The following is a 288,358-nucleotide window of genomic DNA, read 5'->3' as shown; positions in this document are numbered from 1 at the left end:
TCGAAACAGAAGGCTTTTTACCACAGGACAAGCAATCAGCCCTAAACAACATCACTGGCAGAAAAAGATTTTTTTGAAAAAATCCCTAAGCCCTGGGGTCACAATTTCAGCAAAAATCTGACTTTCGGCCATTCACTCAAAAATGTTGCCAAATGGTTGCAAATGCTCCCCTGAGAGGTTTGGCGGTCGAAACAGAAGGCTTTTTATCACAGGACAAGAAATCAGCCCTCAACAACGTCACCGGCAGAAAAAGATTTTTTTGAAAAAATCCCTAAGCCCCGGGGTCACAATGTCAGCAAAAATCTGACTTTCGGCCATTCACTCAAAAATGTTTCCAAATGGTTGCAAATGCTCCCCTGAGAGGTTTGGCGGTCGAAACAGAAGGCTTTTTATCACAGGACAAGAAATCAGCCCTCAACAACGTCACCGGCAGAAAAAGATTTTTTTGAAAAAATCCCTAAGCCCCGGGGTCACAATTTCATCAAAATTTTGACTTTCGGCAATTCACTCAAAAATATTGCCAAACGGATGCAAATACTCCCCTGAGAGGTTTGGCGGTCGAAACAGAAGGCTTTTTACCACAGGACAAGAAATCAGCCCTAAACAACGTCACTGGGAGAAAAAGATTTTTTTGAAAAAATCCCTAAGCCCCGGGGTCACAATTTCAGCAAAAATCTGACTTTCGGCAATTTGCTCAAAAATGGTGCCAAACGGTTGCAAATGTTCCCGTGAGAGGTTTGGCGGTCGAAACAGAAGGCTTTTTATCATAGGACAATAAATCAGCCCTCAACAACGTCACCGGCAGAAAAAGATTTTTTTGAAAAAATCCCTAAGCCCCGGGGTCACAATTTCATCAAAATTTTGACTTTCGGCCATTCACTCAAAAAAGTTGCCAAACGGTTCCAAATGTTCCCGTGAGAGGTTTGGCGGTCGAAACAGAAGGCTTTTTATCACAGGACAAGAAATCAGCCCTCAACAACGTCACCGGCAGAAAAAGATTTTTTTGAAAAAATCCCTAAGCCCCGGGGTCACAATTTCATCAAAATTTTGACTTTCGGCCATTCACTCAAAAATGTTGCCAAACGGTTGCAAATGCTCCCCTGAGAGGTTTGGCGGTCGAAACAGAAGGCTTTTTACCACAGGACAAGAAATCAGCCCTAAACAAATTCACCGGAAGAAAAAGATTTTTTTGAAAAAATCCCTAAGCCCCGGGGTCACAATTTCAGCAAAAATCTGACTTTCGGCAATTTGCTCAAAAATGGTGCCAAACGGTTGCAAATGCTCCCCTGAGAGGTTTGGCGGTCGAAACAGAAGGCTTTTTATCACAGGACAAGAAATCAGCCCTCAACAACGTCACCGGCAGAAAAAGATTTTTTTGAAAAAATCCCTATGCCCCGGGGTCACAATTTCAGCAAAAATCTGACTTTCGGCAATTTACTCAAAAATGGTGCCAAACGGTTGCAAATGCTCCCCTGAGAGGTTTGGCGGTCGAAACAGAAGGCTTTTTACCACAGGACAAGCAATCAGCCCTAAACAACATCACTGGCAGAAAAAGATTTTTTTGAAAAAATCCCTAAGCCCTGGGGTCACAATTTCAGCAAAAATCTGACTTTCGGCCATTCACTCAAAAATGTTGCCAAATGGTTGCAAATGCTCCCCTGAGAGGTTTGGCGGTCGAAACAGAAGGCTTTTTATCACAGGACAAGAAATCAGCCCTCAACAACGTCACCGGCAGAAAAAGATTTTTTTGAAAAAATCCCTAAGCCCCGGGGTCACAATGTCAGCAAAAATCTGACTTTCGGCCATTCACTCAAAAATGTTTCCAAATGGTTGCAAATGCTCCCCTGAGAGGTTTGGCGGTCGAAACAGAAGGCTTTTTATCACAGGACAAGAAATCAGCCCTCAACAACGTCACCGGCAGAAAAAGATTTTTTTGAAAAAATCCCTAAGCCCCGGGGTCACAATTTCATCAAAATTTTGACTTTCGGCAATTCACTCAAAAATATTGCCAAACGGATGCAAATGCTCCCCTGAGAGGTTTGGCGGTCGAAACAGAAGGCTTTTTAACACAGGACAAGAAATCAGCCCTAAACAACGTCACTGGGAGAAAAAGATTTTTTTGAAAAAATCCCTAAGCCCCGGGGTCACAATTTCAGCAAAAATCTGACTTTCGGCAATTTGCTCAAAAATGGTGCCAAACGGTTGCAAATGCTCCCCTGAGAGGTTTGGCGGTCGAAACAGAAGGCTTTTTACCACAGGACAAGAAATCAGCCCTAAACAAATTCACCGGAAGAAAAAGATTTTTTTTAAAAAATCCCTAAGCCCCGGGGTCACAATTTCAGCAAAAATCTGACTTTCGGCAATTTACTCAAAAATGGTGCCAAACGGTTGCAAATGCTCCCCAGAGAGGTTTGGCGGTCAAAACAGAAGGCTTTTTATCAAAGGACAAGAAATCAGCCCTCAACAACGTCACCGGCAGAAAAAGATTTTTTTGAAAAAATCCCTAAGCCCCGGGGTCACAATTTCATCAAAATTTTGACTTTCGGCCATTCACTCAAAATTGTTGCCAAACGGTTGCAAATGCTCCCCTGAGAGGTTTGGCGGTCGAAACAGAAGGCTTTTTACCACAGGACAAGCAATCAGCCCTAAACGACGTCACTGGCAGACAAAGGTTTTTTTGAAAAAATCCCTAAGCCCCGGGGTCACAATGTCAGCAAAAATCTGACTTTCGGCAATTTACTCAAAAATGGTGCCAAACGGTTGCAAATGCTCCCCTGAGAGGTTTGGCGGTCGAAACAGAAGGCTTTTTATCACAGGAGAAGAAATCAGCCCTCAACAACGTCACCGGCAGAAAAAGATTTTTTTGAAAAAATCCCTAAGCCCCGGGGTCACAATTTCATCAAAATTTTGACTTTCGGCCATTCACTCAAAAATGTTGCCAAACGGTTGCAAATGCTCCCCTGAGAGGTTTGGCGGTCGAAACAGAAGGCTTTTTACCACAGGACAAGCAATCAGCCCTAAACAACGTCACTGGCAGACAAAGGTTTTTTTGAAAAAATCCCTAAGCCCCGGGGTCACAATTTCATCAAAAATCTGACTTTCGGCAATTCACTCAAAAATGGTGCGAAACGGTTGCAAATGTTCCCGTGAGAGGTTTGGCGGTCGAAACAGAAGGCTTTTTATCACAGGACAAGCAATCAGCCCTCAACAACGTCACTGGCAGAAAAAGATTTTTTTGAAAAAATCCCTAAGCCCCGGGGTCACAATTTCATCAAAATTTTGACTTTCGGCCACTCAGTCAAAAATGTTGCCAAATGGTTGCAAATGCTCCCCTGAGAGGTTTGGCGGTCGAAACAGAAGGCTTTTTACCACAGGACAAGCAATCAGCCCTAAACAACATCACTGGCAGAAAAAGATTTTTTTGAAAAAATCCCTAAGCCCTGGGGTCACAATTTCAGCAAAAATCTGACTTTCGGCCATTCACTCAAAAATGTTGCCAAATGGTTGCAAATGCTCCCCTGAGAGGTTTGGCGGTCGAAACAGAAGGCTTTTTACCACAGGACAAGCAATCAGCCCTAAACAACGTCACTGGCAGACAAAGGTTTTTTTGAAAAAATCCCAAAGCCCCGGGGTCACAATTTCATCAAAAATCTGACTTTCGGCAATTCACTCAAAAATGGTGCGAAACGGTTGCAAATGTTCCCGTGAGAGGTTTGGCGGTCGAAACAGAAGGCTTTTTATCACAGGACAAGAAATCAGCCCTCAACAACGTCACTGGCAGAAAAAGATTTTTTTGAAAAAATCCCTAAGCCCCGGGGTCACAATTTCATCAAAATTTTGACTTTTGGCCACTCAGTCAAAAATGTTGCCAAATGGTTGCAAATGCTCCCCTGAGAGGTTTGGCGGTCGAAACAGAAGGCTTTTTACCACAGGACAAGCAATCAGCCCTAAACAACATCACTGGCAGAAAAAGATTTTTTTGAAAAAATCCCTAAGCCCTGGGGTCACAATTTCAGCAAAAATCTGACTTTCGGCCATTCACTCAAAAATGTTGCCAAATGGTTGCAAATGCTCCCCTGAGAGGTTTGGCGGTCGAAACAGAAGGCTTTTTATCACAGGACAAGAAATCAGCCCTCAACAACGTCACCGGCAGAAAAAGATTTTTTTGAAAAAATCCCTAAGCCCCGGGGTCACAATGTCAGCAAAAATCTGACTTTCGGCCATTCACTCAAAAATGTTTCCAAACGGTTGCAAATGCTCCCCTGAGAGGTTTGGCGGTCGAAACAGAAGGCTTTTTATCACAGGACAAGAAATCAGCCCTCAACAACGTCACCGGCAGAAAAAGATTTTTTTGAAAAAATCCCTAAGCCCCGGGGTCAAAATTTCAGCAAAAATCTGACTTTCGGCAATTTACTCAAAAATGGTGCCAAACGGTTGCAAATGCTCCCCTGAGAGGTTTGGCGGTCGAAACAGAAGGCTTTTTATCAAAGGACAAGAAATCAGCCCTCAACAACGTCACCGGCAGAAAAAGATTTTTTTGAAAAAATCCCTAAGCCCCGGGGTCACAATTTCATCAAAATTTTGACTTTCGGCAATTCACTCAAAAATGTTGCCAAACGGATGCAAATGCTCCCCTGAGAGGTTTGGCGGTCGAAACAGAAGGCTTTTTACCACAGGACAAGAAATCAGCCCTAAACAACGTCACTGGGAGAAAAAGATTTTTTTGAAAAAATCCCTAAGCCCCGGGGTCACAATTTCAGCAAAAATCTGACTTTCGGCAATTTGCTCAAAAATGGTGCCAAACGGTTGCAAATGCTCCCCTGAGAGGTTTGGCGGTCGAAACAGAAGGCTTTTTATCAAAGGACAAGAAATCAGCCCTAAACAAATTCACCGGCAGAAAAAGATTTTTTTGAAAAAATCCCTAAGCCCCGGGGTCACAATTTCAGCAAAAATCTGACTTTCGGCAATTTGCTCAAAAATGGCGCCAAACGGTTGCAAATGTTCCCCTGAGACGTTTGGCGGTCGAAACAGAAGGCTTTTTACCACAGGACAAGCAATCAGCCCTAAACAACGTCACTGGCAGACAAAGGTTTTTTTGAAAAAATCCCTAAGCCCCGGGGTCACAATTTCATCAAAATTTTGACTTTCGGACATTCACTCAAAAACGTTGCCAAACGGTTGCAAATGCTCCCCTGAGAGGTTTGGCGGTCGAAACAGAAGGCTTTTTACCACAGGACAAGCAATCAGCCCTAAACAACGTCACTGGCAGACAAAGGTTTTTTTGAAAAAATCCCTAAGCCCCGGGGTCACAATTTCAGCAAAAATCTGACTTTCGGCCATTCACTCAAAAATGTTGCCAAACGGTTGCAAATGTTCCCGTGAGAGGTTTGGCGGTCGAAACAGAAGGCTTTTTATCACAGGACAAGAATTCAGCCCTAAACAACTTCACCGGCAGAAAAAGATTTTTTTGAAAAAATCCCTAAGCCCCGGGGTCACAATTTCATCAAAATTTTGACTTTCGGCCATTCACTCAAAAATGTTGCCAAACGGCTGCAAATGCTCCCCTGAGAGGTTTGGCGGTCGAAACAGAAGTTTTTTTATCACAGGACAAGAAATCAGCCCTCAACAACGTCACCGGCAGAAAAAGATTTTTTTGAAAAAATCCCTAAGCCCTGGGGTCACAATGTCAGCAAAAATCTGACTTTCGGCCATTCACTCAAAAATGTTGCCAAACGGTTGCAAATGCTCCCCTGAGAGGTTTGGCGGTCGAAACAGAAGGCTTTTTATCACAGGACTAGAAATCAGCCCTAAACAACTTCACCGGCAGAAAAAGATTTTTTTGAAAAAATCCCTAAGCCCCGGGGTCACAATTTCAGCAACAATCTGACTTTCGGCAATTTACTCAAAAATGGTGCCAAACGGTTGCAAATGCTCCCCTGAGAGGTTTGGCGGTCGAAACAGAAGGCTTTTTATCAAAGGACAAGAAATCAGCCCTCAACAACGTCACCGGCAGAAAAAGATTTTTTTGAAAAAATCCCTAAGCCCCGGGGTCACAATTTCATCAAAATTTTGACTTTCGGCCATTCACTCAAAAATGTTGCCAAACGGTTGCAAATGCTCCCCTGAGAGGTTTGGCGGTCGAAACAGAAGGCTTTTTACCACAGGACAAGCAATCAGCCCTAAACAACGTCACTGGCAGAAAAAGATCTTTTTGAAAAAATCCCTAAGCCCCCGGGGTCACAATTTCATCAAAATTTTGACTTTCGGCCATTCACTCAAAAATGTTGCCAAACGGTTGCAAATGCTCCCCTGAGAGATTTGGCGGTCGAAACAGAAGGCTTTTTACCACAGGACAAGCAATCAGCCCTAAACAACGTCACTGGCAGACAAAGGTTTTTTTTAAAAAATCCCTAAGCCCCGGGGTCACAATTTCAGCAAAAATCTGACTTTCGGCAATTTACTCAAAAATGGTGCCAAACGGTTGCAAATGTTCCCCTAATAGGTTTGGCGGTCGAAACCGAAGGCTTTTTATCACAGGACAATAAATCAGCCCTAAACAACATCACTGGCAGAAAAATATTTTTTTGAAAAAATGCCTTAGCCCCGGGGTCACAATTTCAGCAAAAATCTGACTTTCGGCAATTCACTCGAAAATGTTGCCAAACGGATGCAAATGCTCCCCTGAGAGGTTTGGCGGTCGAAACAGAAGGCTTTTTACCACAGGACAAGAAATCAGCCCTAAACAACGTCACTGGCAGAAAAAGATTTTTTTGAAAAAATCCCTAAGCCCCGGGGTCACAATTTCATCAAAATTTTGACTTTCGGCCATTCACTCAAAAATGTTGCCAAATGGTTACAAATGCTCCCCTGAGAGGTTTGGCGGTCGAAACAGAAGGCTTTTTACCACAGGACAAGAAATCAGCCCTAAACAAAGTCACCGGCAGAAAAAGATTTTTTTGAAAAAATCCCTAAGCCCCGGGGTCACAATTTCAGCAAAAATCTGACTTTCGGCAATTTGCTCAAAAATGGTGCCAAACGGTTGCAAATGCTCCCCTGAGAGGTTTGGCGGTCGAAACAGAAGGCTTTTTATCACAGCACAAGAAATCAGCCCTCAACAACGTCACCGGCAGAAAAAGATTTTTTTGAAAAAATCCCTAAGCCCCGGGGTCACAATTTCATCAAAATTTTGACTTTCGGCAATTCACTCAAAAATGTTGCCAAACGGATGCAAATGCTCCCCTGAGAGGTTTGGCGGTCGAAACAGAAGGCTTTTTACCACAGGACAAGAAATCAGCCCTAAACAACGTCACTGGCAGAAAAAGATTTTTTTGAAAAAATCCCTAAGCCCCGGGGTCACAATTTCAGCAAAAATCTGACTTTCGGCAATTCACTCAAAAATGTTGCCAAATGGTTACAAATGCTCCCCTGAGAGGTTTGGCGGTCGAAACAGAAGGCTTTTTACCACAGGACAAGAAATCAGCCCTAAACAAATTCACCGGCAGAAAAAGATTTTTTTGAAAAAATCCCTAAGCCCCGGGGTCACAATTTCAGCAAAAATCTGACTTTCGGCAATTTGCTCAAAAATGGTGCCAAACGGTTGCAAATGCTCCCCTGGGAGGTTTGGCGGTCGAAACAGAAGGCTTTTTATCACAGCACAAGAAATCAGCCCTCAACAACGTCACCGGCAGAAAAAGATTTTTTTGAAAAAATCCCTAAGCCCCGGGGTCACAATGTCAGCAAAAATCTGACTTTCGGCCATTCACTCAAAAATGTTGCCAAACGGTTGCAAATGCTCTCCTGAGAGGTTTGGCAGTCGAAACAGAAGGCTTTTTATCAAAGGACAAGAAATCAGCCCTCAACAACGTCACCGGCAGAAAAAGATTTTTTTGAAAAAATCCCTAAGCCCCGGGGTCACAATTTCATCAAAATTTTGACTTTCGGCCATTCACTCAAAAATGTTGCCAAACGGTTGCAAATGCTCCCCTGAGAGGTTTGGCGGTCGAAACAGAAGGCTTTTTACCACAGGACAAGCAATCAGCCCTAAACAACGTCACTGGCAGACAAAGGTTTTTTTGAAAAAATCCCTAAGCCCCGGGGTCACAATTTCATCAAAAATCTGACTTTCGGCAATTCACTCAAAAATGGTGCGAAACGGTTGCAAATGTTCCCGTGAGAGGTTTGGCGGTCGAAACAGAAGGCTTTTTACCACAGGACAAGAAATCAGCCCTAAACAAATTCACCGGCAGAAAAAGATTTTTTTGAAAAAATCCCTAAGCCCCGGGGTCACAATTTCATCAAAATTTTGACTTTCGGCCATTCACTCAAAAATGTTGCCAAACGGTTGCAAATGCTCCCCTGAGAGGTTTGGCGGTCGAAACAGAAGGCTTTTTACCACAGGACAAGCAATCAGCCCTAAACAACGTCACTGGCAGAAAAAGATCTTTTTGAAAAAATCCCTAAGCCCCCGGGGTCACAATTTCATCAAAATTTTGACTTTCGGCCATTCACTCAAAAATGTTGCCAAACGGTTGCAAATGCTCCCCTGAGAGATTTGGCGGTCGAAACAGAAGGCTTTTTACCACAGGACAAGCAATCAGCCCTAAACAACGTCACTGGCAGACAAAGGTTTTTTTTAAAAAATCCCTAAGCCCCGGGGTCACAATTTCAGCAAAAATCTGACTTTCGGCAATTTACTCAAAAATGGTGCCAAACGGTTGCAAATGTTCCCCTAATAGGTTTGGCGGTCGAAACCGAAGGCTTTTTATCACAGGACAATAAATCAGCCCTAAACAACATCACTGGCAGAAAAATATTTTTTTGAAAAAATGCCTTAGCCCCGGGGTCACAATTTCAGCAAAAATCTGACTTTCGGCAATTCACTCGAAAATGTTGCCAAACGGATGCAAATGCTCCCCTGAGAGGTTTGGCGGTCGAAACAGAAGGCTTTTTACCACAGGACAAGAAATCAGCCCTAAACAACGTCACTGGCAGAAAAAGATTTTTTTGAAAAAATCCCTAAGCCCCGGGGTCACAATTTCATCAAAATTTTGACTTTCGGCCATTCACTCAAAAATGTTGCCAAATGGTTACAAATGCTCCCCTGAGAGGTTTGGCGGTCGAAACGGAAGGCTTTTTACCACAGGACAAGAAATCAGCCCTAAACAAAGTCACCGGCAGAAAAAGATTTTTTTGAAAAAATCCCTAAGCCCCGGGGTCACAATTTCAGCAAAAATCTGACTTTCGGCAATTTGCTCAAAAATGGTGCCAAACGGTTGCAAATGCTCCCCTGAGAGGTTTGGCGGTCGAAACAGAAGGCTTTTTATCACAGCACAAGAAATCAGCCCTCAACAACGTCACCGGCAGAAAAAGATTTTTTTGAAAAAATCCCTAAGCCCCGGGGTCACAATTTCATCAAAATTTTGACTTTCGGCAATTCACTCAAAAATGTTGCCAAACGGATGCAAATGCTCCCCTGAGAGGTTTGGCGGTCGAAACAGAAGGCTTTTTACCACAGGACAAGAAATCAGCCCTAAACAACGTCACTGGCAGAAAAAGATTTTTTTGAAAAAATCCCTAAGCCCCGGGGTCACAATTTCAGCAAAAATCTGACTTTCGGCAATTCACTCAAAAATGTTGCCAAATGGTTACAAATGCTCCCCTGAGAGGTTTGGCGGTCGAAACAGAAGGCTTTTTACCACAGGACAAGAAATCAGCCCTAAACAAATTCACCGGCAGAAAAAGATTTTTTTGAAAAAATCCCTAAGCCCCGGGGTCACAATTTCAGCAAAAATCTGACTTTCGGCAATTTGCTCAAAAATGGTGCCAAACGGTTGCAAATGCTCCCCTGGGAGGTTTGGCGGTCGAAACAGAAGGCTTTTTATCACAGCACAAGAAATCAGCCCTCAACAACGTCACCGGCAGAAAAAGATTTTTTTGAAAAAATCCCTATGCCCCGGTGTCACAATTTCAGCAAAAATCTGACTTTCGGCAATTTACTCAAAAATGGTGCCAAACGGTTGCAAACGCTCCCCTGAGAGGTTTGGCGGTCGAAACAGAAGTCTTTTTATCACAGGACAAGAAATCAGCCCTCAACAACGTCACCGGCAGAAAAAGATTTTTTTGAAAAAATCCCTAAGCCCCGGGGTCACAATGTCAGCAAAAATCTGACTTTCGGCCATTCACTCAAAAATGTTGCCAAACGGTTGCAAATGCTCTCCTGAGAGGTTTGGCAGTCGAAACAGAAGGCTTTTTATCAAAGGACAAGAAATCAGCCCTCAAAAACGTCACCGGCAGAAAAAGATTTTTTTGAAAAAATCCCTAAGCCCCGGGGTCACAATTTCATCAAAATTTTGACTTTCGGCCATTCACTCAAAAATGTTGCCAAACGGTTGCAAATGCTCCCCTGAGAGGTTTGGCGGTCGAAACAGAAGGCTTTTTACCACAGGACAAGAAATCAGCCCTCAACAACGTCACCGGCAGAAAAAGATTTTTTTGAAAAAATCCCTAAGCCCCGGGGTCACAATTTCATCAAAATTTTGCCTTTCGGCCATTCACTCAAAAATGTTGCCAAACGGTTGCAAATGCTTCCCTGAGAGGTTTGGCGGTCGAAACAGAAGGCTTTTTACCACAGGACAAGCAATCAGCCCTAAACAACGTCACTGGCAGAAAAAGATTTTTTTGAAAAAATCCCTAAGCCCCGGGGTCACAATTTCAGCAAAAATCTGACTTTCGGCAATTTACTCAAAAATGGTGCCAAACGGTTGCAAATGTTCCCCTAATAGGTTTGGCGGTCGAAACCGAAGGCTTTTTATCACAGGACAAGAAATCAGCCCTCAACAACGTCACCGGAAGAAAAAGATTTTTTTGAAAAAATCCCTAAGCCCTGGGGTCACAATTTCATCAAAATTTTGACTTTCGGCCATTCACTCAAAAATGTTGCCAAACGGTTGCAAATGCTCCCCTGAGAGGTTTGGCGGTCGAAACAGAAGGCTTTTTACCACAGGACAAGAAATCAGCCCTCAACAACGTCACCGGCAGAAAAAGATTTTTTTGAAAAAATCCCTAAGCCCCGGGGTCACAATTTCATCAAAATTTTGACTTTCTGCCACTCACTCAAAAATGTTGCCAAATGGTTGCAAATGCTCCCCTGAGAGGTTTGGCGGTCGAAACAGAAGGCTTTTTATCACAGGACAAGAAATCAGCCCTCAACAACGTCACCGGCAGAAAAAGATTTTTTTGAAAAAATCCCTAAGCCCCGGGGTCACAATTTCATCAAAATTTTGACTTTCGGCCATTCACTCAAAAATGTTGCCAAACGGTTGCAAATGCTCCCCTGAGAGGTTTGGCGGTCGAAACAGAAGGCTTTTTACCACAGGACAAGCAATCAGCCCTAAACAACGTCACTGGCAGACAAAGGTTTTTTTAAAAAAATCCCTAAGCCCCGGGGTCACAATTTCAGCAAAAATCTGACTTTCGGCAATTTGCTCAAAAATGGTGCCAAACGGTTGCAAATGTTCCCCTGAGACGTTTGGCGGTCGAAACAGAAGGCTTTTTATCACAGGAGAAGAAATCAGCCCTAAACAACTTCACCGGCAGAAAACGATTTTTTTGAAAAAATCCCTAAGCCCCGGGGTCACAATGTCAGCAAAAATCTGACTTTCGGCCATTCACTCAAAACTGTTGCCAAACGGTTGCAAATGCTCCCCTGAGAGGTTTGGCGGTCGAAACAGAAGGCTTTTTATCACAGGACAAGAAATCAGCCCTAAACAACTTTACCGGCAGAAAAAGATTTTTTTGAAAAAATCCCTAAGGCCCGGGGTCACAATTTCAGCAAAAATCTGACTTTCGGCAATTTGCTCAAAAATGGTGCCAAACGGTTGCAAATGTTCCCCTGAGACGTTTGGCGGTCGAAACAGAAGGCTTTTTATCACAGGAGAAGAAATCAGCCCTAAACAACTTCACCGGCAGAAAACGATTTTTTTGAAAAAATCCCTAAGCCCCGGGGTCACAATTTCAGCAAAAATCTGACTTTCGGCAATTCACTCAAAAATGGTGCCAAACGGTTGCAAATGTTCCCGTGAGAGGTTTGGCGGTCGAAACAGAAGGCTTTTTATCACAGGACAAGAAATCAGCCCTCAACAACGTCACCGGCAGAAAAAGATTTTTTTGAAAAAATCCCTAAGCCCCGGGGTCACAATTTCATCAAAATTTTGACTTTCGGCAATTCACTCAAAAATGTTGCCAAACGGATGCAAATGCTCCCCTAAGAGGTTTGGCGGTCGAAACAGAAGGCTTTTTACCAAAGGAAAAGAAATCAGCCCTAAACAACGTCACCGGCAGAAAAAGATTTTTTTGAAAAAATCCCTAAGGCCCGGGGTCACAATTTCAGCAAAAATCTGACTTTCGGCAATTCACTCAAAAATGGTGCCTAACGGTTGCAAATGTTCCCGTGAGAGGTTTGGCGGTCGAAACAGAAGGCTTTTTATCACAGGACAAGAAATCAGCCCTCAACAACTTCACCGGCAGAAAACGATTTTTTTGAAAAAATCCCTAAGCCCCGGGGTCACAATTTCAGCAAAAATCTGACTTTCGGCAATTTACTCAAAAATGGTGCCAAACGGTTGCAAATGTTCCCCTGAGACGTTTGGCGGTCGAAACAGAAGGCTTTTTATCACAGGACAAGAAATCAGCCCTCAACAACGTCACCGGCAGAAAAAGATTTTTTTGAAAAAATCCCTAAGCCCCGGGGTCACAATTTCAGCAAGATTTTGACTTTCGGCAATTTGCTCAAAAATGCTGCCAAACGGTTGCAAATGTTCCCCTGAGACGTTTGGCGGTCGAAACAGAAGGCTTTTTATCACAGGAGAAGAAATCAGCCCTAAACAACTTCACCGGCAGAAAACGATTTTTTTGAAAAAACCCCTAAGCCCCGGGGTCACAATTTCAGCAAAAATCTGACTTTCGGCAATTCACTCAAAAATGGTGCCAAACGGTTGCAAATGTTCCCGTGAGAGGTTTGGCGGTCGAAACAGAAGGCTTTTTACCACAGGACAAGAAATCAGCCCTCAACAACGTCACCGGCAGAAAAAGATTTTTTTGAAAAAATCCCTAAGCCCCGGGGTCACAATTTCATCAAAATTTTGACTTTCGGCAATTCACTCAAAAATGTTGCCAAACGGATGCAAATGCTCCCCTAAGAGGTTTGGCGGTCGAAACAGAAGGCTTTTTACCACAGGACAAGAAATCAGCCCTAAACAACGTCACCGGCAGAAAAAGATTTTTTTGAAAAAATCCCTAAGCCCCGGGGTCACAATTTCAGCAAAAATCTGACTTTCGGCAATTTGCTCAAAAATGGTGCCAAACGGTTCCAAATGTTCCCCTGAGACGTTTGGCGGTCGAAACAGAAGGCTTTTTATCACAGGAGAAGAAATCAGCCCTAAACAACTTCACCGGCAGAAAACGATTTTTTTGAAAAAATCCCTAAGCCCCGGGGTCACAATTTCAGCAAAAATCTGACTTTCGGCAATTCACTCAAAAATGGTGCCAAACGGTTGCAAATGTTCCCGTGAGAGGTTTGGCGGTCGAAACAGAAGGCTTTTTACCACAGGACAAGAAATCAGCCCTAAACAACGTCACCGGCAGAAAACGATTTTTTTGAAAAAATCCCTAAGCCCCGGGGTCACAATTTCAGCAAAAATCTGACTTTCGGCAATTCACTCAAAAATGGTGCCAAACGGTTGCAAATGTTCCCGTGAGAGGTTTGGCGGTCGAAACATAAGGCTTTTTATCACAGGACAAGAAATCAGCCCTCAACAACGTCACCGGCAGAAAAAGATTTTTTTGAAAAAATCCCTAAGCCCCGAGGTCACAATTTCAGCAAAATTTTGACTTTCGGCCATTCACTCAAAAATGTTGCCAAACGGATGCAAATGCTCCCCTAAGAGGTTTGGCGGTCGAAACAGAAGGCTTTTTACCACAGGACAAGAAATCAGCCCTAAACAACGTCACCGGCAGAAAAAGATTTTTTTGAAAAAATCCCTAAGCCCCGGGGTCACAATTTCAGCAAAAATCTGACTTTCGGCAATTTACTCAAAAATGGTGCCAAACGGTTGCAAATGTTCCCCTGAGACGTTTGGCGGTCGAAACAGAAGGCTTTTTATCACAGGACAAGAAATCAGCCCTCAACAACGTCACCGGCAGAAAAAGATTTTTTTGAAAAAATCCCTAAGCCCCGGGGTCACAATTTCATCAAAATTTTGACTTTCGGCAATTGACTCAAAAATGTTGCCAAACGGATGCAAATGCTCCCCTAAGAGGTTTGGCGGTCGAAACAGAAGGCTTTTTACCACAGGACAAGAAATCAGCCCTAAACAACGTCACCGGCAGAAAAAGATTTTTTTGAAAAAATCCCTAAGGCCCGGGGTCACAATTTCAGCAAAAATCTGACTTTCGACAATTTGCTCAAAAATGGTGCCAAACGGTTGCAAATGTTCCCCTGAGACGTTTGGCGGTCGAAACAGAAGGCTTTTTATCACAGGAGAAGAAATCAGCCCTAAACAACTTCACCGGCAGAAAACGATTTTTTTGAAAAAATCCCTAAGCCCCGGGGTCACAATTTCAGCAAAAATCTGACTTTCGGCAATTCACTCAAAAATGGTGCCAAACGGTTGCAAATGTTCCCGTGAGAGGTTTGGCGGTCGAAACAGAAGGCTTTTTATCACAGGACAAGAAATCAGCCCTCAACAACGTCACCGGCAGAAAAAGATTTTTTTGAAAAAATCCCTAAGCCCCGGGGTCACAATTTCAGCAAAATTTTGACTTTCGGCCATTCACTCAAAAATGTTGCCAAACGGATGCAAATGCTCCCCTAAGAGGTTTGGCGGTCGAAACAGAAGGCTTTTTACCACAGGACAAGAAATCAGCCCTAAACAACGTCACCGGCAGAAAAAGATTTTTTTGAAAAAATCCCTAAGCCCCGGGGTCACAATTTCAGCAAAAATCTGACTTTCGGCAATTTACTCAAAAATGGTGCCAAACGGTTGCAAATGTTCCCCTGAGACGTTTGGCGGTCGAAACAGAAGGCTTTTTATCACAGGACAAGAAATCAGCCCTCAACAACGTCACCGGCAGAAAAAGATTTTTTTGAAAAAATCCCTAAGCCCCGGGGTCACAATTTCAGCAAGATTTTGACTTTCGGCAATTTGCTCAAAAATGGTGCCAAACGGTTGCAAATGTTCCCCTGAGACGTTTGGCGGTCGAAACAGAAGGCTTTTTATCACAGGAGAAGAAATCAGCCCTAAACAACTTCACCGGCAGAAAACGATTTTTTTGAAAAAATCCCTAAGCCCTGGGGTCACAATTTCAGCAAAAATCTGACTTTCGGCAATTCACTCAAAAATGGTGCCAAACGGTTGCAAATGTTCCCGTGAGAGGTTTGGCGGTCGAAACAGAAGGCTTTTTATCACAGGACAAGAAATCAGCCCTCAACAACGTCACCGGCAGAAAAAGATTTTTTTGAAAAAATCCCTAAGCCCCGGGGTCACAATTTCATCAAAATTTTGACTTTCGGCCATTCACTCAAAAATGTTGCCAAACGGATGCAAATGCTCCCCTAAGAGGTTTGGCGGTCGAAACAGAAGGCTTTTTACCACAGGACAAGAAATCAGCCCTAAACAACGTCACCGGCAGAAAAAGATTTTTTTGAAAAAATCCCTAAGCCCCGGGGTCACAATTTCAGCAAAAATCTGACTTTCGGCAATTTGCTCAAAAATGGTGCCAAACGGTTCCAAATGTTCCCCTGAGACGTTTGGCGGTCGAAACAGAAGGCTTTTTATCACAGGAGAAGAAATCAGCCCTAAACAACTTCACCGGCAGAAAACGATTTTTTTGAAAAAATCCCTAAGCCCCGGGGTCACAATTTCAGCAAAAATCTGACTTTCGGCAATTCACTCAAAAATGGTGCCAAATGGTTGCAAATGTTCCCGTGAGAGGTTTGGCGGTCGAAACAGAAGGCTTTTTACCACAGGACAAGAAATCAGCCCTAAACAACGTCACCGGCAGAAAAAGATTTTTTTGAAAAAATCCCTAAGCCCCGGGGTCACAATTTCAGCAAAAATCTGACTTTCGGCAATTTACTCAAAAATGGTGCCAAACGGTTGCAAATGTTCCCCTGAGACGTTTGGCGGTCGAAACAGAAGGCTTTTTATCACAGGACAAGAAATCAGCCCTCAACAACGTCACCGGCAGAAAAAGATTTTTTTGAAAAAATCCCTAAGCCCCGGGGTCACAATTTCATCAAAATTTTGACTTTCGGCAATTCACTCAAAAATGTTGCCAAACGGATGCAAATGCTCCCCTAAGAGGTTTGGCGGTCGAAACAGAAGGCTTTTTACCACAGGACAAGAAATCAGCCCTAAACAACGTCACCGGCAGAAAAAGATTTTTTTGAAAAAATCCCTAAGGCCCGGGGTCACAATTTCAGCAAAAATCTGACTTTCGGCAATTTGCTCAAAAATGGTGCCAAACGGTTGCAAATGTTCCCCTGAGACGTTTGGCGGTCGAAACAGAAGGCTTTTTATCACAGGAGAAGAAATCAGCCCTAAACAACTTCACCGGCAGAAAACGATTTTTTTGAAAAAATCCCTAAGCCCCGGGGTCACAATTTCAGCAAAAATCTGACTTTCGGCAATTCACTCAAAAATGGTGCCAAACGGTTGCAAATGTTCCCGTGAGAGGTTTGGCGGTCGAAACAGAAGGCTTTTTATCACAGGACAAGAAATCAGCCCTCAACAACGTCACCGGCAGAAAAAGATTTTTTTGAAAAAATCCCTAAGCCCCGGGGTCACAATTTCAGCAAAATTTTGACTTTCGGCCATTCACTCAAAAATGTTGCCAAACGGATGCAAATGCTCCCCTAAGAGGTTTGGCGGTCGAAACAGAAGGCTTTTTACCACAGGACAAGAAATCAGCCCTAAACAACGTCACCGGCAGAAAAAGATTTTTTTGAAAAAATCCCTAAGCCCTGGGGTCACAATTTCAGCAAAAATCTGACTTTCGGCAATTCACTCAAAAATGGTGCCAAACGGTTGCAAATGTTCCCGTGAGAGGTTTGGCGGTCGAAACAGAAGGCTTTTTATCACAGGACAAGAAATCAGCCCTCAACAACGTCACCGGCAGAAAAAGATTTTTTTGAAAAAATCCCTAAGCCCCGGGGTCACAATTTCATCAAGATTTTGACTTTCGGCAATTTGCTCAAAAATGGTGCCAAACGGTTGCAAATGTTCCCCTGAGACGTTTGGCGGTCGAAACAGAAGGCTTTTTATCACAGGAGAAGAAATCAGCCCTAAACAACTTCACCGGCAGAAAACGATTTTTTTGAAAAAATCCCTAAGCCCCGGGGTCACAATTTCAGCAAAAATCTGACTTTCGGCAATTTGCTCAAAAATGGCGCCAAACGGTTGCAAATGTTCCCCTGAGAGGTTTGGCGGTCGAAACAGAAGGCTTTTTACCACAGGACAAGAAATCAGCCCTAAACAACGTCACCGGCAGAAAAAGATTTTTTTGAAAAAATCCCTAAGCCCCGGGGTCACAATTTCAGCAAAAATCTGACTTTCGGCAATTTGCTCAAAAATGGTGCCAAACGGTTGCAAATGTTCCCCTGAGACGTTTGGCGGTCGAAACAGAAGGCTTTTTATCACAGGAGAAGAAATCAGCCCTAAACAACTTCACCGGCAGAAAACGATTTTTTTGAAAAAATCCCTAAGCCCCGGGGTCACAATTTCAGCAAAAATCTGACTTTCGGCAATTCACTCAAAAATGGTGCCAAACGGTTGCAAATGTTCCCCTGAGACGTTTGGCGGTCGAAACAGAAGGCTTTTTATCACAGGACAAGAAATCAGCCCTCAACAACGTCACCGGCAGAACAAGATTTTTTTGAAAAAATCCCTAAGCCCCGGGGTCACAATTTCATCAAAATTTTGACTTTCGGCCATTCACTCAAAAATGTTGCCAAACGGATGCAAATGCACCCCTAAGAGGTTTGGCGGTCGAAACAGAAGGCTTTTTACCACAGGACAAGAAATCAGCCCTAAACAACGTCACCGGCAGAAAAAGATTTTTTTGAAAAAATCCCTAAGCCCCGGGGTCACAATTTCAGCAAAAATCTGACTTTCGGCAATTCACTCAAAAATGGTGCCAAACGGTTGCAAATGTTCCCGTGAGAGGTTTGGCGGTCGAAACAGAAGGCTTTTTATCACAGGACAAGAAATCAGTCCTCAACAACGTCACCGGCAGAAAAAGATTTTTTTGAAAAAATCCCTAAGCCTCGGGGTCACAATTTCATCAAGATTTTGACTTTCGGCAATTTGCTCAAAAATGGTGCCAAACGGTTGCAAATGTTCTCCTGAGACGTTTGGCGGTCGAAACAGAAGGCTTTTTATCACAGGAGAAGAAATCAGCCCTAAACAACTTCACCGGCAGAAAACGATTTTTTTGAAAAAATCCCTAAGCCCCGGGGTCACAATTTCAGCAAAAATCTGACTTTCGGCAATTTGCTCAAAAATGGCGCCAAACGGTTGCAAATGTTCCCCTGAGAGGTTTGGCGGTCGAAACAGAAGTCTTTTTACCACAGGACAAGAAATCAGCCCTAAACAACGTCACCGGCAGAAAAAGATTTTTTTGAAAAAATCCCTAAGCCCCGGGGTCACAATTTCAGCAAAAATCTGACTTTCGGCAATTTGCTCAAAAATGGTGCCAAACGGTTGCAAATGTTCCCCTGAGACGTTTGGCGGTCGAAACAGAAGGCTTTTTATCACAGGAGAAGAAATCAGCCCTAAACAACTTCACCGGCAGAAAACGATTTTTTTGAAAAAATCCCTAAGCCCCGGGGTCACAATTTCAGCAAAAATCTGACTTTCGGCAATTCACTCAAAAATGGTGCCAAACGGTTGCAAATGTTCCCCTGAGACGTTTGGCGGTCGAAACAGAAGGCTTTTTATCACAGGACAAGAAATCAGCCCTCAACAACGTCACCGGCAGAACAAGATTTTTTTGAAAAAATCCCTAAGCCCCGGGGTCACAATTTCATCAAAATTTTGACTTTCGGCCATTCACTCAAAAATGTTGCCAAACGGATGCAAATGCACCCCTAAGAGGTTTGGCGGTCGAAACAGAAGGCTTTTTACCACAGGACAAGAAATCAGCCCTAAACAACGTCACCGGCAGAAAAAGATTTTTTTAAAAAAATCCCTAAGCCCCGGGGTCACAATTTCAGCAAAAATCTGACTTTCGGCAATTTACTCAAAAATGGTGCCAAACGGTTGCAAATGTTCCCCTGAGAGGTTTGGCGGTCGAAACAGAAGGCTTTTTATCACAGGACAAGAAATCAGCCCTCAACAACGTCACCGGCAGAAAAAGATTTTTTTGAAAAAATCCCTAAGCCCCGGGGTCACAATTTCATCAAGATTTTGACTTTCGGCCATTCACTCAAAAATGTTGCCAAATGGTTGCAAATGCTCCCCTGAGAGGTTTGGCGGTCGAAACAGAAGGCTTTTTACCACAGGACAAGAAATCAGCCCTAAACAACGTCACTGGCAGACAAAGGTTTTTTTGAAAAAATCCCCAAGCCCCGGGGTCACAATTTCAGCAAAAATCTGACTTTCGGCAATTCACTCAAAAATGGTGCCAAACGGTTGCAAATGTTCCCGTGAGAGGTTTGGCGGTCGAAACAGAAGGCTTTTTACCACAGGACAAGAAATCAGCCCTAAACAACGTCACCGGCAGAAAAAGATTTTTTTGAAAAAATCCCTAAGCCCCGGGGTCACAATTTCAGCAAAAATCTGACTTTCGGCAATTTACTCAAAAATGGTGCCAAACGGTTGCAAATGTTCCCCTGAGACGTTTGGCGGTCGAAACAGAAGGCTTTTTATCACAGGACAAGAAATCAGCCCTCAACAACGTCACCGGCAGAAAAAGATTTTTTTGAAAAAATCCCTAAGCCCCGGGGTCACAATTTCATCAAAATTTTGACTTTCGGCAATTCACTCAAAAATGTTGCCAAACGGATGCAAATGCTCCCCTAAGAGGTTTGGCGGTCGAAACAGAAGGCTTTTTACCACAGGACAAGAAATCAGCCCTAAACAACGTCACCGGCAGAAAAAGATTTTTTTGAAAAAATCCCTAAGGCCCGGGGTCACAATTTCAGCAAAAATCTGACTTTCGGCAATTTGCTCAAAAATGGTGCCAAACGGTTGCAAATGTTCCCCTGAGACGTTTGGCGGTCGAAACAGAAGGCTTTTTATCACAGGAGAAGAAATCAGCCCTAAACAACTTCACCGGCAGAAAACGATTTTTTTGAAAAAATCCCTAAGCCCCGGGGTCACAATTTCAGCAAAAATCTCACTTTCGGCAATTCACTCAAAAATGGTGCCAAACGGTTGCAAATGTTCCCCTGAGACGTTTGGCGGTCGAAACAGAAGGCTTTTTATCACAGGACAAGAAATCAGCCCTCAACAACGTCACCGGCAGAAAAAGATTTTTTTGAAAAAATCCCTAAGCCCCGGGGTCACAATTTCAGCAAAATTTTGACTTTCGGCCATTCACTCAAAAATGTTGCCAAACGGATGCAAATGCTCCCCTAAGAGGTTTGGCGGTCGAAACAGAAGGCTTTTTACCACAGGACAAGAAATCAGCCCTAAACAACGTCACCGGCAGAAAAAGATTTTTTTGAAAAAATCCCTAAGCCCCGGGGTCACAATTTCAGCAAAAATCTGACTTTCGGCAATTTGCTCAAAAATGGTGCCAAACGGTTGCAAATGTTCCCCTGAGACGTTTGGCGGTCGAAACAGAAGGCTTTTTATCACAGGAGAAGAAATCAGCCCTAAACAACTTCACCGGCAGAAAACGATTTTTTTGAAAAAATCCCTAAGCCCCGGGGTCACAATTTCAGCAAAAATCTGACTTTCGGCAATTTGCTCAAAAATGGCGCCAAACGGTTGCAAATGTTCCCCTGAGAGGTTTGGCGGTCGAAACAGAAGGCTTTTTACCACAGGACAAGAAATCAGCCCTAAACAACGTCACCGGCAGAAAAAGATTTTTTTGAAAAAATCCCTAAGCCCCGGGGTCACAATTTCAGCAAAAATCTGACTTTCGGCAATTTGCTCAAAAATGGTGCCAAACGGTTGCAAATGTTCCCCTGAGACGTTTGGCGGTCGAAACAGAAGGCTTTTTATCACAGGAGAAGAAATCAGCCCTAAACAACTTCACCGGCAGAAAACGATTTTTTTGAAAAAATCCCTAAGCCCCGGGGTCACAATTTCAGCAAAAATCTGACTTTCGGCAATTCACTCAAAAATGGTGCCAAACGGTTGCAAATGTTCCCCTGAGACGTTTCGCGGTCGAAACAGAAGGCTTTTTATCACAGGACAAGAAATCAGCCCTCAACAACGTCACCGGCAGAACAAGATTTTTTTGAAAAAATCCCTAAGCCCCGGGGTCACAATTTCATCAAAATTTTGACTTTCGGCCATTCACTCAAAAATGTTGCCAAACGGATGCAAATGCACCCCTAAGAGGTTTGGCGGTCGAAACAGAAGGCTTTTTACCACAGGACAAGAAATCAGCCCTAAACAACGTCACCGGCAGAAAAAGATTTTTTTGAAAAAATCCCTAAGCCCCGGGGTCACAATTTCAGCAAAAATCTGACTTTCGGCAATTCACTCAAAAATGGTGCCAAACGGTTGCAAATGTTCCCGTGAGAGGTTTGGCGGTCGAAACAGAAGGCTTTTTATCACAGGACAAGAAATCAGTCCTCAACAACGTCACCGGCAGAAAAAGATTTTTTTGAAAAAATCCCTAAGCCCCAGGTCACAATTTCATCAAGATTTTGACTTTCGGCAATTTGCTCAAAAATGGTGCCAAACGGTTGCAAATGTTCCCCTGAGACGTTTGGCGGTCGAAACAGAAGGCTTTTTATCACAGGAGAAGAAATCAGCCCTAAACAACTTCACCGGCAGAAAACGATTTTTTTGAAAAAATCCCTAAGCCCCGGGGTCACAATTTCAGCAAAAATCTGACTTTCGGCAATTTGCTCAAAAATGGCGCCAAACGGTTGCAAATGTTCCCCTGAGAGGTTTGGCGGTCGAAACAGAAGGCTTTTTACCACAGGACAAGAAATCAGCCCTAAACAACGTCACCGGCAGAAAAAGATTTTTTTGAAAAAATCCCTAAGCCCCGGGGTCACAATTTCAGCAAAAATCTGACTTTCGGCAATTTGCTCAAAAATGGTGCCAAACGGTTGCAAATGTTCCCCTGAGACGTTTGGCGGTCGAAACAGAAGGCTTTTTATCACAGGAGAAGAAATCAGCCCTAAACAACTTCACCGGCAGAAAACGATTTTTTTGAAAAAATCCCTAAGCCCCGGGGTCACAATTTCAGCAAAAATCTGACTTTCGGCAATTCACTCAAAAATGGTGCCAAACGGTTGCAAATGTTCCCCTGAGACGTTTGGCGGTCGAAACAGAAGGCTTTTTATCACAGGACAAGAAATCAGCCCTCAACAACGTCACCGGCAGAACAAGATTTTTTTGAAAAAATCCCTAAGCCCCGGGGTCACAATTTCATCAAAATTTTGACTTTCGGCCATTCACTCAAAAATGTTGCCAAACGGATGCAAATGCACCCCTAAGAGGTTTGGCGGTCGAAACAGAAGGCTTTTTACCACAGGACAAGAAATCAGCCCTAAACAACGTCACCGGCAGAAAAAGATTTTTTTGAAAAAATCCCTAAGCCCCGGGGTCACAATTTCAGCAAAAATCTGACTTTCGGCAATTTACTCAAAAATGGTGCCAAACGGTTGCAAATGTTCCCCTGAGAGGTTTGGCGGTCGAAACAGAAGGCTTTTTATCACAGGACAAGAAATCAGCCCTCAACAACGTCACCGGCAGAAAAAGATTTTTTTGAAAAAATCCCTAAGCCCCGGGGTCACAATTTCATCAAGATTTTGACTTTCGGCCATTCACTCAAAAATGTTGCCAAATGGTTGCAAATGCTCCCCTGAGAGGTTTGGCGGTCGAAACAGAAGGCTTTTTACCACAGGACAAGAAATCAGCCCTAAACAACGTCACTGGCAGACAAAGGTTTTTTTGAAAAAATCCCCAAGCCCCGGGGTCACAATGTCAGCAAAAATCTGACTTTCGGCCATTCACTCAAAAATGTTGCCAAACGGTTGCAAATGCTCCCCTGAGAGGTTTGGCGGTCGAAACAGAAGGCTTTTTATCACAGGACAAGAAATCAGCCCTAAACAACTTCACCGGCAGAAAAAGATTTTTTTGAAAAAATCCCTAAGGCCCGGGGTCACAATTTCAGCAAAAATCTGACTTTCGGCAATTTGCTCAAAAATGGTGCCAAACGGTTGCAAATGTTCCCCTGAGACGTTTGGCGGTCGAAACAGAAGGCTTTTTATCACAGGAGAAGAAATCAGCCCTAAACAACTTCACCGGCAGAAAACGATTTTCTGAAAAAATCCCTAAGCCCCGGGGTCACAATTTCAGCAAAAATCTGACTTTCGGTAATTCACTCAAAAATGGTGCCAAACGGTTGCAAATGTTCCCGTGAGAGGTTTGGCGGTCGAAACAGAAGGCTTTTTATCACAGGACAAGAAATCAGCCCTCAACAACGTCACCGGCAGAAAAAGATTTTTTTGAAAAAATCCCTAAGCCCCGGGGTCACAATTTCAGCAAAAATCTGACTTTCGGCAATTCACTCAAAAATGGTGCCAAACGGTTGCAAATGTTCCCGTGAGAGGTTTGGCGGTCGAAACAGAAGGCTTTTTATCACAGGACAAGAAATCAGCCCTCAACAACGTCACCGGCAGAAAAAGATTTTTTTGAAAAAATCCCTAAGCCCCGGGGTCACAATTTCATCAAAATTTTGACTTTCGGCAATTCACTCAAAAATGTTGCCAAACGGATGCAAATGCTCCCCTAAGAGGTTTGGCGGTCGAAACAGAAGGCTTTTTACCACAGGACAAGAAATCAGCCCTAAACAAATTCACCGGCAGAAAAAGATTTTTTTGAAAAAATCCCTAAGCCCCGGGGTCACAATTTCAGCAAAAATCTGACTTTCGGCAATTTGCTCAAAAATGGTGCCAAACGGTTGCAAATGCTCCCCTGGGAGGTTTGGCGGTCGAAACAGAAGGCTTTTTATCACAGCACAAGAAATCAGCCCTCAACAACGTCACCGGCAGAAAAAGATTTTTTTGAAAAAATCCCTATGCCCCGGTGTCACAATTTCAGCAAAAATCTGACTTTCGGCAATTTACTCAAAAATGGTGCCAAACGGTTGCAAACGCTCCCCTGAGAGGTTTGGCGGTCGAAACAGAAGTCTTTTTATCACAGGACAAGAAATCAGCCCTCAACAACGTCACCGGCAGAAAAAGATTTTTTTGAAAAAATCCCTAAGCCCCGGGGTCACAATGTCAGCAAAAATCTGACTTTCGGCCATTCACTCAAAAATGTTGCCAAACGGTTGCAAATGCTCTCCTGAGAGGTTTGGCAGTCGAAACAGAAGGCTTTTTATCAAAGGACAAGAAATCAGCCCTCAAAAACGTCACCGGCAGAAAAAGATTTTTTTGAAAAAATCCCTAAGCCCCGGGGTCACAATTTCATCAAAATTTTGACTTTCGGCCATTCACTCAAAAATGTTGCCAAACGGTTGCAAATGCTCCCCTGAGAGGTTTGGCGGTCGAAACAGAAGGCTTTTTACCACAGGACAAGCAATCAGCCCTAAACAACGTCACTGGCAGACAAAGGTTTTTTTGAAAAAATCCCTAAGCCCCGGGGTCACAATTTCATCAAAAATCTGACTTTCGGCAATTCACTCAAAAATGGTGCGAAACGGTTGCAAATGTTCCCGTGAGAGGTTTGGCGGTCGAAACAGAAGGCTTTTTACCACAGGACAAGAAATCAGCCCTAAACAAATTCACCGGCAGAAAAAGATTTTTTTGAAAAAATCCCTAAGCCCCGGGGTCACAATTTCAGCAAAAATCTGACTTTCGGCAATTTGCTCAAAAATAGTGCCAAACGGTTGCAAATGCTCCCCTGGGAGGTTTGGCGGTCGAAACAGAAGGATTTTTATCACAGCACAAGAAATCAGCCCTCAACAACGTCACCGGCAGAAAAAGATTTTTTTGAAAAAATCCCTATGCCCCGGTGTCACAATTTCAGCAAAAATCTGACTTTCGGCAATTTACTCAAAAATGGTGCCAAACGGTTGCAAACGCTCCCCTGAGAGGTTTGGCGGTCGAAACAGAAGTCTTTTTATCACAGGACAAGAAATCAGCCCTCAACAACGTCACCGGCAGAAAAAGATTTTTTTGAAAAAATCCCTAAGCCCCGGGGTCACAATGTCAGCAAAAATCTGACTTTCGGCCATTCACTCAAAAATGTTGCCAAACGGTTGCAAATGCTCTCCTGAGAGGTTTGGCAGTCGAAACAGAAGGCTTTTTATCACAGGACAAGAAATCAGCCCTAAACAACTTCACCGGCAGAAAAAGATTTTTTTGAAAAAATCCCTAAGCCCCGGGGTCACAATTTCATCAAGATTTTGACTTTCGGCCATTCACTCAAAAATGTTGCCAAATGGTTGCAAATGCTCCCCTGAGAGGTTTGGCGGTCGAAACAGAAGGCTTTTTACCACAGGACAAGAAATCAGCCCTAAACAACGTCACTGGCAGACAAAGGTTTTTTTGAAAAAATCCCCAAGCCCCGGGGTCACAATGTCAGCAAAAATCTGACTTTCGGCCATTCACTCAAAAATGTTGCCAAACGGTTGCAAATGCTCCCCTGAGAGGTTTGGCGGTCGAAACAGAAGGCTTTTTATCACAGGACAAGAAATCAGCCCTAAACAACTTCACCGGCAGAAAAAGATTTTTTTGAAAAAATCCCTAAGGCCCGGGGTCACAATTTCAGCAAAAATCTGACTTTCGGCAATTTGCTCAAAAATGGTGCCAAACGGTTGCAAATGTTCCCCTGAGACGTTTGGCGGTCGAAACAGAAGGCTTTTTATCACAGGAGAAGAAATCAGCCCTAAACAACTTCACCGGCAGAAAACGATTTTCTGAAAAAATCCCTAAGCCCCGGGGTCACAATTTCAGCAAAAATCTGACTTTCGGTAATTCACTCAAAAATGGTGCCAAACGGTTGCAAATGTTCCCGTGAGAGGTTTGGCGGTCGAAACAGAAGGCTTTTTATCACAGGACAAGAAATCAGCCCTCAACAACGTCACCGGCAGAAAAAGATTTTTTTGAAAAAATCCCTAAGCCCCGGGGTCACAATTTCATCAAAATTTTGACTTTCGGCAATTCACTCAAAAATGTTGCCAAACGGATGCAAATGCTCCCCTAAGAGGTTTGGCGGTCGAAACAGAAGGCTTTTTACCACAGGACAAGAAATCAGCCCTAAACAAATTCACCGGCAGAAAAAGATTTTTTTGAAAAAATCCCTAAGCCCCGGGGTCACAATTTCAGCAAAAATCTGACTTTCGGCAATTTGCTCAAAAATGGTGCCAAACGGTTGCAAATGCTCCCCTGGGAGGTTTGGCGGTCGAAACAGAAGGCTTTTTATCACAGCACAAGAAATCAGCCCTCAACAACGTCACCGGCAGAAAAAGATTTTTTTGAAAAAATCCCTATGCCCCGGTGTCACAATTTCAGCAAAAATCTGACTTTCGGCAATTTACTCAAAAATGGTGCCAAACGGTTGCAAACGCTCCCCTGAGAGGTTTGGCGGTCGAAACAGAAGTCTTTTTATCACAGGACAAGAAATCAGCCCTCAACAACGTCACCGGCAGAAAAAGATTTTTTTGAAAAAATCCCTAAGCCCCGGGGTCACAATGTCAGCAAAAATCTGACTTTCGGCAATTTACTCAAAAATGGTGCCAAACGGTTGCAAATGCTCTCCTGAGAGGTTTGGCGGTCGAAACAGAAGGCTTTTTATCAAAGGACAAGAAATCAGCCCTCAACAACGTCACCGGCAGAAAAAGATTTTTTTGAAAAAATCCCTAAGCCCCGGGGTCACAATGTCAGCAAAAATCTGACTTTCGGCCATTCACTCAAAAATGTTGCCAAACGGTTGCAAATGCTCTCCTGAGAGGTTTGGCAGTCGAAACAGAAGGCTTTTTATCACAGGACAAGAAATCAGCCCTAAACAACTTCACCGGCAGAAAAAGATTTTTTTGAAAAAATCCCTAAGCCCCGGGGTCACAATTTCAGCAAAAATCTGACTTTCGGCAATTTACTCAAAAATGGGGCCAAACGGTTGCAAATGCTCCCCTGAGAGGTTTGGCGGTCGAAACAGAAGGCTTTTTATCAAAGGACAAGAAATCAGCCCTCAACAACGTCACCGGCAGAAAAAGATTTTTTTGAAAAAATCCCTAAGCCCCGGGGTCACAATTTCATCAAAATTTTGCCTTTCGGCCATTCACTCAAAAATGTTGCCAAACGGTTGCAAATGCTTCCCTGAGAGGTTTGGCGGTCGAAACAGAAGGCTTTTTACCACAGGACAAGCAATCAGCCCTAAACAACGTCACTGGCAGAAAAAGATTTTTTTGAAAAAATCCCTAAGCCCCGGGGTCACAATTTCAGCAAAAATCTGACTTTCGGCAATTTACTCAAAAATGGTGCCAAACGGTTGCAAATGTTCCCCTAATAGGTTTGGCGGTCGAAACCGAAGGCTTTTTATCACAGGACAAGAAATCAGCCCTCAACAACGTCACCGGCAGAAAAAGATTTTTTTGAAAAAATCCCTAAGCCCTGGGGTCACAATTTCATCAAAATTTTGACTTTCGGCAATTCACTCAAAAATGTTGCCAAACGGATGCAAATGCTACCCTGAGAGGTTTGGCGGTCGAAACAGAAGGCTTTTTACCACAGGACAAGAAATCAGCCCTAAACAACGTCACTGGCAGAAAAAGATTTTTTTGAAAAAATCCCTAAGCCCCGGGGTCACAATTTCATCAAAATTTTGACTTTCTGCCACTCACTCAAAAATGTTGCCAAATGGTTGGAAATGCTCCCCTGAGAGGTTTGGCGGTCGAAACAGAAGGCTTTTTATCACAGGACAAGAAATCAGCCCTCAACAACGTCACCGGCAGAAAAAGATTTTTTTGAAAAAATCCCTAAGCCCCGGGGTCACAATTTCATCAAAATTTTGACTTTCGGCCATTCACTCAAAAATGTTGCCAAACGGTTGCAAATGCTCCCCTGAGAGGTTTGGCGGTCGAAACAGAAGGCTTTTTACCACAGGACAAGCAATCAGCCCTAAACAACGTCACTGGCAGACAAAGGTTTTTTTAAAAAAATCCCTAAGCCCCGGGGTCACAATTTCAGCAAAAATCTGACTTTCGGCAATTTGCTCAAAAATGGTGCCAAACGGTTGCAAATGTTCCCCTGAGACGTTTGGCGGTCGAAACAGAAGGCTTTTTATCACAGGAGAAGAAATCAGCCCTAAACAACTTCACCGGCAGAAAACGATTTTTTTGAAAAAATCCCTAAGCCCCGGGGTCACAATGTCAGCAAAAATCTGACTTTCGGCCATTCACTCAAAACTGTTGCCAAACGGTTGCAAATGCTCCCCTGAGAGGTTTGGCGGTCGAAACAGAAGGCTTTTTATCACAGGACAAGAAATCAGCCCTAAACAACTTTACCGGCAGAAAAAGATTTTTTTGAAAAAATCCCTAAGGCCCGGGGTCACAATTTCAGCAAAAATCTGACTTTCGGCAATTTGCTCAAAAATGGTGCCAAACGGTTGCAAATGTTCCCCTGAGACGTTTGGCGGTCGAAACAGAAGGCTTTTTATCACAGGAGAAGAAATCAGCCCTAAACAACTTCACCGGCAGAAAACGATTTTTTTGAAAAAATCCCTAAGCCCCGGGGTCACAATTTCAGCAAAAATCTGACTTTCGGCAATTCACTCAAAAATGGTGCCAAACGGTTGCAAATGTTCCCGTGAGAGGTTTGGCGGTCGAAACAGAAGGCTTTTTATCACAGGACAAGAAATCAGCCCTCAACAACGTCACCGGCAGAAAAAGATTTTTTTGAAAAAATCCCTAAGCCCCGGGGTCACAATTTCATCAAAATTTTGACTTTCGGCAATTCACTCAAAAATGTTGCCAAACGGATGCAAATGCTCCCCTAAGAGGTTTGGCGGTCGAAACAGAAGGCTTTTTACCAAAGGACAAGAAATCAGCCCTAAACAACGTCACCGGCAGAAAAAGATTTTTTTGAAAAAATCCCTAAGGCCCGGGGTCACAATTTCAGCAAAAATCTGACTTTCGGCAATTTGCTCAAAAATGGTGCCAAACGGTTGCAAATGTTCCCCTGAGACGTTTGGCGGTCGAAACAGAAGGCTTTTTATCACAGGAGAAGAAATCAGCCCTAAACAACTTCACCGGCAGAAAACGATTTTTTTGAAAAAATCCCTAAGCCCCGGGGTCACAATTTCAGCAAAAATCTGACTTTCGGCAATTCACTCAAAAATGGTGCCAAACGGTTGCAAATGTTCCCGTGAGAGGTTTGGCGGTCGAAACAGAAGGCTTTTTATCACAGGACAAGAAATCAGCCCTCAACAACTTCACCGGCAGAAAACGATTTTTTTGAAAAAATCCCTAAGCCCCGGGGTCACAATTTCAGCAAAAATCTGACTTTCGGCAATTTACTCAAAAATGGTGCCAAACGGTTGCAAATGTTCCCCTGAGACGTTTGGCGGTCGAAACAGAAGGCTTTTTATCACAGGACAAGAAATCAGCCCTCAACAACGTCACCGGCAGAAAAAGATTTTTTTGAAAAAATCCCTAAGCCCCGGGGTCACAATTTCAGCAAGATTTTGACTTTCGGCAATTTGCTCAAAAATGCTGCCAAACGGTTGCAAATGTTCCCCTGAGACGTTTGGCGGTCGAAACAGAAGGCTTTTTATCACAGGAGAAGAAATCAGCCCTAAACAACTTCACCGGCAGAAAACGATTTTTTTGAAAAAACCCCTAAGCCCCGGGGTCACAATTTCAGCAAAAATCTGACTTTCGGCAATTCACTCAAAAATGGTGCCAAACGGTTGCAAATGTTCCCGTGAGAGGTTTGGCGGTCGAAACAGAAGGCTTTTTACCACAGGACAAGAAATCAGCCCTCAACAACGTCACCGGCAGAAAAAGATTTTTTTGAAAAAATCCCTAAGCCCCGGGGTCACAATTTCATCAAAATTTTGACTTTCGGCAATTCACTCAAAAATGTTGCCAAACGGATGCAAATGCTCCCCTAAGAGGTTTGGCGGTCGAAACAGAAGGCTTTTTACCACAGGACAAGAAATCAGCCCTAAACAACGTCACCGGCAGAAAAAGATTTTTTTGAAAAAATCCCTAAGCCCCGGGGTCACAATTTCAGCAAAAATCTGACTTTCGGCAATTCACTCAAAAATGGTGCCAAACGGTTGCAAATGTTCCCGTGAGAGGTTTGGCGGTCGAAACAGAAGGCTTTTTACCACAGGACAAGAAATCAGCCCTAAACAACGTCACCGGCAGAAAACGATTTTTTTGAAAAAATCCCTAAGCCCCGGGGTCACAATTTCAGCAAAAATCTGACTTTCGGCAATTCACTCAAAAATGGTGCCAAACGGTTGCAAATGTTCCCGTGAGAGGTTTGGCGGTCGAAACATAAGGCTTTTTATCACAGGACAAGAAATCAGCCCTCAACAACGTCACCGGCAGAAAAAGATTTTTTTGAAAAAATCCCTAAGCCCCGGGGTCACAATTTCAGCAAAATTTTGACTTTCGGCCATTCACTCAAAAATGTTGCCAAACGGATGCAAATGCTCCCCTAAGAGGTTTGGCGGTCGAAACAGAAGGCTTTTTACCACAGGACAAGAAATCAGCCCTAAACAACGTCACCGGCAGAAAAAGATTTTTTTGAAAAAATCCCTAAGCCCCGGGGTCACAATTTCAGCAAAAATCTGACTTTCGGCAATTTACTCAAAAATGGTGCCAAACGGTTGCAAATGTTCCCCTGAGACGTTTGGCGGTCGAAACAGAAGGCTTTTTATCACAGGACAAGAAATCAGCCCTCAACAACGTCACCGGCAGAAAAAGATTTTTTTGAAAAAATCCCTAAGCCCCGGGGTCACAATTTCATCAAAATTTTGACTTTCGGCAATTCACTCAAAAATGTTGCCAAACGGATGCAAATGCTCCCCTAAGAGGTTTGGCGGTCGAAACAGAAGGCTTTTTACCACAGGACAAGAAATCAGCCCTAAACAACGTCACCGGCAGAAAAAGATTTTTTTGAAAAAATCCCTAAGGCCCGGGGTCACAATTTCAGCAAAAATCTGACTTTCGACAATTTGCTCAAAAATGGTGCCAAACGGTTGCAAATGTTCCCCTGAGACGTTTGGCGGTCGAAACAGAAGGCTTTTTATCACAGGAGAAGAAATCAGCCCTAAACAACTTCACCGGCAGAAAACTATTTTTTTGAAAAAACCCCTAAGCCCCGGGGTCACAATTTCAGCAAAAATCTGACTTTCGGCAATTCACTCAAAAATGGTGCCAAACGGTTGCAAATGTTCCCGTGAGAGGTTTGGCGGTCGAAACAGAAGGCTTTTTACCACAGGACAAGAAATCAGCCCTCAACAACGTCACCGGCAGAAAAAGATTTTTTTGAAAAAATCCCTAAGCCCCGGGGTCACAATTTCATCAAAATTTTGACTTTCGGCAATTCACTCAAAAATGTTGCCAAACGGATGCAAATGCTCCCCTAAGAGGTTTGGCGGTCGAAACAGAAGGCTTTTTACCACAGGACAAGAAATTTTGACTTTCGGCCATTCACTCAAAAATGTTGCCAAACGGATGCAAATGCTCCCCTAAGAGGTTTGGCGGTCGAAACAGAAGGCTTTTTACCACAGGACAAGAAATCAGCCCTAAACAACGTCACCGGCAGAAAAAGATTTTTTTGAAAAAATCCCTAAGCCCCGGGGTCACAATTTCAGCAAAATTTTGACTTTCGGCCATTCACTCAAAAATGTTGCCAAACGGATGCAAATGCTCCCCTAAGAGGTTTGGCGGTCGAAACAGAAGGCTTTTTACCACAGGACAAGAAATCAGCCCTAAACAACGTCACCGGCAGAAAAAGATTTTTTTGAAAAAATCCCTAAGCCCCGGGGTCACAATTTCAGCAAAAATCTGACTTTCGGCAATTTACTCAAAAATGGTGCCAAACGGTTGCAAATGTTCCCCTGAGACGTTTGGCGGTCGAAACAGAAGGCTTTTTATCACAGGACAAGAAATCAGCCCTAAACAACGTCACCGGCAGAAAAAGATTTTTTTGAAAAAATCCCTAAGCCCCGGGGTCACAATTTCAGCAAAAATCTGACTTTCGGCAATTTACTCAAAAATGGTGCCAAACGGTTGCAAATGTTCCCCTGAGACGTTTGGCGGTCGAAACAGAAGGCTTTTTATCACAGGACAAGAAATCAGCCCTCAACAACGTCACCGGCAGAAAAAGATTTTTTTGAAAAAATCCCTAAGCCCCGGGGTCACAATTTCAGCAAGATTTTGACTTTCGGCAATTTGCTCAAAAATGGTGCCAAACGGTTGCAAATGTTCCCCTGAGACGTTTGGCGGTCGAAACAGAAGGCTTTTTATCACAGGAGAAGAAATCAGCCCTAAACAACTTCACCGGCAGAAAACGATTTTTTTGAAAAAATCCCTAAGCCCTGGGGTCACAATTTCAGCAAAAATCTGACTTTCGGCAATTCACTCAAAAATGGTGCCAAACGGTTGCAAATGTTCCCGTGAGAGGTTTGGCGGTCGAAACAGAAGGCTTTTTATCACAGGACAAGAAATCAGCCCTCAACAACGTCACCGGCAGAAAAAGATTTTTTTGAAAAAATCCCTAAGCCCCGGGGTCACAATTTCATCAAAATTTTGACTTTCGGCCATTCACTCAAAAATGTTGCCAAACGGATGCAAATGCTCCCCTAAGAGGTTTGGCGGTCGAAACAGAAGGCTTTTTACCACAGGACAAGAAATCAGCCCTAAACAACGTCACCGGCAGAAAAAGATTTTTTTGAAAAAATCCCTAAGCCCCGGGGTCACAATTTCAGCAAAAATCTGACTTTCGGCAATTTGCTCAAAAATGGTGCCAAACGGTTCCAAATGTTCCCCTGAGACGTTTGGCGGTCGAAACAGAAGGCTTTTTATCACAGGAGAAGAAATCAGCCCTAAACAACTTCACCGGCAGAAAACGATTTTTTTGAAAAAATCCCTAAGCCCCGGGGTCACAATTTCAGCAAAAATCTGACTTTCGGCAATTCACTCAAAAATGGTGCCAAACGGTTGCAAATGTTCCCGTGAGAGGTTTGGCGGTCGAAACAGAAGGCTTTTTACCACAGGACAAGAAATCAGCCCTAAACAACGTCACCGGCAGAAAAAGATTTTTTTGAAAAAATCCCTAAGCCCCGGGGTCACAATTTCAGCAAAAATCTGACTTTCGGCAATTTACTCAAAAATGGTGCCAAACGGTTGCAAATGTTCCCCTGAGACGTTTGGCGGTCGAAACAGAAGGCTTTTTATCACAGGACAAGAAATCAGCCCTCAACAACGTCACCGGCAGAAAAAGATTTTTTTGAAAAAATCCCTAAGCCCCGGGGTCACAATTTCATCAAAATTTTGACTTTCGGCAATTCACTCAAAAATGTTGCCAAACGGATGCAAATGCTCCCCTAAGAGGTTTGGCGGTCGAAACAGAAGGCTTTTTACCACAGGACAAGAAATCAGCCCTAAACAACGTCACCGGCAGAAAAAGATTTTTTTGAAAAAATCCCTAAGCCCCGGGGTCACAATTTCAGCAAAAATCTGACTTTCGACAATTTGCTCAAAAATGGTGCCAAACGGTTGCAAATGTTCCCCTGAGACGTTTGGCGGTCGAAACAGAAGGCTTTTTATCACAGGAGAAGAAATCAGCCCTAAACAACTTCACCGGCAGAAAACGATTTTTTTGAAAAAATCCCTAAGCCCCGGGGTCACAATTTCAGCAAAAATCTGACTTTCGGCAATTCACTCAAAAATGGTGCCAAACGGTTGCAAATGTTCCCGTGAGAGGTTTGGCGGTCGAAACAGAAGGCTTTTTATCACAGGACAAGAAATCAGCCCTCAACAACGTCACCGGCAGAAAAAGATTTTTTTGAAAAAATCCCTAAGCCCCGGGGTCACAATTTCAGCAAAATTTTGACTTTTGGCCATTCACTCAAAAATGTTGCCAAACGGATGCAAATGCTCCCCTAAGAGGTTTGGCGGTCGAAACAGAAGGCTTTTTACCACAGGACAAGAAATCACCCCTAAACAACGTCACCGGCAGAAAAAGATTTTTTTGAAAAAATCCCTAAGCCCCGGGGTCACAATTTCAGCAAAAATCTGACTTTCGGCAATTTACTCAAAAATGGTGCCAAACGGTTGCAAATGTTCCCGTGAGAGGTTTGGCGGTCGAAACAGAAGGCTTTTTATCACAGGACAAGAAATCAGCCCTCAACAACGTCACCGGCAGAAAAAGATTTTTTTGAAAAAATCCCTAAGCCCCGGGGTCACAATTTCAGCAAGATTTTGACTTTCGGCAATTTGCTCAAAAATGGTGCCAAACGGTTGCAAATGTTCCCCTGAGACGTTTGGCGGTCGAAACAGAAGGCTTTTTATCACAGGAGAAGAAATCAGCCCTAAACAACTTCACCGGCAGAAAACGATTTTTTTGAAAAAATCCCTAAGCCCTGGGGTCACAATTTCAGCAAAAATCTGACTTTCGGCAATTCACTCAAAAATGGTGCCAAACGGTTGCAAATGTTCCCGTGAGAGGTTTGGCGGTCGAAACAGAAGGCTTTTTATCACAGGACAAGAAATCAGTCCTCAACAACGTCACCGGCAGAAAAAGATTTTTTTGAAAAAATCCCTAAGCCCCGGGGTCACAATTTCATCAAGATTTTGACTTTCGGCAATTTGCTCAAAAATGGTGCCAAACGGTTGCAAATGTTCCCCTGAGACGTTTGGCGGTCGAAACAGAAGGCTTTTTATCACAGGAGAAGAAATCAGCCCTAAACAACTTCACCGGCAGAAAACGATTTTTTTGAAAAAATCCCTAAGCCCCGGGGTCACAATTTCAGCAAAAATCTGACTTTCGGCAATTTGCTCAAAAATGGCGCCAAACGGTTGCAAATGTTCCCCTGAGAGGTTTGGCGGTCGAAACAGAAGGCTTTTTACCACAGGACAAGAAATCAGCCCTAAACAACGTCACCGGCAGAAAAAGATTTTTTTGAAAAAATCCCTAAGCCCCGGGGTCACAATTTCAGCAAAAATCTGACTTTCGGCAATTTGCTCAAAAATGGTGCCAAACGGTTGCAAATGTTCCCCTGAGACGTTTGGCGGTCGAAACAGAAGGCTTTTTATCACAGGAGAAGAAATCAGCCCTAAACAACTTCACCGGCAGAAAACGATTTTTTTGAAAAAATCCCTAAGCCCCGGGGTCACAATTTCAGCAAAAATCTGACTTTCGGCAATTCACTCAAAAATGGTGCCAAACGGTTGCAAATGTTCCCCTGAGACGTTTGGCGGTCGAAACAGAAGGCTTTTTATCACAGGACAAGAAATCAGCCCTCAACAACGTCACCGGCAGAACAAGATTTTTTTGAAAAAATCCCTAAGCCCCGGGGTCACAATTTCATCAAAATTTTGACTTTCGGCCATTCACTCAAAAATGTTGCCAAACGGATGCAAATGCACCCCTAAGAGGTTTGGCGGTCGAAACAGAAGGCTTTTTACCACAGGACAAGAAATCAGCCCTAAACAACGTCACCGGCAGAAAAAGATTTTTTTGAAAAAATCCCTAAGCCCCGGGGTCACAATTTCAGCAAAAATCTGACTTTCGGCAATTCACTCAAAAATGGTGCCAAACGGTTGCAAATGTTCCCGTGAGAGGTTTGGCGGTCGAAACAGAAGGCTTTTTATCACAGGACAAGAAATCAGTCCTCAACAACGTCACCGGCAGAAAAAGATTTTTTTGAAAAAATCCCTAAGCCCCGGGGTCACAGTTTCATCAAGATTTTGACTTTCGGCAATTTGCTCAAAAATGGTGCCAAACGGTTGCAAATGTTCCCCTGAGACGTTTGGCGGTCGAAACAGAAGGCTTTTTATCACAGGAGAAGAAATCAGCCCTAAACAACTTCACCGGCAGAAAACGATTTTTTTGAAAAAATCCCTAAGCCCCGGGGTCACAATTTCAGCAAAAATCTGACTTTCGGCAATTTGCTCAAAAATGGCGCCAAACGGTTGCAAATGTTCCCCTGAGAGGTTTGGCGGTCGAAACAGAAGGCTTTTTACCACAGGACAAGAAATCAGCCCTAAACAACGTCACCGGCAGAAAAAGATTTTTTTGAAAAAATCCCTAAGCCCCGGGGTCACAATTTCAGCAAAAATCTGACTTTCGGCAATTTGCTCAAAAATGGTGCCAAACGGTTGCAAATGTTCCCCTGAGACGTTTGGCGGTCGAAACAGAAGGCTTTTTATCACAGGAGAAGAAATCAGCCCTAAACAACTTCACCGGCAGAAAACGATTTTTTTGAAAAAATCCCTAAGCCCCGGGGTCACAATTTCAGCAAAAATCTGACTTTCGGCAATTCACTCAAAAATGGTGCCAAACGGTTGCAAATGTTCCCCTGAGACGTTTGGCGGTCGAAACAGAAGGCTTTTTATCACAGGACAAGAAATCAGCCCTCAACAACGTCACCGGCAGAACAAGATTTTTTTGAAAAAATCCCTAAGCCCCGGGGTCACAATTTCATCAAAATTTTGACTTTCGGCCATTCGCTCAAAAATGTTGCCAAACGGATGCAAATGCACCCCTAAGAGGTTTGGCGGTCGAAACAGAAGGCTTTTTACCACAGGACAAGAAATCAGCCCTAAACAACGTCACCGGCAGAAAAAGATTTTTTTGAAAAAATCCCTAAGCCCCGGGGTCACAATTTCAGCAAAAATCTGACTTTCGGCAATTTACTCAAAAATGGTGCCAAACGGTTGCAAATGTTCCCCTGAGAGGTTTGGCGGTCGAAACAGAAGGCTTTTTATCACAGGACAAGAAATCAGCCCTCAACAACGTCACCGGCAGAAAAAGATTTTTTTGAAAAAATCCCTAAGCCCCGGGGTCACAATTTCATCAAGATTTTGACTTTCGGCCATTCACTCAAAAATGTTGCCAAATGGTTGCAAATGCTCCCCTGAGAGGTTTGGCGGTCGAAACAGAAGGCTTTTTACCACAGGACAAGAAATCAGCCCTAAACAACGTCACTGGCAGACAAAGGTTTTTTTGAAAAAATCCCCAAGCCCCGGGGTCACAATGTCAGCAAAAATCTGACTTTCGGCCATTCACTCAAAAATGTTGCCAAACGGTTGCAAATGCTCCCCTGAGAGGTTTGGCGGTCGAAACAGAAGGCTTTTTATCACAGGACAAGAAATCAGCCCTAAACAACTTCACCGGCAGAAAAAGATTTTTTTGAAAAAATCCCTAAGGCCCGGGGTCACAATTTCAGCAAAAATCTGACTTTCGGCAATTTGCTCAAAAATGGTGCCAAACGGTTGCAAATGTTCCCCTGAGACGTTTGGCGGTCGAAACAGAAGGCTTTTTATCACAGGAGAAGAAATCAGCCCTAAACAACTTCACCGGCAGAAAACGATTTTCTGAAAAAATCCCTAAGCCCCGGGGTCACAATTTCAGCAAAAATCTGACTTTCGGTAATTCACTCAAAAATGGTGCCAAACGGTTGCAAATGTTCCCGTGAGAGGTTTGGCGGTCGAAACAGAAGGCTTTTTATCACAGGACAAGAAATCAGCCCTCAACAACGTCACCGGCAGAAAAAGATTTTTTTGAAAAAATCCCTAAGCCCCGGGGTCACAATTTCAGCAAAATTTTGACTTTCGGCCATTCACTCAAAAATGTTGCCAAACGGATGCAAATGCTCCCCTAAGAGGTTTGGCGGTCGAAACAGAAGGCTTTTTACCACAGGACAAGAAATCAGCCCTAAACAACGTCACCGGCAGAAAAAGATTTTTTTGAAAAAATCCCTAAGCCCCGGGGTCACAATTTCAGCAAAAATCTGACTTTCGGCAATTTACTCAAAAATGGTGCCAAACGGTTGCAAATGTTCCCCTGAGACGTTTGGCGGTCGAAACAGAAGGCTTTTTATCACAGGACAAGAAATCAGCCCTCAACAACGTCACCGGCAGGAAAAGATTTTTTTGAAAAAATCCCTAAGCCCCGGGGTCACAATTTCAGCAAGATTTTGACTTTCGGCAATTTGCTCAAAAATGGTGCCAAACGGTTGCAAATGTTCCCCTGAGACGTTTGGCGGTCGAAACAGAAGGCTTTTTATCACAGGAGAAGAAATCAGCCCTAAACAACTTCACCGGCAGAAAACGATTTTTTTGAAAAAATCCCTAAGCCCTGGGGTCACAATTTCAGCAAAAATCTGACTTTCGGCAATTCACTCAAAAATGGTGCCAAACGGTTGCAAATGTTCCCGTGAGAGGTTTGGCGGTCGAAACAGAAGGCTTTTTATCACAGGACAAGAAATCAGTCCTCAACAACGTCACCGGCAGAAAAAGATTTTTTTGAAAAAATCCCTAAGCCCCGGGGTCACAATTTCATCAAGATTTTGACTTTCGGCAATTTGCTCAAAAATGGTGCCAAACGGTTGCAAATGTTCCCCTGAGACGTTTGGCGGTCGAAACAGAAGGCTTTTTATCACAGGAGAAGAAATCAGCCCTAAACAACTTCACCGGCAGAAAACGATTTTTTTGAAAAAATCCCTAAGCCCCGGGGTCAGAATTTCAGCAAAAATCTGACTTTCGGCAATTTGCTCAAAAATGGCGCCAAACGGTTGCAAATGTTCCCCTGAGAGGTTTGGCGGTCGAAACAGAAGGCTTTTTACCACAGGACAAGAAATCAGCCCTAAACAACGTCACCGGCAGAAAAAGATTTTTTTGAAAAAATCCCTAAGCCCCGGGGTCACAATTTCAGCAAAAATCTGACTTTCGGCAATTTACTCAAAAATGGTGCCAAACGGTTGCAAATGTTCCCCTGAGACGTTTGGCGGTCGAAACAGAAGGCTTTTTATCACAGGAGAAGAAATCAGCCCTAAACAACTTCACCGGCAGAAAACGATTTTTTTGAAAAAATCCCTAAGCCCCGGGGTCACAATTTCAGCAAAAATCTGACTTTCGGCAATTCACTCAAAAATGGTGCCAAACGGTTGCAAATGTTCCCCTGAGACGTTTGGCGGTCGAAACAGAAGGCTTTTTATCACAGGACAAGAAATCAGCCCTCAACAACGTCACCGGCAGAACAAGATTTTTTTGAAAAAATCCCTAAGCCCCGGGGTCACAATTTCATCAAAATTTTGACTTTCGGCCATTCACTCAAAAATGTTGCCAAACGGATGCAAATGCACCCCTAAGAGGTTTGGCGGTCGAAACAGAAGGCTTTTTACCACAGGACAAGAAATCAGCCCTAAACAACGTCACCGGCAGAAAAAGATTTTTTTGAAAAAATCCCTAAGCCCCGGGGTCACAATTTCAGCAAAAATCTGACTTTCGGCAATTCACTCAAAAATGGTGCCAAACGGTTGCAAATGTTCCCGTGAGAGGTTTGGCGGTCGAAACAGAAGGCTTTTTATCACAGGACAAGAAATCAGTCCTCAACAACGTCACCGGCAGAAAAAGATTTTTTTGAAAAAATCCCTAAGCCCCGGGGTCACAATTTCATCAAGATTTTGACTTTCGGCAATTTGCTCAAAAATGGTGCCAAACGGTTGCAAATGTTCCCCTGAGACGTTTGGCGGTCGAAACAGAAGGCTTTTTATCACAGGAGAAGAAATCAGCCCTAAACAACTTCACCGGCAGAAAACGATTTTTTTGAAAAAATCCCTAAGCCCCGGGGTCACAATTTCAGCAAAAATCTGACTTTCGGCAATTTGCTCAAAAATGGCGCCAAACGGTTGCAAATGTTCCCCTGAGAGGTTTGGCGGTCGAAACAGAAGGCTTTTTACCACAGGACAAGAAATCAGCCCTAAACAACGTCACCGGCAGAACAAGATTTTTTTGAAAAAATCCCTAAGCCCCGGGGTCACAATTTCAGCAAAAATCTGACTTTCGGCAATTTGCTCAAAAATGGTGCCAAACGGTTGCAAATGTTCCCCTGAGACGTTTGGCGGTCGAAACAGAAGGCTTTTTATCACAGGAGAAGAAATCAGCCCTAAACAACTTCACCGGCAGAAAACGATTTTTTTGAAAAAATCCCTAAGCCCCGGGGTCACAATTTCAGCAAAAATCTGACTTTCGGCAATTCACTCAAAAATGGTGCCAAACGGTTGCAAATGTTCCCGTGAGAGGTTTGGCGGTCGAAACAGAAGGCTTTTTATCACAGGACAAGAAATCAGTCCTCAACAACGTCACCGGCAGAAAAAGATTTTTTTGAAAAAATCCCTAAGCCCCGGGGTCACAATTTCATCAAGATTTTGACTTTCGGCAATTTGCTCAAAAATGGTGCCAAACGGTTGCAAATGTTCCCCTGAGACGTTTGGCGGTCGAAACAGAAGGCTTTTTATCACAGGAGAAGAAATCAGCCCTAAACAACTTCACCGGCAGAAAACGATTTTTTTGAAAAAATCCCTAAGCCCCGGGGTCACAATTTCAGCAAAAATCTGACTTTCGGCAATTTGCTCAAAAATGGCGCCAAACGGTTGCAAATGTTCCCCTGAGAGGTTTGGCGGTCGAAACAGAAGGCTTTTTACCACAGGACAAGAAATCAGCCCTAAACAACGTCACCGGCAGAAAAAGATTTTTTTGAAAAAATCCCTAAGCCCCGGGGTCACAATTTCAGCAAAAATCTGACTTTCGGCAATTTGCTCAAAAATGGTGCCAAACGGTTGCAAATGTTCCCCTGAGACGTTTGGCGGTCGAAACAGAAGGCTTTTTATCACAGGAGAAGAAATCAGCCCTAAACAACTTCACCGGCAGAAAACGATTTTTTTGAAAAAATCCCTAAGCCCCGGGGTCACAATTTCAGCAAAAATCTGACTTTCGGCAATTCACTCAAAAATGGTGCCAAACGGTTGCAAATGTTCCCCTGAGACGTTTGGCGGTCGAAACAGAAGGCTTTTTATCACAGGACAAGAAATCAGCCCTCAACAACGTCACCGGCAGAACAAGATTTTTTTGAAAAAATCCCTAAGCCCCGGGGTCACAATTTCATCAAAATTTTGACTTTCGGCCATTCGCTCAAAAATGTTGCCAAACGGATGCAAATGCACCCCTAAGAGGTTTGGCGGTCGAAACAGAAGGCTTTTTACCACAGGACAAGAAATCAGCCCTAAACAACGTCACCGGCAGAAAAAGATTTTTTTGAAAAAATCCCTAAGCCCCGGGGTCACAATTTCAGCAAAAATCTGACTTTCGGCAATTTACTCAAAAATGGTGCCAAACGGTTGCAAATGTTCCCCTGAGAGGTTTGGCGGTCGAAACAGAAGGCTTTTTATCACAGGACAAGAAATCAGCCCTCAACAACGTCACCGGCAGAAAAAGATTTTTTTGAAAAAATCCCTAAGCCCCGGGGTCACAATTTCATCAAGATTTTGACTTTCGGCCATTCACTCAAAAATGTTGCCAAATGGTTGCAAATGCTCCCCTGAGAGGTTTGGCGGTCGAAACAGAAGGCTTTTTACCACAGGACAAGAAATCAGCCCTAAACAACGTCACTGGCAGACAAAGGTTTTTTTGAAAAAATCCCCAAGCCCCGGGGTCACAATGTCAGCAAAAATCTGACTTTCGGCCATTCACTCAAAAATGGTGCCAAACGGTTGCAAATGCTCCCCTGAGAGGTTTGGCGGTCGAAACAGAAGGCTTTTTACCACAGGACAAGAAATCAGCCCTAAACAACGTCACCGGCAGAAAAAGATTTTTTTGAAAAAATCCCTAAGCCCCGGGGTCACAATTTCAGCAAAAATCTGACTTTCGGCAATTTACTCAAAAATGGTGCCAAACGGTTGCAAATGTTCCCCTGAGAGGTTTGGCGGTCGAAACAGAAGGCTTTTTATCACAGGACAAGAAATCAGCCCTCAACAACGTCACCGGCAGAAAAAGATTTTTTTGAAAAAATCCCTAAGCCCCGGGGTCACAATTTCATCAAGATTTTGACTTTCGGCCATTCACTCAAAAATGTTGCCAAATGGTTGCAAATGCTCCCCTGAGAGGTTTGGCGGTCGAAACAGAAGGCTTTTTACCACAGGACAAGAAATCAGCCCTAAACAACGTCACTGGCAGACAAAGGTTTTTTTGAAAAAATCCCCAAGCCCCGGGGTCACAATGTCAGCAAAAATCTGACTTTCGGCCATTCACTCAAAAATGTTGCCAAACGGTTGCAAATGCTCCCCTGAGAGGTTTGGCGGTCGAAACAGAAGGCTTTTTATCACAGGACAAGAAATCAGCCCTAAACAACTTCACCGGCAGAAAAAGATTTTTTTGAAAAAATCCCTAAGGCCCGGGGTCACAATTTCAGCAAAAATCTGACTTTCGGCAATTTGCTCAAAAATGGTGCCAAACGGTTGCAAATGTTCCCCTGAGACGTTTGGCGGTCGAAACAGAAGGCTTTTTATCACAGGAGAAGAAATCAGCCCTAAACAACTTCACCGGCAGAAAACGATTTTCTGAAAAAATCCCTAAGCCCCGGGGTCACAATTTCAGCAAAAATCTGACTTTCGGTAATTCACTCAAAAATGGTGCCAAACGGTTGCAAATGTTCCCGTGAGAGGTTTGGCGGTCGAAACAGAAGGCTTTTTATCACAGGACAAGAAATCAGCCCTCAACAACGTCACCGGCAGAAAAAGATTTTTTTGAAAAAATCCCTAAGCCCCGGGGTCACAATTTCAGCAAAATTTTGACTTTCGGCCATTCACTCAAAAATGTTGCCAAACGGATGCAAATGCTCCCCTAAGAGGTTTGGCGGTCGAAACAGAAGGCTTTTTACCACAGGACAAGAAATCAGCCCTAAACAACGTCACCGGCAGAAAAAGATTTTTTTGAAAAAATCCCTAAGCCCCGGGGTCACAATTTCAGCAAAAATCTGACTTTCGGCAATTTACTCAAAAATGGTGCCAAACGGTTGCAAATGTTCCCCTGAGACGTTTGGCGGTCGAAACAGAAGGCTTTTTATCACAGGACAAGAAATCAGCCCTCAACAACGTCACCGGCAGGAAAAGATTTTTTTGAAAAAATCCCTAAGCCCCGGGGTCACAATTTCAGCAAGATTTTGACTTTCGGCAATTTGCTCAAAAATGGTGCCAAACGGTTGCAAATGTTCCCCTGAGACGTTTGGCGGTCGAAACAGAAGGCTTTTTATCACAGGAGAAGAAATCAGCCCTAAACAACTTCACCGGCAGAAAACGATTTTTTTGAAAAAATCCCTAAGCCCTGGGGTCACAATTTCAGCAAAAATCTGACTTTCGGCAATTCACTCAAAAATGGTGCCAAACGGTTGCAAATGTTCCCGTGAGAGGTTTGGCGGTCGAAACAGAAGGCTTTTTATCACAGGACAAGAAATCAGTCCTCAACAACGTCACCGGCAGAAAAAGATTTTTTTGAAAAAATCCCTAAGCCCCGGGGTCACAATTTCATCAAGATTTTGACTTTCGGCAATTTGCTCAAAAATGGTGCCAAACGGTTGCAAATGTTCCCCTGAGACGTTTGGCGGTCGAAACAGAAGGCTTTTTATCACAGGAGAAGAAATCAGCCCTAAACAACTTCACCGGCAGAAAACGATTTTTTTGAAAAAATCCCTAAGCCCCGGGGTCAGAATTTCAGCAAAAATCTGACTTTCGGCAATTTGCTCAAAAATGGCGCCAAACGGTTGCAAATGTTCCCCTGAGAGGTTTGGCGGTCGAAACAGAAGGCTTTTTACCACAGGACAAGAAATCAGCCCTAAACAACGTCACCGGCAGAAAAAGATTTTTTTGAAAAAATCCCTAAGCCCCGGGGTCACAATTTCAGCAAAAATCTGACTTTCGGCAATTTGCTCAAAAATGGTGCCAAACGGTTGCAAATGTTCCCCTGAGACGTTTGGCGGTCGAAACAGAAGGCTTTTTATCACAGGAGAAGAAATCAGCCCTAAACAACTTCACCGGCAGAAAACGATTTTTTTGAAAAAATCCCTAAGCCCCGGGGTCACAATTTCAGCAAAAATCTGACTTTCGGCAATTCACTCAAAAATGGTGCCAAACGGTTGCAAATGTTCCCCTTAGACGTTTGGCGGTCGAAACAGAAGGCTTTTTATCACAGGACAAGAAATCAGCCCTCAACAACGTCACCGGCAGAACAAGATTTTTTTGAAAAAATCCCTAAGCCCCGGGGTCACAATTTCATCAAAATTTTGACTTTCGGCCATTCACTCAAAAATGTTGCCAAACGGATGCAAATGCACCCCTAAGAGGTTTGGCGGTCGAAACAGAAGGCTTTTTACCACAGGACAAGAAATCAGCCCTAAACAACGTCACCGGCAGAAAAAGATTTTTTTGAAAAAATCCCTAAGCCCCGGGGTCACAATTTCAGCAAAAATCTGACTTTCGGCAATTCACTCAAAAATGGTGCCAAACGGTTGCAAATGTTCCCGTGAGAGGTTTGGCGGTCGAAACAGAAGGCTTTTTATCACAGGACAAGAAATCAGTCCTCAACAACGTCACCGGCAGAAAAAGATTTTTTTGAAAAAATCCCTAAGCCCCGGGGTCACAATTTCATCAAGATTTTGACTTTCGGCAATTTGCTCAAAAATGGTGCCAAACGGTTGCAAATGTTCCCCTGAGACGTTTGGCGGTCGAAACAGAAGGCTTTTTATCACAGGAGAAGAAATCAGCCCTAAACAACTTCACCGGCAGAAAACGATTTTTTTGAAAAAATCCCTAAGCCCCGGGGTCACAATTTCAGCAAAAATCTGACTTTCGGCAATTTGCTCAAAAATGGCGCCAAACGGTTGCAAATGTTCCCCTGAGAGGTTTGGCGGTCGAAACAGAAGGCTTTTTACCACAGGACAAGAAATCAGCCCTAAACAACGTCACCGGCAGAACAAGATTTTTTTGAAAAAATCCCTAAGCCCCGGGGTCACAATTTCAGCAAAAATCTGACTTTCGGCAATTTGCTCAAAAATGGTGCCAAACGGTTGCAAATGTTCCCCTGAGACGTTTGGCGGTCGAAACAGAAGGCTTTTTATCACAGGAGAAGAAATCAGCCCTAAACAACTTCACCGGCAGAAAACGATTTTTTTGAAAAAATCCCTAAGCCCCGGGGTCACAATTTCAGCAAAAATCTGACTTTCGGCAATTCACTCAAAAATGGTGCCAAACGGTTGCAAATGTTCCCGTGAGAGGTTTGGCGGTCGAAACAGAAGGCTTTTTATCACAGGACAAGAAATCAGTCCTCAACAACGTCACCGGCAGAAAAAGATTTTTTTGAAAAAATCCCTAAGCCCCGGGGTCACAATTTCATCAAGATTTTGACTTTCGGCAATTTGCTCAAAAATGGTGCCAAACGGTTGCAAATGTTCCCCTGAGACGTTTGGCGGTCGAAACAGAAGGCTTTTTATCACAGGAGAAGAAATCAGCCCTAAACAACTTCACCGGCAGAAAACGATTTTTTTGAAAAAATCCCTAAGCCCCGGGGTCACAATTTCAGCAAAAATCTGACTTTCGGCAATTTGCTCAAAAATGGCGCCAAACGGTTGCAAATGTTCCCCTGAGAGGTTTGGCGGTCGAAACAGAAGGCTTTTTACCACAGGACAAGAAATCAGCCCTAAACAACGTCACCGGCAGAAAAAGATTTTTTTGAAAAAATCCCTAAGCCCCGGGGTCACAATTTCAGCAAAAATCTGACTTTCGGCAATTTGCTCAAAAATGGTGCCAAACGGTTGCAAATGTTCCCCTGAGACGTTTGGCGGTCGAAACAGAAGGCTTTTTATCACAGGAGAAGAAATCAGCCCTAAACAACTTCACCGGCAGAAAACGATTTTTTTGAAAAAATCCCTAAGCCCCGGGGTCACAATTTCAGCAAAAATCTGACTTTCGGCAATTCACTCAAAAATGGTGCCAAACGGTTGCAAATGTTCCCCTGAGACGTTTGGCGGTCGAAACAGAAGGCTTTTTATCACAGGACAAGAAATCAGCCCTCAACAACGTCACCGGCAGAACAAGATTTTTTTGAAAAAATCCCTAAGCCCCGGGGTCACAATTTCATCAAAATTTTGACTTTCGGCCATTCGCTCAAAAATGTTGCCAAACGGATGCAAATGCACCCCTAAGAGGTTTGGCGGTCGAAACAGAAGGCTTTTTACCACAGGACAAGAAATCAGCCCTAAACAACGTCACCGGCAGAAAAAGATTTTTTTGAAAAAATCCCTAAGCCCCGGGGTCACAATTTCAGCAAAAATCTGACTTTCGACAATTTACTCAAAAATGGTGCCAAACGGTTGCAAATGTTCCCCTGAGAGGTTTGGCGGTCGAAACAGAAGGCTTTTTATCACAGGACAAGAAATCAGCCCTCAACAACGTCACCGGCAGAAAAAGATTTTTTTGAAAAAATCCCTAAGCCCCGGGGTCACAATTTCATCAAGATTTTGACTTTCGGCCATTCACTCAAAAATGTTGCCAAATGGTTGCAAATGCTCCCCTGAGAGGTTTGGCGGTCGAAACAGAAGGCTTTTTACCACAGGACAAGAAATCAGCCCTAAACAACGTCACTGGCAGACAAAGGTTTTTTTGAAAAAATCCCCAAGCCCCGGGGTCACAATGTCAGCAAAAATCTGACTTTCGGCCATTCACTCAAAAATGTTGCCAAACGGTTGCAAATGCTCCCCTGAGAGGTTTGGCGGTCGAAACAGAAGGCTTTTTATCACAGGACAAGAAATCAGCCCTAAACAACTTCACCGGCAGAAAAAGATTTTTTTGAAAAAATCCCTAAGGCCCGGGGTCACAATTTCAGCAAAAATCTGACTTTCGGCAATTTGCTCAAAAATGGTGCCAAACGGTTGCAAATGTTCCCCTGAGACGTTTGGCGGTCGAAACAGAAGGCTTTTTATCACAGGAGAAGAAATCAGCCCTAAACAACTTCACCGGCAGAAAACGATTTTCTGAAAAAATCCCTAAGCCCCGGGGTCACAATTTCATCAAAATTTTGACTTTCGGCAATTCACTCAAAAATGTTGCCAAACGGATGCAAATGCTCCCCTAAGAGGTTTGGCGGTCGAAACAGAAGGCTTTTTACGACAGGACAAGCAATCAGCCCTAAACAACGTCACTGGCAGAAAAAGATTTTTTTGAAAAAATCCCTAAGCCCCGGGGACACAATTTCAGCAAAAATCTGACTTTCGGCCATTCACTCAAAAATGTTGCCAAATGGTTGCAAATGCTCCCCTAATAGGTTTGGCGGTCGAAACCGAAGGCTTTTTATCACAGGACAAGAAATCAGCCCTCAACAACGTCACCGGCAGAAAAAGATTTTTTTGAAAAAATCCCTAAGCCCCGGGGTCACAATTTCATCAAAATTTTGACTTTCGGCAATTCACTCAAAAATGTTGCCAAACGGATGCAAATGCTCCCCTAAGAGGTTTGGCGGTCGAAACAGAAGGCTTTTTACCACAGGACAAGAAATCAGCCCTAAACAACGTCACCGGCAGAAAAAGATTTTTTTGAAAAAAATCCCTAAGGCCCGGGGTCACAATTTCAGCAAAAATCTGACTTTCGGCAATTTGCTCAAAAATGGTGCCAAACGGTTGCAAATGTTCCCCTGAGATGTTTGGCGGTCGAAACAGAAGGCTTTTTATCACAGGAGAAGAAATCAGCCCTAAACAACTTCACCGGCAGAAAACGATTTTTTTGAAAAAAAACCCTAAGCCCCGGGGTCACAATTTCAGTAAAAATCTGACTTTCGGCAATTCACTCAAAAATGGTGCCAAGCGGTTGCAAATGTTCCCCTGAGAGGTTTGGCGGTCGAAACAGAAGGCTTTTTATCACAGGACAAGAAATCAGCCCTCAACAACGTCACCGGCAGAACAAGATTTTTTTGAAAAAATCCCTAAGCCCCGGGGTCACAATTTCATCAAGATTTTGACTTTCGGCCATTCACTCAAAAATGTTGCCAAATGGTTGCAAATGCTCCCCTGAGAGGTTTGGCGGTCGAAACAGAAGGCTTTTTACCACAGGACAAGAAATCAGCCCTAAACAACGTCACTGGCAGACAAAGGTTTTTTTGAAAAAATCCCTAAGCCCCGGGGTCACAATGTCAGCAAAAATCTGACTTTCGGCCATTCACTCAAAAATGTTGCCAAACGGTTGCAAATGCTCCCCTGAGAGGTTTGGCGGTCGAAACAGAAGGCTTTTTATCACAGGACAAGAAATCAGCCCTAAACAACTTCACCGGCAGAAAAAGATTTTTTTGAAAAAATCCCTAAGGCCCGGGGTCACAATTTCAGCAAAAATCTGACTTTCGGCAATTTGCTCAAAAATGGTGCCAAACGGTTGCAAATGTTCCCCTGAGACGTTTGGCGGTCGAAACAGAAGGCTTTTTATCACAGGAGAAGAAATCAGCCCTAAACAACTTCACCGGCAGAAAACGATTTTTTTGAAAAAATCCCTAAGCCCCGGGGTCACAATTTCAGCAAAAATCTGACTTTAGGCAATTCACTCAAAAATGGTGCCAAACGGTTGCAAATGTTCCCGTGAGAGGTTTGGCGGTCGAAACAGAAGGCTTTTTATCACAGGACAAGAAATCAGCCCTCAACAACGTCACCGGCAGAAAAAGATTTTTTTGAAAAAATCCCTAAGCCCCGGGGTCACAATTTCATCAAAATTTTGACTTTCGGCCATTCACTCAAAAATGTTGCCAAACAGATGCAAATGCTCCCCTAAGAGGTTTGGCGGTCGAAACAGAAGGCTTTTTACCACAGGACAAGAAATCAGCCCTAAACAACGTCACCGGCAGAAAAAGATTTTTTTGAAAAAATCCCTAAGCCCCGGGGTCACAATTTCAGCAAAAATCTGACTTTCGGCAATTTACTCAAAAATGGTGCCAAACGGTTGCAAATGTTCCCCTGAGACGTTTGGCGCTCGAAACAGAAGGCTTTTTATCACAGGACAAGAAATCAGCCCTCAACAACGTCACCGGCAGAAAAAGATTTTTTTGAAAAAATCCTTAAGCCCCGGGGTCACAATTTCATCAAGATTTTGACTTTCGGCCATTCACTCAAAAATGTTGCCAAATGGTTGCAAATGCTCCCCTGAGAGGTTTGGCGGTCGAAACAGAAGGCTTTTTACCACAGGACAAGAAATCAGCCCTAAACAACGTCACGGGCAGAAAAAGATTTTTTTGAAAAAATCCCTAAGCCCCGGGGTCACAATTTCAGCAAAAATCTGACTTTCGGCAATTCACTCAAAAATGGTGCCAAACGGTTGCAAATGTTCCCCTGAGACATTTGGCGGTCGAAACAGAAGGCTTTTTATCACAGGACAAGAAATCAGCCCTCAACAACGTCACCGGCAGAAAAAGATTTTTTTGAAAAAATCCCTAATCCCCGGGGTCACAATTTCATCAAAATTGTGACTTTCGGCCATTCACTCAAAAATGTTGCCAAACGGTTGCAAATGCTCCCCTAAGAGGTTTGGCGGTCGAAACAGAAGGCTTTTTACCACAGGACAAGCAATCAGCCCTAAACAACGTCACTGGCAGACAAAGGTTTTTTTGAAAAAATCCCTAAGCCCCGGGGTCACAATTTCAGCAAAAATCTGACTTTCGGCAATTTACTCAAAAATGGTGCCAAACGGTTGCAAATGTTCCCCTAATAGGTTTGGCGGTCGAAACCGAAGGCTTTTTATCACAGGACAAGAAATCAGCCCTCAACAACGTCACCGGCAGAAAAAGATTTTTTTGAAAAAATCCCTAAGCCCCGGGGTCACAATTTCATCAAAATTTTGACTTTCGGCCATTCACTCAAAAATGTTGCCAAATGGATGCAAATGCTCCCCTGAGAGGTTTGGCGGTCGAAACAGAAGGCTTTTTACCACAGGACAAGAAATCAGCCCTAAACAACGTCACTGGCAGACAAAGATTTTTTTGAAAAAATCCCTAAGCCCCGGGGTCACAATTTCATCAAAATTTTGACTTTCGGCCATTCACTCAAAAATTTTGCCAAATGGTTGCAAATGCTCCCCTGAGAGGTTTGGCGGTCGAAACAGAAGGCTTTTTTTCCACAGGACAAGAAATCAGCCCTCAACAACGTCACTGGCAGAAAAAGATTATTTTGAAAAAATCCCCAAGCCCCGGGGTCACAATTTCATCAAAATTTTGACTTTCGGCCATTCACTCAAAAATGATGCCAAATGGTTGCAAATGCTCCCCTGAGAGGTTTGGCGGTCGAAACAGAAGGCTTTTTTTCCACAGGAAGGGAAATCAGCCCTAAACAACGTCACTGGCAGAAAAAGATTTTTTTGAAAAAATCCCCAAGCCCCGGGGTCACAATTTCATCAAAAATCTGACTTTCGGCAATTTGCTCAAAAATGGTGCCAAACGGTTGCAAATGCTCCCCTGAGAGGTTTGGCGGTCGAAACGGAAGTCTTTTTATCACAGGACAAGAAATCAGCCCTCAACAACGTCACCGGCAGAAAAAGATTTTTTTGAAAAAATCCCTAAGCCCCGGGGTCACAATTTCATCAAAATTTTGACTTTCGGCAATTCACTCAAAAATGTTGCCAAACCGTTGCAAATGCTCCCCTGAGAGGTTTGGCGGTCGAAACAGAAGGCTTTTTATCACAGGACAAGAAATCAGCCCTAAACAACTTCACCGGCAGAAAAAGATTTTTTTGAAAAAATCCCTAAGCCCCGGGGTCACAATTTCAGCAAAAATCTGACTTTCGGCAATTTACTCAAAAATGGTGCCAAACGGTTGCAAATGCTCCCCTGAGAGGTTTGGCGGTCGAAACAGAAGGCTTTTTATCAAAGGACAAGAAATCAGCCTTCAACAACGTCACCGGCAGAAAAAGATTTTTTTGAAAAAATCCCTAAGCCCCGGGGTCACAATTTCATCAAAATTTTGACTTTCGGCAATTCACTCAAAAATGTTGCCAAACGGATGCAAATGCTCCCCTAAGAGGTTTGGCGGTCGAAACAGAAGGCTTTTTACCACAGGACAAGAAATCAGCCCTAAACAACGTCACCGGCAGAAAAAGATTTTTTTGAAAAAATCCCTAAGGCCCGGGGTCACAATTTCAGCAAAAATCTGACTTTCGGCAATTTGCTCAAAAATGGTGCCAAACGGTTGCAAATGTTCCCCTGAGACGTTTGGCGGTCGAAACAGAAGGCTTTTTATCACAGGAGAAGAAATCAGCCCTAAACAACTTCACCGGCAGAAAACGATTTTTTTGAAAAAATCCCTAAGCCCCGGGGTCACAATTTCAGCAAAAATCTGACTTTAGGCAATTCACTCAAAAATGGTGCCAAACGGTTGCAAATGTTCCCGTGAGAGGTTTGGCGGTCGAAACAGAAGGCTTTTTATCACAGGACAAGAAATCAGCCCTCAACAACGTCACCGGCAGAAAAAGATTTTTTTGAAAAAATCCCTAAGCCCCGGGGTCACAATTTCATCAAAATTTTGACTTTCGGCCATTCACTCAAAAATGTTGCCAAACAGATGCAAATGCTCCCCTAAGAGGTTTGGCGGTCGAAACAGAAGGCTTTTTACCACAGGACAAGAAATCAGCCCTAAACAACGTCACCGGCAGAAAAAGATTTTTTTGAAAAAATCCCTAAGCCCCGGGGTCACAATTTCAGCAAAAATCTGACTTTCGGCAATTTACTCAAAAATGGTGCCAAACGGTTGCAAATGTTCCCCTGAGACGTTTGGCGGTCGAAACAGAAGGCTTTTTATCACAGGACAAGAAATCAGCCCTCAACAACGTCACCGGCAGAAAAAGATTTTTTTGAAAAAATCCTTAAGCCCCGGGGTCACAATTTCATCAAGATTTTGACTTTCGGCCATTCACTCAAAAATGTTGCCAAATGGTTGCAAATGCTCCCCTGAGAGGTTTGGCGGTCGAAACAGAAGGCTTTTTACCACAGGACAAGAAATCAGCCCTAAACAACGTCACGGGCAGAAAAAGATTTTTTTGAAAAAATCCCTAAGCCCCGGGGTCACAATTTCAGCAAAAATCTGACTTTCGGCAATTCACTCAAAAATGGTGCCAAACGGTTGCAAATGTTCCCCTGAGACATTTGGCGGTCGAAACAGAAGGCTTTTTATCACAGGACAAGAAATCAGCCCTCAACAACGTCACCGGCAGAAAAAGATTTTTTTGAAAAAATCCCTAATCCCCGGGGTCACAATTTCATCAAAATTGTGACTTTCGGCCATTCACTCAAAAATGTTGCCAAACGGTTGCAAATGCTCCCCTAAGAGGTTTGGCGGTCGAAACAGAAGGCTTTTTACCACAGGACAAGCAATCAGCCCTAAACAACGTCACTGGCAGACAAAGGTTTTTTTGAAAAAATCCCTAAGCCCCGGGGTCACAATTTCAGCAAAAATCTGACTTTCGGCAATTTACTCAAAAATGGTGCCAAACGGTTGCAAATGTTCCCCTAATAGGTTTGGCGGTCGAAACCGAAGGCTTTTTATCACAGGACAAGAAATCAGCCCTCAACAACGTCACCGGCAGAAAAAGATTTTTTTGAAAAAATCCCTAAGCCCCGGGGTCACAATTTCATCAAAATTTTGACTTTCGGCCATTCACTCAAAAATGTTGCCAAATGGATGCAAATGCTCCCCTGAGAGGTTTGGCGGTCGAAACAGAAGGCTTTTTACCACAGGACAAGAAATCAGCCCTAAACAACGTCACTGGCAGACAAAGATTTTTTTGAAAAAATCCCTAAGCCCCGGGGTCACAATTTCATCAAAATTTTGACTTTCGGCCATTCACTCAAAAATTTCGCCAAATGGTTGCAAATGCTCCCCTGAGAGGTTTGGCGGTCGAAACAGAAGGCTTTTTTTCCACAGGACAAGAAATCAGCCCTCAACAACGTCACTGGCAGAAAAAGATTATTTTGAAAAAATCCCCAAGCCCCGGGGTCACAATTTCATCAAAATTTTGACTTTCGGCCATTCACTCAAAAATGATGCCAAATGGTTGCAAATGCTCCCCTGAGAGGTTTGGCGGTCGAAACAGAAGGCTTTTTTTCCACAGGAAGGGAAATCAGCCCTAAACAACGTCACTGGCAGAAAAAGATTTTTTTGAAAAAATCCCCAAGCCCCGGGGTCACAATTTCATCAAAAATCTGACTTTCGGCAATTTGCTCAAAAATGGTGCCAAACGGTTGCAAATGCTCCCCTGAGAGGTTTGGCGGTCGAAACAGAAGGCTTTTTACCACAGGACAAGAAATCAGCCCTAAACAACGTCACCGGCAGAAAAAGATTTTTTTGAAAAAATCCCTAAGCCCCGGGGTCACAATTTCAGCAAAAATCTGACTTTCGGCAATTTACTCAAAAATGGTGCCAAACGGTTGCAAATGTTCCCCTGAGACGTTTGGCGGTCGAAACAGAAGGCTTTTTATCACAGGACAAGAAATCAGCCCTCAACAACGTCACCGGCAGAAAAAGATTTTTTTGAAAAAATCCTTAAGCCCCGGGGTCACAATTTCATCAAGATTTTGACTTTCGGCCATTCACTCAAAAATGTTGCCAAATGGTTGCAAATGCTCCCCTGAGAGGTTTGGCGGTCGAAACAGAAGGCTTTTTACCACAGGACAAGAAATCAGCCCTAAACAACGTCACGGGCAGAAAAAGATTTTTTTGAAAAAATCCCTAAGCCCCGGGGTCACAATTTCAGCAAAAATCTGACTTTCGGCAATTCACTCAAAAATGGTGCCAAACGGTTGCAAATGTTCCCCTGAGACATTTGGCGGTCGAAACAGAAGGCTTTTTATCACAGGACAAGAAATCAGCCCTCAACAACGTCACCGGCAGAAAAAGATTTTTTTGAAAAAATCCCTAATCCCCGGGGTCACAATTTCATCAAAATTGTGACTTTCGGCCATTCACTCAAAAATGTTGCCAAACGGTTGCAAATGCTCCCCTAAGAGGTTTGGCGGTCGAAACAGAAGGCTTTTTACCACAGGACAAGCAATCAGCCCTAAACAACGTCACTGGCAGACAAAGGTTTTTTTGAAAAAATCCCTAAGCCCCGGGGTCACAATTTCAGCAAAAATCTGACTTTCGGCAATTTACTCAAAAATGGTGCCAAACGGTTGCAAATGTTCCCCTAATAGGTTTGGCGGTCGAAACCGAAGGCTTTTTATCACAGGACAAGAAATCAGCCCTCAACAACGTCACCGGCAGAAAAAGATTTTTTTGAAAAAATCCCTAAGCCCCGGGGTCACAATTTCATCAAAATTTTGACTTTCGGCCATTCACTCAAAAATGTTGCCAAATGGATGCAAATGCTCCCCTGAGAGGTTTGGCGGTCGAAACAGAAGGCTTTTTACCACAGGACAAGAAATCAGCCCTAAACAACGTCACTGGCAGACAAAGATTTTTTTGAAAAAATCCCTAAGCCCCGGGGTCACAATTTCATCAAAATTTTGACTTTCGGCCATTCACTCAAAAATTTCGCCAAATGGTTGCAAATGCTCCCCTGAGAGGTTTGGCGGTCGAAACAGAAGGCTTTTTTTCCACAGGACAAGAAATCAGCCCTCAACAACGTCACTGGCAGAAAAAGATTATTTTGAAAAAATCCCCAAGCCCCGGGGTCACAATTTCATCAAAATTTTGACTTTCGGCCATTCACTCAAAAATGATGCCAAATGGTTGCAAATGCTCCCCTGAGAGGTTTGGCGGTCGAAACAGAAGGCTTTTTTTCCACAGGAAGGGAAATCAGCCCTAAACAACGTCACTGGCAGAAAAAGATTTTTTTGAAAAAATCCCCAAGCCCCGGGGTCACAATTTCATCAAAAATCTGACTTTCGGCAATTTGCTCAAAAATGGTGCCAAACGGTTGCAAATGCTCCCCTGAGAGGTTTGGCGGTCGAAACGGAAGTCTTTTTATCACAGGACAAGAAATCAGCCCTCAACAACGTCACCGGCAGAAAAAGATTTTTTTGAAAAAATCCCTAAGCCCCGGGGTCACAATTTCATCAAAATTTTGACTTTCGGCAATTCACTCAAAAATGTTGCCAAACCGTTGCAAATGCTCCCCTGAGAGGTTTGGCGGTCGAAACAGAAGGCTTTTTATCACAGGACAAGAAATCAGCCCTAAACAACTTCACCGGCAGAAAAAGATTTTTTTTAAAAAATCCCTAAGCCCCGGGGTCACAATTTCATCAAAATTTTGACTTTCGGCCATTCACTCAAAAATGTTGCCAAACGGATGCAAATGCTCCCCTAAGAGATTTGGCGGTCGAAACAGAAGGCTTTTTACCACAGGACAAGAAATCAGCCCTAAACAACGTCACCGGCAGAAAAAGATTTTTTTTAAAAAATCCCTAAGCCCCGGGGTCACAATTTCAGCAAAAATCTGACTTTTGGCAATTTACTCAAAAATGGTGCCAAACGGTTGCAAATGTTCCCCTGAGACGTTTGGCGGTCGAAACAGAAGGCTTTTTATCACAGGACAAGAAATCAGCCCTAAACAACTTCACCGGCAGAAAACGATTTTTTTGAAAAAAAATCCCTAAGCCCCGGGGTCACAATTTCAGCAAAAATCTGACTTTCGGCAATTCACTCAAAAATGGTGCCAAACGGTTGCAAATGTTCCCGTGAGAGGTTTGGCGGTCGAAACAGAAGGCTTTTTATCACAGGACAAGAAATCAGCCCTCAACAACGTCACCGGCAGAAAAAGATTTTTTTGAAAAAATCCCTAAGCCCCGGGGTCACAATTTCAGCAAAAATCTGACTTTCGGCAATTTACTCAAAAATGGTGCCAAACGGTTGCAAATGCTCCCCTGAGAGGTTTGGCGGTCGAAACAGAAGGCTTTTTATCAAAGGACAAGAAATCAGCCCTCAACAACGTCACCGGCAGAAAAAGATTTTTTTGAAAAAATCCCTAAGCCCCGGGGTCACAATTTCATCAAAATTGTGACTTTCGGCCATTCACTCAAAAATGTTGCCAAACGGTTGCAAATGCTCCCCTGAGAGGTTTGGCGGTCGAAACAGAAGGCTTTTTACCACAGGACAAGCAATCAGCCCTAAACAACGTCACTGGCAGACAAAGGTTTTTTTGAAAAAATCCCTAAGCCCCGGGGTCACAATTTCAGCAAAAATCTGACTTTCGGCAATTTACTCAAAAATGGTGCCAAACGGTTGCAAATGTTCCCCTAATAGGTTTGGCGGTCGAAACCGAAGGCTTTTTATCACAGGACAAGAAATCAGCCCTCAACAACGTCACTGGCAGAAAAAGATTATTTTGAAAAAATCCCCAAGCCCCGGGGTCACAATTTCATCAAAATTTTGACTTTCGGCCATTCACTCAAAAATGTTGCCAAATGGTTGCAAATGCTCCCCTGAGAGGTTTGGCGGTCGAAACAGAAGGCTTTTTTTCCACAGGACAAGAAATCAGCCCTAAACAACGTCACTGGCAGAAAAAGATTTTTTTGAAAAAATCCCCAAGCCCCGGGGTCACAATTTCAGCAAAAATCTGACTTTCGGCAATTTACTCAAAAATGGTGCCAAACGGTTGCAAATGTTCCCCTAATAGGTTTGGCGGTCGAAACAGAAGGCTTTTTATTACAGGACAGGAAATCAGCCCTAAACAACGTCACTGGCAGAAAAAGATTTTTTTGAAAAAATCCCCAAGCCCCGGGGTCACAATTTCAGCAAAAATCTGACTTTCGGCAATTTGCTCAAAAATGGTGCCAAACGGTTGCAAATGTTCCCGTGAGAGGTTTGGCGGTCGAAACAGAAGGCTTTTTATCACAGGACAAGAAATCAGCCCTCAACAACGTCACCGGCAGAAAAAGATTTTTTTGAAAAAATCCCTAAGCCCCGGGGTCACAATTTCAGCAAAAATCTGACTTTCGGCCATTCACTCAAAAATGTTGCCAAATGGTTGCAAATGCTCCCCTGAGAGGTTTGGCGCTCGAAACAGAAGGCTTTTTATCACAGGACAAGAAATCAGCCCGAAACAACGTCACTGGCAGACAAAGGTTTTTTTGAAAATATCCCTAAGCCCCGGGGTCACAATTTCAGCAAAAATCTGACTTTCGGCAATTTACTCAAAAATGGTGCCAAACGGTTGCAAATGTTCCCCTAATAGGTTTGGCGGTCGAAACCGAAGGCTTTTTATCACAGGAGAAGAAATCAGCCCTAAACAACATCACTGGCAGAAAAATATTTTTTTGAAAAAATCCCTAAGCCCCGGGGTCACAATTTCAGCAAAAATCTGACTGTCGGCAATTCACTCAAAAATGGTGCCAAACGGTTGCAAATGTTCCCCTGAGACGTTTGGCGGTCGAAACAGAAGGCTTTTTATCACAGGAGAAGAAATCAGCCCTAAACAACTTCACCGGCAGAAAACGATTTTTTTGAAAAAATCCCTAAGCCCCGGGGTCACAATTTCAGCAAAAATCTGACTTTCGGCTATTTACTCAAAAATGTTGCCAAACGGTTGCAAATGCTCCCCTGAGAGGTTTGGCGGTCGAAACAGAAGGCTTTTTATCACAGGACAAGAAATCAGCCCTAAACAAATTCACCGGCAGAAAAAGATTTTTTTGAAAAAATCCCTAAGCCCCGGGGTCACAATTTCAGCAAAAATCTGACTTTCGGCAATTCACTCAAAAATGGTGCCAAACGGTTGCAAATGTTCCCGTGAGAGGTTTGGCGGTTGAAACAGAAGGCTTTTTATCACAGGACAAAAAATCAGCCCTCAACAACGTCACCGGCAGAAAAAGATTTTTTTGAAAAAATCCCTAAGCCCCGGGGTCACAATTTCATCAAAGTTTTGACTTTCGGCCATTCACTCAAAAATGTTGCCAAACGGATGCAAATGCTCCCCTGAGAGGTTTGGCGGTTGAAACAGAAGGCTTTTTACCACAAGACAAGAAATCAGCCCTGAACAACGTCACTGGCAGAAAAAGATTTTTTTGAAAAAATCCCTAAGCCCCGGGGTCACAATTTCAGCAAAAATCTGACTTTCGGTAATTTACTCAAAAATGTTGCCAAACGGATGCAAATGCTCCCCTGAGAGGTTTGGCGGTCGAAACAGAAGGCTTTTTACCACAGGACAAGAAATCAGCCATAAACAACATCACTGGCAGACAAAGATTTTTTTGAAAAAATCCCTAAGCCCCGGGGTCACAATTTCATCAAAATTTTGACTTTCGGCCATTCACTCAAAAATGTTGCCAAACGGTTGCAAATGCTCCCCTGAGAGGTTTGGCGGTCGAAACAGAAGGCTTTTTACCACAGGACAAGAAATCAGCCCTAAACAACTTCACCGGCAGAAAAAGATTTTTTTCAAGAAATCCCTAAGCCTAAAGTCACAATTTCAGCAAAAATCTGACTTTCGGCAATTTACTCAAAAATGCTGCCAAACGGTTGAAAATGTTCCCCTGAGAGGTGTGGCCGTCCAAACAGAAGGCTTTTTATCACAGGAGAAGAAATCGGCCCTCAACAACGTCACCGGCAGAAAAAGATTTTTTTGAAAAAATCCCTAAGCCCCGGGGTCACAATTTCAGCAAAAATCTGACTTTCGGCAATTCACTCAAAAATGGTGCCAAAGAGTTGCAAATGCTCCCCGGAGAGGTTTGGCGGTCGAAACAGAAGGCTTTTTAACACAGGACAAGAAATCAGCCCTCAACAACTTCACCGGCAGCAAAAGATTTTTTTGAAAAAATGCCTAAGCCCCGGGGGTCACAATTTCATCAAAAATCTGACTTTCGGCAATTTACTCAAAAATGGTGCCAAACGGTTGCAGATGTTCCCCTGAGAGGGTTGGCGGTCGAAACAGAAGGCTTTTTATCACAGGACAAGAAATCAGCCCTCGACAGCTTCAACGGCAGAAAAAGATTTTTTTGAAAAAATCCCTAAGCCCCGGGGTCACAATTTCAGCAAAAATCTGACTTTCGGCAATTTACTCAAAAATGTTGCCAAACGGTTGCAGATGTTCCCCTGAGAGGGTTGGCGGTCGAAACAGAAGGCTTTTTATCACAGGAGAAGAAATCAGCCCTAATCAACTTCACCGGCAGAAAAAGATTTTTTTGAAAAAATCCCTAAGGTAACAATTTCAGCAAAAATCTGACTTTCGGCAATTCACTCAAAAATGGTGCCAAACGGTTGCAAATGTTCCCCTGTGAGGTTTGGCGGTCAAAACAGAAGGCTTTTTATCACAGGACAAGAAATCAGCCCTAAACAACTTCACCGGCAGAAAAAGATTTTTTTGAAAAAATCCCTAAGCCCCGGGGTCACAATGTCAGCAAAAATCTGACTTTCGGCCATTCACTCAAAAATGTTGCCAAACGGTTGCAAATGTTCCCGTGAGAGGTTTGGCGGTCGAAACAGAAGGCTTTTTATCACAGGACAAGAAATCAGCCCTAAACAACTTCACCGGCAGAAAAAGATTTTTTTGAAAAAACCCCTAAGCCCCGGGGTCACAATTTCAGCAAAAATCTGACTTTCAGCAATTTACTATAAAATGGTGCCAAACGGTTGCAAATGTTCCCCTGAGAGGTTTGGCGGTCGAAACAGAAGGCTTTTTATCACAGGACAAGAAATCAGCCCTCAACAACTTCACCGGCAGAAAAAGATTTTTTTGAAAAAATCCCTAAGCCCCGGGGTCACAATTTCAGCAAAAATCTGACTTTCGGCAATTTACTCAAAAATGGTGCCAAACGGTTGCAAATGTTCCCCTGAGAGGTTTGGCGGTCGAAACAGAAGGCTTTTTATCACAGGAGAAGAAATCAGCCCTCAACAACGTCACCGGCAGAAAAAGATTTTTTTGAAAAAAATCCCCAAGCCCCGGGGTCACAATTTCAGCAAAAATCTGACTTTCGGCAATTAAATTAAAAACGATGCCAAACGGATGCAAATGTTCCCCTGAGAGGTTTGGCGGTCGAAACAGAAGGCTTTTTATCACAGGACAAGAAATCAGCCCTAATCAACTTCACCGGCGGAAAAAGATTTTTTTTGAAAAAATCCCTAAGGACCGGGGTCACAATTTCAGCAAAAATCTGACTTTCGGCAATTTACTCAAAAATGGTGCCAAACGGTTGCAAATGTTCCCCTGAGAGGTTTGGCGGTCGAAACAGAAGGCTTTTTATCACAGGACAAGAAATCAGCCCTAAACAACTTCAGAGGCAGAAAAAGATTTTTTTCAAGAAATCCCTAAGCCTAAAGTCACAATTTCAGGAAAAATCTGACTTTCGGCAATTTACTCAAATATGGTGCGAAACGGTTGCAAATGATCTCCTGAGAGGTTTGTCGGTCGAAACAGAAGACTTGTTACCACAGGACAAGAAATCAGCCCTAAACAACGTCACTGGCAGAAAAAGATTTTTTTGAAAAAATTCCTAAGCCCCAGGGTCACAATTTCAGCAAAAATCTGACTTTCGGCAATTTACTAGAAAATGGTGCCAAACGGTTGCAAATGTCCCCCTGAGAGGTTTGGCGGTCGAAACAGAAGGCTTTTTATCACAGGACAAGAAATCAGCCCTCAACAACGTCACCGGCAGAAAAAGATTTTTTTGAAAAAATCCCTAAACCCCGGGGTCACAATTTCAGCAAAAATCTGACTTTCGGCAATTTACCGTATTTCTCTCTCTATTACACGCAGATTTTTTCTCTTAAAAAGGAAGGGGAAATGTCTGTGCGTGTTATGGAGCGAATGGGAGGGGGGTCCCTGGAGCCGATTAGGGGAGCGCAGGAACAAAAATCAGCAAAAATCAAATCGTGCGTTGCGTCGGAGAGGGAAACCTGAAAAGAGGAAGTGGCTGCTTTCCTGCATTCTGGCTCAGGGTCTTACTGCCCACTCGCTTGTGTTTCATTGCTGTGTTTGCTCAAACGGAACAAAGAGCAGGCAAATCCCCTCCCCTCCAGGCAAGCAGAGGGGAAAGCAGAGGTCTTTCCTTCTAATTCCTCTCCGTGCTCCTCACAGGCAGCCAGAAAACATGCAGGAGAGAGAGAGCTGGCTTCGGTTTGGGGAAACTTTTACCTTTCTTTTCTCCCTCCCGTTAAATCCCTCTCCTGCATTCAATTTACTCAAAAATGGGGCCAAACGGTTGCAAATGTTCCCCTGAGAGGTTTGGCGGTCGAAACAGAAGGCTTTTTATCACAGGACAAGAAATCAGCCCTCAACAACGTCACCGGCAGAAAACGATTTTTTTGAAAAAATCCCTAAGCCCCGGGGTCACAATTTCATCAAAATTTTGACTTTCGGACATTCACTCAAAAATGTTGCCAAACGGTTGCAAATGCTCCCCTGAGAGGTTTGGTGGTCGAAACAGAAGGCTTTTTATCACATGACAAGAAATCAGCCCTAAACAACTTCACCGGCAGAAAAAGATTTTTTTCAAGAAATCCCTAAGCCCCGGGGGTCACAATTTCAGCAAAAATCTGACTTTTGGCAATTTACTCAAAAATGGGGCCAAACGGTTGCAAATGCTCCCCTGAGAGGTTTGGCGGTCGAAACAGAAGGCTTTTTATCACAGGACAAGAAATCAGCCCTAAACAACTTCACCGGCAGAAAAAGATTTTTTTCAAGAAATCCCTAAGCCCCGGGGTCACAATTTCAGCAAAAATCTGACTTTCGGCAATTCACTCAAATATGGTGCCAAACGGTTGCAAATGATCTCCTGAGAGGTTTGTCGGTCGAAACAGAAGACTTGTTACCACAGGACAAGAAATCAGCCCTAAACAACGTCACTGGCAGAAAAAGATTTTTTTGAAAAAATTCCTAAGCCCCAGGGTCACAATTTCAGCAAAAATCTGACTTTCGGCAATTTACTAGAAAATGGTGCCAAACGGTTGCAAATGTCCCCCTGAGAGGTTTGGCGGTCGAAACAGAAGGCTTTTTATCACAGGACAAGAAATCAGCCCTCAACAACGTCACCGGCAGAAAAAGATTTTTTTGAAAAAATCCCTTAACCCCGGGGTCACAATTTCAGCAAAAATCTGACTTTCGGCAATTTACCGTATTTCTCTCTCTATTACACGCAGATTTTTTCTCTTAAAAAGGAAGGGGAAATGTCTGTGCGTGTTATGGAGCGAATGGGAGGGGGGTCCCTGGAGCCGATTAGGGGAGCGCAGGAACAAAAATCAGCAAAAATCAAATCGTGCGTTGCGTCGGAGAGGGAAACCTGAAAAGAGGAAGTGGCTGCTTTCCTGCATTCTGGCTCAGGGTCTTACTGCCCACTCGCTTGTGTTTCATTGCTGTGTTTGCTCAAACGGAACAAAGAGCAGGCAAATCCCCTCCCCTCCAGGCAAGCAGAGGGGAAAGCAGAGGTCTTTCCTTCTAATTCCTCTCCGTGCTCCTCACAGGCAGCCAGAAAACATGCAGGAGAGAGAGAGCTGGCTTCGGTTTGGGGAAACTTTTACCTTTCTTTTCTCCCTCCCGTTAAATCCCTCTCCTGCATTCAATTTACTCAAAAATGGGGCCAAACGGTTGCAAATGTTCCCCTGAGAGGTTTGGCGGTCGAAACAGAAGGCTTTTTATCACAGGACAAGAAATCAGCCCTCAACAACGTCACCGGCAGAAAACGATTTTTTTGAAAAAATCCCTAAGCCCCGGGGTCACAATTTCATCAAAATTTTGACTTTCGGACATTCACTCAAAAATGTTGCCAAACGGTTGCAAATGCTCCCCTGAGAGGTTTAGCGGTCGAAACAGAAGGTTTTTTATCACAGGACAAGAAATCAGCCCTAAACAACTTCACCGGCAGAAAAAGTTTTTTTTTTTTCAAAAAATCCGTAAACCCCGGGGTCACAATTTCATCACTGCGGTGGGAAGGTAAATGGTGTTTCCATGCACTCTGGTTTCCGTCACGGTGTTCTGTTGTGACAGAAGTGTTTTAGTCATGCTGGCCACGACCTGGAAAGCTGTCTGTGGACAAACGCTGGCTCCCTCAGCCTGAAAGTGAATGAGCGCTGCAACCCCATAGTCACCTTTGACTGGACTTAACCATCCAGGGGGCTTTTACAATTTACCTTTTATAGTGACCTGAGATATTCTTACTGCTGTTTCTATAATTGTGATTATGTTGCTCATATTTGATATGGTTTAATATTGTTTCAGTTGTCATGAACCTTGATGGGAGAATATTGTGTTTTGAAGAGCAGGGAATAATGTCAACTATAAGAACAAAGTAACAATGGTTTGAATTCATTAAGTCATTTTCATTTGATTCTAGTACTAACAGATTTATCCAGCTTGCATGGTAGTCAGCTCAAATGCCATGTAACAGGGCGTTCAAATAAACAGAAGGACTATTTACATAAGATTACATTTTGGGCCCTAAGCAACACATTTAAATAATTATTGATATTAGATGAGATTTTCACTGTATCTCAGAAAAGCCCAAATTACTGTGTTGTTAAATGCATGAACGAAGAAATTAAATTTTCCATAATTTTGTTAGGCGGTGTGTCAAAACGCTACAGCAAATAACAAGATGAGTTAATCATTTTTACTTAATAGCTATTTTCTATCGTTTTAAAAAGGAAAGATTTGCTATTTTTGCAACAAAAACATGGTTCTTTGGATATAGCTGTTTTTTGTAATTTAAAATATAAAGCTGGAAGATCTGCATAATTACCCATTCAACGTGTGCCTTTTAATTCATACCATTTAGCTGAGTGAATTCTTTGCTGAGACCCAGGAGCAATTATGTGAATCAAAGGAACTTTTAAGCTGTGATCCTAAGCATGTCAAGTAGAAGGAAATTTCACTGAAAACTATGGAATGTTTTCCTCAGACAGTCTCCTAAGAAATCGATAAAATATACATACAGAAAGAGGTTTATACACCCATACTGGCTTAAAGGTAAAGGGACCCCTGACATTGAGGTCCAGTCGTGGACGACTCTGGGGTTGTGGCGCTCATCTCGCTTTATTGCCTGAGGGAGCCGGCGTACAACTTCCCGCCTACTATAGGTTAAATCAGCCTCATATAACCTGCTTGTTTGAGTCTAATTAATGCATGAAGGGGTTAATGCCATAGAGTAAGCTATCCTGCCAGGCTTAGCCTATGCCACTTCTTCTCAGCTTGGGAGGAAATAAGTAACCAAGCCTTTGTTTCCTCAATTTACATGTGAACTTTTGTGTGTGAGGAGCTTTGAACTGCTCCCTCCCGCCACATGAGTTTAACTAGCCTCTTTTGCTATAGACAAGAATGAAGTCTGAAACTAATGTTTACCTATACCAATAGTTTAGGAACTTTTACCATTTTGCAACCAAGCTATGCCTGTGCAACTTTTTTGACTGCTGTATGGAAAGGCACATGACTCTGACCTTTGGAGAGTTTGTAAGTAAACCATTTTATAACTTACCAAGTATGTAACTACCAAACTTTTAGAAGACATCTAAAGGCAGCCCTGTTTAGGGAAGCTTTTAATGTTTACTAGGTTATTGTATTTTAGTGTTTTGTTGGAAGCCGCCCAGAGTGGCTGGGGAAACCAGCCAGATGGGCGGGGTATGTATGTATGTATGTATGTATGTATAAATAAATAAATAAATAAATAATAATTATTATTATTATTATTATTATTATTATTATTATTATTATTATTATTATTATCATCATCATTTGTGGCCTTTTTCTATGCTAAGAAAAGTGGGAAACTTTCGAAAGAGATGTTAAAGTGAGGTACTTTAGAATTCACTGGAGCAGGCATATTTTAAAGGTTTTACAATTGTTAGGGGAAACAGGCTGCTTGTGGGGGAAGAACCTCAGTTAGCTATGTATTTTTTTGTATTTTTATTGATGGGGGGGCAGCTGCTACAACCAGGGAACAGGAGGCAAACAATGGAGAAAGTTGGGGCCCACCAACCGTTTCGCTGATAGCTCCTCCTTTGGGCTCCATCTATCCAAAGCATAAAAGTGGTCATTGGAATTGCACTGACGGTGAGAAAAAGCAACAGCATACCAGGCTTTTAAGATGGGGAGGCAATATTTTGGCAACAATATCGTCTGGAGTTTCCGTTCACTGAGTCAATGAATTTTGGAAGAGACAGCTTGTGTGGAATCAGCCAGAGATTTCTCTCCTGCTTTTTCTGACCTTGGTGTTCTGTGCAAAAATGCCTTTGGGACTGGAGGCCCTTTCTTGGACTTGGGATCTTAGCAAATGCCCAGCCTCACAACGCAGCAGAGCCAGTCCTGCCAACTAATAACCAGTAGATGGAGGAAATGGAAAGTGTTTCGGTGGTGCAGTTGCAGACATATACCAAAGTGCAGTGGGATAGTTTGAGAAGAGGTAGAAACTTCAGCTAAGGAGAAAGTTTTCTTCCCCAGTGTAAGTCAGGCCTGGCCTTCACAACATAAAACTGATTGCAGACTTGCACACATGGCTATTTTTGTATCAAAAAATGCATGTGGGATCAGGCCAGCTTCACCACATTTGTATTCATTCTCCCCTTTCTGGATTCAGAAGTGTATGACAGAGTTGGCACCAGCTTTTCCAGGCAGCTGTGTGATTTGCCTGCATCTGAGAGTGCTACCAGTCTGCTACTATTTTGGGGTGGAACTCAATCACATCCTGGCAAATTGTTCAATTAAAGTTTTGTGGGGGGTGGGTTGCAAGCAATTTTCACACAATTTTTAATTTATTTATTTTTTGCAAGCATGTCCCCATTGTGGAATGCATTTTTGTCTGTTGCTTTCAACTAATATATTCACTTTTATGCAGCTTCCCCTAATAGGATTTCTTATTGTTTGGTTGGAGAACTGCATTGCGAAATTCAGAGAAGGATGGCTGTGTTTTGGTTCTGATGCTATTTCAGGCAGTGGTAACTGGGTAGTTTGCCTTCCAACGAGAACTGAATCAAATTCCTCCTTCAACCGTAGTGGCAGAGAGATGTGTAGGGTGAGGAGAAAATTATGAAGTATCGCAGAAAAATATGAATATGGGAACAGAAAGAGGAAGGGTTGAGCATATTACACTGATCCTGGCCCAACTGCACTGGCTACCAATTAGTTTCAGGGCCCAATTCAAAGTGCTGGTTTGGACCCATAAAGCCTTAAATGGCTCAGGACCGCAATACCTCAAGAACCGCCTCTTTTCATATGAACCTACCTGGACCCTGAGATCACCTTCTGAGGCCCTTCTTCATGTGCCTCCTCCTCAAGAGGTCCGGAGGGTGGCAACACAAGAACAGGCCTTCTCTGCAGTGGCTCCCTCTGTGGAATGCTCTCCCCAGGGAAGTTCGCCTGGCGCCTTCATGATGCACCTTTAGGCGCCAGGGGAAAATGTTCATGTTTAACCAGGCCTTTGGTTGATCCGATTTACATCCTATGCCCTTTTAAAATATTGGGGGGGGGGGGCTATTAGGTTGTTTACTAGGTTGTTGTTTTTATTATGTATTTTGTGGTTTTATATCTTGATTTTATTCTGTGAACCGCCCTGAGACCCCCAGGTATAGGGCGGTATATAAATTCTAATACTACTACTACTAATAAATAATAATAATAATAATAAATGGGGAATTGAGAATGCAAAGAAATATTGTAAAATTAATGAATGTTAAAATGATGTTGGATTGAAATGAAACGGCTTTAGCAATAAGGTTAAAAAGAATATGTAAAAATGGATTGATAATTAGATGAAAATATGAAGTTATAATATGTTAAGATATAGAATTAAGATAAAAACAAAGAGGGAAAGGATTTGCTGAATTAACCATGTGAACTGGAATACAAAAAAGGGAGGTGTGAGGAGGTCAGGAAACAAGTAAATGAAATATAAGTTATGAAAATACTGATTTGTTTTTAATTGTTTTTTCACTTCCTATGTATTTTGTATTTTTTCTGTTGCATTTTTGTACTTTTTCTTTTTTTTTCCTTGTTACTTTGTTATTTGCTCCTTTTTAATTTTGTAACTCTTTTTTGTCTGTAAAATCTTAATAAATATCATTTTTTTAAAAAAAGAGAGAGAATGCAAAGAAACCTGTGAGTAGGGGGAAAGGAATGGTTAACTGAGAGGAAGATGAAGAGAGAGACAAATGAGGCTTGACTGTTAGAAAGAAAGAAAGGTAGCAGATTTTGATTAACCCAAACAGATTTTAAGCAAGTTTGAATTTGCTAAAATGATGTTGTGATTTTAAACAACCCCACTAGGGCTGGCCCAATTCCACCCCCCACCCCACCCCCCAATTATTCTCTAGGTACTGTTACTTGCTCATCCAGCCATTTGCATGATGGCTTGCAAGTCTTTGGCTGGCTGAATGAAAGCTTGAGCATGACAGAGTCTCTCATAATGGGATTCTATGAGTTGAAGCCAAATGAATCGTCCGTAAGCGCACAGATTCACTTCCAGCAAATGTGTGTCAAACCTGTTCAGGGTTACCTGATGTCGTTGTCAGGAGGTAGGATGTGTGTTGTAGAGTACTTTAGCTAAAATGCTGGAGATAGTTGGGCTTCCCACCCACCCTCTTTCCAGCTACTCAGTCAGTAGATGGATATAAAATATATACTTGAAAAACTCTACCCATTCATTACAGTGACCTCAATCTCTTTGCAAGCACTTCAGTGGGCGGAGAGGGAACCCTATTTGGGATGCAAAGGTAGTAAAAATGTATATCGCTTGTTTCAGTTTTGCATTAAAGATGAAATTTAAACATTCTCTAAGGACTCGTCCACACTTGTCTTATGCCCAGAAATCACAGGTCCAAGCAGTTTTCCATTTGCCCCACCATTTTTCCTGGTAAAGCCCCTCTCTTCAGCGCAAACATCAGTCTGCTGAAAACCCAGTTGCCATTTGCTCCAATTCAGCAGTAAAGATGAGTTTTCCCTGGGGGGAAGCAGCAGGACAAACGGAAATCCTAAAGACATCAATGAGTGTTTCCCAACATACTCCTTGAGATACAACATGAACTGGTCTCATTCCATTCAAAATTTAGGTGCCTGGATGAGAGACCACCAGGGAACCATATCTATATTATATGCTGCTTTGTACTCCAGTGATGGTACTCGATGATACAGAGAACAACCACCTCTTTTTATGCCGCCATTGGTAGCCATTTTGTGCTGGTACCTGCAACACCTTTATCAAGACAGGAGTAAAGGTAAAGGGACCCCTGACCATTAGGTCCAGTCGTGGCTGACTCTGGGGTTGTGGCGCTCATCTCACTTTATTGGCCAAGGGAGCTGGCGTACAGCTTCCAAGTCATGTGGCCAGCATAACTAAACCACTTCTGGCGGACCAGAGCAGCGCACAGAAACGCCGTTTACCTTCCCGCCGGAGCGGTACCTATTTATCTACTTGCACTTTGATGTGCTTTCGAACTGCTAGGTTGGCAGGAGCAGGGACCGAACAACGGGAGCTCACCCCGTCACGGGGATTCGAACCGCCGACCTTCTGATCAGCAAGTCCTAGGCTCTGTGTTTTGTTTGAGCCTTAATTATTTTCTGCCTGCTCCTCACTTACTAATACAGTGGTACCTCGGGTTAAGTACTTAATTCGTTCCGGAGGTCCGTTCTTAACCTGAAACTGTTCTTAACCTGAAGCACCACTTTAGCTAATGGGGCCTCCTGCTGCCGCTGTGCCGCCGGAGCCCGATTTCTGTTCTCATCCTGAAGCAAAGTTCTTAACCTGAAGCACTATTTCTGGGTTAGCGGAGTCTGTAACCTGAAGCGTATGTAACCCGAGGTACCACTGTAACGCTATAAAGTTCTATTGATTTTAATATTTCAACTTCCTTTGTTTTATTGAAAGCCACCCTGAATGTTCTAGAATGTTCTAGACAAATGAAATAAAAAGCTTTCCTTGTATCATTTCCGAAAGGAGTGCTACCAACACTTACCTCTCCTCACGTTTCAGGCAGCATGGAATCCACGTTTGGCTTAGTTAGGTGCCAAGAACTTTGCTGCTACCGAACATGCACATGACGTGCTAGACTTAAGCAGATGGCCCTTATTCCTGACATTATCTAGAGAGAGCTTGATATTAGCAAAGCCTTTCCTCAACAATCCATTGAACGGATGCAGTTTTGAAAGCCAGAAATTGCAGGATCATTCTCCTCAGTCATTGCTTTGCAAGCCACTGCCAATGGGCCCCCATGTCATTTGGCCACCAGTCGTTCTAGTAATCTTCTTCTCCCCATTCCCTTCCTGACTTAAAACTCTGTGAAGTTTCCTCAGCGCCACTTTTCTGGTTAGCTCCTTGGGAAGGGCCACACCTTAGTGGCAGACCCGCTGCGTTTAATCATGTTTAATCCTGAGCATCTCCAGGCAGGGCCAGCCCAAGACATTATAGCTCCTGAGGTAAACCACAAAATGGCGCCCTCCTCCATCAGGGAAGAAGGAGTGAGTGAAGATCTACATTGGGAATGGAGGTGGGTACAAACCACCTTACCCAACAGGTGAAGTGGGAATCAAAGTCCCTCACAGGGTGTGGAGGGAATGACCCTCACACTGGGTGGGTGCAGAGCCTAGAAGACCTCAGAGGCCAGCCACAGTGGGAGAAGACCAGCGCCCCCTATTTCCCGAAAGACCACTGTAGAGGTGATGGAGATGGAAATCCAGACAGGAGCAGGCTATCACTGCCACTGCATTCCTTGGTGGCTGGACTTGCTGGCCCTGTGGATCCTGCCGCCTGAGGCGGTTGCCTCACCTTGCCTCATGAGTGGGCCAGCCCTGTTTCCAGGGAGGGCTGGGAAAGACCTTCCTGAGGGGTTCGGAAACCCTGAAGTCGATGTGTAAGCATTATTGAGACTGACTGAATCCTATATTCCTACATTTGGGTCACCAATGAGACCAACAAACTATGCAAGGATATTTGTACTGGAATAACCGGTGAGGGAGCAGGTGTGTTCCTGTCTGTGGCATTTTGCCTTTTTATTTCTATTTTTTCTTGAAGGACTGTTTGAGTAGGCAGAAAAGCGGAATGGCTGCAGTGTTACGGACCTCCTCCTCACAGCAGGAACCAGCTTGCACGGGACTGTACTGTTGCAATGTAAAGCCATTGGCAGCAGGTGGCAGCCATCCTATAAGCTAAGTAACCAACCAACCAGATGACTTTAATTTCCGTCTAGCAAAGGGAGGGGTGTGTTAGCTGATTTAAAAGAAGAGAGAGGTGTGAATTTCTATTTTGGAGAATAAACCGTTTCGCATGTAGGTGACCCATACTGCTTTCTTGGAAAGAAACCACCATGATCTCAAGTAGACTTACATCTATGGACACATACAGTATAGGATCACACTTAGGCTATGAATGGCGTATACTGAGGAAGGCAGAGCAAAAAGCGTATCTGTAAATAGAGTAGCAGACTTTTGACCAGGCAGCTTACGGATTGTAACAATACAACCAGTCACAATCAGTGTTCAAAACTCCCATTGTTTTAGGCGCATTTTGCGACAGGGAATTTCATTAGCCCGATCAGTTTCTGAGCTCTGGGCGCAGTACTGCGCCTAAGATTTCAGATTAAAATTGCAGAGTGGAAGGAAAGGAGGACCTTTTTCTGCCTCCCCACTTCCAGATACTCTCTGAAGACTGGAGAAGAGACGCTCTTAAGAATATTAGGGGAGTGGGCAGTGGAAGGACTAGACCATGTGGAAAATGAACATAATATTTTAGCTGCAGTTCATTCATTTTCAGCTTTGTATTCTTTGTTATTTAAAAAAGCGTGCCTAGGCATTCCGTTGTTGCGCCCATAATCTTGGTTTAAGGTGCCATTTAGCTCCTAGCTTTCATATCTCAGTTTCTAACACTGGTCACAATGGAGTTATCACTATTACCAATAAAGGGGACTGCTGCAACAGAATGTTGCATTGTGGGTATCCTCCTGTTCAGGGTTCTAGCTGCCTGCCTCCATTCCCCATATCTCCTGGGTACCCCCCTCCACATTACCCTTGCTCAGTTTTCAATTTGCTGGGTTGGTATTGAGGTCCCCCTTAGCGTCCTGCTCCCCAAAGTTTGTTGTTGTTGTTGCTTGTTGTTGGCAGCTGTCGCTGCTGCAAACCTCAGGGTTTTCCCAAGCCCGATGCTGCTGCCCTCTGTTGCTTCCTTTATTCAGCACAATCCCACAGATGGCAGAAGTAAATGTCACTGTCTTTGGGGCGTCTTGCTAGCAGTGGCTATGGGACTGCAGCCCAAGGCCACCCCAGCATATTTTAAGCCCTATGATACTACTTTAAACCGTCATGACTTCCCCCAAAGAATTTTGGGATCTGTAAATTGATGCTTTTGAATTATGGTGCTGGAGAAGACTCTTGAGAGTCCCATGGACTGCAAGAAGATCAAACGCATCCATTCTTAAGGAAATCAGCCCTGAGTGCTCACTGGAAGCACAGATCGTGAAGCTGAGGCTCCAGTACTTTGGCCACCTCATGAGAAGAGAAGACTCCCTGGAGAAGACACTGATGCTGGGAAAGATGGAGGGCACAAGGAGAAGGGGGCGACAGAGGATGAGATGGTTGGATAGTGTTTTCGAGGTTACCAGTGTTGAATGGTTTCTTTAAATGTAAAGGTTCATCATTGTTCCACTCGATGTGTATATCTTAAAGGGGCCAGAGCAAGGGCCAGAGCAAGATAACGAGACCCAACTTTAAAGCTGTGAAACATAGCAGGTGCTGCTGAGTTGTATTTGATTAAGGTGTGTCAGCATTTGGGTTTAGTATATAAGGAGCAGCACCTAGCTCTCCCATTACCCTGGGGGTTGGGTTGGTGGTTGGGTCTGGTTTGGTTGTTAATGTATTTAGTGTAAATGGAGTTTTTGCTTTTCTTATTAAAACCTTGTTTAAGTTATTTTTGAGTCCTTTTCATTTTTAATGCATGATCTCCCCAGCAAGCTATCTGCAGCGCTACCATACTGCAAATAGCCAACATCTTTGGTTATGGGCCCAGCTGCTGAGTGGATGACTGCATATTTTTGGACTCTGAGAAAGGTTTGAAAACTCCTTCTCCTGTTAGTGTAATTTTTTGTGGGTCTGGAAGAGTTCCAGAATGGTTGACCGGGTTCCTGAAGCTGAGAAGGCTCTGGTCTTCCCACAGCTAACAGATGAGAACTATAGTTTATGGTCTTTTCGGGTGGAGGCGCTTTTGACCTCTAAAGAAGTATGGACCTATGTAACTGATGACCCTCCTGACCCTGTAACTAATGCTTGGTCGAAAGGAGATGCAAAAGCCAGGGCGATAATTAATTTGGCAGTCAGCGACCAGCAAGTAGTCTATATAAGAAATAAGAAAACTGCCAAAGAAATGTGGGACAGTCTTGCAGCAGTGCATGTTAGAAAAGAGTCAGCATCTGCATTGACGTTTTTCAAGCAGTTGTACCAGACGAAGTTGCAGCCTGGTGGTGATTTGGCAGCACACTTGAGACGTCTGGAGGCAATACGCGGCGAATTAATTCGAAGGGACATGGTGATACCTGATATTCAGTATGTTTTTATCATCCTTTGTTCCCTTAATGAGGACTTTGATGGTATAGCTAGCCAGATATCTGCTGTTCCACCAGCACAATTAACTGTGGAAGGGGTAACGGCAAGATTAATGGGCGAGTTGGATAGAAGGGAGGCTTGTGCCATAAGCACTCCTATTTCCAGAAAGAATGAGGAACGCCATATGCAAACCTGTGGTGATACAACTGCATTTAAAGCTGCAAAGCGTTGTTGGTTCTGCAATAAGCAAGGACATTTTGCAAAGGACTGCAGAGCCAAAAGAAAGCAAAGTACTCCCAAGTCTGTTTCTGTTCGTCAGTCACGGTTGTCAGCCCAACAGCAGACATCGTATAGTAAAGACAGAAACGAGCCGCGAGCTTTTCATGCTTGGACTACAAATCGTAAAAGAATTAAAGATGCCAAGTGGAAGTCTTTTATTATAGACTCTGGAGCATCTCAGCACATCTGCAATGATCGAAGCTTGTTTATTTCTTTCGAAGAGGAAATTGGAAATGTACATTTAGCCAATTCACAAGTCTTGCAGTCGCTTGGCAGAGGTACTGTTAAACTTGACTCTTTAAACATTACAATAGCAAACTGCATTTACTGCCCGTCAGTGGACAATTTATTGTCAGTAAGGTGCTTTGCTCGTCAAGGCATAACTGTGCGTTTCTTAAAATCAATGTGTGAGTTTTTTGATGGGAACAAACGTTTATTGTATGCCCGGGACTCTGATGGTTTATATAGACTGTATTTTCGCACCTACTCCCAATCGCCTATAAATTGCAGAGCAGCACAGTCAAGCCAGGGGTTGAGGAATGTAAGGCCTCATTCCGGGTGTGTCCATGAGGCGCACAGAATTCTGGGACACCTGAATTTTGCTGATGTAATTAAGACAAAGAATATTGTTAATGGCCTCAACTTAAAACCATGTAAATTCTTTATGCAATGTCTATCCTGTTGCAAGAATAAGATTAAGGTTGCACGCAAGGGTAGGTGCTCAGATAGGAAAGTAACTGAACCATTTGAGCGTGTACATTGTGATTTAGTTGGGCCACTCCCACCATCATTAGGAGGTTCTAAGTACTGGCTTACTCTGATAGACCAGTATAGTAGATACTGTTGGACTTATGCAATAGCTGAGAAGTCCCAAGCATTTGAAAAGTATAAAGTTTTTTGCAACTGGGTAAAAACGCACTTTAACAAACCAATTAAGAACCTGTTTTCTGACCGGGGCGGGGAATTTGTTTCTGAGGATTTTGAGAAATTCCTGGAAGCGCAGGGGACTACTCATGAGTTATCTTGCCCCCGAAGTCCCTGGCAAAATGGGCTTGTTGAAGTTGTGCAGCGTGACCTACAGGCAGGGGTTAAAACGTATCTGCATGATGCTAATCTGCCCAAAGACTTTTGGGCTGAAGCACTTAATGCATTTTGTTACGTTAGAAATCGCAGTTATCATACTGGTTTAGATGTCACCCCCTATGAGAAACTGTTTAAAAAACGCCCTAATCTGAAATACCTCCGCATTTGGGGTTCAGATGTAATTATGCATTATCCTGCTAAGCAAAAATTGGGTGAACGTAGTGTCCAGGGAAAATTAATGGGCTACCAGCAGGGGGCGTACAGAATTTACATACCAGCAACTGGCAAATTTCATATTACCAGAAGCATGATACAAACTGTAAATTGGAATGGAGTTGCTGTCTTCCAAGATACTGATGGTATAGATAATACTGAGGAAGAAGAGGAAGAAACAGCAGAAGAAGCAGCAGGAAATAGTGCTTCTGAATTAATGGGAAAAGACAAAAAGCCTGTTGAGTCTGATAAATTGTTTGATGATTTAAAGTCACAGGCACCCGAGGGGAGGTTAGATTCTCTTGATTTTTCTGACCGAGAGCTTAGCCTACAGGCACCTCTTCAATCTGACAATGATTTACAACCTGAAACTAGTGGTTTACTTAGTCCCATTAAGTCTGAGAAGTCTGACTCTCCTTCTGGACTGAGACGTTCAGATAGAAAGAGACAGAAGCCACAACGATTTGCAGATGAACATTTTAATACTGTGTATGCCAATAAGGTAGTTTTTGAGCCAAAAAGCTACAGTGATGTTCAGAAATTACCTAAGCAACAAGCTGCAAATTGGTATAAAGCTATGAACTCCGAGATAGCTTCTTTAAAAGAGCATAACACTTGGTCTCTTGTACCACAAACCCCAGATATGAGACTTATTGATTCGAAATGGGTTTATAGAGTTAAAACGAATGACAAAAATGAAGTTGTAAGGTACAAAGCAAGATTAGTTGCTAGGGGTTTTCAACAAATTCCAGGCGAAGATTATGATTTGTGTTATTCACCAAGCGTAAAATATGAAACAGTTAAGCTTTTGTTAAAAGATGCATCACAGCGTGGACATTCCGTTTATCACCTAGATATAAAAACTGCATATTTGTTTGCAGATTTAAAAGAACAAATTTTTATGCGTGTTCCTGAAGGCATAGACGCCGCTGAAGGTTTGGTATGCAAATTAAACAAATCCCTTTATGGTCTGCACCAAAGTGGAAGGAATTGGCACCAAACTTTAGCAAAAGAATTGCTGGATATTGGTTTTTCACAAGGAAAGGCAGACAATTGTGTGTTCATAAAGGAAAGGGCAAACTCTGTAACAAAAATATGTGTGTATGTAGATGACGTATTAATTTCTACAAAAACTAAACTGGAATATGAACAGGTGGTATCACAGTTACAGAAGAAATTTGATGTAGTGGAATTAGGCATAGCTAAAAATTACTTATCCATGCAAATTGAGAAAGGCAAAAATGGATCTTTTCTGGTTCATCAAACTGCAAAAATTGATAATCTTGTTGAAATGCTATGTTTAGAAAATGCAAATGGGAAGGAAACACCTATGGTGTGTGGTTTCACCTTTACAGGTGAAGACAAGCCATTTCCTAACAAAACTTTGTATCGTTCTGCTATAGGCAAGCTAAATTTCATTCAAAGAATCTCAAGACCAGATATAACTTATGCTTTTCACTTTCTGGCAAAATTTGTGGAAAAGCCTACTACACAATGTTTCTCTGCTCTTAAGAGAGTGGTAATGTACCTTAAACATACCAAACATTATAGGTTGCAGTTTACAACATGTATTGACAAAGGTTTTGAAATTTTCTGCGATGCATCTCATGCAATGGAACAAAATAATTGCAGGGGTGTGTCTGGTATGGTGTTTTGTTATAACGGTTGTCCATTTGAATGGAAGTCCCAAACACAAACCATTATTTGTCTCTCCACAACAGAAAGTGAATTATGTGCATGCGTTCAGGCCACTCGTGATGTAGAATGGTATCTGCAAGTGTTTGCAGACCTACAGATGCAAGTAACACTACCAGTAAAAGTTTACCTTGATTCCCAGAGTGGACTTGCTATCCTGTGCTCAGAGACCAATACGCAGCGCACTAGAGTCTTAAGGTTACGTTTAGAATTTGTAAAGCAACTAATTGCTGATGAAATGGTTGTATTTGAATATGTTCCTGGTGACAGTCAAATTGCGGACATTTTTACAAAAGCACTTCCAAAGGTTACACATGAAAAACATGTACAAAGTATGCTTTCTGTTTTTGTTCCACAATGATGAACCGCAGGGGAAATGTTGAATGGTTTCTTTAAATGTAAAGGTTCATCATTGTTCCACTCGATGTGTATATCTTAAAGGGGCCAGAGCAAGGGCCAGAGCAAGATAACGAGACCCAACTTTAAAGCTGTGAAACATAGCAGGTGCTGCTGAGTTGTATTTGATTAAGGTGTGTCAGCATTTGGGTTTAGTATATAAGGAGCAGCACCTAGCTCTCCCATTACCCTGGGGGTTGGGTTGGTGGTTGGGTCTGGTTTGGTTGTTAATGTATTTAGTGTAAATGGAGTTTTTGCTTTTCTTATTAAAACCTTGTTTAAGTTATTTTTGAGTCCTTTTCATTTTTAATGCATGATCTCCCCAGCAAGCTATCTGCAGCGCTACCATACTGCAAATAGCCAACAACCAGCATGAGTTTGACCAAACTGCGGGAAGTAGTGGAGGACAGAGGTGCCTGGCGTGCTCTGGTCCATGGGGTCACGAAGAGTCGGACACGACTAAACGACTAAACAACAACAACAAAATTTGTTAGGGGTGTTGAGAGTTGCTAAAAAACCCATATTTCCCTCCCAGAGCTCCTTGTGAAGAAAGATTGTTAAACCACCCTGAGAATCATAGCTCTGGGAGGGGAATAGGGGTCTGCTAGCATGCTTAACAAACTACAGCTCCTAGGATTCTTTCAGAGAAGCCATACAGTAAATGTTTAAAGTAGTACATTAGTGCTTGACATGCATAGTGTGAATGTAGCCTAAGTTTCATGAAAGCTCTGATGGGTGGATCTTAGGTTTAAATGCTCTGCTTACTCCGCAATACAGAGAAATCAGAGTATTGCATAATATTACGGTGAAGAGTGTGAATAAGTTTGATTAAAATTGCAGTTCACCAAGATCTGGAGTGCCAAAGGTTGCCCACACAAGCCATATACTAATTTATTTTTTACATTTGTAGCATTAAAAAGAATGACATCTGTATTTTAAAATCATACAGAAATGTCAGCATATTATGCTAACACCTTTATTTTTAGGGTATTTAACTGACCTGGATGGTGCCAAAATATATTTTTATCAGGCCATCTTGTGTTATGTTACTTCCCAAGGCTGGTTGCCATGAAACGACAATGATTTCTCTTCAACAAAAATAAACCTACAGTAACAGTGTGTTATTAAGGAGAGAAATATCGCCAGATCAGTCACAGGCACCTTCCTGTTGCATCCTGCTCTGCTGTGTCAAGCCTCTTCAGTCTAGTTGCAGTGCCCACATATTGCACGATCCCTTCTGTTTATTTCACAATAGTAGCCCCGGGAATCTCTCACCTGTGTTGGTGGGTTTCAGAGGATTGTCAGGGAGAAGGATGGAGCTGTGTAGATCTCCTACAGTAAAAGTTGCTGGCACCAATATTCCTGGCATATTTTGTACCTTTGTGTTAGTAAGGAGTTATGGAAACCAGCTATGCCCCTTCACACCTATGTTTCAAGAATTAATCATGGATCTGTTACAAAACCAGCACTTAACAGACATGGGCAAAGGCTGAGTCATATGATCCTTCAACATTCTTCTGGTAAAATATTGTTGTGAAAGCAACATCCATGTGCTAAAGTTGCAAATGCTGTTGTTCTTTTCCAGGATGTGTCTTGCCCAGGGGGAACTCACAGGAACTCAGTTCCGGCACCTCTCAGGTAGGCTCCGTTGCCATTCTAAGAGAACGAGGGAGGTGTTCATGGTGAGTTCCGGCACCTCTTTTTCTAGAAAAATAGCACTGCTTATAGGTAAAGTAGGGGTTCTAGCTTATTTATCCAGTTTATTTAATTGCTGTGAGCCTAGAATGTTATGTACTGAAGTTCTCACCCTGGGCCAGCAGGGGGATACTGTAGATAGTTATGCAAATAAGGGATCGAAAGTGACGTTCAGTGATTGGATAGTTTTAGAAAGTTGTTACAGTTACGCTGTACTGGAGCTCTATATAAGCAGGCTGACTGAACCCTTCAGTTCAGTTCTGTCCTGGCCGGTGAATAAACAAGAGCTGTTTGAAGAATCGCTGTGTCGTCTGATATGTTCACCCACAGCTTAACATAGAACCCTTGGTTGGTAGTTATTCTAGCCTCATTATGCAAAGTACAACATGGTGATGCTCTATGCTGTGTGGCCACAGTAAGAACAGGGTGGTCTTCTAATCCATTTTCCAGTATTTGTCAGGATGAGAGCACAGCCCTCAGATCAGCACTGCTAAGTTCCAGCAGTTTCGTAGGACTTGAATTTAGCTTACACACAGGCTACTTTGGGCACCTTAATTTCAGGGACACAGAAAATAGGCTCAAATCTACAACCTGAAAAACCATCTAGGATGCTCATTATTTATATTGCATTGCATCAATCTAAATTTCTGCACCAGCTCCTTCCAGAAAAATTAGCAATTAATAAATAGTTCCTGGTTTACCGCAGGAGCGTCTCGGGTTCAGTTGCTTTTCCAACAGCAACACTCACCTAATTAACTCACACACCCATTTAAAAATGTTGAGAACATCAAAAGCAGTTCTTGTAGACATATTCAGTTGTGTTTATGCTTTAATAACAACTTCCTATCTTTGGAGCTCAAATCAGAGTGTCAGCAGTGGCAAATCTTTAAGGAAAGTGTTTGTGAACATTGTTTATATTCAACATGTTCCAGACCCTCCAAGTGTTCCTACTTTCCTAAATCAGTGTTCCTAAATAAAGGACATCTCTGATTTAGAGAAGCCGTCCTGGTTTCTGATTTGATCCCAGAATGTCCCACTTTTCCTTAGGATGTCCCTATTTTCATTGGAAAAATACTGGAGGGTATAGAGTTATCCGACCCCAAGCCGTCTGAAGGCAATAGGGAAGGTTTTTTAAAATGTTTAATGTTTTATTGTGTTTTTATATATGTTGGAAGCCACTCAGAGTGGCTGGGGCAACCCAGTAAGATGTGTGGGGTATAAATAGTAAAATTATCATTATGGAATGGGACGTCCCTATTTTCACAGGAGAAATGTTGGAGGGCATGATGTTCAAACTCCTTTGACTTTCAGAATATCTGAATTATGGTTGTAAAACAAATTTTGATGACCAAATTTAACAGCCCTCACTGTAATTAATTCTCAGCCCCTCAAATTTGAATGGCCGGATTATGTGTTCATTAATGCTAATAAATTTCAGAGTTTCACTTTCCAAATTTGAGTCTTGTATTTGAAATTCATGTTAAAACCATTGCAGATCTGTCTAACATTTCATTTTTACTAACTGCAGTTGTTGAAATTGTAGTTCTAGATATCAGGGTCTCATTCACAAGGGAGTCTAATGTGGATTTGAAGCTACATGTCCCTTGATTTTGGGGGAGCATCATCCACATGATATTCACCCCAACCAACTGGCAGCCCACAGTTTTCCCAATGGTAACTTTGGATGTTCCTGATCAGCAGAGAATCTGAAAAGGGGAAATAAATCCAATATACTTGTTACCCGACTGTGGATGCACTGGAGTCCATTGTTTGAGCAAGTTCTGGTGACCTTTTTGCGATGCAAACTCTGCCAGCCATTAGGAAAGCATGCAGGCTCCTGATATTTTAAGAAAAATATGCTCTTTTACACAGGTACGTGAGGTAAGGGAGGGGAAGGGGAGGAAAAGAAGCAGCCTTTCATGCCAGTGACTCCAAATCATTGCCTGATTGGGAGTGACACACTTTTCTTTCTTGTTCTTACTGTTTCTTGTTTTTGTGCAAATCTGGAATATTAGAAACCTTTAAAAATTTTCTTTATTTTTGAAGTTATGTGTGCCAGAACAGGTAAAGAAATACTTGTGCACATGTCCACAACAGACTTCAGACTGGCTTGGAGCAATGCACTCGTAATGTATTTATACACATACTATGATGTACTGTTTTACTGAAGTTTTGTGCAAATCTGCAAACGTTGTATTTCAAAAATTAAAAGATGCTTGCCACAGAAACAACTCGCAAGCATGCCTATAATGGTACCCACGATTCCTTGCTGAAGTCTGACTCCATAGGTATTAAGACCAACACATGTCATTCTTTCAGAGTTGCTGTCCCAAAATGCCAAAAGGCAACTGCGTTTATATACACAGTATGTAATTTACATGCCACCCATATCATCTCTATTCAAAATGCTCCTCTGTCTGGATATGTTCTAAATTTTTAATCACAGAGTTGTAATGTGTAAGAATATCCGCTCAGAGAAATAATACCCATTGATGTACTCTGAGGTAACGTTCAATGGCATGCCACACAATCTAAGTTTTTGTTTGCTTTTATGAACAGAGTTCAGAAATATAATGCCTCCCCCGTCCCCCTCTGCCCAATTAATCTCATCTTGACGCTACTTGATCTAGTGACATGCCAGTGAATTAATTTATTTGATATTACAAAGTAAATACGGGAGAAAACCTAGAGCATCAGGGAAAATAAGTGTCTGTGATTTCGTCTTTGTGCAAAATATGCACAGGGAAGAGAAAAACAGAAATACGCAGGGAGATTCCAGATGGCCTGTTTATTGAGCGTTCTTCTTGATTTGTTTCTGGGGAGATCAGATAATAATGGCTGTTTAATGAACATTTGTCCTGATTTGTTTGTGGGGAGGTTACATGACATTCCTCCAAAGCAAGTGTTATTCCACATTTTCCAATGCCTGTCCCCATCACCTTCCTTACTGCAAGTAGCCCGATCTTCTGGGAAAGTAGTTACGGAAAGATCTCCCAATCAACCTGAATTTGCTGATATGTGATTGAATCACACCTGAAAATAGCAACAGTATGGAAGCTGCCAGAGACTGTGTTCTTCTTGCATTTCAGAAAACAGGTTCACCTCGGAGCAGATGAGTTAAGCAGCTACTTTATTTTTTGAAAAAGACCCCCTTACAATATGGTTACCAAGCACCTTTCCACTGTGTGCAAGAGGTACTGGAGTAAGGAACTCAAACTCTAACTTATGGCAATGCTTGTCCAGTTGGTGGGAAAGGACTACAGCATATTGTTATGTATTGAAGTTCTCACCCTGGCCACCAGGAGTATTGTGTATGTAGTTTTCACTCAGGTCCACGTCAGTTATTTTAGGCGGGAAACCCTGGGTTGTTGTTGCTACAATGTTGACAGCCGGCTGCCTATAAAAGCAGGCCGGCTGAGCTGTTTGCTGTTCAGTTCTGGCCTCAGAATAAAGAAGAGCTGTTTGAAGAATCGCTGTGTCGTCTGCTATGTCTACCCACTATTCAACACATATGATGGTGTACACAGTCCTTACACATGGTTTGTCCTCCTCCCCTTATTTGTCCACTACCCAAAACCATCCTAGTGGTGGATAGATCATGTGAATGAGGCACACAAGTGCAGGTATATACACATCCAATCAGGTGACTAGGAGAGGATCCACAGCATACCTTTAAAACACTCTTATGCCACTTCAACAGTCATGGCTGCCTCCCCGCAAAGAATTCTGGGAGCTGTGGTTCGCAAAGGATGCTGGGAATAAACAGCTCTGTGTGAGGTCTCCTAACAACACTCTGCACCCTTAGACGTCTGCGTCCAGGTCAGCTGTCTACCAACTCCATCTAGTATTCTGGCTGAGACCCTACCTGCCTGCAGACTGTCTCTCCAGAGTGGTGCATGCTCTGGTTATCTATCACTTGGACTACTGCAATGCGCTCTATGTGGGGCCACCTTTGAAGGTGACTTGGAAGCTACAACTAATCCAGAATGCGGCAGCTAGACTAGTGACTGGGAGTGACCGCTGGGACCATATAACACCAGTCCTAAAGGATCTTCATTGGTTCCCAGTGCACTTCCGAGCACAATTCAAAGTGTTGGTGAGGACCTTTAAAGCTGAGTATACCTGAAGGAGTGTCTCCACTCCCATCACTCAGCCTGGACACTGAGGTCCTCCTCCCAGGGTCTTCTGCTGGTTCCCTCACTATGAGAAGTGAGGTTACAGGGAGCCAGGCAAAGGGCCTTCTTGGTAGTGGGGCCTTCCCTGTGGAACACCCTCCTGTCAGATGTCAAGGAGAGAAAGCACTGCACAACTTTTAGAAGACATCTGAAGGCAGCCCTGTATCAGGAAGCTTTTGATGTTTGATGCTTCATTATGTTTTGATATATGCTGTAAGCCACCCAGAGTGGCTGTGGAAACCCAGCCAGATGGGCAGGGTATAAATAATAAAATTAGTAGTAGTAGTGGCAGTAGTAGTAGTAGTAGAAGTAGACTACAGTTACTAGGCTCCTTTGGGGGCAGCCATAACTGGTATAAGAGGGCTTTAAACAAATGGTATGGCTGTGACCCTCTTCTACCTGTGGGGAGGATAGCATAATGGCTTTTTCAACAATGGCATTCCACCACATGGGATGTCAACAGTATGTGAACCATCCCTCAGATACAGTAATACTTTTTCATTTCTCATCTATTTGCTCTTTATGAATTTCTCTCTCTTCTCAACATGGGACTCTGGTGCTCCTATAACTAAAAGCAGATGGGGTGTACATACTTTCTCAGTTGTCTGTCTCACAAGGAGATATCCTGCAAAATATGGCACAGCTGCCAAGCTTAGGGCTTTCCTTGTGGAGAATATATTTTTTTACAGATTCAAGAATTCGAAAGATAGAAAAAAGCAACATCGGGGTCACTTTCTGTCAGAAGCACGGCTCCCTTGACAAATGATTATGTTCCAAAGAGATTCATAAATGGTGACTCCCCCTCCCCTCGGATGAAATGCCGAAGCCAAAATCTACTTTCATTGCCTAGGGATATGCAGGCAGAGTGACAGAGCACACATCGTTCCCCAAATAGAAGCGAACACTGAAGAACTCGTCTCTAGTGGAGAATCCGCCTTTTCCCAAGGAAAGGATTGTAAAGGTTTCAGCATTAATGGTTTCTAGCCCTTAAGAAAATATCACCGTTTTCAGTCTCTTTGTGTTTAATGGGACTTACTCCCATGTAAGTGGGTACAGGATTGCAGCCTTGGCAGTGGAGGGTTCTTGTGCCTTTTAACAGCTGGCTGGCTGGACAAAACCTTAACAGGTTAAGCCTTTTCTAGTATGCAGATGCAATTATGGGAATACCTTTAGCTTTTTCACATTCTGTCTGTAAGGTGTTTTATTACGTGTGTGACCACTGATCTATTTTTGGGTCCCCTGCACCGCCTGCAATAGAGGGCAGAAATCTGCACACGTCACAAACAGATGCAAATCTCTTCCCTCTTTTGTGAGCAAGCTGGAAGTCACAGTGTACTGGGCCCAGAAAGTCCTGTTGGCACCCCTGGGAGCAGCAGATGGTGGAAAAGTTGGCAAGTCTGTCTCTTGTACAACCAGTTGAACAAGCTGTGGTGTCCTCAAAGAGAAGGGAAAGGGCCTCTCCTCAGGTTTTATCAATGATCTGCAGTAGTGAAGATGGGGGTTTGATTTAGGAACATCGTAGAGGTAGCATTTGAGGGCTGTCAGTTTCAAACGCCCTTTCTAGAGCTGGAGTTTTAACTTTGGCAGACACTATACCAAGTGCAGCCTCAGCCAATAGCTAATGTAATTGCTGTGTATTTAAAGATGCCATTTAATTCACTGTTCTCCAGTACAAACACACTTTGGCTCGGTTCTGTCATCTTCATCAGAACTGTCTGTGTATCACTCAGGCAAGGCAAATACTAATAATAATAATGCTATTTAGAAGCGGGGGAAAGCAGAGCAGAAACATCTGCCTTGGTTATGAAAAGAGTTGCCAAGCCCAAGTATTCAGCTTTTAATAGCTGGGTGTTTCGGGCCCTTGAGAACAATATCAAGTGTATCATTAGAGCTACAAAGGCTGGTTTTGTTACGAGGGCTCCATCTGAGTTGCCTAAACGGTTAACGAAAGAACAAGAAAATTCCACGCACGTTAAGAAATCTTGGCAGATTAGCAGAGAAGGAATCTGGGCCAAAGGAACTGGCTTGCAGTGGACCCGTAATGCAGAGTTGTATCTAACGTGGTGCTACGTGAATGTTCTGTTAGCACTATTGTTTCTGCTTGCACATTGAAATGTTCTCCCCCTTGCCTTTCCAGGCACGTCCCCTAAATCTGTGCCAGGGGTTCCCCCAATCCTCTGGTGCAGATTTGGGGGGGGGAGTGCAGTGCACACAGGAAGAAGATGGGGTGAAAGTGCCATTGTGCAAGCAGAAATCCTCATGCGGATCATAGAGCTGTAGAGTTGGGAGGGACCCCAGGGTCATCTAGTCCAACCTCTCTTTGCCCAACGCGGGGCTCGAACCCTTGACCCTAAGAGTCTCATGCTCTACCGACTGAGCAATCAGTCAAGATGGGATGTGTATGCTGAACACTGCCCCATTTCCATGAATCAGGAGGTTCTAGGTACAGGCAATTGCAGCTGTGTTCATTATATGTTTGAACCATCACAAGGCTCCTTGGAGTTAAAACACATTTTTGGATAAGGTTTGGAGCCCTCACAGCTGTCTCTAAAACCAGAGGCTCCTTGTACCTCTTTGCTGCATTCTTCTGGGCTGGCTGTTTAACCCCACTTGCACTCAGCGCTCATTTCTCCTGGAGCTCAGCACTGGGAAATGCTGACCTTGGATGCTGAGATGGCGCTTGGTCTTTGCCAGATACTGATGAGCTGGTATATTTTAAATTGCACAGTCTAACTATTTAAACTGTCACCTCCAGTAGTAAAGAACAGCCGGTCGAGCAGGCAGCAATATTAAGGTACACACATAACACACACACAGCTCTGACTGGAACAAGACAAGAGACTTGCTTCTTATCATATCAGGAACAATATTACCCCCTTTTTATTCCTTATTCTTTGGCAATGACTTGGACTCTAGCTTTGTGGAAGGGAGTAACTCTCGGGGGCAGAGGCAAGAGACATGGGTTTTGCTACAGCTTATGAGATTTTTCACTTGCGGTATCAGAGGTAGGGAACTTTTTTCCAGCCTGTGGGTCATATTTCCCTCTGAGGAGGGCAAGCAAAAACAAGCCAGTAGGTTTGCAATGTTTACCTTTGTGAAGTAAGCTACTAGGCTCTGAGGTTCCCTACCCCTGATCTACATGAACATCACTATTTAGAGCTTATCGTTGTCATATAAGGTACCCCTGCCCGTACGGGCCAGTCTTGACAGACTCTGGGGTTGTGCGCCCATCTCACTCAAGAGGCCGGGGGCCAGCGCTGTCCGGAGACACTTCCGGGTCACGTGGCCAGCGTGACAAAGCTGCATCTGGCGAGCCAGCGCAGCACACGGAAACGCCGTTTACCTTCCCGCTAGTAAGCGGTCCCTATTTATGTACTTGTGTGTGTGTACACACACACACACACACACACACACACACACAAATATATATATATATATATATATTCTATTACATCAGAAAAATTCAGGCAAAGTTTCAAGGGTAATTCATTTGAATGGCATTTATGGCTGCCGAATGCAATGTTGTAACTTTATGTTCATAACTGAGCTAATAAAGATTGGTAGCTTCCCTGTGTTTCTACAACTAACCTAATTTTCAGCAATATGTGTGTAGACGTGACATTTGTTCTAAAGGTTGTTTGCTGCAACTTAAGGGTCTCGGATTGTATTACCCAATAAACTGATTATATTTTTGAAATCCTCCATCTTTTATGACCCTCATCCAAATACATTCAATTGCCAATAGCTTTTCCACCTCTCCTTTTCTAGCTAAACAAGAAACGTTGGTCCTAGCTGGCAGCTGTGTCTTCTAATGCTATGCATCTTTTGCCACACACAAAAGCTGATCAACTAATCCTATTCCCTCCCCCCCCCCCCCCGTTTTAATTTGACAATCGCAAACATCCTTTGGCAGCTGCCTCCTGTTCAGGACAGGCAGGGTGTCTTTTCTTACGCAGACAGTTTTGACACCACGTTGTGTTTGACAGCGCTAAGTAGATCATCCGTTCAGAAGGTGTTTTGTTTTCTGCTGCCATCACAGAATCAGAAAAGAAAACAAGACAAGTATCTGATCTAATTTATTGGCTTGTCAGGAAGACCACTGATCTCTCACCCAAAAACCTTAAGATGAAAAAAAATGAACCTGACTTGCTTGCATTCATGTCACACCAACATGTTCTGCCTAAAATTACTTGTTGGGCAGACTGTAGGGGAAACCACTACAGTACAAATATTTGGCAATGGCTACTAAGCAATTTTTTTAAAAAAATCCTGTTTGATCAGACCAAGATCCACCAAACCTGTCATCCTCTTACCAGCAGCGACCCGTAAGATGTCTTTGCAAAGTGAGCATGTGATAAAGCATGGCAGTGGCTGATCTAGACGCCTTCCTCTCACTGATGTGATGTAACAGCTGCCACATCTAAAAGAGCAGAAAAAGAAATAAAGCCATAATCTGGCTTTGTCTGTTTCTCTGACATAGGCGCCAACTCCTAGGGGCCAAGTTCCCTTTGACCCCCACATAAAATATTTGAGCCCCCCCTCCAGTTGATGGGCATTGCCATTCAAATGGTGTGCATGTGCTACATCATGTGATTGATTATACGCGGTTGGGGTTTACTTGCCCCCCCCAATATTTTATTCAAGTTGACACCCCTGTTCTCTGATATGGCAGCTGTTGTGCCACACCCCCACTGCAGCCATTTTGTGTTAAGCCATGCCCCCATGACTGCCATTTTGTTTTACGCTACATCCTTATGGCAGCTCACGGACTGACTACTTAAATTCCTCAGCGGCTCTTGAAAACAGCAACACAAGTTTTTCTTTGAATGAAATCTGCACACTGGCAGTTGCATTTTTTTGCTTCTTCCACAGGTATGCAAGTTCCTTGTGTTGCATAAGAGCAGCCTTTCTCAGACTGGTACCCTACAGGCATTACTGGATCCCAATTCCCATAAGCCTCAGGGTTTCGGGGGACTTACCCAGTTTCAGTTCAGCCAGCTTCAGCTGAGCCAAGATGGAGGTTGGACACTGGCATTATCTTGAGTTGAGCTGAGATGGTGGACTTTCAGTCGGCTGAGACCAAGGTCATCTGGAGATCCACCTATTCCAAAGTCCACTCGTTTCAGGAGACCTTTGGTTTGGATTGCTCCGTCTCCAGATTCACCACCACCACCAATATGCAGAAGAGAAGAGCCAACATTTGCCTAATTTCAGTAGCCTAGGTCTGATGTCTTTGAGTATTGGGCAGCAACTAATAGGACACCCAAGCAACCCCCAGCTCAGTTCTCACCTATCTCAGTCCAGTTATTTCCCCTGAAGACAGGTATCAGAATGAAATTTGGTATGTATGTTGTTTGTTTTTTAATTTTTTATTAAATTTTCCAACATACATTTATAGTATCCAATCTAAATTTATCACATATTTTCTCTTTTAGACTTCCTTCAACCTCTCTGACAATCATCCATTATTCAAATTTTTAAATACGCATTTCCTAATTTTATATTGCATTTTATAAACCTTCACACACTTAGTTTCCATCAATACAATAGTCCTCTATCATTTACAGAACTTCTTGAAATCCCACTAGCGTTATTTGCTCATCACATACACATTTCAGATAGTCTGAAAATTTTCCCCAGTCTTCAATGAACTTTTGATCTCGTATATATCTGATCTTTCCTGTTAGTTTGTCCAGTTCAGCATACTCCATCAGTTTCATTCTCCATTCTTCGGGCATTGGCAGTTGTTCCTGTTTCCATTTTTGGGCCAATAATATTCTCGCTGCTGTTACTGCATATTGGAAAAGTTTACAGTCCATTCTATTTATTTCATTTCCTACTATTCCTAGAAGAAAAGCCTCTGGTTTCTTAACAAACGTATATTTCAACATGTTTTTCATCTCATTATATCATTTCCCAGAAGCCCTTCACCTCCTTACAGTCCCACCACATATGATAAAATGTTCCTTCTTTTTCTTTACATTTCCAACACTTATTACATGTTTTATACATTTTTGCCAGTTTCACGGGTGTGATGTACCATCTATAAATCATTTTCGTAACATTTTCCTTTAACGCAGTACATGCCGTAAATTTTATATTTTCATTCCACAGTTTTATCCAATCGTTAAACTGTATATTATAACCCAAATCTCTGGCCCAGTGTATCATGACCGATTTAACTTCCTCATCTTTTGTATACCATTCTAGCAAGATTTTATATATCTTGGACAAAATTTTATTTTCATGAAATTTGGTATGTATGTTTTGGCATGATTTTCCAGCTGAAATTTGAACACCTGTTCTAGCCCTATTCTGATTTCCAGGAGGATGCAAAATAACTTGCATTGTGGTATCCAGTAGGAGGGATTTCCGCCTCAGTGTGTGACTGCTTATTTATTGCATTTGAATTTGGCTCTCTGCTCAAGTGTTCAAGGACGCGTCCAAGGAGCTGCTCCTTTTCCGCCCCTCCCTTCCTGGTCCTATCATTAGGCAGAGAGACAGGTGACTACCTCAAGCAGCTGCTTAATTTATTGTTCCATTTTTTACTGCCAGGGAAGGGAGAGGTGTTGGATTTTCTGACCCAGGTGCCAAAATAACTGAGTGCGCCTTGGGTACTACTGCACACCTTGACTTGGGTGGGTGGAGGACATCATTTGAGGATATCCCTTAGGCAGCAAAATCCTCCACGTTGGCTCTGCCCCCTCCCCATCTTGCAAGGTTTTAGTGGCCAGGGCTGGGCAATATCTGATTTTCAACATCATCATATATTACCAGCTAAACATCACGAAATACTGATATAGCACGATGTCTGAAATACGTAAGGATGGAACAATGTAGAGGCATTGGCTGGCTTCATGGTTTTCCCCACACTGTGATTTTTGCATAGCACACACACATACGCATCATGATTCACAATATATGGCCAGGTCAAAAATTATGAAAATTATAATGATATGGGCTTAAAACCAGTTTTGGACAATAGATCAGCCACACATCATGATTTGTGATACATTGCCAGGTCAATAACTATAAAACTGATAATGGACTTCAAGCTCATTTTGGACAATATATTGATATATCGCCCAGCCCTATTAGTGACTGATTAAAGCAAGCTTGATGACTGAGTGGGGATGTGAACCTAGGTCCTTCCAGTCCAATTCTTAATACATGAAGAAGCGCATTTTGTTGCTGCCATCAGACTGGAGGCAGTATTCCAATGAAACTGTTAGACCCAGAAACTGAGATATGAAAGCTAGGAGCTAAATGGCACCTTAAATGGCACCGTTATGGACGCAACAACAGAATGTCTGGACAGACATTTTTATAACAAGGATATAAAGCTGAAAATGAATGAACTGCAGCTAAAAATATTATGTTAATTTTCCACATGGTCTAGTCCTTCTCCTGCCCACTTCCCTAATATTCTTAAGAGGGTCTCTTCTCCAGTCTTCAGAGAGTAGCTGGAAATGAGGAGGCAGAAAAAGGTCCTCCTTTCCTTCCACCTTGCAGTTTTAATCTGAAATCTTAGGCGCAGTACTGCGCCCAGAGCTCAGAAACTGATCGTGCTAATGAAATTCCCTGTCGCAAAATGCGCCTGGAACAATGGGAGTGTCGAACGCTGGTTAGAACAGAAGGTAGGAAAACCAGCAGAAGGTGGAGCCAGAACCGATGACAGGCAGTGTCTCACTTCTAATTCTATTTTTTTATATATATATAAATTTTTATTCAGAATTTTCAAAACATTTATCCTCCAACACATAATCCCCTCCCCGACAATACAGTAAACAAACAAAAAGGGAAAAAAACAGAGAACATACAGAAGAAAAAAGAAAAGGTTATTACATCATCATTAAATTCTTATTTTCATCACCTTTGGACTTCCTCTCGTCTTTCGTTCCTGCTTTCCAAATTCATAAAATTCTAGTCAGCAAATTATCACCTTGTTTCAATTCCTTAGTTATATTTTTCCCATATTATGTCTTCCAATTTTAAGTTTATTTTCCAAAATCTTAAATACTTAAATAGACATAATATTAACCAAAAAAATTAACTTTTTCTCGAATCTCATCTATTCTCAAACTCTTATCAACTAACTTACTGATGCCACCTTTATTCTTACTCTTACATCATCTTAACATTCATACAGTTTACAATATTTTTGTAGATAATCCTTAAATTTCTTCCAATCCTCTTCCACCTTTTCTTCTCCCAGGTCACGGATTCTGCCAGTCATTTCTGCTAATTCCATATAGTCTATCATAATTCTAGTTTTGTCCCCCTCCTCCTTCCTGCTGAGTTCTACCTCTATGGTGTAGTGGTTAAGAGCGGTAGACTCGTAATCTGGTGAACTGAGTTCGATTCCCCGCTCCTCCACATGCAGCTGCTGGGTGACCTTGGGCTTGTCACACTTCTCTGAAGTCTCTCAGCCTCACAGAGTGTTAGTTGTGGGGGAGAAGGGGAAAGGAGATTGTTAGCCACTTTGAGACTCCTTTGGGTAGTGATAAAGTGGGATATCAAATCCAAAGTCTTCTATGAGAGCAATACTGAGACAGAGGATGCTGCTGTTGAAAAGCAGTGCCACCTCCCTAGACAAGTTGTTAAGAGGTAGGCAGGCAAGTTGGGGGCAGACTTAGTGGTGCAGTGCCCCATTAGTCTCCACTGAGTGCTCCCCATGAATAGTGGAACTGGATCTACTTGGCATAAGCTGGTCTTCACAGGCCATAGCCTGAAAAGATAACCACTACTATTTAATAGTAATAATAGGTTTCAGTGAATGAAATGATTATCGGGGTGTGACTATTGAAAATCATTTCCTCCCTCAGTTGATATATTTATCTTGCTCTGAATGACAAGGCACACAGAATACGCAATGTAGAAATCCAATTATGATTATCTAACGTGATTGCTACGGTTCACACCACGGAGCTGGAAAGGCGGTAGCGCCACCGGTGGAAAAGATTTAACTACTTGAGGCTGCAGCCGTGCAAAGGCTAACGCCACAAGCTTTGCTCACCCCAGAATGATTTGCAGCGGCTTATGCACGCCATGTAGAGGGGCATCCTGTTTCTTTTAGAAAGACCATGCAACTAAACTTTCTATTCCCTGTCTCACCAATTGCCAGAAGAGAAGGCTAATAGCCATGTGAATGCAGACCGAGATGAAGAAAGAAGCATTTCAACGTTTGAATGACTTTGTGTCTGTATTTCTAGCTATCAGTTGCTTCATAATATAGATTCGATAAGTCACTGTAGTTCCAGGGCACAGTCCAGCCAGGCAAAACCACTCAAGGCAGGAACAAGGGAGGGCCTCCATCCCTGGGCTTGAGAGTCTCTGTCTCCGGTACACAGAGTTATCAACTGGTACGCTATCTCCTCCTGTCATTGGCCCTTTCCAATTTTGTTGGCCTCAGTCTGTCTCAAAAGACACAGGAGTGTGCCTCCAGAGGTGAAGTCAAACTGCTGCGTTGGCAGCACCAAAGTGGAGGTCCTGGGCTGCCCCGATGAGAAGACCCCCCCCCCCCAGCCTCACTGATGTGGTCCAAAGGAAAACAGAGCAATAAGTTGGGTACCAACTTGGCTACAGGAGTTGCTGGAAGGAGGCATACAACATGCCATGCAACCATCTTAGGGACTCCACTATGGATTTGTGTAGGGTCTATGCCTTAGCCTTTTTGTCTCCCAAAAATATCCTGCAAGGTTTAGGATCAGTTTTCCTTCTCCTAGGTGGGCTACCTTCCCAAGGCTGATGAGCCCCTTCTGCCTTTCACTTCCTGCTACAACATATGTGGGAAATTGCCTTCTTGAACACTGGAACAACTGTTGGTCTTAGCCGCTCAATCTGCTGGAGCCAGTCCTGCAGAGAAAAAGGACTTCCGGTTTTCTGCAATATTTTCCCAGTCTTCAGAACCAAATAGATTAATTCATTTCCCTTCATTTTGATATGCTTTCTGAGTTGGAAACTGTGTCGCAAAATTTGAAAAAGTGTGGAAGACAAATGAAAACTCTGTTCCAACCCAGGAACTGCAAATCAGGTTCATTTCAATAAAAAAATTTGGACCATCCGAAATCCACAAGCATCCTTCCAAGGTTGTATAGTTTGTTCCAATTACACACTGTGAAGTTTTTTTGGGGTGTGGCATTCAGGAGAAGAGTAGTTAACTGAATTATTCATTAACTGATAATTAATGAGAACTGTTAAATATTGGTAAAAATTAGCCATTACAGTGGTACCTCGGGCTACAGACACTTCAGCTTACAGATACTTTAGGTTACAGACTCCGCTAACCCAGAAATAGTACCTCGGGTTAAGAACTTTGCTTCAGGATGAGAACAGAAATCGTGTGTCGGCAGCAGGAGGCCCCATTAGCTAAAGTGATGCTTCAGGTTAAGAACAGTTTCAGGTTAAGAACAGACCTCCAAAACAAATTAAGTTCTTGACCTGAGGTACCACTGTACTTAATTAATTGTTAGCGAACATGCTCAGAACATCCAGGATCCTAGTAGTTAGCAAAAAAGACAGATTGCTAATTATTCTTAATTATCAGAATTTAGGCAAAGCTGAAGAAACAAAAAAGGAAGTTTGGGACATTTTTACAAGAGGTCGAGGGGTACAGTGCCATGTAATTAATTAATCCATCTGAAAACATTCTTGCAATTAGATAATACAAGACAAAACAAGATGATGCTCAAAAAGATGTATCAAATATTACTTCTTCAAGGAAAACAATTTGTCTTTTAGTAGCTTTAAGAGTTAGGTTTTTACAGAAGTACTCTCATTCAAAGGACTTGTCATACAGGTTCAACACTTCCAAGATGTACAAAGAATAGTCTTCAGTTTGTGCATTAATTATTTTAATGAAAAATGTTGACAACATACTAATTGCCCTCTGTTTGCAAGGTCCTAAAATATTTTTAAAATAACTCCTTTGAGTAGCCTCATCAACACTGTGTGTGTTTTTCTGCAGAAGCTACTAAGCGCAGGATCCAAAACGATCTCCTGCCAGCTGAGTCGCAGCTTCATAACAGGACAGAGAGGAGGGAGGGGAGGAGGCCATGAGGTCAGCACAGTGCAAATGTGCTGGTGGAGCCAATCTGGTTTTCCTGCTGGCATGTTTGCGCTGCACCAACCTTGTGGCCTCTTCGTCCTTCTTCCTCTGTCCCAGTATGCAGTAGTGGCTTAGCTGGTGGAAAGATGGGTGAGTGGTTGAGCCCCACCATGTCACCTGCTGTTGAATGGACCACTCTCTTAAAGGAGATACTAAGAAGTGGATGAGAAATCTGGGCTCTCTAGCTGTTGCTGGAGCCCCCAACATCTCTGACCATGTGAGCTGGAACTGATGGGACTGGGGTTCAACAGCATCTAAGGTACCGCATGTTCCCCAATCATTAATCAGACCAAGAACTGACAGTAGCTGATAAATGAACCAGAGGACCTCAGTTAATCGGTGTTGTAAGGCTCTTTAAGGTGAGTTGAAAGAAGAATGCCTGGCTAATTTGCCTGGGTTAAAATGAAGCTTTTGTTGTTACAACACACCCTGTTTTGGGTGCAGCGGTTAAAAACTCATCAAGCAATAGGACTGGGTTGTCAGTTTTCTTTGCCTCTTCATGATTTGTGTATGATTTGTTATGGTCAAGCTGAACAGAGAACGAGTTTCTTTGATCCAGGTTACATGCCACCATGGTATCAGAGACTGTATTTAAGAAATCTTAATCACATGAATTGGAATTAATCAGTGGATAAATGTGCATAAAATTAAAAGGCATATTTTAACTTTTTAAAACGTTTTAAAAAGCATTAAATGTTTTAATTTAAAAAAATGTTTTTATGTGATATTTGTTTCCCAGATCCTGTCTTAGAAGAAGCATCTTTCCTGTGTGAGAGAAGGGAGGGTACTCTTCTAAATCATGTTGCCTGATTATTTGGGGTCACAATTTTAGTTTTACCAAACTAATTTAAGCACAGATATCTTTTCCATGTAAAGAGATATGCTAGAAATGGACTGTGTTTTGGCTTTGGAACAGAGTTTGCAAGTTAAGACTTTGATTTCCCAGCTGACACCTTACAAGTGCTCCACCTTGACAAAACAGGTTTCAGGAGCATCATTGCCACACAATGTCTTTCTACTTGCGTAACTGGCTAAACAGCACCAGCATAGTCCCGTGTGCCTGTAAAATAACATTAAATATTACTTTTGAGGACGCATATGTTAAAGCTTCCACGAACAAATCTAGACTTGTGGCTGCTGGTAGCTTCTACGGTTGACCTCAATAACCCAAAGCGTGAAAATCAAAGCAGAGCCCAACCCAATGCACCTCAATTACATTTCCAGGAGCCTTGTTTATTCTTCTCCACCTTCCACTCTCCCCCATCCGATTACTATTGGGCAAGGGGAAAGAGTGGGGATGAATCTGCCTGCACATCCCTGTTGCTGTTGCTTCTGCACCCACCCATGTGTTGGGTGCTGAATGCCTACAGCAGGGAACCTGCTGGATGTCAGTAGGCAGTCTGCACCATTTAGAAGCCTGATTTTCCAGAGTTGTAGATCATGCATGGAAAACGTATGCAAGAGAAAAGGCTTCGTGCTGCAGAAGTTCAACCGCCAACAGGCGGAAGTCTTACAAAATGGTGGGGGATAAGGGGCCAACTCTCCCACTTGCCCAATGGACATTTTGAGGACGGGAGAATGAGTTAATAGCACTTAGGTGGTTCCAGGTACTGTGATCCACAAGGTTGTGGCATGTCAACTAAGTCCTCACCCTCTCCCTGCAGCCTCAGTCATCAAAATGCATAATGTCAAGGGATGATGATGATGATAATAATAATAATAATAATAATAATAATAATAATAATAATAATAATAATTTATTATTTATACCCCGCCCACCTGGCTGGTCCTCCCCAGCCACTCTGGGCGGTTTCCATAGAAACAAAAAATACACTAAAATATCACACGTTAAAAACTTCCCTGAACAGGGCTGCCTTAAGATGTCTTCTCAATGTCAGGTAGTGGTTTATCACTTTGACATCTGGTGGGAGGGCGTTCCACAGGGCGGGCGCCACTACCGAGAAGGCCCTTTGCCTGGTTCCCTGTAGCTTTGCTTCTCGTAATGAGGGAACCGCCAGAAGGCCCTCAGTGCTGGACCTCAGCGTCTGGGCAGAACGATGGGGGTGGAGACGCTCCTTCAGGTATACTGGACCAAGGCCGTTTAGGGCTTTAAAGGTCAGCACCAACACTTTGAATTGTGCTGGGAAACATATTGGGAGCCAATGTAGGTCTTTCAAGACCGGTGTTATATGGTCTCGGCGGCCGCCCCCAGTCACCAGTCTAGCTGCCGCATTCTGGATTAGTTGTAGTTTCTGGGTCACCTTCAAAGGTAGCCCCACGTAGAGCGCATTGCAGTAGTCCAAGCGGGAGATAACCAGAGCATGCACCACTCTGGCGAGACAGTCCACAGGCAGATAGGGTCTCAGCCTGCATACCAGATGGAGCTGGTAAACAGCTGCCCTGGACACAGATTTGACCTGTGCCTCCATGGACAGCTGTGAGTCCAAAATGACTCCCAGGCTGCGCACCTGGTCCTTCAGGGGCACAGTTACCCCATTCAGGACCAGGGAGTCCTCCACACCCGCCCGCCTCCTGTCCCCCAAAAACAGTACTTCTGTCTTGTCAGGATTCAACCTCAATCTGTTAGCCGCCATCCATCCTCCAACCGCCTCCAGACACTCACACAGGACCTTCACCGCCTTCACTGGTTCTGATTTAAAAGAGAGGTAGAGCTGGGTATCATCTGCATATTGATGAACACCCAGCCCAAACCTCCTGATGATCTCTCCCAAGGATAACCTTGGCAAGGTCAGCCCAGCATTAGGCAACTGGTTCAGGCAGCTGATTTTGGTCATCATGAAAGAGCAGCAAAATTGTTCAATTGATTATTATTCTTATTTCCAGAGGGGAGGAGTGCTTGAGGGGATTTTCTGGCCCAGGTGCCAAAATAACTTGAGCGTCTTTGGGTACTTGGATTCAGAAAAGGCCAACTAAAATTATCTACTTGTACAAGAGGTTACTATCCTGTCACTAGCTTTCGTGTGTCTTCTACACTGGTACCTCAGGTTACAGACGCTTCAGGTTACAGACTCCACTAACCCAGAAATGGTACCTCAGGTTAAGAACTTTGCTTCAGGATGAGAACAGAATTTGCACGACGGCAGCAGGCGGCCCCATGAGCTAAAGTGGTGCTTCAGGTTAAGAACAGTTTCAGGTTAAGAATGGACCTCCAGAACGAATTAAGTTCTTAACCCGAGGTACCACTGTATATGCAAAATGGAGAGAGGGCACCGTTTTGCCCTTGGGCCAGCCCTGTGCTTGAAAGACCCATGTAGCTCAGAAATTCCAACACTGATACATCAAACCTAGGCAGCCAGATTCCTTGAAGATTTGATTTCCATGCACAACAATGAAACAGTCAAAACCAGTTTCCTACTGAGCGGCTGGGAAACTAAAATGATACCCAGGGATCCCTTTGCAAGACATTGGACTTTTTAATGTTACAATTTCATTGTTAGACGATGCTGTCTCCGTATTAAAGTTGATTTATACTCTCTTCGAATATTCAAATTTTATGAAGTATTTTTTTTATACTATTTTATTGGATTTTTCAAAAAAAAAAGGAAAAAGATTACACTAAAACAAGTTTTTCTTTCTATGAAAAACTTCTTTTTTAATTTTTTTTAGGTTTGTAATATTTTTCTCTTTTTTGTTTTCTGGCTGTGTTTTGATTGTTTGTTCTTGTTGCTAATTTTATGAAGTATTGATAATATACCCATTTATCATGTTCTGTTTTATTTCTTGTATTAGATTTCCTTGAGGCTCTCAAGTATGACACAGATACGCAGGGAGCCTGTTCTAGTAGCTTAGAGACTGACCGTTCATCAGTTATATCTGCCTAGTATTGCTGAAAAGCTTGGGTCCAATATTTTCTTTTTACTTGCAATCTAATTATTTACTTTTGTTTTAGGACCACTTAGGTAGATGGCTTAAAGGAATGGAAAATCTAATAAAAATGCTAGCATAGCAGCAGAATCCTGCACACAATTGTTTGGATCCAAATCAACACATTATTACTGGGTGACCTCCACAAGGCAGATGATGTAGGGTAGCAAGCACAGTATTCAAGGGATCTGTTCAGAACCAAGATAGGGATGAAACGCCATACTGAATAAACAAACTAAATGTTAAAGATGTTATTGTTGTGAAAGCATCAATGCAAAAAAAACAAACCAACCACCAGCCCCTCCAAGACACATCCTCCCTAAAACGCAGAACTGTCACATCTTGTTTTAGTTTACCTTCTCCTAACTGGAAACAGTCGCCATCCAGGGTTTTGCATTTCCATCTCCAAGATAAAGTCCTTCTCTGACAGTCTCAATGGTAATTTACCTTCAGAGTGGGGCTGTCACCCAATTAAAGAGATAATGAATTAGCTGGTCGTGACTTTTAATCGAATTAAATGTGAACACATTTGCATATGAATAAAACAAGACCTTGAATTGAAGAAAGCATATTTTAGATAACACACATTTGGCAGCAGGCTTAGAAGAAGTATCCACTCCTGAGTGCAAGAAGGTAGAAGCACTCAGTGACGACTGTGCCTGACATTTGAAGTTTTTATTAGAACTGTCCCCAAAATTTCTTTTTTGACTATTTGTTAAGGTGGATGGATGAACTCCCCCTGCAAAATCATGAGGGGAGGGAAATAAATGTCTTACAATTTTTCAGGAGGGGGTTTGGCATTCCTGGCTCATTGCTTTTTTCACAGGGTCACCATGCCACATTGCAGAATGCCGCTCCCAAGCCATTCCACGTTTGGCAGTAGGAAGTGGCACGCGACTTTCTCCATAGCTTCCTGTTACCCACACTTCACGGGGACAACCAGTAAGGACAGTGGCAACACCCTAAAAAATACATAAATTTATCCTGTTCCCCAAACAGCAGAAACTTGGCTGCTTTCATAAGAATATATTCAACACCTGGGAAGGGGAGATTTCAACCCAGCCTTCGATTTCATAAGCGTTTAGAAATTTTGATAAATAGCAGAATATAAATTTAGGGTGTAAACACACCCCAGTCAACTAAATGCATAAACCATTGTTTAATTTTTATAACTGTAAAGTTTGCAACACTATAAAAACAGATACAAAATAATTAGCAAACAGATCAAAATTCAGTCCTGAATAGAGAAATAGGTTTTCAGTAACAATGATCACTAAGGAATCTTAAAATCATGGCGTTATAAGGGACCTTAGAAGTCATCCAGCCAACTCTCCGCTCAGTAGAGAATGCAACATAATTATTTGAATAGCACCATTGTGATGCCCCAAAGCAGCAATGCAACAATTAGCGTGTGAGTATCATGATGTAAAATACCAAACCAGTAATTCAGCTTAACACATTGCAACTTACTGATTGTAATTGGCACAACTCTATCAGAAAGGAAGTCCTATAAGCAAGCAATCCATTGAGTTCTCTGTAGATGCCTGTGCAATATTTACAGGTGCATCAATTAGAAGGCAACAAATAGGTCATTTGCTGGATTGGTTGATGCACTATGAAGCTTGAAAGGGGGGTTTAAAATTTTATTTTCTGGAATACATGGGAAAATATTAAAATCAAATGTCAATAATCCCTTGATTTACAAATCAGTAGAAAATCAAACAGCTATAGAGATTTTATTTTGACATTTTTCATTGAAGAAAACACTTTAACAGTAATATGCAGTTTCATTATGCATTTTTTTTTAAATTGCTGTAAACTAACGTGTACCATTTAATTTTTTTGTTGAAAAAGCATTCTTGGAGACTTTATAAAAATGTTAAACCTCATGGTCAGGGGGAGGATGAGAGGAGACAAGAACTCATAGTCTGCAGGACCCTATATAGTGGCTCTCATTTGCAAAACACACACATATATTGCTAAATGGGTGGAATGCTACCAGAGGCCTCCGAAAGGACTTGGGCCAAAACTGCAGTGGAAATGGGCCTATACTGTAGAATGAATGGGCCAGTTATCAGTAGCAAGACCAGCTGACGGCTGTGTACAATTAGCAGCATTTGTCAATCTCCACAGCCCTAGCCATGGAATACATCGTTCTCACATTGTGTGCCAGCCTCTAGTGTTTGGCACCTGAGTGCCCGCATGGCTTCGAAACAAAAACCACCCAATACTCATTGCTATCTTACACAATGAGGTATTTCATCCATACTGGCATGACTACAATGCAACTGCTAATCAATGTCAGTTGGCTGGAACAATCGTGTTAACATTAGCACTACCACTGTCGAAACTGTACTGTCAGGTCCAAGCTAACTGTACCATTGCGCAGTGAAACAGAAGCTCCCCAAAAGGTAACCATCTAGAAATAGTGGATTTGATGCGCATCATTTCTTTTTAAATCAAGGCTTGGCTGATATCAGTATGTGGACTGTTTTATTACCCTTTGTGCACTGGTGATATTTTAGTTCAACCTTTTGTGCTTGGAAATATGATGCCTTACAAAAGCATTACCAAAATGATCTACTTTGAATTCCACTCACCAAAAATATAGGGCAAATGTGCTCCTTTCTAGGACAGACGAGAGCTAGCTGCATTCTGAACAAGCCGAGTATAGTAAAGAATGTCACTCTTTGATTTGTATTTTTTTATTTCCGCTAGAAAAGAAGGAAGTGAATGGTGCAAAGAACCCCAACAGACGTTTCATTAAATAAATTTATTTGTTAAAATAATTTAACTCCAAATACAACTGCTGAGTTTGCATTGAGTTCTATGTACAATTTGATTTATTTTGAAACATCATGATTTAAACAACTGACACCTTATAAAACTTGCTGCATTTTTTTTTCTTCAGTTATCAGTTGTAACAGAGCTCAACAATCAACTGTTAAATATCTTTATTCAACTCTAGGAAATCCCAAATTGTCAATGGTTAAGCCTAGTTTTCAAAAACACACTGCAATCATTTCTGGAAACCTCGATCAAGAACTGACAGAGGAATAATGCACATTAGAATTCCTGCAGCTGCCAAATTTGCTTTGTCATGGAGTTTTGTAATTACAGTCCAAGTGGTGCTTCAACTGCGCACTGGTGAAAAATCATGCATCCCTCCACCCTAAGATGACAGTAGGCAGCATGTGTTACATAGAAAAGTAAATACCAGTACATTTCCCCACAGACATTAATGGCAATTTTAGAAATAGGAGTGTAGGTAAAAGGACTGTTCCATTGTTGGTCCTATCAGAAGAAAAAGTCCTGAAAAGCTGCTATGAATATTTGCTGGGGGTGGCGGGCGGGGCGGGGGGGGGGGTTACCTTACCTAAAGAAACAAACAAACCACAAAACCTCTAGAACTAATGCTGGTTTGATTAACGTTTGCAGAGGGCAAAGGAGGAATTATTTCCCCCTTCTATTTTCAAAAGAAGTTACAACCATTTATATGACAATATAAACTTAAAAATGCCAGCTGCAGAAAGATACAAAGCTCTATAAGAAAAGCTAAAGAATAGTAGGTCTTTGGATTAAATTATAATATTTTAAGGCATGTTATACCCCCCCAAAAAATTACTACCGTTGGAATCTGATTGGGATACAAAAATAAGCAGTCATCCTTAACGAGCTACTCCCAATAAGTATAATGCCACTGATGCATGCCAGTGTGCCCCTAGTGCGCATTTATACATGAGGGAGTGCCACCACTGCGATATGTTTCAGGAAGTTACAGGGCCTATACCTGAAGAGTGTGACTAACCCAGTGGCATGGGTCTAGGGATGCCAAGTGGTCTGGGTCGGGGGGGGGGGAATCACCTGACTTAATTCTAAGCACAACTTCAGTGTCAGCCAGCGGGGCGGGGGGCGGGGGGATAAAATCTTGATGCAACGGAGACATGTCCAGGAAAAGCCCCTCACTGGAATAGGCTAGAAAGAAGGGAGGGAGAAATCAACACAGGAGCAATGGCACCTCTTGAATTGGCACTAGATAACTGGTGACACAAGACACCCATTTGACCTGTGACTCACTCTGCTGGCCTAAACACATGGCATGGGGGCGAAACCCCATGTCAATGCAAGTAACTGCAGCTCTCCTGCCAATTTAAAATATTTTAGCCAAGTCCATCCTTTAATGTCCCACTATAGTAGATTTCCCCAGCATGGTGTCCTTCAGAAGTTTTGAACAACAACTCCCATTTTCTCCTACCGCTGGCCATCCTGGCTGGGAATCATGGGATTTGTAGTCCAAAACATCTGGCGGGCACCAGGTTGGGCATTATAACTATGTAAGCAGAACCCAAGCAGCACACAGTATGCCTCTTTAGAATTACACATCACAAAAACTGTTACAATTTGTGGGAATACACAATGCTTTGTCTCTAAAAAACAGCAATAAGCATTATCAAGGAAGTACTTTTCTGTTCAAATCCACCACATTATGCAATGACTTCCACATTAAAAGCATGCCCATTATTATTATTTTTTTTACCAAAAATGCTATTTATGTCTTTCAGTCATCTTACTTATGTCACTGTTATGACTGCATAAACTACTTGGCATGCAAGACAGGAACCATGTTTGGAATAAGCAAAAAATGTAATCAATGTTTAGGTTATATCTGTCCATCTCATTTATTTCAATGGTAAAGCTGGTTATTTTCCTAAGAGACAAAGCAATTCCTTCTGAAACCTTTTAAGGACCATGAACTCATGACAGTTCCCCTCTCCGCATGCAAGCTATCAATGCACTATGCATTAAGTGCCACAACTCCGTAGGCTGTGCAAGCTGCTTGGGAAGGAGCTACATTTTTCGAGTGGGACCTCATGTTTAGCATTACACTCTTTGCGTTTTTGATTTAAAGAAAAAACCATGCAAGGACTAAGGCAATAGTGGCCTATAATCATCCATCATTTTTCTTAAACTGTTAGAAAGTGAACTAAACTAAACGCGTTCCGCAGTGTCAGAAATAAAGTGGCCCAGTGTTGCCAATATTTCTTTTTAAAAAATGCTTCTGAATTCAGTTTCTTTAGACACACTTTAGATTGCAGGTTGTTTTTCTGCTGATGGAGGCAAACATCTCAGAACTCAAGTTCATTACAGCATTTGTAAAAAGTCACACTCTCACCCACCGACACGCACACAAGACACATACAGGCCTCTCCACTCGTCTACACAAGAAACTACACAGCTACTCCACAAGACTGCAAAACCAAACTGTGGGGTGGTATTTGGACCACAGGCTCAGTGATATTGCATTTTAAAGGCCAAAATCATCCACAAAGGTCCAGCTCGACATGATCACTCCAGCATTTCAAACTTAGACATTCTGATTGGAAACTTCCTTGATTGTAAAACATCAGAATAGATATAACTGGTGCTGTTAAGTCATGCAAATTATAAGTATTCCACTGCTATGAAAATTAAGACCAGAGGCTGAGCACCATTTCAAAACAATGTTTCACTCACTATTTGTCACGGCAATAACCAGGGCAACAGGATCACTGTATGGCAGCACCTGACTAGCATGTTAGGCAACTGAAGACAAGAACCTTCTCCTTGCTCATCTATGGAATTACAACACTGTGTATTCAACTTCTGAGTCTAAGTAACTTGCACAGTTAATTCAATCAACCAGTTGCCAATAGTAAAGCTATAAAATAGCAAATTTGAATTCCATAGGTATCACATCAAAGACGTAGCCCTTAAAGGCAAGAAATAAACTGGTATCCTTAAACTTAAAAATGCAGGATGCTCAGACAGTCCCATGAGGTTTCTGCAAAAGGAACATCTGGATACAACATGGCTTCATTTTCCTTACAAGGTGGTACTTGTTAATGTGCTAAAATTTCCTTGTTAGTAAGGCTAAGCAATTTTTTACCCCCATCACAGTTGCTTCTTCCTGTTTCAGTAAAGAGATGAAGACATTTCCCACTTTGTAAACAGAGGGTTGTTTGGTTTCTTGACTGAACAGCATCCAAAGCAATCCACCATTTCTGAATACCAATGCAGAATATTTAACACATTCCAGTGTCCCACTATTCTCTTCACAAGCCGTTGATTTTTCAGAGCTCCTCTCTTTACTTTCAAGTACAGGTGGAACATTTTCCTTTTCGCATGATGGGATAATAGAAAAGAATCAAATTTAAAGGGGGGTGGGGGACCAACTACATCAACTCGCCAATAATCCTACTAACGCTTGTGTCAAAGATGGAATTAGCATATTTGACTGAGTAAACTTGGCCACAAGTGACAAGTCCTGAAATTCAATATGCAGACATACACTTTGTTAACCTGTATTTATCAGTGGAGAATATGTAGAGTGCAAAGTGTCTTTGCTGGTGCTCTCCCATTCACCATCAACAACAACTTAAAGCAGCAGCTGTTGTCTGACAAAGCCAACATACACTGTTTGTGCTCACCCTGTAAATCTGTTGGCTGTGTCACAGATCTGCAGGTGCAGGAGATGTGCTGCAGGCAAGTGAACTGTAGAAGCTTATCCCAAATTCTTTCACTAAACTGATCAACTTCAATGTTCCGCTTGCAGTTAATGCCGCTACTCCACTTTGGATTTATCCCCAGAGACCCAATTTTAAACCACGAAGCGAAGTAGTCAGTTGTATCATCTTACCAAAAATACAGCAAATCAGGTCCAATTCCATCATTTGGAATGCTATTGTATATTACATGCAGAACAGCATGGATCATCTTTATCTGGCTGTGAGGCATAGTTCATCTGTCTGACAATCTCTGCAAAGAGTTCATCCACCATTGTTTTACTTTTGGCAGAAGTCTCCATAAAAGGACAGCCCCATTCTTCAGCCAGGGCTCTGCCTTCATTTGACGAAACTTCCCTCTCACTCTCCAGGTCCACTTTATTTCCAACCAGGATTACAGGCACCTTCTCATACCTGCAAGTAGATACAAAAACAAGGTTGAAGCCCTTTGCAATCTTAAGGAAAACAATGATGCCTGATATACTGATGCAGAATCTTGGATTTGTAAAACGGTACAATGAAGATTTTTAGGGACGCGGGTGGCGCTGTGGGTAAAACCTCAGCGCCTAGGACTTGCCGATCACATGGTCGGCGGTTCGAATCCCCGCGGCGGGGTGAGCTCCCGTCGTTCGGTCCCAGCGCCTGCCAACCTAGCAGTTCGAAAGCACTTCCGGGTGCAAGTAGATAAATAGGTACCGCTTTACAGCGGGAAGGTAAACGGCGTTTCCGTGTGCTGCTCTGGTGCCGGTTCGCCGGAGCAGCGTCGTCACGCTGGCCACGTGACCCGGAAGTGTCTGCGGACAGCGCTGGCTCCCGGCCTCTAGAGTGAGATGAACGCACAACCCTAGAGTCTGTCAAGACTGGCCCGTACGGGCAGGGGTACCTTTACCTTTACAATGAAGATTTGGCAATGTGGCTCATTCTGGGAATCTTTAGCCCAGTTTTCTAGCTACTTTCAGTGTTGCTTCACATGATGTTTCAAAATGAAGAACAGAATGTTCATCAGTATATAACCATCTACTGAAATGTTAGTACTTTCCCACAACATGTTTGTCTCTAAAAAGCTTCAATAAGGCGGGGGGGGGGGGGAGAGAGGATAGCTTGGTTCACATGAGCCAAGTGGTTTGGCCATTTATGCCCCCACTTTTCTCTATTCCTCCTTGCACCTACTCTCTTGTCTGTTTTCACACACTAGCAACACATCCTGTGGAATTCTATCTGTTATATTTTAGCTGCCCAATCAGAATGAATTTCAGGAACCCCAAAGTTGTATTGAAAAAATATGACTTTCAAGCCGTCTGGCCTCCAAATGGCAACTAGGCATTCCATGGTTTAAGGAGCCATTTGGCGCCTACCTTATGTAATGTTGTCACTGCACCAATGTTGTCACTGCACCAACAAATCACCTGTCAGAAACCAGCAAGATCCAGGGCTGGTTCCCACCCCCAAAATGTGCACATATTATTTTAAACTGGAAATCTTTGAAGTGGGTAGAGAAAAGAGGCCATTCATGTGTCTTCCAGATTAAAAATACAGTGTGCTGAAATGTACCAAAGTGCATAGTGTTCTTGCAGCATTTCAGAAAGCAGAAGTGTTGGGAGACATTTTACATCTGTAGTCATCTATGATTCATGCTTCACCAAATATCCTTATTTTAAAGTAATGCTGCAATGCAGAAATCAATAGAGCCATGGCAAAAGAAGCTGTAACACGAACTTCCTTCTAGCAACACAGTTGTATACAAAGGTTACATGTTTCCACCACAAATGTTGGCATTTTTTTCTTAATGCACACAAAACACATGCAATTCAGGGAAATAATAAAACCAGACTTTTTTATGGGCGCCTAAGCCTTGCATGCTCACACTTGTTTGGGATTTGCAGATGTTCAACATGCAGTGGCAAGTGAGTTGCTCATGGAGGGGAGAGGTTGTGCTGTATTTTAAAGAAAGGCCGGTTAACCCTGAAGTACAACCACTTAAGTGGAACAGTGGGTCAGTGTGCCTTGCTGTTAACCAGAAGGTTGGTGGTTCAAGCCCACCCAGGGACGGCTGCCGGTGAGATTCCTGCATGCAGGGAGCTGGACTAGATAACCCCGGGGGTCCCTTTTGTGAAGATTGTGCAGATAAAATATCACAGATAGAATTCTAAAGGAAGTGTGTTAGTGCGTGAAAACAGGCAAGATCGAAGGATTCCCAGGCATGTACTTCCAGATGGTGGAGACATCAGGTGCCATCCTGACACCTGGCAATCTTCACTTGGTTGCAAGTGGCCAATAACCAGGTGCAAAATGGCAAATTTTGAACACTGGTTTGTAACATCACCTAAAAACCATCATGTACTGCAAAGTGCATAAGGAGGAACAAGCTGCCGTGAACCTTGTGTTCACTGCTTCCCATGCAGTCAAATTCAGAAGTTTCCATTTATACTTAATCGCAACTTGCTGTGTCATCTAGACTCAGAAATGCAATTCACATTAACAATGGTTACTTTAAATAAGCCAGTTTCGGCAACCATGATTTAAAAGTTGGCTTGTTTGAAACTAATCATAATTAACATTAACTACAATGGCTTGGTCTGCACACAACACTAAACCATGATGTGTTAAACTATGGCTTATTAAACTACAGTTTAGTGTTATGTGTGAACCCAGCACAGCAGTTTAATGATAGTTTACCTATGGTTAAAGGTTGCTCATTCATCAAGCTTTATAGTTGGTATATACCTTAGTTAACATTAACCATAGCTTAAGAATTATGTGTGAATCTGGGCCGCCTTCTTAACTATGGTTAAAGAGCAGTCACTACCCAAAAGCAACAGAGCCACGAGTGAAGAGTATCAAAAATGTCAAACAAGTTAAAAGCTCCCACTAGTGCTTTTAACAATTCTGTAATGCAATAAACCAAGGTTTAAGTGATAACTTGCCAGACACCTCAGTGTTAACCGTGATTTGCTACTAAATCTGGTTTAGCCCTGTGTGAACCAAGCCGATGCCACTCTGGATGGTAAGATATAAAATATGCTTGACTGTACACTACACAACTCTTTTTAGAACATCCCTCAAATACGAAGCATTTCTTAAGCGTCACCAGCTTTCTTTGAATGTCTACGTTACATTGGATAGTTACAAATAGTAAATAATGTTCTGACCCTTTTACGCACAGAAGAGAGGTGAACTAACAGATACTGAATTAAAGTCTACTGATTCTAACGCAATCTCTCATCGTCAGTGAAAAGCAGGGTATTATGATCGCCGTCCCTCGCCCCAATATTTAAATATTGTGCTGTAGCGTGAGGACTGATCAGAGCATGTTTAAACCACAATATTTGCTGCCTATGCATGCAAACCCAACTTAGTAATGACAGTTACAACATTTGAAGACTGCCAATCAGCTATGTGCTCTAAAAGAATTACTAACCTTATTTTTATCAAGAGCTAAACGTAAAATTCTGACAACAGCACAGATGTTGATTGATAAGACTTTCCTTTAAAAACAACACATTTCATTGAAGAATGATTTGCTGTTAAGTCTTATGTCAAAATCTCTCAGGGATAGAGAGACATAGCATTTCCTTTAAACCTTGAATTTCCCATGAATATCTGAGCTTCTATAATCCACTATAAAATCTCTTGATGTGTGCACATGGAGGGTGGGACTACTGGATATTCAACTTCCCTCTTGAATATCTGATCTTAAATCATCTTTGAAGTTCTGGAGTGGGACACCTGCCAGAACTCTTAAGGCAGCTTGAGAATGTTCCTGAATGAGGCTCTGTGCATGTACATGACCCATGTGTTTGACTGCACAGGTACCAAGAAGAGGCACATTTCCCAAGACGTTTTTGGAGGGGTTTGAAGGCCTGGAGAAGGAATGGACGTCCTCAGCAATCGTAGACCATGTGCAGGATTTCACATGCAGCACTCTGGATTCTACCCTATAGTGGGGACTCAATAAAGAGTTTATCCAGATGGGCAACCGTCCGGCACTCCAACTCAAGAAGTGTGAGAAGCATGGAGCTAGAACCTAAATATCCAGAGCAATGGTTCTTTCTAGAAAAGACAAAAATAATTACATCATCCTCTGGACCGCCCCCCCCATACAAAACACCAGCAAACTATCACAAATAAACTGAACAGCGGCCCAAAATCCAGCACACTGCACTAACATCCGCCTCTAAAAATGTCTCTTGCAGAAGACAGGCAGAGGGTTCATTTGATAAAAATCAAATGGCTGAAGGAGAAAAAAACAATTCTGAATTGATGCAAGTTCATTTTTTATTTTTAAATTTCTATTATAGCAAGACCTCAGTGCAAACACCACTGCTGCTGTCTTAAATATTTCTTGGGAAAACAGTGTCAAGGGGAAGGAAATCCTTTGGATTCCATCTACGGAATACCATAGCCCACAAGATACATGGGCTGCATTAACAGAAACTCTGGATCACCCTCCTAGGCAGCATAAAAGCTCTGCTCATTTGTAGGTCAGCTTGCTATGATGATGCCAATTAGTGTGCACTTTTGTTTACAAAATATCCTGAATACAAATGGGAAATGTGATTTAAATTTACCCCCTCCTGCACATACACACCCATTCATACAACAAACCATTTCCCCACCTTTGATCAGGCCAAAAAATTTACTCCTTTTCATAATCCTCCTTATCCTTCTCTGATGTAGCTCACATCTTAGGCTATGAAACAGGAATGTTTTTCTAGTGTACATCACACATCTTTCTCAATATATGCCTTGGTTCCTTGAGCAGTTTCTGGTACATAAATGACAGAGAGGCCACAACTGGAAAATATTGCTTGGGCATAATAAAGTTTCCAGAATCTTCTCTACAATCAACACATGGAAGTCTACTTTTAAACAAACAATGAGATTTCCCAAAGAAACATATATTTTATTTCACCTAAGGAAGCCAAGAGGCCCAGATTTTGTATGGCACATAAATACATGTGCCAGAAGTAAAAAGCGAAATAGACAGATAATATTGTTATCCAAAGATGACATGCATTTTTACAGGTTTAATGTCAGGAAAATGTATTACGGTGAATTACTTTTTCAGACTTTAACCAACTGGTGGCATATTATCCCCATTAAAGAAGGATGCAGAATTTTAGAATTTCAATGCTTTAACATAATGGGAGCAGAGCTTCTTAGCTGCCAAAGCAAATTTGGCTACCAGACATGTAATTTGTAGATATTTATTAGTTAAGAGTTCAACTATCACTTCCTGGAGGGATTGGCCTTAGAGTGAACTTTTATTTAAAATATAACACTGCTGGGAAAACATTTCAAATTCCTAGGACCTAGAAGCCAATATTTAGGAATCCAGGATTTTCTCATATATCAGGCAGCTCATATCTGAACCATATTATCTGCTCTCCTCTTCCTCCCTCACCATGCAATTACCCAGAACATCATAGAAGTGGAATGATCTCAGCAACTTGCCCATCTCAAGTTATTTGGGACCTAAAATTCAAGGCTACCAACTATTTTGATTGTGTGTACAATGTATATTATCCACACAGCACCTACACATACCGAGTGAAAGTGTCTTTCCATTAGGATGAACTGGAACTAAGTTACATTTCAGATATAATTCAAAGCCTACTGCAGAAACTATTTTTCCCTAAAACCAATGCCTGGATTTCTACTGCAGTAATTATTTTTTCCAGAAGTGCAGATGTGTTTGGGTTCCATTAATATAGAAAGAAAATTCCAGTTTTAAATGTTCCTCTTTGCAATTATTGTACTAATTCTGACTGTGAATAAAATCCATTGATTCATTCCCTGTTCAAAGTCTAGATATGGAGATTTCAGAGTGTGTAGAAGCAAAACATGGCAGTTGTTGCCCCATATATTTCATTTCCAAGAAAACATTATGGCCATACAAAAAGCAACCTTTCAAATGCGATAATCCTAACTGAGGAATAGATCAGACCAAAATCTACATTTTAACTACAATGATTTACAATGTGTATCAGTTAATGCTCCCAACCCTAACTCTTGCAAGGTGCATGGCTGCCACTTCTGCACAAACAACTTTTAAAGTGATCTTGGGAATACAGCGGTACCTTGGGTTACATACGCTTCAGGTTACAGACTCCGCTAACCCAGAAATAGTACCTCGGGTTAAGAACTTTGGTTCAGGATGAGAACAGAAATCGTGCTCCGGCGGCAGCAGGAGGCCCCATTAGCTAAAGTGGTGCTTCAGGTTAAGAACAGTTTCAGGTTAAGAACGGACCTCCAGAACGAATTAAGTACTTAACCCGAGGTACCACTGTAGATACAAGCAGAAGAGTCAGCTGGCTGATCTAGGTATACAAATCTTTTCCAAGGATAAAACAACAAGTAGGATCCAATGGAAATCTAGGATGCTCTACAACAGGCATAGCAAACTCAGCCCTCCAGATGTTTTGAGACTACAGTTCCCATCATCCCTTACCACTGGTCCTGTTAGCTAGGGATGATGGGAGTTGTAGTCCCAAAACATCTGGAGGGTTGAGTTTTCCTATGCCTGCTCTACAACCACCATATTATGTGATTAAGTAATGCCACTACAACCTTCTAATGCGGTGGTTCCTACTGTGGATGCACTGTTTTTCAAAAGCCAAGCCATGGACCCTCTGCCTTTGAAAATTTAGATATCTCTATGGTAGTTTTGGTTATGTGAATGGTGCCATGGACCGCCTGGGGTCCATGGACCACCAACTGGGAACCATTGTTCTAATGCATAAGCTAGCCTTCCCAAACTTGGCTCTATTTAGATACTTTGGACTGTCCCAGCCCACACAGCACTAAATCAGGCATAAGGAAAGCTGTCATTTACAGTGGTACCTTGGGTTAAGTACTTAATTCGTTCCGGAGGTCTGTACTTAACCTGAAACTGTTCTTAACCTGAAGCACCACTTTAGCTAATGGGGCCTCCCGCCGCCGTACGATTTCTGTTCTCATCCTGAAGCAAAGTTCTTAACCTGAAGCACTATTTGTGGGTTAGCAGAGTCTGTAACCTGAAGCGTATGTAACCTGAAGTGGTAACCCGAGGTACCACTGTAGTTGCAACTTCTTACTATTCACCCAACTGTTCACCATTTTTGTTGTTTCACATTATACAAATCTAGATGGCGTAGGTATAAAAAATTACAGTGGTACCTCGGGTTACATACACTTCAGGTTACATAGGCTTCAGGTTACATACTCCGCTAACCCAGAAATAGTACCTCGGGTTAAGAACTTTGCTTCAGGATAAGAACAGTTTCAGGTTAAGAACGGACCTCTGGAACAAATTAAGTACTTAACCCGAGGTACTACTGTATTCCTGATGTGGAGAAAGTGGTTAGAGAGGGGTGCTTTTCTACCTCTCAGAAATACTGGAACCTTGGTTTCTCCAACAAAGACGAATGGTGGGAAGTTCCGGACAGGCAAAAAGGGTGCTAGTTCACACAACACATAATTAAAATTTAAGAATCCATTGCCAAATTATGGGGTGGAGTCCATCAACTCAGATAGCTCTAAAATGGAATTAGGCAGCCCTGTTCAGGGAAGTTTTTTTTAATAGTTGATGTTTTATTGTTTTTTTTTAATATTTTGTTGGGAGCAGCCCAGAGTGGCTGGGACAACACAAATGGACAGTACATAAATAATAAATTTATTGTTGTTGTTGTACTATTACTATTATTATTACTACTATATGTTACCTCCAAGACCAGAAGCAGCATGACTCTAAACACCAGTGCCCATGGAACAATTGCAGGAGCAACTTATTACCCTCATATTATATTTGTGGACTTCCTAGTGACATTTGACTGATCCTTGTGAGAAATAGGTGCATTAGTTAGGTCTTGGGTCTGATCCAGAATACATATACTTACACTGAAGTCCGTTTTGTCCCACCCTACCCCATATATAAAATGGAATTACAGAGCGACTGAGAATTCTGATGACGTCTTTGGAGCTACAATGTATTTACTTATTCTCTAGAAAAATGTTTTAGGATATAATGTTTTCCCATACTCAATCTTTCCCAAACACCTCATTACAAAGAGGATTTTAATCTGCTGTGCCAAAAAGCCATAGAGTGTTCGGAACACCTCTCAACGAACCACAAAAATCCTTTCTGGGAAAGTGCAAGCCTCAAGGGGGGGAAATCTTATCCCGATAACTGTACAAACATTTTAAAACCCAGTTTCACTGCAAACGCTGTTCTAGCATGCAAGTGATGTGTCAAACTCTACCTAGTAATTATAAATGGTATCTGCTCCTTCTCCTACAAAACATTTCGTAATCTGTGCTTCTGTAAGCAAACTACTTTTAACTTTTGAAAGCTTACACTGGTATATCCTTTTTAGCCTTTGTCGAAGTAGTCACCTGCTGTTTTATTCTGTTTTTTAAACCCCACAATTTAGAAAGGGTTAACAGTTGAGCCAGGTTCTCTTAAGGTAGAATTCTTTAGAAACCTCTCCTCTTAATCTCCTTATGTGCAAGTACTGTACTGGCAAAAAATGGTTGACTCGCCTTTTCATTATGATTTCTATTTATTTCTCAAGACCGTTTCTATGGCTTGAACCTGTTAGAATCAACAATACCCATGTTGTTAAAACTGAGAATTATTATTTCTGTAATGACAGACATTGAAAAATGATTCGAATATAAAAAATAGAATTTTCAGGTACTCAGAATGTACGTTTCTTTTTAAAATCTGTAGTTGCTGGGGAAGAATAAATTATCCATAATGAGAAAATATTTTGCAAAGAATTCAAGGAAAATTTTAATTAACCAAAATTTGGTTAAACCAAGTTTCCTATTTCATTGGAAAAGTTAGTAATGACTTAGGACGGGATCAAAGTTTTAGTGTGCACAATAGGACTGGCAGAAGCTGCTTTCTGTGTCCCTCTCCTTCCCACAGCAGTTGGCCCTGCAAAATGGTCTCCTGAAAATGAGGGAACCTGCCAAATAGGGTGATCTGTTGTGCAGGAGACTGGCAGGTTCCCTGAAAACTGGATGGCTACTGTAGGGAGAAGGGGACAAGAAGTCAGTTTCAAAAAGTCCCCAGATGCACTCTGGATCCAGCCTGGTGTTCCTAGTGAAACCCATCAGAACAAAGTTCAACTTAGTCTGGTCCCAACCCAATATCATTATCTCTAACTTCTGAACCTTTCGGCATTTAAAATAAAGATATGATGGAGGTTTCAGACAATAACTGGGCCAAGCATAGGTTGAACATTGAATGTATTCTGCAAGCTACTAGGACTCTTTCTTTTTTAAAAAAATGTTGAAATGACAGTAGGACCACAAATTAATCAGCTTAGGTGCTTTTGCCCCAGCAAGTCTCCAGCTGCAGGGGGAAAGTGCATAGTAAAATCTTCAAAACATCACAATTAGCAGCACTTTCTCCAGTCTGTAGAAGGGGAGTACATTAGTGTCCTAAACACTTACTGGATCATGCTGCAACATGAAAATACATCACATGAATATTCTTATCTCATATCATAGATCCATAGAACCGTAGGGACCACAAGAGTCATCTAGTGAAATTCCAAGCAACGCAGGAATCTTTTTGCCCAACATGGGGCTCAAACACACAACCCTGAGATTAAGAGTCTCATACTCTGAGCTATCCCTAGTCAGCTCAAAAACAATCTTAACAATGCCTGCAACCTTGGCATTCTTATGATCTGAGCTATCCAGGCTAAATTTTCTGCCCTGAATTATTTGTTGTGCTTTTTCCTTTAAAAGATTCATGCCCGTGTTACTGTGGCTTGCTATCTTCGGCTTCAGAACTAAGCATGCTCAATTATAGACTACAGGGGTGGATATCTTGCCAAGAAAGGCGGAGGTACTACAATGCTACATCTGTAGTTTTAGCAGGACAAGATAGAGGTTCAGCAGATGTCTACTTTTTACTACAATTGGTATAGAAGGTGATATTTCAAAGACTGACAATCTTTTTGCAAGTTTCGCAAAAGTCAAGGCACAAAGTTTTGGAGATTTAGTTGCACTGGCTCTTTTCAGGTTGCAGGACGTGGACTGAGTGTACATAACTTGAACCTTCTCCTCTAGATATACGGTTACGTAATTTTTCACTGTGTGAAAATTACGTAGTGTTTCCAAAACACTAATATCATGGTCACTGGGTGGAAACACATGGTAAAATAGTCTCAAGATCATTTCATAACATGCCTGAAAACAAAAAAACCAAACACTTCTCAATCCACATCTTAACATAGAATGATGATTACTTGAATTAGCCTGAAATCAGCACTGAGATTTACAGTAAAGTCCATCCTGTGGTTCATTCTATTACAGTAGTTTGAGCATGATTACTGCTAAAAGACGTGTAGACTGACATGGATGCTGCAGAAGACATTCCACATACGATCTCTGTATCTGCCAAATTGCACAGAAAGTCTCCAAGCCAGCAAGAGGAACCCTTCCCCCAAGGAAGCATGCAAACTGGCAGATCCAGATAGGAACCCCATTATTCTTGTTATGACATCTGTGAGGAAGTAATGGAGGGCAGCTAGAGTTGGTGGCAAACAAAGCGCTGTGTAACTAGTAGAGCTCACTTTATTGAGACACGTTGTTCTGTTGTGATGCAACCTGTGTTTCAAAATTTCAAGTAGTGTAATAAGACAACCCCAAAAATAGCAAGTTCTATACACTTTTCCAAGGACCTGGAAACTGTCACAACCTGTTTGTAATTGCCTTGCCTGGTGCACGGGCAGAGGGCTTTTTCAGCTCTACTAACAAGAACCTCTGACTAGTCTCACTGGAGTTCTTAAGTTGATATTGCTTGAAAATATCCACCCTATTTGGGGAATGGAGCATATGAGCATACATGGGAGCTGCAATAGCAATCAGTCATCTGGATTCTGACACTGCCTCATATACTATGATTGGTTAGCTTTGAGGATGACAGATCCTATCAAGTTTTGAGACTTGATGCTAATTTATATTTTAAAAATAGCATATAGTCTAAGCTAAAAAATAGCCACAGAATTTCCTCAAAAGATTTCAGACAAATTCCACAGATTGATGGCTTTCTGTTCTCTACTGGAACTGTGGAACTGTCAAAAAAACCACAGATCATGTATCTTTACAATGTTTATCAGATATACGTGGACAAAAATACAGAATGAAAAGGAACCAGGTATCACACATGCAGGTGAGAATAGCATTTTAACCAGAAGCATAAATGGCTTAAGCTTCCTTGGTCTGAAACCACTGCTCATCCCAAGGTCAGTAGCATTTTGTAGAAAACAGAAGAAAACACACAAAGAAAAATCAGTAACTATTTACTGATTGGTATTTCACATGTAAATACAGAAAGCCTATGATTAAATTTATTTGTAAGAACAGTGGTACAGATTAGCTCTGTAATTCCCAAGTGGTTGGCTCATTAGTAGACCACACACAGTTGGGGGTGGATCCTGGTGCCCAGGAAAATGGTGGTGGGGCTTATTTCAGCAGAACCAGGAAGTGAGTTCAGAAGATGGCAAAAGATGTTTTGCATGGTGCACAGCCTGGTAAAGTACAGGCTACATTGGTAGGTATTTGGTCATCATTTCTCTGCACACTTCCCTAACAACAGAGGAATAGAGGGATTATCTTTTCCCCACCATGAACTGCTTTGTTCTTCCTTGTTCTTGCTTTTATCTAGCTATCTAAAAATGTTTCTAACCATGGGAAAAACAACAACAACTAACCCAGTTGTATGTCTTCTACTAGTGAATGTTGAAGACAAAGCTTTAAGGAAAGATATATTCCATTTCTGGATCTGGGACAGGGGACAGAAGAGTCATTAATAAAATGTCACCAATTGGTCACATTAACAACAAAATGCAATAGCATCTTAATAAACTAAGAGAGCTCATCTATTCTGATTGGAACAGTTTGGCGGTTTGAAAAAAACTATGTCCATTGGTACTGCCACCAACGGAATTTCAATAATAGTAGAAAAATCACAGTTAACAACTATTGCTTACAATTCTATTTCCCTCAAGGAATAGATTCCACAACATATCCTGGGAGAGATTAATGAATTCCAGAGATAGCATCACTAGCAGAGTCCTGGGCCAAAAAAACCCACAATTACGTAAAAATAAATACATTTACAGATGTGCCTTAATAATGGTGTGTTAAGATTAGGAAGGAATTTTATACTGTGATATTTGTGGTTTTCCTCTTCTGCACTCCCAATCCTACAGCTGCTAAGGGAGACATTATGCTGGATATGACAATCATATGCTTAAAGGCTATGGGTTAAAGTAGAGATATTGTGCCTAAAGCTACTGTTAATATAATAAATGCTATAACTTCTAGGGAAAAGGACCATGGTTTCCCAGGCCCCTGTACTTGTCTGTTCCTGCCCACTTTCAAATGAGGCAAATAACACTCTTTCTTGTGAGGAGGCTTGGATGGCAGGAAAACTCACCATGCTGAGGGTTTGGGAATATGCTCCTTTAAACCAGATGCAATTCTTTATATGGGGCAGAGAATACAGGTGCCACTGCCTCCCCACTGTACGGCGCGCTCTTCATTTGAACAAGACAAGCTGTTTCATTCAATTTATTTCTTGCCCCAGAGGCATTTTGTCTGCTCAATTGTACTAGACTCTCCTGAGTATGTGGATCATCTGCCTCCCCACGGTGCTCTTCTCCAGAATTCAGAGTGTATGTGAAATCACAATTGAGGATGCCGAAAAGCAAGACCTCTACAGTTGCACTACAGAATTTGCTCCCCAAGGAGGCCCACCAAGTACAACTCTTATATACATTCATAAGCTTGTCAACACCATTTTTAACGGCTGGGCTTTTGGTAAACTGCAAGGCCTGTATCTTTTTATTTTACTGCCAAGATATGGTTTGCATTTGGTTACCAAGTTTCAAACTTTGAAGTTATTGCAGTATTTTATTGCTTTTTAACAGTTATCTTTCTTGTTCATTTTGAACCGCACTGGGCATAGTACAGTACTGTGAAATATCAGCAAAGAGGCTTAAGAGGGTAATCTTTCAGTATTTAGACATGAGCAGATTCTATCATAATGCAAGAGGTTGGACCTTCAAAACCTTTTCAGCACTTAACGTTTTAGGGCTGATTTTAAAGCAGATTAAGGCATCCATCTAGACGTGTGGACACTGAAATAAGCTGATGCTGACTGGCACATCAATTATCATTTAAAAATTCTGCAGTCTTAATACTAATAATTATCAGGAATTTTTGAAGAGACGCAGCTTCTGGAAATATATTTTTCATGCTGATTAGGATGTCAAAGATCTTGCCTGAATCGCTTCAGTATGAAGAGTCAAAGAGTAAAGCTTTTCTCTAATGCCATCTTATTAACCTTGCAAAAAAAAAAAAGTAAATTAACAACCAGAGAATCAAGGAAACACCCCAATTTGATGGAACACCCCATCAGGACATTGGCTCCAATATTACAAGGAAAGATAATGTTCACTATGGGTAAAATTATTTTTAGTGCTTTTAGGCAGAGTTAAGTTGCTTTCAGAAGTAGAAAGTAAGAAATCCCAAACCACTTGTCTGATGTATAGTTGGAGGGATGGGCATCTGTTATGCACATGTGAATAGGCAACAATACAGAGAGAATGCTTCTATAAAGCAGAAATCTAGGCGACAAGAACAGGATATAAGAGGTGTGCTTTATATTCAAGTTGATGTGTAGACACATGCACAAAAACATAGGAAAGAGGAAGCTGTATTAAGGAACATGCAAGGTAACCAGCATGGTTTATGAATGCTAAAAGCCTAGATAAAGAAAGCTGGAGGTGCATATGCCAATGTTGCAGTCTGGACTTGCAGAAGTTGTGCAGGCTGTTGGGAGATGCAACACAGAGCTCCAGAAGTGGGTGGAATGAAGAACTGAAAGCTCTGTGCATGGGAACAGAATTAAAGATAGGCAAGGCAAGGGCACCGAGGACAGATAGATCTGAAGTAAGACGCCGTGTGGATAAAAAAATATATATAATGTGGGTGAACAGGAATGACAAGATTTCTCACCAGGTTCCCAAGGAAGGATGCAGTGTAGGATGCTAACTGGGCATGCAATTACATTCTGGCAGCACACAAAGGGCAGGAAATTGGTTGACATACTGAGCAAGGGATGCAGGTTTGGGTGTTAAGAGGTAGGCAAGTCTCCCTGCAGTATTTAGAGAGCGCTACCTGCAGGCAGGGAGGGGGTGAAGCTGAACCAGTTAGGATGTGGGGATTGGTCTGAGGGATGGTAGGGTTTGGTTTTTTTTTGCCAAGGCAGGTAGGTTTTGACACCTTAAACTAGGGCAGAAAGGCTCATCTGGAGGAATAAGGCAGAAGGAAAGGGTGCTGGATGAGGGTCCCCGGTCCTGGAAGGGGATCCCCAAGGATGGTAGAGAGCTCCCTGCAGAGCAGTGAGGAGGAGGAGGAGAACTGCTGGGCAACAGGCAAAGAGGACTAGGTGGGAGCAACGCAGAGGAAACAGGGAAACGCAGAGGAGGCAGGAAAACGGGGATTTGGGTGAGGGGTTTTTTGGGGGGGGGAGCGAGGGGTCTCTCCTAGCCAAGGCGGGGTCTCCCCCCCTCCACGCCCCCATCCTCACCTCTTGACGCGGATGATCTGGTCTCGCATGGGGCGGATGTCCTGGAAGCTCTGCTGGTTGACGAGGCTGTAGACCAGGATGAAGCCCTGCCCGTTCTTGATGTACAGGTCCCGCATGGAGGCGAACTGCTCGGTGCCGGCCGTGTCCAGGATCTCCAGCACGGAGGGCGAGGCGTCCACCTCGATCTCCTTGCGGTAGAAGTCCTCGATGGTGGGGTCGTACTTCTCGATGAAGGTGCCGGTGACGAACTGCACGGTCAGCGCCGACTTCCCCACCCCGCCCGAGCCCAGAACCACCACCTTGTACTCGCGCATCCTCTTCCCGGGCCGGGCTCCGCCGAACCGCCTCGCCCACCGGCCGCCTCAGACGCCGCCGCCGCCTCTTCCTCGGGCGCTCACCCGCCCGCGGCCGCCACCGCCGCCGCGACCTCCGGCGCCGCCATGGCTGTGAGGGAGCGCGAAGGGAGGAGGCGGGTGGGCCGCAGCCGCAGCTGCCCCTGGGCGGCGCTACCGGTCGCCGCGGCCGCCGCCTTCACGGGCCGCTGCTAATGCGGCGGCGGCGCTCCCGTTGCTGCTGTCGGCTGCCAGCCGCGGCGGACGCCCCGCCCCCTCATTCCTCGTAACCAGGGGAACCACCAACCGGGCAGCGCCGGGGCGCCGCGTCACGTGCACGGCAGCCGCCCGTCTCCGCCAATCGCCGCTTTCAGGGGAAGTTGAATGACACACACGCAGAGAGAGACACAGACACTCTCTCACACACCCTCCCCACCTCGTCCTCCGCCCTCTCCCCACGTGACGAGCTCCCTTCGCCTTCCCGCTGTAGCCTAGGAAACAGGAGGCCCGCCTTGCCCTCGTCGGATTTGGGAGGGCACGTGGCTCCGGACCAACCGGAGCGCGCGCCCCTCGAAAGTCGCGCGCGCGCCGCGGCGGCGGGCCAATCAGCGGCCGGGGTTCTGTCGCTGCTGGGAGACGCGGTGGGAAAGAGGACTCTGACTGGCTGGCGGGCGGGCTCCTTCCCCTCCCCCGCCCAACGGTCACTTTTCCCTTAGGCGGCCTCTGGGCCTGGCAGGAACTCGTCGGCCGGCGGAAGGAGAGGGGTTTTCCCTCACGGGGGCTCTCAGCCCTTCCCAACGGTGCGGTTTTCAAAAGCCCAGTCCTTTGTGCTGCGCCGACGACAAAGAGAGGCTTTTTTGTTCCTTTATTTCTTACGAAGTTCCTTATAACTTTAGTCGGTTAGCCCTGGTAACACCGAGGTTCAATCCCCGTGCATACGCCTGCTTTCACGGGGTTAGGCTGGATGACCCCTGTGGGTCCCTTCAAACATTATGATTCTGTGCCAACTTATTTCAGCATAGGTCTCCAGGAAGGCAGCTCACGATATGAGAATAATAAAGCACAGTGAGGTAAAATAATCAGAATTAGCGAAGGCGGCAGTTGTCCCTTCAGCTGCGCCCTTAACCTGGACAGGGATAACCCAGCTACTGTCTATGCTCTGGTAACCTCAAGGTTAAATTACCGCACATAGTGCTGCCTCTGAAGACGGTTCGGAATTCAGCTGCCGGGTTGCTCACCAGAGCAAGACAGTTTGAGCATATTGCACCGATCCTGGTCCGACTCACTGGCTGCAAATTAGTTTCCGGGCCCAATTCAAAGTGCTGGTTTTGACCTATTAAGCCTTAAATGGCACAGGACTGCAATACCTCAAGGACTGCCACTTTCCATATGAACGTACCCAGACCCTGAGATCACCTTCTGAGGCCCTTATTTGTGTTCCTCCTCCTCAAGAGGTTTGGAGGGTGACAACACAAGAACTGGCCTTCTCTGCAGTGGCTCCCTGTCTGTGGAATGCTCTCCCCAGGGAAGTTCTCCTGGCACCTTCATTGACTGACACCCAATGGCCTTTTAAAATGTGTTGGGGAGGGAGGGGGATTATTGTTTTTTTTTATTTTTGCTTATTTTGTGTTTTTATATTTTGGTTTAACTTGAAACTGCCCTAAGACCTATGAGTATAGGGCAGTATACAAATTTAATAAATGGTAATTATTATTATACAGGGTGATGTACAGACTGTTACCTGTGTGTGTTTGTATGCAACAGGCTAAGCAACCTGTTTTAACTATTGGAGCCAGAACATAAGAACACCAGTGTTTGCTGCATTATTTTTTTCCTTTTCTGCAGGTTTGGTACCTGCTAGAAGACTGAGAATGGAGCACAGAGACAGGATCTAGACATATCTCCAAGTTTTGGAATTGACCTCTGTTCAACTCATAATACAGTATTGCTCTCATTATTGAGAACCATTTCAGGCCTGGTTTGGGCAGTGAAATGATGTCTTTTATTGGGAAAGGGACAGTGGAAGTATGACCTTGTTAATTTTCCTGGGATCTCTCAGCAACATTTGATACAGCTGACCATGATATTCTCCTGAATTGGCTCTGTGGTGTGGGAGCGAAGGGTACAGTGTTTAGGTGGTTCTGCTTCTGCTTATAGGACTACTTTCAGAGAGTAGTAGTAGAGGACTTCCTGGCCTCATGGTAAGTATGCTGTGGAGGCCCTCAGGGTTTATTCTGCCCCTATACTCTTTATCATGCATATGAAGCTGCTGGAAGCAGTTTGCAGAAAGTTTAGAAGAGTGAGGTGCCATCAGTATGTTGATGACATTCAGCTGCATTTCTCCATATAATTTGAGTCAGGTGAAGCTCTTCAGGTTCTTGTTCAGTTCCTGGGGGTAATACTGGTAGGATGAAAGCCAAAAAGCTGAAGCTGAATCCCAACAAGAAAGAGATTCTGTGGACTGGTGGATCCTAGGTCCAGAAAATAGGAATATGGCCTTTTCTGGAGATACTCCCCCTGAAGGTTAAGGTATGTAGTCTGGGAATACTTCTCAATTCCACTTTGTTGCTGGAGGCCCAAGTGACCTTGGCATGCAGTGCCCATTTCTAATTATGGTTATCTTGCCAGTTCCGGCTTTCTTGCAGGAGGACAGCCTGGCCAATGTGAGCCAGTAACATAGTAACCTTCCATTTAAACTATTGTAATGAATTCTGTGTGGGGCTGCCCTTGAAAATACCGGTAGTTCATAGATTGCAGCTAGTATGAATACAGCTGCTACAGAGTCCTGATGGGTCTGATGTATTTGAAAGAAACATGTGATATACTTGTAAGTTCTGCACTGACTACTTGGTTTTCTGCTGGGCCCAATTCAAGACAATGCTTTTGACATATAAAGCCTTGAGCAATTTAGGACTGTTACCTGAAGGAGTTCCTCTTCCTATTCTCTCCTGCCCATTCTTTGAAATTGCCTGGATAGGCCCTCTTAGTAATACTATCAGGTGTGGAGGACTATGGGTCAGGGACCCAATGGAGAGCTTTCTCAGCAGTAGCACCCCAGTTATGAAATCCCCCTCAAGCTTTGGCTGGCTTTGGCTACCCTATCTGTCTTTCAGTACCAGATAAAAAATATTCCTTTTCAGAACAGTACTGTAGGAGTGGCATATGTAGTGCAGCTTTTCCTGAAGTGGATTCTGTTTTATCTTTGATTGCTTTGTGTTTTGTATGTATTATAGTGTTGTAATCTGCTCTGGACTTTGATGAAAGGTGATCTTTATTATTATAAGTTTATTTATATAATTATTATATTTGTGACCGACTCAAATCATAGGGCACCTTTAAAACTAATTTATCATGGTATGAGCTTTTAAGTTAGGGACTGGCAGGGTTCCAAAGAGTGTGTGGTAGAGGCAAGGAACCAGAGATTTATGGTGTGTGATGCCACCCACAAGGCAGGAGCCAGGGGAGGAAGGGAAGTCAGGGTAGTCCGAGGCAGAGGAAAGTAGAAAGGATGTGGTGAAGGAAGGGGCGGTTCAGGCGAGGGACCCCACCTTCCCCCGCCCTACTCTCTCATAGAACCAGGAATGGCTTGGAAAGGGAAGCCCAGTGAAGTCTCAGGTTGAAGGCATGCAACCCGTCAGAGGAGGGTCATGACATTTTATAGGCAAGAGCCTATTTGATGCATGAAGTGGACACAATTGGTATATACATGTTACATAGATTTCACGCTGTATATGTTGCACATTATCTACTTATCAAAGATGGAGGCAAGCAAGTAGTCAAGCCAGTGGCTCGGTAGAAGTTAGGCAGTGTTACTAGTGGTTTCTGAGCAGCTTTGACTACACTAGCTTGATCTTTCTCAGAATGAGGAGCCTGGCCAGAGTTTGCACTCAAGGGACGCGGGTGGCGCTGTGGGTTAAACCACAGAGCCTAGGGCTTGCCGATCAGAAGGTTAGCAGTTCAAATCCCTCAACGGGGTGAGCTCCTGTTGCTCGGTCCCTGCTCCAGCCAACCTGGCAGTTCAAAAGCACGAAGCGCAAGTAAATAAATAGGTACCGCTCTGGCGGGCAGGTAAACGGTGTTTCCATGCGCTGCTCTGGTTCGCCAGAAGCAGCTTAGTCATGCTGGCTACATGACCCAGAACCTGTACGCCGGCTCCCTCAGCCAATAAAGCAAATTGAGCACCGCAACCCCAGAGTCGTCCGCAACTGGACCTAATGGTCAGGGGGCCCTTTACCTTTAATAAAAGGCCAGATGGGATTCTACTGGTTCTTTGTGTTCCCATTTCCCAGTTGGGATATTTTGTGCCACAGAGCTAAAGCTGGCAAACTAGCCAAGCCCTCTGTAGGCTTCCTAGTGGCATGGAGCTCTGTGACCAGTCCTCAGTTTGGCATTCCCACACAACTTCTCAAAGTATGAGAAAATTCCAGGGTACCAGTTATCAGGGACAGTTTCTGTTGTGGCAAGAGCACAGTGGGGAGAATTCCTTCTGTAATAAAGTATGTATATACAAATATACAGGTTGAGAAGATTGCAATCATGTGGTACTAGCCCTATAGTATCTGTCCCTAAAACCATACCACACCATTGCAGTTCCCTATGTATTGAAAAATGTGAATAAAATAAAATAAAATTCCTGGTTGCCTACAAAGTGCTGTTGCCCCTCGAACAGATATTCTCAGGCAGTTGCTTACCTAGATAGTATATATGCTGTCCTTTATTTATTTAACATAATTTATATACTGTTTAATCACCAAAATATTAAAGAGGCTTACATCCATATTCATAGAATCATAGAGTTGGAATGGACCCTGAGGGTCATCTAGTCCAACCCCCTGCAATGCAGGAATATGACAATATGTCATTTTTGATACAGTCATACCTTGTGTTTGTTTGCTTCATGATACAGTTTTTCAGGTTACGTCCCACGGCAACCCGGAAGTACCGGAAAGGATTACTTCCGGGTTTCGCCGCATGCACAAACGCACAAAATGACATCACACACATGCACAGACGTTCTGCTTATGTTGCGAACGGGACTCCGGAACGGATGCCATTCGCAACCAGAGGTACCACTGTATATGGTTTCTAGGCCTTTTAAGCAAGACACATTTTACTTTGGCCAACCAGCCTCACTTTTTCTACAACTTTGAACAGTTAACCCTCCAATTAACTGTATGTATCATTCTCTCTTGTCACATCTCTTTTATACAGTAACACAGGCCCTCTGAGCAATGATCATGTCATGCTTGTGTTTTGTGCAGTGCTAATTGCTGGTTGTATATCGGTGTTAGATGGTAGTAAAGGGAGGAATCCAAACCCAATAACTGAAATAGGCAAATATCTGGCTGCTGAAGTCTCAGCTCATCCAGAGATACAGTGCCATAAGTTCTCCATTCTGGCTCAGCTGCGGCTCAACCGAAGCCAGAGAGTTTCCTGAAAAAGGGATGAGGCAAGGGGAGACTTACCTCTATTCAAACGCGATTTAGCTGGTTTGCAAGACCCAGCAACCCAGTGGAAGCTACACTGGCAGAAAGGATGGTGGAAGTTGAACTTTATTTTAGAGGCTTGTTTTCCCGCTGCCAAGCCTGAGCTGGTCCAGCCAGCAGTAGCCCTGCTTCTGAATGGAGTTTGGAATAGTGGTCAATTACAGAGCATAGATTCTCCTAGCCGCTTAAAATGGGCATCTTTGGGACTTCCCTCTAGTTTGAATGCATACATAATACAAGTAAAGCAATAGGAAAGTTTGCAGTGCCAGTGGGTAATTTTAGTTGTTTCAGACAACCTGTCAGAACAAGTTCTTTTTTTAAATAGGGTTGGAAGCCTCTGCTATCTTCAGATAATTTGCTAATAGCTTTCTGCTCCCTTAAGCAAAATGACACATGTATAGGGAAACTTTGAGTCAGTTTGACTCTACTCATGGTAGTCAGTGAGTCGTCTCATTTATACCGTAATTAAGGAACTGGTTCGTGTCTATCTGAGCATACTTTATATTGCACAACTATTCTGAAATTACTTTGGTGGAGATTTTGTATTTATTAGAATTCCATCTGAAAATATATGTGGTTTTAATTAACTGAGGCTGAAGCCACACCCAAAGCATCTGTTTCTTGGCATCTCCTCCAACACCACCCTTATCTGGTCCCTTTGGTATGTGAAGAATTAGATGGCTTGCCCAAATTATGAAACAAATGACAATACCAGAGCTAGAAAAATACTCAGGAGGAAAAAGGTCTCCTGTGCAAAATGTTAAAGGCAATAAGAAGATATATAGCAGATGGGATGAAATAAAATGGCATGTTACCATACTCAGTTGAAACAACTACATACATGCACATTTGATTTCTCTAAAATAACTTATTTCAAAATAGTTTATGGGCAAGTATGGATCCAGTATATTCCCTTTATCAGATTATTCTCACCTAAGTATCATGAGATACTTACTTTAGCTGAGAGTGGAAAGAGGAAAAGCTAAATTCCACTGAAAACAAATTTGTTTATAACCGAAAGTGTCTAATTTTAAAAGCTTATTACAATATTAGGGGCTGCTCCCTTGCTTGCTTTTATTACCCAGTGCCTCTGGGCCACCCTCCCAACCTCCCTGCCACACTAACCTCTTAGACCAGGTAACCTTTTTGGCCACCCTGTAGGCCAACTTTGACAGTTGGGTGGGACAACCCACCTGTCAGTCATATGATTTACTTATAATTACATTGATATCCCATCTTTCCTCCAAAGAGCTCAAGGTGGCCCGCATGGTTCTCCCTCTCCCCATTTTATCTTCACAACAACCCTGTGAGGTAGATTAGACCAAGACACAGTAACTGCCCAAGGTCCCCTAGTCAGCATCATGGGGGGGGGGATTTGAACCCTGGTCTCCCAGCTCAAAGGCCAACATCCTAACTCAGTGGTCACCAACCATTTGGACCTGTGGGCACCACAACCCTTTATGTTGACTCTGATAGAATGTCTGTCTCAAGCCTAATTTCATCAGGGAACCCTGTGAGCACCAGAGAAGGTCTGTGTGGGCACATGTGCACCTGAAGCTGCCATATTGGTGACCCATGTTTTAACTACTGCAGTGAAAGTGCCAGGCCTTACTCCAGCAGGGGGAGTAAGGTGGCGGGAGCACCTTTTCTCTAGGCTTCAAGGGTGCTTTATGCTTTTAATTTGTTCTCTGGCCCCTTCAATGGCAACTTAATAGATGAGTCGAGAGGCCTTCGCCATGAGACAAGGGGGGAAAACAGAAGTAAAGAGAAATGATTATTCCTTAACAGTATGCCATTGCTCACCCCAGAGGTCTTCTTGAACCAGAGACATGCCACCTCCTTACCCAAACAGCTAAATTCTCTCTGGCCTCACAACCATTCCCGATCATTTCCTCACCTCATCAGAGCCAATCTTATCCATATCCAGGGCACTGGGCCAGTAAAAAAAAGGGATGCTATTCTTCCAGTCCAGGGCATCCTCTTTGCCCTTTCAACGGCACCGCCAAAAATTGAAATGGGTTGCAGGGTCTTCATCACTGCACTAAACTTGGGGCACCTGGGTCCTCCACGTTTGACAAAAATCTGCCATTAGCAACTTACGGAGAGCGCAGGAAGGAATTAGACCCACTGAGAATGTGACTGTGAAAGGTGCTTATGCTTGACTCAGAAAGAACAGGAGGCAAATAAAAGATTTTGAGGAGTATCACATGGCTAATGGGAGAAGCAGTGTTAGAAAGTCAGATATACCAACTAGGTGCCAAATGACTCCTTAAACCAGGCTTACAGTCGCTAAAACGGCATGCCTAGTTGCCATTTTTAGGCCAGAAGTCTCAGAAGTCATATTTTTCAATACAAATCTTTGGTTCCTGAAATTCATTCTGATTGTACAGATAAAATTTAACAGAAAGTATTGTACAGGATGTGCTGCTAGTTTGTGAAAACAGTTGAGATCCAAGGATCCGCAGGCATGCACCACCACCATCCTGGTGCCAGGGCATCCTCACTTGGTTGATTTGATTGGCATCCTATGCCCCTTTAAAATGTTTTGGGAGGGTATTGGGTTGTTGTTTTTATTTTGGTTTTGTACTTTGTAGTTTTATATTCTGATTTTATCCTGAGACCTGCAGGTTTAGGGTGGTATATAAATTCAGTTAATAATAAGAATAATTCACTTGGTCGCAAGTCATCCAACGGGATTGTGTCACAATGGGGCACACGCCACTGTTACTTAGCAACCTTGCAGAACAATGTGCATTGTTCCTCTTAATATTAGGGTTTTGTTTTTTACAAAATAGCTTTCAGTGAATTAAGCTTTTCTTTATTCATATTTATTTGTTAGAATTCTAGACCACCCTTTACCCAGTGGATCCCATTGTAGTGTTCAATCATTTTCTTTTAAAAAAAATGCAATGTAATAATATCCTTCAAACAAAAATAAGACTGAGAGGCAACAAAAATACAAAACTATTGAAGCAGAAGAGACTACACAAAATCCCTGGGCAAAAAAGCATTTTGTACTCTTATATACAGATTGTGTATCCACCAGAACTGTTAGGTATTCCATATTTGTTTTACTAAACACGTGTGTTTCTCCTCCCTGAAGAATTCTGGGAGTTATATTTGTCAGAGTGCTGAGGACACTGCTACATGTTTCCGTTTTCCCTTCACAGAATTGTATTTCCTAGGATGCTCTGATATGAGGAAATCACTCTTAAATCAGTTAAAAATCTGCAGTGATGAGCCCAGGGATCAAAATCTCTGCTCAAATGTCCTAATAAAAAAGGTGAGAGTACCCTGAATAATTGCGTCTTCCCATTCAACATACACATTGTCATTTGGGGCTCCAACTTTCCTTGTTTGCTTTATTTTTTCAAAAGTAGGTTGGCTTTTTATTTTACCAAAAGTAATGTGTGGTGGCTAATATTAGTCATACTCTGAGTAGACTCATTGAAATCAGTGTGGGTCTACTCTGAATATGACTACCACTAGGCATCATCTTGTTTTCATTTGCTTAATAATAATAATAATAATAATAATTTATTATTTGTACCCCGCCCATCTGGCTGGGTTTCCCCAGCCACTCTGGGCGGCTTCCAACAAAGATGAAAAATAAACTAAAATGTCACATATTAAAAATTTCACTGAACAGTTGGGTGCTTCTCCTGAGGTATTGCACACTCTGTGGTAAAAAGGAAGTCTATCACCTTGCCTCAGTTACTGATTAATGCAAAATATAAAGCAAGCAAGCAACTATTTTTCCTGTATAAGCTAACTCTCCATTTCCACTGCCCTTTCCTAAAATTCTTTTTACTGTGAGAAATGGCCGCTAGATTCATGTGTTTTTAGTACAGACAATTTTCTGTTACAGAAATTAAAAACTAGCAATGCAACCATGTGGATGACGCATATTTTGATCCTACCCTCACCTACTGCTGAATGGAATTCTGTGTTTTGTCAGTGACAGAATCGATATAGATTCTCTAGGCATTCAAATCAGCACAAGGCAGACTTTTAAGTGGATTTTTCAGGGTCGGAATCAAAGTCTCAACGCTGCTATCACAGCAGCAGAATATGCTCAAATTGACCACATGATGTTCTTTCTTCTTAAGTACTGTAGATTTAAGCTCTGCTGTTTACTGTATACTTTCAGTATGTTGAGTGTTTAGTAGTAGCTCCTTAGGATGTCGTGAGTCACCTCCCCTGCTCTTCTTTGGAAACGCACATAGAGATTTTGCTGCTTGACAACAGCATAATTTAAAACATTTGGACTGAGAGAAAATCTACTTTTTTTAAAAAAAAAGCTCTTTAGAAGCATTACATAACCATTTTTTGAAAACATTTTAGCTCATAAGAGCTTATAGCTCAGTTGTTGCTTTTTAAAATAGTTTAATGCAAAGACATCGCTTCGTAACAGACCCTCAACCATAACTACATCTGGTGGGGAATCCATTTTCAATCTTCCACACAAAGACAATGCTGTGCAATTTTTAAAAACATGCACTGTCACTCATTTCCCATTATCCATCAGTAGATTGACTGTAACTGAAAAGCTCTGCTTTTTCAGTGTCTCTATGAAAATGGGTTTAGTTCATTTGGGAGTTGGGGAATCAATTGATTATGGCCTCAGTTGTTTTTTTTTGTCTTGTATTGGAATGTCTGGCAGTGGTACACCGAAATGGATCAAATTATATAGAAATCTTTGGAATCTTTTTACTGCTGCTATTATGAATGTATTGTACTAAGGACTGCGGCCACCACTGTTTCCTTTGCTTACCAACTCTGCTTACCCTCCCCTTGCAAACCACTACAATCTCTTTACACCTCACCAGCCCCTTCCCTTTACACCCCATCATCACCCCCTTGCTCCTTGCATTCAAGGAGAATGGTTGCAGTTTCAGACCCTCCAAGCGTCCCTATTTTCCAGGGACTTCCCTGATTTAGAGAAGCCCTCCCAGTTTCTGATTGGATCCTGGAATGTCCCACTTTTCCTTAGGATGTCCCTATTTTCAATGGAGAAATGTTGGAGGGTATGGAGTTATCCGACCCCCAAGCCATCTGAAGGAAGTCATGTACAGGGAAGGTTTTTTTTAATGTTAAATGTTTTATTATGTTTTTATATAAGTTGGAAGCTGCCCGGCGTGGCTGGAGCAACCCAGTAAGATGTGTGGGGTATAAATAGTAAAATTATTTTTATGGAATGGGATGTCCCTATTTTCATCAGAGAAAAGTTGGAGGGTATGCAGTTTGAGGGAGCTGTAAGGGGGGCATGAGCTGTAAGAGGGTTTGGCAAGGTTAACGGAAGTCTGGGTTTAGCAGCAGGCTCACCTGGGCCATCCACTATCCGCGCTACTTGGCTGTGCTGCCTGCTTACCAGTCCATCTTGACTGCTTGCCTGGACTGCCTGCATGCCTGCCTGTTTACCTGGGCTGCCTGCTTGCCCCTTTCTACATGCCCCCACTCCTCACCATCTAATGTTGCTTTTCTGTTATGCTGTAGTTTGTAGCACCACCTGTTGGCAGCCCTGCAAACTGCAGCCTGACAACATCCCTACAGTTTCATTAAATACAGTGGTGCCTCACAAGACGAAATTAATCCGTTCCGCGAGTCTCTTCGTCTTGCGGTTTTTTCGTCTTGCGAAGCACGGCTATTAGCGGCTATTAGCGGCTATTAGCAGCTTTAAGAAAAAGGAAATAAACTCGCAAGAACTCGCAAGACATTTCGTCTTGCAAAGCAAGCCCATAGGGAAATTCGTCTTGCGGAACGACTCAAAAAACGGAAAACCCTTTCGTCTAGCAAGTTTTTCGTCTTGCGAGGCATTCGTCTTGCGGGGCACCACTGTATTGCTTTCTATTTTATATGGATTAGAATGGTTTTAAATGCTGTAAGACACTGTGGGAAGATAATTGTGCTGCGGATAGTTGTTCATACATTTATTAAATAAATAAAACCATCCATTGTAGGTTTCATTTGATGCATTAAAAGTGGGTGGGGTTTTATTAAAATTTACAGCCTGCCTTCTCACAAGCTCTCAGTAATAAGTTTGTTTTACTCGGAAGGGTTGAGGGAGCAAAATATGTTAAATGAGAATTCTTGGAAACATAGATCATTGGTCCATCTGGATTACTATTTTCGACACTGACTGCCATCAGCTCTCCAGGGTTTCAGGCATGGGTCCTTTTCACAGTTTGAACCAGGGACTGTTTGCATGTAAAACATGTACTGAACTCAAGCATTTGTTGTTGTTGTTGTTAGTCGTGTCTGACTCTTCGTGACCCCATGGACCAGAGCACGCCAGGCACCTCTGTCCTCCACTACCTCCCGCAGTTTGGTCAAACTGATGCTGGTAACCTCGAAAACACTATCCAACCATCTCGTCCTCTGTCGCCCCCTTCTCCTTGTGCCCTCCATCTTTCCCAGCATCAGTGTCTTCTCCAGGCAGTCTTCTCTTCTCATGAGGTGGCCAAAGTATTGGAGCCTCAGCTTCACGATCTGTCCTTCCAGTGAGCACTCAGGGCTGATTTCCTTAAGAATGGAGAGGTTTGATCTTCTTGCAGTCCATGGGACTCTCAAGAGTCTTCTCCAGCACCATAATTCAAAAGCATAAATTCTTTGGCGATCAGCCTTCTTTATGGTCCAGCTCTCACTTCCATACATCACTACTGGGAAAACCATAGCTTTAACAATACAGACCTTTGTTGGCAAGGTGATGTCTCTGCTTTTTAAGACGCTGTCTAGGTTTAGAGCTGCTAAAAACATAGCAGGGAAGTGCTGTTGAGATATTAAGCTTGAATAGGAAATATCCAGCTGTGTAAGAGGCACGGTGCTTCCTGCACTGATGCTGTCCCCAACACCCCCTTTTGTTTCAGCCCTACGTTCTCTGTTCTTCAAATCATAGAATTGTAGAGTTGGAAGGGATCCAAAGAGTCATCTAGTCCAAACCCCTGCAATGCAGGAAATTCAGCTAAAGCATCCATGACAGATGGCCATCCAACCTCTGCTGAAAAATCTCAGAAGAAGGAGAGTCCACAACCTCCCAAGGGAGACTGTTCCACTGTTGAACAGCTCTTACTGTCAGAAAGTTCTTCCTCACATTGAGTCAGAATATCCTTTCTTGGAGCTTGAAGCCATTGGTTTGAGTCCTAACTTGCAGAGCAGGAGAAAACAAGCTTGCTCCATCTTTCATGTTACAGCCCTTGAGATATTTGAAGATGGCTATCCTATCTCTTCTCAGTCTCTTCGAGGCTAAACATATCCAACTCCTTCAACCGTTCCTCATAAGGCCTTCTTGACCTTCCCATGTTGAGTGCAATTGGAACCCTGATAAAGTAGCATCTCTAGTTGTGCAGAGGTGTTCAAATGAAAATGGACAGAACCCCCCTTCAGACCGTCTTTGATCAGCAAGGCTAAAGACAGGTGTGGGGAGGTGTGGGCATGGGCTTGGTGTATGCTGCCATAGGCCTCCTAGTTATTAGTAGATCTCTGTCCCCACACTATGTCTGAAGAAGACTAGAGCTACCCTGACATTGCAAACAATGCCTTCTGCAATATCTAAGTGAGATTTCAATGGCTTGGCTAAAGGATGAGGGAGTACAGATTGGCTTCTGTTCTTAGAAGCTTTGCAATGTATGTCTCCATCTGTTTTGATAAAAAAGGTAGTAAAATAAGTTCCATCTTGATGCTTTCAGATCTCTCAATTGTGCATAGAGTAATTGATTTTAGAGCTTTGGCTCCCTTATGTTTGGTACAAAAAATGAGGCCAATTTTCTAAGACGTCTAGGAGGTGTATGGTATTTAGAAGTAACAGATGAATAGCTCTGCCAGGCTCCTTTATTTAAAGAGCTATAATTATATAGGAGCAGAAATTTTGATTTGAAAGCAGCTCAAAATGATGATTAACCTCAAAAAGCATAGCACAGTTGCTACCTTGGCCAAACCCTGGAGGCTGGTCAAAATGTTATTACTGTTTTCTTCTGTTATTTGGTCTTCTTCCCAGAACTACGTAGGACAGTTTTTATGTTGGCACATTCTGTTTCCGTGTTGTTCCATCATACTTTCCCCCCTATACTTTCTGTGAATTAGTAACTAAATACTATTGATGGTGGGTTATTTGGAGGTTGTTTTTTTGGTTTTTTTGCTCCTGGTGAGTTTGCAAATTATTTTGTGTTCCTTAATCAATATTAATCTCCAGTTAATCAGAAATGGAGAGTATTGATCATGCTAGCATACCCCAGGAAATCTAACCCATTTTGAATCATAAAGTTAACCACGTCAGCTTTACCATTGGCATCAGAGTGACAAAGAGCCACAGCCAGCTCCATCCCATGTCTATCTGCAGCTTTTTCTGCCGCAGGAAAGAGCTGGGAACCTGGGCTGCATTGCCAACTGCCAGGGATCAGAAGAGACTGGCACAAATACCAACATAGCCCTCATTTTATGTTGTACATTTGTATGTAGATTAATTGTAAGCTGCATATTGGGAGCCAACGTCAGCTGAAGTGTGTGGGTGGCATAAATATAAGCCACATCATTTTGAGGGGAACAGGATACAGGGAGGCAGGAAAAACAGGCAAGCTGAAGGCCACCTTGTCTATGCTGATTAACCCTTCTGATGGGAAAAGGGGTGCAATCAGGGTGGCTCTCTGTAGAGCTCCTCTGCTCATGCTGGGTGCCTTCTGGATCAAGCTGAGGAGGTGTGGCAATATCTGCTCCAATGCCACTGCAAGCTCCTCTTCCAAAGCTGCATGCTTCCCAGCTAAGCGATGGGGTAGCGGAGGCATTGATTGTTTCCTCGTAGCCACCTGTAAAGAATCTCTAAGGGCCCCTCCAGACTCTGTTCTGCAACGTGACATTGATCCAATAATAGTTCCTTAGTGGTGGATTTACATTGCTTTATTCTATTTTTTTTTATTACTGCATTTGTATCATACCCTTTTATCCAAGGAGCTCATTTAATTCCCTCTTCCTCATTTAATTCCCACAAAAGCCCTGTGGGGTCATTTCGGATGAAAGGCAGTGGGTGGCCCAAGGTCACCCAGTTGCTTTGCAATGCTTACTCAATGTCACCACGTATAGGATTAGTATAGGATATATCTAATCTCATATACAAAAAATACTTAACTCTAACTAACACATGAAGGGGTTAAGACCATAGAGTAAGCTGTCCTGCCTGGCTTAGCTAGATCATACCCCCTAACCTTGGGAGGAAGAGCTAGCAAACCCTTTGTTCTCCCACTTTCCACTATTCTTTTTCACCATGTGACACCTACCAGTAAGGCTATTGAAGCTGGATGCTCCAAGCCACCTTTCTGTTTCTATACATATAATTTAGAAGCATTTACCATTTTGAAACTAAATTGTACTGCTTGTCTTTTCTTTCTGCTGTATGGGAAAGTACATGAATCAACTCTTTGCAGAATTTGTAAGTAAAACATTTTTAACTTGTCAAACATGTGGTCTCTTTCTATGCTAAGGGAAGTGGGGAGCTTTGGAAGCAACATAGAAGGGAATATTTTAAAGGTCTAGCAGCCTATGATTCTACGCTTTATTTTGCTATTTTAAATATCTGCTGGGGCTCTCTCACCAAAAAATACTTGCCCCAAATTTGGATCTAGGCACCCAGGACATTCTCCTTTTATTGTATCAAATATTTCCCTTTAACCAAAATATTAAAAACCAACAATTGCTATCTGGAGGGGGGCACTCTTGTGCTATAGTGCAACAAGCGTGAGACAAAAACAAACTATTAACACTTGCAAAATACGGGGTTTCAGCAGGAAGTTACAGGACACAAAACTCATTGGAAACGAAGCAGTATATCCACCATGGAACTTGCAGGAGCGAAGAGTGTTGAAAGTGGGATCACGTATAACTGCATATAACTGCCCCAATACCATCATGAACACAAATCATCATAAATACACAATAAACAGAATGTCTGGAGGGGCCCAAAGTGTTGATAGGAGCAAAGAGAAAGGGTAAAAAAGGGGGGTCCTCTTTAGTTTGACTTCTGTCTGTGCCACCACAATTCTCCGCAGATAGGACCTCAGTACTATTCAAAATGTAAGCACATTTCTTCAGGAAAGAACCGCGGCTGTGATCAGGATACTGAAAACTTCTGCACTGTTCTGAGACCTTGTGAAAACATTTTAGAAGTGTTTCTCTCCTGCCAGCGGCAAAACATCTTTACTGCCTTACATAACCCTTTGACAAAATAGGTTTTTTTTTTACTTGTGTGAACCGGACCATCGAATTTGTGATGATGAAGTTCAGAAAGCTAATGAGAAACGAGGCTTAATTGCGATGTGGTGGGTTTGTCATCATCTTATGGCTAAGGGAGTGGGGGCGGAATCTCTTAATTCCTCCTATCATGTTCTGCATATAGGCTGACTATTTTAGAGGGGAATACAGAAATTCCAGAGACCTGCAGCAAAAGAGTTGGCTGATTGGTTTAAATTAATGTATGAAAGCCAACCCACCTTCACTGCTGCTTCTCACTTCTTGACCTCTTAAGCGTTGCCAGGTAACAGAGCTGCAGTGACTGGAAGCCAGAGTTAGCAGGCAAGTACGGCAGCCATGCCAGGGTCTGGACAAATTCTGTACCGAGCCATCCTAGTTTCATGGTTCATACTGTGCCCCTCCTGATGCTTCATTTATAGCACTATAGTTTTCTATGTTCCAGGGTGGTCACACTTTTTCTGTCCACACCAGTGACGGGATACATTCAGATTGCATGGTCTCCTTCCATCAACCAGTAAGCGATCATGTTATGAGCATGCACACAGGTCACCAGTCACCCTTTTGTGTGTATGTGTTTGGTATATAACTCCTGGTATTCCAAAATTAGGTGGCAGGAACTACCGTATTTTTCACTCGACAAGACGCACCTAGTTTTTGGAGGAGGAAAACAAGAAAACAAATATTCTGAATCTCAGAAGCCAGAACAGCAAGAGGGATCACTGCGCAGTGAAAGCAGCGATCTCTCTTGCTTTTCTGGCTTCTGTGATAGCTGTGCAGCCTGCATTCACTCCATAAGACGCACGCACATTTCCCCTTACTTTTTAGAAGGGAAAAGGTGAGTCTTATAGAGCAAAAAATACGGTACTTGAGTTCACTGTGTCGGTGAGCTGTCCACACATTTGAGAGACTGCAGTGACAGGCTTCTGTCAAGAGACACGCAGAAATGCCATGAAACCGAAGTCACTTAACATTCCCCACCCCCACCACACACAAAAGTGGGAAAGTGTGCAAAACTTTGCACACCATGAAAATATTGCGGAACCGTATTTCAGAAATGTTGGGATTTGTGCGATAAAAGAAAAAGTGAATTGAAGGCAATATTGCAGAATAGCAATGGAATGATAATCACTTGTATTGCTAGAAGATGCAGATGGTTGACAGTGGATTCTCCTACAATAGTACTGGTATGTTTCATCTGAGGCATCTACATATTACAGGTAATACAGGGCCAGATGGGTCACTTGCCTCATACAGAACAATAGTGCAATGTTCTTAAAACTAAATAGAAGACAAAGAGATTTAGCAACTCAACCCATTTCACCGTGTTGTTCTGACACTGCAGTAATTTTTAAATAAGTAGCCCTCACCGTAATTAAAACGCCTCTTGCTACAGCTTTCATGGCTGGCTCAAGTTTAGATTTAGTCAAATGGATGATTAGAGCGGTGACATTTGATTCATTTTAATGAATTTTTCTACATGAGCTGTTAGTTCTGGAGGGCGAAATATTTATTCATTGAGAACCATCCACAGGCAGACACACACACACACACACACACACACACACACACACACACACGGAAGACAGGGAAGTGTGCAGTACTTTCCATTGCTTATACTTAACCTTACACCATCCTATAATCAAAAGTTATCCCTACGGAGTTAAATGGGGCTTACTATTCAGTAAGTGGCAGCCTTAGACTAGGGCATTGGGGCTGGGATTGTGCAAGCAGAATATGGGAAAATATATTTTGAGGAGCTATCTGAAATGAGAGAGTTGACTTTACTTAGAGATATTCTGCAAGACAGCTCCAGCAGTATATGACATTAGGAGAGAAAGGATGGAATTGTTTGAGGGTGCAGAAGTCTCGATGGCTGAATGGAACTGGAAGGTCACAGGCAAGCATGTGCTAGGATAGAAGATCAGGGGCCCACCTGGTCCAGTATAACCTGCTGTCAGTGCCCAATTAGATTCCTACTGGAAGCACACAAGGACATGAGCACTATAGCGCTGCTTCTGTTAATGGAGGAAATATTACTGGCGCACTTCCCCCCATCTGTTATGGAACTCCCATAAAACATGTGGTTCTCCACTTTGGCCACATTTAAGCACAAAAAGTAGAAACCTTCCTATCTGCCCAGGCCTTTGGGATGCAAGCAACTTTTTTTTTTTTATGAGGCTATAATTTTTGCTCTCTACTACTGTTGCCTTGTACATTTTACTGTGTGGTGCTGCTTACCTGCAATATTGTATTGTTAGCAGCTCCACACTCCCATTCCGAGGAAGAATGGGGTAAAACTGCAAGGAAAGAAATATTTCCTGGAAGACCACACAGGTTTACCACCTTTAGGCTGAAGTTGTTAGGAATGGCTGTAGATCTGCAGCCTAGTAACGCAGCACAGAGACCTTGTACGGTGGACACTTGGGTGGTGAACGTGATCTGTGCGGGAGGCACGTTCGCAACCCACAGTGCCACATCTGCACACACGCGGGTCATGATTTGGCACTTCCGCGCATGTTCCAAAACCCGGAAGTAACCCATTCCGGTACTTCCGGGTTCGACGCTGTGCGCAACCCAAAAATGCACAACCTGAAGCGTCTGTAACCCAAGGTATGACTGTAGGTATTTGTTTTTAAGGTGAGAGAGAGGGCCTCAAGATGATCTAATATCAAATTAAAAATTAAATACAGGATCCCAGCTGTGCTGAAAATATGTAATTCCATGAATCATAGAATTGTAGAGTATTACAGAACTGTAGAGGGACATGGGTGGCGCTGTGGGTTAAAGCCTCAGCGCCTAGGACTTGCCGATCGAAAGGTCGGCGGTTCGAATCCCCGCAGCGGAGTGCGCTCCCATCGTTTGGTCCCAGCGCCTGCCAACCTAGCAGTTCGAAAGCACCTTCGGGTACAAGTAGATAAATAGGGACCGCTTACCAGCGGGAAGGTAAACGGCGTTCCGTGTGCTGCGCTGGCTCGCCAGATGCAGCTTGTCACACTGGCCACGTGACCCGGAAGTGTCTGTGGACAGCGCTGGCTCCCGGCCTATAGAGTGAGATGAGCGCACAACCCTAGAGTCTGGCAAGACTGGCCCATACGGGCAGGGGTACCTTTACCTTTACAGAACTGTAGAAGGAGCAGATCGCTGTTCAGGGTTCGGCGTCTCTGCTTTCCGTTTCAAGCCTAGTTCTCAGCTAGGCTGTTCTCAAGGCACAGCAAGCTAGATGCTGTAGGTACGTTTGCTGGGTTCTAGAACTCACCTTTACCAATTGACTACAAGAGCAGTCATTTTTTGTCTCATCATCACTGAGAGACCTCGGCACTTCCATGAAGTCACTCTAAGGGGAACTCTGGCTTCCCTTATTTCAGGCTCCCTGGTACAGAGAAAATCATCACCTGTAGGGCGTTTTGAGATAGCTCTTTGTCTGTGCCAAACGGAAAAGGGAAGGAAGTTCTGAATTTGTGAGAGAATGATTGTGCCAGCAGTGCAGATCTACCAGTCTGCTCTGACTAAAAAGCATTGCATTTGGATTGCAAATGCCAGGGGTGCCTGGCATAAACTCCGGTCTGATAAAAGCACCCTAAATCCCAGCATTTCTTTTGTATATTTATTGCCTATAGCTTTTCTAAACGCAAGGCTCATTGATCCACTTTGTTGGAATCGTTTTCTCAGTATGTCACAACAATGAAATAACACTGAAGTACCAGAATCATTTTAAAATGCTTCTTTTTATTTCCATGGTTGCACATTGGGTAATTAAATAATATTTCAACCAACTCATAAATGAGTATTTAAATCAGGCTCCTAAATAATTACAGTACATGGAATAAGAGAAGGGGTTTATTTAACTGTTAGCAAAGGATGCAGTGTAAATGTCACCATTGATCATTTTGTATGGGCAAATTAAGGTATTTTGGTGAAGTGCTCTTATAGAAAATACAGAGACGTCCCAAGACACTTGAAATTATGTCTCGGCTTCAGTACTTGCTGACTATATTGGCCCATTTCATGGTTGCTTCAAAGGAGTATTAAAAACAACAACAAACCAATGTAAGGTCGATTTACCATCGTTAGACATTCTTTTCCAAAATATAAATGAAGTTTTGGCAAATAATATTTATACAGAAAAATAGGTTTAGATCTTTCCAGATTCAATGTATTCTACAAAACTACTCTAAAATAAATAAAAAATTATGTTCTTGTATACTTCTTTTTTTTAAAACGCTAGTTCTTTCTTTACTATGAGTACAGATTAAAAGCAGGAGGCACAGAGACTAAACAAAGTGCATTTGAGAACGGGCAGAAGGAAACCAGGCTTGGGTATCATGTCACATTAAATCTCAGCTTAAAACAAACTGCGGTTTAATGTGAGATAGTGGGCGCTCCTCTTCCACTCCTACCCCATTGTGGATCAAACAATGAGTCGGCCTTGTTGTGTTGTCTGAACCTGGGCTCATTGTCATTGCTCTCCAAACCAGCCAAAATCTGTTTTTAGCTTACCACTAGTGGTGTGTTGGGGGAGAAATGAACCACAAACCTGGGTTTGAATGACGAGACAAGGCAGATTCCGGCCTATTTTGTCCACAGGGTGGCAGCAGTGGAAAAGCAGCGCTGAAAACCTTAGCAGCATGGGCTTGCAAACACACCATAATTTGCTTTAAACTATGGTTTAATGCACGGGTAGGCAAACTAAGGCCTGGGGGCCAGATCCGGCCCAATCGCCTTCTAAATCTGGCTCGCAGACGGTCCGGGAATCAGCGTGTTTTTACATGAGTAGAATGTGTCCTTTTATTTAAAATGCATCTCTGGGTTATTTGTGGGGCATAGGAATTCGTTCACACACACCCCAATATAGTCTGCCCCCCCCCCACAAGGTCTGAGGGACAGCCCCCTGCTGAAAAAGTTTGCTGACTCCTGGTTTAATGTGATGAACAGACTGGGCCAGTGATTTTGCTGTCCTAGAGACAGGTATCTCTGAATGTATTTGTGTGACTTCTGCTCTCCTAGGTAGCCCTTGCTGAAAAGGACAGGGGTAGACTTCCTTTGCAGGTGAAAATGAGAAGTTCTTGTTGCTAGTTCTGCTGATGGGACGCGTTCTGGTAGAAATGGAAAACAGGATTAGGCTTGTGTTGCGGGCTGAAGATGGAAGCCAAAACAGTAAAATGAGGCAAGCAACAAACAGTGGGACAAAGTCCTGTGTTTAGATGCCAAATGGCTGAAAGCAAGCATTAAAATGCGTATCGCTTTAAGGGTTAGAACATCAGGTTGAGGCTGGAATGAACACTATATGAAGACCAGCTGGGTGGCTGGAGCAGAGATAAAGGAGGAATCGGTTCTGGAGTGCAGGGCTGACATGAGGGCTGGCCCAAGACAATTTTGGCAGCTGAGGTCAGCCAGAAAATGGCGCCCTGCCCGCCCATCAGGGAAGAAGGGGTGCGTGAAGTTCTACATCGGGAGTAAGGGGTGAGGGAGTGAATATCTATATTGGGAATGGGGGGGGCGGGGAAGGGGCATGCTGGGAATCACATGGGGTTGGTTCAGAGCCCAAACACCCCAGAAGGCAGCCCTTGCCATTTCATCCTTAGGGATGGGAGACTAGCAGAGCCTTCTACTCGATGAGATGACTTCTACAGTGGCACTGGAGGCGGGAGCTGCTCAGGAGGGGTAAATCCTGCCTCCAAAGCATATGTAGCAGCAGAGGCTGGCGACAAATCCCGTGGAGGCTGGATCTTGCCTCGCCTCGCCTCAGGGTTGGGCCAGCTCTGGCTGGCACAGTATGTAAGGAGCAGGGTTTTTAAAAGTTGCAAGTGAGAATGTGCCAGGGGCGAGTGGATTAATAGATGTTGTTAATAATAAAAATTAAAAATTACTTCAGCGCCAGAGGGTGTTGAAGCAGCGTAGACCAAAGCAAAATGGGGTGATGCAACAGACTCGGAAAACAATGCAGGTTGAAAGCTTAGTCAGGGCTCCTGGAGGGCATTCAGGGAGTGGTTTGTGTGGGCCTCTTTCTAGCTGCTGCTGGTTTCTCTGCCTGTGCAACCTCTGTGACTCATGCTCTTAAAACTGTGATTCTCAAACCACTTAGTCCAGCCTAGCCCCATTGAGACAACACAGCTATTTTGGAGCTGATGGATTGTGGTTTGACATAAATATTTTTAGAAATGTAGAAACAGAACAAACTTATATGTCAATACAGTGGAACTCTCTCTTTTTAAAAATAGGATCTTTCTTTTTCTCTTGGTTCAGGAGGAAATAAAGATAATGACGTTTGATCATTAATGAGTAGAACATAACATTGCAGTGATTCTAAGAAAATAATTGTTTAAAAACATAATGTCCGATAAAACGTTCTTTCTACAGTTTAAATATTTAAACAACATACATAAATTGCCATTTAGTATTGTCCAATAAACTATCAAATGTTTAAATGCAACTTTTTTTAAAAAAAAAAAAAGAACCCAAACTACAGATGTAGGTAAACGGCCATATTCTCAACCTAGGTTAAACATCTGAGAAAATTTACAAGTAAAGATAAAAGAAATACATATTCCTCACAAATTAAAACTAATGCAAGATTACAAACACTATGTTTACCATCAGATTTTGGGTTCTTTGTGTCCACCCCCTTCTTTTAGGTGATCGAAGCTATCGTTTGAATATAAACAGATATTAGACATTTGAAAAGCAAGATTAACACTGAAAAATAATTTCATTAACAAAAAAATCAATTAGTGCTTCTGGTCTTTCTGAGTAGGCAGTGCCGCCAGAGCTAAGTAGCTTAGAATCAATCTGAAAAGTCTAAGTTAAAATACTGCAATCATTTATAATGTTCACATGGAAAAAAACAGATGTTTCAAACAATTATACATATTTCCATAGAACAGCTGCTTTTTTGTTTTATAAACAATAATTTAAAAACTATGTACTTGTCTGATATATGTGCAACATATAAAATGTGAAATGTGACATATTTGGTACAACAGTGTAGGAAACAAATCTTAAAAACAAACCTCCTACATTAATCAAATGTATATAATTACCTTGTAAATCAACACAGTTTTTAAAAAAGTAAACATTAAAATCTGTTTTGTCCATATATATGTATGTGTATATATAATATGTATATAGCTGTATTAAATATATCTTCATAGTTCTGTGACATAAAATAAGCTTTTAAAGAAAAAAAGGTTAAAAGAACTAGTTTCTTTCTCTGTGCTGTAATCCGGTTACAACTTCTTAAACCTGATTTTAAAAATACGGCAACAGTAACAATGGATTAAACTGAAGCTCTCTCTACATTTTGTTCAGTATTCTCCTAGTCATCTAGATTAAAGTCACTTATTAGTTTTTTCAATGACTCAGTTTCAATGATTCCATTTTGAGTTAAATTAGAATATCTTGCTATCTTTTCACCTATAGACCCATTTCTTTAATTGGGAAGAAGTTATTTCATAACAAGTTCTTATTTTTGGTAACCTGATTGCAAATCTGAAAGCTTAATCACTTGGTGTAAATTCAATTATAGACATCAGTGTCACATAGTTTCAAGTCTGATGTGGCAAAATTTAGGCACTTTTGCAAAGGCTTTATTTTAAAAAATATCCTCTCTCTTTGTAAAATAACATAGTCAAGACTTTGTTTGGGGTATGGAAACCATACTGTGCAAAGGTTTAATTTAGTTCTAGAATGCCACGATTCCAGTACAGCTTCTCCGCACCTGCCCAAAATCAGCTCGTGTGCATCTCCGCAATTTGTGCTTTGCCTTGGAGCTTTTAACGGGTGATGTTCAGGAATACAGGGTTCGGCTTTCACATCACCTCCTTTGCCTTGGCATCAACTGCCTAGTAGAGAAGTGAGCTTTTTAAGAGAGTACAAAGTGGTCAAAGGGTTAAAAAGTTAAGTCTGCAGTTGGTGAAGATTGGCCAAGATCCAAAGGGTGACTGGGGTGGGCACCCGAGGGCTTGCATGTGCTCAGCAGGGGCCTTTGATTCCCCACACACACACACTTCCTTTGAGCAGGAAAACCCCCTTTGCCGTCTCACCTACAGCTTTGGGAACTCTCCACAATTTCCAAAGCAGTTTGCCCTGCGAAGTGGCCAGGGGCCACGTGGAGCTAGTTAAGTGGTTCTCTGGACCTTGGGCTTAGTGGCCAATGTAAATCATTTATTGCTAACATTGAAAGATTCATAAAGTTGTGAACCCTACAATAATATATGAATAGGACTACTTACATTAGCTATAATCATGGCGGTAAGACGATATTTCTAAGAAGTAAACGGTGCTGTATAAAACCTTTAAAAGTAAAATGTTACCCTTTTTTTTTTAAAGTCTTGAACCATCACAGCTGGCATCAGATAGTTAACTAGATTAGTTTGGAATATACTAAGCATACCATATTTAATATTCATTTTATGATATAGCAGCACTAGCTCTTTAAGTGTTTTTGTGATTTGTCCACACGAACAAACTCTTTACTCAGCATGCAGTTTGTGGCAATTCTATTGAAGAGACAGGGTAGTATGTACAGTAACAATGCTTTGCTGTCTTCATCGAGGCCTCTTGACATTCCATCCCATTCCTGTTGACTATTTCAGGATTATCTGTTAGAAGAAAAGAAAAAACAGCAACAACATGGTTGGGTGTGCTATTCAATTCTGATGAAGTGACTATTCTCCCCCCGCTTTTGCTTTTATGTTGCCTCAGAATGAAAGCACACAGATGATGCGCCTAATGTTCTTATGGACAAAACTTGTGTAGTATACGAGCCTTTTCAGAATAACGGTGCTCATTTGTTACAACGGTGTGTGCTCCCAATCACTTCCTGGACAGTTGTACCTCGGATCCCGAACGCCTTGCGAGTCGAACGTTTTGGCTCCCGAACGCTGCAAACCCGGAAATGAGTGTTCCGGTTTGTGAACGTTCTTTGGAACCTGAACATTGGACGCAACTTCCGGTTGGCTGCAGGAGCTTCCTGAAGCAAATCGGAAGCCGCGCTTTGGATCCGAACGTTTTGGAAGTCGAACGGACTTCCAGAACGGATTCCGTTCGACTTCCGAGGTACCACTGTATTAGGAAACTCACCACTGTGCCCCCAGCTGTGCCCTGTGCCTTTGCCCTCTGTCTTGACAGATGTTGCTGAGAGCTGGGGACACTCCGGCTGCCATCTCTGAATGGCGCCACCCCAGCACCATGCTCAGCTGGGGTTCTCCTGTGCCACATCATTATTTCTTCCACAGGCACTTTCCCCTATGCTGTTGCCTTTAGAACCAGAGACTAACCTGGGAAGGGAGATGTATCCATGAATATTTGCCCAATATGTCACCTAGGACACAGCTCTACAGCTGCAAATAAAACATTGTAAGAGTGTTTTAAGTGCAATATACAATGTGACACTAGAGTCTTATGGAAAATTCAATGTACAGTGGAACCTCGGTTGTCGAATATAATCTGTTCCGGAAGTCCGTTCGGCTTCCAAAACGTTCGACAACCAAGGTGCAATGGGCGATCATCAAAGTGAATGGAGAAAGTTGAGAAACGCACCTCGGAAGCAGTTCGACTTCCAAGGCGCGTTCGAAAACGGAAGCATTTGCTTCTGGGTTTACGGCGTTCGGGTTCTGAAACGTTCGGCTTCCGAGATGCTCCACTGTAGTTTTTTTAAAGCTTTAAAAAACCCATTTTTTTTTTTATATTTTTTTTTGTGTGTGTGTGTGTAGATTCCACCCTAACCTGCTTAGTAGTAGTAAGAAACCAGAAATCCACAAACACTGAAAAGTAGTCTCCAATTAGGGAATGTACTTCAAGCTTGCAGACAGGCTGCTCTCAGGCTGCATAAAAGGGAAAACGCCTCCAGGTAATTGGGCAAGGAAGAATTGGTGGCTTTTTTCTTTCAGGGTCACAAATTATTAATTTAAGCAACGTAAGGCTAATGAAATGGGCTAGTAATTTTTGTGGACTTATTTACAAGGCTGATTTATTATTAAAACTCAACTGCTTGAAGCAGGAGCTGCTTGCCTGGTGGGGTGGAGCTGCAGCAATAGCCTTCAGGCAACAGGGTTGCTGCCATTCAGCAAGCGCTGAATGGGCATCTCAGCAGGAACGCTGCATTGGCTCTGCCAGTGTACCCACGCAGCTGCCCTTCTTGGAAAGTAGCAAAGATGCTGCTGCCAGGAGACTCTTGCCGCAGCTCCGACCCACCAAGTGAGCTGCTTGAAAGTAAATTTCTCTTGAGGCCTCAACTCCCAAAATCTAGCACAGGCTCCCACTTACGCAGAAGTTACGTTCTGGGCCTCCGCATGTTTCAGTGAAATGCATGTTAAGTGGGGAACACCCTGAAGAGTCCTAGCAGCTTGCAAGGAGACACTACCTGGAACCTGAAGAGGATATCCTCTATGAGCTCTGCGGAGGACCTCCTTGCAAGCCGGAGGGGGAGTGGGGCTTTGTTGAGGCTGCTCAGCCTCCCCGCCTAGCAGCTGACATGTGGGGTAGCGCAGCAAGCACTTCCCCGCACATCAGATGAGCATCTCAACAAAGCCCCACTGTCCTTCCAGCTCACAAGGAGACCCTCCCAGGGGACCAAAGAGGACGTCTTCTCTCTGGAGAGGGTTTTCATGCAAACTAAGAGGATTCTCCAGGGTGCTCCCCACGTCCCGGCACCAGATGTGTGCATGGTGGCGTACAAGTGGGGAGTTGCCTGTACACAGTTTTCCAGTTAAAGTAGAAGATGTAAAATTTATATGCATGTGCACACCATAATTTAGCATGAGATGAACAAGTTGCAGCAAGCTCCAGGCTTGTGCACTGCTTTCCCCCGCATGGCCAGATATTCAGAAGCTTCTGCTTCCGCTTTTGATTAACCACAGCTTGCCATGTAGTTTCGACCCACAATTATAGTAAGCATTAACTATGGTTTGTTTGAACAAGCCAGCGACGGTTAACTATGGTTTGAAGGTAAATATTATCATAGTTAATATTAAACTAGTTTGTCAGTCAGAATGACACAATTAGGATTAAGAAAAAGTGACAACTGCCAAATTACTTCTCCCTGATTCAACAGCATCTGGGGACCCAACGTTGAAGGAAACTGCTATGAGAAATGCAACCACTATGAAGATCTAATTGGGGACACTTTAGGATGTTCTTGTTTGATTTTTAAAGTTCAAGGTACAGCCATACCTTGGAAGTCGAACGGAATCCGTTCCGGATGTCCATTCGACTTCCAAAACGTCCAAAAACCAAAGTGTGGCTTCTGACTGGCTGCAGGAAGCTCCTGCAGCCAATTGGAAGCCCCATCGGACGTTCAGCTTCCAAAAGAACGTTTGAAAACCGGAACACTCGCTTCCAGGGTTCAATCGTTCAGGAGCCAAAACGTTCGAGAACTAGGCTGTTCAAAAACCAAGGTACGACTGTATAAGGTTTGAGTCCTATATCATCACCTGAGGACTATGAGACTCTACACCAGCATGGAGCCTACAGTTCCAAAATATGCAGCTGCTACATTTTTCTACATAACTTTCAGAACATATTTCTGATAAAAGGTGGCAGTCTTCATCAGAATGGTGGGTGTATTTCATGTTCTCAGGGCAAATGGATATATATTCTGTAAGATATACATGAACTATTAACTACAGTGAAATACTACCTCTGCCCTGCAGTCTAAAACTAAAATGCTAAAATACATTACTAAAAACTAATACAAAAAGATAAAATGCATTAGCCATTAGGAGGCTTATTTCAGCCACATAAAGAATCAACACCTTTATCAATAAATAGTTGCTGGAGCCAGATATGAGAATATAAAAGACTAGTGAGAGACCAAGCTTAAACCACAGGATGGACGATTCATAAAATAAGCAAATAATAATTTCAAGTTATTTTATCCAGCTTCCTGCAGATAGCTCTACAGAGTTTCATTTATTTATGGGGAACATATTTTTCAATCACAACGCTATTCTAATAATATTAGAGTGAGAGTACAAGAATCTGAGGCCTTACACTAATCCACAGATGTTCCCTGCCATAGCTTCCTCCTCGCTGTAGCTGCTTCTATCATTTATTTATTCAAATATTATTTATTTTTAATTCTGTTTTTAAGACCAAGAAAAAGGCTCCCAGAGCAGCTCACAAATCACTAAAAATTGACAGTCCCTGTCAGCAGCCTTACAATATAAACAGACATGACGCAAAAGGGAAATGGACTGGGGGGAGGAATAAATGAACTTGGGTTCAAGTTCATGGTTAAAAGTTGCTCTAATGAATATCTGGGAATGGAGCAGGGCAGGAAACGGGGCAACTCCCCACAACTCTTCCTTTCCTCTGCTGCAGCTAGGGGGGCAATTTAATCACAGGAAGCTGGTATGAAGCCAGATCCAAACCCCATTCAGCAGTGGGGCTGCTGCTGGAAGAGGGAAAACAGGCCTTAAAAATAATGTTCTCTGCTGAGTTGCCCGGTCCTGTGACCAAGAGGAACAGGCCAAGTGCCACGCACCTGGAACACCCATTTTGGGGAATTCGTGGCAGCCTCGGCTCAGCCCTGACTGAACCAAGATGATATTACCCTGGCTGAGCTGGGGTTGGGGACTTAGCTCTGACTGCGTGGGGCGTCAACCAGCCAAGCCAGAGATCCACTGCATCCTAAGCTGCTCACCCCAGCAGATCTTGCCATGGGATTGCATCCTTCCACTGCTGTTACGTTATGCCCCATACCTTTATTTAGAACAAATACCTTTGGGGTTTGGCCGTGGTAGAGCAAGGGCTGTACTCTTCTGTATACAGTGGTGCCTCGCAAGACGAAATTAATTCGTTCTGCAAGTCTCTTCGTCTTGCGAGTTTTTCGTCTTGCGATGCACGGTTTCCCATAGGAATGCATTGAAAATCAATTAATGCGTTCCTATGGAAACCGACTTCAGACCAGGTCCGGGGACAGTCTGTCCCCCGACCTCTTCTGAAGGCTGGGGGGGGGGGGAACAAGGGCTTTTCTTCCCACCCCCAGCATTTTAAAAAAATACCGAGACAGCGGAGACTTCTCCGCTGTCCCAGGGCGATCTTAAAATGCTGGCGGGCGGGAGCGAAGCCTCCGCTGCCGCCCGCCAGCATTTTAAAAAACCCCGGGACAGCGGAGGGCTTCTCCGCTGTCTGGGGCGATTTAAAAGCCCCTGGGAAGGCAGGCAGGGGGGACAAAGACTTTCGCCCCCCGCCCGCCTTCAGAAGAGGTCCTGGACCTCTTCTGAAGGCCGGCGGGGGGCAAAAGTCTTTGCTCCCCCCTGCCTGCCTTCCCGGGAGAGCGGAGAAAGGCAGCGCGTTTCTCCGCTGTCCCGGACGGCTTTTGAAGGCAGGCGGGGGGGGCAAAGACTTTCGCCCCCCGCCCGCCTTCAGAAGAGGTCCAGGAGATTTCCCTATGGGCTGTCGTCTTGCGAAGCAAGCCCATAGGGAAATTCGTTTTGCGAAGCGCCTCCAAAACGGAAAACCCTTTCGTCTAGCGGGTTTTCCATCTTGCGAGGCGTTCGTCTTGCGGGGCACCACTGTACTGCAAAACAAGCTAATGCTCACAACTCAATGCAACAAACATGACCTGCTTATCTCATTTAAATCAAAGGGCCAAAATAAATTTAAAAATGGTGATTCGGGGTCATTCCAGGACAGAGATGCTCTTTCCAAAGCTGTATCTGGCCCAGTGAGATCTGTTTTGGGACTGCACACCATATTCTCTAATTCTTGGTCAACTTGAATGAACGGGACTCTCCAAATACATATATTTACAAATACATATAAATACATATATTTGCATATTTTTTAAATATTATCAATGAAAAACTGGCACATCCTTTGGGAATGACAATCTAGGCACCTCTTTCACAATCAACAGTTCACCTCTACCTGAGGTTACCTGCCCAAGGATCAAAGTGCATTACCTTAAGGGTTCATTTGCAAGAGATTTTGAAATTTCAGTGTCACAAACTACTTTTCAGTGCCAGAGAATTTTTGCCTCTGGGAGAAGTACCTGAATGCTATACCACTGTACAAGCATGCAAAACCCTTTTGGCTGCACAGGCCAGATCCTTAACAGGCCAAATTTGAAAGGGTTTAAATCCTGCTTGGGAAGGGGTTTGCATTGGAACCGCAGCTGAAGGGGGAAACCCAAAGTTATAGCAAGGGGTTTCGTCCAGCTTAGCACTGGGTTTGGCCTCACAGCTTGCAAACACAGGCAAGCATCAAAACAAGTCGGTCAGATCACTCAGACTCTGCTTCTATTTTACTAGAACCCATGTGCATGTGAAATATATAGGGTGGCAATCAATGTTAGTCCTGCTCATAGCTGACTCACTGAATTTAATGGGCATGGCTAGCATAGGTTTATTAATTGCAGTGGGTTTACTCTCAGTTGGACTTTGTTGAATACAACCCATACACGTTCTCTTGAGGCAAAGGGTTCCCCTGAGCATGTGTTTAGCCAAGAAATTTGTTTTCAGGACTCGAACGGAGCTCATAGTCATAGTTAACTCCTGGTTTCCCCAACATTTTATTCATTTCAGCAGCGTACTTAAGGAAAGAAATAAAGTGCACTTCTGTTGCTATTGTTAAACAATCAGAACACTTTATTGATCTACGGCAAATCTTGCAAAGATCTACCACTAGAGATCCTGATCTATAAAGAATGTGTCTGTTCCTCCTGCTGCTACAGTGTGTGGGTTTCCATGATTAAAAAAACACACAACTGAAATATGGTGGCTGGCCGCGACTGGCGCAGTGGCCGCCTCAATCAGCTGAATACAATGAACAAGGCAGCTGCTCTACTAATTTAAATCAACCGGAGGAACAAGATGGTATAACTTAAATCAACTTAAGAAAAGGTATAGTTTGAAATGGTAGCAAATTCTGGTTCGGAAGCATATGCTGACTTATTTATCTGGCTATTATTTTTGATTGAATTGATAGAAAATAGAAGTGACATCTCCCCATTACCATACCGCATAGCCAACTTCAATTTGTGTTTGCAAATGTTGATCTCATGATAAGGAAGCTGGCACTGTTTTTTTATTTTGTAAGGTTGCAAAGCAGAGCAAGAGCAGGAGGTCCATTGCTCTGGCTCTCCCAATCCACTTTAGATTCCACCTCTCGTCCAACTGTTTCCATCCCAAAAAGGTCTTATAGGAACTCTGAGACTTTAAGAGTAGGTTCCTGAGTCTGCTTGGGTCCCCTTTCCCCCTCAATTTCTTCTTCCACTGGTGCCATGCCTCTTAAATTAAGGCACAGACTGTCCTCCTTTTATTATTGATCTGTAAGCTGCTCTGGGAAAATTTTTGGCAGAATAGCAGGGCAAAATAGGTAAACGTAAAGGGGACCCTGACCATTAGGTCCAGTCGTGACTGACTCTGGGGTTGCGGCGCTCATCTCGCTTTATTGGCCGAGGGAGCCGGCGTACAGCTTCCGGGTCATGTGGCCAGCATGACTAAGCAGCTTCTGGAGAACCAGAGCAGCGCATGGAAACGCCGTTTACCTTCCCGCCGGAGCGGTACCTATTTATCAACTTGCATTGCGTGCTTTCGAACTGCTAGGAGCAGGGACTGAGCAACGGGAGCTCACCCCGTCGCGGGGATTTGAACCACCGACCTTCTGATCGGGAAGTCCTAGGCTCCGTGGTTTAACCCACAGTGCCACCCGCATCCCTAGCAGGGCAAAATACATTGCATTAAAAAGTAATAAATATGTATTTATGCATTTACTGCAGTTCTCAAGCCCGGCAACCCAATTTCCTTCTCACTTTCATAATTAGCACAAAAGGAGTGGGAATAGAGAACATTTTCGGGAGGAGCCATAACTCATAACAGTACTCTCATTCCATATCCCAAGCAACTGATGTTCAGAGCCAATACTGGAGGTAGGGCATAGTCATAATGACTAGAAGCCATTGATAGCCTTATCTTCTATGAATCTGTCCAATTCCCTTTTAAAGTGGACCAAGTTGGTGTCCCTCGCTGCCTCTTGTTAGAACAAATCCCATAGTTCCAGCTATGCGTTGTATGAAGAAGTACTGCCTAAACTGAAAAGCCCCAAATGCTATAAGCTTTCCTTATAGGGGAGCTGCTCCAGCCCACTGACCCCATTGCTTGCCCCTTTCTGAACTTTCCCCAGCTGAACAGAGTCTTCCAAGTACAAAATATATCTGTATATTGGCAGTTTTACATGCCGAAGGTCCCAGGTTCCATCCTTAGCAGAGTCTTTGCCCATGGAGGATGCTGTGCTGGCAAAGGAGAGCTGCTGGTGGTCACAACGGACAGACCTGAGCTAAATGAGCCAGTGGCCTGAAAAAGGCAGGTTCATCTGCTGATATTTCTCCTGCCACCAATGTAAGTGTTTTTAAGAAGTCTTGTGGTGACAATCCTGGTACAGCTCAGAAATCCCTCCATAAATTAGTTTCATTTCCAACATTAACCAGGAGAAAACGTCCAGATTTTGAAAGCAACAAATTGCTCCTCAAACGTTTTCTTGAATGTAAAATATGGTTTTTATTAAAGGTACTAAAACAGCTTTCTGTTGAATTGAGAGGATACTGTATTCCAAAAAGTTAATAGTTTGAGGAAAGAATTATTTTGACTTCCTGGTACACCCATCCGTCCCCATGTCCAACCAGAGTAATTCCTTCCCACCCTACATTTTGGAGCCATCAACTTTGGGCTTCCTTCTGGCGTAGTGCAATAAATGAACAAATATCACCTGCACAGAAGTGGTGTGAATGGAAGGAACAAAGTAGCACAAGGTACAGCGGTTGGCGAGAAGCTGCTCAGCTCATTGTTGCTACAGGTGCCAAGTGGGACTGAACAGCTGACATGCTCAGATTTCAGGACACTGACTTGAAGACTGCATAGGATACGAATAGCACAGCTGTGTGTGTGGTTAGCTTTTCTACCTTCCGCTTCAGATAATTCATGGCACTGACTACTAGCCTTACATTGCATCAAGGCTACTGGTCCATTGGGTCAGTAGGGTCATTGGCAGCAGCTCTCCACTTGAGGGTTTTGGGCGAGAGTCTTCCAGCAGAAGCTGGAGGTGCCAGGGACTAAACTTGGGACCTTCTGCTAAACATGTGATACATCATGGAGTATTGCTGTTTCCCTAAAATTTAACATTGGCATAGCAACCAAAGAGTTCAGAGTCTTCACCTGCATTACCACACTATAATCCTTATCACAACCCTGTAAAGTAGGTCAGCAGTATTAACCCCCCAACTGCTGATTGGGGATTGATGGTCCTGATGAAAGTGCATGGTATTTATTGAGAGGTACCAATTGTTGCATGATCTTGCATCAACAAATAACAGAAATAAGAACAAATTTTGGCCACTTGTGAAAGGTTTTTGATTAGTCCTGAGATTTACAACTCACTATTTACTAATTTTCTAGACATTTATCGTGTGTGTGTGTGTGTGTGTGTGTGTGTGTGTGTTTTACTCTTATGGACTGTTGAGGGGACAGCCTTTGGGTAACAAGGTGTTTTATGGAGGACTTATAGTCTTTAGTTTTAATGTACAGTGGTGCCCCGCAAGACGAATGCCTCGCAAGACGAAAAACTCGCAAGACGAAAGAGTTTTCCGTTTTTTGAGGTGCTTTGCAAGACGAATTTCCCTATGGGCTTGCTTCACAAGACGAAACGTCTTGCGAGTTCTTGCGAGTTTGTTTCCTTTTTCTTAAAGCCGCTAAGCCGTTAATAGCCGCTAAGCCGCTAATAGCCGTGCTTCGCAAGACGAAAAAACCGCAAGACGAAGAAACTCGTGGAACGGATTAATTTCGTCTTGCGAGGCACCACTGTACAGCAATTCACATACTTGCCCAGAGTGGCATACACTGTGAGCATATACAGACAACAATTCTGCCACACATATTACCACATTGGCTGCTGATGTGTGGCAGTGTTGAGACAGATTGAAAGATACCATGGGCTGCTCTACATAGACTCAGTGATGTTTAGATGCACGCATCCTGCTTTGCAGAGGGTGGCACTAGATTACCCTCAGGATCCCTTCTAACTCTACAATTCTATATATAATTGTGATCTATTAAGTCTCTCTTGAGTTTTGGAATTTATTTACTTTTTTCCTTAAGAGACTATGAAGATGCCTTTTCAGAGTTCATATATTAAATGCTGAATAGGTCACAGTCCTAAGCTGCAGAAAACTGAAATGGGAATTATGCTTAGTGGCTGAAAGTGCTGTGAATAGGATGCTAAACACTGATATTTGCAGGCAACAGAGCTTCCTTTTAATGAAATGGCTTTTTAAAGCAATCCTTTGCACGTGAGTGGCATAGCAGGTAAATATGATTATAAAGTACATTCTAGAATCTAGATATCTTACAGAAACTCACAAGATTGCACTTACTGGAAACATTTTTTTCCTACAAGTTACATAAAAAAATTGAACTGAACAATTCTTATGTGTATGTGGTGCATTCTGGGCAGTTTGCTCATCAAAGCCATCACTGTGTTCTTCAGAAGGCATTTGCATGCTCTAAGTTATAATGTTAACCCTTAACTCTCCACTACTGCTTGCTGAATTTATTTTTACATTTGCAAACTAAAAAAACTATCCAAAGCAAGCTCAGGGAGTGAGACTCTCCATCCCAAATTAGTGGAATTAAAAATCAGCCATACTAGCACTCCCTTATTAGGATAGTTACACAAATTTTCCTATAACTTAAAACATGACCTGTACCTGAGAAAACTTTAATCAAAATACTGCTTCACTAACTTATTCCCAAACCTGAAACTGAAGAATACAAATGAAGTCTCTGGCATTTCACGAAAGTTCACTTTCAGATAGGCAATGGTATTTCACACTTCTTAAAGTAGTGCTGTCACATATTGGAAGGCAAATGTTAACTTTGAATTTGTGGCTGTAGCTGATGCAAAGCACCTTTACCAAAAACAACCTGCTTTGCAAAGTTCTGTTTGGAGACAAGTTTTAAGTGCTGGAAAGCAATGTGACATGTGGAAAATTAAGAATAAAAAGGGCATGTGAAATACGTATTAATGAGTTTACTGACTGTGTGCTGCAAAACTATTGGACAGCCATGTAAAATGGCATCTTTAATAAGAAGGAAACAAAGAAGTCCTAAATCATTCTAGTAATGATGTATGGAAGTGAGAGCTGGACCATAAAGAACGCTGATCGCTGAAGAATTGATGCTTTTGAATTATGGTGCTGGAGGAGACTCTTGAGAGTCCCATGGACTGCAAGAAGATCAAACCTATCCATTCTGAAGGAAATCAGCCCTGAGTGCTCACAGGAAGGACAGATCCTGAAGCTGAGGCTCCAATACTTTGGCCACCTCATGAGAAGAGAAGACTCCCGGGAAAAGACCCTGATGCTGGGAAAGATGGAGGGCACAAGGAGAAGGGGATGACAGAGGACGAGATGGTTGGACAGTGTTCTCGAAGCTACCAGCATGAGTTTGACCAAACTGTGGGAGGCAGTGGAAGACAGAAGTGCCTGGCGTGCTCTGGTCCATGGGGTCACGAAGAGTCGGACATGACTAAATGACTAAACAACAACAACAACAACAACAACAACAACAACAACAACAACAACAACAACAATTGTTCTAGGCAGCCAAGTAGGTGGATGCTTTTTCTATTGCTGACAAAATCAACATCCTACAGAGAACAAAGCTTTTTACCTTTGGCAGTAGGCTATGTATTGTGGACGATCTGTAGGCTGGGTTCTTCAAACACAGGTTTATGTTGCATCTGATCAGGAGGAGGTGGGGGATACAGAGCTAGGACATGGTGTCTGGTTTAGTCTGGCCTGCCTGTTGTGCTGCCTGCTTTCTGGCTCTGAATGCTAGAGTCCTCACCCCCGCCTCCAAAAACACTTCACAGCAGATCGCATTAGAGTGGCACAGACTTCTGTAGCTTGGACTTGACTTGTGACGCACTGACCACAGTGCATGGCTACTGTTGCTCTGTACGAAATTGTTTTGATTTTAATAATGGTCTGCCAGCTTTTGCGACATGCTCCGGTTGGCTGCCGTAGTGCTAAGTGCTTTCCCATTAAGACATTCGTGGCTATGCATGTACTATTTATTTTAAACTGTGTTTAATGCTGCATTTTAAATGGTTGAATCCTGGCCTGGCCTGAGTCCTTATAGTGAAGGGCTTGTAATAATAATAATAATAATAATAATAATAATAGCATGTTTCCAAGCAGTGTGCTCATAATGTGCCATACTATAACCTCCATGCCATTATGTTCCCAAGTATAGCCTAGGTCATCAAGGCTTGTGGCAGATATATGAACCAACCCCAGGCCCAGGTATGCAGAAGCAAGCATAAGCTGTGCTCAAGATAGGAAAGTGTGTCAGAGGCAGCTTAGATATCAGGGCCAGGGCTTAAAGAAAGAGATAAATAGCTGTGCCTTTGAGATTGGTGCTAGTGGACTGGAGTAGTTTGAGTAAAAGGGCTAGTAAATAATACTAAATAATATTGTGTGTATGTGCATTATCTACCAGCATTTTAGATTGCTTTTACCCGTTTTTATATTTGGTTTACTGTTCGTTTTGTAAGTCACTTCGAGTTGCTTTGTAAAAACAAAGCAACTAATGCAATCCAAATCAGGGTGTTCACTGCAGAAAGGTGCCTTAAAAAACAAAGAGCTCCAGGTGATATGAACAAATAAATTAAGCTCCAAGGAAAAGATGAGAGCGGTCCCTTTGAGAGTACCACTATCTGACCTGGGGTGGTGAGGGAGGGGGTGTATTTCGTAATTCTCTCAAATATGGTGATCAATCAGATTCTGGGTGTAAGCAAAAAAGGCTGATTCATAATCCATATCCATGCATTCATGCATGTGTGAAACGGCTATCACAAATCAAACACTGCAATATAACTTTCCTGTCAATGAACACGGATTTCAGGGGTGAAAATATGCTTTTAAAAGAGAAGCACTGTTCATAGTCAGTTGGTCAAGTCAGCTGTGCATGTCTTTGCTTTGCTAAACAAACAAACAAACAAACAAACCATGATTGCTCGTTTTGCTATAGGGGGTGGTGAAGTCTACTTTTTCCACTAAATGAAGTGTACAGGCCCATTTTTACCCCTCCACACTCCAAACACAAAAGAGAGAGAAGCACTAAATACAAAAGAGCAAAAAAGAGAGGCAAGCTCTGGATAGTACAGGAAAATAGTGGGACGTTTAATAAAAGAGTAAGTTGCCCAAGATAGATTGGGAGTCTCTTATGTGCCTAAGGAATTTTTGTTCCTGTTTTGAAAACATTTAGGGAAGGCAGGGAGGTGAATATACCTTATACACATAGGTGAGCTCCACACCTCTGCGCTGTATGGAGTCAGTCTTAAACTGTTGCTTTCATCTATTCTCCTGCTGCTTCCGCTTTCCCCCTCTGCTCTATACACTAGGCAGATTTGAAGGACCGTGTACGAAGATAGCAATAATATGGGGCACACAGTACAGAGCTTTCCAAACTCTGTCGCAACACAGAGGTGTGTTGCTCCTTCTGGGGGCTGGAAAACTGGTTTGCTAGTAAAACTGAATTACTGTATCGCAAAAGGATGCATGTCTAAAAAGTGTGCCAACAACATGAGAAGTTTGGAAAGCTCTGGCATAGTGCCTGAAGGCTTGAGCAGACTTGCTCATTTAAGATCTTGGTTGAAATCTGGCCATTTTACCAAAAGCAAAAAAATAAAATAAAAAAAATATTATGAGGCTTCCTAACATCTGCCACATCTGTTTTGGCTTAGACAGTTCTGAAGTTCACTATTAGCACTTAACTGATGCACACATTTTGCCCGTGAATGTGAATATACAAGCATCCATACAGATAAATTAGAGAAGCACAATTAGAACAGTAGAATGGTACCTCGGTTTAAGAACAGCCCTGTTTACGAACGATTCAGTTTACGAACTCTGCAAAACTGGAAGTAGTGTCCCAGTTTGCGAACTTTACCTCAGTCTAAGAACAGAATCTGAACGGTGGAAGGGCACCAGCGGTGGGAGGCCTCATTAGGGAAAGCACACCTTGGTTTAAGAATGGTTTTGGTTTAAGAACGGACTTCTGGAACGGATTAAGTTTGTAAACCGAGGTACCACTGTAGATGTAAAATTCCTGGGGGGGAAGCGAGGCAGCACTCCCTGAGTAAGGTGGCAAGCCAGCTGCAGGTGTGCATGCAGGAAGCAGATTATATCGTCCTATTTTGGTCAGCCTTCACGCCTGGTCTTAGCACTGAAACAACCTTAGTTGCCCTGACCAATGAGAGAGACTGCAGTGTGACCCTGTTGGCTCTCTTAGCGTCTTTCGACACCACTAACCATGCTGTCCTTCTGGAATGACTCAAGAGTGAAAGCGGAGAGCACTGTCCTTCTACTTGCAAGGCTGCAACCAGAAAGCAGCACTACGTGACTGTGGCTTCTGAGCTGGGGGGGTCCTGCAAAGGTCTATTCTGTCTCCTTTGCTATCTGACACGCAGCTGTTGAAAGTTGTCATCAGGATTCGGAGCAAGGTGTCACCAATATCCTGATGACACAAAGCACTCTCTCCCCATTCCATCCAAATCAGAAAGCTCTATGTTGAACTAGTGCCCAGAAGCAGTGATGAGCTGGATTAAGGGCCAATAACCTGAGGCAGAAACCCGATAAGATGGAAGTGCAGTGCGTGGCTAGGTGCTGTTTCTAGGAACCTGCTCTAGAAGGAGCTTCTCGACCCTTGAAGGAGCAGGTTCATAGCCTGGGGGTACTCCTGGATTCCTGTCAATGGAGCCCCCGATTGATAGGAGAGCTTATGCCCAGCTTGGGCTTGTTTGGCAGCAGTGGCTGTTCTTGGACTTGGGATAGCCTGGCCTCAGTAGCCATCTCCAGCTTGGGCCACTGCAATGTACTTTACAGCAGGTTGCCCTTGAAGGAGGTGCAGAAAGTGGCTTTCAGGTTGGTGGAAGTACTGCACCGACTCTCTGTGAATTACAGGGGCCAATTCAAGGTGATGTACTGATGCGCACAGCTCTAAATGGCTTGGGATCCAAGGGTTTACACAATATCCTCCACAACACACACAAATCAATCATCTTGGGCTTTATGGTGGACAAGGGAGGCCCTGTTACTGGTGCTGCTACTGTTGTCTGGCTGCTGCTGACTTGACACAGGGCCTTCTTGGTAGTTGTTCTCTGATGATGGAATACCCTTTCAGACATATGTCCCCTCCCTTATTAACATTTAGGCAGAACTTAAAAACATTTCTCTATACCCAGCAATTGATGGCTACTTGATTCTATTTTTAAAAAATGAATTCCTTTTTCTGTTTTGTTGTTTGGTACCCAGGTGACTTTAGGAGGAAGGGCAGGAAAATAAATATAGATAGATAAATCTTCCAGCTGTTATTGCAGCTGACTTTGTCCTTTTGGAGTTTGTTTCAGCCTTAAGAAAAAGACTAGTTATTTATACTTACTGTGTGGAGAAAAGGTAGTTAGCATTTGAAAAATGATTTAACACATTACCCTCCCCCCGCAATTCCAAAAGTTAATTGGATCATTCCAATAGATCACCGCTAAAATGAATGTATATGAGTTGGGTTAATTACACAGTGTTAGAAACAAAAAACAAACAGTGCAACATTAGACATAGCTATACCATTATTTGCAATAAATGTTAACTCTAAATAAGTGCAACCTGTCCACAAATACTTGCTAAAGGACTACTTCAAAATAAAGTTTGATGGGTAAAAACATGAAGAAAAAAATTCTCCAGGAGAATTTTTTTTTTAATAAGTACCAGCACTCATTTAGAGTTTGGGATTTGTGAAAGAAAGCTTTAAAAGGAGCAAACCTGATTGGCTGTGGCTGTTGCGGCGAAGGGGACACTTGTTGCAGGAGTTGTTGCTGCAGAGACAGTGGCGGACGTAGCGCTGTGCATCATGGGTACTTTCAGGAGGGGAGCCATGGAAGCAATGAACAGGAGTGTGTAGCATTATGGCAATGGCAGTGGAATTTTGGCATGGTGAATATCAGAGCAGCAGCAGCAGCAAGCCATCATGGGTTAAACCAGCAGATGGCATGCAATCACAATGCAAAGCAAGAAAGCGTGGCAGAGAAATAAAACAAAAGGGAAAATAGCTTATTACAGGTACAATTTAAAGGAAGAATGTCACAGTTATCAACGATTCCCAGAAAAGAATTATTAATTTGTGGTTTTGGTATTTTTTATTTAATAATGCTTTCATGAAAATGGCCAGTTCGTTTATGGAAAAGCTGGCGTGGTTTTCCCCTAAAATAACAACGGTATGCTAGTAGGGGTTCTCTGTCAAAGTTTAAAAGCCAAGGATGATATCCAGTGACATCAGCCCCCAGACTTCCCCCTCCTACCCTATTCTCTTCAGTGCCTGCCCCCCCCAGTGCCCCCCAAATCTGCTCTGGAAGGTTATGGACCCTCAAGAGCAGATAGAGGGCACAGGGGGGTGGCGGGGAGTGGGGTCCAGGAGAGGATGGGAAAGTCCTGTCACATTCATTAGGTATCACCCCAAATATGACAGAACTACTGGTATTTGGAATTCATTTATTTTTTTAAAAAACAAACCAACCTAGTTTTCTAAAAACCCCAATTTGCAATAGACACCTCTATCTGCAGAATGAAGGTTATTCCCCAGTCTCCCCTTCCTGCCTATGGCTGTTCCAGAAGAGTCCCTAACCCTCCAGAGGGTCTTTTCTGGAGTACAGAAGGGATGCATTAAGAACGAGAGTGCGGAAAAGCTCCATTCCCTCACATTTCTCAAACCCTCTGCCTAGCAAACTTTCCCTTCACTGTCCTAGAAATTACGATCCTAGAAACTTAATTTTGGGCCAATCTGCTCTCACCTTCTGCCTGCCTGCACACATGTTCTGACACCTGCTTCTTGTCATCTTTACCAAAACCTGCTCTTATATTTGAGCAGCTGGTACTAAAATCCTTAGGCAAGCCTGTGATCATATTACTCTTAAACTACTGGATTCACCTCTATGTCCATTTCTGTCACCTCTTCCCACTTTGGAAAGAGAGAAGTCTTCCAAAATAAGTGCTCCTCCCAGATGTTATGACTACATCATTACTCTGTTTTAGGCTAAAAAACCCATGCACACTTGCGAGGAAGCCCCACAGTATAATGGAACATATTACCCCTAACTGCATATAGGATGGTGGTTCCTGAAGTAACCCTCCGTCATTTTCTATTGCTACCTCTGACCCCCAATATCTGGTTCAGGAGCAATAGAGGTCATGTGGGTCTTGCTCAACTTCTGTTCCCATCAGTTTTGTCCTGCAGCCTTTTCTGCTTTGTTGGCCGAGGGAGCCGGCGTACAGCTTCCGGGTCACGTGGCCAGCATGACTAAGCCGCTTCTGGCGAACCAGAGCAGTGCGTGGAAACGCCGTTTACCTTCCCGCCGCAGCGGTACCTATTTATCTACTTGCACTTTGATGTGCTTTCGAACTGCTAGATTGGCAGGAGCAGGGACTGAGTAACGGGAGCTCACCCCATCGTGGGGATTCAAACCGCCGACCTTCTGATCGGCAAGCCCTAGGCTCAGTGGTTTAACCCACCGCGCCACCCGTGTCCCAATATTTCTTTAGGGTACTGCAAAAATGCACGCACAATGTGCAAAGTCTTACTTTCCGGGGCTTCCTAACACACTCCCTCGCCTATTTCTACTTCAGGTCCTGGCAGGGTCCTCTAGCCATAGCTGTCAACGTTTTCCTTTTTTAAAGGGAAATTCCCTTATTCCGAATAGGATTCCTCGCAAGAAAAGGGGAAAGTTGACAGCTATGCCTCTAGCTGCCTTATTCTCTCACTCCTCAAACATTCTTCACCTCCTCTCTTTTAAGTCCTTCAAAACACCTTACTTGCACTTAACGACATCCTTCCATCCATCTATATAAAGTCAGGGTTTGGATGATTTAATCTTATTATAGAGACACGCATTTTAGCTACATGAAAGATGCAGCCCTGCAACCCACTAGCGCCATATGTATGGACAGCTGCTTATGCTGGCAATCACTGGCCATAGACTGATATAAAACTTGAGGTTTAGCAAACGAAATGAGTTTATACTATCACACCGAAATAGGAGCACAGCTTGCTTTATTTCCTTCTGAAATGGGAAAGGTACAATTATGAAAATGAAATAAACTTAATTCTGGTTTCTTATGTTCTTATGTCAAGCTTACATGTTTTGTCTTTTGAAAAGACAAGCGATACTCATTCAATCCTTTAAATGTATCCTTTTGCTTTTTATGACTCTCGGACGAAATCTGATTTATTTCACGGTCTGTAACCATTTTCTGAGGGAGCTATTCTACACGAGAAGCTGGCATAAAGAAAGCTGGTGCGAGTTAAGCTGTTCAGCAGCTGAGCCAACCTTACCTGGGCAGAGGGAAAACAGGCCTTTAAAATGGGGTTTCAGATACACCACCTTTTTTGTTAGCTTAATTTATGCTGGGTTGTCAGGGCTTAGGATTCAGTGCAATTGCCACCTCCCTGTTCCTGCCCCCAAAACCCCTCTTGTTCAAAGCTTTCGCCAGCTTCAGATCCAGCTGAGACCTGGCTGAGTCAAGGATGAGGGAATTAGGCTGACACAGTTCAGCTGGAGATCCACTGGATCCCAACCCACTCATCCTGGCAGATCTTGCTATAAGATTTAGCTAGTATATTATTTGATCCTGAGGAGGAAAGCAGTTTATTATGGTAATTTATTTTGGTTCAGTTTTATAGATAAATTGATCTCTTATCATAGCACATAGCAGAAGTTTGATTGCAAATGAGTAGTTCAAAGGCAACAGACATAATGAATATTCAGTATTAATTTGGGGAAAGTCTGCTGGGCAAACTCTAATTTTATTTTTTTAAAACCAGAAAGTGAAAACTTTTCAAATGTTTCAACTCTTAAGTCAGATATATTTTCAATCAAAGGAAAATATTCTTTAGGTCTAAATACTTTTCTCTACTTTTTATTGCAAGTATTAAAATTAGGATTTCTGGGAAACACTGATAAAACTTTCTCACAACACAGCAAAAAGAAGAAACAGGCACACCACTATGAAACTTTAGAACACTAATGAAATTAGACTGCTTTTTCAATATCTTATGGTTTAATAATGATAGCAATATAAAATATAGAAAAAGTTTTTTCTTTCTTTTGAAAACAGAAAAGCAGCTTGGAATTCATGGTGTTTGTGCTTTTTGCAGTGGGATTGTTATAGCAAGTGATGTTGCATCTAAGCAGCAGGGTTTTTTGTTTCATTGTTTTTTTAAACAATTAAGTTGAAAAATTTAACTGTTCAAGCAGAAGTCCAAATGGATCATCAGATTGAGTCAATTGTCTAAGTTATGTTCCAGTTCCTCAAAACAAAGGAAACTACAGAATACGATAAAAAAAAAAAGAGATCAATAAAGAAGTTTGAAACCTACCAATATTGGTAGCGGGTGTCATGCACAAAACTGACCCTGGGTGTCATGCAATGATAGGTGGAAAAAGTGAATAAAGGGAAGAAACAGGTTAGCTGTTTAGAGTTAACATTCAAAGTGAGATCCAAGCATCCCCAAGATAAGCCAAAGTTAGTTAAATACAATTTCAAAGAGATCATTCATAGTTTCTTTGCTGTTTTAAAACAGTTCTTCTTATAGTCACTCAACACATTGTGCACATTAATCAAAATCCATATGGCAAAGCCTTTCTTTAGCATTTCCTTTCAGCAACGGGAACTAACTCTTTAAAAAGCAATCACTTTGAATAGTCTAGGTTATCCAACAATGGTCTGTATCACGATCTACAACTCGCAGCTCTGTTTTAAGCCCCCAAAATGTACTACTACCAAGATAAACAAGATTACTTCAGAGCCAACATAGTTAATACTGCAGCCATGACAGACAGGAAATCTGTGCAGAAAACACTTGGGAGTAAGTCCCATTGGACTCAGTGGGACTTCCTTCCAAATTTGTATAGCACTGAGCTGCCCTCCATCATTTAAACAATTTGCTTTGCACACAAGTAAGATAAATCAGGGGTGGTTTTTTCCTGCGTTTCACGTTCAAAGATAGTTTTTAGCTTGCAATGCCTATTCAGAAGGAAGCCCTATTGAATTTAATGGGACTTACTCCCAGGTAAGTGGGGTTAGGACTGCAGCCTAACAATGCAATTGCATAAATGTCTTCTCAAAACAAGATTGCACTGAGTTCAGCGGGACTTACTCCGAGCTATAGGATTGCAACCTAAAAGTATTAATACTCTACATTAACAAAGCTATTAAGTCTGCTTCACATTATACTCCTAAATACACTTACTAGAGAGTAAGTCCCACTGAACACAACGGAATACACCTCCAAGTAAACATGCATAGGACTGTGTTGTTAGTATGGGTGGCTTTCATTTCTGACCTGACGCAGAGCCTGGCGTACCATTATATTTTTTGTATATTCTTTTGCATCTTTGCAATAACTCAGTGTTCCCTGGGGCCCTCGTAGTTAGGAGAAAATAGGAAGATGGGGGGGGGGGGGAGGATCTGTATATGTAAAATGTTTTGAAATCCCAGCACGTCCTGCAGTTCCATATACATTACCTACAGCTAGCTAGCTAGCTAGCTAGCTATGAATGACCTTGCCTTGAAGGAACAACCTCCAGTGAATAATTCAATATTTCTATTATCATGCTCAATTAAAAACCCCCAAAGAAACTAGTATTTGACGAAAAATACTGCTGTTCCTTTGCAGATCATAAAGCAAACCAGGCACCAAATTACCAAATGACTATGCTAAAGGCATAGTAACTTTGCCTATAGCCCACAATCCATTTACTTTAATTCTTCTTACTGTGGAAGAATCAATGAGATGACTCTAGCATTTGTGGGCAGTGAATGGCAGCAGTAGTGGATCATGCAGTATTGAAAAATGGAGACGGGAGCTACTCCGTATTTTTCACATGGCTTGGTTTAAAAAACAACCACAACCTCATATGTATTTTCCCACATTCCCCCAAATAGAGGTTTTAGGAGTAAAAAATCCCATTTTCACATGGGACAGATATACAAATGTTAACTGGTGTTGTGTTCCTCTAGGTGCCCCTCTAGGCAAGCTCCTTCACATTGTTATTTAGATCAGGGCAGTCCATTGTGCAGCCTAGGGGCTGCATGCAGCCCTTGAGGCCTTTTTTGGTGGCCCTCAGCAATATTTCATGCCCGCCTGCTGTCTTCCCAAAGGCAGATAAGTGGGGCACTGGGCTCCAGGAAGGAGGCATGAGGTGGGGTCTCTAGGTGGGGTCCTAGAGTCCTCCTGTCTCCTTCCCAAATCCTAGTTAGTCTTTTCCCAGCTTTGGGAAGGAGCTGGAAGGCTCTAGGGCCTGACCAGAGCCTCACATCTCCTTCCCAAAGCCTGAAGAAAGCTGGGGACTGTCAAATTTGGGCCTCACTCCCACCTCCCCTGCAACAAGGCAGTGAGCAGCCCGCAGGTTCATTGTTGAAGTACCCCACTTGGTATGAAACGTTGGACCACCCTGATTTAAAGGTAAAGGTAAAGGTACCCCTGCCCTTAAGGGCCAGTCTTGACAGACTCTAGGGTTGTGCGCCCATCTCACTCAAGAGGCCGGGGGCCAGCGCTGTCCGCAGACACTTCCGGGTCACGTGGCCAGTGTGACAAGCTGCATTTGGCGAGCCAGCGCAGCATACGGAACGCCGTTTACCTTCCTGCTAGTAAGCGGTCCCTATTTATCTACTTGCACCCGGGGGTGCTTTCGAACTGCTAGGTTGGCAGGCGCTGGGACCGAGCGACAGGAGCGCACCCCGCAGTGGGGATTCGAACCGCCGACCTTTCAATCGGCAAGTCCTAGGCGCTGAGGCTTTAACCCACAGCGCCACCCGCGTCCCTTATTTAGATCACTGTAAAGGATCACCCTGATTTAGATCACTGTATTTAGATCACTGTAAAGGATCACCCTGATTTAGATCACTGTAAAGGAGACACGGGTGGCGCTGTGGGTAAAAGCCTCAGCGCCTAGGGCTTGCCGATCGAAAGGTCAGCGGTTCGAATCCCCACGGCGGGGTGCGCTCCCGTTGCTCGGTCCCAGCGCCTGCCAACCTAGCAGTTCGAAAGCACCTCCGGGTGCAAGTAGATAAATAGGGACCGCTTACTGGCGGGAAGGTAAATGGCGTTTCCGTGTGCTGCGCTGGCTCGCCAGATGCAGCTTTGTCACGCTGGCCATGTGACCCGGAAGTGTCTCCGGACAGCGCTGGCCCCCGGCCTCTTAAGTGAGATGGGCGCACAACCCTAGAGTCTGTCAAGACTGGCCCGTACGGGCAGGGGTACCTTTACCTTTACCTTTAAAGGAGGCATACTCTGCTCAATAAATGAGAGGTATGGAAAAGTAAGCCATAGCATTTAAGGAAGCCCCTGTCAGATTCAACAGAAAAGTGGCTGCCTATTGAGGGGTGGGGATATTGTTGAGGTGTGTGAGCCCCAATCACAAGCTGAAGCTGTTCATTGCCTCTTCAGAGAAGAGAACCTCAGGCATTGCTCCTATCCGCTCTCGGTATCAGTGCTCACCTGCTGCCTACAACCCACTCCTTGCAGGAACAGCAATGTTCTACTGATCGCAGCCTTACCGCTTTCCCCCGGGATGAACAACACATGCACAGATAATGTCAGAATTGCATAAAGCTAAAATCCACTTAGTGGGAAGATGTGAATGAAGAAAGCTGACAATGGTTTCTGTGTCTTCTTAAATTTTGTTTGCAAATGCAGAAAGCCACTTCTCTGTACTCCCCTCACTGAGAGGCTGCTCAAATGCGTCTGTGCAAGGGATGCATCTCTTTTAATACACTCCTGTTTTCCTTGTGTTAGTAGCAGCAGACTTGCAGCCTTCTTACACCATGTGAGTATCAACTCTCTCATGGCATCTAACCCCTAGTGGAGGATTATGGAGAGGAGAAGTGCCTGTACTGCCTCTTTTCCCTCTCTTTGACACATCACAAGATTGGCTCCAGGTTGTACCAGACACAAGCACTTCTCTCAATTGACACTTACACTGACAGGCAATGACTGGTGATTCCCCTTAGCTGGGAACAAAGTACAGGCCACATCTATATCTGAATTTCCAAGTCACTACATATTGGAGTTAAGTTGTGCCAAAAGGGGTAGAGTTCTGCAGAGACATATTAAAAGATCTTCCAGTCCAATTGTCTTTATGGACGTCTTCACTAGTGTTTCAGGTTGTTGTTTTTTTGTTAGGGGTCACTACATTTTCCTACCTCTTTTCATAACGGAAACAAATGGCAAAATCATTTGTTATTGATCTTCTGTGGCAAGCTGCAGAAAACGGGTGCTTTCAAAGTTCATATAGTTTACTGGGCAAGATACCTCTGCACTGCAAAAAAACTCAAATGCAAAAATTTTCTGTAATGCAGGTGGTTGCTATTCATGCAACTACTCTTTAGATCTGTGCCATTTTGTAAATACAGCTGCTGGAAATACCAGACAAAGGAGAACATCTTTAGCTCCTTCACAGATGTAATTCTTATTCCTGACTGCCCTCTAAGTAAAATCACATAAGGCAACAAATTTTTTTCAAAATGTAGAAAGAAACCTTTTCCTTTTCCAACAGAGAAGAATGAATAATCCTGAAAATTGGTGCTGTAGCTGCCTGGGCACGATGAAATTTTCTTTTTCAGGTGTGAACCACAGTTTAGTGCTAGATTCACCACCAGCAGCAGCAGCAGTAGCAAGCCTTGGGCTCTACACTCTCACCTTCTCTAGTGAACCGTGAGGAGAAGACTGGAAGCTTTGCCTTCTCTTTGCAGTCAAAACTGGGAGGGAACGCTGATTGGTTTAACCTGTAGTTTGTTCCAACAAGCCAGGATCAAACTGTGGTTTGTGCTCCTATCTTGCTTGAACAAAGCACAGTTTGATCTAACCAAAGTCCCCAAGGTCTGGATGCAATCAAAAGCTCTGGTTTAAAACAGAAAGCAAAAGCTTCCAATCTACTCTTCTCTTTGGGCTTGCAGGAAGAACAAAGGGAAGGCAGGACTCCTCTAACCCAAGCTGCTCACCCACACAGTCATACTGTTTGGGGCTCTGACGGGCCACAGGTTCCTCATGCCCAGTTTAGCATTATGTCTGAACTAGGCCAAAGCTGGAGATCCCATAAGCATTGTTTTCTTTATAACAGCTTCTTCTAATGTTAAAAAGTATGTTTCGGAGGCACGCACATGCAAATCATAGCAGTAACAAAATTCATGATATTCAAAAGACTGATAAGCATACCCACCTGTCATTCAGGCACAGGTAAGTTAAGCTGCAGCTGGGATGCTCAGCCTAATTTACAGTTTTTGTTATGAGAGTGAAATGCAACAATAATGTAGCTTTAAGCACCATAAAAATTAACAGAGCTTGTATGTGCATGACAGCATCACACCCAAGCTGACATAGATTTTTCACTCTTTGTTTTTAATTATAGTTTGTAAAATATTGGCCCATTTCAGACTTAACACCAAACACTAAACCATAGTTTAGCATGATGTGAGCCTCACACTCACAAGCTCCTCCTCCTTTCCTTTGTGAGGAAATGATTGGAAGTTTGTGAGTCCCATTTTAAACTAACTGGAGTTTATCATTACATCTGAACTGGGGTTGTCCAAATTCTGTATCGTTAATAAGGCAGGACCATAAACCTTACTTTTCTATAGTCAAAGCTTGAATTTCTTTTGAACTCTTTAATGTATGTGCATTTATTTAACTGCACAGCAAAAACCTTCCAAAATTATACTAGGGGTTACATGTGGGTGGTCATTTTAAATTACTTCAAAACAATCACTCATCCATGTCTATCAATTAAATTAAATACTGATGTTTGCCCAGGCACTGTAAACACTACAAACTTCAGAATCAAGCATTGATTCTGTCCCTGAGAAACTATCATATCTAGTCGTGCAGTGATCTTTCTTTCTAAGAAAGAAAATATATCCCTGTACTATATTATCTGAAATTATAGATAGCGCTTGCCAGTGCTAATATGACATGCTCAAAGATCTTCCATCTCATTTTCCGTGAGTAAGTTACCATCTATAGCTAAGGACACTGAAGATCTCAGCAGCTACTCTGGTGACTAGGGGTTTTTCTAGTCGCGGAGGTAGCCGCTGCAATCTTTTACACATCTCTGCATCCGGTGTCATACTGCTCATGCGAGTAGACCACTCATGTGAGCGGTTAATTACAGTAATCTACCAGCTGCAATAACATGTGCATTGGCGTCAGTGTTCAAAGTGGCAAGTAAACTCTTATCTTACTAGGATTCCATTTCCGATTAGAATAGCCCTGTTCAAGATTTCACACCGCACCACTAACTATTGTTTAAGGGGGTAGAGCAGAGCCGCACTTATGGGTCCTGCCTTCCCACGAGCCCCCGTTGTCCATGTACTGAGGAGGGAACACCTTGGGAGGGTAGCCTGGTTGCAGAGGAAGCCCAGGAACATACAGCAGGTTGCCCTCTCCAGCAGATGTCCACCAAAGCATGGACAGCAGGGAAAGTAGAAAATTCTCAGGAAGCCCTGTTCTCTACCACTGCCTGATCCCACTTGTTGCCTCTGGGTAACTGTACAGAACACATGCTCTCCTTGCCCATGCGAATTAGCTGCAGAAAGGTATCGTCACTTTGGTTTTTTATAGCAATAGCGGAAGGAGTCTGAATATTAGCAAGCAGGTTGGTGTTAAGTAGGAATTTCATTCTGCTTGAGAAATGTACAGGTAAGCCATGCAAGATATACTTGAAGGACAGAGGAAGTTAATTGCAAGTACTTAACAGACTCCTAGTGAAACTGAATGCCTACTTTGTCCCTCAAGGCTCTTCTCATCAGTTCCCAAAACACCTGTGCAAAGAGGTGTATTGCAGAACATGCTTCAAGCTGACAGCAAACAATGGAGACGAGAACAGACTCTGTTCCGTCCCAATGGGTTGTTGTGACACATACGAAGCAAGACCAAAAATAAGCAGTCCTGTAGATTCACATTCAATGTATTAGGTCCAGGCCTAGTCACCCTTAGATCAGACCCACTAAAATCTCCATGGGACTCATGGATTTCAATGGGTCTGTTCTAAGAATGAGTGGGTCTGGATCCAACCCAAAGCCTTTTGACCACACTGACATGTTTCTGAAATCCTAATGCTCTTCAGAAGTAAAATATAATCCCACGTAATATTTTTTGGGTCACAAAAGAGGTTAGAAAATGACGGATTTGTCCAAGGGAAAGCACAATGAATGGGATCACAGAGAGAGTGATCTCTGCTGCGGGGATTTAAAGAAACAAAACTAAACTCTCAAAATGACCTACCTGTTGGAATAAACGCTGCATGTTGCTGCAACTGTGCATTAGCAAGAGCCTGTTGGTAGTGCAAGAAACTGGGATTAAAAACAGCACTGGCCCCATTGCTTTTCTCAAGGGCTTGCCTCTTTGGTAAAGTGTGAAGAACACCAGGAGGAAAGGCCTGCAAATGGAATAATAAGAGTAGCAGTAGTAAGGCTGACAGAAGCTGTAATGGGTTGTTCTGCTCTTAAAATATTACATTTGGTTGAAGATGCCTTGCCATGCACATTAGTTTAAAACAGGAACAATGTCAAATGGATGGCATTTTTTTTGTTATTGATAGTAAATGCATGGCACAATTAAACTAAAATTATAGCACCACAACAATTAAACTGAAACGAAAACAAAACAACAGCTTTTCAAGACTGAAGGGGTTTTTAAAGAAATCCAAAGATCTTTCTTTAAATAGGGCTAAAAATAGAAGAAGAAAAACAGCACTTGTCTTTCATAACATTTTTAAAAAGTTAAATATCTTTGCATCGTTAACTATATTAATTAGCATAGAAGAAGCATCTTCAATTACAAAAGCAGGATGTTTAAAAAGCTTTTAAGGGAATATATTTGAAGATGAAACTGTGTTAGGAAAGGCGGAAAGTTGCTTTGCAATCACTACATGTGGAAATGAAATGGCTAAAATACGGAAATTATTTTTTTTTAAAATTAATAATACAAGAAAATTCAGTTAACATTAAAAATTATTTTGCATCTCGGAAAAGCTACATGCAAAGCAAAAGGTGAAAGGTCAAAGTACCAGGTCTACAGTTGCTTCGAGAGGTCGCTTCATTGCTTTGGCAGTCGACTGAGTCTTTTAATAACAGGCAGCGAGCACATGATGGCAGTGGGCCAATGGGATTCAAGCGAATTAACATACAGGTAAACAGCAAGCAGAGGTGCATCATGGGAACGGCATTGCATTGTGGATAGGTGAGAAGGAAAAAAATATTCTGAATGCAATATACAACATACAAAACACTAGGCATGCACAACAACAAAAATGTTTTGTTTTCTAAAGAAATGAATATTACATCTTGAATTAGTACCGAAGCAAAAAATGCATCTACTGTACCTTAGTTAAAAGCATATAAGAGAGTAAAATATAGATGTTTGAAATTTAGGAAAGTTGATTAAAACAGCAGCTTGCAGACACCCTTAAGCATTTATAAGCACCAGTAAGCTTGAATGCTACATAGGAAAGCATTATTTTAGGGGGGGAGGTGTTCCTAAAAGAATTTTTGATAAGTTAGTTATGCCATGTTAAAAAGCACAAGTTAATCTCCAAATGCTAACATTCAAATCTAAACAACTGAAAACGTGTTTTTTTAAACAATTTAATGGAATGAGCACATAAGAGGTTTACCATGTTATTAGGAACAGATCTTCTATTAGCAAAGTGTAAAATTTTAAATCTGTTTTAATTTTAAAATCTATTTCCTTTTTTTTGGTGTATTTAGTAAATGTTATTTAGGATAATTAACTTATCAGCAAATTCAGCACGGGCCTTTTTCTTTTTCTATGCTGGGAACAACAGCTTAAAAGTTTTTTTCCAGTGAACTTACCGCACAGAGAAAAACTGCACATTATTTTGAATTAGTACTTTCTATGTTGTTGTTTTTTCACCTTTAGTCAAATAATTTATATACCAAGTTTTAATAAAACATAGTAATGGAAAACACTGCTCATTGCGAGTCAGAAGTTTTATGATCAAAGCAGAAATGGCAACACTGCATTGTAGAATATTTTAAAGACATTGCGTCCTGTGTAAGAACAAAAAGCATATGAAACTGCCTTCCACAAAGCCGTATCATTTATCCATCTACTCTGCTATTTTTTACCCTGTGTAGCAGTGGCTTTCCAGAGTCTCCTTTACCAGCCTTACTACTAATGCTGAACTGGAGGTTCTTGGGACCTCTTCCATACAAGTTTGGACCGTCAATATTTCTAAGTAACAAAGAGGGGTGGGCTTGACTACACTTCCAATAAATGTCTGTAAAGTTTTTCTTCTAAGCTAAAATTTTGAACTCTCATTTACACTCTCAGCACAATAGGTTTCTCCTCTGGAGACAACGGTATTTGGGGGTCATATTTTCTTGTCGTGGCGCCACACTTGGAACATGAAGAAAGCCTGATCTTTGCAGCATTGCCAGCACATAACCCTCCAAAGAGAATGGAGTCACTCAAAGATCATACTTATATACAAACAAAAAAAGGGAAGAGGCTCTGTAGATACCACGTTTGAGTCTGTGGGTGCTTGGAAAGGGTTGTTGCTGCATTTGTACCACTGTATGTGTTTATTATTCTTAGTACTTAAGAACGTTTTGAATGACATTTTAAGCGGCAATCAAAAAAAGTTGTGTGTGCATGCTTTGGAAACCCTCCAACCTTGCTTCTTTAGACAGCTGTCCCAGCAAGGGAGAGCTATGAGCAGAAACAGGCTAAGATGTAATTAGTCAATGCACATGTTTGATGCACATCTGAATTTGTACAGTGGTGCCTCGCAAGATGAAATTAATTCGTTCCGCAAGTTTTTTCTTCTTGCGAGTTTTTCGTCTTGCGATGCACGGTTTCCCATAGGAATGCATTGAAAATCAATTAATGCGTTCCTAGGGAAACCGACTTCAGACCAGGTCCGGGGACAGTCTGTCCCCCGACCTCTTCTGAAGGCTGGGGGGGGGGGACAAGGGCTTTTCTTCCCACCCCCAGCATTTAAAAAAACCCCGGGACAGCGGAGGGCTTCTCCGCTGTCCGGGGCGATCTTAAAATGCTGGCGGGCGGCATTTTAAAATCGCCCGGGACAGCGGAGGACTTCTCCACTGTCCGGGGCGATTTAAAAGCCCCTGGGAAGGCAGGCAGGGGGGACAAAGACTTTTGCCCCCCGCCAGGCTTCAGAAGAGGTCCTGGACGCGCTGCCTTTCTCCGCTCTCCCGGGAAGGCAGGCAAGGGAGAGCAAAGACTTTTGCCCCCGCCCGCCTTCAGAAGAGGTCCAGGACCTCTTCTGAAGGCGGGCGGGGGGGGGCAAAAGTCTTTGCTCCCCCCGCCTGCCTTCAAAAGCCCTCCGGGATAGCGGAGAAACGCGCCGCCCGGGGCGATTTTAAACCCGCTGTCCCGGGTTTTTTTAAATGCTGCCGGGCGTCAGCGCTGCCGCCCGGCAGCATTTTAAAATCGCCCCGGACAGCGGAGAAGTCCCCCGCTGTCCCGGGGTTTTTAAAAAACCTCTCCGCCCCCCCACCAGGCTTCGGAGCAGCCTTCCGAAGCCTGGCGGCGGGAGGAGGTCCGAGGACAGTGGGGAAGAGGCGCTGCGCTTCCCCGCTGTCCCGGAGATTTCCCTATGGGCTTTCGTCTTGCGAAGGAAGCCCATAGGGAAATTCGTTTTGCGAAGCGCCTCCGCGACGGAAAACCCTTTCGTCTAGCGGGTTTTCCGTCTTGCGAGGCGTTCGTCTTGCGGGGCACCACTGTATTCTCATGCTCATCTGAGTCCACTGAAATGAATGTGTCTCTTCACAGAGGTGGAAATGCATAGCCATACCACTAGCTGTTGCGTACGACTGGTTGCACATGACAAGGTGTGGATCAAGGGCAATGATGGCCACAGAAGCTAAGAAACAAGTAAGGTAGCTTCTGGGCTCCTAACCAAAGATAAAATTATGTTCTTGACCCTAAGAAGTAAAGGATATAACTGCTAGGCCAATGATTCTGCACTCCTATAGTCATCAGTGGAACACACCATCCTTTTTCAAATGTTCAGTTTGAACACTGGCTTATGTAAATTTAAAAGGAGGTGCAGTTCCTATGTGCTCCAGAGGCGTTTTCGCTCTGAGCCGCATTCACACCCAAACCCTAAACTGCTTTTTAAGTTAAACAAACATTAGAATAACTATGATGCTTTAAGATTATTCTGGTGTGCTGCGAACATACACTGAAGTGGGAGACATCCTCCTTTCTCCCTCTAAAACATGTGTATTCTTTGACCTTGAAATATTTCTGTTCTCTTCTTTGCAGAAGGTTGGCTTTCATTAAGTAAATTCTGTAGTGTGCTGTATTTCTCATACTGCATACAGTAGAAGTCTGAAATATTTGCCCAGTGCCAGGAATGAGGACAATGCCTCTTTGACCTGTGTGTGGAGTCAGCTTATCTTCCAGATAGGAAAATTCTGCTTCTACTGATACTAATTTGCTACCAATATAAAAGTTTTCAGGATGATAAGTACCCACATTCCAGAAGTAGTGAGAAAAATGTGAGGGCAAAACCAGCTCTTTCAGCACTTCTTTTGAACTAAAAGAAGCCACTTCTGGAAAGATACTTTCTCTAGCCATCAGTATGACATTCCTGGCAGTCTTAAAAACAGCAGCAGAGAGTCATGTGGTTAGCTCTGTATGCACCTGAGCACTTTCAGTGTACAGCGGGTACTTTCAGCATTCCTTTTTTAAAACTCAGTACAGTGCAATGAGCTTTTTCAGAAGCCTGGGTGTACCTGCACAAACCCTTCTAAGCACTTAAGAGTTCTTGGAACTGTGCAAAAATGCTGGGGCAAGTCAGTGTATTAAGCTATCCATCAACCTTCTGAGATAACAGCGTGTTCTTTTAATTTTTTACTTTAAAGAAAAATGAGGCGTCCGTTCAAACAATCATGGTGGTAAGTGATGGCATGCCAAGGGCACTGAAGTCTGCCACGTCCAAGTTCAATCCCTATTTGGAAATTTTCTTTAGATCTCAACCCATAGCAATTCACAAGATGCCACACTAGTTTGTGCATGTTCACCACGTTACCTCCACATCAAACTAGTCAGGTGAATAGACCCTAAATCAGGGGTAGGCAACCTAAGGCCCATGGGCTGGATGCGGCCCAATCGCCTTCTCAATCCGGCCCACGGGTGGTCTGGGAATCAGGGTGTTTTTACATGAGTAGAATGTGTCCTTTTATTTAAAATTCATCTCTGGGTTATTTGTGGGGCCTGCCTGCTGTTTTTACATGAGTAGAATGTGTGCTTTTATTTAGATTGCATCTCTGGGTTATTTGTGGGGCATAGGAATTCATTCATATATTTTTTTCAAAATATAGTCCAGCCCACCACATGGTCTAAGGGACGGTGGATCGGCCCACGGCTGAAAAGGGTTGCTGGCCCCTGCCCTAAATGCACATAAATTTAGGATTCTATTCTCTTCAGTCCTCAATACCTGCATATATAAAGAATTTTTCCCTCTTCTCCCTTGCTAGCTTTCATTTAACAAGTTTTATATACTGCTTAATCAAAAAGCAACACTTCCAGTCACTAGGAAAACAACAATCAACTTATCAGAGACGCCTATACAGCTACATCAAAACTATGGGTCCCAGAAACCACTATGCAAATGTTAACTGCATGTTGCTGTTAGATGAGCCTATCCAAATTTCTGAACATCCAAATAGACTCCTCACTCAGCCATTCCTAAAAACCCCCGTCCTAAACGATGGCAAATAGGGCATTAAGTACGCTGTTCTCCAAAAGGATGCCTATTGTGCTAAAGGTACAAAGTGAAAAAGGACCTTGGATCACTGGATTATTTCGTTAGATCAGCATTCGTAAATGAATAGAAGACCATATTCTGGTAAAGGCTTTAAGCTAAATGACACTCTTAAAAGCAACGCTGGCTTCACAAAAGCAGTAATTACGGATCCTGCATTCTTGCACTTACCATCACTGTAGCAGCTGCAGCAGCTGCCTGAGCTGCCACTGCAGCCTGGTTGGCTTGGTGCTGAGCAGCTTTGATTTTGGCCTGCAAGTGAGCAGGAGGGTGAAAATATTTGCATTTCTCCCTCATGCAGCGCCCCTTTATGTAATCCATACAAACAGTTACGGTGTTGTCATTTGTATCAATCATTGTGCTGTCTGCAGGATGTGCAAAGCGGCAGTCAGTTTCGCCCCGTGCACAGTTTCCTCGCTGGAACTCCCTGCAAACCTGGTGCGCAAAACAATACTCGTTATGCATACTAGATCAGGAGGGGTGGGGTGGGGTAGTTGCATATACTGATCAAGAGAAGGCATTCAAAAATGTAACTCCCGAAGGCTCGAGACCAAATGGCCTCCAGGGCTTTTCAAACCAAACTTCCAACTTCAACCTACAACCGCTCTGCAACTTATATATCTTCAGGCACACAGGTCTGGATGATAAGATAACTTAAGGCAAGGAAGTTCACTGAAGGAATGCTTCCTGTCCCCTTCTTCCTCCTTCAGCCACCTGTTTCCCCTGAAAAGCCTTCCTTCTCTAGAAGCTGGTTTAAATAATGTGGCCTGGTGGGCTCCTGGAGAAGAGGGGAATTGGCTAAAACGGGACTTGAATGCTAGGGTAAGTTATCAGAAGGAAGTTCACAGAAGGAAAATGTCTCATTCCTTGTTTTCACCCCCTCCCCAGCCCCCTGCCGCCCCCATGCCCCATTGTTCAGGAAGAGCACCTGACCTTTCAGAGTAGAAGCCCAGGGGGCTGCAAGAGGGACAGGTGACTTTCCTTCCCTGAACTTTTAAGTTAATTTATCTCAGGATCCACGCCATGCCCTCTCGCTTCAGATTAGCCCTTTCCCCATTTCCATCTCTGTTACATTGCCCTTTCCTCCTTCGCTGCAGGATAGTTTTCCTGCCATTGGCTCACCCCAACTTAGCGAAACTCACAACCCACAAGATGAAGACCAGAAGCCTAGATTTTCCTTGTACCTGCCTGCAATCTGAGGCATTAGGAGAAGAAGGTATTTTAACCCTTAATGCTTCCTCACAAATCTATAAAGTTGCTAAGTGTGGTTCAAGATGTACAAGCACCTTCAAAAACACAAGCAAATCTTGCTCTTCTGCCCCTTCTTTATAGTGTCAGCAGAGCTGGTTAGTGGTAGGGGTCACACAGCAGCCGAATTGTCTGCCATCAGGAAGAGAGCAAAATGATGGAACCCTCGCTTCCGACTTAGCATAGAGCACTCCGGCTATCCCTCTGGCCCATTTTGTGCAAGTTGTCCTGTGTTACAAGGTTGGGATAGTAGCTTTCCCAAAATACATTGTTTTCTTTTCATTCAAACTGGTAGGTAACTTAGGACAAGCAAACAATTGTGCATGTTTAGTTGGTAACAGACCTATAAATAGCTGGTGCGCAGAGTCTCTCCCTGGGTTTATGTTCTGGATTTATTAGGTCCTTTCCGTGTAAAACTGCTAACAGCCTCAAACCCACGCCATATAAAAACACAGCAGCGGTAATATAATGATGTAATTACTTCTGTACTCCTGTTACTTTGAGTTGATCTCTGCTGTAGTATCTGCAATGCCTCTGCTCAGCGGTAACTAAGGTTAGGGAACTGCTTCACTGCACTAACCCCTCCCCCCCCCAATTTTCCAGAATCCTAACATATGAAGTACGCATCAGCATAATGGTGCTCACCATACCTCTAGCTTATCGGTCCTGAGGAGTTTCTGGGTCGTGGTTGAACCAGGGACTGAGACAGGGGGGCTTCCAGGAACAATGACAGGCTGCGTGGGGACAATTTCAGTAGGAACTAATCCAACCCCAGGAGTGACGGGTGTTAAATATGGTGCAAAGCTAAGTGCTGTGTTGGATCCTATTGTTGGCCCTACAGGAAATGAGTGCTGAGGAAAGGGGGGGGGGAGAGAGAGAGAGAGAGAGAGAGAGAGATGAAAAACAAACATGTAAATCCTACAGGCAAACATGGTTCTGTATTAAAAACAATAAGGGTCAAAATTGGCTGCAATTTCTAGCCAGATGCACCACTTTTTAGGAGAACCACAACTACACTGGCCAGCCTCCAGAATGCTGCTCCAGACTTTGCAGGGAACTTTGAAAAAAAGAATTTCTCTTGTTAAGTATAAACCGAGTCGACGTTCATGTGTCCAGAGCCTACAGTGATGGATAACTCTCATTCCAGACAAACACTGCCACAATAAACAGGTTCATATCAGGGAAGCAGCTTGTCTGCAGAGAATTATGACAAAAGTCAATATGATTCTACCCTGCATGGATTGTTTGCGGTCGTCTCAGCATCCGAGTCTGGAGTTAGGCAATTTGCCAGGGGGGTGTGAGTGCAGGTGGGTGAATTTGAATTATTTCATTAAAAAGAAATAGTAAAATACAACCAAGCAGGTCCTAAAAGTCAGTGTTCACTACAGAGTCAAACAATTGCCAGGTTGGAAAGACTATGCTGTTGAATTTGGTCAAAAACAGCATGGGAGAACAGGGAAGCTTCCAGACATCTGAGCAGTTTCTTGAAGCGGGGGAATGATTTAACCATGTGAGACTGAAATATGTGGTTGTAGTTTGAAATTATGGACCTGAGGCTGCTCAAAGAAAACACGGGATAGTATGTGTAATGTATGAGGGCTCACAATGTAAATAGATGGGTGTTTCCAAACACATATCATTTCATTGTTTTTAAGTGACTCACCAGTCTGAAAAGCATTTGTGATTGTGTCTAGAATATATTACGTGCTGCTGAGGTAGCTACAGGCCTCAGCCTCAAAGGAAAAACATGGCTTAGCCTCCATAAATTAGACCAAAAGGAATAACCAAAACAGACATTAAGAAGCAGAAAAATTGAAGTTCACATTTTATAACTGGCTCAATATGAGGAGTTCTTAAGTCATTTTTGTGTGGGAGGATATATGAGTACTGCACATAAACACATAAGATAAAGATGGAAAAAGGCAGAACAATCTACCAGTAAATGGCTGGGTGATTTTACATCAGTAAAATTAACTAAACTATAAACCTGCAAATCCAGTTGAAGGCATATATTTGGCATGATCCTTTTGGAAAACAGTGAGGGGTACGAAATATTGTTTCAGGAAAAGGAAACCTGTGGTTGTCCAGATAAACTCAAAATCCAAAAAAATTCAGCCAGCATGACTTGCTCCCAAGTGTGACTGCAGAGTACAACCATCTGCATAACCCTTCTGAAGTCCAAAAATATATATCTGAACCACAGTTTGTTATACATTATGGTATGGCCTACTTCTAGTCGGACTAAAGAAGGGTGAGTAGAAACTGTCAGTTACAGATTAGGAAATTCATAGGTATTATCTGAACCTATAAAGGAATAGCATGCCTGTGATGACAAAAATGCTAAAGGACAATCAACAAGAATGCTAAACAAAAAGCTGCAAGTTCATAATATGATTTCCACATTATAGGTTAAACTTTCAGAACAAAGCCATTCTAGAATAAGAACACCCCCAATAGCCCTGCCTTTAATGAAGAATGCATACAAATTATGGTATATAAAAATAATTTTATAAACTATCCAAATATAGCTCTACAGCTCAGACTTTCACTTATTGGCCTAATAATCAATAAGCTGCCTAGTCCTGAAACTGAAACATTTCAAAACAGCTGCACAAATCTATTTATGTATATATCGATATAGATATATATGAATTTAATTTACAAAACTGATCTAGGCATTTTATTTCAGAACTTCACAACAGCAATATTGTAATAACTACATAAGTTAAGGTGGAAATGTTAAAGTGCTTGAAATGCATTTGTCAGTTTATCTGGAAATGACTTGTAAAGGTGATACAGACAACTCTTTTGTTAAAGGTACTTACCATTGGCTGAAGAGGCGTTCCTGGAAACATAAATTGCATCTGCTGTGCAAGCATTGCTGCTGCAGTTTTCTGTTGGATCAGGTTGTTCCTTCCATTAATTTCTAGCTGCGTTTTCAAATGTGTTGGTGGATGAAGATATTTGCAGTTCTCCCTTGTGCAACGGCTCTGAAAAATGTGAAAATTTTACTCAGTTCTGGAAATTTAACTATAGGCTGGTGTTATCACAAAAGCATCTGCAATGGTTGGCCTTTCTCCAAGGCATTACATCCCTATCCTAATAATATTGAGCATTCCATTGAAATCAATGGGAAGTACTTGTATGTAGCATATTTAGTATTGTGGTCTGATCATTAACGGCCTTGCAAAATAATACCAAGGTGGAGCCTTGGTGCTGCCCTCTGTGGATGGAATGAAGGGAGAAGTTGAAGGTTTAGGAGCATCGTATCCAACGCAAAAAGACACAGGGCACGTCCTGCTCTACTTCCAAACACACCCCATGACATACGCCATGAGACTGGATGTAGTGCTCACAGAACTGCATTTCTCAGCCTCACTCCAAGAACTTCAATGGGGGAGACTCTAGAGCAGCAGTTCTCAACCTGTGGGTCCCCAGATGTTGTTGGGTTACAACTCCCATCATCCCTGAGCTCTGGCCTTGCTAGCTAGGGGTGATGGGAGTTGTAGTCCAACAAACATCTGAGGACTCACAGGTTGAAAAAGGCTGCTCTAGAGCAGTGTTTCCCAACCTTGGGCCTCCAGCTGTTTTTGGACTACAACTCCCATCATCCCTAGCTAGCAAGACCAGTGGTCAGGGATGATGGGAATTGTAGTTCAAAAACAGCTGGAGGCCCAAGGTTGGGAAACACTGCTCTAGAGTCTAGCTCCAGGCTCAATCCCACCCTAGGACCACTTTTTATATGAGGCAGTAACTTAGCCATACAGAAGTGAGAAGGATGGGTTGTTAAGGCCTCTTAAAGACCCTCGAGTGCCCTGCAATTGAGAAGGGTCAAGAGGCATTCTCCCAGGACCAACCTTTGCTTGACACCATTCACCTCCTTCCAGCAGATGTGATGAGAACTACCATTATTACAGTCTTCCATTCACCCACCCGCTTGGATATTCAATAAAGCTGCCATCTACTTCATGAGATAAACCACAAACGTCCATACTATCTTAATTGACGGATATTCACAGTTCAAAAAGAAACAACGTACACATGACATAATGGATTGGATCCAAAGGTCCAAAGCAGAACTCTCCACTCTTCCAGAAGCCAGTGTGATGTTGTGGTTAGAGAAACAGAGGTTCAAATTCTCACTTAACCCAGAAGCTCCTTAGGTGATCTCAGACAAGTCACTCTCTCTCTATGTTATTTTATAGGGTTGTTGTGAGGACTAAATGGATGGGGTGAGGAGAACCAGATATACTGCCCTGAGCTCATTAGAAGAAGGGTAAGGTAAAGGGACCCCTGACCATTAGGTCCAGTCGTGACCGACTCTGGGGTTGCGTGCTCATCTTGCTCTATAGGCCGAGGGAGCCGGCGTTTGTCCGCAGACAGCTTCTAGGTCATGTGGCCAGCATGACTAAGCCGCTTCTGGTGAACCAGAGCAGCACACGGAAACACCGTTTACCTTCCCGCCGGAGCGGTACCTATTTATCTACTTGCACTTTGAGGTGCTTTTGAACTGCTAGGTTGGCAGGAGCAGGCGCCGAGCAATGGGAGCTCACCCCGTTGCGGGGATTCGAACCGCCGACCTTCTGATTGGCAAGTCCTAGGCTCTGTGGTTTAACCCACAGCGCCACCCGCGTCCCTTTGGAAGAAAGGTAGCAATGTAGTAAATAAATAAGTAGTAAAAAATCTGCAGAGACCGCTGCTAAATTACAGCCCCCTCTGAAAACTTTAGAGCTGCTTCAGTTTACAGAAAGGCCACCTGGGATGTAACTCATTATGCCACATTTGAAATGTTTGATCTCAAAAGGAGAATGTTTTTGACAGCCCTTTGTTTTGATTTGTTCAACAATAAGAAACAGGCTTCATTTTAATGGCTGTGTGTAGAGAATCCTATCTCAGCTTAATAAGCTTTATATAAATGAGATATAAATGAGCTTTTTTTCTGTGCTTGCAGACCCTTCACAGCTTGGGGACTCAAACCAGGAAGTCTTTAATGAACCATGTTTTCTGTTTTGTGCAAACAGGGAAGCTATGGTTACCAGAACTGGGCCAAGACAGGATATTAAACCAAATTCAAACAGTGGATTAACAGTGGTTCTGAAGTCAGGTTTCCCAGTTTGGGCAAAATGAGAAACAATGGTTAATTAGAGACTGAATGGTTTGAATGTCTGCACTGCAAAGAGAAGAGTGAAGGGACTGTGTGCACAACTAAAAAGGCCAAGATACAGTTGTTAGAACTGAGCCATTCTATTTGATAAGAGAGTAAGGGATTCAATTTTTTTGTATGTCTCAGATTTCAATTTAACACAGTTATTTTACATTTGATCAAGTTAAAAAAACAAAAAAACAGCATCCCTTCTTACATCCAGACAGAAAACCTGTTTGGTTTTTGTTTGTTTTGAAAATAGGGAGATTTTCTACTACTGACAAACGGGGTGACATTTCCCCTAGAGATCACATACAGTGTGTCTAGAGTATCCTTCCTTTGATTCCGCCCCCCCCCCCCCCGTCTCTAGAACTACCCAGTGCAGTTCTAACCTTACAAAATATCTGCTATTTTTTCTTAAATCCATATATAATTATTACCTCCTACAAGCCTAAGCATAACACATTATTGACACTAAATAAATGTTTAGAAGCTGGACCCCAATGTACTTTGCAAACTGCGAAGAAATCCTGTTTGTTTCAACTGTCTTTTAATAGGTACAGTCAAACCTCGGTTGTTGAATGTAATCCATTCCGGAAGCCCGTTCAGCTCCCAAAACATTCGACAACTGAGGTGTGGCTTACAATTGGCTGCAAGAGCTTCTTGTACTCAAGCGGAAGTTGCGTTGGACATTCGGATTCTGAAAAATGTTCAAATACCAGAACACTTACTTTCGGGTTTTGGGCATTCGGGAGCCGAAACGTACAGTAACGGAGGCATTCGGGAACCGAGGTTTGACTGTTTCGTGCAACTTAACTTGTTTTTCTGTACTGTAATGTCTGCTGCATGATTATTATTTTTAAAAAAAGAAATATTAAAGATTTTCATGGTTTACAAAAGCATGTGCATCGTCTCTTTTTCAGGTTGTGTTTTCTACAGATCAGTTACATTTGTTGTGAGACTTTAGTGTTGAATAACTTGGGAAGAAAGGAGGGGGGAAGAGACACATAAACTAAAGTAGAAGAATATAAGCTTTACCACGCCACCCAACCCTTGTATAATGTTTGTGATGGAAGAAGTCTTCTATCTGGTCAGGTGAAAGTCGGTTTATGACAGTCACTGGGGAACCCTAACTGAGAGCTGGGGAGGGGCTGGAGACGGAACTCTATGCAAAAGAAGGAGGGAAGGTACACAAATTCTGGTTGGTGGGTGTCAGGTTTAGAAGTCTTAGTTGGACAGTGTGATTGGCTGGAGCTGGATGTGGGGTGGAGTCAGAAGAAATGCATATATGGCTAGGTGCTAGTCAGGATAAATCAATATAGGTTGGTGCTTGGTCCTTGTGGTGGACAGCCAGAAGAAGATGAAAAACAGATCCTATGCTTGAATACGTGACCGAACAAGGGCTTTTGCCAAAGTCCTCAGTTACACTGTTAGTAAGGCTTAACTGGAGTGGAGTCAAATACCAAGGCAACTGAGCAGAAGATTTTTAATACGGTAACAGATTACATCCTCCAAGTTGTCTTGGTTGGTATTTCAAGTTCCAGTAACAAGTTAGAAAAGCGTATAAGAATTTAAGGAGATAGAACTACAGTGGTGCCCCGCAAGACGAACGCCTCGCAAGACGGAAAACCCGCTAGACGAAAGGGTTTTCCGTTTTGGAGGCGCTTCGCAAAACGAATTTCCCTATGGGCTTCCTTCGCAAGACGAAAGCCCATAGGGAAATCTCCGGGACAGCGGGGAAGCGCAGCGCGTCTTCCCCACTGTCCTCGGACCTCCTCCCGCCGCCAGGCTTCGGAAGGCTGCTCCGAAGCCTGGCGTGGGGCGGAGAGGTTTTTTAAAAACCCCGGGACAGCGGGGGACTTCTCCGCTGTCCGGGGCGATTTTAAAATGCTGCCGGGTGGCAGCGCTGCCGCCCAGCAGCATTTAAAAAAACCCGGGACAGCGGGTTTAAAATCGCCCCGGGCGGCGCGTTTCTCCGCTGTGCCGGAGGGCTTTTGAAGGCAGGCGGGGGGAGCAAAGACTTTCGCCCCCCTCCCGCCTTCAGAAGAGGTCCTGGAGGTCTTCTGAAGGCAGGCGGGGGGCGAAAGTCTTTGTTCCCCCCTGCCTGCCTTCCTGTTCTCCGCTGTCCCGGAGGGCTTTTGAAGGCAGGCGGGGGGGGGAGCAAAGACTTTCGCCCCCCGCCTGCCTTCAGAAGAGGTCCTGGACCTCTTCTGAAGGCGGGCGGGGGGCGAAAGTCTTTGCTCCCCCCTGCCTGCCTTCCCGGGAGAGCGGAGAAACGTGCAGCCTCTCCTTGCGGAGGGGTTGCGCGCAGCTATGGAAGAAGGCAAGGCAGCGAGCGGGATGGATCCCGATCGCTGTTTTGCCTTCCCCTTTAGCCCCGTGCAGCCTCTCCTTGCGGAGGGGTTGCGCGCAGCTATGGAAGAAGGCAAGGCAGCGAGCGGGATGGATCCCGCTCGCTGTTTTGCCTTCCCCTTTAGCCCCGTGCAGCCTCTCCTTGCGGAGGGGTTGCGCGCAGCTATGGAAGAAGGCAAGGCAGCGAGCGGGATGGATCCCGCTCGCTGTTTTGCCTTCCCCTTTAGCCCCGTGCAGCCTCTCCTTGCCGGGAGACACTGCGCAGGGCTTTCCTGGCTTTTCTGGGAGGTGGGGGAATTCCCCCACCTCCCGCAAAACCGGCAGAAGCCGCGCGCACTTTAAAAGGGCTGCACGGCTTCTCCTGGCTTTCCTGTCCCCGACGGCTTTTGAAGGCAGGCGGGGGGAGCAAAGACTTTCGCCCCCCGCCCGCCTTCAGAAGAGGTCCTGGACCTCTTCTGAAGGCTGGCGGGGGGCAAAAGTCTTTGTCCCCCCTGCCTGCCTTCCCAGGGGCTTTTAAATCGCCCCGGACAGCGGAGAAGTCCTCCGCTGTCCCGGGGCGATTTTAAAATGCCGCCTGCCAGCATTTTAAGATCGCCCCGGACAGCGGAGAAGCCCTCCGCTGTCCCGGGGTTTTTTAAAATGCTGGGGGGTGGGTGGGAAGAAAAGCCCTTGTCCCCCCCCCCCAGCCTTCAGAAGAGGTCGGGGGACAGACTGTCCCCGGACCTGGTCCGAAGTCGGTTTCCATAGGAACGCATTAATTGATTTTCAATGCATTCCTATGGGAAACCGTGCATCGCAAGACGAAAAACTCGCAAGAAGAAAAAACTTGTGGAACGAATTAATTTCGTCTTGCGAGGCACCACTGTATATTAAAGTAACCACATAAGCCTGTGTACTACATAATCTTGTAAGAAATAAACATTAATATCATAGTTAAGTATAGCAACTATACCAGATAGGCTTTGAAGCACGTCTATATCCCACTGTGCTATTAAGGACAGAGGTGGAATTAAATGGTGGCAGAAGTATGGGTTTAAGAAAACCATTGGAATAGAAGTTGGGTTTTGTTAATAAAGTAAGGAAAACCCCCCTTTCCTCCACACAACACTATAATAAAGCCATCTGCATACTATAGTGAACATAAATTATAATTAATAAATTATCTGTTTCTGTTACATATGTTAATCCCATCCTTTTGCACTAATTACGTAAATGGAAACTCAATTACTAAAGCGGCAGGTACAGCAGAGAAAATTAAAAGGACCTAAATTCTATTATTCTGACCATCTAACCATCCATAAGACCTGCCTGACTGAGACCATGGCTTCTCCTTTGCTGGAGAACAGGTCGAATTCTTCAGATCTGGGAACTAACTAGATGACACTGCTAATTGGAGAAATGGGAATAGGAGGTTATTAAGCAACTGGCCTGCAGACCAAGATGTGTTAAGAACGTATCAAGAAGGTCACCCAGGGCAGGATCCAGCCAAAGTTAAGTATTATTTTAAGCACTGTTTATTTCAATAGAAATTAAATATGCTAAACTCTGGCTGGAAAGTGAATACCAATGGCTTACATATTACAGTCTTTCTGAGGCAAGGTCTACACTTTTACTAAATATGCCCCAAGTGCCTGGCACAATGCGAGTCTGATATCACCAACCGTCTCTAAGCTTTACTGTATTATGAACAATATACAGAGGCTTTATTTTATTAGTAGGCTTCATCCTTCATTGTCCAACCAGAAAAGTGGTTTTCCTAGAAAAGGGCAAAAAGCAACAATCTTGCAAAGCATTCAAGTAGATGGATGAAAATTCCACCACTATACAAAGGCACATTCTCTTATCTCTGTGTGAGGCTGGCTGGCTGGGTTTCATTGCTTAATGATACTGCCAGAGCTGCAACTGTGCCATTAACAATGCATGTGTTTAGGGGGGCAGGATTTCCCAACGAGAGGGCAGCATGATAAAACATTTCCAGTTCCTTGGGAAGGTGACAAAAAATTATGGGGAGCAGATTAAAAATAAACGAAGAACTTCATTTGCCAAATCATTCATTAATCTTGATAAAGCAGAGCTTGAGGGGATTAAAGAAAATAAAAAGACAGTCCAGGTTCCATTCACATTTATAGCTGAAATGAAAACCTCACATGCCAAGGCAGAGTTTGCACGCATCCTGTATTATTCCTGCAAAAATTACATTAAAGCAGGGTCTGCCGGTGTAAACATTGCTTATTGGGAATGACCTTAGAGGCTGTGGGGAGGGGAAATTTGTCTTCTTCTGCCAGGATACTCCTTTTCCTCCTTTGAGACTGAAAGGGCTCACCATGCCATGGGGTAAACAAGCACAATACTTTCATTATCCACCTCTCTCACCTTTACAAGATCTAACCTGCAGTCTAGCATAACAGACCCGTCTGTTGGGTGGACCGGGTGTTGCTGCTCCTCCCAGCCTCAGTCAGCCTTCCTTGCCCGCCTTCCAACCTCTCCAGGTGATGGTGCTGCCTGTCAGCTTCGCCCTTCTCAGTCTCATTGCTGCTGTTATACAAAATCATTGCTGAGAAGGGTGGGGTGGGGGAACTGGAATGAGCTGGCTCAGACTCTCATCAAGTCATCTTCTTGGTTACTTGAGTTCTACAACTTTTGTGGGTCCTCCCATTAGGCAAGCCTGAACAACCTTAGCCTCATCACCAGGGCCCTGCATTATCTGATTTCTTTCCGCAGGGCCTGTAAGACAGAGTTGTTCCACCTGGCCTTTGGCTTGGAATCAACTTGATCCCCTCCCCTATCTGGGGACTTCCCGGGCTTTTTTCTGGCCCACGCAGGACCATTCTGGATAGTTGGCCTTGGTGAAGATTTGACGCTTTCATCCCCAAAAGGTTTTTGATTTGAGTTTCTACTGAAATGAGGCTGCATTTTAAATGCTGTATTTTAATCTTGTTTTTAAGTTGTATTTTAATCAATTGTTTTTATACCTGGTGTTAGCCGCCCTGAGCCCGGTCTTGGCTGGGGAGGGCGGGGTATAGATAAAATTTATTATTGTTGTTGTTATCAGATGAGCAGCCCAGAGTGGATGGCGAAACTCAGCCAGATGAGCAGGGTATATATAAAATTATTATTATTATTATTATTATTATTATTATTAGGTGCTATGCAGATAAAACACACCAAGAGTGGTAAGGGAATCAGGGAAGCTAGTCAAAATATGATTAACAAAATTAATCTGTCTCTGGCAATATCTGCAAAGCTGCCCAGCAGAAAAGTCAGAGTACGATGAAGGACATAAGTGGCAATTACTCTGAACAGACAACCCAAAGCAAATACTAGCTTAGTTTAGAAATCGTGATTTCACTTGATCAAATTCTGGCATTCAAGATGGATATTTTTACATTCAAGATGACCACAGCATTGTAATACACAGCAAATGCATATTTCTAATTATCTCCATGCCACAATCCCAACCACTTATAACAAAGATGACTGAGTTACTTGTTTCAAGCGTCTCTTTCTGACACGTACCTCATACCATGATTAAAATCACCATGGCACTTCAGATCTGAGTTGATCTGAAAGATATTTAGGTTAAAAATATAACAGAGCTTAAACTGTGCTCTATCATTAGTCCTTTTCAAGTTTAAGATTTTTCCGTAATGCTTTTCAAACGACTTGTGTTCTAAAAATAACTGATTTGCTTGAGTGAAGTCTTTTTCTTTTTCTGTCTTATATCAGTGTGTGACAGTAAAATTATGATGGATAATTAGCATTTTGTCTGAAGAAAATTCACACAGCCAGATCACTAGGCAACATCTGAGCTGGAGGGCAGAAACAACTCTACTTTGGTAAGGATTTCAAGTTTACTTTATTAAAAGAAATTAATAATTGTACGCGGCTGTTCCTTGAGGAAAGGAGATGAACAGCTCTCATCAACATGTCACTGCAAATGATTGCTACAGATTATTCCTATCAACAGATGTCTGAAATTAATTTTATACATACAGAGATCTACAAATTAGAACTGGACTTGCAAATCTGGTAGCTAGCTGTGATGTCCAATCCTGTCAGAATTTTAGTGATCCTCACTTCTAAGCCAGGATGTTAAGGATCACATCTTAAATAGAAGCTAGTTTATTTAGGACTTTATTAAGTAATTGCTGCTTTCAAAATTTAGGTTTCAATCCTACCTCCCTATGTTGACAACAAGAAGGTAGCAACAATGCAGCAGTCATCTCTCTACCACCAGAGGTGAGAACTGATATGAAGGTCTCTCCTGCCAACAGCAGTCAGTGGAAGCCACAAAATGGGATGTTTGGGCGCAAGGTCATGGAGACTTTGGATCAGTGGCAACAACAAAAAGGAGGGAAAGCCTCTCATCACTTACCAGGGCTTCGGATGTGGTGGTATATCCATCATTCTGCACCGCCCTAGCCCCTTTCAGTATTGATTTGCCCTGGTGCAATCCTATACATGAGGGACTGCCATCCCAGAACCCATGAAAGCTTTCAGGGTGCTCCTAAAAAGACGCCCCGGTTTCATGTTTTAAAAAAGTATTTTTCAAAGTGTGTGTGTGTGTGTGTGTGTATTGCACCTCAGAAGCTAATTCCAGACCCAGCTCTAGCCCTCTTGCCCCTAGAAAGTGACTCTCACCATGTGAGACTAGTAACAACATCCCACTGGAAATCTCAAGAGATGTGGTATAACAATATATGGATTATATAGTTCTCAGAACATCTAACTTACCACCATTAAGTTATTCAAGGGGGGACTGACCTTGATTTGTTTGATAAAGAATGGTATCCCTTTTTAAGTGTCTTAATGAAGGGGGCAGGTTTAGCCAGCCTCCAGCAATTCTTGACAGGAGAATTTGAAAATTCAGCAATGTTGCTTGGGCTCTTAGGTGTATTTGTACAAGAGACTTAACATCTTATGTAATTGTGTTGTATTCCATTGCACCAAAGTTGTTCTTGATTTTTGTGTTTTGTTACTGTTAAATAGATTCATAATAATAATCTAAAATAATAATAATAAAGTTTTTAGCCCACTTGGAAAGCAAGCTATAGGGCAAAATGTGCATATACCTTCTGATTTCTGCAAAATGAGAGTGGTGTGGCTACCTCGTATATTTTTCCTGGTACTGATGAATGCTCCCTGTTGTTAATAGACAGCACCAGCATTAATGTTTGTATGTGTGATCTCCATTATCAGGACCAGCAGGACACAGTGGACTTCCCACGAGAAGCATAAAGAAGGGGATGGTTGCCCCTCTATAATTTTGTATTATGCCCCCCACCACCACGACACAACAGCCATTTTGTGACTGGCACCCCATCACTTGCTCAAAATTTGAAATTTCCACACTAGTTCTCGAAAGTTGGCAACTCCTCCTATAAAGGTTTACTCAAAATACACACTTTCAATGGGGTTTACTGTAAAGGAGGATACATGGGGTGGTTTTTAAATATTTAACCTGCAATGATATGCACTGTCAGTCAAAAACCTTAAAATTTTACTCCTGGGTGTCTTCCCTTTGTAATCATGAATAGATCAGTACAGTGGTACCTCTGAATACGAATGGGATCCGTTCCGGAGTCCTGTTTGCATCCTGAAGTAAATGCAACTTGCACCTGCGCATGCACTGGGTTGCGATTCGCCACTTCCGCGCATGCGCGTGATGTCATTTTGACCATCTGCGCATGTGTGAGTGGCGAAACCCTGAAGTAACGTGTTCCGTTACTTCCGGGTCGCCACAGAGCGCAACCTGAAAGCACTCAACCTGAAGCAACTTCAATCCAACGTATGATCGCAGTTCTAAATTAAGAAATTCCTGGCTCATAATATTTCTAGCGTTCCCAGATCAATCAACAAGTCTCATATCTAATCGTTTTAATAATAATAATAATAATAATAATAATAATAATAATAATAATAAATTTTATTTATACCCCGCCCTCCCCAGCCAAGACTGGGCTCTGGGCGGCTAACAACCAATAAAAGACAAGTTGATTGAAATGCAACTTAAAAAACAAGATTAAAATACAACATTAAAATGCAGCCTCATCACAGGAGGAGAAAGGAAAAAGAAAGAGGGGGAGGGAATCAACTTGACTCCAAGCCAAAGGCCAGGCGGAACAACTCTGTCTTACAGGCCCTGCGGAAAGAAATCAGATCCTGCAGGGCCCTGGTCTCATGAGGCAGAGCGTTCCACCAGGCCGGGGCCAGTGTTGAGAAGGCCCTGGCTCTGGTTGAGGCTAATCTAACTTCCTTGGGGCCTGGGACCTCTAGGGTGTTGCTGTTTATGGACCTTAAGGTCTTCCGTGGGGCATACCGGGAGAGGACATCACACATTTTTCCTGGCATTTTTATTCCCCATTTCCACTCTCTCTGTTTCCCACTAGTTCAAGGTGGGGAGCACTAAATCTTGATTCTTTAAAGCTATAATCCTTAACACACTTACTAGAGGGGAAAATCCGCAATAAACACAGTGGTGCTTACTTCCAAGTAAGCATGAGCAGGATTGTACTGTAAATCAATTACTGTCTAATAATTAGGAAACTGCGCTGAATGGATTATATAATTTCTCTTAATGAACATTCCGCTTTTAAAAATGTACAATCCCAAACTTAAAAAGGAGAAGCAAACAAACATATTGTATTTTGTGGTTCTCTTTAAACAACCAAATATATTACAAGTTGTACACTTAATTGCTCATTTCAATGTAAGATGACAGACTCTTCTGTTAGCGGAAGGCTACAATTTGAAACAAATCTATAATTACTAAGACAAGCTATTACAAGCCTGTGAATGTGTCTTTATATCTTGATGTTTCTACTTCAAGAGATGCTACAGCTGCAAAAACAAAAAATCCCCGAAAACCTGGAAAAAAAACCCCAGTCCTACTAAATATGTTGGTAAATATCATTGGTTGATCTATTCTTCCAATTATAAGGCTGAGTGGTGTTTTTTTTTTTGGGGGGGGGCTGATTTAAAAGGAGGTCTGAATACAATACAAACATGCTAAATTCAAACATCTTAAAGCAAAGTCATTTACAACTGACTCCATGACCCTCTTTCAAACATAATGAGGAGATCTCTCTATATACAGAAGTAGTGCATTATTATGGTAACTAGAGAAGGAACAGGGACTAGAAAACCATCAAAAGTATTGTGATCCAGCCCCTAGGTCCAAGAAGCCAATCTCTATTCATTCAGAATAATCCATGAACAGAATCCAGTTTTATACCCTCCAGCTTCCTCAACAGTCAGCTCAGCTCTAAAAAAATTATTTAAAAAAATACATTATTCTCTGTAAAGAATGTGAACTCTTCTTCTGGGATTGACATGTGTCTAAAGAACAAGCAGAAGCCAGTGCTTTCAAATCAAATCACAGTGAGATCCTATAGAGGCATACTCAAAAGTAGTGTCATTAAGTTCAGTGAGGCTTACTCTTAGAGCATGTAAGTATAGAGAACTCTGTAAGTTTGTGGAGGCAGTTAGAGGATGGATTAACAGATTGAGACTGAATCTCGACAAGACAGAAGTACTGGGGACAGCAAGTGGGCAGGTGTGCAGGACTCCCTGGAACTATGCCCCTAGGACCAGGTGTGCAGCCTGGGGTCATGGACAGCTGTCCATGGAGGCGCAGGCCAATTATGTGTCCAGGAGCTCCATCCAGTACGCCAGCTGAGACCCTACTTGTCTGCGTCCTGTTTCACCAGCGTGTTATATGTTTTGGTTATCTCCTGCTTGGACTACTGCAATGCGCTCTATGTGGGGCTACCTTTGAAGGTGACCCGGAAACTACAACTAATCCAGAATGCAGCAGCTAGACTGGTGACCGGGAGTGGTTGCCGAGACTATATAACACTGGTCCTGAAAGGCCTACATTGGCTCCCAGTACGTTTCCGAGCACAATTCAAAGTGTTGGTGAGGACCTTTAAAGCCCTAAACGGCATCGGTCCTGTATACCTGAAGGAGCATGTCTATCGCCCCCCATCGTTCAACCCAGCTGGAAAGAGAGGTCCAGTTTTCAGAGCCTTCTGGTGGTTTCTTCATTGTAAGAAGTGAAATTACAGGGAACCAGGCAGAGGGCCTTCTTTGTAGTGGCACCTGCTCTCTGGAATGCCCTCCCCTCAGATGTCCAAGAGAGACACAATTATGCAACTTTCCGTAGTCATCAGGATTTTTTTAATGCCTGATGTTTCATTATGTTCTATTAGATTTTGTTGGAAACTGCCTAGAGTGGCTTGGGCAACTCAGACAGATGGGTGTGGTACAACTAATAAATTATTATTATGTTGTTGTTGTTGTTGTTGTTGTTGTTGTTGTTGTTGTTGTTGTTGTTGTTGTTGTTGCTGCTGCTGCTGCTGCTGTTGCTGTGGTTGTTGTACTGATGTACAACCAACTTTAGAAAATATCTGACTAGTAAAAATGAAGTTTGATTTAAATCATTTTAAAGCAGGATTTTTCTTATTTATTTAGTATGAAAGCCTTAAAAAGAGGGGGTTATTAGATTATAAGAATCTAAGGGAAGCTGCACTTGCTTAAATCATTTTTATGTGATTATTAAATTCAAAAAATTCTAACGACATATATACATTAATGGGGTCTGAACTGGTGATGACTGGCCAGGAAAGAGATACTGGGGCTGTGGTCACTGTGTGTCAGCTCCATCTTAGGGAGTATTAGGAAAGGAGTTGGAAAAAAATGCTAATATGGTAATGCCATTATACAAATGTATGGTGCAATTGCAGTTGGAGTGCTGGTTCAAATCTCACCCCTGCCATGAATCTACCATGTGTCCTTAGGCATGACATTCTCTTTCAGCAACAGTCCATTCATCTGAAATATGGGCATAATAATGTTTGCACACCTTGCAGAGTCAGAAGGATGACAACCACAGAAAGCATGTGAAGCACTGGGAACAAGTGAAAACGCTTTACAACAATTAAGGATTGTTATACTATAGCCTGATTTAAACGGTACCTTTTAAAATTGCAACCAAGGTTTTTGCCATCTCCCTTAGTAAAAATGAATATTGGGGAGGGGGGGTTGTTTGATGCTACTGTTCATCATTTACTTAAAGGTATTTGGATAGCCTGCATTGAATCTGTTTCAGCAGCAAAGAGATAATATCAGATCCAGAGGCCATGCACATCAGATATGCTCTGTTATAGGGCTGGCAACATGGTGGTGTTCCCTATTGGAACTGAGATATAAATCTGCTAAGTTTAGTATTAGTACCTTGCTCTCAGGCAGAGAACACTCCGGCACAGAGCTAGCTATTGGTGCGACTTGTGCTTCTAGGTAACAATTCTTAAGGAACATGATGCATTGAAGTTCCAAACAATTTAAGTCTCAAACATTTTGGGCCAATTTTATGTGTATGGAATGGAAAAATTAGCATGCATGTTTTCTTCAAATATTTATCTCATTATATTCCATGTGATTACTCCAGTATTGATCTGGATTAAATGGCTGAAGAGTGGAGGGCCACAATTTTAGATCTGGGATTAGTTACTGTTGAACTCCTGCCACCCCTAGGTAAGATATAAACATTATGTATGTATTCATATTTTGGTACAGAAAACAGATGTCTTTAAAACAGACAAGGTGCTTATTTCAGGGGCCAGATGCATTCAGATCCTCAGTTCCCATGTCCCAGGAGCATCAGTCTATAAAATAGGTTGATGACATCCAGCTCTTTCTGCATCTCAGACAAGTGAGGTGTTCAGACTGCTGAATCACTGTCTGGGATAGACAATGGGATGGATGAAGGCTACTAAACAGAAACTCAACCCTGACAAGATGGAAGTTCTATTATTTTATTTAAGGCATTCATGCCCCACTTTTCACCATATGTCCAAAAATGGCTAGGGGTGAGGGGTACATCTGGTCAGGCAGATGGTGTCCAGCCTGTTCTGAATTGATTTGCACTCCCCCTAAAATGATCAGGTTCCTAGGTATGGCCCAAGTGACCTCGGTTCATGAAGCACCTTTCCATCAGCTTCAGCTGATGAAGAGATAACCCAGCCACTGTTATCCAATGAAGCTGTCTTTCAAAACTGCACAGAAACTGTAGTTCAAAATACAGCCTCTGGGCTTATAAAGGCCAGTTATTGGGCAGACATATTTCAAAATATTGCATTTTTAAAATTATTATGCAACACCCCCTACAAACATGATTGCTTATAATGTTAAAGGAAAACAAAAACACCTGGTATCTTGCCAGTCAATACAGCTAACAAATATTAATGTGAAATATGGGTAGTAATGCTAAGCTGTCTTTTGCTTTGGCCCTGGTTATCCAATAATTTGGATCACCTCATGGTGATTTTTCCCTTCCCATTCTCCCTTTGCGAAGCTTTCTTGTTGATGGGTCTTCATGCGTTCATTCTTTTAATGAACTGCACCCAAACAAACACTGGCCCTTAGACAGCATATATATATATATATATATATATATATATATATATATGCTTTCGTAGATTTTCACGGGTACAGGAATGCAGGTTTTGGTGTCCTCGGGTGTCTTCCCGTGTAAAAGTTGGGGTGTCTAGGCGACGTTTCGACGAGGTCTCACTCGTCATCTTCAGGCTGGTGTTTTCGGCTTCTTGTTACTGGAACAGAGCAGGATCTCAGTGTTTGCGTTCCTATAAATACTGTTGAGGAGGTGTGGTGTATAGCCTCCAATGTTCTGGGCAGAGAGGAATCCCTCAAGCAATTAAGGAACAAAAGAAGAAAAGGCACACTAGCCTGGGAACTTCCTCTCTGCCCAGAACATTGGAGGCTATACACCACACCTCCTCAACAGTATTTATAGGAACGCAAACACTGAGATCCTGCTCTGTTCCAGTAACAAGAAGCCGAAAACACCAGCCTGAAGATGACGAGTGAGACCTCGTCGAAACGTCGCCTAGACACCCCAACTTTTACACGGGAAGACACCCGAGGACACCAAAACCTGCATATATATATATATATATATATATATATATATATATATATATTGATGCATATTTGCAATAATACTTCCCCACTGGAAAATTACAGAGAAGATGATATACTATGTCTTTGGCTTCACTGCAAGTCTTCCTTTTAAGAAGACTTTTGGATTAGTGTTTAATTCTGCTGAAAACTGTCTAAGGCTATTGCCCATATGTATGTGTTAATTCTCTTCTGAAAGTTTGCAAATATAATATTATATCAGAAATGTTAACTTGGTATAGCTGGAATATAACTTCTAGGCAGGAGAAAGGCGTAAAGGAGGAGTAAGGTGGCAGAAAAGTTGGCATGATGAAAGCACACCACTGGCTCTGCTGGTGCATCTACACTGTGCCAACTTCCTGTAAGCAATAGTGACCCACCTAACAGGACGTCAGCGTGGCATCTCTGCTACACCCAGTGGGTCATTTCTGCTAGTAACCACTGAGAATCTGAAGCAAATTTGGCCAAGTGATTGGTATCACAGTTAAGGATTTCATGAATATGGAATAAAAGTTGTAAAAATATATGGCCATCAAAATGCTTTCAATTAGGAATTTCCTTTTCTCTAGAACCCTGATACTTTCATACACATGCTCTGCTGCAGCCCCTCTGGGGTTATGTCTCTTGTAAATATGAACTAGAAGCAGAGCAGATTCTGGGCAGCAGGCAAGAAGTTTTCATCCCCTAATCATTTTACAGTTCTCCACCTTGTTCATTCATTCAGCTTGGAGGGATGTGCCTAATCTTTTACTGAGATTGCGAACAGAGACAGATATTGTGACTAGCCCCAAATCATCAAGTGAGTTAATGACAGAGTGGTTTGAGGCAGCTGTGCTTGCTGTTCCCATATCTGTCCAATCAGACAAAAAGCAACGGATAGGTGGGTCAAATTTTTGACAAAAAAAGAAGGGTGCTGGCGGGGCTGAGCTTTCCACACCATCACTGTGAGAAGTGACAGGTGCCCCCCCCTTCTTTCTTTCCAGACCTTCACCGCTCACACTACCTGTGAATAAGGGCAGATCCACGAAGAAACAAATGTCTTTGCTTCCATCATGCCGAGTTTGTCCCTGTGCTGTGACTTGCGAACAAGCCTTCCAGCCCCCAGGGTCATCATGCAAACTTGCTTACATAAAAATGTAAGCAAAGATAACTCTGCTTGTATGAAAAGCATGACAATGGTGACCCTCACGTACGTTCAATCACTTGGACTCCTGTTCCTGCTGCTAAATATTTAATTGCACATAGCGCCAAGTCTTCCTTGGTATTATACAAATTCACAAAAGTGGCAAACAGTTGACAACGGACACGCAATACAGCGATGGAGGAGAGGTCAGAGACTGATAGTGAATAATGGGGATGAGCAAGTCTGATGGTAGGAGTTAACCCAGGAGTGGGTTATGGTAGCAAGGCAAGTTGCGTTGGACATAAAATGGTTTATATGCGGCGCATATAGACTAAGAGAGCAAAGGATGTGCATGTAACAATAAAACATGAATGCTTCCACTGTCCTAAATGAGCTAGAACATCTCTTAAGAAGCTATTAAAACACAATATGATAATCCATGGATTAAGGTCATTAATAGTGCACAAAGACAATTGTTTGTGTGAAGGACTTGCATGATATAAAGCCAACAGATTTTCCTGAAGGGGCCTTTCTTTTTTCTACAGTTACTTCTCTCTGCCCCCCCCCCCCCAACATGCATCTCTCTCCAGACCAGACACACACCAGAAATATCCTGAAGGAAGGTTATCGTGTGAACCTGTTTACTGCTAAGATGTACATTTGCAGACTAACTTGCATCTTGGTGGTGATGCAAACACTTCCTCTTCTTAAAGGGTATGCATACTTCCAAATGTCTTAGATTTAAGACGTGCAAAGTTGAAAAACATTTTATGGAAGGGGCTCTAAGCCAAAGAGAGAAGGGGTATGACAGACAAGTACTTACCATTCCGAGAAACAGAGCATAAAAGTCTACACACTAGCCAAGTACCACCACTAGCCAAAAATAGCCTTAATCATTTAACCACATCAACGTTTTAAAACTAAACAGGTCTTTTGATTCTCAGAACTAAGCATTTGACTCTTAATACGCCTGTATAAACAACCAAACCAATTACAATAAAAAATGCACGATAAAACTTTTGTTACTCTTATGCTTTATACAAACAAAAAGTTTCAAGAAGCAAGACAGACTTTCTCAGGCTGATCCCACAACTTGACTGTGAGGAGAGGGCTGAAAAGCCAATGGGCTCCCAGAAACCCTGATGTCCTTAGCTTAGGAAGGTAGTGGCCGAAGAAAGAAGACATGTGCACCCTGTAGCATCAACTGACTATCAAACAGCTTTGGTGAAGCTCTACAGCTTCTGGGATGCTGGGTATGCTAAATGGAAATGTTGGGGTTTTTAAGAGTGAGTTTAGGGACGGAGGCAAGAGATACTGGGCTCTGACTCTCCTACACCTGGCCAGTTGACAAGGGAAGCAGCAGTATATCATCTAAAGGTGTTATTTACAGCAATCTGTGGCTAAAGGGGCTTGGGATGCTTTCACAATATGACAATATTAAACACTTTTGAATCTCTTGATTTTTCTAATCATCAGTTTTAATTCAAGAGGGGATTGAGTAAAGTTGAGTGTGCATCCAGCGCATCTAGTTTGTACATTCACATTAGAAGTTTTCAAAACATAGCCATTTGAGAAAGTGGCCTTATAGACAAGTTGTTCACAATGTATTAGCCTGTGTGTAAGAATTACCTCCACATTGTGGAGGCTGACAGGAGGGAGGTAAGGCCAGAGCAATTAAAGCTGCAGAACAGTGGGCAGTCTCCTCTTTTGATAGTACTTTGGGAACACAGGAGCTTATAATTATGTAAATCAATTTATTACTCATGGCATACTAGGTGACGCCACAGACTTTGAGCTTCACAGCTACAAGGAAAATATGCAGTCTCCCCCTCCCCTTCTTCTTCAAATAAGATACAACACAAGCTGAATTCAGACAACACCTCAAATAAAAGGAGTGTTGATCTAGTTTGGATGCAATGGAAAACCCATGTTTGGCTTTCGTTAATAGTTTCAGGCTCATGTGTTCCCCTTCACCCGCCTCCATTCTCCTATTCCCTCCTTGACTTCCTAGTCCAGGCACAGGCAAACTCAGCCCTCCAGATGTCTTGGGACTACAACTTCCATCAACCCTAACTAGCAGGACCAGTGGTCAGGGATGATGGGATGGGAAAACATCTGGAGGGCCGAGTTTGCCTATGCCTGTCCTAGTCTGTGGAACACCATAGCCTGCTGTTCTATCCAGACCAGACTTTTGAAACACAGACAGCAGTGAATTTAATTAAGCTGGGTATAGAGAGAGGTTGGGAAACAAAAAGAGGGAAGTTCCAATCCATGGTTTGCCTCCTGTACGTTTGGAAGCTCACATCGTAGTCTGGATTCTAAGCTGCTGTTAATACAAACCATAATTTGTATCTAATTTACACTGCAACTATTAACAGCAGCAGTATCTTTAAAATTACTTAATAAACCATTATTTCTTGCCATAAACAAGACACAGAATGTTTAGTTCTTACCTTTAGGGAATCGAAGCAGGCAATAACTCTTCCATTTTCAACCTGGCAGCTTTTGGGTGGATGTGCAAATTTACATTCCTCATCAGAGCGTGAACAAGTTCCTCTCTGAAACTGCCTGCACACTTCTAATGTCAGCCATTTTGTATCTCTTACAGGAGCAACATTCAAAGCCATGGTGTACAATTGATTTAGATTTTGAGAGTTGCTGTTAATGAAATCACCTCGAGTTATGAATTCCAACAACTCAGGGAAACCCTTTCAATGTGAATAGCTCCTTGCAGCAATGATGTAATAAATGCTTCAGAGAGTCCAATGCGCACGAAGCTGAATGAGACAACTATTTATCAGCAAGCATGTCAATCATCAATCAATATGTGCCACTTGTAGACTTTTGGCTGCACAATATTCATGCTCGGTAGCATTTCTGGCTGTAGAAAATGTGAGTCCCTCGATGGTTTTGTTGACACCGTTTTGTTAAGCAAGTTTTATTTTCATGCAATGGCATTCCTCAACAACCTTTTAGCCCACTGTGTCCTCTTTGTTGGCATTGATTACACGGAAAGAGCTACACATTCAGCAGTTTTCATGCCCAAACTAATATTTTCCTCAGGCTCTGTAAATGCAGGAGTCAGTTTTGCATCAAGTGGCTGGCAAACTGCTGCAGATGACACATAAGGTAAGAGCTGGCAGAGAAATCGTTCTGGAAAAAAGCAGACGAATTGTTTCTTCTACGAGTGACTTCAGAAAGGCACTTACAATGCATGGACCTGTGAAAATAAAGCAGAAATCTTATTCAAACAACTTTCAAATTACCTGTTGTTTTTCGCCCTATCTAAGTAGCTTTATGGCGTTAGCTGCTTCTTACAATGTGCCACAGATTTTTAAAGCCAAGGATATGTAAAGGAAATATAGCACAAACTGCACAATGAGCTAATCTCTTCATCCTTAAATGACAAACACAAGTTTTGCAGGAAACACTCGTTCTTTTTTTATTATTATTAACTAGTCACTTTCACTATCAGTATCAGTTGTAAGGTTTTTTCCACCTCAGACCTGCTAACACAAATGAGCATTTTCCACTGTTACTTGATATTTACCGTATTTTTGGGCCCATAGGACGCACCTAGGTTTTTCCCCCCTGACCCCAGCCCCGAGAACAGCCTGCTATCCGCAAGCCTAGGGAGCCCGGCGGGAAGTCGTGCCAGTCTCCCCAGGCTTGCGGAGAGCTGCGCGAAGCCTGGGCGCACTCTTCAGTGCGCCCCAGGCTTCAGAATGCAGGCAGCTCTGCGCAGCCCTCGGGAGCCCGGCGCGATAGGACGCACACACATTTCCCCTTCATTTTTGGAGGGGGGAAAGTGCGTCCTATAGGGCGAAAAATACAGTATCTTGGGGCTAGCTACATATTTAAAAATTAAAAATATAAAACAAATTACTGATCATTCTAGTCCTAGCATAATGCAGATGAACATGCTTTCTATTCAGAAGGCTCTATAACAGTTTCCAGTTCATCATTTTACTACTCACAAGGCAATCCTATGCATGCTCAGTGTTTAGGGCTGCAGTCCTAGTTTGCATTATTTAGCAGCTATCTCCAAGCAGTCTGTCCTCATTTCCTCAGGAGGTAAAGGCCTTCTCTGAATGTGCCTTCTTCCAGGAAAAAAATAGCGTTCCTCATCTCTTAGGAGAGACAAAGTCTGTAACCCTAAATAGATTTCATTGCAAAACATCGTGACTGGCACCACAGAATGTAGGGAAAAGTGTACTAGGAATCAAATGGATGGAATTATTTTGCAAGGCTCATCAAGCTTTGTTTATTTGTTTTTTTATTTATAATGTTCACCTACAAGTAACAATTTCATTAAAATGAACCACATCTTCCTTGCCAGGATTACTTAATCTGATCCACTGATCCACTAGCCACTATAAGGTAGGCTGGGGTTTTTTAATGTGCTATTTACAGGATAGCAATGAGCTTATTAAGAAAATCTATTGGGTTTACTTCAAAGCTGGCTTTATATTATAATAGCACTGGTGGCGTTCAGGCCATGTGGGAAAGCGGGACGAAAAATCTACCACCAGCTGCGAAGGAAGGAGGGCCCATGTTGCTACAACGGCAAAAACTCTCCAGAAAAGAATTCCTTTATGCAAGGCTGGATAATTGTGTATTGGGTCAGCTTAGTTAATGTATTTTGAAATCTGTTGTGACAAGAGAAGGCACCCCTTGTGCCCCGATAATGGCAGTGAGGATTCATCACAGGTTGTTGTTCTGCCAACATCATCTCCCTTCCCATCATGGGTAAATCCTTGAACTGGTCCTTAAGCAACAGGACAGGGCGGCTGTACCTCTCCCTAGGACGCTGGGACCTTCCTGGGTGTGGTGGGTTATCGTGCTCCTCTGTATGGTGATGCAGACCATGGGCTGCAGCAGACCCTTCAAAAGGGTCTGAAGGATTCAGGGCTTTGCAGACCCTCACATCAGCTGCAACGTTCTACCAGGTGAGCTGGGAAGAGCAAGTCTGAGGGTCTTCGGACTTTGCGGAGTGGTCATGGCTTAGCCATGGCCTTTGATGCTTTTGAATTATGGTGCTGGAGGAGACTCTTGAGAGTCCCATGGACTGCAAGAAGATCAAACCTATCCATTCTGAAGGAAATCAGCCCTGAGTGCTCACTGGAAGGACAGATCGTGAAGCTGAGGCTCCAGTACTTTGGCCACCTCATGAGAAGAGAAGACTCCCTAGAAAAGACCCTGATGTTGAGAAAGATGGAGGGCACAAGGAGAAGGGGACGACAGAGGACGAGATGGTTGGACAGTGTTCTCGAAGCTACCAGCATGAGTTTGACCAAACTGCGGGAGGCAGTGGAAGACAGGAGTGCCTGGCATGCTCTGGTCCATGGGGTCACGAAGAGTCGGACACAACTAAACGACTAAACAACAACAACATGGCTTAGCAACAGAGCACATCCAAGGGGCCCCAGGTAGGGCTGGAAAAGAGTACTATCTGAAAACCTAGGAAGTTACTTCCAGGCAGATAAACAATACTGAACTAGATGGACCATTAGTCTGACCAGCTTCTTAAAGTCACTTCCGTGGCAACTCCACCCTCTCAGGGGCAGGCAGTACAGCACCAAAGTGGTTCTTCTCCCTACTTGGGACAGTCATTTGCAAAACAGTTGTGCTGGGAGACGGATGCTCTCCTCTGCGGCAATTATGCCACGGGGATCCTAAATGCTCCATTTTATCCCCCATGCTTTTCAATATCCACACAAAACTGCTTGGAGATCCCTGTGGGAGTCCAGCAACACCTTTTTCTTCTTACACAATTCTTAGCATCATTACTCTCTTCCTTTTTGTTATGATTTTCTCTGCTTCATTCAGAAATGATCTAAAACTGGTCAACCCCGTCAAATGCACATAAAATAAACTTCTGTACTTGTTGGGGCTACACTAGCATTACACCCGTGTCTTGACTAACACACGTTAAGTGTGAAGGGCAGATGCACACCAACAGCCGTCTGCACATGCTAACAGCTCTAGCTGGCTGGAGGTCCCCTTCTGGTGTGCATTCAGCATTACAAGTCCACAAATTATACCTGCTTGAGAAAGTGGGCAGCAAACGCAGGTATGGCATGAAGTGTGAAGCTGTTCTAAACAACTCATCAGAAACAAATCTCAAAGAATCTGCGGTGTATCTAATGTTAAGAACAGAAGACACGATCATAGAATGAAAGAGTTGGGAGGGACCGTGAGGATCATCTAGTCCGACCCTCTGCAATGCAGGAATCTTTTGCCCAATGTAGGGTTTGACCCCACAACCCTGAGATGAGCAGTCTCATGCTCTACCAACTGAGGTATCCCTAGATGAGATTCCTGTATTGCAGCGGGTTGGACGAGATGACATTTGGAGTCCCCTTCAATTCTATGATTCTTCCCTTCCAATTCTATGCTTCTAAGATAACTCGCCTAAGAGTAGGCCAAAATAAGAATACACACATATTAAGGTAAAAGTTAAAGAACTTCGAAGTCACTACAATGTGTATAGGGGCTTGCTTGTACACTGAATTCACTGCAGAGAGACATCCATTCTTTGTTGGGATGCGCTTTGAAAAGCCAACCGGTTATGGCCAATTACGTTTAGCTTACCATACTGGTTCACGTGTCATGCCCACCTAATCGACAAATGATTGGGAATGTTCCACAAGTTTGTGCAGTCCTTGTTCTGCCCCGTCCCCCTCACGCGCAGCAGCTTCATCCCTCCCTTCTGTGATTTGCAATAACCAAAGCTTGCCAATGCCATGCAACTTAAGGCCAGCCCTAACCAGGACCGCTTCCAAACCTACGTCACACTAGGATTTCAATTTCAAGCAAGGATTTGGAAGCAGTTTGTGAAATCTTTAATAAAATCTGCTGCCTTAGGTCTACTCTGCCTGTGGGTTTGTCGGTCAAGCCCAGGCAAGATGTAATGGATAACAACTCTTGCAAGTGGAAAGTGATCAGGCCAGTCTGGTTAGTTTCAAAGCCATTAGTAACTCGCTGCAAAAAGGCACATTGCTTAAATGAGGGTGTCTTTCCTGATGCCACAAAAGCAAGTTAAAAGAGTAAGTAGGCGTATGCTATGTTAGCAAATGCAAACTTGCAACAGCTCTGAAAGTGGAAAGATTCTATAGGACACCTTTACGATGAGGTCTGATTTAAAGGTTACCTTTGCTGGGCGGGAGCTGCCTCTCTGGCTGTGTACACACCACATGTTTAATGCACATTGAAAGCACATGACTCCCCCCAAAGAAGTCTAGGAACTAAATGCTGGAAATTGTAGCTCTGCAATGGTTAAACTACTGTTTCCAGGATTCTTTGAGGTAAGTCATGTGCTTTAAATATACAGTGTGTGTGTGCCATCTCCAGATCTCAACTCCCTTGAGCCCTGTTTCTTCATCCCAGTCACGTGGGAGAGTTCAAACTGCTTAGCTACTATCTAGTAAGTCCCCACAGAATCTGGTTTCTGCTGTTAATGTCAGCAGTACTTCATAATTCTCATAGGATTTGGACATAGGGAGGTTTTTTGGTGGTGTGAAATCCCATTGTGATGAATTGGCTCAACCATCAAGAAGGTAATATTTCAACTGAGCCGGGAGATAAATAAAAACCAAAGACTTCAGTATAAACACACTTCCTAGGAAGTAAGACCTGCCAAAATTATTGGAAATTATTTTCCGTGTAATCACAGTTAGGATTAGGATCAGAGTGTAAAGTATCCACAAATTCTCCAAGCCAATAAACCCAATTGAAATCAATGGGATTTTATATATTGGGGTTTTAATATGCGTGGTTATTAAATTACAAAATGTATATAATGGTCTGCATCCCTTGTCAACTATTGAAACATGTTTTGAATGGGTACATATGTAAGGTTAATTCGTGCTTCACCCCAGGTAATAGGAAGGAGTGAAGGGAACACAGGAAAGAATTTACCATCAGAAGCTAAAATTAAATTAGCAAAAGAATGGCAATTAAGATCAATACACTCAAGGGAGCAACAGCAGAGCACAGTATATCAAAGAGATGATATGCGGATATTAATTAATTCATGCAGGAACTCAAATTGTAGATATGCTGTTATTTACCAATTACCAGATGGATGTTTGCGGAATTCGAGGACATAAGGCAAATTTCAAATCTTATTTTTGCACGAGACTGTCCTCTCTGCTTAATAGTAGTTTTATTATATCAATGTCATTCTTAAGTATCCATATATTGTATTCTAAATTCAAATACCACATCAGCAAATACCACCTAACAACAACAACAACTACTACAACAACAACTCCAACTAGTATCTTTATATTAAATGTATTTTTGTGTTTTTATACTGTAAACGCCCAATGATCCTTGGGCTGAAGGGCTGTTAATTAATTGATTGGATTGATTGATTGATTGATTGATTGATTGAATGTAGGTGCACATAAGCCCCATTAAATTCAATAGGGCATATACACAAGTTACACTTCTCTGAAGTCTCTCAGCCCCACTCACCTCACAGAGTGTTTGTTGTGGGGGAGGAAGGGAAAGGAGAATGTTAGCCGCTTTGAGACTCCTTAAAGGGAGTGAAAGGCGGGATATCAAATCCAAACTTTTCTTCTTCTTCGTTTTCCAAAAAAGCTAATGCACTAATGAGATATAAATCAAAAGGCCAAAGTCTTGCCAGACCAAAGATTTTAAGCATCTATTGATTTCAGTGCAAGTTATTTAAACGCATGGTTAATATTCCCATTAAAATCAGTGGAACCGGATCATGCCCCAAGAGTCAACACGATAACATGCAATAGCAAACCATACCAATTTCCACCATCACTCCCTCTCAGTGGCGTAGCGTGGGTTGTCAGCACCCGGGGCAAGGCAAGTAATTTGCGCCCCCTAACCCGTGGATTTGCGCCCCCTAACCTGTGGATTTGCCCTAACCCCAGATGTTGCGCCCGGTGCGGCTGGCCCCCCCTGCACCCCCCACGCTACGCCACTGCTCCCTCTAATATCAGTGCATAAATGAAACCTTCATGGTTGCCAACGAATTCTTCTTATACCTGCAGGTGAATACGGCACCTGGCATTTGGAGTACCCTTCCCTATTCTAAACATAATGTATTCTGCTAGCGGCCTCAGGCAACATCCATCACGAGTAAAAGCAAAGAGTGTTAAATACTTCTGGAACAGTTTTTTTCAGGCTAGCATGCCTTACCTCAGTGTCCACATGTATATTTAGAGATGTATATACTTCACATTTTCCTCACACTACTTGAAGTTAAAAATATACTGCCAAGTTCTCTTGAGCTGTGCTTTCTACAATGAGAGCATTCAGTGCCCACCCAATGAAGGGCACACACCTTGGTAATCACAGACTTTTTGCCACAAGCGTTCTAGCACAATTTCCTGCCTAACAGCAGGACTATCCATTCACAAGTCTTGGCAGTCCAGAGCACAATGTGCCACAAGCAGAGAGAGCTGACGCACTGCACAAAACAACTTAGAAAGCAAATAGTTGTTGATGTCTCAGGCAAAAGGACGGAGGCGCATGTGACTCCTGCTCAGTGGTGTCCAGCCTATATGTACAGACAATTCTTTTCCAAACTAGTCAGATCCCCAGAGGATCATGCAAAAAGGAAATTCTGCATGACGCAACTCCATCGCATCCCAAGTACTGCGACATAGGGCCAATTCACAGAGTACCATCATCCTAATAAAGGTTGTCTCGACCCAAAACTGTCACTAGAAGAATGAAAAAAAGCTTGGGTTTTAGGTAGCTACTACTGCAAACGTATGATTCAGGTGCACTATATCTTGCTTGCCTTGCCCAGTGTCCTCCACAAGGGGAGTGCCCCAGCTACTATTGTTACAGCGCATCCCCACACTTCATGCTCAATTTCCTTCCCATTTGCTATCACAGTGGCTGCTTTCCTCCAAGTCTGCTTTCCATTATTACTGCTGCTGTTGTTGCTGCTGCTGCTGCTGCTGTTATTGGCATCTGTCTCAAGAGACAATGGAGTGCACCTCCACGGGTGAACATTAGCAGCACCAGTGACCTACCTGGGATGCAAACCTGAGCATTGTGTATGGAGGTCCTGGGCTGCCCAGACAACAAAGGAAACCAGAGCAACACGTTTGGCAACAGCTTGGCTGCAGGATTTTCCAAAAGGAGGCATGTAAGTCCCCATCCAACTGTCTTAGGGACACCACTCTGAATTTGTGTAGGGTTTACTCCTTAGCCTTTTCTTCTCCCAAAGATATCCTGTAAAGCGGTGGAGGTTTAGGACCAGAATTTTCCTTCTCTTATATGGGCTGCCTTCTCAGGTTGATGAGCCCAATCTGCCCCTCACTAACCTCTATGGCATGTGCCAAAACTGCCTTCTTGACCATTGGACCCGCTATTGCTTTTTCCCACTCCATCTGCTGGAGCCTATCTTTGCATGTAGGGGAAATCCCTAACTCACTAAGGGTTTGAGACCCATCAGCTACCCACACCTGGTTTAGCCAGCCAGTTGAAGCCTTTCCTGGTGTGTGGCCGCTGTCACATACTGACAGCTTCTAGGAGCCACAGGTGAGAGCTGAGTGCATAGTGGGGATCAGAGGTGCTACTCCTCCCCTAACACCCCATACATCATTCTTCTTCATCATCATCTTCTTCTTCATCATCATCATCATCCTATCCCTCCCCCAAAGTCCCAGAGCAGGTTACAACATTAAAAAACAGTATTAAAAACATTTTAAAACAACTTACAATTACCAAAAACAAGGTGGGTCCTAAAAATATACACCCCGAGTGTCAAAAGCCAGTTAATGCAGTACGTCTTCAGAATTTTCCGCAAGCTGTATAATGAGCATTCCAGACCTACCTCTGTAAGTAGGGTGTTCCAAAACACAGTGACTGTCACAGAGAATGCCCTCTGTTCTAGTCACTACTGCACCAAACCTCTGCAGGCAGAGGAACTACCCTCTGTTGACCTTAGTCCCCAAGAGGGTCTGTAGAGAAGGAAGTGTTCTTTCATATATTTGGGGCCTAGGTTGTTTATGGTTTAAAACACTAACATGAGAACCATGAATTGGGCCTGAAAACGAGCTGGCAATCTAGCCCCAAAGTACTAGCACTACGTGCTTCCTCTTATATCTACTGAAAGTGGTATTTGCCACGATGCCGTGTAAAATGCTGAAACACTCCAAACTAGTCTTCCACAACCTTTAGACGTTTTGAACTGCAGTTTCCATCATCCGTGATTACTGACCACACTGGCAGAGGTTGGTGGAGGCTGTAGAATCCAAAACATCTCAAGGTCATCAGGTTTTGGCTATGGAAAGTTATTTAAATTATATATTAGATATATGTGACAGATATCTTACGTATAGATAACACTAACAGAATTCAAATAAAAACTTAGGTCTTGTTTATTGTTAGGGTGGCACCTTATCTTCATCTTGGACTCGTAGATTTGGTGTTTCAATTTATCCATCAGAGCTTACATATAACATTAGCCAACGAGTTGCATAGTAGTCCTCCCTTTACATTCTTTACAAGCAATCTGAAGTTGGGAGAATTAAAAAACAATGCCATACAAGGAGCTACAATTACAGGGGAAATGATAAAATGATCCACTGGGATGAGTGGGTTAGGATCCAGCAGATCACTGGCTGAGAAGGGAGATTCCTGGCACAGCTGGGCTACACTGTCTTAACTCCCTCAACCTCGGCTCAGCCAGAGATATGCCAGCGTATCTCCTCCATCCCAGCTTACCTGAGATCCAGTGAATCGTAAACTGGAGAAAGCCCTGAAAATGGGGTGTTCTGGGGTGTGGTGGGACTTTGTCTGGATTCTAAGCCCTTTCAGCTCAGTCATATGAACTGGCAACCCGGAATAAATCAAACCAGGAAAAAGGGAAATGTAACTAAAACACTATTTAAAGGCTTGTTTTTGCTCTACCAGGCTCAGGCCTGGTAGCAACAACCCCACTCTGCTTAACAGAGTTTGGATCTGGTGTAACTTTAAAACTGGCTTACTTTATGGCAAGCTTGCTTTATGCTGGTGTAGAATTACTCCTTAAGTATTCCTAAAGGCAATTCTTTTCTCCCCCCCCCCTTTTTTTTTAGTAATTTCAAAAAGGCACTGTTCTAAAATAGAAAAGCAGCCTATATCAATATCAACCTTCCAGAAGCCTCTCTGAACAAATGAAGGCAATCACAGAGCAATCCTACACATATCTACCCAAAAGTCTCATTGGGTTCAATAAGGTTTACTCCCAGAAAACTGGATATATAATTGCAGCTATATTGCACCAGCTATATTCCGATCAACACTCTGCCATATCAGGAAGTAAATGATAGGACAAATGAGAAGTTAAGCGACTCCTCACTTAACAGATACTGTACAAGAAAAATCCCTTGCGCATTTGGATTAACTAAAAATTATGTGCAACTTTGTAAAGATAGGCACAACATTTTTCAGTGAAACAAAATAGGAACATTTCTTAAAATTACAGAGATGTTGCACTGCATAGAAGCAACTTGATAAATCTTTAAGTACATGCCCTAAAAACCAGACAGTTACTATTCTGCTTTTGCAATACCAGTTTGTTAGGTAGCAGCTAAATACGATATTATAGTTCAACTCTGAAAGCATGCTCAGTCTGAACTCCTTTAATTGAGAAATGTTTTGAGAAATGAACTGTATGCTTAAATAGCTATGACAGATCATGAATTAGTATTTTTCATGCTTCAGTTTTAAAAACCTTCATCATAAAATCATGTGTGAGTAAAAAACAATAGTCAAGAATGAAAAAAATGAGACAAATGAACAACTAACAACCAATTTCCGCAAATTAATTTCTTCTTGAACACAGTGGGTATAGAAGACAGTGAAATTAACAGTAAACTCTGCCTTTCCAAACCCAACTTTCTATTCAGAAGAATCAGAGTCTTCCATCCCAACTGCAGCTTTCCCCAATCTCGTAAGTGAGAGTATTCAACATAAATCTCCTCTGTTGCTGCTTGTAGCTAGTTCTTATCAAGTAAACTGACATGTCTCGGCTTTAAAAGCCAGACCTCCTCATTAAATTATTCTGCTGGCTGTGTGTTCTCATTAAAAATGTATATAGATAAGATATCTGCAGTAACTATTACTAGCCTGGCCATTTCTGTTTTATATAAGGGTTCTACTGTACTGACAACTTTGGAAATAACATGACAAGTTTGAAAATAACACTCCAAATCAATCACTGCTATCAAATCATGGAGACGTACATTGCAATGGGCCACGATTTCCACTGTTCTTTTGTGAAGAAACAGATGCCTTTTAGAAATTATGGCCATTGCCAAATTTTGGCAGGTAGTTTAACTAAAACAATCACAGGCTTACCTGGGAGTAAGCCCCATTGAACACAGCGGGGCTTATTTCTGACGAAACTGGCACAGGGTTGTGCTGTTAGTTTAAGCTGACATCCGCCCGCCCGCCCCCCCCAAGACAGAATGTTTTATTCCATGAACTCCTTTCGAATCTGTCTGTTGCAAAGTTCATTAATCCCCTTCCCAGATTCAAGGTTCTTGGGATTCATTTAGACATGCAATACTTTTTGGAAACATTGACTGCTTGTTTCCCCACAAAAAAAATGTGTTATTTTTCAATAGATCTGTCCCATCACCCTATAGAGAGACAGGATCACTTGAATTGCTTCACACTGAATTCTCTTAATAAAACACAAACATCCTACAGAGACTCTTTGTACATGGGGGGGGCGTCTCTTTTTCTGCCCCTCTAAGCAACACATATGGTATGCAGCATACTGCAGCAAACTCTTTAAACATTCAGTAAAAGAAAACCAGCCTCCTACGTACCTTGTGTTGCTCTGTCTATCTGACACTTAAATCACGCAAACAAAACACTCTAATGCAATAGCGGTCCTATCTTTTCGATTGCATCATGACGATGAACAAATCTCCGGTGAAATAATTACGGCTGCTTATTTTCTCCCGCCTCTCTGGAAGCCGTACGCTTTATCTGGGGATTTTCCTTTCGATGATGAAGCAAAGGCAGCCTGAACTCTGTTGGTGAACAACTGCAGCCCTTCCTTCCAGCAAAATCCCTCCCAGTCCACTGTAGCCAATCACACAGAAGTTCAGCAGCTCTATTGGTCTTAAACTGGTTGGAATGCATTGACTGACAAGGCAGCGCAGCTTGCCTAATGTGCAAAAACAATGCGTCCACGCCAATGAGAAAGGAATCTCCCTGGAAAATGGTGTTTCTTGAGAAGGTAAAATGACACCTCTACAAGAAAACAGAAATGCAGGAAGCGGGGAGGCGAGAAACACCACCAGATGCCCAGGTACCGATTCAACTGCAGGCTGATTTGAGAATGCTTTGAAAGAAAACACATGAGAACATGCACGCAAATACTGAAGGAAATAATTTACATTTTAAAATCAGACTAAAGAGTCAACACCACCAGCTTTCCCCCCCCCTCAGAAGCAGTAGTGCTGGCATGTACAGGGTTATGGGTAACAGGCTGCCATCTGTTGGTACTGAGATTTGTTCGTGCATATTAATCCAAGTAATGTAACCTTCACTTAAAAAAAAAAAAAAGGTTGCCAAAATAAAAGCTGATGAGTTTAGACAAGCGGTTTATAATCTCCACATTCAATGTGGAAATTGCATTTTTTCTTAGAAAGAGGTTTGCCACAAACAACTTACTATAGCATTACCTCATTTATTTAGCTTCTAAATTTGAAAAAGAGTCCAATGTTATATTTTTTAAGTTACATTCGGCACACATGAGGTAGGAAAATACCTGAGAGACTGTCTCCATCCCTACAGAATTATATTTTTTTTGGGGGGGAGGGGGTGTTAAGATCAGCAGAGGGTTCCCTCTTGGTGGTTCTGCCACCTTCAGAAGTTCAGGATGTGGCAGCCCAGCCACAGAGAGGGCACACCTGTGCAACTAGCTCCCCACAGAAGCACAGCTGGCACTTTTGTTGCATAGTTTCCTTTGCATGCTGAGGACGCATCGCCTGATGTTTGATAGCTGAGATTCAGAGCCGTAGCCAACTAAATTTTACTCAGAGTAGGCCCACTGAAATTAATGGATCTAAGTTAGACATGCTCATTAATTTCTATTGATGCACTCTGAATTAAAACTAACATTGGATACAACCCGTATAATTTAGGACTCGCTCAGTTTTTCTGTTGTTAATTGTTTTAACTTATTTTATATTGTTGCAGCTTGCCCTGAGACCTACTATCAAAGTAAGAAATCCTATAAATATATATAAAACACATATATATATAAAACACATATCTTCCAATAATTTGGATGCTGAGGTACAGATTGAGATATAATTCCTGTGGCACAATAGAGATGTGTTTTTTAATTAGCTCCCGCGATTTCTTGGCATGGCTTGGTTGGTTGGTTGGTTGTAAATGGCTTCAGGTTGCCTTGGACAAGATAAAGAGACTAACAAATTTAATAAATAAGTATTATTATTATTTCCTGAGAGTTTCGCTTCATGGAAAAACTAGCACCTGAAGAATAAACAGTTCCTTTATGTTCCTTCCTACACTACAATGATCTATAAGGGGTAATACATACATTCAACAAGATAATGGTCTAGAGCAGTAGTTCCCAAACACTCCCCCCCCCCCCCCGCATGGACCACTTGAAAAATGCTGAGTGTCTTAGAAGACAACTTGTTTGCCTGTTGCAATTTTACTTCTCATACGCTGTATTTTACTGCATGCCGTAGATTTTGAATTGTAATACATTAAATCATAAGAAATAAAAGAAACAATAAAATGCAATTAAAAATCACTAGGAATACTTATTGCAATGGATGTGCCATCACTCATCTTCAACCACAAATACACAGACATCATCATTATTATTATTAATTAAATTTGTATACCGCCTTACAACCGCAGGTCTCAGGGAGGTTCACAGGATACACTGCTGACCACCTGAATGATGCCTGTGGACACTTTTGTTCCACGGACCAGCTTGTTAACACATGGTCTAGACTAGAGCATCCCTACATTCAGTCACCAAAGTGTAAGCATTGGGCATTTAATAGCCATAACTGATGAGGCAAGCTCATCTCCTCACTGGGTTCTGTCAAGTGGGACTCCACAAGAGTTGATACTATTACACATTGCTCAACACACACACACAAAGCCATGGGGCAAGATAGTCTGGAGCTGTGCAGTTGGGTATCATCATCGTGTTCTATACTTCATTAACTAAACAGCTAGGTGCTAAAGCAAGTGTTCTGGAATTGATGATGAAGTGGATGAGGTTGATTAGGCTGAGACAGAATGCAGACATCGTCTAACTGATGCTGATACTCAAGGGGCATTTTGCTCTATCGCATCAAAGTAGACTTACAGGCCAATGTTGCTCCTGGACCCAATACTGCACCTCGCAGGAGTGCCTTCTGTCACTTACACCCACAGCACAGGCTACACACCTTCTTGCAAAAAAGGTTTGCTGTCCTCAGACAAGATTCTGCCAACCTACTGAGAACTTAGAGGGAAGCTCTGCTCCACATCCTGTTCAGCTGGTGAATACATGGAAGATGGCCTTCATGGATGAAGTATCCAAACTCTGAAACTCTCTCCTTTAAGAAGCATATCTAGTGCCTTCTCTCTTAACGTTTAGGAAGAATGTGAAAAGCATCCCATTTCTACGTGTTTTTGGTTCTAACAGATGATGCATTTCCCCAAAGCTAAGTATGATTTGTTCTGATTATGACTTGTGTGTTTTGTTTTTAAATTTCAAGTGCAACGCTTTGAGGGTGTTTTGACAAAAAAGAGCAGCTTATATATTTTAAAAATAAATAAAAAGAGGCTCAGCACCCAATCCATCCTTATAATTTATGGTGGGTAGGACAGTATGAAAGCCACTCAGTCCAAAGAAGGCTTTTAAAGGTTAAAACCAGCACTTTGAATTCAGTACGGAAGTGAACCAACAGCAAGTGAAACGGTTGCAGAATAGACTGGATATCCCAGCCCCAGTGTTTTGCTCTAGGTTGAGGGTTCCCAAACTGTGGCCTGAAAACTTATTTTGGTCCGTGGCATATCTGTGGATGCATGGTGGAAGATGGAAGGCAACAATCCATCAATTTAAATACAGTGGTACCTCGGATTAAGAACTTAATTCGTTCTGGAGGTCCGTTCTTAACCTGAAACTGTTCTTAACCTGAAGCACCACTTTAGCTAACGGGGCCTCCCGCTGCCGCCACACCGCCGCCGCGCAATTTCTGTTCTCGTCCTGAAGCAAAGTTCTTAATCTGAGGTACTATTTCTGGGTTAGCGGAGTCTGTAACCTAAAGCGTCTGTAACCTGAAGCGTCTGTAACCCAAGGTACCACTGTATTAATATTGCATTTTTATTAATTTGGTCCATGGCATATCTGTGGATGCATGGTGGAAGATGGAAGACAACAATCCATCAGTTTAAATATTAATATTGCATTTTATTGCTTTCCTTTCTTATATTTGATTGCATTACAAACTGAAACCTATAGAATGCAACATATAAATAACAAAATAATAAGTTAAAAGACAACAAAATCATACAGCATCTAGCCCAGTGCATTACAACTCCTGTGCTCCTGCCAGTGTGCTTGCACTGCGCCAACCTCACAGCTGCCTTACCACTCTCTTTCCCGTTATGCAGCAGCAACTCAGCCAGAGGCACCCCTGCCATGCTGCCTGCTACAGTCAATATGAATTCCCAAAACACTTATGACTTATAGGTCAAGGCCAGGACATAGAATTGGGGAGTCCATTCAGATTACGAAGCACAAACATGGAGGTCAACATCAGGTTTAAACCAGTCTTTTCATGCTACTAATGGGCCCCATCTGGTTCTACCACCCAAGTTCCCATACGGAACATCTCCTTTGTACACTCACTTTGGCCTCCTTATCTCCACAGACATGCCACCTGACAGCAGGCAATTATTGCTTAGTGTGTGATCTGAGCCAACAGGAGACAACCACCAGGTAACGTTCCCCAAGAACGTCAGGCATTGCCTCTACCATGATGGCCACCTGCTGTATAACAGAGCCAAGTAAGTATCAGCTAAGCTCCCATAATAAGTACTGCTTCTGGATAAGTATTTCAAAAAGAGAGAGGGCACAAAGGCAAGGGAAGTGACTGAAGAATGTAACAGCAGTGGTGGCAGCAGTGTCATGCCACAGCTCTGGTGGTGGAAGGGATTCCAATGGCAGTGGAATTGGCAATGAGCCCATCTGAGCTCCCGGTGCTTAGGTAGGTGCCCAACAATGTTGACACTTGACCCACGTCATGTGCTTTGCCAGTGATGACCTAATCCAGCAAGCAGATTGACTCCTGCTGTACTCTGCGCCAGCTGAAGCCTCGAAACCAACTTCAAGAGCAATCTTGCATTGTGTGTTTTAGTGATACAGCCTTAAGAATTTGACACAAAAGCAATCCAGCCTATCCTGAAGTGCCAAGTACAAGAGTAGTTTATGCAGGTCCCCAAGGTTTTAGACCTTAATGACAAGAGGAGACTGATCCCTATCTGTTATGGGTGTCCCTATCATTCCCACTGAGGACACAATATCTGTCAATCTTCATTAATTCAATTTAATCTGGACACGGCTTTGGTAAATAGACATGCATGGAGTCCTTCACTGTGGTCAGCTACACAGTAAGCACTTCACACCACAAGATCTGAAGACTGTTTTACCCTTTACTGGTTTCAAGGTAAGCCAAAAATGTTTTCTGTGTACAGCCAATAACATCTAGAGGGCTACAGCTTCTCCAACCCTGGCTGTAATTTGTTTCTATAATTTTACCTGGCAGATGCCTACCGTATTTTTCGCACCATGGGGCGCACCGGACCATAGGGCGCACCCAGTTTTTAGGGGAGGAAATCAAGAAAAAAATCTAGACCATGGATCCCACTCGCTGTTTTGGCTTCCCCTTTAGCCCCGTGCAGCCTCTCCTTGCCGGGAGACACTGCGCAGGGCTTTCCCCCACCTCCCGCAAAACTGGCAGAAGCCGTGCGCACTTTAAAAGGGCTGCACGGCTTCTTCTGGCTTTCCTGGGAGGTGGGGGGATTCCCTCACCTCTCGCAAAAGCCTGCAGAAGCCTCGCAACTCCTTTAAAGAAATTGCGGCTTCTCCTGGCTTTCCTGGGAGGTGGGGGGATTCCCTCACCTCGCAAAAGCCCGCAGTAGCCGCGCAACTCCTTTAAAGAGATCACAGCTTCTCCTGGCTTTTCTGGGAGGTGGGAGAAGGGACTGATGCGGCCAGTCAGTCCCTTCTCCCTCCTGTGGAAAAGCCCGCAAGAGCGCACGGAGCTTGTGTGCAGCTCTTGGGGGTTTTTCCCACCTGCCTCCCCCCTGCATTCGCTCCATAGGACGCACACACATTTTCCCTTGCTTTTTAGGAGGGAAAAAGTGCGTCTTATGGAGTGAAAAATACGGTATGTTGGAGAAGTTGATGCAGCTCTTCTAAGGACAACTCCCAGGGCATAATGAGCAGCCATTCAGCATCACTGTTTGGCAGGTACTGACAAATGCCCTGGCCAGAACACCAGGAAGGAAAACTGTCCTCCCCCCTACAAAAAAAGGAGCTCCCAAACAGATCCATTTTTTAAATAACTCTTAAAAGAATGGGAGGATAAGGAGACATCTGCCTCCTCTCACACGATGCACATTCTCACCATTTAATAGGCAAAATGCACAGAAACAGCAAACTCTAGGAAAAGAATGTGGTAAACAGGTATATTTGTATGAGAATTAACTACTCTGGAGAGGGTTTTTTCCTGAGGCTAGGCTGATAAGAGAACATCAAGAGGATTCCTTTCAGGCTTGCTTAACTATAAATTGCCTTTATTTTACTGTTATTTTACTTTTGCTTTTTCTTCATTGCCCCATCATCTGCTTTGCGCAATAGTTGCCTGATGAAGAGAAAGTCTGCCACTATTTTGTGACATTTTGGTTGGTCCTAATTAGAGGGGTTTTGTCATTATAAGCCACAGAAATTCCATGGCTTATAATGATTGCACCTTGACATGGGGTTTGGGGGCCACAAGGGAGTCTAAATTTGGGCTCTTCCAAAAATAAGATGATCCACTTATTTTTAAGTCCCCTAACTTATTTTTTACTCAACCCAATGTGAGCTGGGGTGGGGTGGGAAGTCAACAATATCTAAGTTTACCTTGCCATTGATAAAATTTCAAAAATGGACAAGCATTTTCCATCAGAGACCGTGCTCAACCCACACCCCAAAATTAAAAAAGGCATCTCTCTCCTTAATGCAGGGCTATTTTTGCAGAAGAGCTAGCCTCAGTTCATTTACACTCATGCATGTAGTGCTAGACCATGGTTCAGCAATATATACAAGTGCAGCCATTGTAAACAGGCAGGAGCCCATTTTCTTTGAACATCTGGCATTCCATGCGATTCACTGATAGCCTATTGAGATACCAGCTTTAAGGATCAGGTTTAGACATGTGTAAAGAAGTAATAGATGCTGCCTGGCAATGGTTGCATCTTCCTTTGGGTAGGGTGTGTTTGCAGAGTTAAACATTAAATGAGAAAACTATGAGTGTGCAACAAGTTGCAGCTTGGATGAGAATAGGAGAACAAAAGAAAGGAGTTGATGACACATCAGTTCTTCTACAACTTGAAGAATCGCTCTCTTATTTTTCCACATGCCCCTATTAAGATATTTAATTAAACACTGTATTCATTATATCTGAGTTGGGCCCTTTCCCCCATGACATACAGCAGTTACAACCCCACTACTTTTATGACATATTAAATTAGGAGGCAACCAGGCAGTATAATAATCAGATGCTACATTGATAAAAAATTCACTTATTTCTCTGGAGCAAAGTTAAATTACGATACACATACAGTATTGTTTTCTCCCAATGAATTCAATGGGACTTAACCCAAGAATATCCAAAGCAAGTCATTTTGGTATGACTGTTCAGTATCCTCACTAGTAAGGAAAAAAACAACCCCACATTTCTATAAGAAATGAACAAATGTGCAACAGAATCCTTTTCCATGTTTACTTTGAAGTAAGTTCTATTGTGTCCACTTCCTAGTTACTAACTCCCTATGCAGGGACAATATAGCCTTAGGTTTATAGATTTAAGCAACCACTGCAATTCAGAGTTCATTTACTGGATGTATGGTCTACCCAAGTCGATGGAACACTGTTAGGTGCCCACCAACATTTCACTACCATATGTTGGTTTCATACATCCTAAAAGTGGCTCCAAGGCACCCATATAGTGCTAACTTTATCCTTTAATATAACATTGCATTTAAGTGTTTATAAAATTATTATAATTAGTTCAGAACTACAAAGGCAAGCTGCAAGTCTAAATGCCACAGCTCAGCAGCTTGAAACACATGATAATATTTTTGATGGGAATCACAGTTCAGTTCAGGTTTTTTAATATATAAAGTTCAAAAGTTTTCATATATTTAAAATGTTCTCAAGCTGCCTGTTAAGACAAACGAAATACATTGAGACAACTGAATCAAATAAATAATGCTAAGGCAGCAACTTAAAAGCAACAAGACCGCACTAGCCAGGTACAAAACAAACAAATGTCAGCTATGCTGCCAGCTTTTCCCACATGTTGACAATTGTGCAGAACCTTTAATGCCATTTTTAAAGCATGTTATGATCATTTTAATTTGCAAACTCTCCCTAGGCAACAATCTCCCCTCACTAAATGGGAAGTTTTAATATGAGTTCAGTACGGGTAAGGCTACACCTTTTTGTTCCAACCCACCAAGAGAGATACATGCAGGAAGCAGAGTCCACCATCACCAATGGTGGACTGGGAGACTGGATATGGGTGCGCAAATTAACAAATGTATATGACCCCCTTCTACCACGCATGGTTTGAATGGAGTGTGCCACCTTCCCATCTATCTTATAATACGCATGAGAATGTAAGATGGCACCCACTGTTTCACACCACTGGTATGTAGCCTTTGGTGCACGATTGTGTCAGGAGTGGGAGCTGTTCCACTAAAACCAAGGTGGTTCTCTTCACCGACTCCAGTGGAGGAGGAGGAGGAGACTGCACTCACAGCACAAATCTAAGCACATATACTCAGAAGTAAATCTCAAGTGATTTCAGTGGGGTGTAGTCTGAAATTCCATGCAAGTTTAACTGGGAGGAAGACTGAAATCCTAAACATAGTTGCTTAGGGAGCAAGCACCACTAGTGAACTTACTTCTGAGTAAAAACACACAAGATTGCACTTTAAGTATCAGTGAGCACATGGGACTTCCTTCTGAGTAGGCATAGGATTGCAGCATTTTTACAAATGTAATGTTTTCTTGCATTCAGACAATATCATACAGCATAAAATGGGATTTTATGAATTGCAAGCCTGCAGAAAAAATATACCATCCCAATGCAGCCTCAGTGTCTGAAGCCTTGTTTTTATGTAAAATTCCTCTGTCTCTGGTGTTGCATTTTCTTTCATCTTTCCCTCTTACAGCCAAGAGAACAACATATTTTACTGTCTCTGAACTCTGTTTCTGGCGCCAGATCACTTCTGTAAATGCAATGTCCCTACGAATGTTACTTCTTGCACCAATCTCGCCAACAGCTGCAACTACAGAACCAGGAAACAAAACATTTAGAAAACACCACCATACAAAGCACCTTGCAGTCAGGCTCTCTCCCTTGCTTGAAACAACTCAGCCAAATGCAAACATGAGCTGCTCGCTGCTGCTACCACCAAAAGCACCGGGGGTTGCCAAATGCTGAGTTAACAAAACTGTGAATCTGCACTGAACCAAAAGTAATAGGGAGTGCGTGGCTTTCTTTCCACACGTTCTCGGTAGCCTGACACTGTTGTACCCTGGACAGACAGGCACGTAACTTTCTTATTCTTTCCGCAAGGGCAGACGCAGATGCGTCAGATCTTTTAAAAAACTGCTGAAAACCAACGCATTTGTGCCTCATTCAAGCGGATCCCAAGTTACATATGCTACTCATTACTCGGGGAGAGGAGGGGAGGGGAAAGATTTGAAAAAGGCCTGAGTCAGCTGCAGGAGACCTTGGCGCTGGTGTCATTATGATTATTACTACTACTATTATTACTATTATTAGGGGGGGGGGGATGGAAGGAGTAGTAGACCAAGTTGGCATACCCTAGGGAAAGGGATCTGGCTCCCATTAGGGCTTTTAATCTTATCTAAGTCAGAACTACTCCTCCCTCCTCCCTGAGCAAAGGCGTTCTGCTCCTTCACACGCGCGTCCCCTTGCAAATAACGCCTCTCCCGACGCTCCACCAGCCACGGTGCCGCCTCGGCGCGGGGGGAGCCGGACAGCCAGGGGTTAAACCTGGCAGCACCTCGGGCGCAAACTGCTCATGTGAATGCGCGAGCCTCGGGTCCCCGGGAATAGAGCACGCCAAAGGCGTAAACCCGGGTCTAGAGGGTAAACAGGGCGCCTGCTGGCAACGCCGCGGCTCTTCTTGCGCAGCGAACCTGCGCTCATCTCCATAGCACCCGCTGCGCGCGGGAGGGCGGCCGGGCGGAGAGGTGACGCCGCCGCCGCCGCCGCCTCACCGCGACCCACCGCCCAGCCCGCGTTCCCTACGTGCGTCCCCGCCGCCCCCGGGAGAGAGGCCGGCGTCCTCCCCTCAGCCCGCCGCCCGCCCCTGGCCACCCGCCGCGCCTCGCTAATGTCCCCTCGCCCTCGCCGCCGCCGCCTCCGCTTCGTCCCCTCACCTGCCGCGGAGAGACCGAGCCGCGTCCGGGGCTGGGCGCGAAAGGCAGGAACTTGCCAGCTCTGCCGGCGCGGCGGGGGCGGCCGCTGGGGACGGGCTGGCCCGGGCCCACCCCGAAGGGCCGGGCCAAAGCCGCCGCGGCGCCGCCTCTTCTCCTCCTCCTCACAGAGCCGCCGCAGCCCCCGCCGGCAGGCAGCGCGCGAGGAGACGCCGGGCGGCGGCGGAAGGAGACGGGGGCCGCTTCCCTGAGCCCGCTGCTCCCCCGGCGCCTCTGCGGCCCATGCCCGGGGGTCGCCGCGCGTCCCTCGGAGGCGCACCCGCCTCGGAGCTTTAGGGACCGGCGTCGGGCGGCCTCGGCTTTCAGCTGGCCGGCCCTCCCCTCCGTGCAGCCAGGCGCCCCGAGTCAGGGAGGCAGGCGCGGGCGAAGCGTGACGTGACGGGGCGGAAACCGACAGTCCCTCTCGCGGCGCTTCAGGCCTCGCCGCCGCCGCCGCCTCAGTCCTGCGGCTCCGCCAAGGTGAACGCGGAGGGGCTGGGCTGGCTGCCGGGGAAGCCGAGGCCCCTCTTCGCCTTGCCTTGGGGGGCCCTCGGGCCTCATTGTGAAAAACTGACAAATCCTAACCATAATATTTCTTAGCTGTTATTTTTTTCTTCCCCGCCCTATTGATCAAGCACGAAAAACGGGCATTATTTGCCCTTGAAATGGGCTTGCTTTCCAAACATGCACACCATGATAGGAACCAGGCGTCATAGAACGTGAGAATCAACAGCCGTAGAAGCCTGGCTTTTTCCAACTTGCACCATTTGAGTGAAAGGCACAAAACAAATCTCTGAATTGAGCTCTTAGCTCTGCTGTCACTAGTCTTGCTTCTCTCCCCATTAGGTGGGATATCATTTGAGGGGTTGGAATTAAAAGTCCTCTGGCAGGGTCTGCCTTACCAGCTGATTATGGGTGTCGTGAAAGGACAGTGAATTGTTGGGTCATTTGATTTATCATCATCATCATCATTATTGTATTTTTACTACCAAAGAGGAAAGGCACCTGTGGGATTTTCCAACTCGGGTGCCAAATAACTTTAAAGGCCTTGGCTAGGATGCATTTTTAACTGAGTGGTAGAGGCACCATTTTCTGTCCCACTTCAGGCAGTACAGTATCTTGGGCTGGCATTTGCAGATTGCATATTTTTCCATTACATATATCACTTTATACTGTACATAGTTTTCAAAGGAGAAAACTGTTCCTGAAATGTGGGGATGGTGAGCTGAGGAGCATCTTGGCAATATGAACACCAGTCCCTCAGCATCACCCAGAGCTAGTTTCTGCTGCAAACAGGGCCCCATCTGCACTTTTGATTTAAACTTTTAAAACAATGTAATACTACTTTAAGCACCCATGTCTCCCCCCAAAGAATCCTGGGAACTGTAGTTTGTTAAGTGTGCTAAGAGTTGCTAGGGTACCCCTGCTCCCCTCACAGAGTGACATTTTCTCAAATGCATTAACAATGGCTCTTCCTAGGAGAAATCTGACAACTCTCAGCACCCTTAACAAACTACATTTCCCAAGATTCTTGGTGTGGTGTGGGGAGAGCTGTGATTGTTCAAAGTGGTAATGATACAGCTTTCAGTGTATTGTGCAGAAGGGACATGCATGATAGCCTTAAGTTATCACACCTGGTTGATGTCTCATGCACCATTGTCACGAGAGGCTCCACGTCCCCCTACTCTTTGCATAGGGGCAGGATTGTGACACACCTGTTACGAATTGGAAATAGTAACAAGCAAAATGCAGGGACCAAGCAGAGGCGGGGAGAAGAGGCAAACAATTCTTCTTAGTAACCTCTTAAATCTGGGTTCCACTTTCTCACTAACCAAAAGTGAAAAACCGACTAGCATAATTAGACCCATGACAATATTCCTTATTATTTTGTAATCATTACTTGCACAGCAGAAATCTTTATTGATAACCACTGCTTTGATCAATGCTGTGTATCTCTCTGAAGATATTCTTTGCTTTATATACATGTAGTTACAACGCAGTATATTGTTCCAGCTTGTCAATGATGAATTAATGGGTATATTTCATTAATGAAATACTATCATTGTACAAAGTGTGTGTGTTCTGCCTTTTGTTATGAAGTACTATCATAGAGTGAGGATCATAGCTCAGTCACAAAGTGCATGTTTTGCATAACAAATGCCTCCCTATATCCAGGTAAAGGTAAAGGGACCCCTGACCATTAGGTCCAGTTGCGGACGACTCTGGGGTTGTGGCGCTCATCTCAGTTTACTGGCCAAGGGAGCCGACGTTTGTCCCCAGACAGCTTCCAGGTCATGTGGCCAGCATGACTAAGCTGCTTCTGGCGAACCAGAGCAGCGCACAGAAACATCGTTTACCTTCCCGCGGGAATGGTACCTATTTATCTACTTGCACTTTGAGGTGCTTTCGAACTGCTAGGTTGGCAGGAGCAGGGACCAAGCAACAGGAGCTCACCCTCTCGCGGGGATTTGAACCACCGACCTTCTGATTGGCAAGCCCTAGGCTCTGTGGTTTAACCTACGGCACCACCTGCGTCCCTTATCTCCAGGTAGGACTAGGGAAATTCCCTGCCTGAAACCCTGGAGACTTGATGCCTGTTCATGATGGATCAAAGGTCTGACTTGGTATAAAGTAGATTCCTGTGTATCTGAGGTGATTGCTCCCTGGCTGCTCGTAAGGCCTGGGACCCGGCGTCCATCCACTATGGCTCCTTTCTCTTCCTTCTGATCACAAGGAGGATGAAATTGCCTGGAAAATTGCATGCCTTCCTCTTAAGGCCTGTTGAGGGAATTCCCTGCATTGCATTGTCAGGAGTTCTCAGGTGTTATTAAACCATTGATTTTTCAACTGTAGTTGTGAAGTTTTCTCATTTGACCCTGACTTCAGTTAGCTCAAATGTACCTGTATTGAGCCTCTGATGCTACTATCGTAGGCCCATGGCTCTCTGCATAGCTGCAGAGAACCTCCTTCCCTGCACAGTAAAGGAGTTTCAAATATTATAATGACTCCACTCATCCAGACATGCCTCAACAGGACAGGCTGTTCAAAATCAGAATTTGCCTGGGTAATGCCAGTCATCCAAGCCTGTTGGTTTATTCCGACATTTCAGCTTGCTGCCTGGCTCTGACCTGATGGCTTAACAGCTATTGCTCTGCCCTGACAGCTGCCTGAAGCTCAACTTTGACAATACATCTTAACCCTGGTGTTTGCTGCTCAAAAAATTAGGGGAGTTAGAAATGAATAACTTTGCGAGGGGCGGGCAAGCGTTGCAAAGCTGCAGTTGCACTGGATTTTCTCCTGTACATTCCTTGCGTTCTCTTTGCTCCCAGCTAAGTCACCGCCTCCAAGACTTCAGATAGCAATGCAGTTCTGGAGTAGGAAACTTCAGCCTCACAGGCTGAATGTGTCCCTTTAGGCTTCTCCGTCTGACCCACATAATTCTCACAAGGTCACACAACTCACCCGTCCTGCTTCTCACCTGAGTTCCCTTGCACCCCTGGATGGAAGATAAAAGAGACTGTGCATGTCTATCCGTTGCTCCACCCACTCTTGTTTCGGCTCTATTCTCCCCCGACATGTGGTCCTTGGATGGTTGCCCAGAAGGAAATGCAACTCTTGGCACTGAGAAAGTTTCTCCACCTTTGACGTAAGATGAACAGGCATGGATTCGGTCCGAGGGGAAGATGGATGAATGATGGCTGGTCTCCGCTACTCTGTAAGATGTTGAAATACGCCAGCTAGAGAGTAACTTTACAACGTCCCCCTTATTCCTTGTAAACACTCACCAGCATTTTTTATTGTGACCGCACACCCCAGTCATTTCAGGCGCAGACTCGGTTTCTCCTGGTGGAAAAGGTGCATTAAATAATTAATAAACCTCTTATCTGCTTATTTGTTCCCCCCTAGTCATGTGTTTTAAGTGCATTTAAGTGCTCAAACAATGGCCATGTGGATAGGTTGTCAAGAATAGAATGTTCCCGTTCTCAATTCCATCTCTTTCATTCAGCAAAGGAAAGAGGCAGAAGGCGGCAAAGAAAAGGCCGGGGGGGGGGTGTTTGCGTGTTTCACTTGGTGGGAAAGCATCAACATGTCTGCCACATCCAGCGACCTTGGTTTAAAACAAAGCACAAAAAAGCCAGCACTCTGTCGGTTTTCAAATGTTTCATTTGTGCTTCTGTTTCGGCAATAACATAATTTGCATCTGCGTGCCTCATGCTACATTCTAAATAACCCATTGGAGGCAGAAAAACCACCCTGCCCTCGTTTCATTGTGAAAGCTGCCTTCAACAGTCTCTTAGCAAGGGAGGGAAAATACATTGCCTATGACTAAAATGAATTCTGTTGGATCTCGCTGCCCTAGAATATTTAGAAAACAAGCTAATGAACTGGTAATTTATTTGCTTGCACGTAACTAATATGCACATAACTTTGGCTGGGTCATGCTCTGTGCTTCCACCTTGCTAGTCTATTACTATTACAGAGGGTTTTTTGGGTTAACAGGCATGGCCAAACTTGGCCCTCCAGCTGTTTTGGGTCTACAACTCCCAGCACCTGGGGCAGAGCTTTTTTTGCCCCTCCCACTCTTGCCTTCCTACGCTACTGATAACATACCTATACTGTGAAATAAACAACATACATGATCAAAAGCAAAATTCACATTCATTCGTTCAAGGTTTGTTCTCTCTCTCTGTTCTATTATTTCCTAAGGTTAGCCGTGTTAGTCTGTTGCAGAAAAAAGAACTAAAATCTTCTGTCTCCTTAAAGACTCACAAAGTGGATTCTAGTCTATGCGAGCTATACCCATGGCTGCTCTGTTTTATTCTACAGTGGTACCTCGGGTTAAGTACTTAATTCATTCCGGAGGTCTGTTCTTAACCTGAAACTGCCTAACCTGAAGCACCACTTTAGCTAATGGGGCCTCCTGCTGCCGCCGTGCTGCCGGAGCACGATTTCTGTTCTCATCCTGAAGCAAAGTTCTTAACCTGAGGTACTATTTCTGGGTTAGTGGAGTCTGTAACCTGAAGCGTATGTAACCTGAAGCGTATGTAACCCGAAGTACCACTATATTTGCCTTTCTCTTCAGCAGAACTGTGCTTGGCGGTGGAGGGTTGATTATGAGTAGCAAATTTCATGAAACATTCCTGATCACCATGAGACAAGACAGAAATTCTGTATCTTCTAACATCTACATATAGTTACCACATGTAAAAGACTGCTTTATACTCCTGCATGATGGATGTAATATCCCTGTATGATGGCTTGGAGAAAAGCTTGATACTATAATACTGAATCCAGATTACCTGCCAAAATGACCCAGCTTCTCCATTTCAGAGTAGCTGTTTGGTCAAGTTTCAAGCACCTTCTCCAAGTAGAAAGGCTGGAATTTCCCCTCCCATTCCACCCCCACTTCTTCATAATATTGTTCATCAGATGTATGTAGGAGATTTCTCCCCCTCCACACCTTTCCTTTCTCTTTCCCTGGGTTGAAGAAGCATTCATGGCCCATCTCCTGAAATGTTCCTTGCTTATATCCTTCCTTCCTTGACTACTGTAATTCGCTCTACGCGGGGCTGCCCTTGAAGCTGACCCAGAAACTCCAGCGGGTGCAGAATGCTGCAGCGAGGCTCCTTACGGGGTCCTTGCCGCGGGATCACATTCATCCAGTGCTTTACCAACTGCACTGGCTCCCGGTGGAGTACAGGGTCAGGTTTAAGGTGCTGGTTTTGACCTTTCAAGCCCTATATGGCCTAGGACCCTCGTACCTACGGGACCGCCTCTCCTGATATGCCCCGCGGAGGACCTTAAGTTCCATAAATAACAACACTTTGGAGGTCCCAAGCCTCAAGGAGGTTAGATTGGTCTCAACTAGGGCGAGGGCCTTTTCAGTACTGGCCCCGACTTGGTTGAACGCTCTGTCACAAGAGACTAGGGCCCTGCGGGACTTGACATCTTTCTGCAGGGCCTGCAAGACAGAGTTGTTCCACCTGGCCTTTGGCTTAGAATCAGTTTGATTCCTTCCCCCTCTTTCTTTTTCCTTTCTCCTCCTGTGAAGAGGCTGCATCCTAATGTTTTAATGTTGTATTTTAATCTTTTTAAATTGTATTTTAATCAACTTGTTTTTATTATTGGTTGTTAGCTGCCCTGAGCCCGGTCTTGGCTGGGGAGGGCGGGGTATAAATAAAATATTATTATTATTATTATTATTATTATTATTATTATTATTATTATTATTATTACTATTATTATATTGCATGCATCAAACCAGCCTTCTTGCCCCAAGCAATCAGACTCCATGATAAACAGCCAGGCTGTAGGTGATGTTTCCTCTCTAGCGTGGACACAAACTGCAAGGGACCTGCTCCTTTTCCCTCTGTCATGCAACAAACCAAAGACAGAGGAGACTTGCCAGAATGACTGAATCTGCAGTTCCAGAGACCTGTTCTGCCCTTCAGGAAGCACCCCAATAAAACACGGTTATCTTGCCACATGGGATAGAGTGTTAGACCTGCACCAGATTCCCGGTGGAAAGGGTTGTTGATTTTTCAAATCAGCAGAACTATGGCTAATGCCAACTGCAGTTCTTCAACTCATTTTTACCAGACTTTCCCCCCTCTAGACTATTCTATTTTCAAATAGTTCTTCGTAACAGTTTCTGAATTTTGATAATGGCCTTTAATAACGGGGCTGTGGGAATAAGAGGTGTGTCAAGAAAGATAAAACTCATTTTATCGGTGCATTCTGCTGTAGCTCTTTATGTTGTTTCAGCTGCACATATCTATAGGGATCAAGGTGATAAGCTCCTTTGAGGGGGGAGGGAGAACATTCAGGTTTATATTTAGAAACTGGAACAGGATGTCTACATTTCATCTTCACTTTTCCCCCCCTTTGGCCATGAACTTTGATTGCACAATATGAGGAGCACAATCCCGTTTACTTAAATCTGCCCCACTGAACTTGAGGTGTAAAATATTTAATTTTATCCAGACCGAGCCCATGGCTTGGTAACTCCCTCTTCTGCCTGACTGTATCCTAGTGCTGCCTCTTGGTATATGGAAGGACAGGGAAATAAAAATAAAAAATCCGTGACTGAGAAGAGTAAATGTATGAGGGGGAAAGTCTTATTTTGCATTATCACAGCTCTTGACTCACTAAAAATCTTTTAAAATGCATGAGCTATTTCCTAATGGGTGGAACAGATGTTGCTGATAACATTTTAATGGCTATTTATTATGTCAAGTCACTCAAACTGCACTTCTACTCCCCTTAGCAGAGCAACTAAGGAGGCCTTTTACCAAAAGGCAAAACGGCAGCATTGCCAGGCCAGCCTATAATTCTGAAACTTTCATAGGTTCAGTCCCTGGCATCTCCAAGTAGGGATGAGAATGTCCTCCATCAAAAACCACGATGAGCTGCTGCAATACTGAGCTAGGTGACCCAATGATCTGACTCAGTAGCAGGCACCTTCCTATGTTCAAAGGATGTAACCCTAAAGGGAGTTTCAGCACATTATACAAATCCGCATTCTACTGAGGCCAATGGAAAACCTTCCCCATTTACCATATTTTTCGCTCCATAAGACGCACTGTTTTCATCCTAAAAAGTAAGGGGAAATGACTGTGCATCTTATAGAGCGAATGCGTGGTCCCTGGAGCCGAATTGCCCAGGGGCGAAAAGCAGATCATGTGCTCTTTTTTTTGAAAGAGGGAAGTGGGTGTTGAAACAAAGCCGCTGATCGGCTTTGGAAGCGATCGGAAGCGAGATAAGAGACGCTAGCAATAAAGGAGGCTGTCGGGGGGGGGGGAGGTAAAGACAGCAAACTTGCAAGGAGAGGAGACAGGAAGACTAAATCAATGAGGAGAGAAATTAGAAGAAAAGGAGGAGCAAAAAACTGCTCCAGCTAAGGAAAAGACACTAAGGCAAACAAGAGGGAAGGGAGTGTTGAAAGGAAGCAGCTGTTCGGTGGGGTCGGGAGAGAGATAAGGGACACTAGTGATAAAGGAGGCTGCCTGGGAGGGGGGAGGTAAAAGCCCATGGATCCTCAGGATTTTTGCATTGGGTCACCCCAAATTCACCATCAGATCACATAGCATGTCCATGGCTACAGCCTGCACCAAAAAAATCATGCACCCACTGTTGCCTGGGGCCGCAATGGCGCAAAAACATGGTTACAAAGCACAGATCCATATGGATTCTCAGGATTTTTGCATTGGGCTACCCCAAACTCACTGTCAAATCACATGTCTGTGGCCACAGCATGAACCACAAAAATCATACATCCACTGTTTCGTTCAGAATATTTTTTTTCTTGTTTTCCTCCTCTAAAAACTAGGTGCGTCTTATGGTCAGGTGCATCTTATGGAGCGAAAAATACAGTATTTTAATGAATCTGGATTACATACCATCCAACATTTCTCCAATGAAAATAAGGACATCCTATTCAATCATCATCATCATTATCATAATACCCCACCCATCTGACTAGGTTGCCCCAGCCACTCTGGTTGGTTTCCTATATAAAAACATAGTAAAACATTTAATTTTTTTTTAAAAAAAACTTACCTATTCAGGGCTGCCTTCAAATGTCTTCTAAAGGTTGTGTTATTACTTATCTGCTTGGCTTTGGGGGGTGTGTGTTGCAGAACTCTATGTGCTCCAACAATTCTCCAATGAAAATAGGGACATCCTAAGGAAAACCGGGACATTCCAGGACCAAATCAGAAACCAAGACTGTTCCTGGAAAATAGGGACACTTGGAGGGTCTGGGATTACATTGGGATGGGGCCTAAAATTCCACCTCAGAGGACAAAAGACGGCCATCCTTGGAAGCCAGTCCCAACGATGGGAGCAAGGGGCTCCAGACTTAGCAAGCTGCCCTACAATTTTACGCTTGCACAACCCAGGTGTTTGTTTTTGGTCCCTAGGCCTCACATACCCTGAAACATTTCTCCAGGGAAAATGTCCCATTCCATAATGATTATTTTACTATTTATACACCACACATCTTACTGGGTTGCCCCAGCCACTCTGGGCAGCTTCCAACATATATTAAAACATTAAACATTTTAAAAAACTTATCTATAGAGGATTGCCTTCAGACGGCTTGGGTTTCGGATAACTCCATACCCTCCAACATTTCTCTGATTAAAATAGGGACATTCTAAGGAAAAGTGGGACATTCCGGGATCAAATCAGAAACCGGGATGGCTTTTCTAAATCAGGGAAGTCCCTGGAAACTAGGGACACTTGGAGGGTCTGGACCTCAGTGAAGCACGGTGCCTAAATCAGTGTTCCCCATTCTCTGGATAACATTCTTTCTGCCTAAAAATCGTAGGCCCACTTGGTTCATTGCTGCAGGTGCGAGAGGAAGAACTGCTCCTGGCACAGATGTTTCTGTGCACAAGTTTTTGGAAGGAGGGCAGAGCCCGGGGCAAGGGCTCACACAGAGATGCAACAGGCAGCCTCCTTCCGAGGGCAAGTAATCTTGCTGCGTCTCTGCCTACCAGAAGTGATTGAATCTTCCAGTCACATCTGATGCACAAATCACAGCAGCGTCGCTCCCTCTCCACCACAGAGGCCGCAAAGAAAGGAACAAGGCCAGAGCGCTAGGCCTCCTTTGTGAACAGCCTTCTTTGTGGGTGGGCACTGGGGCTCACAAAACCCTGTAGCTATTAATGAGTTTCTCGCAGCACATTAGCAGTTCTCCTGCGGCACAGCAGCGTGCCTGAGCACAAGGCTTGGGAATTGCCTGCATGATGCGGAAACCCCCTCAGCACTGCAAGAGCCACTGCCAACTCCCAGCGAATCCTGGTCCTACTGTTGTTGCTCCTCCTGCTTGCAGTCGCTGCCTGTTCAGCAGTCCTCTCTAAGCATGCAAGCAGAGACCCTCCAACTGTCCCTATTTTCAGGGACAGTCCCAGATTTACAGAAGCCGGTTTCTGATTTGATCCCAGAATTCCCCACTTTTCTTTATTTTCATTGGAGAAATATTGGAGGGTATGGAGTTAACTGACCCCCGAGCCATCTGAAGGCAGCCCTGTATAGGGAAGGGTTTTTTTTAAATGTTCAATGCAATGCTTTTTTTTTTTTTTTAAGCAAAAAAGGTGCTGGTACTGCTACCTTAAGTAACCTCAGAAAAAAGCACTGGTTTAATGTTTTATTATGTTTTCATATATACCGTATTTTTTGCTCTATAAGACTCACTTTTTCCCTCCTAAAAAGTAAGGGGAAATGTGTGTGCGTCTTATCCGGCGAATGCAGGCTGCGCAGCTATCACAGAAGCCAGAACAGCAGGAGGGGTTGTTACTTTCACTGCACAGCGATCCTTCTTGCTGTTTTGGCTTCTGAGATTCAGAATATTTTTTTTCCTGTTTTCGTCCTCCAAAAACTAGGTGCGTCTTGTGGTCTGGTGCGTCTTATAGAGCGAAAAATATGGTATATTGGAAGCTGTCCAGAGTAGCTGGGGCAACCCGGTCAGATGGGCAAGGTATAAATAGTAAAATCATCATCATCTTGGAATAGGATGTCTCTATTCTCATCAGATAAATGTTGGAGGGTATGCAAGCAGTGACCACTGTGAGGAGCCAGAGCAACATCCTGCCTTTGGAAAGAGGGAAATTGAATGGGCAGCAGCGCGAGAAACAAGGAAGGTGGGGGGACACAAGGCATCTTGGCCAAGGACACCTCCCTATATATATCCCCAAACCTGGAATCAGCACTGCTTGGTCCAGTCACTCCCTGTTTTCCAGGTCTCTGTGCTGCTTGCATCTTATCTAGTTACTTCTCACTTGCCTTTCATCATGATGTCCTAGGGTGGGTGACATAACCATATAATCGTACAATTAAAATCAAGTAAAACAAGTATACGTTATAAAAACAAGCAAAGCCTTTCCCAGACAGAAGGAGTGGAGGTTAAACGAAGCAGGAAAGGTGCGTCCCACAATGATATCTGTCAAAGGTAAAGAGGCGCACCTTTGGCAGAAGGAAGAAGCTATATCATGTTTTATTGTCTTTTTAATATTCTGTTGGGAGCCACCCAGGAAACCCAGCTAGATGAGCAGGGTATAAATAAATCACCACCACCACCATCATCATCATCATCATCATCATCATCATCATAGTTCAGTTGGTTAGAGCATGCTGCTGATAACACCAAGGTTGCAGGTTCGATCCCCATATGAGACAGCTGCATATTCCCTGGATGATCCGCAGGGTCCCTTTCAACTCTGTGATTCTATGAAAACACCAGGCATAGGAGATGTCCCACAATTTATGGGTTGCCTCAGAGGAAGTCCCCACCACCACCACATTTCCCTGCACTTCTGAGATGCTGGAACTAAAAGCGTAAGAACAGCCCGCCAGACCTATTCTAGCATCCTGGTCTCACAGTAGCCATGTGGATGCCCAGGGAAGCCCACAAAAAGGACCTGAACGCAAGAGCATTTTTGCCGCCTGCGATTCTCAGCAGCTGGTATTCAGAAGCATACGGCTCTGAGAGCAGAGGCAGAACACAGCCCTCATAGCTGGTAGTCCTGGATAGCCTGATCATCCACGAATTTCACGCATCCTCTTTTAAAACTGTCTAAGTTTGTAGCCATCACCGCTCACTAGCAAATGGGCCTCTCTCTGCCAATTTTAACACCTGAAAGGGTTGGAAGTGATCTTTTAGATATTTGCTACCTACGTCGCTTAGGGCTTTAAACACTAGCGTGAGCCAGTTTTGTCACCCTTTATCTTGGCAAGAACAACAACAACAACAAAGCAAGCAGGAATAAAGATATAAAGATGATTGCCTATAATTTTCCAAGGCACAAATTCATGTCGGTGATGACGAAGCTTTCGGAAATGAGTCATTCCGAGCTCCTAGAAAGTTTGCCCTCTTCTTCAGCTTAATCGTGTCTCTCTGACATAAAGATTTAAATGAGCCCAGCAAGAAGTGTTCTGGGGGGAAAATAATGTTCTCCCCGATGTTATAAAGAGCAAACTGTATTGTGGCACACGGTGCTCTTAACAAAAACGTTTGTCAAGCTGCTGCCTTTGTAGGAAGGAGGAGAGAGCAATCGCACCTTTCCAACTCATGTGGTAAACATGTGTGTCTCTTTCTGTCTCCGTGTGTATGGCACACAGCTAGGGAATGAATCTGAGCTCTGAATAAATAAACACACTCCGCCCTGGATTATAGTGAGCTGCTAGAACTTGGATCTGTGGTACTTCACAATCAAACATTTGTGTGTTCCAAATGCAACTGCAGCTCAGTCCTTAAATTGCTCTGCCCACATCTACTTCTTATTAAATGTCTCCGGAGAAAGTCTGGCGGGCTTGCCAACTTCCTCTCCTTTAAGCTCCCACTCTTGACTCTCAACTCTGCCCCTTTCTTTTCTAATCAGCTTACTGGCTATCTCCTGTCAACTTCCCCTACATTCAGTTTCTTCCTTAAGCTCCTCTCCCCAGTCTTCCTCTTTGTCCTTTCTGGAGGAGATTATCCAAAAAGAAAAAGAAAAGTAACATCATCTCCTAAACAGCCATCTTTTCCTTCATCTGTACAAGAAAACCGTCTTGTGGGCTTCCTTTCTCATGCAGCAGCTCAGTCCCATTTGAATTGTTCATTTTGTCCTACTGAGTCCAGTGGAGTTTACCCCAAAGGAAGTGCCTACAGGGCTGCCGACTTAGGATGTGTACGCTGCCTGATAACACACATTCAGTGCTAGATCCACGCATCTTTATTGGGGGGGGGGAGCGCTATACACATGACATCATCCATGCATACAGCGGGTGCGAGCAGGTGGCGCTGTGGTCTAAACCACTGAGCCTCTTGGGCTTGCCAATCTGAAAGCCAGCGGTTCAAATCCACGCAATGGGGTGAGCTCCCATTGCTCTGTCCCAGCTCCTGTCAACCTGCAGTTTGACAGCATGCCAGTGCAAGTAGATAAATAGGTACCACTGCAGCGGGAAGGTAAACACCATTTCTTTGTGTTCTGGCACTTATCATGGTGTTCCATTGCACCAGAAGCAGTTTAGTTGTGCTGGCTTGGAAAGCTGTCTGTGGACAAACGCCAGCTCACCTTGACCAGAAGCAAGATGACTATCCAGGGCTCCTTTACCTTTTAGCATCCCCATGCCCTCCCTGCCCTACACTATTTGTCAATCTAAAGTGCATTCTGCTGGAACAATTATAATCCACTTTGTGCCAGGAATGCATTTTTCAAGCACAGTCCTGTGATTTCCGGATGAAGCAGGGGTATATAAATTTAATTAAGAATACTAATAATAAATAACAAAGCAGAGACGGCAACCACCATGGAGACATATGAACAGTAGCATGAAATGCCAAATAAGACCAAGTCTGAGCCACCAAGGCTTACACATATGTTCTGAAGTAAGATCTAGGCATGCAACACAATCAAACAGCCGAACTGTGACGGGGAATCTGCAACGAAATGCAGTGAAACTGCAAAAATGTCACCCCTTAGCTACAGACCTTGCAGGAGACCTTAGCTGGGATTCCTGCATTGCAGAGTGTTGGAATAGATTGCCCTCTGGGTCCCTTCCAACTCTACGGTTCTGTGATTCTAACATTATAAAGAATCCATAGGACTGAGAGCTCTTTTAATTTTCATCTTCTCCTGTGGCCTTTTCAAAATGAGGGATATGCTGTAACTTTTAAAGTAGCAGATTTAAGCACAGAGCATTGTAGCACAACCGGGAAATGTCCCTGGGGAGAGGCAGGTACCATTTGTCCTTGGGAGCCTGCCACGTTAATAGTGGGGTGCCTCCTCCTATGCCAATTCCATAGCCTGGCACGTATAGATTAAAGCCTCACATACAGGTCAGATGCTCTACCACTGCGTGTTCAATCCGTGTGCAGATGCAGCCCTAAGGGCAAGCTGCCCAGTCAGTGTGTGACTCAAGGATCCCATTTATTTATTTTCATTTCATAAAATGTATACACCGCTTGGTTATTAAAAACAACACAACCTCAAAGCAATTTACAAAAAGATAAAACCATAAAACAAGGAAAAAATCACAACACATACAAGAAGTTAAAATACTGAACTTTTACCTGTGAAAAAGAAGACATGTCCTTGAAAAAGAGGATAAATGGCAACCCTACGCCTACACCAATAGTAGGCAACAGAAGGAAAGAACAATATCTCCATCTCCACCCCCCAGTTTCCTTTCCGCCAGCTGCAAGATGTCTATGATGAAAGTGTCTCTCACCAAACATAAACAAACAGTGAAAAAGACCATGAATTTAAAGTGGAGACAATAGATGTACCTTTTCCTGCTTATCTGTTCGCTTTGTAACACAAAAAAACCCTTAATAAGAACTTTTTCTTTTTTTTTAAAAGAAGAAGTTAAAATACTGAAAGAGACTAAAATTCACATCTGCATTTCTCAGCATCTGGGCAGGCTGATCCAACCAAGAATGTTGTTAGCAGGTGCCAAAAGGAATACAGCGAAGGCAGCTGCTTGATCTCAATAGGCAGAGGTGTCTCTGAAGTTCCACTTTTAACAGGAAGTGAGAGAAGACCATGAACAGTGAGAACTGTCCACACCCTTCCTTCACTTTGAGGCCAGCATTTAATAATAATAATAATAATAATAATAATAATAATAATAATAATAATAATAATAATAATTTATTATTTGTACCCCGCCCATCTGGCTGGGTTTCCCCAGCCACTCTGGGCGGCTTCCAACAAAGATGAAAGATACACTAAAATGTCACATATTAAAAACTTCCCTGAACAGGGCTGCCTTCAGATGTCTTCTGAATGTCAGGTAGATGTTTATCGCTTTGACATCTGATGGGAGGGCGTTCCACAGGGCGGGCGCCACTACCGAGAAGGCCCTCTGCCTGGTTCCCTGTAACTTGGCCTCTCGCAGTGAGGGAACCGCCAGAAGGCCCTCGGAGCTGGACCTCAGTGTCCGGGCAGAACGATGGGGGAGGAGACGCTCCTACAGATATACTCGACCAAGCAATCAGAACATAAAATCATTTAAAAAAGAAAGAAAGGTGACATGGCTGTAATTTGAATTTTGCACACATGGACATTATTCATTTATTAAAGAGTAAAGGTAAGGTAAAGGGACCCCTGACCGTTAAGTCCAGTCACGGACGACTCTGGGGTTGCGGCGTTCATCTCGCTTTAGTGGCCGAGGGAGCTGGCGTTTGTCCACAGACAGCTTCTGGGTCATGTGGCCAGAATGACTAAGCCGCTTCTGGCGAACCAGAGCAGCACAGGTGCCTGGCGAACCAGGAAATGCTGTTTACCTTCCCGCTGGAGCGGTACCTATTTATCTACTTGTACTTGATGTGCTTTCGAACTGCTAGGTTGGCAGGAGCTGGGACCGAACCACAGGACCTCACCCCGTTGCAGGGATTCGATCAGCCGACCTTCTGATCAGCAAGCCCTAGGTTCTGTGGTTTAGACCACAGCGCCACCCGCATCCCTTATTAAACAGTAAGGTAAAGGTAAAGGGACCCCTGACCTTTAGGTCCAGTCGTGGCCAACTCTGGGGTTGCGGTGCTTATCTCACTGTACTGGCCGAGGAAGCTAGTGTACAGCTTCCGGGTCATGTGGCCAGTATGACTAAGCCACCAGGGCTTTAAAAAAGTGGGGGAGGCACAGGTGCAATCTGGAAACCAACAAAAATAGTGGCGGACTTGGGGTCTCAAATTTCAGCAGCGTCTTGTGCGACGCTAAAATTCACCCCCACGCACACCTCAACAGCATGGTTGGGGTGCCCCCTGTGACATGGTACCTTGTGTGGCTGAACCGGTTCTGCTATCCTAAAACCATCTCTGACAAAAATCTGGAGCCAGACTATTACCCTCCAAAGTGTTGTGACCTGCAAGTCTAGTAAATCTAAAATTATTTAACTGTAACACTAACACAGAAGAAGAAAAAGAGTTTGGATTTGATATCCCGCTTTATCACTACCTGAAGGAGTCTCAAAGCGGCTAACATTCTCCTTTCCCTTCCTCTCCCACAACAAACACTCTGTGAGGTGAGTGGGGCTGAGAGACTTCAGAGAAGTGTGACTAGCCCAAGGTCACCCAGCAGCTGCATGTGGAGGAGCGAAGATGCGAACCTGGTTCACCAGATTACGAGTCTACTGCTCTGAACCACTACACCACACTGACTTCAAAGTATTAAACAAGTGCAATTAAACCAAGGGGAAGCCAACAGGATGCCTTTGGGATGTTGCCGGACTCCCATTGGCCTCTGCCAGCATGGGATTATGGGAGTTGTAGTCCACAGCTCCTGGAGGGCACCATGTTGGAACCCCCTGAGTTAAACTCTCTGATCTGAGCTTGTTTTTCTCAGCTAGTCTCTTGTATGTGTGGGTTTGGAACTGAGCCATATATTTACCCAAGCACCACCCTGCTCTTAGATCTTAGACACCAAAATGTCCTCATCACTGATAGCAATTGTCGGCGTTCTTGAATGATCCAGCCTTTGTTGACAGAAATGAAATGTTTCCTATTGACCTCAGTGCCCACTGGACTAAGCCCTCAGTTTGGAAACAAAATGCTGGATCATCCTGCATTCTGCACAACTACAGTTTGTGCGCTAGCTAAGCCTCAGCACTTCCTGTACACAAAGCAAGTCATAAAAACTGCACAGGCAGAGAAAATATAAATTAACTCATAATTAAGCTCAGTTTGAATTACAGAAATGCGAAAGGATGTTGGAACGAAGCCAGGGCCCGGTATACATTCAGGGATTGTGAACCTAACAGATTTGATATATGAATCGAGATATTCTAAGGTGAGGTAGCAGCATGAAATGAGACAGAATGGTCGGGTGCCTTGGATTGGGTGTGGGGGGCTATTTGCTATGGCAGCTTGGAAAATAAGTCTAAAATAGGTTGCTCTTACACAATCCTTGGACTGCAGGGGGGAAGAATTTCCAGTAGCAACCAGGATGGATAATATGTGTTTGGAACATTTGTGGATCAATTCCACAATGTCCTCTGGGAACCCGCATGGAGTTTTAGGTACATATCTAGGAACATACGGGACGCAGGTGGCGCTGTGGGTAAAAGCCTCAGAGCCTAGGGCTTGCCGATCGAAAGGTCGGCAGTTCGAATCCCTGTGGCGGGGTGCGCTCCCGTCGTTCGGTCCCAGCACCTGCCAACCTAGCAGTTCGAAAGCACCCCCGGGTGCAAGTAGATAAATAGGGACCGCTTACCAGCGGGAAGGTAAACGGCGTTTCCGTGTGCGGCTCTGGCTCACCAGAGCAGCGATGTCACGCTGGCCACGTGACCCGGAAGTGTCTCCGGACAGCGCTGGCCCCCGGCCTCTTGAGTGAGATGGGCGCACAACCCTAGAGTCTGGCAAGACTGGCCCGTACGGGCAGGGGTACCTTTACCTTTACTAGGAACATACATATAATGGTGGAATTGCAAGTCATTTTCTATGGTCAGCGGAAGACTTTTTTTCCTAGTGGATATTCTGTTCTACCCAAGAATTCCCCAAAGGTCTAGAAGATCCATGCTAATTCCATTAAATGGATTAATGGCAATTTCAGGCAATTCACTCTCAGCCTTTGGCACTAAAACACAGAATGCAAATATACAAGCTGAGAGGGACTTAAACAAAGAAGAAAACAATCTGAGATGAAATAAAGGGACATATCACTTAAACATCAACACTTTTTCTTTTCTGTACCTTATTTTTCTGTTTTGATCTGCACTGCTGAGGACAAAGGTAGATATCTCAGTAATCTTAAAAGCATCAACGAGAGGAATCTGGATGCTGAATGTTATTGACGGAGGCAAACAGAATGTAGAAGCCTTGCCCTCTGTGCCCTTATCTTCTGGCATGCTTCAAGCCAAGCAAAAAATAAGACTCACAGTCAACTTGGGGGAATACATCTTTGGAGTTCGTGTCAAGAATTTAGGGCAGCATTTCCCAAAATTAAAATTGGAGTCACACTCCGCTCTTAGGTTTAAAAAAAGGAAAGATACCCGTGTGTCAACTTGTTTTTAAACATTGGATTTTACTGATATTTTAAAGGAATATGTTATGTACTGAGTGAATAGGATCCAAAATGCAGCAGTCTGATTGGTCCTAGAACAATAGGATTCAGAATGCAGCAGTCTGATTGGTCCTAGAACAATAGGATTCAGAATGCAGCAGTCTGATTGGTCCTAGAACAATAGGATTCAGAATGCAGCAGTCTGATTGGTCTTAGAACAATGCAGCAGTATTATTGGTCTGCAGGAGTCACCCAATCCGGCTCCAGATGGAAGTGAATCCACAACCTGATTGGCCTACAGGAGAATTCCGGAATTAGCCAATCACGTGCAGCCCACTGTGTAAATAATGTATATAAAGCAGATACTTTGAGGGGACATTCACTCCTCCTCACCACTATGAGCTGAATAAAGAGCATGAAATCACTTTGCGACTCTGAGTATATTTCAGAATATATAAACCGCTTAGAGGGGTTTTTTTTGGTGATTAAGTGGTTTATGCTGTCAACTGCCCTGTGATCCTCGGATGAGGGACGGTATATACTTTTAATTATGTATTTAATTATCCAGTTAAATTAAAGGAAGGATGGAAGCTGGCAACTCTTAAAGAAAAGGATGGCTCAGTTACCCAGTTAATATTAGTTGTTTTCTTTATTTCATAAACTTTATATACCTCTCAACTGTAAAACAACAACACAAAACCTCATTGTGGGGTGGGTGGGTGTACATGTAAATTCCACCTTTCCTCCAGGGAGCTCACCTTTTGTATATTATTCTCCCCTTTCTCTCATTTTATCTTCACAACAAACCTGTGAGGTAGAATAAGGTAGGAGACAGTGACTGGCTCAAGGTCACCCTGTGAACTTCGTGGCCCAGTGGGAATTTGAACCCTTACTTTCCAGGCTGTAGCCCAAAACTTCCCTTTGCTCAGGACTGAGGAATGGAAATGAACTTCCTCAGAGATTGTAATAATACTTCTAGGACCATCACTTCTCCTCTAGATGATCTCCCTGTCTTTATACCAGCAGAGGAGGAGCCTTACATGGGTTTCCTGGGCATAGAGTGATGATGTCATTCAACCTCATGGCTTAATTTTTTTAGGTACCCTTCAGCCCTTCTTATTACCAGAGAAGCACTGACATAGAATGTAATGCCATCTTCAGGCTGGCCAAAGACCTTTTGCTGACTGAGATGAAGGAAAAACAGGCTCCCTTCCCACATTCCGTGTAAAGAAGCTGACTGGATCAAATATTACTTCAGCACTGGCAAAGGAGAGGTATCCTCCACCGTACCTGAGGGCAGCAGTCTACTTTAGGTGACGCACAACAAGTTGTGTGGTACAGCACAATGGGCTGTCCTCCAGCACCTTGTTGTTGCTCCCTGCTCTCCCGTATGTGTTGCCTGAGGAAGCCTCCTCACTCTGTCTAACAGTAGGACTGGCCCTGAAAGTGTTCTTCTCTGTATGAGGACGTACAAAAAAGGAAAAAAAGAAAGCTGAGATTTTCAGAATTTTTGAATGATCTCCCTTTTTCAGTCATTCAGTGTTTCTGCATTATAACTATTACAGTCACAGCTAGCATGTTTTTTTTGTAGCTATGTGAAAGCATCTATTACCACATTAGTTGCTATATATATGCTCCAATTATCCCCATTTGTTCTTGTGGTTTTGAGAATGCTATTATTTCTCTCCCCAGGAAATGCATCACAAAACAAAGTAATAAAAGCAAGTTTTCTTCCATGCAGATTTAACACTATATACACACACACATACACACACATGCTGTCTTGAAACTATATTAACATAAAGACACTTATTTAGATGGGTGGATCACAGGGACATAGATCAGTGCAGTTTCATTTCTCAAGATGGCACAATCAACTGTAAAGCAGGAAAATGCAGATAAACAAAAGGAGCCTTGATCTCTGTGGGACAGATGGATCAACAATTGATATCAAATAGCATCTCCATATGGCAACGGAAACTGCTTATGAATGGAGTGAAGGGAGTGTGATGCAATGAGTTCAAAATGCACTTGTAATGCGCAGCTAGGAAAGGACACCTTAATAGGCTCATGCTTTGCCAACTGCAGGGGTTCAAAATGCTGACGCTTGTCTCTACATATTCCTGTCCAAACACTAAGGCAAGAGTTCTCAAACTTTCTATTAGGGAAAAGCCCCTAGCCACTGCTTTATCAGTTCAAGTATTGCTGCTTTTAGGCCACAACGTATTTATTGATCATTCATCCTGATTGGCTTGCGGTTAGATTGTACCCAGTCTTTACTGAGCATTCGTTCTGGTTTGTTTACAGGGTGGCTATGTCCTGAATGTTTATGTGTCTCCTTTAGTCATTCGTTCGTGCCACACTTTTGATTGCATTTCCATGTCACTTTCCAAACCACAATAAGTTCTATTCTTTTTAACAAGTGGATTGATAGCAAGGGGATGGTATCCACAATGTACAAAATACTGCTCAAAAATCGCACAAACCCCCTCTACATAATAATAAAAAAATGTGACTACAATACAGTGGTACCTCGGGTTACAAACACCTTGGATTACAAACACTTTGGGTTGCAGACTCCGCTAACCTGGAAGTAGGACCTCGGGTTAAGAACTTTGCCCCAGGATGAGAACAGAAAGCGTGCGCTGGTGGCACAGCGGCAGCGGGAGGCCCCATTAGCTAAAGTGGTACCTCAGGTTAAGAACTGTTATGTACTGAAGTTCTCACCCTGGGCCAGCAGGGGGACACTGTAGATAGTTTTCACTCAGGTCCACATCAGTTATTTTAGGCGGGAAAACCTGGGTTGTTGTTGCTACAATGTTGACAGCCAGCTGCCTATAAAAGCAGGCCGGCTGAGCTGTTTGCTGTTCAGTTCTGTTCCAGCTTACAAAATAAAGAGCTGCTTTGGAGAAATCGCTGTGTCGTCTGCCATGTCTTCCCACTATTCAACAAGAACGGTTTCAGGTTAAGAATGGACCTCCAGAACAAATTAAGTTCATAACCAGAGGTACCACTGTATAGGCTACGAAATAAACCCTACCCAATGGACTAGAATGTGGTCTAAACCTCCCTTTAAATCCATCTCAGCCTAAAGAAAATAACTCACTCTGAAACTCACTTACAGATGGTACCTAACACCACAGAAACTGGCGCTGATACACCCAGAAACCTCACCAAAATGCTGGAGAGGCTGCAGCTCTGCAGGTACATATCTCCACATGAGGTGGAAATGCCTCAAAATCCAACCCTTTTGGACAGCAGTCCTAATATGCAAAATAACTACCATACTTTTCCATGTATAAGACTAGGTTTTTTTTTACTTTAAAATAAGTTAAAAATCTGGGGGCATCTTATACACGGATAGTGCATATACCCATTTTCTAAATTTGGGGGGTGTCTTATACATGGGGGCATCTTATACACGCATAAATATGGTAAACAGGTATTAGAAATCACCCCAGAACTGGCCCTACTGAACATTTCCCAAGATAATAATGCCCACTCACACTATAAAGAGCTCATAACCGACCTACTCTCAGCAGCCAGAAGCACCATAGCCAGACACCAGAGAGACCTGTCAGCTGTAAGGGAAAAGGGAAAAGGGAAAGGACCCCTGGATTGATAAGTCTAGTCAAAGGTAACTATGGGGTGCGGTGCTCATCTCACTTTCAAGTTGAGGGAGCCGGCGTTTGTCCTCAGATAGCTTTCCGGGTCATGTGGCCAGAAGGAGTAAACCAATTCTGGTGCAATGGAACACCGTGACAGAAACCAGAGCACACAGAAACACCATTTATGTTCCCGCTGCAGTGGTACCTATTTATCTACTTGCACTGGCGCGCTTTCGAGCTGCTAGGTTGGCAGGAGATGGGACAGAGCAATGGGAGCTCACGCTGTCACAGGGATTTGAACCGCTGACCTTCTGATCAGCAAGCCCAAGAGGCTCAGTGGTTTAGGCCGCCTTGTCAGGAATGAACATGGACCACTGGTACCAAATGGTATGGGGAACAGCCTTACTAGAAAAGCTGACCAATAGACTGATATGTGATATGATAAAGCTCCCCTTTATCATATCACAGCCCAACAAGACAGCAAGAACTCACTGACAGCATGAAAAATCAATATAGCTTTGTTGACCCAACAATTCCCCCCCCCCCCACATGCAAACAAACCTCACCGCAGCCAGTTACAGACAACCAAGCACACCCTGGAGCTCTCCAATCCCTCTCACTACTAAGGAAATGTAATAAGCGAATAAAAAGAGAACCTACCCAGTTGACGCTAACACAAAACCCCACATGTACACTATATAAAAGAATATGTTTCACCACACCACCCCTCCTCTCCCCCTCTCTTCTTCCCCAACCTTATACAGAATAAAGTGGTGCCCCGCAAGACGAACGCCTCGCAAGACGGAAAAGCCGCTAGACGAAAGGGTTTTCCGTTTTGGAGGCGCTTCGCAAAACGAATTTCCCTATGGGCTTCCTTCACAAGACGAAAGCCCATAGGGAAATCTCCGGGACAGCGGGGAAGTGCAGTGCGTCTTCCCCACTGTCCTCGGACCTCCTCCGAAGGCTGGCGGCGGGGCGGGGACACCTCCTCCCGCCGCCCGGCTTCGGAAGGATGCTCCGAAGCCGGGCGGTGGGGCGGGGACACCTCCTCCCGCCGCCCGGCTTCGGAAGGCTGCTCCAAAGCCGGGCGGCGGGGCGGGAACACCTCCTCCCGCCGCCCGGCTTCGGAAGGATGCTCCGTAGCCAGGCGATGGGGCGGGGACACCTCCTCCCGCCGCCCGGTTTCGGAAGGCTGCTCCGAAGCCGGGCGGCGGGGCGGGGACACCGCCTCCCGCCGCCCGGCTTCGGAAGGCTGCTCCGAAGCCGGGCGGCGGGGCGGGGACACCTCCTCCCGCCGCCCGACTTCGGAAGGCTGCTCCGAAGCCTGGCGGGGGGGCGGAGAGACCTTCTCCCCGCGCCAGCCTTCGGATGGCTGTCCTGAAGACTTGGGGTGGGAGAAGGGTTTTCCTTCCCACCGCCAACATTCAGAATGCTGTTCTGAATGTTGGCGGTGGGGAGGAAAAATCCTCCTCCCACGCAAGCCCCGGGAACAGAGGAAAAGCGCTGCGCGCCTTCCCCTCTGTTCCCGTACCTGTCCTGAAGGCTTGCGGTGGGGAGAAAAGCCCTTCTCCCCACCGCCAGCCTGGCAAGCGGTTTCCATAGGAACGCATTAATTGATTTTCAATGCATTCCTATGGGAAACTGTGCTTCGCAAGACGAAAAACTCGCAAGAAGAAAAAACTTGCGGAACGAATTAATTTCGTCTTGCGAGGGACCACTGTACAACACTGAAAAAAGAGACAACGCACATACATTTGGGCCTCTATTAGGATCAAACTAGACTTGGGCTGTGTACGCATTTAAAGCACGCACCCCACCCCACCCCAAGAATTCTGTGAACCTTAATTTGCCCCTCACAGAATATTGTCAGCACTCATAACAAACTACAGTTCCAGGATTCTTCCAGGGAAGTGAATATTGTGCTGGTGTAAAGTTACACCAGATCCAGTCTTCATTCAGGAGTGGGGACTACGCTTGTTGAAACAGCCTAAGCCTGAACAGAGAGAAAACACGCCTTTAAAATAGCATTTGAGTCATACCACCCTATCTGCTAGCTAAATTTACGGTACACCGGGTTATCAGGTCATGTGATCGAGTTGAATGAGTTTAGTATCCGGCCTAAGCTTCCCCCTCTCTGCACCTGCCTCTACCTTGCTCCCATAATACCCCTCTGTCAATGCTTATGCAGGTTTAAGATCCACCAAGCTCTGCCCAGCCAGCTGGGACATGGCTGAGCCGGAATAGGGGAGATATGCTGGCTCAGACGGAGATCCACTGGATCCTACCCCATTCATCCCTCCTCCCCTTGCTATAGGGTTGTTCCCTAAAGCTGGGAAACGTTGCCTCTTAAATAGTGTCATCTACATAGCCGAAGCTGGTCAGAAAAAATATCGCCTGCTAAGGAAGGCTTCTAGATAGATTTGATCCAAAGGAAACAGACTATATCTTGGGCACATGGACTCTAGACATGCCTATTCTTACACTGGGAAGGCAAAGGCAGCACTTATCAAGGACAAAAGGGAAAGAAAGCAGAGGCTAGCCAAGAGACGCAAGACTAAGGGTAATGCTTAGTAAATTGGCCAGCAGCCCAGACCTTAGGTACTCCTTCAAATAGGCTGATGTGCAGAGATTGATTAAAGGGTAAATGAGGACACCGGGCAAAAATCCACCAAGCACTGCAGCCGGTCAACCTTCATTCACTTAGGAAAACTGATATCAAATTGTGTAACAGAGCCTGATGAAACATAAACCTAAAAAACAGGGCGGTAGTCTGTGTTGGTCTCTCCTCTCTCGAGCATCAATGAAATCTATGCTGGACAATAAGCAGCCATGCTTGGTGAATTATTACTGCACCTAAAAGCGTCAGACCGTATATTTTAAAATGGCGGCTCCCCCCCCCCCCGGCAATGCCTCGTTTCTAGAATTTTTGTGCCTCCAGCAATCCCGCTGAGATCCCAGGAGGCAGTCTCCAGAATGGACAGGTGCTTTCTTTAGCTCATGGGAAAATTCCACCGCAAGTCTTGTTCACAAATGGTCGAGAGTTAAAGGTGAGCAGTGAGGTGGCCCAATTTGCTGGCGCTATTGAGCTGTTCAGGTCACTGAAACAAAACAAACAAAACAATCACCTCAGGGCAGTTGTGGCTGGTGCTCTATGAGACTGGTAGGGAGGAAGCAGGGCTGGCCCACCCACGAGGCAAGGTGAGGCAATTGCCTCAGGTGGCAAGATCCCTTGCTGCTGCTGTGGTGCATTCCTCGGAGGTCAGATCTGCCTCCTCAGCAGCCACCCAAATCCCACTTCTACAGCAGCCTCTTAGAGACTAGGAGGTGCTGCTGGTCTCCTCTCACCCTTGTTCCCAGTATAGATAATTATTTCTCCCTTGTTCCCGATGTAGATCTTCACTCGCCCCTGCTTCCCTGTGAAGGAGGAGCACCCATTTGTGGTTCTCCTCATGGGCCAAAATGTTTTGGGCCACCACCAACAGTAGGTGGTGTCAAAGTCAGGAAGAGCCAACTGATTCTAGTTTTGTCCTCCACCTCCAGGACAACTGTTATGTACTGAGTTGAATAGGATCCAAAATGCAGCAGTCTGATTGGTCCTAGAAAAATAGGATTCAGAATGCAGCAGTCTGATTGGTCCTAGAACAATGCAGCAGTATGATTGGTCTGCAGGAGCCACCCAATCCGACTCCAGATGGAAGTGAATCCACAACCTGATTGACCTACAGGAGAATTCCGGAATTAGCCAATCACGTGCAGCCCATTGTGTAAATAATGTATATAAAGCAGATACTTTGAGGGGACTTCCATTCCCTCCTCACCACTATGAGCTGAATAAAGAGCATGAAATCCACTCTCGACTCTGAGTATATTTCAACAACATTGGAGGAGGGGGAATTAGGAAGGTTGTGGGTGGCGGGTATCTGGCTGGCTGAGACTAGACTGAGGATGGTGAAGCAATGACCCACTCATTTTAATGGACCAGTCTCTCAGCTACTTCTTCCTCATCCCTCCACCCTTACCTCAGGTTCCTCTCAATCCACTGTCTCTTTGCAGCTGCCTAGCTGCTGGGTTCTCTTGTCTCCCAGCCTCGCAAAGTCCTGATACCTCTTTCTATTCCTGTCCTGTCTCTCAAAACTTCTCCCTAGGACCTCTGTCGGGTTTTAATCGCAGCCAGAATGATAGCTTTCCCTGCAGAGACTCTTGATAGCTCTATTTCCCAAGTTTATCCTATCATACCAGCTTATCAACATCAAACGCTTCGTCATATCAAGCACAATACATACAGATTGGATGGGAGCGGACTTATTCTAACAAACAAACAAAACTTGAGATGTGCTTTAGCTTGTTACAGGCTTCTAGGAAGCAAAGTAGAGGTTTTTGATATTGATTTGCTGATTTGTTTGTTTGTGAAATGGATATCCCAGCTTTCCACCAAAAGATGCCCATAGCAGCTAAAAATGGTAAAAACTGGGCACAGAATAAAATAATAATAATAAAGAATAAAAAGCAGCTAACACATTTTTAAAAATCAATAAAATAATAATAAACATTCCTATTATGATAACTGTTAACAAACATTTTTTAGGTTATAGCTATTTATATTTATAGGGACGCGGGTGGCGCTGTGGGTAAAATCTCAGCACCTAGGACTTGCCGATCATCAGGTTGGCGGTTCGAATCCCCGCGGCGGGGTGCGCTCCCGTCTTTCGGTCCCAGCGCCTGCCAACCTAGCAGTTCGAAAGCACCCCCGGGGGCAAGTAGATAAATAGGGACCGCTTACTAGCGGGAAGGTAAACGGCGTTTCCGTGTGCTGCGCTGGCTCGCCAGATGCAGCTTGTCACGCTGGCCACGTGACCCGGAAGTGTCTTCGGACAGCGCTGGCCCCCGGCCTCTTAAGTGAGATGGGCGCACAACCCTAGACTCGGACACGACTGGCCCGTACGGGCAGGGGTACCTTTACCTTTACCTATTTATATTTATCTCTCCAAATTAACAGCACAATCCTATACATGTCTACAGGGAAGTAAGCTCCTGGGGAAGTCTATTGAGAGGACGCTGTGGTTTGCAAGGAGTCGGTAGTGCTAATAGTTCAAACCCTTAGGCTGCATCACACTTTGAGTGGCTAGAATATCACTTGCACATTTTCCTTCTCACTAAGCCAATTGGCAAGAGCTTCCTTGTCTTTATACTGCTTTTATTTTTATTTAAATAAGCCCACCGGAGGATGTGTAGACCTAATGTTTCTCTGCACAGGCTCATTGTATCGTCTTGGGTACTCCGGAACCCTTTCGATCCAAGGGGTAGCCAGCTTAGTCAGTTTACAACTGAAACGAAGCAATAGACAAGTTGCACTTCAAACATGGGCAAATGCCTTATTGAACAAGCATGAACAAGCAAGAACCATGCATCTGATGAAGTGGACTTTAGCCAAAAAAAAAAAAGGGGGGGGGAGCTTAAGCATAATAAATTTGTTTGTCCTTAAGGTGCTGGTAGTGTTCCTTTTGTTGTTGTGCTCACATTGCATTGTGGTCCATTTTACAGGGTTGTTGAGAGAGTGAAAAGACCATAAAACACTTTGGCAAATTCAAAATACTATTACAAAAAGCAGGGTGGTGCAGAGGAAGGTTCAGATGACAACTCAGCGAGCAGCACCTATGGGAGCACGGATTGCACTCAGCCTGCACATCCCATCACAACCGCTTTGGCCACGCCTCCATGATCTCTTTGGTTGCCAAGCAACCCCATCAGGTTGAATGTCCATCAGCCAGCAGTGTGCAAGTTCAGTGGGACTTACTTCTGGGTAGATGTACACAGGACTGAAGCCTAAGATTATCAGCTAGGGTGCAATCTTAGGACTGTAGTGCTGCACACTCTTTCAGGAGAGTATAGGTGCAGCCCTACACAGATCTACTCAGAAGTAAGTCCCACTGCCTTGAGTGGTGCTCACTCTCAGGGAATGCAGTCTTGGGGTCACACTAAACTCATCGCAACTTACTTCTGAGAAAACATGCTTAGGATCCAGTTGCAATATGAACGACTGGGAGAAAAGTCCAATGAGCTCACTGGGATGTAACATTTAAGTAAACCTGTTTAAGATCAGGCTGAATAAAGGTGTAACATAATGACACAGTGGGTTAATTTTTTAAAAAGGGGGAAGACAATTACTGCGCTATTGAAAGGCAGAATAGAACAGTACACAGCGTAGCCCATATTATTCCAGCTGAAGGCGAAAGGAGGCAAATGAAAATGCTTCGAAATGTTTATTTGCCTCTCTAGCTCTAATTTTTAATGAGTAATGCCCTCTCTTTGTAATTTGATAGTTCTGGCAGACAGCACTATGGCAACCAGGCCGGGGGGGGGGGGGAATGGGTGGAGGAGAGGGGTTGCTTAGCAACGCAGAAGCTTTAGCCAGGCAAATGCTGGCTTAAAGCGCAGCCTCCGCCTTCTCTTCCCCCTGCCCCCCCCCCGTTTTAATCTGTCACTTTCCAACATCTGAAAACGTTGATGTGTTTTATTTTTTAAAATGACTTTAAAAAAAGATCACTGGTCTTTTGGAAAAGGATGGAGAAAAGGAAACAGAGAAGAGCGCTAGGTAAATTTGCATGGCTTTTTAGGTGGCTTTTCCTGCATATGTACCTTCAGAATCAAGAGCAATAACTAAAATTATTTTATTTTTTAACAAACTGATGGAAACTGAGATGTCGCTGTGCAATACTTCTATCTGTGATGCCTTATATACACTTTTGGCAGCCCTCCAGATGCTGTTAGATCTATCAATGGCCAGAGATGAGAGAGAGAGTGCTGGTCCGGCAATATCTAGTTGCCCGCAGGATTCCTATCCCTGGTCTAAGGTTTGGGCTGCGATGAAAACAGTGCTGTGACCCTGCAGCCGAAGATTATGCAATGTACACAATTAATACGTTTACCAAATGGCCTTTGCCATAAGCTTCTGGTAACACCAGTCCCCTGGGAGGTGCTTGCATTTAATCTCCCCCCACCAACAGATCGTTAGAGCTTTTAAAACAGCTCTGTGATGAGTATCTGCTGGAAACCTACAGACACAAAGACTCCTGGGTGCTGGATAAGATTACTCTGTCCTACCTTTTCGAACACAGTCATGTGTGCATCGCATCTGCAGTGTGATCCCACCCAAGGGAGCCTGTGCAGATCAGGGCCCCAAGGAAGGAGCTTTATCAAGAGAGGGGCAAGGGAAGGACAACCCTGTTGCTTCTGCTCAATCTCTCCATGATGTTTGACCACGGCATCCTCCTGGAGCCCTCTGGGAGCTGGGAAAACTAGGCCAAAGTGCTCCTGCTTAAGGGAGTGTTTCCAGAGAGTAGCATTAGATGACTGCCTTTCAGCTCCTTGGCTATGGGGCGTCGCAGGACACCGTATTGTCCCCAGTGTTGCTTCAGATCTGCACTGAACTGCTGGGAATGGATTGGAGCATTGGAGGCTCAATGTCATCAGTGCATTGAGTACACGCAGCTCCGTTTCTCTGTAACAGTTGAGATATCTAGGTGTACAGTATTCAAGTCAATCAGAGAGGCACTTTCTGATTCCTGTTTCAGAGGTCCAATGAGGACGTGCCTATCCCCATTATTGGTTTAGCCCAGTGCTTTTTTTCTTTAAAAAAAAATCTTTAGGGGTATTCTTATTTTCCTATTCATATTTAAATACTGCCCCTCAATGAGCCCAAACTTAGATTCACAAAAAGTTTAGGGGTATGTGTACCCCAGCACACCCCCAGAAAAAAAATCACTCGTTTTGCCTCTGGCAGGCCCTGTTACATGGAGGTATTTTAAAATTATTTTTAAAATGTGCTTGTTAAGTATTTGCATATTTTGCTCACCACTTGGATATTTTTTTGAGCAAGTGGCCTGTGGGTTCCCAATAATTGTATTCATACGTGTGACTATGTCCGTGTTTCTTTCTAGGTTGTGTGAAATACTGGGCCAGAAAGTGTTTTGCTCATCACAAAAACGAACAGGCCAGACACCACAGAAATTATTTGTAGGATCAGGGAATGTTAGGACTAGGGAGAAGTCCAAACCTTTGTCTTTAGGGCACAAAATCTTTCAGAAATGGTGCCATAAACTCCATAAAGCTGGCTATTAAATTCTGCACGTCTGCCTCCTAAAACAAGAGTTTCCCCTCACCTTATGATATAGCTGGACTGGACTTGGAAATTCATATTAGTATTCATTCATTCATTCATTCATTCATTCATTCATTCATTCCAGTATCTGTTGGTTCGCCTACACAGAGAAAACATTTAAAATATATAAATAAGTACTCTAATTACAGGTAAAACAATTTCAGAACAAAAAATAACAGTATTTTAAAACAATATATAAAATCCATCTTTTTATATGTTTTTCATTAAAGGCAGATTAAAATACGGATGTATTTGAAACTGATAAATATGGGGTCATATGTATTTTCCTTAGAGAGGTCCACAAATATGAAGCCAAAAAGCTCAACTGGTTTTATAGATGTTGATGGATGGCCTGTGAGCAGGGTCTCTAAGACAGATCTTAAGGTCTGAAGCAAGTTCATATAGGTTTCAGTGGTCTGAAACCTGGTCTGAAACTGTTTAGAACATTAAAGGCCACCATCAACACCGCAGACAAGTAGTCAATACAACTGGCACAATACAGGTGTTATATAATCCAATGCCCAGCCACCCCACCATGCATGGCTGTGTTCTGTACCAGCTGAAGTTTCCAAAACCATCTTTCAAGGCAGTCCCACTTACAGCACATTACAACAGTCTGGTCTGGTTGTACCGGTAGTTAGGGCATGTGTAACTAAGGCAACTAATGTAGGGGACGCGGGTGGCGCTGTGGGTAAAAGCCTCAGCGCCTAGGGCTTGCCGATCGAAAGGTCGGCGGTTCGAATCCCCGCGGTGGGGTGCGCTCCTGTTGTTCGGTCCCAGCGCCTGCCAACCTAGCAGTTCGAAAGCACCCCCGGGTGCAAGTAGATAAATAGGGACCGCTTACTAGCGGGAAGGTAAACGGCGTTTCCGTGTGCGGCTCTGGCTCGCCAGAGCAGCGATGTCACGCTGGCCACGTGACCCGGAAGTGTCTCCGGACAGCGCTGGCCCCCGGCCTCTTGAGTGAGATGGGCGCACAACCCTAGAGTCTGTCAAGACTGGCCCATACGGGCAGGGGTACCTTTACCTTTACCTTAACTAAGGCAATGCACACTTTCTCTAGATAGGGTCACATCTGGCAAGCAAGTCTAAGCTGGTGAAAGGTGCTCATAACCACTGATAAATCCATGCATAGATAGCATCTGTGAGGACTTCCAAGCAGCAGACTTGGGAGCATGCAACCCCATTCTGAAATGACTGCAAAGTTCTGGCCTGATCAGCAGCTTTGCCAACACTGTCATATCTGGAATAAAAATCTTGCAAGCCAGGAATCACCAGCAGCCAATGAAAAGCTGCAGGCGGATCCAGGAATATTACATGTGTGAGAGAAAACATCACCAAATGTACTGAAGCAGCAGAGAAGCTGCAACAAATGCTGGAGAGCAGTACAGGAAGACCCTTCTTTTGAAATAATGAAAACATCTGGTTCCTAAGTGTATGCCCATTTTGTGGAAGGGTATGTCTTCTGCGGGTGGCGCTGTGGGTAAAACCTCAGCGCCTAGGACTTGCCGATCGCATGGTCAGTGGTTCGAATCCCCGCGGCGGGGTGCGCTCCCGCTGCTCGGTCCCAGAGCCTGCCAACCTAGCAGTTCGAAAGCACCCCCGGGTGCAAGTAGATAAATAGGGACCGCTTACTAGCGGGAAGGTAAACGGCGTTTCCGTGTGTGCTGCGCTGGCTCGCCAGAGCAGCTTTGTCACACTGGCCACGTGACCCAGAAGTGTCTGCAGACAGCGCTGGCTCCCGGCCTCTAGAGTGAGATGAGCGCACAACCCCAGAGTCTGTCAAGACTGGCCCATACGGGCAGGGGTACCTTTACCTTTACCTTATGTCTTCCAGGACTGTTGTTGCAGGGATAGTGAGACAGCAGCAGCTGGAAGACAACAGGGAGGAGAAGAAATAATAAAATCCATGGTAATCACAAAGCCAAACATAGCCTTCCTTGTCACAGCAGGCTCTTATTTAGACAACCTCATGCCACAATCACATCCCAGAATAATATTTTTGAAGTGACATAGGAGCAGTGGTGTAGCAGGGGTTGCCCATGCCAAGGCTGCACAGAGGGGTAGCTTGGAGAATGCGGCAGCTAGACTGGTGACTGGGAGCAGCCGCCGAGACCATATAACACTGGTCCTGAAAGATCTTCATTGGCTCCCAGTACGTTTCCAAGCACAAGTCAAAGTGTTGGTGCTGACCTTTAAAGCCCTAAATGGCCTCAGTCCTGTATACCTGAAGGAGCATCTCCACCCCCATCGTCCAGCACCGAGGGCCTTCCAGCAGTTACCTCGCTATGAGAAGTGAGGTTACAGGGAACCAGGCAGAGGGCCTTCTCGGTAGTGGCGCCTGCCCTGTGGAACGCCCTCCCACCATATGTCAAGGAAATAAGCAACTATTTTACTTTTAAAAGACAACTGAAGTTTTTTATGTCTGATGCTATAGTGTTTTTAATATTTGGTTGGAAGCCACCCAGAGTGGCTGGGGAAACCCAGCCAGATGGGCGGGGTATAAATATTATTATTATTATTATTATTATTATTATTATTAGGAGATAAAAATTCAGTACTGTCAGAGCTGGCTCCAGGTCCCAGCTCACAGAGGACCAACGCTAGCCGGCAGTAATGTACAAAAGTCTTTATTGAAGTACAGTTTCCATTTCCAAACCGGAGCGCCCCAGCTCTACGTCTTAGAGGCTAGACCGGCGAAGCTCCATCTGAGTCTCCGCCCCCTGTACACCAGTTTAAGACTCTAACCTTACTCCACCTCTTCCGTCTCTCCTTTCTCCTCTGGGTCCTTCTACCCCCTGGGGTCCCTTCCGTCCTGGACTCTTCTGACGCTGACGCTGACCCCCCTGAGTCTCCTCCCTCCTTTCGGCGGGCTTTAGGACCTGGCTCCCTATCCGGGCTGCCCACTGCGCCTCCCTCTTGTACATTTGAACTTGGCGCGCGCGCCCAGTCTCCGACCTTCCTTTTGACCGTTTCCTCGCTCTCCGATGGAGGTGTGGCCAATCCTGACTCATGTCCTCCCGCTGGCGGTGCGCCGCCTGATCCCGATGCCTGGGACTCCTCCCCCCTACTGCGCTCTGGTGGAGAAGCTGGTCCTGATTTCCAACTGCTGCTCTCTGAGTCCCCTCTTGCCCCTTCTTCCTGGGGTGTCCCCCTAGGCACCCCCTTTGCTCTGACCATGGGAGCCCCTTTCTGTGAATCCTCCGAGTCGCTGGAGAGACTCAGAGACCTCGGACGGCTGTCATCGCTGACATTTCCTTCAGATTCCTCCCCCTCGGTCTCTATTTCCTCCCTCTCCTGTGCCTCTGCTCCTGAGCCCCTGACAAGTACGCATGTGCATTCACCTGCCTAATGGCATCTGCATCACCCAGGAGACCATAGCCGCAGAGATAAGAAACGTAGAGTCGTTCTGTTGTCTTGAGATGTCACTTCCTGGTTTGCATGAAGAAGCCGTTTTCAACGGAGCTCAGCAATGGAAGTGTATTGAGGCAGCACCGGGTGTTGAAATTTTGTGCCCCTAACAATTTTGCGCCTGGGGCAACCACCTCTGTGGCCTGCTCATGCTATGCCACTGCATAGGAGCTCTGTTCCTCCTGCATAGGGAGTGAGGATGTGCCTGCTGGTCTCAAGCCTGACCGCCAAGTCACAATCCACAACCTCAGTTTTAATCCAGCATTAATAACTGAACAGGGCCAAGACTCTTTCTGCTGTCGGTGTAAAAGGTATGCATTAGAAAGATGACAAGCAAAATATCTGTGAATTGTTAGTCATCTGGGACAGAAATGACAAGATTTTCCTTTTCCAGCATTCTGTGATAGCTCCAGCTCAGATTATTTGTCTGCAGTAATGAGGAATGCAGAGAACAGCACCTCTTGCTGCTCTCAAGGCAAGAAGAAGAAACGAGCAGCCATCAGTGAGCGAATGATGCCACCTGCTGATTTTTTCATTTGGTGGCCAGTATAATGAGACCACGCAATCTTGCTCCTCTACAACCAAGAATTAAATAGTACGAAATGGTCCAGTCCACTTTACAGGATTTCAGTAGGTCTGTCCTGAGCATGACTAGCATTGGATAAAACTCACTGAGTTTCATGTTGAAAGAAAGCCAGGACCAATGTAGGTAATAAGGAAATAGCCGCAAAGTCATGGGCTCATATAGGGAAGATCTCATCCACATAGGCATTGGTTGGCCTCTGTGAGAACAAGATGCACTTGCGGTTTGACCTGACCATATGCAAGTTGCAACCATGACACTTGTATCAGAATGAAACATCAGAATTGTCCTTATATGCTTCCAGGAAACATTGCTAAGCCCTCTTTTCACTATATTTGCTAAATGTAAATTACAGTAATGGATAGATTGCATTGTGCCAAGTGTTGTCAGCTGTCTTCATTTTTAATAAACAACCAAGAAAAGGCAATAAAAATGTGTTATCAATCTGATCTTTTTAAATAATGATTTTTATTAATTTTGCAGTTATAATCCAATCATAGCCTCATTATAAAAATGACAATTTAAAATACAATGACTAATACAGTGGTACCTCGAGTTACAAACGCTTTGGGTTACAAACGCTTCAGGTTACAAACTCCGCTAACCCGGAAGTAGTACCTCAGGTTGAGAACGGAAATCTGGCAGCAGCGGGAGGCCCCATTAGCGAAAGAGCGCCTCAGGTTAAAAATGGTTTCGGGTTAAGAACGGACCTCCGGAACGAATTAAGTTTGTAACCCGAGGTAACACTGAATCAATCATTCAAATACCAAATTATATAATGTAGATAAGGTGGCCCCCTCACATGCTAGAATTGATGATTTTCTTTATTTCTGCGTTCCAAAATCTGATTGATTTTAATTACATTCCAGTCATCATCATAATCCCTTATACAAAAGCTGCAATATTTATAACTTCTAATCCTGTTGACACATTAAATGATTTACAAGCCTACAAGAGAAAAACCATATATCAATCTGATTTTTAAAATGCTACCTTTAACTATTTCACACCCTCCAAGTGCCCCTATTTTCCAGGGACAGTCCAAGATTTACAGAAGCTGTCCCAGTTTCTGATTTGATCAAGCTTTTCCTTAAGATGTCCCTATTTTCCTCTGAGAAATGTTGAAGGGTATGGTAGGACGTCCCTATTTTCGTCAAAGAAATGTTGAAGGCTATGGCGTTATCTGACCCTGAAGCCATCTGAAGGCAGCCCAGTATAAGGAAGTTTTTTTTAAAAAAAAAGTTTAATGTTTTATTGTGTGTTTTTTTATATGTTTGAAGTCGCCCAGAGTGGCTGGGGCAACCCAGTCAGATGGGTGGGATATAAATAGTAAAATTATTATTATGAAATAGGACAGGCATCCCCAAACTCGGCCCTCTAGCTGTTTGGGGACTACAACTCCCATCATCCCTAGTTAACAGGACCAGTGGTCAGGGATGATGAGGACTGTGCAGTGGTGCCTCGCAAGACGAAATAAATCCGTTCCGCAAGTCTCTTCGTCTTGCGGTTTTTTCGTCTTGCGAAGCACGGCTATTAGCGGCTTAGCGGCTATTAACGGCTTAGCTGCTATTAACGGCTTAGCGGCTTTAAGAAAAAGGAAACAAACTCGCAAGAACTCGCAAGACCATAGGGAAATTCGTCTTGCGGAACGACTCAAAAAACGGAAAACCCTTTCGTCTTGTTTTTCGTCTTGCGAGGCATTCATCTTGCGGGGCACCACTGTAGTCCCAAAACAGCTGGAGGGACGAGTTTGGGGGTGCCTGAAATAGGACACCCCTATTTTCATCAGAGGGACGCGTGTGGCGCTGTCGGTTAAACCACAGAGCCTAGGACTTGCCGATCAGAAGGTCGACAGTTTGAATCCCCGCGACGGGGTGAGCTCCTGTTGCTCGGTCCCAGCTCCTGTCAACCTAGCAGTACGAAAGCACGTCAAAGTGCAAGTAGATAAACAGGTACCACTCCGGCGGGAAGGTAAACGGCGTTTCCATGCGCTGCTCTGGTTCGCCAGAAGCGGCTTAGTCATGCTGGCCACATGACCCGGAAGCTGTACGCCCGCTCCCTCAGTCAATAAAGCGAGATGTGCGCCGCAACCCCAGAGTCGGTCACGACTGGACCTAATGGTCAGGGGTCCCTTTACCTTTATTTTCATCGGAGAAATGTTGGGGGGTATGCTGTGTGCATATTTAAACATCTGTATCCGCATAAAATGGACACACTTGGGAATGTTCCAAGGCACTAGATAAATAACCACATATGTTTTGTAAAGGGAAACAGACCATCAAACTAATACAGGGGGGGGGGGGTTTGTTTGGGGAATTTCTTTGCTTTTTTAATTAGCAGCAAAGTGTAAAGGGGAATGACTATCAACAGCAAGAGGGCACCCTTATCTATGGGACTGAGCAACCTTGAAAGGGTCACTTCCCTCTCCCTTCCGGTTTGAAAAAGGCCTCTCTCTTTCTGCTGCAAGGGCTCCCATTAAGGAGCTTTTTACTGGCCATTTTGTTATTGCTTCAACTTGGGCTTTATGCAAAGGCAGCCTGCTGGGCACTGTAAGCGTGACAGAAAAGAGGCGCACTGCTGTGCAGGAAGCTCTCCCTGTAAATAATGTTCCAATTAATAAGATAATTATACAGCCAGGGAAGACTTTATTGATGGTCTCCGCAAGTGAAGTGCTATTCTTAACCCGCTTGTGAAGGTTGCATTAACCTTCTCTCCTTGTCTTCAGAAGAGAGGGTTGGGAAATACATTACAGGCTGAAAGGAGGCTTCATGTGGAGCGAGGAAACAAACGTTCCCTGCAAATGTGAGGGGCAAGGAATGTCTTTCATTGGACCCACTTGCTGCCAGGAACTGGGGGGGGGGGGGGGGACAGCTTTTAAATGCACATACTTTACTGGACTAGATTGCAATGACTGGCGCAAGCAAGCTATCTTTCAATACAAACAAAAAGGTAGGCAGTGCAGTTTTAGGCTAAACAGCAAGCGGCTGCCTTTGCATCATAGAATATTGAGTTCTGTCATTTTAAGATCAGCCACACAGGGCTGGTAAATGGTATACTCCCTCAAGCCGAAGGGAACTGAAGGTGGTAGACAGGACCGGTTTGCCTAGGCCTGTGGTTCCCAATGTGGGGCACATGCCCCACAGGGGGGCAATTTGATTTTTAAGGGGGGGGGATTTGAGAAAATTTTATTTTGAATTTGTTAAGTACCTTTATTTTATTTTATTGTATAGTAATTAAAATAGCAAAGTATTACAGAAAAAGCTTCCATTAAAATTACCATATTTTTCCATGTATAAGACTAGGTTTCCCCCCGAAAAAATAATGTCAAAAATTAGGGGGCGTCTTATACACGGATAGTGCCAAGGGTGGGCTGGCGATTGGTTGTTGCCCCAACATGGGGGAGTCTTATAGATGGGAAAAGACGGTATTTTATATTTATGCATTTCAGTTCTCTATTATATGTTCTGAAACTTTATTTGCTATTTATCATATCACTTCATATTATTATTATTATTATTATTATTATTATTATTATTATTATTGACAATTTCTTAGTGAGTTCTTCCTCAGTACTTCAACTGTCCTTTTGTTCTTTTATTTTTCTCTTTCATGGATGCCATGTTCTTTGGAAGCTTGTTTAGACCATATTAATTGCCTTTTAGGCTTCCTCTACGTGAACAGGAATTCACTTTTTGAATAATAAGAATTATATGTCACGGGGGGCGGGCATCAGGATTTTAGAGATGCTTAAGTGAGGCATGGCCAAAAAAAGGTGGGGAAGCACTGGACTAGGCTCTTAAATAAAGAATTAAGACCTAAACCTCGCAGTCTAAAAACGTTTAATTGGAATTTGTATGTGTAAGGGAAGAAGAAGAAGAAGAAGAAGAAGAAGAAGAAGAAGAAGAAGAAGAAGAAGAAGAATCCCACCTACCTGCTTGTGTTGCCCCAGCCACTCTGGGCAGCTTCCAACGAAAGATTAAAAATACATTAAAACATCAGTCATTAAAAACGTCCGTAAACAGGGCTGCCTTCAGATGTCTTCTAAATGTCAATATTGTTGTTTATTTCCTTGACATTATTTCCTTGACACTATTTCCTGACAGTAAGAGCTGTTCGACAGTGGAATTTGCTGCCAAGGAGTGTGGTGGAGTCTCCTTCTTTGGAGGTCTTTAAGCAGAGGCTTGACAACCATATGTCAGGAGTGCTCTGATGGTGTTTCCTGCTTGGCAGGGGGTTGGACTCGATGGCCCTTGTGGTCTATTCCAACTCTAGGATTCTATGACATCTGATAGGAGGGCATTTCACATGGTGAGCGCCACCACCAAGAAGGCCCTCTGCCAGGTTCCATGCAATCTCACTTCTTGCAGTGAGGGAACCACCAGAATTTCTTCAGAGCTGGACCTCAGGGTCCCGGCAAATGATGGGGGTGGAGATGCTCCTTCAGGTATCCTGGGCCGAGGCCGTTTAGAGCAAGGGTCAGCAACCTTTTTCAGCCGTGGGCCAGTCCACCGTCCCTCAGACCATGTGGTGGGCCAAACTATATATTGGGGGGGGGGGGTGAACGAATTCCTATGCCCCACAAATAACCCAGAGATGCATTTTAAATAAACAGACATATTCTACTCATGTAAAAACATGCTGATTCCCAGACCGCCCGTGGGCCAGATTGAGAAGGCGATTGGGCCGCATCTGGCCCCCTAGCATTAGGTTGCCTACCCCTTAGGGCTTTAAAGGTCAGCACCAACACTTTGAATTGTGCTCAGAAATGTACTGGGAGCCAGTGAAGATCCTTTAGGACAGTGGTGTCCAAACTTTTTTCAAAGAGGGCCAGATTTGATAAAGTGAAGGGCCGTGAGGGCCGACCAAAGGGCCAACCTTTTTTTAGGGTTGAAGTTGTTGAGGTTATTTTAGGATTTTACCCCAGAAAATAAACTGCCATGGGGGCAGGATTTAACCGTCTGCTGGGCCGGATTAGGTCCCCAAAACAAACTATGGACATGCCTGCAAAAGAGGCAGTGAAACGGGTATAAAACAAATCTAAGTGTCTTGTGCAGTGCTGGATTTACATATAAGCTAAACAAGCTATAGCTTATGGCCCCACTCTCTTGGGGGCCCCCAAAAAATTTAGAGGGGAAAAAAAACCTGGATGTACATTTCCAAAATATAAAATAAAAATCAAATAAAACCTACATACAGCAATAGTGAGAGATTTTACTTTCTTGGGCTCCATGATCACTGCAGATGGTGACAGCAGCCACGAAATTAAAAGACGCCTGCTTCTTGGGAGAAGGACAATGACAGGCCTAGACAGCATCTTGAGAAGTAGAGACGTCACCTTGCCAACAAAGGTCCGTATAATTAAAGCCATGGTTTTCCCAGTAGTGATGTATGGAAGTGAGAGCTGGACCATAAAGAAGGCTGATCGCCGAAGAATTGATGCTTTTGAATTATGGTGCTGGAGAAGACTCTTGAGAGTCCCATGGACTGCAAGAAGATCAAACGCATCCATTCTTAAGGAAATCAGCCCTGAGTGCTCACTGGAAGGACAGATCGTGAAGCTGAGGCTCCAGTACTCTGGCCACCTCATGAGAAGAGAAGACTCCTTGGAGAAGACCCTGATGCTGGGAAAGATGGAGGGCACAAGGAGAAGGGGGCGACAGAGGACGAGATGGTTGGATAGTGTTTTCGAGGTTACCAGCATGAGTTTGACCAAACTGCGGGAGGTAGTGGAGGACAGAGGTGCCTGGCGTGCTCTGGTCCATGGGGTCACAAAGAGTCGGACACGACTAAACGACTAAACAACAACAACAGCAATAGTGTTTTGCATTGTGTAGGCTCCTATTTGTTATGTGCAAATGGCTTTAGATACCTATTAGGTATATAAATTACCTTATAGCATATGTTCAACACAAAAAAACAGCCACAATTTGTTGTTGACAAAAGACAGCTGGACATATAAAGGGCCCCATTACCTTCAGTAGCTTAGGGCCTCATCAAACCTAAATCCGGCCCTGGTCTTGTGTCATTATGCTCAGTCAAAAGTGTAGAAGCAGGGCCTAGGCTGTGTGCCCACATGCTGAATGCATACCTTCCAACATTTCTCTGAGGAAAATAGGGATGTCCCATTCCATAATGATAATTTTACTATTTATACCCCACACTTACTGGGTTGCCCCAACCACTCTGGGCAGCTTCCAACATATATAAAAGCATAATAAAACATTAAACATAAAAAAACCTTCCCTCTACAGGATTGCCTTCAGACTGCTTGCGGGGGTCGGATAACTCCATACCTTCCAACATTTCTCCGATGAAAATAGGGACATCCTAAGGAAAAGTGGGACAGTCTGGGATCAAATCTGAAACTGGGATGGCTTCACTAAATCAGGGATGTCCCTGGAAAATAGGGACACTTGGAGGGTCCATAGCTGTCAACTTTTCCCTTTTCTTGCGAGGAATCCTATTCGGAATAAGGGAATTTCCCTTAAAAAAAGGAAAACGTTGACAGCTACGGGAGGGTCTGTGAATGAAAGTAGTTGGCAGATGGCTTGTAGCCTGAAATGCAACCCTGCTCTACTCCCTGCCCTTCTTTTGCTGCCATTAACCCTACATAATGTTTGTTTGGGGGCGGGGGACGGCAAAACCAGTTTAATTCTGTGGTGCGGCTAGGCCCATGGTGTCAACATCTTCCTTCCCATAATACCAACTTCTCTCTCTGCCCCTCAGATCAGCCTGTCCACCACAAGGTTCCCAGAGCAGTATCCTCTGCCTCAGGTACCCTTGACACAACCTTGCTTAATTTTCATTTGTGAAAGAAAGATGCGAAAGGCAGAATGAGAGACATACAGCTTCTTAAATGAGGGCCGACACTACCACCTAGTGTTAAAGTTTAATAGTCACAGATTAGCCTGCTGTCCCATTGCTCATAAATTAATACCATAGGTGATATCGAATGTCCTCTGCGGTTATACTATATCTGCTCCTCATGGGAACTATTTTGGAAGAAGGTAGTTCAGAGTTCTGGCAAGTCATGTCTCAAGAAAGTCATGTTATATTTTTTTTACTGTTTTTCCTTGTTATAGGTTAAGAGCATTATTAGGAATAAACAGATTATATCTCATTCATCCTCTTCACTAAAATCAAGTTTAGCTCCACATTTTCCTTGAGCTAGCAAGGTGAAAGTCTGTTTAAAAAGAGATTTGCAAGGGTCTAAATTGGGAATTGTGACTCCATGCAGGGTAAACTTCAATACCCATAATTCTTTGCGAGGAGGAATCTGCTTTGAATACTGTATGCCCAAGGAGAAGGTGCGATGCTAGTCTAGTTTTCTGTATAGAAATCTTGTGGGCAGGGATAAATGAACCCAAACCACAGCCTGAAGTGGCACAGAACCCACACACCTTGGTGAAAATTAGGCCAAGAAACGAAGCCAAAGTTTGTGGCTATATATAGAGAATCGTAAATATAAATATATTTATCGTTGGATCCAATAAACACCGGGTGGTGTGGGCACAGGAGAGGCTAAACACATTTAAAGTTTCCCAGAACCAGGTATGTGAACGATACACACCTAGGAAAGAATGTTAGAGAAGGAAGATAAGAAAACATCTAGGAAGTGTGCAATATAAACAAGGTTTTCATACCACCAAGGGCACATTTAAAGAAGGTCAGAAGAGCCCAAGCAAGGGGAAATTGTAGGGTAAAGATGTACTTGCTTATTGCCAGTGCTGAGGACACCTGTACATATAAATCTAAACTCCCCACAAATCAGTCCCCGCTTTACCAAGTTGTACAGGGTTGCTTGCAAAGTTTGCAGTGTGCGTGTCTGCCTCCCCAGCCGGAAACCGTTGTGCTTTCCAATGCCAGAAGTATGCAGCAACAACCTACCATTGATATCACAGATGGAAGTAGGAAGGGAGAGTAAGCCTATGCACAAGAAGCTGGTGTAAAGCAAGCCAGTGTATGGCTGGATCCAAGAAGTGTTTTTGGTTTAAAGCGTAAATTTAAAGAGGGAAAACAGGTAGAGGAAGACGAGACTCCATGTCACCATCTGGTGGCACAATGTTATATTGCACCTACAGCATATAAATCGCTTTTTCTTTATGGGTCCAGCTGAGTCCTAAGTTAAGTCGGTGTAAAGTTACTCCAAACGCTGCTGCTGCTGTACTGTTGAAGCATGGCAGAGGAAAAGCAAGCCTTTAAAACAGCCAAGTCATGTGATTGAGCTGAACGGGCTTAGGATCCAGCCTAGGTCCCTCTGCTCTGGTCCCGCTTCTGCCATGACACTGCCAAGTCACTCTCTGGGGACCTTGCACAAACCTTGGCTAAGCCATGGCCTACTGAGCCAAGCCAGTAACACTGGTGTATCTTTGGCTAAGAAGGAATCAGCTGGCTGTGCTGAAGAGCCAGTGCGTTCTAAGCTGCTCATCCCCTTGAATCTTGCCATAGGTAATGGTAAAGGTACCATTAGGTCCAGTCACGAATGACTCTGGGGTTGTGGCGCTCATCTCACTTTCAGGCCGAGGGAGCCAGCATTTGTCCACAGACAGTTTTTCTGGGTCATGTGGCCAGCATGACTAAGCCGCTTCTGGCGAAACCAGAACAGCACATAGAAATGCTGTTTTCCTTCCTGCCGGAATGGTACCTATTTATCTACTTGCACTTTGATGTGTTTTCGAACTGCTAAGTTGGCAGGAGCAGGGACTGAGCAATGGGAGCTCACCCCGTCGCAGGGATTCGAACTGCCAACCTTCTGATTGGCAAGCCCTAGGCTCTGTGGTTTAGACCACAGCACTACCCGCATCCTTTCATCTTGCCATAGAATTGCCCCCTAATTGCCCTGCAAAAATCTAGGTTGGCTAGATATATGTGGCAAGGCATGCAACTTTGTACACAGCAGAGTCAACAGCCAAGCCTTCTAGGAGAAACTGTAAGAATGGATTGGATGCAGCCAGAATACAGGGTGGGGAATCTGTGGGTGTTGTTGGACTCCAAATGAATCAGTCAGCATGACCAACAGTCAGGACTGATGAGAGTTGGGAGTCCAATAACTTTAATTTAGGCATGATGTATGCTAGATGCTATGTTAAACCAGGAATATTCTGTCTGTCGAGTGGCCATATTCTTGGGTGGAGAATTTTGTGTTTAATTACCGTAATTCAGCATTTTCTAAAATTATTCTTTTTTTAAAAAATGAAACTCCAGATAGTATTTTATATACAATAATTTTGTTTTCTTTTATGCTAAATTGCAGGCACTGGAGAATGTTACAACCCTGGAATTTGTGTTCCTACCCTTGCAAAAATAAGTGGATAAATAAATATGCCAAGCAAGTTATAAAAATTGTCTCAGCACATGAGCAGGAGAAGGAAATGCTTAGAGTTGGCCTGGGATGAAATCTGAAGTATGTGGCAACTCATCTTGCCCTCAGCTTGTGTAAACTGAAGGGGAATGTGTACAGGCACCATGATGGAGGATATATGAAACTGTTTTGGAAACATCAGCCAAGCTGACCTTTCGAGAGGGGAAAACAGATTAATCTGAGATACAGTGAGATCTTGGTGCATCAAAAATTGCCAGTGGATTATTGGGAAGCCTGCACTATTAAGAAATTCGGTACCATTCACGATATGACATCCATTTCATGGTTTAATTCGGAGATCTTTCTGAGAGTACAGTGTTCTTGCTTCCCCACAATGTTAAATGTGTTTTATGGGTGCAATTAACATGCATGCTTTAAAGAAATGTAAATAGCAGCTACTGGGGGACCCACAAGGAACGGAACTGCAAGAGGTGGGGATTAACCCCTTTCTCCCATGCTACAATGCTGATGACACTCCTCATTCCCAACACCGCTATTCAAATTGGGGAGGAAGCTTCCATTGACATTAATGGGAACTTTCCCACTAATGCAAAGAGCAGATTTGGAAGATCAGTTTTCATTATGAGCACAGCAAAGAGCTAAAGCAGTTATGGTCAATTAATTGAGATAATGCAATTGCCGTTGCAACACATTCTTCATGGCTTTAAGGCTATTTGGTTACTACAGCTGGGGCAGAATACAGTGGCTGGACTGATGGGCATGGGTCTCTGGAAATAAAGTACCGTATACCAGGTCAGATATGTGTTGCCTTCTTCCTAACTCCCTGCTACAATTTCTGAAAGCAATGAAATATGGATTTGTTTGACTAGGTATATCAGCCATCTCAGCTAATATCTTGCAGGAGTGGATTGTTTTATAAATTATTTTAAGACATGCTGATCCTGTGGGATAGGTAAAAAATTCATTTTAAGGTGCATCTAAGGTAGAATCTAGACACATATAAAAAACACTGTGAAAATGGTTTGTTTTTTTTAATTGTTTGAAAAATATATTGAATTTGCCATAAGCTCACCATTGCCATCTAGTGTCACATTTGTATAATGCACTTAAAACGTTATATTTGCAGGTGTATAGCTGAGTCCAGGTTAGAAGACAAATTGATTCATAAAAGGGTATAGCTTGACGTCTACATTTACACATTACCATAGGTAAAGGTAAAGGTACCCCTGCCCGTACGGGCCAGTCTTGCCAGACTCTAGGGTTGTGCGCCCATCTCACTCAAGAGGCCGGGGGCCAGCGCTGTCCGGAGACACTTCCGGGTCATGTGGCCAGCGTGACATCGCTGCTCTGGCGAGCCAGAGCCGCACACGGAAACGCCGTTCACCTTCCCACTAGTAAGCGGTCCCTATTTATCTACTTGCACCCGGGGGTGCTTTCGAACTGCTAGGTTGGCAGGCGCTGGGACCGAGCAACGGGAGCGCACCCCACCGCGGGGATTCGAACCGCCGACCTTTCGATCGGCAAGCCCTAGGCGCTGAGGCTTTTACCCACAGTGCCACCCGCGTCCCACACATTACCATAAAATAGCATTAATTATTTTTGCAAATGTTTCCCTACATCGTCCTTATTCTGAAGCATCCCTTTTCTGATTTCCTCATGTAGCTTCCAAGTCTATCAACGCAAGACAACGGATCGTGGAAATGTCATTGTGTTAAAAATGTTTATAATTAGTTGAGCACAGAAGGAGATTCTGACTAAGTATCAGGAAGAACTTTCTGACAGGAAGAGCTATTTGGCCGTGGAACAGACTCCCTTGGGAGGTGGTGGACTCTCCTTCCTCGGAGATTTTTCAGCAGAGTTTTGGATGGCCATCTGTCATGGATGCTTTAGCTGAGATTCCTGCAACTCTACAATTCTATTATTCTACATAAGAAGGCAGGCAGGTGGGCGCTGACAGAGGGCCAAATGAGGTTAGTGGGGCATCGCCTCACTCTCCCAAATGGGTCAGTCTCCACTGCATGGGCGAGACTAAGGTGTCTGCCCATCCCTTTGGCACAAGGTTTACGACCAACATTGTAAACCTCTTAGACTTTTAAAAAACGTTTAATGGCATGTAAACTGCTGAAACAATAAAATAAAACTGAAAGGAGGAGAGACCGAGCGGAATTATGTGGAGGGGAGAGCGGAGAGAATGGAGCCTATTGCAAAACAGAAGCAGATCGTGACACAGAAGAGAAGCTAGCTGGCATAAAATGGGCAGGCAGAGAAACAAGAGGCATTTAGACTGAAAAAGTAAAGCTGGGGAGGAGCACATACTTGACTTGTCAAGCACACAGCTATATGGAGACAGAGAGTCTTGTTCCAGTTGTCCAAAATTGGATAACCTCACGGTTCGATTACTCCAGTTTTATGCCTGGGGCTGGCTTTTCAAACTGTCTGGAAACCTCCATTGGTCTAAAGCAGATTTTTGTTAGGTGGGTGCTATTTTGTATTAATTTTAATTTGATTTTAAAAAAACCTATTTAAACTTTGGATTGTCTTTGTGTTTTTAATAAGGTATGTAAGTCACCTGGGAACAGAGTCATGAGGGCAGAATACAAATGCAGTATCTCCATCCATCCACACACCCACCCAATAATTTGGACTCCAGTGACAATTTCACCCCATTTAATTTAAAGAAAGGATCCAACACACCTAAAAAATGCAGTTTTGGACATGCAGATTAAAGCCACCTTTGTCAAAAACAGTATACAAAGTTACTAAACTATTCAAAAGTGTCAAACCAAAATATATTAATTTCAAACTTTTGATGTCATCGCTAAAGTTTCACACGCCTGACTTTGGGTATGGCACCAAGTAAAAACGCACAGTTCTGTAAATGGATAGTGTACATAACCGAATGCATTTTGTTTAATTCACTACTGTAGTTTATCAAGTTCTGGTCCATGTCATTAATCAAACAGATTCTGCAGAGCATATACATGAATCAAAAGGAAGCCAGCTGCCAACCTGTTTCTGAAATCAATGAGTCTTTTCCCCCTGTCACAGGCTCTGAGGCTTTTCTAGATCTTGATATATTACTCCTGCCCACACCAAGGACTCAGCTATACAGCTGCAAATAAAATGTTTTAAGTGTGTTTTAAGTGCAATATACAACGTGACACTCGATGGCAATGGTGAGCCTTATGGAAAATTCAATGTATTTTTAAAAACACTTTAAAAAACAGGTTTTTATATGTGTGTAGATTCTGCCCAACACTTCTGCAGCAGTTCTTTGACATGGTTATAGAAACAAAGTGACAGCAAGATCTTATTTTAGGACTAAGAAATACTTCTGTGGACTTAGAAATTAAGGTTGATTCCAGATAACCAGCTTTTTGAGCATTCATCCTGATTTGTTTGCACAAAGTTTGGGAGAGGATAGACAATGTTGGCTCTTATAAGTCAGCATGAATTCTTATTTGTTTGTGGGGAAAAGACAGTTAAGAATGAAAATTGTGGCCTTCTTAGATCACTAGGTAGGGCTTGAACAATGTTCAGTACATTTATTATCTTCCTGCCTCTACATAATTCCTTAATTATTATTCTGATTGTTACAGTTGGTCTACGATGACAGGGTGGCATTCCATCATTAGAAGCAGAGGGAAAATCAAGTGAATGTATTTATCCATTTCTGCTCCTCTTGGCTATCAAGCTTCTTATTTCTTGGTGCAAAAGGAATTTGTTGCACAGGGAGCATAAACAGACACTCGGAGGAAACTAGGATTAAAGTATTTCCCACACATCAATGAGCTACATGGAAGAACGATGGCTTCCTTACATTCCTGTGGGAGAAATCTTCCCAGGTGGATGGTTAGAGCTATATGACTGATTCATCACCTTTCCTCCATGAAACATTGCCTGGCAAACCTTAGGCACCCATAACAGCGAAACTGGACAGGCTGTGAGCAGTTTCTGCTGCAATGGGTGGGACAGGAGACAACTAGACACAAACATATAGAGCTGCACTATGTTGCACAGGAGTCAACGCAGGGCAGAGTTCCTCCCTTTCCAGACCGTAGTGCAAGTATTTGTTTCTCTCTCTTCCTGCAAATGTGGAAATGGATCTCCGTGGAACTTCAAAGTTGCTCCAGTAGTTGAGGAGTGTCGTCTTTTGCCATCCAGCTCCCTTTGTAGCCAACTAGTTTGCTGCCTTCTCATTTCCAACTATGAAGAGGATCAGAGGGGATGCAAATCACTGACAGGTACACAAACCTTCTGACGTTAAAAACAACCAAGAGGAAGCTGGGGAATGTTAAATGATGTGTGATTTATAACGTAGGATTTCCATGCCGATTACAGCATCATGCAACAAATCCCATGCAAAATCATGTGTTGACTTGCTATTATGGGATTGTGAGAATGCAGAAAATGCACAAACTCAGCTGAGGTGGTGAAGGAGCCATTAGTAGTACTCCCTTGTGTGTGAGAGTTAAAGAGGGACCCCTTGTTCCAAGTCTGTGCTTGCAATGCTTATTGTTTAAAACCAACTTCTTTTTTAAAAAAGGGACTTCTTGTTCCAAGTCTGTGCTTGCTTCCTGCAGTTACTTTAAATGCTTATTTTTAAAAATCAACTTCATCTTTTTAAAAAATAATAATAATGGGTTGGTTAGTCAGAATGCACCTTTTTAATCACGTATTTTTTTAAAAAAAACAGAGTCAATCTAACCAATAAACTCTGAATACAGAGCCCAGGCCTGTAGCCAGAGGGAAGCTTGGGGGGGGGGCTGCCCTCCCCATAATCTTCTCTGCTCCCTCTTTTTTTACAAATAATTTTAAAATTAGGAAATCCCCTTCCCCTGCCTCTAAAAGGTCCTGGTGAAAACATAAAAGGAAGGGAAGGACCGAGAATGGGCAGAACAAGGAAATGAAGAAGAAGAAGAGGAGTTTGGATTTGATATCCCGCTTTATCACTACCCTAAGGAGTCTCAAAGCCGCTAACATTCTCCTTTCCCTTCCTCCCCCACAACAAACCCTCTGTGAGGTGAGTGGGGCTGAGAGACTTCAGAGAAGTGTGACTAGCCCAAGGTCGCCCAGCAGCTGCATGTGGAGGAGCGGGGAAGCGAACCCGGTTCACCAGATTACGAGTCTATCGCTCTTAACCACTACACCACACTGGCTTCTAATGAAAGGAGTTAAGGGAAGTTGAGGAAGAGAAAAGGGGGAAGGTAGGAAAGCAACCAGAGGGTGGGTGGGTGGAAGGAGGAAATGGAAGGAGGAAAAGAAGTAAAGGAAAGGCAATAGGAGGAGGAGGAGGCTGTACTCTGGCAACCCCAGAAATAGTTGCCCTCTTACCTGCAACAAGGCCTGCACAGGTAACGGTAACAATGATAATCATTATTATCATTAATATAGCCTTAATGAATCTTAAGTATTACATTAATGTGTAAACTGCCTCTCTACTTTTCTGGCATCCGCTCTCCCCCATTCCCCAAACTTGGAGGCTGGCTACAGCCCTGCATAGATCCTATTTCTGCAGATGCTCCTATAGTGCACAGAACCCTAAATTTGGGGGTTCCTTAAAGATGGAGGGTCAACACATATACCCAGCTTCCCCACCCCCAACCACCAGCAGTTTCCACACGTTCTAATTTCAGGCTTCTGAGAACTTCCTTGCTCTTGGGGTTAAGATGTGTGAAGGTCTCTTGAGCAGGAAGGGAGGGATCTGCAAAGTTTGGGGTTCTTTTTGTTTCTCATTTTTCCAATCTTAAATTCAGTTCTCCATATTTGTGATTAGGGATGGTGGGGTCCTTATGAAAATTATCTCTCCCATTGTGAATTTCTCTTAAAAAAAATAATTGTGCAGGTTTGACAAATAACAAAGCAGCGCAATGGATTTTATACGTGTGTCCCCCCCCCCCCGCTCATATATGCACTTACGTGCATACTTTAATACAGTGATTGTATCACTTGCATTGCAAAGTTCAGAAAAGTGCAAATTTCAAAGGCTGGTCATGTTTCAGCTCTTGCATTGTTTTAGAAAGAGCAAATTTGGCGAGTTCACTTTTAACTGAAATATGAATTTAATTTTTCCTCCATTCCAACTCTTGAGGGAATGGAAGGACGGAGGAGAATTGAGGAAAAGACAGCCCACCCTCTCCATCCATGTCTGTCTGAGCATTTAGGCATGCAGCAGCGGGTGTCCTCTCTCTTTCTCTCTGGGTGCGTTACATCCTTGGGGAACAAAACCATGAGAACATTTCACAGAGCTAACCCCCTGATTATATTGTACTTAACTGCATCCCCAGAAGTTTTCTTCCTATAGCAAAATAACTTGAGCATGTTGTTTTTGAAACTTGTCTAATCCAAACCCACCCTCTTTTCTCTCTCCCGCCCCCATTAAGTCTCACAATGGTTGCTATGGACGCAACTGCCTTTGAAAATGCAACCAACCAGACCAGCGCGCTGCCAAGCTACGCTGCAGTTGCTGTTGAGAACTGCACGGACGACGTGCACGGACTCAGGAAATCCTACCTGCCACCCTTGTATGGTATGATCTTCTCCGTGGGATTCCCAGGCAACATCATAGCGATTTGCGTGTACACGTTCAAGATGAGGCCCTGGAAAAGCAGCACCATTATCATGTTCAACGTGGCCTGCACAGACCTCCTGTACTTATCCAGCCTTCCTTTCCTGATTCACTACTACGCCAATGGAGAGCATTGGGTCTTTGGAGACTTCATGTGCAAGTTCATCCGCTTTGGTTTCCACTTCAACTTGTACAGCAGCATCCTCTTCCTGACCTGCTTCAGCATCTTCCGATACATTGCAATTGTCCACCCAATACAGTCTTTTTCCGTTCGGAAAAAGGCATGGGCTGTTGCGGCCTGCGTTGCATCTTGGGTAATTTCGCTGCTGGCCATGGGTCCTCTCAACTTTTTGTTTACTTCGACGATGGAGGAGAACAAATCTCTTTGCCTCGACCTTACCAGTTCTGAAAACGTGGATGTTATCCGGTGGTACAACTGGTTTTTAACTGGCCTGGCCTTCTACTTGCCATTAATAACGGTGACTCTTTGCTACACTGTGATCATCTATACCTTGGCTACAGGGCCCCACACTCAAAACCCTTATAAGCAGAAGGCTCGTAGACTTGCATTTTTCCTCCTGGTAGTCTTTTATGTGTGCTTTCTACCTTTCCATATTTTTAGGGTTGTTCGGATTGAACTAAGGCTGTACCGAGTCAGCTGCGATATTGAGAACCATATCCATGCTGCCTACATTCTATCCAGGCCGCTGGCTGCCCTGAACACCTGTGGAAACTTGTTACTTTACGCCATAATCAGCGATAATTTCCAGCAAGCCGTTCAGTCTCTTCTGAGATGCAAGTTGAGCCACTTAATGCAACAGACAGGGGGCAGCAGTGACTTCAATAGATCTGGGATATTAAAATTGTGAACGGATACATTTGTCTTCAGAAGCTCTGGTACCGGTTGTCTCCTAAAACAAGTTAGAAAGAGGCTGCGCACAGCTGCCAAGTCTTAAGAGTGGCTTTTATCAGGGGTGTGGAACCAACCTATCTCCCTCCAGATGTTGTTGAACTACAACGCCCATCATCTCCGACCATTGCTCATGCTGGCTGGGGTTGATGAGAACTGCAGTCGAGCAACATCTTTCTAGAGGACCACAGGTTCTCCATCTCTGGCTCACATGAACCCGATGAGGAAAGCAGCCTCATAGGACATGGGCTCTTCCATGTGTCTTTGGAAAGGCCTGGCAAACACAGAGCACTTAATTCAGTTGTATAGAACGGTTGCTTGGGTGGCCCAAGGTTGTCTCTGGGCACATTAAAATTTTGCTGTGTGTCTCTTATCACTTGCTAAGCAGCCTAACAGTAGCGCATTAAATCAGCAAGAACTAACTGGGACGCTATTTTCATTTGTGTCTGCTGCTTCTTTTCTTTTTGCAAAAGTACCCTGGGCATCCAGTGGAGATCAGAAACTCCGGCTCATATCCCTGCTAAGCTGCCTCTGGGTGCCCCCTTCAACACTGCAGGAAGCATTGCCTTTTTTTGCAAGGCATTTATATAGCTAAGACACGTGGTCCAAGAATGTTGGCAGCCCAGGTAATGGTAATAATAATAATAGTAGTAGTAGTAGTAGTAGTAATAATAATACATTTTATTTATACCCCACCCTCAGGGTGGCGAACACCAATAAAATCACAGTAAAAATGTATTAGGGGAAAAAGAGAAAGGAAAAAAAACACAATTTAAAATACAGGTTAAAATGCAATTTAAAATGCAGCCTCATTTTAAAGTAGCCGATAAATCAAGACCATAAGGGGAGGGAAGCATAAGGGTCAGACTGAGTGCAAACCAAAGGCCAGGCAGAACAGCTCTGTCTTGCAGGCCCTGCGGAAAGATGTCAAATCCCGCAGGGCCCTAATCTCTTGTGACAAAGCGTTCCACCACATCGGGACCAGTACTGAAAAGGCCCTGGCGCTAGTTCAGACCAATCTAACCACCTTGTGACCTGGGACCTCCAAAATGTTGTCATTTGTGGACCTTAAGGTCCTCTGCGGGGCATACCAGAAGAGGCGGTCCTGTAGGTACGTGGGTCCTAGGCCATAGTTCCATAGTTTGCACATACGGATGGGGCAGGCACTGCTCAGACCTTAGAACAGAAAGTGCAGTGACCAAAGGCAATGTAAAAATGCAAAATCAATGAGTGCTGTGCATTAGGATGCACCAAGTGCTGCCAATAGATTGTAATCTAGTCATTGGCATCCATTTGTCTCAATAGACAATGGAGTGTGTCTCCAGAGTAAAGTCAAACCACTGAGTGACTTTCCTGGGGCACAAGCCCGGGCAGCATGTAGTGACCTGAAGGCACAACGCTTAAGCAGAGTTGTCTGGATATCACAGGGTTGCCATATTTAAAAAAGTGAAAATCTGGACACACACAAAAATGAAGTTCTTTACCTACTTTTTAGGAGAATTGCCAAAAAAACCAGCACTTCCAATATGGGCTGCCATATGCCTGGGTTTCCCCGGAACATTTTAGCCACTTTCTGAAATTTCCACCCAGGCGCCATTTTGAACGGGCAAATCCTGGCTATGCCCAGGAAATTCCAGACGTATGGCAGCCCTAGGATATCACTCACCAAAGAGCTCAAGGGAGAAAAATAAATATATGTGTGAGCCAGACAGCACCCAGGCATGATATCTCTAGCGTCTCTCAGAAAAGATTTATGGGATTAGTGTACAAAGAATGCAGTTGGGAATATTAGTGTGGAAAAGCATCGCCTGGTCATGCCATGATAAACGGTGGAGATGACTTGGGATGTAGGTAGGCATCCTTTTCCATTCCTGCCCTGTTTTTGTCCCATTGTTTCTGTTCTACTCTTGTTTGTCTCACGGCCCCATGATGGCAAAATTACATAACTTGCATAATAGATTGCATAATTTACCTAAGTTGTGTTGTCTTTGCCTCGAAATGAATGTGGTGGAAACATGATGCAGATGGTGTGGAAATATAATCAATTACATATCGATTGTAGCCTGAAAGCAGCAACATCAGCGAATATTATTTTCTGGATTGATTTCCATTTCTAATGTGAAGTAAGCAGGCGTCTGCAATTTTCACTCCTGTCTCTGTTTTCACCAGAATTCACTGACATCCCTAGAAGATAAGTGTGGGTTGTTACCATGCTATCTCAGGACACACATCTCCATACTTGTCTGCAAACTCCCTCTCCAAATCCAGGCAAAACTCCCTTCTGGACCATGAGCGACCGGGGATGGGATTTAGTTGAACTGTTGGGATCATGTTTCCTTACCATGACCATGGCTCTGTTCTGACAGGGGACAGCCTGCTGTGGGATTGGTAGAGCTGGGCAGTGAAAGGTGTGTGAGCCAAAAAGGCAAGACAAGACTAATTCACGCAAAAGGTGGTTGCCTGAACATTGCTAGGAATGCAACACTTACATTAAACCCCAAATCTCTCCACTGAGCTGAAAACATTTCCTTTTAATTCAGTGAACAGGAAGCATCAATGTGCAGCTTGCAGTGATTATCACATACTGTAAATTCTATTGTGCACCACTTACTAGGAGGTTAGTATTGGCGCTGTAGTCTAAACCACTGAGCCTCTTGGGTTTGCTGATCAGAAGGTTGGCGGTTCGAATCCCCACAATGGGGTGAGCTCCCATTGCTCTGTCCCAGCTCCTGCCAAACTAACAGTTCGGAAGCACACCAGTGCAAGTAGATAAATAGGTACCGCTGTGACTGAAAGGTAAACAACATTTCCGTGCGCTCTGGTTTCTGCCATGGTGTCCCATTGTGCCAGAAGCGGTTTAGTCCTGCTGGCCACATGACCCGGAAAGCTGTCTGTGGACAAACGCTGGCTCCCTCGGCCTGAAAGTGAGATGAGCACTGCAACCTCACAGTCACATTTGACTTTTGCCTTCCCACTCCATGGAAGGTGATGTGGCTGCCTACAAGGATGGGACATTCTTTGCCTCACCCAATGCAATCATGTGGGAGAGAATCCTTCAACAGGGCCTACACTGTTTAGTCATTCATTTACGCAACTTAAATGGCTGCCTCATAAAACATATACAACTACTAAAATACTATGCAAAGCAATAACAACTATTTTACAAAAAAAATGCAATTAAAACACAGGTATTAGGGTGAAAGACTAGACCATAAGACAACCAAACGTAGCCCCCGAGCCTCTCTAGGTGGCCCTCAGGACTCTCCCCAGACCACACACCCCTCTCCAGGCCACACCCCTCACTGTCCTGATGCTCAACTGCTACTGCCTAGCAGGGAAGTCCTTGAAACTGCCTTTTGCTTGCTTAAATGGAAGGCAGAGAGGGGGGCTGCAAGTGTGTGTACAAACTAGTCTACTGTACAAAGGTAGCATTTACGGTACATTGACTAATGTACACATTTTTGCAAGCAATTTTCCACACTGCAATGTGCTTCTGTATGTTGCTTTCACTAATAGATTGATTTTTATGCCCTTCTGTCCTTAATGCAGACATTTTTGTTTTTAATAATAATAATAATAATAATAATAATAATAATAATAATAATAATAATAATTTTTATTAGTTTTCAATTACAATCCAATAAAAGCCTCATTATAACAATACCGATTTATAACACAATTATTAATACCAATTTTTCAAATACCGAATTATATAATTTAGATAAAGTGGTCCCCACGTGCTAGATTTTATGATTTTCTTTATTTCTGCATTCCAAAATCTTATTAATTTCAATTACATTCCGGTCATAGTAATGCAGACTTTTTTGATAAACGTTATTGTTGGAGAACTGCATCACAAAGTTCAGATATGCGATCATTTTGTGGGGGGGGGGGTTCTCATATGGCTATGGAAAGTAGAAACTCGATACATTCAGCTTTATAGTGGGGTAGGGGGAGCTGAAAAGAATCCCAATATATTTCAAATCTGGCAACCAATGCATCTCTTTGGTATCAGATAGTACATGGGTAGATGAGTCTAAAAAGCCTGGGACACAAATTTTCACAGCCCTCTGGTGGCGATGGTGGCTCATTTACCATAAGTATTTGGTGTTAACTCTGCATTATTTTCACCTCTCCTACCCCACTATGGGGGCAGTTGGTCTCTGATGGTGATCTTTTACCCCACTATTAAAAGCCAGCTGAATTGAATTTGTCCCACCACCCTTAGCTATCCATGCCTCAGGCATGACAGATAGATATGCAAGGGATCTCCAGCCAATCTCTCATCCACTATATGTTTTCTGAGGTTGTATATTTGGGTGAAATATTCCTGCATTGCAGGAGGTTGAACTAGATGGCGCTCTTTGTTCCATCCAGCTCTACAATTCTATGGTTCTGTTTCCAGGTAATTAGCATACAAGTCGGAAGGATATCTGCCTCAAGAACTGGGAACCAGCCTTGCAAAAGCAGCTTTTTAAAAACGCTACAGATGTAAGCCTTTGGATGAGAAATTTGATGAGTTGGAGAGAGAATTGCTTTTACTTCTCCTTTTTTTCTGTTAAGAGCATGGCTCTGTGTGACTCATTCCTTTTGTATATTGCAAAGAAAGAAGTTGTCTGTGTGTTCTTTTTTTAGCAACTGTAATTTCCCTTTGAAAACAAAGAGAGAAAGGGTATCAGCTGCGGGGGGAAGCCATATGAGAAGTTATGCTAGAGGCATATTCTTTTCCCCTGGCAGAAATCATGAGATAATTTTCTCTGGAGTTGACCAATAGATGCCCATCTGTTAAATACATTTTTGTATGTCTATAGAAAGAGTCAACATGTATACAACTAAATTCAATGCAGTGCATTGTTACTTTTAATTATAATCCCTATTATTTTTATTTATTTGGATGGTTTCTGTCTTGCCCTCAATGAGTAATAAACTTCCATAAAATCATAATATCAGTAAACCACAAAATTATATAAAAAGAGCAGTGCAAAGCACACCTAATCACAAACTCTCAGCTGAGTATCAATGAAAATTTCTAAAAGTCCATGTAAAAAATTATGTTTTAAGCTAGTATCTAAATACCAATGGCATAAGCTCTAGTTGAATTTCAAGGGACATGCCAAAGCTGGGTGCCACCCCAGCGAAGACATGCCCAAACATTCACTGCCTGATGTATATTTCCCAGATATTAAATTACATGGAGGGCTCAAGGTTGCGCACTGCATAACAAATCAATAAAAACAGCAATAAAGCAACAGTATTAAACAAGAAATACAAGCAATTCCAAAGCAATAACTGGAGAGTAAAAAAAAAAGCATAAAAATGAAAGCCGACCCAAGGCTACAAAGAAAATGGTATGCAGCAGATCAGTTTAAAAAAATACAACAAAAAGTCTATTCATCATCCTACCACACACATCTGCAAACTGGCATAATACTATGGATTTTCCTGCGCGAACCAAAATCGCATTTATTCAGATCTGCAGAGCTTTCACTAGCCTGACTAGGAACCAAACTGGGACAACTTTAGTAATAAAAAATTTCAAAACTGCAACCAAACAAAATAAATGTTAACGGTTTAGGCTCCCCGAGAGAGATGATGTGAGAATGCCAAGTGCAAGCACATCGTGTACTAGTTTGTAGCCCGCACTCCTGGAACCTCTAAAGGTGAGATGAAAGGCACTTATCTTTTCTGATCTCATTTTGAGACTCTGTGTTTTCACAACAACTACTAATCTCTAATACCAAAAACAGACCCCAGGGAATAGAATCCCTGCAACATGGATCATATCAGCATTCGTAGTTGTTGCACAGGGGGGGGGGGGAGGAATCCAAGTGTGGCCTATTTGGAACTTTAGAAAATGCAGCATGCCTGGGTTCAAAGTTGCTCCTTCTGCATTCGAGAAAGACAGGAAGCGAAGGAAAGCAGGGGTTTCCAGGATAAACAGTCCTCTAGTAGCACAAAACATTTCTCAGGGATTGGGTGTAGTCCATTGGCTAAAGGCTGATTTTAGACCACAGTTCTCCAAATGTGAGACCGGGTCTTTGTAAGGAAGTTCAGGCAATTGCTGGGGGAAATATGAGCTACTTCCTGAGCCTTCAGGGTACAGTTAGTGAAGCACTGAGCTATGGACGTAGCCAGGGGAGCAGCCTAAGTCCAGTTGCCGAGGAAGGGGGGCAGGGGGCGGTCCATTCCAGGTGCCATCTCTAAGGGGGTGACAAGAAGGCACCCCGCGGGGGGCTCACCCCACTGCCCCCGGGCATGGTGGCACAAACTGCTGCCATCGCACCACCACAGCTATGTGCGGAGGATCCTCCGCTCGCGGCTGCAGCGGTGGCAGATTAAACCCATCGCTGTCTGCACGGTGCTTGAGTGGCTCATATGGCACTCTTACAGATCCCCCTGCCGCTACTGCAGCCATGAGCAGAGGATCCTGCCGCCATCCGTACGGCGCTCGAGCAGCTTCGTCGGCAAACCGCCCCGCAGCGCATGTGCGCCACCGCTATGTACTGTGCACGTGCATACACAGTACGTGGCAGTGGCACGCATGCACCATACATACAGCGCACGCATATGCACCGCCGGGCAGTTTGCCCCACAGCCTGCACCACGTGCCGGTTAGTCTTCCTTCGCCCCTGCCTAAGTAAATAAATAAAAACACTTAACTAAAAGTAGAAATAATCAGAATATTTGAAATTGAAATGCTCGCTGAGGTCACTTGATATTCAGTACCCTGCGGAGGGTGAAGACCTGGCTAAGGTCGACAATGACAGGGGAACGTCTCAATGGGCTAGGCTTAATGAGTGTGCACCAAAAAACTGTATTGGAAAAAAGGAGGAATTTGAGAAGGAAGTACTGAAAACGTTTTCAGCAAATCCAAGAAAACTTGATGTCAGGGCCTCAGGAGCAGAGGCACAGGGGAGAGAGGAAATGGAGAGCGAAGGGGAAGAATCTGAGGGCAGCGTAGGGGAGTATGAAAGTGGCCCGAGAGATTCCATGAGTCTCTCCAGCAAATCAGAAGATTCCCAGAGGGGGGCGCCGATGGCCAGGGCAAGGGGGGTCCCAGGGGGGACACACCAGAAGCAAGGGGCCAGCGGGGACTCCCAAAGCAGCAGCGGGAGAGCAGGACCAGCTCCTCCACCAGAGCGGAGTGAGGGGGAAGAGTCACATGTATCAGGGCCAGCTTCTCCTCCAGCAGAGAGAGAAGATGAGGCAGAGGTGGCCACGCCTCCATCGCAGAGTGAGGGAACGGAGGGAGAGTCAGGTGCAGCTAGCCTCCCCGAAGGGGGAAGCAGTGACAGGAGCAGTGTAATGGTCAGGAGGAAGGTGGCCGGCTGGGCGCGCGCGCCAAGTTCGAATGTACAGGCGCGCGGCACAGCAGGAAACCCGGATTGGGAACCAGGTCCTAAAGCCCGCCGGAGGGAGGGGGAGGACTCAGGATACTCAGCATCAGAAGAGTCTAGGAGAGGCGAGACCCCAGCGGACAGGCGGGCCCAGAGGAGAAGAGAGCAGAGGAAGAGGTGGAGCAAGGCTAGAGTCTTAAACTGGTGTCTGGGGGGAGGAGATTCAGACGGAGCTTCGGAGGTCTAGAGTTCAAGACGTAGAGCTGCACGCCGCGGCTGTGAAAGCGGAACTGAGCTTCAATAAAGACTGTTTTATATAACAACGAACTGGCGTTGGTCCTTTGTGAGCTGGGACCTAGGGCAGCTCTGACACTTGTTATAGTTTAGATTTTTTAAAAAGATGAAAAAAGTCGTCTTCTTTGTAATTTTGCAGAATATACTCGTTAACTGCATGGAAGCTACTCCCTGGTGTTATTTTTTATTTAATTTCCTAGTTTTCAAATGACTGAAGATTTTTTTTTTTTTAATTATACTTTTCAAGTTTATACATTTCACTAATTTTATACATTTCAATAATTTTACAATTGTTTGACATTTCAAAACTTGACTTCCTTCCCTCTCTTTCTGCGGTTCCTTAAATTTATTTTTATCTTCTGCATATCCAAATTAACCCAATTTGCTCATTTATTCGTCTTCTTTAAATATACACTTTTATAAAACTGCAGGTTATTACAATAATCCTGCCAATGTTTTCATCTGTTTACCACTTATCTGTATTGGCAAATGACTGAAGAGTTTGACAGATCTTTCTGAGCACTTGGAGTCAAAAGAGAGCAATTTAAAACAACTGTTGTTGAGACATTTCATTCCAGATCTGCCAGACAGAGCCAGAAAGAGGATGATGACAAGTGGGTGTCCTGCCCACCCCCAAAGATAAATCCTGGCTATGCCCATGCGCTGAGCCAATGCCTGAAAACTTGGAATGGTGAACACATAGAATGAGGATCACGGCTCCCTCTTCATTCCTGATTGGACCTTGAGCACAGAACTTACACATGTTCTCCACCATGCTCAGAAGATACAGGTGGGGCTTGCTATTTTCATCCCAGTGTATCCCACGCATGCTGATTGTACCTAGATCTCAGCTGTCCACATGGGGCACATGTGTCATGTCAGTGCATGGGCCATGAAGTGGAATACCGAACAGTCCTTCCGTGAGACCAGAAGACCATCAGGTCTGCACCTTCTGCAGCAGTAACTACACCATCGAGATCATGGAGAAGAGGCCCACCATAGTAAAGTGCCTGTAGGTCTGGGTGAGTCCCCGAAGAGAGCCAAGCAGTCGAAGGCAACCTACTCATGGGCTGTAGTCAACCCAACTTGGCAGTGATGCAATATGGTAACTGGTAGGCAAATGACTTGTGCCTTGCCAAAACAAGAGACAGAGATTCGCATATCATAACCTCCAACATTTATCCCATGAAAATAGGGAGGTCCTAAGGAAAAGCGGAACATTCCGGGATCAAGTCAGAAACTGGGACAGCTTCTGTAAATCTGGGACTGTCCCTGGAAAATATTGACACCTGGAAGGCCTGATATGTTCATTTATACACCTCTGTGGAAATTTAGACCATTTAAGTAGAAGTAAGCTACATCTTACCATAGCAGGGAAGACCATGACCTGTGCATCTGTTCAGGAGCCTGTCCAGTTAGTATGCCATCTGCAGAGGGACAACTTCAAGGCCCCTGCATTTTTGCTTTGTTTTAACAAAGTCCACAATGATACCTACTGGGTTGTGTAACTTTTTTTTTTTAAAAAAAGAATGTTTTTAATTCTATGATGCACAGGCAAGCAAGTATAGCAAGTAACATGAACAGCACTGCCTGCCAAGAATCTGATCACTACTCCTGGCTACCTAAAAGCCACTTCTGTCAGCTGCCTCCACCACCTTAATGACAGCATCCGACCTGGAAGTTAGTTCTGCATCTCAAAAATGCATAATAATGTATCCTTGCTTTCTTGTCCTGGACTGGCACAGCTTATCCCTTGGATAAACATTTTAGAGCACACGTCATATCTCTGCTCACCATGGGATGGCAGCAAAGTAACACAGCTGGAAGAACAAAACCCAAAAGAGACCATCAACACATACTTATTTAAATATGGCTATGTAGACACTGTACCTTTAAAGCACATTCAAAACACATTCTGTCCTCAAAGAATTCTGGGTCCTGTAGTTTACAGGTTGCAGGAAAATGCAACTCCTTGAAGGGTAAACTGTGTTGCCCATAATTATTTGAGAAAAAGAATATACTTCAGATGTGCTTTAAAGGTACACTGTGCAGGTACACTATTGAAGAGAGGCAGCAGACCCTTGGGTGACAAGGAAGTTAAGGGTGTGCTAAAAGAAGGGCTCATGCAGACTTGCACTGCATTTCTAAGCACAGGTCTGGGCTTTAAAGCTCTGTGTCCAAGCATCATTAAAGGTAAAGGTACCCCTGCCCGTACGGGCCAGTCTTGACAGACTCTAGGGTTGTGCGCCCATCTCACTCAAGAGGCCGGGGGCCAGCGCTGTCTGCAGACACTTCTGGGTCACGTGGCCAGCGTGACATCGCTGCTCTGGCGAGCCAGAGCCGCACACGGAAACGCCGTTTACCTTCCCGCTAGTAAGCAGTCCCTATTTATCTACTTGCACCCGGGGGTGCTTTCGAACTGCTAGGTTGGCAGGCGCTGGGACCGAGCAACGGGAGCGCACCCCGCCGCGGGGATTCGAACCACCGACCTTTCGATCGGCAAGCCCTAGGCGCTGAGGCTTTTACCCACAGCGCCACCCGCGTCCCCCAAGCATCATTATTATTATTTAAATCCCAGTGCTTTCCCCAGGAAATCCCATGTTTCAGTATTGAATGGGAGCAAACAGCAATCAGGTTTTCAGCAGATGACTGGTTGCTCTGATTCACTGGAAAAATGTGGGTTTTCCCTGGGAAAGCACAAGGACCAAAACCCCACCCCCAACTCAGACAGGGAGCTTTAAAGCTCTGAACTGGGCCTGGAAGTGCAGAAGGAAATCTGGATGAGCCTGTAAATAAGGAGAGTACAGAGGAGGGAAGTAAGCCTTTTGCATCTTTCTTCACAGAAGAAGATAGAAGATCTCTGTGCTTAAACTAACTTTCTCAGGAAAGGAACCAAGGCATAGATTGAAATTCTAGAGCTTACTAACAAGTTTCTTTTTTAAAAAAAAAGAAAATCAAGCCCGGAATGGCATCTAGCTGAGAGTTCTTAAATAAGGCAAATGTGAAATTGTTGCTCTTCTAACAACAACAACAAATGTGTAACTTCTCTAAAGTCAGTCTCCATAAGTCAGCGCTGGAAAGTGGCCAATCTAACACCAATATTTAGAAGAGGTTTGTTGTTCCAGGTTATTAGAGGCTGGTTAATCTAACATCTGTTCCAGTGGAGCCGGTAGAAAGCATGATTAAAGACAGAATTCTAAAGCATATAGAAGAACAAATCTCCACGAAGAAAAAAGCAACATGGCTTCTCAAGGGTACAGTTCTTTGAGTGTGTTAATAAGCTTATGGAGAAGAGAGAGCCAGTAGACATTCTATACTGAGACTTTCAAAAGGCTTTTGATTAAACCCCCCACCAAAGACTGCTGGGCACTGGCAGAGGAAGAGGAGTGCGGGGGGAGCGCATTGCCCCCGGCAGTGTGATCCTGGTAGGGTGCCATCGTGGCTGTCCCCCCGCCTGCGCTGGGCACCACGCCCCTGCAGGCGGCATGCCCTGCCCCCGCCTGCTCTCCGCTCCCCGGCGCTGGAGCATGAAACTGGGTAAGCTTAGCAGTCATGGGATAACAGGACAGGTCTCTTATATATCAAATACATGCAGTTAAAAATGATGGCACCAAATTCTTCAGGCTTGTAAGAATAAAACAGGATTGGAAGGAGCTGAAGGAAAAATCTCTAAACTGTGTAAATGTGCATTAAAATGGCAAACGTGATTCAATGTAAGCTAGTACAAAAGTGATGTATATTGGGTTCAAAACTCCTAAATCTGCTTTCTCAAATTTCCAGATACAGTGGTACCTTGGGTTACATACGCTTCAGGTTACATACGCTTCAGGTTACAGACTCTGTTAGCCCAGAAATAGTACCTTGGGTTAAGAACTTTGCTTCAGGATGAGAACAGAAATTGCCCGGCGGCAGCGGGAGGCCCCATTAGCTAAAGTGGTGCTTCAGGTTAAGAACAGTTTCAGGTTAAGAATGGACCTCCGGAACGAATTAAGTATTTAACCCGAGGTACCACTGTATACTGACTGGCCCCCAAAGGTGGCAATTCCTGGTATAGACAACAGTCAGCCAATTGGATCGATGCTCTGACTCTGTCTTAGGAAATCTCTCTAAAAGCAAAGCTGTCAACTTTTCCCTTTTCTTGCAAGGAATCCTATTCGGAATAAGGGAATTTCCCTTAAACAAAGGGAAACGTTGACAGCTATGTATAAAAGGGATCCAGGCCTGAGTAACCTCACTGTTAAATAAACCCCAGTGCAGGGGTTCTTGTAATGCTGGAATGATTTTATGAACTGTTCCCGTGAAAAGGCATTCACTACCGTGCTCCCTGCTAGGGGCTCACTCAGTATTTCCAGTAGCTCAGAAGAAGAGGCCGTTCTCTCATCTGCGCAGCGAAGCATGTACCTTTGCTGTAGGAAAATGCAAAGTACTAATTGGCTGGCCAGCTTGCAAGGCATTTCTACACAAGAGAATAACTCAGGGCAAGAGCAAGGCTCGGCACGTGAAGAGAACATGTCATTTAAGGTGCCAGAAATGGCCTGAGCCTACGGAGTAAGAGTCAGCACCAACGCTTTTTGCAGCATTTATTCCTTAAAATACACCCACCAAAGCTTATATGGAGGCTTACGTCGCTTTTTCTGAAAATGCTTCTCCCTATAAGCATGATGTTTATGCTTAGGCTGCATACACAAAGCACATCTTGCCACAAGAGCTGTAGTTTATCCCTCACCCTTAACAAAACTACAGTTCCCAGGACTGGGGGGGGCACTTTAAATGTGCTTTAAATGTATGATGAGGTGCAACACATAGAATAAATTGCTTGCAATTGGTGTTTTCTGCATGAGACAAACTATCTCCCATCATTTTCAGTAAAACTTGAACTTACCTGCTAATCCCAGTGGCTTCCGGTGCCCTGGAAAATGTTCACACCTAGTCCTTTCCTTTGGGTTGTGCCAGCATTCCCTGCCAGACAGAGCTGAGCATGAGAATTGCAGGTGCACTCAATACTTCTAGATTGGCCTCAATCTGAGTATCCAATCTTTGCAGCAAATGACAGGTGTGAGCAATAGAACAGGCAACCAAAACACACTGGGGAAGATTTTGTGATGTCATCCTGCTCTCATGCCTAAGGGAGCCTTTAAGTTAAGAATTAGACTACAGTGAGAAATTGGACAGGAAAATGGGGCTTTTGTATCCCTAATATCTGTGTGGAAGAAGGGCATTTGATCAGTGCATGACAAGGTCCACATGTCAAAGTTTCCTCTTCCACACAGCCCATCACCAAGTACTAATTTGCATGCCTAGGGGCATTGTGATTTTTCTGTCTGGTGATGTTGATTTTCTCCCCCTTCCCTGGACCAATGCAACTGCAAACATTTCATAAATAGATAAGTCACTCTAAAGCTTTATTTTCCTGGCCCTTTTCATTGCAAATTCCTGAGTTATTTTCCCAAATTCATTTTTTTTCTTACATGAGGAATCTGCTTCCAAGTAAGCACACCTAGGAATGGGTGATATGCTTTGTTCATCAGCATCGCTGCCATACAACAACTTATCAGAATGCACAGCATATGAGTAAGAAAGAGCCAATAACTGAAAGCTATGCAAAATCGTAGAGTCACTAATTGCAACACAGAGATTACTGCTTGCTTGCCTCCTGGTACTGGATTTCAGAGTGAACCCACGAGAGTCACTGCGGCTCAGACCAAGGGTCCCAGACCCTTCACACGTCCCTAATTTCCAGGGACACCCCTGATTTAGTGAAGCCATCCCAGTTTCTGATTTGATCCCAGAATGTCCCACTTTTCCTTAGGATGTCCGTATTTTCATCAGAGAAATGTTGGAGGCTATGGAGTTATCCGACCCCCGAGCCAAGGAGATAAGTAACTATACAACCTTTAAAGGACTCCTGAAGGCAGCCCTGTATATGGAAGATTTTTTAATGCTTAATGTTTATATTATGTTTTTTATTTATATGTTGGAAGCCACCCAGAGTGGCTGGAGCAATCTAGTCAAATGGGTGGGTAGCAAGCTAGCTAGCTAAATAAATAAATAAATAAATAGGACGTCCCTATCTTCATTGGGATGCGGGTGGCGCTGTGGGTTAAAGCCTCAGCGCCTAGGACTTGCCGATCAAAAGGTCGGTGGTTTGAATCCCCGCGGCGGGGTCCGCTCCCGTCACTCGGTCCCAGCATCTGCCAACCTAGCAGTTCGAAAGCACCTTCGGGTGCAAGTAGATAAATAGGGACCGCCTACTAGCGGGAAGGTAAACGGTGTTCCGTGTGCTGCGCTGGCTCGCCAGAAGCAGCTTGTCACGCTGGCCACGTGACCCGGAAGTGTCTGCGGACAGCGCTGGCTCCCGGCCTATAGAGTGAGATGAGCGCACAACCCTAGAGTCTGGCAAGACTGGCCTGTACGGGCAGGGGTACCTTTACCTTTACCTATCTTCATTGGAGAAATGTTGGAGGGTATGGGATCCATTCCAACCAGATGCCTCTTGCATACCCTCCAACATTTCTCCAATGAAAACAGGGACGTCCTATTCCATGATGATGATAATGATTTTATTATTTATACCCCACCCATCTGACATGGCTTGCTCCAGCCGCGCTGGGCAGCTTCCAACTCATAGAAAAACATAATAATTAACATTAAACATTTAAAAACTTCCATCTACAGGGCTGCCTTCAGATGCCTTCTAAGGTTGCATAGTTACTTATCTCCTTGGCTTGGCGGTTGCATAACTCCATACCCTCCAACATTTCTCCAATGAAAATAAGGACATCCTAAGGAAAAATGGGACATTCCGGACCAAATCAGAAACCAGGACTGTCCCTGAAAAATAGGGACACTTGGAGGGTCTGCTCTTGAAGCCCACCAGCAGGGTGGGACGGCCACAGCCCTTTCCCAGAGCTGCTCCTTAGCTCCTTAGTCCTCAGAGTCACACCCCTCCGGAACCTAAAGGCTGCAAACAGTGAGAAAGGTATCAGAGCAGAATGCCAAAGAGGGCAGGTCTAGTGGCTGCTATATATATAAAGCCCTTAGCCACATACAAACAGAGCACTTTCATGAGCTCTCAACTTACATGACTCTGGATTGGTATATTATAATTGCAGCTGGCAGCGAAAGCAGCAGAGGCACCTGGCTTTTGCGTTGCCACCCAGTGATATGATTAGGCTGTATGGATTGCTCAGCCGCTGAGGCTTGTCACATTCTGCTCAAAACAAGGGAAGGGGAAAGGAAGCTTGTAATGAGTCCCCAGGTAACTGGTATTCCTCTGCTCTCTAACTTTAGATATTTATTGTGTGAAAATAAGATCTGTTTATAGTATTGGAGAGGTGGGATAATTCTGCAACTGGGGGAGGACAACTCTCTTTTTAAAGGTTTCATTTACAGTGTGCTATTTATACTATAGGAGACGAGAAGATGGAAAGGCCATTATAGTTTGGCTCAAAATAGCCCGGGAATATCAAATAGTTACCTTTTGATAAAGTAATTGTTAAATTATGGAAACCGGGAGAAACTGATGTAAAATGCTTTTTTAAATAAAGCATGACTATATATATATCTCTCTCTCAGCGCAAATTGCCTTGATTCTACCTGGTTGGTGTCACATTGCAGATTTGACAACCAGATTTTAGGAACATAAAGGTCTATTATCCTTCTAATTGGCCCTTCAAACAATTCCCCTCTGCCTCTGGGTAAGTGATAAATCCTTGGAAGCAGTTGGACTGTTATGTTATGGAACATCTATAGCAGATTTGTGGCAATTTATCATCTCTGCTCCCTAAATATGACCTAAAAAAAGACATTGGGTGGGTGGAAGGAGCAAATTAACCACAAATGTTTCTATATTTGCTCTGAAGGTGAGTAGAATTTCAGTATTCACTGTTGGATATTTCGAGCTGAGGAATGACTTGAAAGTTGATTTCAGAATAAACTAATTTTGCAGCATGCTCTTAAGCATTTGCTCTGAAGTTCCATTTCATTTTAGAGGGACTTGTGTGTGTTCCCACCCAAGCCCCCGCGACCTTTGGACAAAGGGTGATACAGTGGTGCCCCGCAAGACGAATGCCTCGCAAGACGAAAAACCCGCAAGACGAAAGGGTTTTCCGTCGCGGAGGCGCTTCGCAAGACGAAGTTCCCTATGGGCTTGCTTCGCAAGACTAAAACGTCTTGCGAGTCTCGCCATTTTTCCCCCGCTTCCCCCCCCTTTTTTTCAAAGCCGCTAAGCTGTTAATAGCCTTTTAACAGCTTAGCCGCTAAGCCTGTTAAGCCGCTAATAGCGCTAAATCGCTAATAGCGCTAATCCGCTTAGCCGCCAATGGGGTTGCTTCGCAAGACGAAAAAAACGCTAGAAGAAAAGAATCGCGGAACGGATTCTTTTCGTCTTGCGAGGCACCACTGTATAGATATTTAAACAAACAAACAAATAAATAAATAAGCTTGCTTGGTTGCTGAGGATTGTAGTAAAAAATATTTCAATGTGAGGCTCGATTTTGCTGTAATCATTTATCATCACAAAGTAATTGTAGGATCCTGTTCCTGGCATAGCAGATGGGAAACTGAGACAGAGAGAGAGGACGATTTCCTCATATCCTCCAGCTGCCCAGATTTACCAGGGACCAACCAGATTTCCTGCTGTCCATCCTTGGTAAAGGACTGTCCCATGGTTTGGGGGTTTTTTTTAGGGGAAGGTGCCTTTTGAGGCAAATGTATGGTTGCACGCAGCCATTAAAAACCTACTTTCAGTTATTGATGCTCCAGTTCAGATTATTGTAATGTTTTATACGTGGGGCTGCTCATGCAGCTGTTTTCAGAAAACCCAGACATTTAGCAAAATTTTAAAAAATCTGCCCGGATGGTGATTTTACCTCTGAAAAAGAGGACATGTCTGGGAAAGTCCGGACATTTGGCAACACCAACATTTACCTCAACTAAACATAGGATTGCTGTCTACCAGTCAAGCTGAGTTGGTATTTCTATGGTCCTACGGAGAGGATTTGAGCATAATTTATATTCGCTCTATCATCTAAACCACTTCTTTTTCTTTTCCACCTCAAAGAATTGAGTATGACAACCGTGGGCACCAAACCTGGAGGCATGGCTAATTTCTCCTCTTTGCAGAATCCATGGACTACCTTCGGAAACTGCACTGGCGAAGGCGCAATATTTCAGGACATCTATATCCCTCTAATTTATAGCGTTCTCTTTCTGGTGTGCTTTCCTGGGAACATTATTGTCATTTCCGTGTATGTCTTCAAAATGAGGCCCTGGAAAAGCAGCACTATCATTATGCTAAACTTGGCCATTACAGACCTGCTGTACGTGTCTTGCCTTCCATTCCTGATACAATACTACGCCAGTGGAGAAAACTGGGTGTTTGGAGAATTCATGTGCAAGCTTGTCCGGTTCAACTTTTACTTCAACACGTACAGCAGCATCCTCTTCCTCACCTGCTACAGCCTCTTCCGTTTTATTGTCGTCGTCTATCCGATGAACTGCTTTTCCATTCAGAAACGGAGATGGGCCGTTGCCGCCTGTGCCGTAGTTTGGGTTGTTTCCCTGTTGCTGGCCAGCCCGATATTCCATGTGATTACGACGCAACAAAACGCCCACCGATGGATTTGCCAGGATCTTACTAACTCTGCAGACTTGTTCACGGTGAGGTGGTATAACTGGCTCCTAACGACATTTGCTTTCTTCTTGCCTTTAGTAACTGTCACTCTTTGCTACGCTGTGATTATCTACACCTTAGCAAGAGGGCCTCACACTGGCACTGCTTACAAGCAAAAGGCTCGCCTGCTGGCCATGGTCCTCCTGGCTGTCTTCTATGTCTGTTTCTTGCCATTTCACATCTTCAGAGGAGTTCGCATTGAGCTAACTATCCACCCTGCGAGCTGCCGCACAATGCGGAGAGTCCGGGATATTTTTACTGTGACCCAGTCCTTAGCATCACTGAATACCTTTGGCAACTTAATACTTTATGTTGCATTGGGTGATAACTTCCAGCAGGCCATTCTTTCTGTCTGCAAACTGATCATGAAGACAAATAAGAAATAGATAAAGAGGAAAAGCGATGTGACTTGCCCAGAACATGAAAGAATAGGTTGCATTTGCTGTTGCCCTAAACCTGCGTAATTTCAGCAGAGGCATAAGACTTCTTCATGTGCAAAAGCTTCCATGTATTCCTGGAAATAAAATGTATGGATCTACTTTCCTTTGTTTCCCAGAACGTAAGGTGTGTGTCGGTTGCTTTCGATTCATGGCATTCCTTTTGATCCTCTTCATATTGAAGGAGTTGTGTTAAACAGAGTTGTTTAGGAAGCGATCCTATAGCAAGTTATGCCAACCTTGAACAGGCTAGGATCCAGTGGATTTGGCTTAACTCCAGCATCCTCAACTTAGTCAGAGCTAAGTCAGTGTAAATCAGAGGGGACTTAGGCTAGATCCTAAGCCCATCCAGCTTCATCACATTATGCAGGAACCCAGCATAAATTAAACCAGTATAACTGGTGGCGTAACTCAAACACTATTTTAAAAGCTTGTTTTCTCCCGACAGGCTTAGGCCAGCTCAAGCCAGCAGTAAACCCACTGCTGAGTGGAGTTTGCATGTGGTGTAACTTTACAGCAGCTGAACTTACACCAGTTTGGTTCACACCAGCTTCTTGCGCATAGGATTGCTCTCTTTGCCACTGAGTCCTGCTGGAATAAAATCAGTTCAGTTTTTGACACCACACATAACTTTACAGTGGATTCTTATGGCCACGTGCCACAAAGTAGTTTTATGGGTCTGTCCTTCTCCCACCACATAAACTCACCCGTGTTTTCTGGGTGCATGCTAAACAAGAACCTGGAACCCTCATGGTTGGTGGCATGGGCCCCTTGAGATCCCAGGGTGGAAGAAGAGGGAGCAATATTGTTTTCTCAGTTCCTAGAATGGCTTCCTGCAGCCTATTAATCCTCTCAGCTGGGCTATAACACACACAGCAAAAGTTTGAAATAAAGCTCAAGCTCATGAGCCTCTTATTGTAGTTGAAGCAGCAGATAACATTTTAGAGAACATATGTATGCGTTTATATATGTATAAGGCAGCAAAGTCTGATGCACACAAACATTTGAGTGTGATAGAATCAGGATTGTTGTGTTTGTGATACAGTTCATCAGAGGCACATGTTATTAGATAGTTCACTTCTCGAGCTTCTTTCAAGAAGGACATGCTGATAATTTCTATTTTGGGTTGATAACTGACCAATATCCCGGCCCCCATAAAAATTTGCATCAACCAATGCAGATATTCACAAAACTTCAGAACTCAAAGTTGCACTTTCTTCTCGAGGAGACCTCACTATTACCTT

General features: G+C 43.6%; 4 protein-coding genes and 1 long non-coding RNA gene across 17 annotated transcripts; 2 read left to right on the top strand and 3 right to left on the bottom strand.

The window, feature by feature from the left end:
• Positions 1-99,942: 99,942 nt before the first annotated feature.
• On the bottom strand, positions 99,943-118,861 carry RAP2A (RAP2A, member of RAS oncogene family). 2 transcript variants are annotated; one of them, XM_028728332.2, is made up of 2 exons: positions 118,323-118,833; positions 99,943-104,140 (listed from the first exon to the last, which is right to left on the bottom strand). In XM_028728332.2, exons 1-2 carry the CDS (start codon positions 118,634-118,636, stop codon positions 103,903-103,905), a joined length of 552 nt encoding a protein of 183 aa, XP_028584165.1. In that variant the 5' UTR covers positions 118,637-118,833; the 3' UTR covers positions 99,943-103,902. The 2 variants fall into 2 exon arrangements, with proteins under 2 accessions (XP_028584165.1, XP_028584167.1); XM_028728334.2 differs by lacking the exon at positions 99,943-104,140 and adding an exon at positions 114,823-117,074 and having other exon boundaries at positions 118,323-118,861.
• Positions 118,862-138,082: 19,221 nt separating this feature from the next.
• On the bottom strand, positions 138,083-219,201 carry MBNL2 (muscleblind like splicing regulator 2). 12 transcript variants are annotated; one of them, XM_028728319.2, is made up of 10 exons: positions 218,797-219,201; positions 197,531-198,297; positions 178,308-178,472; positions 176,133-176,333; positions 174,406-174,669; positions 169,486-169,539; positions 168,702-168,855; positions 161,799-161,834; positions 158,192-158,286; positions 138,083-142,973 (listed from the first exon to the last, which is right to left on the bottom strand). In XM_028728319.2, exons 2-10 carry the CDS (start codon positions 197,702-197,704, stop codon positions 142,959-142,961), a joined length of 1,158 nt encoding a protein of 385 aa, XP_028584152.2. In that variant the 5' UTR covers positions 197,705-198,297; positions 218,797-219,201; the 3' UTR covers positions 138,083-142,958. The 12 variants fall into 12 exon arrangements, with proteins under 12 accessions (XP_028584152.2, XP_028584155.2, XP_028584153.2 ...); XM_028728322.2 differs by lacking the exon at positions 218,797-219,201 and adding an exon at positions 209,014-209,125; XM_028728320.2 differs by lacking the exon at positions 218,797-219,201 and adding an exon at positions 208,895-209,047.
• On the bottom strand, positions 138,083-236,165 carry LOC144327554 (uncharacterized). The gene is made up of 2 exons (XR_013392690.1): positions 235,854-236,165; positions 138,083-140,785 (listed from the first exon to the last, which is right to left on the bottom strand). It is a non-coding gene; the product is annotated as an uncharacterized LOC144327554 (long non-coding RNA).
• Positions 236,166-265,857: 29,692 nt separating this feature from the next.
• Positions 265,858-269,332, top strand: LOC114596497 (2-oxoglutarate receptor 1-like). Its single transcript, XM_028728165.2, has 2 exons — positions 265,858-266,139; positions 268,279-269,332. Exons 1-2 carry the CDS (start codon positions 266,123-266,125, stop codon positions 269,330-269,332), a joined length of 1,071 nt encoding a protein of 356 aa, XP_028583998.2. The 5' UTR covers positions 265,858-266,122.
• Positions 269,333-286,103: 16,771 nt separating this feature from the next.
• On the top strand, positions 286,104-287,063 carry LOC114596496 (2-oxoglutarate receptor 1-like). Its single transcript, XM_028728164.2, has one exon. It carries the CDS (start codon positions 286,104-286,106, stop codon positions 287,061-287,063), a length of 960 nt encoding a protein of 319 aa, XP_028583997.2.
• Positions 287,064-288,358: the final 1,295 nt, after the last annotated feature.

This window comes from Podarcis muralis, chromosome 4 (genome assembly GCF_964188315.1).
Source record: "Podarcis muralis chromosome 4, rPodMur119.hap1.1, whole genome shotgun sequence".
NCBI classification, from domain to species: Eukaryota; Metazoa; Chordata; class Lepidosauria; order Squamata; family Lacertidae; genus Podarcis; species Podarcis muralis.
Note: the sequence above shows the minus strand (reverse complement) of the source record. Positions and strands in the feature narration are given on the sequence as shown.

What these genes read in the sequence shown, in the direction of transcription:
- RAP2A (XM_028728332.2), bottom strand. Translation starts at nt 118,636, where the DNA reads ATGCGCGAGTACAAGGTGGTGGTTCTGGGCTCGGGCGGGGTGGGGAAG. An exon ending in CAGATCATCCGCGTCAAGAG is followed by an intron (nt 104,141 to 118,322) that starts GTGAGGATGGGG and finishes ATCTACTTGCAG; the next exon opens with GTATGAGAAGGTGCCTGTAA.
- MBNL2 (XM_028728319.2), bottom strand. Translation starts at nt 197,704, where the DNA reads ATGGCTTTGAATGTTGCTCCTGTAAGAGATACAAAATGGCTGACATTA. An exon ending in TCAGGACCGATAAGCTAGAG is followed by an intron (nt 174,670 to 176,132) that starts GTATGGTGAGCA and finishes TTTGCGCACCAG; the next exon opens with GTTTGCAGGGAGTTCCAGCG. An exon ending in GACACCCGCTACCAATATTG is followed by an intron (nt 158,287 to 161,798) that starts GTAGGTTTCAAA and finishes CCCTCCTGAAAG; the next exon opens with TACCCATGATGCACAGCGCT.
- LOC114596496 (XM_028728164.2), top strand. Translation starts at nt 286,104, where the DNA reads ATGGCTAATTTCTCCTCTTTGCAGAATCCATGGACTACCTTCGGAAAC.